This window comes from Giraffa tippelskirchi, chromosome 2, assembly GCF_054371585.1.
Source record: "Giraffa tippelskirchi isolate mGirTip1 chromosome 2, T2T-mGirTip1v1.2.pri, whole genome shotgun sequence".
Classification (NCBI taxonomy): domain Eukaryota; kingdom Metazoa; phylum Chordata; class Mammalia; order Artiodactyla; family Giraffidae; genus Giraffa; species Giraffa tippelskirchi.
In genome coordinates, this window is record NC_137276.1 from 29,750,155 (window position 1) to 30,029,197 (window position 279,043).

A 279,043-nucleotide genomic window follows, 5' to 3' on the forward strand; every position below is an offset into this window, starting at 1 on the left:
ATGCAAATATGGGCTCAATAAAGGACAGAGATGATATGGACCTAACAGAAGCAGAAGATATTAAGAAGAGGTGGCAAGAATACACAGAAGAACTGTACAAAAAAGATCTTCACGACCCAAATAATGATGATGGTGTGATCATTCACACTCACCTAGACCCAGACATCCTGGCATGTGAAGTCAAGTGGGCCTTAAGAAGCGTCACTACAAACAAAGCTAGTGGAGGTGATGGAATTCCAGTTGAGCTATTTCAAATCCTCAAAGGTGATGCTGTGAAAGTGCTGCACTCAATATGCCAGCAAATTTGGAAAACTCAGCAGTGGCCACAGGATGGGAAAGAGTCAGTTTTCATTCCAATCCCAAAGAAAGGCAATGCCAAAGAATGCTCAAACTACCGCACAATTGTACTCATCTCACACACTAGTAGAGTAATGCTCAAAATTCTCCAAGCCAGGCTTCAGCAATACGTGAACCATGAACTTCCAGATGTTCAAGCTGGTTTTAGAAAAGGCACAGGAACCAGAGATCAATTGCTGGATCATTGAAAAAGCAAGAGAGTTTCAGAAAAACATCTATTTCTGCTTTATTGACTATGCCAAAGCCTTTGACTGTGTGGATCACAATAAACTGTGGAAAATTCGGAAGGAGATGGGAATACCAGACCACCTGACCTGCCTCTTGAGAAACCTGTATGCAGGTCAGGAAGCAACAGTTAGAACTGGACATGGAACAACAGACTGGTTCCAAATAGGAAAAGGAGTACCTCAAGGCTGTATATTGTCACCCTGTTTATTTAACTTATATGCAGAGTACATCATAAGAAATGCTGGGCTGGATGAAGCACAAGCTGGAATCAAGATTGCTGGGAGAAATATCAGTAACCTCAGATATGCAGATGACACCACCCTTATGGCAGAAAGTGAAGAAGAACTAAAGGGCCTCTTGATGAAAGTGAAAGAGGAGAGTGCAAAAGTTGGCTTAAAGCTCAACATTCAGAAAACTAAGATCATGGCATCCAGTCCCATCACTTCATGGCAGATAAATGGGGAAACAGTGGAAACAGTGGCTGACTTTATTTTTTGGGGCTCCAAAATCACTGCAGATAGTGATGGCAGCCATGAAATTAAAAGACGCTTACTCCTTGGAAGGAAAGTTATGACCAACCTAGATAGCATATTAAAAAGCAGAGACATTACTTTGTCAACAAAGGTCTGTCTAGTCAAGGCTATGGTTTTTCCAGTAGTGATGTATGGATGTGAGAGTTGGACTATAAAGAAAGCTGACCACTGAAGAATTGATGCTTTTGAACTGTGGTGTTGGAGAAGACTCTTGAGAGTCCCTTGGACTGCAGGGAGATCCAACCAGCCCATCCTAAAGGAGATCAGTCCTGGGTGTTCATGGGAAGGACTGATGTTGAAGCTGAAACTCCAATACTTTGGCCACCTGATGTGAAGAGCTGACTCATTTGAAAAGACCCCGATGCTGGGAAATATTGAGGGCAGGAGGAGAAGGGGGCAACAGAGGATGAGATGGTTGAATGGCATCACTGACTCAATGGACATGGGTTTGGGTAGACTCCGGCAGTTGGTGATGGATAGGGAGGCCTGGTGTGCTGCGGTTCATGGGATCACAAAGAGTTGGACATGACTGAGCGACTGAACTGAACTGAATTCAATCATTCACTGACTCCACAAGTATTCAGTGAAAACTTACTACACGTCAGGCCCAAATCTAGTTGCTAGCGACACATCAGAAAATAAAAGAGATCCATTCTTGACCACAAGGTGCTTATATCCTTAAAGGGAGAGAAGAGAATAAACAGACAAATATATAATGTGTTAGATAGTAATAAGTACTTTGAAGAAATATTAAACAGGACAAGATGATAAGGAAGTCTTGGGGACAAGATTGGTTTCTCCTCATCCAGTTGACCCATCATCAGTTGGTGCCATTTGTAAACATAGTTTGGCTTCCCTGGTGGCTCAGCAGTCAAGAATCAGCCTGCCAACGGAGGAGATGAAGTTTCAATCCCTGGGTTGGAAAGATGCGCTGGAGAGGGTAATTGCAATCCATTCCAGTGTTCTTGCCTGGGAAATCGCATGGACAGAGGAGCCTGGTGGGCTACAGCTCATGGGATCACAAAGAGTCAGACATGACTTAGTGACTAAACAATAACAACAACTTCTCTGTAAGGCTCTGTTCTGGCTCCCGGGGCTAGAAGTGGGTAAGTGGCCTTAGGCGTGGGTACCTATTAGAAATCCTCGTGGAGATGTGAGGTAAGGAGTAGGAAATGCAGTTTTGGAGCTCAGAGAAATAAAAGGAGAAGATATAAATTTGAGAATAATCAGCTTACAGTGGGATTTGCGCATGAGATCATCTGGAATTAAGTGCCGATAAAGAAAAGAAATTCAAGGTCAGAACCTAGCTCATTTCCACAGGGTCAGTGTGACGAGGAGAAATCAATCAGGCTCACCCGTCTCAAAACTCTCCCCAAACACACACTCCTCTTCTGTTTTTAATCTGGTTAACATCTACTCATTCAGATCTCAGTTCATATGATACTTTCTTCATTTTAAAATTTATCCTGCACATAATACTGGGGTTTAGTGATGAATGGTAAGTAAGATAAATTAATCTTGGCCTTTGCCGAGTTTATTTTCTACTGGGAGAGAAAGCCAGTAGACAATAAAGAAGTAAATGAGGTAATTACAGACTAAGTCACATATTCTGATTAAAATAAACAGGAGATAAGAGTGAGCATAACCAGGGGAGAACTCTTTAAGTGAAATGTCAGGGTAAATCTCCATGTGTAGTTTGTTGTTGTTCAGTCACTAAGTCGTGTCTGACTCTTTGCGACCCCATGGACTGTAGCCCGCCAGGATCCTCTGTCCATGGGATTCCCCGGGCAAGAATACTGGAGTGAGTTGCCATTTCCTTCTCCAGGTTATCTTCCTGACCCAGGGATCAAACCCACATCTCTTCATTGGCAGGCAGATTCTTTACCACTGAACCACCAGGGAAACCCACGTGTTATTCACCGTTGTGCTAATATCAGAAGTACAAGATGAGCTTAGAGAAGAACATTCTAGGCAAAGAACTAGAAGAATCTGTCCTGAGCACCAACTTTCCTTACTCTCCATGCTTGGCCAGGTTCCTTTTTGCTCTATACTCTCCTAACCCATAAAACTCAAATAACTCTGAGTCATTGTTAACTTGAATTGAGCTGGACTCTTGATTCATTTATAAGTCTAGTCAACTGATAATTTATTAAGCAGGCTTAAATTACATTGAGAGTGCTTTGCAGAAGCTCAGAGTTACTGCTAGAGGATAGAAAGAAATTTTAAAACTAAGATAACCGAAGGTGTGGTTTGGAAAGTTTGATTCATTTGCCTAAACAAGGCTCTGAAGGGCTGATTTCCCAAGATTTGAGTCAAGATGCTGGGAGTATGTCAGACAGGAGAGCTTTCTGCTGCAGCCTTCCCCAACCCCCAAGAGCTCCAGCTCTGTCCAAGACTTAAGGTATTAGGGGATGTATTCCTTTTCTATTGTGGGTAGAAATTTACCACAAACATAAACAGATGACGCCCTTTCTCTAGAAGAGGAATGTTCCTTCCCTGCCTGTATGAACTTTGGGTTGTTGTAAACAGGGAACACCCTCAGTATTTCAGGGCTGAGCCTGGCACTCCTTCCCTGAAATTTCACATAGAGTACCAGAGCATGTGCCCTGAAGCCAGAGGGCACACAATGCCTCTTAAAGCAGTTTCAGAAGTAGAAGGAACTTGAGTGTCAGAGAGATATGATATTTAAAAAAATTTTTTTCCCAGATTCACTGAAGTGTAATTTTCATACAACATTGTGTACTTTTAAGGTATACAACGTGACGATTTAATACATGTATACATTGCAAAATGATTACTACGTAAGGGTTAATTAACACCTCCATCACCTCATATACTTGTGTATGGGTGATGAGAACACTTAAGATCTACTCTCTTAGCAACTTTCAAATATATAATACAGTCCCATTAACTATAGTCACCATGCTGTACATTAGATCCCAGAACTTACTCATCTTACAGCTTGAAGTTTGTATCCTTTGATCAACATCTCATTTTCCCTACCCATCTGCTCCAGACAACTACCATTCTACTCTGTTTCTATGAGTATTGCTTTTTTAGAATCCACATGAGTGAGATAATACAATATTTGTCTTCTCTCTGGCTTATTTCACTTAGCATATGCAGAGACAGACAATTTTAGTCTTGGCCTTCACTGAGTTGACAAGTTCAACTCCCTCTTAGGCCATTTGACCTTGGGCAAAATAATGAAATTCTGTAACTTCAGTGTCCATCTGTATAGGTTGGAGGGAAAATAGCTCCTTCCTCATGAGTTGTGTGAATCAGGCAAGATAATGTATGTGAGTTCTTTTGCACAGTCAGTTCAGTTCAGTTGCTCAGTCGTGTCCGACTTTGTGACCCCATGGACTGCAGCACATCAGGCTTCCCTGTCCATCACCAACTCCCGGAGTTTACTCAAACTCATGTCCATTGAGTTGGTGATGCCATCCAACCATCTCATCCTCTGTCATCCCCTTCTCCTTCCACCTTCAATCTTTCCTAGCACCAGGGTCTTTTCAAATGAGTCAGCTCTTCGCATCAGGTAGTCAAAGTATTGGAGTTTCAGCTTCAGCATCAGTCCTTCCAATGATTATTCAGGACTGATTTCCTTTAGGATGGACTGGTTGGATCTCCTTGCTGTCCAAGGGACTCTCAAGAGTCTTCTCTAACACCACAGTTCAAAAGCATCAATTCTTCGGCACTCAGCTTTCTTTATAGTCCAACTCTAACATCCATACATGACTACAACCTACCACATAGTAAGGGATTAATAAATATTATTGGCAGTATTAATAGTAGCAGCAGCAGCAGCATTAAGCATCTATCTACTCTGTGCTAGAGACCAGGTTAGGTGATGGGAATACAGTTCTTTCACTCAACATATATATTGAATGAGTGGATTGTATATATCTAAAGGCTTTCCTTGTATCATTTTTCATATAGAATAAAACAAACAAAGATTCTTGACCATTTGGTGCTTACATTCTAGTGAGGAGACAGATAATCAAGAGTGAAAAAGGCAGTTACTGTTCTCAAAGATACAGACTAGTGAGCAAGCACAACACTAGGGGAAGAGTGATGGACATAACCACATGGGCCATCGAGCAGGGTCACCTAACCTAGTTTTGGAGGATCAGAGATGGCTTGCTGGAGGATATGTGGGTGTTGGATCAGATCAGAGTCCTGTATCCTCCTGTGGTAGGCGTAATAACAGCCCCCAAATGGATCCACATACTAATCCCAGGAACCTGTGAATGTGTTATGTTATATGGCAAGGGAGAATGAAGTTTGTGGATAGAATTAAGTTTGCTAATCAGCTGATCTTGAGATGGAGGGATTATCCAGGTGGGTCCAGTGTAATCCCAAGTGTCCTGAGGAAGGCAAGAGGGTCAGAGTCAGAGTGATGAGATGGGAGAAAGACTCAGTGAGCCATTCCTGTCTTTGAAGATGGAGGAAAAAGCCATAAGCCAAGGAGTGCAAGCAGCCTCTAAAAACCACAAAAGCCTAGAAAGCACATTCTCCCCTGGAGCCTCCAGAAAAGAACACAGCCCTGCTGACCTTTGCTTATAGTTCAATGAGACCCATTTGTTTAGCATGGATGAGATCACCTTAAGAACTGTAGACACATTTACCAGAGAAATGGAAATTCTTCTACAGAGGAACAATTTGGGATTATCTAGGGAGCACTGAGTCAAGCTTTCAGTAGTGATAGGTACTGTCCTGTTGACAAATTCAATTGACTATCAAGTTAAGGGGTGGGGAGAGGGAGGATTTTATTTAATGTAACCCAGGAAGCAGATTCTTAGAAAGGATTAAGGATTGCAACCCAGGAAGCAGATTGTTAGAAAGCTCTGAGCACTATTCCACCTGTTAGAAGTAGAAGGCACAGTCTTTTACAATTTCGAGACAAAGGATTATACGTCAAAATGACATACTGATATTTTACATAAAATTCACAAAGGACACACGGTCCAGATAGACACAAGCAAAGTAAGCATCAGGAAATCATCATGACCCCCTACAGGGCTGGGAAAGAACTGTTCTTTTAAGAAGTTATGTTGCTAGCTGTCAGAAGAAAGAAAAAAAAAAAAACAATCTGTACTGTAGAGCAGGCCCACCTTTGAGGAGCTCTGGTTAATGTATAACACGGGTGCACACTGCACCTGACGAGGGAGAGAGAGGTCCAAACAAACACAGAGAATTTGACGTTCAATTTTTTCTTGTCCTGCCTTAAACTGTAAATTTTGTTTCATCAGTCCTCGATCAGGGGCTTAATGTGTAACAGCATCAGCGACGTGCTTTCAGCCTTCTCTCTTAATGCCTGCTCTCACTACCTTTGGTGTCAGGATCTCATCAGAATATTATGGGGTTTTAACAGTGCGTGCAAAATCCTGTGGGTTTTTTATTTTACTCTGTAGTACTGCTGACTTAGTCCTTATCTTGAGCCAACTCTCTAGACTCTCTGTGGGCCAGATTGGCCTGGCATAGTGTATTCAACCAATATGTCCAAGAGTTGATAGCTAGCTTTACGGACAGGTTATAAAAGCATAGAATTTCCTGGGGAAAGTTTGCTGAGGGCAGAATGGCAGGATGCAAGAGGAAAAGTCAACAGTGGATCTGATCATTCATCACCAAATGTGCACCTGTTCCAGGCTGGTTGCTTGAGGCTGATGCTCATCCCAGTGGGTGGGGAGAGGGGCCGGGCTGCCCTCTGTCCTAACACCTAACAGCTAGCCTGGTGGATAAGTGCACAACAGGCGAAGTTGTAAGACTGGAGTATAAAGACTGATGGTAACAGTAACTGCAAGGGGAAGTGAAGAAGACCCAGGGGTTGGAGCTGAGTTAAGTTACCTGGGGAAACAGCGTAAGCAAAAGCAGGAAGTCAAGTGATGAGGACATGATCAGAAGACAGCAGGCAGAGTGGTAGGACTGCTCTGGGGTGAGGTCACAGTTGGGATGAGTTGAAAACCTGGCAGAAGCATTTGGATTTTACACTCTGGTGCATGGAGATTCATTGAGACTTTGCTTTTTTAAAAAACAAAAACCACAACTGTATTAAAGTATAGTTTACATACCATAAAATTCACCCATTTTAAGTGTACAATTCAATGATTTCTAGTAAATTTACCAAATTATGCAACCATCACCCAGTTTTAGAATATCCTCAACAAGGTCCCTCATGCCCACTTACAGTGAATCTCCATTCCCACTCCCAGCCCTGGCAGTCACTATTTTACTTTTCCTCTGTAGGTTTACTTTTGCAGAGCATTTCATGTAACTGAAATCATAACAATAAGTGGGTTTTCTGTGTTGGCTGCTTTCAGTTAGCATGTTTTTGAAGTCCATCCATGTTGTAGCATGTATATTAATATTTTATTCCTTTTTATTGCTGAATAGTGTATAGTTATATTGATGTACCTACCACATTCTATTTATCCACCAGTTGATGGACCTTTGAGTAGTTTCCACTTTCATGGTCATTATGAATAAGGCTGCTATGAATATTCTTGTGTACAAGTCTTTGTTGTATTGAGTAGGTACCCAGGAGTGGAATTGTTGTATTGTATGGTAAATTTATAGTTAACTTTGGGGGAGCTGTACTTAATTACTTTCTTTCTTTTTTAAAACCAGCTTTATTGAGACACAATTTGTATATCATAAAACTCATCTACTTCCTGTTTACAATTCTGTGCATTTTAGTATATTTACAGAGCTGTACATTCCCCACAATCTAATTTGAGAACACTTCTATCACCAGAAGAAACCTTGTGCCCATTTATAGGCACTCTGCATTTTCACTCCTAGCCCTAGCCAACCTCTAGTTTACTTTCAATCTCTATATGTTTGTCTTTTCTAAACATCTCATATGAATTGGATCATATAATATGTGATCTTTTGTGTCTTCTTTCACTAAACATAATATTTTGAAGATTCATCCATCTTGTATAATGTATCAGTACTTCACTCCTTTTCATTGTCAAATGATATTCCATTGTATAGATATGCCATATTTTGTTTGTTCATTCATTAGTTAATGGATATTTGGATTGTTTCTACTTTTCTATCATGAATAATACTGCTTTGAACATTCACATACTAGTTTTGTGTGGATATATGTTTTTATTTCTTTTGAGTAGATAACATAAGAGGAGAATTGCTGGGTTGTATAGTAAGTATATATTTAAACCTTTAAGAAATTGCAAACTGTTTTCCAAAGTGGCTGCACCGTTTATGTTCCCATTGGCAATGTATGAGAGTTCTAGTTTCTCCTTGTTCTCAACAACAGTTGTTATTGTGTCTTTTTGATTACAGCCACTAGATGTGGGTGTAATGTGATATCTCGTTGTGATTTTAAGTTACATTTCCTTCAGTTCAGTTCAGTTCAGTCACTCAGTCGTGTCCGACTCTTTGCGACCCCATGAATTGCAGCACGCCAGGCCTCCCTGTCCATCACCAACTCCCGGAGTCCACCCAAATCCATGTCCATCGAGTCAGTGATGCCATCCAACCATCTCATCCTCTGTCATCCCCTTCTCCTCCTGCCCCCAATCCTACCTAGCATCAGGGTCTTTTCCAATGAGTCAACCCTTCGCATGAGGTGGCCAAAGTATTGGAGTTTCAGCTTCAACATCAGACCTTCCAATGAACACCCAGGATTGATCTCTTTTAGGATGGATTGATTGGATCTCCTTGCAGTCCAAGGGACTCTCAAGAGTCTTCTCCAACACCACAGTTCAAAAGCATCAATTCTTCGGCACTCAGCTTTCTTCACCGTCCAACTCTCACATCCATACATGACCACTGGAAAAACCATAGCCTTGACTAGACGGACCTTTGTTGGCAAAGCAATGTCTCTGCTTTTAAATATGCTATCTAGGTTGGCCATAACCTTCCTTCCAAGGAGTAAGCGTCTTTTAATTTCATGGCTGCAATCACCATCAGAAGTGATTTTGGAGCCCAAAAAAATAAAGTCTGACACTGTTTCCACTGTTTCCCCATCTATTTCCCATGAAGTGATGGGACCAGATGCCATGATCTTAGTTTTCTGAACGTTGAGCTTTAAGCCAACTTTTTCACTCTCCTCTTTCACCTTCATTAAGAGGCTCTTTAGTTCTTCTTCACTTTCTGCCATAAGGGTGGTGTCATCCACATATCTGAGGTTATTGATATTTCTCCTGGCAATCTTGATTCCAGCTTGTGTTTCTTCCAGCCCAGCGTTTCTCATGATGTACTCTGCATATAAGTTAAATAAGCAGGGTGACAATATACAGCCTTGATCTACTCCTTTTCCTATTTGGAACCAGTCTGTTGTTCCATGTCCAGTTCTAACTGTTGCTTCCTGACCTGCATACAGGTTTCTCAAGAGACAGGTCAGATGGTCTGCTATTCCCATCTCTTTCAGAATTGTCCACAGTTTATTGTGATCCACACAGTCAAAGGCTTTGGCATAGTCAATAAAGCAAAAATAGATGTTTTTCTGGAACTCTCTTGCTTTTTCGATGATCCAGCAGATATTGGCAATTTGATCTCTGGTTCCTCTGCCTTTTCTAAAACCAGCTTGAACATCTGGAAGTTCACGGTTCACGTATTGCTGAAGCCTGGCTTGGAGAATTTTGAGCATTACTTTACTAGCATGTGAGATGAGTGCAATTGTGTGGTAGTTTGAGCATTCTTTGGCATTGCCTTTCTTTGGGATTGGAACGAAGACTGACCTCTTCCAGTCCTGAGGCCACTGCTGAGTTTTCCAAATTTGCTGGCATATCGAGTGCAGCACTTTCACAGCATCACCTTTGAGGATTTGAAATAGCTCAACTGGAATTCCATCACCTCCACTAGCTTTGTTCGTAGTGATGCTTTCTAAGGCCCACTTGACTTCACATTCCAGGATGTCTGGCTCTAGGTGAATGATCACACCATCGTGATTATCTGGGTCATGAAGATCTTTTTTGTACAGTTCTTCTGTGTATTCTTGCCACCTCTTCTTAATATCTTCTGCTTCTGTTAGGTCCATACCATTTCTGTCCTTTATTGAGCCCATCTTTGCATGAAATGTTCCTTTGGTATCTCTAATTTTCTTGAAGAGATCTCTAGTCTTTCCCAATCTGTTGTTTTCCTCTATTTCTTTGCACTGATCGCTGAGGAAGGCTTTCTTATCTCTCCTTGCTATTCTTTGGAACTCTGCATTCAGATGGGAATATCTTTCCTTTTCTCCTTTGCTTTTCACTTCTCTTCTCTTCCCAGCTATCTGTAAGGCCTCCTCAGACAGCCATTTTGCTTTTTTGCATTTCTTTTCCATGGGGATTTTCTTGATTCCTGTCTCCTGTACAATGTCACGAACCTCTGTCCATAGTTCATCAGGCATTCTGTCTATCAGGTCTCGTCCCTTAAATCTATTTGTCACTTCCACTGTATACTCATAAGGGATTTGATCTAGGTCATACCTGAATGGTCTAGTGGTTTTCCCTACTTTCTTCAATTTAAGTCTGAATTTGGCAATAAGCAGTTCCTGATCCGAGCCACAGTCTGCTCCCGGTCTTGTTTTTGCTGACTGTATAGAGCTTCTCCATCTTTGGCTGCAAAGAATATAATCAGTCTGATTTCGGTGTTGACCATCTGGTGATGTCCACGTGTAGAGCCTTCTCTCGTGTTGTTGGAATATGGTGTTTGCTATTACCAGTGCGTTCTCGTGGCAAAACTCTATTAGCCTTTGCCCTGCTTCATTCTGTACTCCAAGGCCAAACTTGTCTGTTACTCCAGGTGTTTCTTGACTTCCTACTTTTACATTCCAGTCCCCTATAATGAAAAGGACATCTTTTTTGGGTGTTAGTTCTAGAAGGTCATTTCCTTAATGACCAATAATGTTGAACATCTTTAATGTGCTCATTAGTCATTCATGTATCTACTTTAGTAAAATGTCTATTTAGATCTTTTGCTCACTTTTAAATTGGGTTAGTTTTATTACTGGGTGGTAAGAACTCCTGATTTATTCTGGGTATATTGTCAGATACATGATTGGCAACTGTTTTCTCCCAAAGTGTGGCTCACTTTTTCATTTTCTCATTGGTATTTGTTGAAAGACTTTTGAGGGAAAAAGGGACAAGACACAGGTGTGCTTCAGAAAGATAAGATGTAGAATGGATCAAAAGGACTATTCCTCTATTTTAATACGCCTCCCTATATTGTAATATAGGGAAGAAGGACAGGCCAAGCTTCTCAAAATTCTCTGGGAATCAAAGGGTTATAAGCAGCTATTTATTGAAGCCTGTTTACAGTCCAGTTAATCAGTAAGCCAGAATCAGTGAAACTACCCAATCTGGGGAACTGCAAAAACCTTTCAAAAGGTTTTCATGGATTAGGAGAGTCAGAGAAATGGGGGGAGGGGAGATGAGTGCCTATTTCAGAGCTACAAAAATCATTTCTGGCTTTGGATGGACAGTTCTGAACTTTCTTCCCAGGTGCTGTCACACTGGTGTTTACTAACGGGAAACAAGAAGAGCTGGTTATTGGCCCTTGGATTTTGACTGGTTACTGGGAGAAGCAGGGCCTATTTTAATCTCTGAAAAAGCCCAGCAAGATGTCAGACCTGGTCTCAATCTTCCTCCACCTCCTTCTCTTCAAGTTGGTTGCCCCAGTGACCTTTCACCACCACCGCTATGATGACCTTGTGCGGATGCTATACAAGGTGCACAATGAATGCCCCCACATCACTCGGGTTTACAGCGTTGGGCGCAGTGTGAAGGGGAGACACCTCTACGTGCTGGAATTCAGCGACTACCCCGGAAGCCACGAACCCTGTAAGCCCTGAGCGTGTGTCTTAAAGTGTGTGGGGGCAGGACCCTTGCCTTCCAAATCCAGTAACTGGGGTGGTTTCTGGGAAGGTCCATGGACCCTCTACCTGTGAAGTATCACCACTTCCCCAGCCTGTGCTAAGTATTTCCTTACTTAGCCCTCAACCTGGCCCAGCCTCTGGAGAGCTGCAACCCCAATTCAAGATCCTGTCTGCTGCTCCTGTTTGGGTTCTGTTTGCTCAAGACCTTAATGGTAAAAGAGTGAGTCTTCTTCCCTGCTCCCTTCCCATCTTTCCCGCACTCCTTCTTCCTTGCTTGCACTTACTGTCCTGCCTTTCCCTATCCAATGCCTCTGGAGAAACAATTAGCTCTTCTGGTTCTGCCAGGAAACTTAGAAGAGTTTAGGGATAGCTCTTTGTGGGATGACAGTGTAATTAGAGTCTGGGATCCTGGAGAGAATCTGAGGTCTGGGTTATTCATTTTATTCATTGCACTATTTATTATTTGTTACTATTATAAAAGCAATCCATGTTTGGATTAAAATAGAAATTAGATAAGGAAAAACCCGTATCCATAATCTCACCACTCAGAGATGACCATTGTTAACATATTGATGTATCTCCTTGCAGACTTTCTTCTTTGCATTTTTTAAATAAAGATGGAAACATACTATATCTGCTTTTCTCATTTCCTAGTCTTTTATGAATATCATACATGTCTGGAAATGTAGATCTGCATTATCATCTTTGGCTGTATAGTACTCCATGGTTGTATGGTTGTACCTAACAGTTCATTTATTGATAGGCATTTAAGTTGTCTCTAATTTCTCAGTGCTTTTGCTGCTTTACCTACCAGCAGTTGTGACATGCAGATACATCATTCCCTCTTTCAAACTGTTAACCTCAAGTCTCTTTTCCTCTCCACTTCCGCACCCCTCACCCTAGCCCATATTACATCACAACCTGCCTAAGTGATTGCACTGGGCTCCCAACTGTTCTCCTAACTCCTAACAGCCACCACTCTCTAAACCCTGCATTTAAGACATAGATGCCAGATGGCCAAATTATTGACATAATCACCTCACTCCCTTGCTTAAAAACTTTCAATGGCAATCTTACATCCATGGGTGGCACCCAACACCCATTGGGTGGCAATCTTACAAGCCATGACAGCTTCAGAATATTATGTGGTCAGTGGGGGGAGGTGTGTGAGGGGTGGGGAGCCTGGCTCAAGGAAGGCTTCATGATTAGCTGATGACCAGGGCCTTGCTTTGAAGATGCATTTGCATAACAAACACCCTTCTTTTACTCAGGTTGCATGTTTATTTCGGAAGCTTGTGGATGCTAATGGGCATTGTAGGCTTAGCCCTTCATTCTGTGCCCCTTTCTTAAGCTCCCTCTATTTCTAGCATTCAAGGCCTTTCCTGAAGCTTTTTATACTATTCTATCTCACTGATCCCTCTCTCTCTGATGCCCTGTTAGCTGTCCATCCATTCATTCCTTTCATCCATTCCTTAATTAATCCACAAATATTACTGATTACCTACTCAGTGCAAGCATTTTGGTAGACTCTGAATATAGCACAGAGAATAAAACGAAGACTCTGCTCCCAGGGTCTTAATTCTAGCAGGATAAGACAGGCAATAAATAGGTAACTAAATAAATATAATTATATCAGCTGAAATAAGTGCTGTTGAGAAAAAGAAAGCAGGAAGGAGAGATGGAGAGTCATGGAGGATTGTGGATTGAGGAGGGCAAGGGTGTTGCTTTTTAGGAAAAACTTCTCCTTTGAGGTGATTTTTGAGCACATGGTGGAGGTGCCATACTGATATCGGGGATGAAAGTGCTGCACAGAGGGAGGAGCAGGAGTGTGCTTGGCATGTGTGAAGAACAGCAAGGAGGCCCCTGTGGCCCCAGCAGAGAGAGCCATGGGAAAGCAAGTCAGTGCAGAGTTGTCAGGGCTCAGGGGGCAGGAGGAGATCACATGAGGCCTTACAGGCCTGTTCAAAAATTTTGGCTTTTGCTCTGAGTGAAGCGAGAAGCCTTTGGAGAGTTTTAAGCAGAGGAGTTGGAGAAGGAAATGGCAACCCACTCCAGTATTCTTGCCTGGAGAATCCCGGGGACGGGGGAGCCTGGTGGGCTGCCGTCTATGGGGTCGCACAGAGTCGGACACGACTGAAGCGACTTAGCAGCAGCAGAAGCAGAGGAGTGAGATGACCTGACTAAAATTTTTGAAAGATCACTCAGAACGAGGGTTGGCAAACTAGAGTCCTGAGGGCCAGTTACCTGTTTTGGTAAATAAAATTTCACTGAAATACAGTCACACCCATTTGTTTCTGTATTGTCCATGTCTGCTTTCACTAGAAGCATTGAGTAGCTGCAATGAAGATAATATAGCCCTGGAAGCCCAAAGGATTTCCTGTCTGGTCCTTTACAGGGAAATTTTGCCAACCACTGATTCAGGAGAACAGAGTTGCATGGCTAGGCTGATACAGGGAGTTCAAGTAGGATATTTATTGTAATAATCCAGGTATGTAGGTGTCAGGGTTTGTACCAAAATAATGGCAGTGGTTGTTAGGAGAAATGATTGCATTCTGGATATATGGAAAGTAGAGACAAAAGAATTTTATATTGAGCACCTACTCAGAGCAGGGCACTATGCTAGGTTCTACAGGGCAGTGGTTCCCAAACTTTTGGATTTCACAGAAGTTAAAAATATACATGTATTATATATATATATATATATATATATATATATAATATTTTTAAAATAAATAAGATTGGAGGGGACTAAATTAGATTTTCCAAATTTTATTTTAATGAACAAGGATGTTGAAAAATACTACCTGCCATCTGCTATCACCATCCTTTCCTAAAATAAGCGATAACTTAACACCAAGAAGGGCCTCTCTTGTGTTTCAGCTGGTAAAGAATCTGCCTGCAATGCAGGAGACCTGGGTTCAATCCCTGGGTTAGGAAGATCCCCTGGAGAAGGGAAAGGCTACCCACTCCAGTATTCTGGCCTAGAGAATTCCATGGACTCTATAGTCCATGGGGTCACAAAGAGCTGGACATGAATGAGCGACTTTCACTTTCTAACACCAAGAAAAGTAGGAAAGACATGATAAGAGCAAAGTAATACACTAAGATTTAAGAATGCACTTGATAGAAAATCCACTACACAATCTGTAGGGGTTACAGACGTTCCTTTGGGAAAGACTGCTGTAGCTTTACTAAGATAAATAGCAATGGATTGTGTCCTAAAGAAAATTTAAAATGATATATATTGCAAAGGCCAGGTCCAGTAAAGAAAATAGGATGTGTGCAAAATTAAAGGAGAAGTTCAGAGTAGAAAGTGGTAAGTATAATAAAAGAGAAGTTTAATAGTGAATTCACTCCCAGCAAGGAGAATCGAAGTTGGCTTCATGGAATAAGGAGCATTTGAGCCTAGAAGGACGGTGAGGAGGACGTGGAAATGTGGTGATGAAGAGGCACAGAATCAGAAAAGGCATGGAGGCAGGAGAGTGTTAGGTAGAAGGGAAATCATTTGGCTAGAGCTTTTCTCCTTCCTTCCTTTTAAAAGTGGGGCAAGAATGATTTTCTTTAAGTGATTCTAGAGGCTCTTTTAATGACCTCAATTCTTACTTCAGTTGCACAGTTAACATAGCTAAAGAAAAGACTAAGGAATGAGACAAACATGGACTCCTTCCTACTCTGTGCCTCAAGACACATCATTCTCAGATGTGAAGGGGAGATTTTAGTTTCTTGAGTACCAGGAAAATTATATTTTTAACTGGTACAATTAGGAACTGTTATGCTCGGAGAAGGCAATGGCACCCCACTCCAGTACTCTTGCCTGGAAAATCCCATGGACGGAGGAGCCTGGTAGGCTGCAGCCCATGGGGTCGCCAAGAGTCGGATACGACTGAGAGACTTCACTTTCACTTTTCCCTTTCATGCACTGGAGAAGGAAATGGCAACCCACTCCAGTATTCTTGCCTGGAGAATCCCAGGGACGGCAGAGCCTGGTGGGCTGCCGTCTATGGGGTCGCACAGAGTCGGACACGACTGAAGCGACTTAGCAGCAGCAGCAGCATGCTATAACCTAGAGGAGTCTAGGCTAGCAGATCTTGGAAAAGCACCATCCTTATCCTGAAAAAGTTTGTCTCTGAGAAGCATTAAGCTACCTCTGGGCTTTGACCTCCATTGTTAATCAGCCAGGTGACCTCAGACAAGTTACTTAACCTCTTCCATACTCCATACCCTCATCCTGAAGCTAATAATGCTGACTTTACAGATTTTTTCTGTGAAGATTAGCAATAACATAAATGCCTAGTGCACAGTAGAGTTTTAACAAATAGTAGACATTATTATCGCTGGCATGAATTGTTGTAGCATTTGTAGTTACAGTTTATTCAAAGGGGACTCAGGAGTTATTGGAAAAGACCTAACAGAAGCAAGAGGTTTTCTTTTATTCATTACTGAAAAAGAAGGAAAGTGTCCCTTGGCACAGTTAGGAATCAGCAGCACTTACTAGCTTTCCCCATCTTCTTCCTGGGTGTGTTTCTCTCACTTGCAGTGGAACCGGAAGTCAAGTACGTGGGGAATATGCACGGCAATGAAGTGCTAGGCCGTGAGCTGCTGCTGCAGCTGTCGGAGTTCCTGTGTGAGGAGTTCCGCAACAGGAACCAGCGCATCGTCCGGCTGGTGGAGGACACGCGCATCCACATCATGCCGTCCATGAACCCTGACGGCTACGAGGTGGCCGCTGCTGCCCAGGTACCGACCTCCAGGGGGAGGCCCTGCAGAGAGCAGAGCCATCTTAAGGGTGTAAGGAAAAGTTGGGGGAGCAGGTATCCTCTCTGTGTCACTGTAAATGCCATGGTATGATAGAGAAAAAGCTGGAGAAATAGAATGAAGTTTGAAGACAGGTTCAGCCCTGTGGCACCCTAGGCAATGAATGTGGCTTTTCTCTGAGCCTGGATTCCCTCTCTGCCTTTCCAGCTGAGCTCTCTGTTTCATTGTGAGGATCAGTGAAGCAATATCAGTGATAACACTTTGTCAACTGGAAAATACTAAAGAGGTACGAAAGGATATTGCAAAACAGCCCTCCTTCCTGGCACTTTAGGCTTCAAATCCTAAGTATTCTTCTCCCTCCTATACTACATTTCAATTTGCATTTTGGGGGAGAAAAGAAAAATTCTCCGAAATTGCAGGTGTAGCAGGTTAGTTATTCACATTTTAATAAATAATAAATTTAATAAATAATAATAATATTAATAATAATAAACAGTATAATTTATATAATCATTAATAATAATTAATAAATAATAAATTCTTTGCATTTATTTACATTTCTTTATGGCTTTTTCCTCTATTAGTATAGTACTGAGCCTTTGAATTCTTTATTTTAGGGTCACGTTGGTCAGGGGACAGATCAAAACAAATGTTTATGGGCTTTGTTTTATTTCCTAACATAAATTCAAAATATCATTGTGCCTAACTTTAAATCAGTGATTCTTTTGTGGCTGTGCATCAGAATTGAGGATAAAGATATTCGAAATATGATTCCCAGGTCCTGCTCCCACCCCCAAATCTACTGAATTAGAATATGTTCCTTTAAAAGCTGTATTTAAACCTGGTTTGTTTTGGGGTTTTTTTTGGGGGGGGGGTATAAATTAAAGAGGTTTTTTTTTCATTTAAAAATATGTATGTTTGGGGGTAGTCTTGAAATATTTTTAAGACTAGACCACTACTTTACTTTTTTACAAATTTTGTTTTATTCTGACAAGAACTATTCAAGGTGAAATCTACCCCCTTAACAAAGTCTTAAGTGTACGATACAGTATTACTGATTATAGGGAAAATGTTGTATACCTGATCTCTAGAACTTAATCTATCCTGTTCAATGAAAAAATTATGACCCTTCATTAGTAACTTTCTATTTCCCCCTCCTCCCAGCCCCTGACAACCACCTTCTCCTCTCTGACTGCATGAATCTGACTGCTCTGTCCTGAACAAGTGGAACCACTCGGCATCTCTTCTTTAATGACCCATCCTGGTTTAAACCTTCTTTAGAATAGGGCTGAGGGGTGAATAGCAGCAGGGAGGGGAACACAGCCAAATGTTGAACCAAACCCAAATTTCACCCTTGTAATCTTACAACCTCCTGCTGACATGACTCAACAAATGAAAAAAGCAGAACAACAACAACAACAAAGCAAAACAATAAAAAATGTCATCTCCCCTCTGCACATCAGAGAGGTGGACACTAATGTGCCTGAAGACTTAAGTTTCCAAAAAAGCAGGACAATTTGAGAGTGGTGTGGGGCAGAACCCAGCCTGGCTGCTTTCCTCCTAGTAGCCCTTTCTTGTACAACAGTAGAAATACAAGGAGAAGCACGTCAGACCTGCCCACATCTTTTGTGTGATGGGCTGGGGCTGGGGTGGGGGAGTTGGTAAAGCCCCTGCCAGCCCACTAGACCCTAGAGCTATCTATCTCTGAGGAGCTAGTCACCTCTGCTCACCTGCTGTGGACTTGTTCAAAGGGAGCAGATCTTGAACTTGAACCCAAAAGAGAACCCATCATGTTCTCCAACTCCCAGAGCTACCTGCCAACCTATCTGCATTGCTACACAGGGGAGACCTGCCTGGCCACCTAAATTTAAAGCCACCTGTAGGGAATGTAGAATAATGTGGCTTTACCTCTCAAAGATGTTCAAGTCCAAATCCCTGGAAACTGTGAATGTGTTATATTACATGGCAAAGGGAATAAAGGTTGTTAATCATCTGACCTTAAACTATCCTGGATTATTTGGATGGGCCCAGTGTAACCAATCGTGCAGGTTCTTTAAATGTGGAAGAGAGGCAGGAGATCACAGTCCAAGAGAGATTTGAAGATGTTCTAAGGGATTAGAGACTTCAGAAAGAACACAGCCCTGCTAATATCTTGATTTTGGTCTTGTGAGACCCATTTCAATCTGCTGACCTCCAAAACTATAAGGTCATAAGTTTGTGCAAGTTTAAGTCCTAGAGTTGTGGTAATTTTTTATAGTAGTAATAGGAAGCTAATAAGCGAACCCTGTGAGTGGGAACTTTCTGTTAAGGGAAGTCCTGACTGTCAGCATAACTAATGACACATGTGAGTAGTAAGTCAACTGGTAGGTAAGTTAGCATAACTATTAACATGAACGGTTATGAGTTACGATGATATGAATGAGAAAGCAATGGAAACATCTGGAAGCATAACAAAAATCAGTATTTCATAGATCTCATAGAAGTGAAAAATCAAACTCCACATAGAAAAATCATATAAATGTTTTCTGTTGGAATAGAATTGCTGTAGAAAACTTAAGAGAATGTAAAAAAAAATGTTTTCAGTGAGAACTAAGAGTAAAATATGAGTATGATGCCATGAAGAATAGATAAATCTGAGAACAATAAAGAGTTCTTAGAGGAATCAAGAGTAGTAGTACATCTGTGAGTTTTCAGCCTCCTAGTGTTCATTCATTTACCCTATTTCCAGGAATAGCCACCAATTTAGGCTGTCCCCTCTCAGTCCCAAAGGGCTCCAGTGGACACTATTCCCCTTCTCCAATGCCAAACAGACCATCAAACAGAATTTCAGTTTTGCAAGAGCCTGTGAACTTATCTCTGTTCTACCACTTTATATATTTTATTATTTATGTTAATATCTATTTCTCCATATATACCATGAATTCCTGGAAAGCTAGTGTAATGTCACATTGTCTCTTTCCTTAGAGTGTTGCAGAGGACTTTAATAGAGATAAACTTAAATAGATGTGGATTGATTAAATTGATGACTAAAAGAATGAATATGTGACCAAATAAATGATGAAACGTGAAGTGTGAGCAGAGAGATTAAGGGGTCCAGGAAGCTGATATTGCTCAGAAGAGAGATAATCAAGGATCCTAAGTGAAATAAATAAAAAGGAGGAGGATAGTTTCCACTTTGGAAAACAGTGTAGCAGTTTCTGAAAAAGTTAAATATGAATTTACTTTATGATCCAGAAATTCTACTACTAGGTATTAGAAATGAAAACATATGTCCATGCTCAGACTAGTACATAAATGTTCATGGAAGCATTATCCACAATAGCCAAAAAGTGGAAACAAACCAAATGCCCATGTACTGGGTTTAATAGTATCCCCCCCACCCCTGCCAATTCATGTCTACCTGGCACCTATGAGCATGACCTTATTTGGAGGTAGGGTCTTTGCATATGTCATCAAGCTAAAGTGAAATCATACTGGATTAGGGGACCTAAGTCAAATATAACTGGTGTCCTTATAAGAAGAAAGCACTCAGAGACACAGATATACAGGGGAGAAGGCCATATGAAGGTGGAAGTGGAAATTGGACTGAAGTATTTACAAACCAAGGAATGCCAAGGACTGCCAGCAACCACCAGAAGCTAGAAGAGACAAAGAAGTCTCTTCCTCTAAAGACTTTGGAGAGCATGACCCTGCTAACATCTTGATTTCAGACATCTAACCTCTAGAACTGTGAAAGAATACATTTCTCATTTTATAACCCACCTAGTTTGTGGTCATTTGTTACAGCAGACCCAGGAAACAAATATAGTCTATTAACCGGTGAATGGATAAACAAAATGTGATAAATCCATATAATGGAATTATTCAGAAATAAAAGGGAATGAAGTACTGATACATGCTATGAAATGAAAGAACCTCAAAAACATTTTTCCCAGTGAAAAAAGCCAATCATATAATACATGATCCCACTTATTGAAATGTCTGGAAAAGGCAAATCCATAGATATTGAAAGTGATTACCTACAACTGGAGTAAAACCTAATAGTCATTGTAAATGGGCATGAGGTTTCTTTTCAGGGTGATAGAAATATTCCAAAATTGTGGTAGGTTGCACAATTCTGTAAGCATACTAAAATTCATCGAGTTATACACTTAAAATGGGTGAATGTTGTGGCATACAAGCTATATCTCATGAAGCTTTTAAAAAAATAAGAGGTGCTTCCTTGGTGGCTCATTGGTAAAGAATCTGCCTGCCAATGCAGGAGACACAGGTCCAGGAAGACATGGGTTCGATCCCTGGTCTGGGAAGATCCCACATGCTGCAGAGCAACTGAGCCTGTGCTCTAGAGCCTGGGAGCTGCAACCACTGAGCCTATGTGCTGCCACTACTGAAACCTATGTGCCCTAGAGCCCATGCTCCACAGCAAGAGAAGCCACCGCAATGAGAAGCCAGCACACTGCAATGAAGGGTAGCCCCTGGCCTCTGCAACTAGAGAAAAGCCCTCACAGCAACGAAGACCTAGCACAGCCAAAAAATAAATACAGAAATAAAAAATAAAGAATTCCCACCCTCCTACACGATTGGTGAGAATGTAAATTGGTGCGGCCACCATGGAAAACAGTATGGAGTTTCCTTAAAAACCTAAAAACAGAGCTGCTTTATGATCCAGCAATCCCACTCCTGGACATATATCTGGAAAAGATGAAAGCACTAATTTGAAAAGATACATGCACCCCACTTTTCATAGCAGCAGTATTTACAATAGCCAAGACATAGAAACAGCCAAAGTGCCCATCAACAGATGATTAGTTTAAGAAGATGTGGTATAAATATCCAATGGAATATTACTCAGCCATAGGAAGAATGAAGTACTGTCATTTGCAACAACATGTATTGGCCTAGAAATTACCATATTAAGTGAAGTAAGTCAGAGAAAGACAAATATTACAAGTGATAAGTTATATCACTTAATATATTATTATATATGTGGAATCTAAAAAATAATACAAGTGAATCTGTATACAAAATAGAAACAGACTCAGAGAAGACAAACTTATAGTTACCAAAGGGGAAAGGGAGGGTGGAGGAATAAATTAGGAGTATGGGATTAACAGATACAAACACAATACATAAAATAGATAAGCAATGAAGATTTACTGAATAGAATGGGTAGTTATGGTCAATATCTTGTAATAATCTATAATGGAAAATAATCTGAAAAAATACATATGCAACTGAAAAAAATTATATTTTCATATCACATATACCTTTATCATTCTGATTGCTGCTGCTGCTGCTGCTGCTGCTAAGTCACCTCAGTCGTGTCCGACTCTGTGCGACCCCATAGACGGCAGCCCACCAGGCTCCGCTGTCCCTGGGATTCTCCAGGCAAGAACACTGGAGTGGGTTGCCATTTCCTTCTCCAATGCATGAAAGTGAAAAGTGAAAGTGAAGTCGCTCAGTCGTGTCCGACTCTTAGTGACCCCATGGACTGTAGCCTACCAGGCTCCTCTGTCCATGGGATTTTCTAGGCAAGAGTACTGGAGTGGGGTGCCATTGCCTTCTCTGATCATTCTGATTAAATAGACATAAACATTTTTTTTTTAAATATGGGCTCCCATTATCCTGAAACACCCTTCTTTTGTTCGAGCTTCTCCTGGGATCTCTACCTCCAGCACATGGTCAACAAGGAAACTTGAGTCATGCCACTGGGACTTTGGATAAGTTAAAGAATAAAATGTTACATTATTTCATAGATCGAGCTAATGAGTTAAAAAAAAACTATACAGTGTTCTTCCAATAGAGCATTCAGTGTGAAACCTAAACCTTCATCTTTCATTTCTTCCTTTTCCTACTAGGAACGGGACATCTCTGGGTATCTGGTTGGCAGGAACAATGCAAATGGAGTGGACCTGAACCGCAATTTCCCTGATCTTAATACCTACATCTACTACAATGAGAAGAACGGAGGCCCCAACCACCACTTGCCCCTTCCAGACAACTGGAAAAGTCAGGTATGAGATGAAATTTGCATGCAGAAGCAGGTAAATCAGCATCTGGGATTTCTTCTCTCAATCTTCACATCAACTAAACAAACAAGAATGAAGCATCAACCCAGTTCTGTGCTAATCTATCCAGAGCAGTGCTGACCATATCGTATGCCTCTTTGTATTTCTTGCCTCCCTGAGCATAGAGCCCTTCATTGAGCACAAGATGTTTGATGTTAGTGGTGAAGGAGGTAAAACTGGTATCATACTGTTGCACAGCACTTTACAATCTTAAAGAACTCTTTCTCAGCTAGTGTATCATCATGAAACTGTGGTAAATGCATCAAGCAGTGTTATCCATCCCCATTTTATAGATATCACTTATAGAAAAAAATAACTTAAACTCATACAGAGAGCAACTGATAGATTCAAGACTAAAACCTAGGTCTCCTGACTCCTCATCCAACATTCTTTCTACTGCACTATCCTATCGACAGAGAACTGTAGGATTCTAGAGAGAAATCTCTCTTGTATGTGAAGAACTGTATGCTTATCAACAATTAGCGATAGAAAGAGGTTCAGGGAGTCTCACCCTTAGAAAAGAAGCTTTTCTTCTTCTCTTTCTGTATGCCACTGACTACTTTACCATACTCTCATTTCCTTTTTTCAATCAAAGATCACATTTGATACTCCCAGGTCTCTCACCTCTTCGTATTAGAAATGGTTTCATCCTAATGGTTGGCCTGTTCCTGGGAACGACCATTGTCATCCTCGGAGTATCACCACCACCCTGTTTCCTACACTGCTTAGTTCTAAACATTCTCTTTATGAATATCTGAGCTTAGAGACTGGGGAGAGAAAAATAAAGCAGATATAAGGCTTTATATTGGGAATTGCTAGATGAGTATTACCAATTTTTTCCCATTGGAATTGAAGCAAAAGTCATGCTGACATGTTTAGATTTTGGATAGCAGCTATGCACTTGGGTCAAGTAAATAATAAATCAAAAATAACTTTGTACTTGTCATATTCAGTCAGAAGGATGCTCTGATTTATTAAACTTGTCTACATAAAGTAAGGTAACTGAGCCAGTAATAATTAAACTCCACTGGCTCCTCTGTCTGCAGCTTAGAAGGAAAAAACAATGAGAGGCCTTTCACTCTTGATGGGACAGCCTAAAGGGCCAGGAACATGAGAGGCTGGCCTCCTTCTGATGGGTGGAGGCTTAGGACATGGAGAAAGGACTGCTTTAAAGCATCTGAACCCTGGTCACAGAGCTGGACTGGTTCCTCTGAGATTATATTCACTCTGATTGAGTGGGGCTCAACATTATTCATTTGGTCTCCTTGGGAATAGAAAAGATCGGAACCTTCACAAGAGACCCTTGATCCAGGAGGAGTCATTAGCACCACATAACTTCTAAGCACATCCATCTTGAGAGGAGGAAAAACTGTGAAGACTATAAATTATTTACTTACACTACAAGTCCAGTAGATCCAAGGCTTTCTTTAGAATACTGTCACTCACTAGAAATATAATTTGTAGTAGAAAGCATGGACTCTCATTAATTAGACAAGACTGGCCCATGTTACAGTATATCTAATTCATGAAATTTGGATATGACCACAATCAGTGAACTAAAGTGGACTGGAATGGGTGAATTTAACTCAGATGACCATTATATCTACTACTGTGGGCAGGAATCCCTTAGAAGAAATGGAGTAGCCATCATAGTCAACAAGAGAGTCCAAACTGCAGTACTTGGATGCAATCTCAAAAACGACAGAATGATCTCTGTTCGTTTCCAAGGCAAACCATTCAATATCACGGTAATCCAAGTCTATGCCCCGACCAGTAATGCTGAAGAAGCTACAGTTGAACAGTTCTATGAAGACCTACAAAACCTTCTAGAACTAACACCCCAAAAAGATGTCCTTTTCATTATAAGGGACTGGAATGCAAAAGTGGGACGTCAAGAAATACCTGGAGTAACAGGCAAATTTGGCCTTGGAGTACAGAATGAAGCAGGGCAAAGGCTAATAGAGTTTTGCCAAGAGAACACACAGGTCATAGCAAACACCCTCTTCCAACAACACAAGAGAAGACTCTACACATGGACATCACCAGATGGTTGACACCGAAATCAGATTGATTATATCTTTGCAGCCAAAGATGGAAAAGCTCTACACAGTCAGCAAAAACAAGACCAGGAGCAGACTGTGGCTCAGATCATGAACTCCTTATTGCCAAATTCAGACTTAAACTGAAGAAAGTGAGGAAAACCACTAGACCATTCAGGTATGACCTACATCAAATCCCTAATGATTATACAGTGGAAGTGAGAAATAGATTTACAGGACTAGATCTGATAGACAGAGTGCCTGATGAACTACAGATGGAGGTTCGTGACACTGTACAGGAGACAGGGATCAAGACCATCCCCAAGAAAAAGAAATGCAAAAAAGCAAAATGACTGTCTGAGGAGGCCTTACAAATAGCTGTGAAAAGAAGAGAAGCAAAAAGCAAAGGAGAAAAGGAAAGATATTCCCATTTGAATGCAGAGTTCCAAAGAATAGCAAGGAGAGATAAGAAAGCCTTCCTCAGTGATCAATGCAAAGAAATAGAGGAAGACAACAGAATGGGAAAGACTAGAAATCTCTTCAAGAAAATTAGAGATACCAAGGGAACACTTCATGCAAAGATGGGCTCAATAAAGGACAGAAAATGATATGGACCTAACAGAAGCAGAAGATATTAAGAAGAGGTGGCAAGAATACACAGAAGAACTGTACAAAAAAGATCTTCACGACCCAGATAATCACGATGGTGTGATCACTCACCTAGAGCCAGACATCCTGGAATGCGAAGTCAAGTGGGCCTTCGGATGCATCACTGTGAATAAAGCTAGTGGAGGTGATGGAATTCCAGTTGAGCTATTTCAAATCCTGAAAGGTGATGCTGTGAAAGTGCTGCACTCGATATGCCAGCAAATTTGGAAAACTCAGCGGTGGCCACAGGACTGGAAAAGGTCAGTTTTCATCCCAATCCCAAAGAAAGGCAATGCCAAAGAATGCTCAAACTACCACACAACTGCACTCATCTCACACGCTAGTAAAGTAATGCTCAAAATTCTCCAAGCCAGGCTTCAGCAATACATGAACCGTGAACTTCCAGATGTTCAAGCTGGTTTTAGAAAAGGCAGAGGAACTAGAGATAAAATTGCCAACATCCACTGAATCATCGAAAAAGCAAGAGAGTTCCAGAAAAACATCTACCTCTGCTTTATTGTCTATGCCAAAGCCTTTGATTGTGTGGATCACAATAATCTGTGGAAAATTCTGAAGGAAATGGGCATACCAGACCACCTGACCTGCCTCTTGAGAAATCTGTGTGCAGGTCAGGAGTCAACAGTTAGAACTGGATGTGGAACAACAGACTGGTTCCAAATAGGAAAAGTAGTATGTCAAGGCTGTATATTGTCACCCTGTTTATTTAACTTATATGCAGAGTACATCATGAGAAATGCTGGGCTGGATGAAGCACAAGCTGGAATCAAGATTGCTGGGAGAAGTATCAGTAACTTCAGATATGCAGATAACACCACCCTTATGGCAGAAAGTGAAGAAGAACTAAAGAGCCCCTTGATGAAAGTGAAAGAGGAAAGTGCAAAAGTTGGCTTAAAGCTCAACATTCAGAAAACTAAGATCATGGCACCTGAGCCCATCACTTCATGGCGAATAGATGGAGAAACAGTGGAAACAGTGTCAGACTTTATTTTGGGGGGCTCCAAAATCACTGCCTATGGTGAATGCAGCCATAAAATTAGAAAACGCTTGCTTCTTGGAAGAAAAATTATGACCAACCTAGACAGCATATTAAAAAGTAGAGACATTACTTTGTCAACAAAGGTCCATCTAGTCAAGACTATGGTTTTTCCAGTAGTGATTTATGGATGTAAGAGTTGGACTATGAAGAAAGCTGAGGACCAAAGAATTGATACTTTCAAACTGTGGTGTTGGAGAAGACTCTTGAGAGTCCCTTGGACTGCAAGGAGATCCAACCATTCCATCCTAAAGGAGATCAGTCCTGGGTTTTCATTGGAAGGACTGATGTTGAAGCTGAAACTCTAATACTTTGGCCACCTGATGTGAAGAGCTGACTCATTTGAAAAGACCCTGATGCTGGGAAAGATTGAGGGTGGGAGGAGAAGAGGACAACAGAGGATGAGATGGTTGGATAGCCTCACCGACTCAATGGGCATGAGTTTGAGTAAACTCTGGGAGTTGGTGATGAACAGGGTAGCCTGGCATGCTGCAGTCCATGGGAACGCACAACTGAGTGTCTGAACTGAACTGAACTGAACTGACAGGAGAACATTCTACATGTCAACATTACAGCAGATGTGTTGGGAGTAGGAGGAGGTTGAAAATCATTGTTGTAAACCAGTAATTTTCAGATATATTTATTAAACCCTAAATTTCTGCAGCTCCAGAAGCTACTGGAAAAGTGGGTAAATTGAAGAACCCTTTCTTTGTTACTACGCAAGAGAGGCCAGACTGAAATTCTGAGCTCAGAAACCCTGTGCTACTCCTGTTCAAATTGCTCTTTTTCTCCCTTTTTTATTTAAGACACTTTATTTTTTTTAAGGAATTTTAAGTTCACAGCAAGATTGAATGGAAAGTATAGAATGTTACCACATATTCCCTGCTTCCCATTATCAATATCTCCCACCAGAGTGGTACATTTATTACAATGATGAACCTACATTGACTTGTCATCGTTACCTAAAAATCCATAGTTCCCATTAGGGTTCACTTGTCATGTTGTATATTCTGTGGGTTTTCACAAATGTATCATGACATTTATCTACCATTCTGTGTCATGCACAATAGTTTCACTGCCCTACATGACCTCTTTTTAGCTATTTTGAGTAGTGGGATTCCACATGAGATTTCATTTTGAAAGTGTTCCATTCACCTAATTTGTTACACTGTCAAGCAAAAGATCAAAATTTGCCCGTCTGCACTTCTTATATCTGGTAGAACTCTCTTTGCTTTATTCAGGCATGCCATCCTCTCAGGCCACTTCCTGTCAGACATTCCATTCTGTCAGGCCACTTCCTGTCAGACGTGCCATCCTTTCAGGCCACTTCTTGACAAACTCATATGAACAGCCATCTGGCTTTAGTTGTAGCTTCACCACCAAGCTCTCATCTCTCCTCAGGTGGAACCCGAGACCCAGGCTGTGATACAGTGGATCCGCTCCTTCAACTTTGTCCTTTCAGCCAATCTCCACGGAGGGGCAGTGGTGGCCAATTACCCATATGACAAGTCCCTTGAACACCGAGTCCGAGGTTTCCGCCGCACTGCCAATACTCCCACACCTGATGACAAGCTTTTCCGGAAGGTATGCAGAATGGCCATCTGTCCAGGCAGAGGAAAGTGGGGCTCAGGAGAGTGACAGAGGTCAAATCAGTTAACACAGGACCCTATTAGGAATGAGTCAACAGAAAATGATTGAAAATACCTCCTGCTCATTAAGAGCTTACAATCTAGTATACTACATTTTGTTTTGAGTGATAAACCATACATTTATGAAAAAGTAAATAAATAGGAAAGCTTTATAGTACAGTTACCACAATGTAAAAAAATACTTGTTAGTGATAAGGAAGAAATATATTGAAAGCCTGATGGTGCTGGTGGTAAGCTAGAGCATTAAATGTGAATTTTGGGGGCTCTAATTTATAGTTTTATAGTAATATGGCTATATAAATGTAAAATATACCATGCTTAGGAAAAAGGCTTATATAATAGTTCAAAACAGCAATAGAATAAAATTAACAGGTTAGTTATTTTATAGTTAATATTCTTAATAATATATAATTAATAAAATAATAACATTATTTATTATTTCAGTTTTTTTTTTCTGACTGAGTCTCATGACTTGTGGGATCTTAGTTCCCTGGCTGAGGATTGAACCTGGGTCCCCACATTGAAAGCACCAAGTCCTAACCACTGGACTCCAGGGAATTCCCCTATAATGATAACATTAATTCAGCAGTTAATGAATTACATAGAGAATAACACCTGTTGTTGCTTTGCAAAGCAAATATATTATTGTATTTTCTTCTCTAGTAATCTCATTTTGTCCATTGTTATAAAACAGTAATGAAAGAAAATGATAGAGATTTTGAATATACCCCTGTCCCTTTAACACACATCTCTCACTCCCAATACATAATTCCTTTTGTGATGAAGACCTGTCTTACTTGCTTCTTGATTCTCTCTTGCAAAACTCAGGTGGAAACTGAGGTACACTTGGAAGAGAGGTTGTACATGATTGCATGCCACCCCTCATTTTGCACTTGAAAAAATTTAGGCCCAATATGGTGGGGACAGCAGGAGATAGATCTCCTAACTCTAGTCTATTCCACACACACACACACACCATCTCTCTATTTCTCCTGGTATTTTCTTTCACAAAAGGAAATAATCAATTGTTTCTACCTAGTGGGGCTCTTGGCCTCACCCTGCTTCTGAGTATGAACATTGCCATATGAGCTGGGGACACTCAAGGTCATTTTTCACCTGCTTTACCTGTAGCTGGCAAAGGTCTACTCCTATGCACATGGATGGATGCACCAAGGTTGGAACTGTGGGGATTACTTCCCAGATGGCATCACCAATGGGGCTTCCTGGTATTCCCTCAGCAAGGGTAAGGAGAATGCTGGGCACAAGAGTGCTGTAAGCTGAAGTAGACGGACTCATTTCTCCTTTTAAATTTTCAATTGATTTTTGCTTCCTATCAGAGATATAACAGGAATGCTATTTTGCATTCAAGTAGAGATCTGAAAAATGAGAAGCCTTAAGTTGGCATTTAACATCATCTTGTAATTCTTTAAAATGGAGGTTGGAACACTGTGTGGTCCTTTAGAACTGATGGTTCACGTAGTGGATTAGATCATAGGAATGTAGTCAAGTGGTTAAGAGTGTGGTCTCTAAGGTTACTTTGGGTTGAAACCCAGCTTGTCCATTCATGAGTTATGTGGCTTCAGGCTAATTACCTAACTTTTCTGTGCTTCAGTTTCCTCATTTGTAGTTTAAGAATAACACTACTTGCATTATGATTTTTATGTAAGTATTAAATAAAATAATGCACATAGAGCATTTGGAAATGCCTGCTTTATAAATATGAAGCTTTTTGTAAAGTGGCATGAGGTATGCCTCACATAGCAAAGATGAGGAGAGATGCCAGGCTGGACAGACAATTCCTCTGATATGTGGTCTTTGTACCCTGCCTGCCCATCTCCCATCAGGAGGGATTTGCCCTGGACATTGGCCACTGACAACATAGCAGACACCTCTAGCAAGAGGTTCTTCTCTCTATTCTTTGGGCTTTTCCCATCGCTGAGGGTCAAGATGTAACCACTGCTTACAAACCTTCAGTAGATAAAGAACCTAAGGATAGGTAAGAGCTGAAGCAGGAAGCCAGGTTCTCTTAGGAATCATGTTGCAGCAGCTCTCTTCCCCCATCCTCTCACACCTGACCTGTCAGAGCCCAGGTAGTAGAAACTCACTGGTGAGGGCTGAGCTGATGGCTTGTCCTATGGGGACTGGGAAGGAAGAAGGTTAGCAAGTCATCACGTACTAGGAAGATGACAGACTTCTTGTGGCCAAAAACTCACTTGAACCCAAAGCAAGAAGATTGAACTTTACTTTCTTTGGTTTACATTAGGAAAGCTGTAAGTTGTTGTTCAGTCACTAAGTTGTGTCCAACTCTTTGAGACTCCATGGACTGCAGCTCACCAGGCTCCTCTGTCTTCCACCATCTCTTGGAGTTTGCTCAAATTCATGTCCATTGTGTTGGTGACTCTGTTTAACCATCTCATCCCCTGCAGCCCCCTTCTCATTTTGCATTCAGTCTTTCCCAGAATCAGGGTCAAAGCAGTAAGTGCCTGTGTGCTTAGTCGATTCAGTCATGTCTGACTCTGTGCGACCTCATGAACTATAGCCCACAAGGCTCCTCTGTCCATGGGATTGTCCAGGCAAGAATACTGGAATGGGTTGTCATTTCCTTCTCCAGGGGATCTTCCCTACCCAGGGATTAAATCCACGTCTCTTAAGTCTCCTGCATTGGCAGGCGGGTTCTTAACCACTAGCGCCACCTGGGAAGCCCCAAAGCAATAAGTGCTGCTAAGTTGCTTCAGTCGTGTCCGGCTCTGTGCGACCCCATAGACAGCAGCCCACCAGGCTCCGCTGTCCCTGGGATTCTCCAGGCAAGAACACTGGAGTGGGTTGCCATTTCCTTCTCCAATGCATGAAAGTGAAAAGTGAAAGTGAAGTCGCTCTGTCGTGTCCAACTCTTCGCGACCCCATGGACTGCAGCTTACCAGGCTCCTCCGTCCATGGGATTTTCCAAGCAAGAGTACTGGAGTGGGGTGCCATTGCCTTCTCCGAAGCAATAAGTACCCCCTCCCAAATTTAAAATATAAATTATACTGTTTCAAATACTTGTTTCTCCCTTTCCCTTCCCATTTTCTGGGATAGCATAACCCATGCCTCCACTAAATTATCAATCATTTAGTCATTACCCCAAATTAAATGGGTGTAATTCCAAGATCATGAAGTTTATGTCAAAATGATAGTGAGGTTTCTAGACCAGCATCATCAGCATCACCTGGGAACTTGTTTTAAAAAAAAAAGCAAGTACTGGATACAAACTGAGTCAGAAACTCTGGGGCTGAGGCCTAGCAATTTGTATTTGGCTGGAAGTCACAGCCTTCTAGGTAATTCTGATTCAGGGGGAGAATCGATGTAACAGGCTAGGGTTGTTCTCCAACTTTCCCCATTCTTTTTAATAAAAGCTGTTTGCACTCATCAGCTTAGAGAGGAGGTAAAAAGTTGATTAGATGAATAATTTTTAATCCCAATAAGTTTGTGATATAAATACCACTCTAATAATCGGAAATATATTCAAAAATGATTGATTCAGTTGAATAATATGCAGGATAGAAACAGGCAGGCATTTGATGAAGAAAAACTATAACTGCCTTCTGCTTTCTCTTGAGTCTGTTTTTCTAGGGTAACTATTTTCAAGTTGGTGCTGTGTTCTCAGGTAGGAGAAAGGGTGTGAAAGCAAGATAACCATCTCACCTCTGACCTCCCAGATCTGAAGACTATCACAGTCCAAGAGAAGAATCTATCTCTCTGAGAGCAGTAATTGTCTGATATGAAAGCATGAGTAATAAGCAGACCTTGGTATGATGAGAGGGACAAGAAATGAATTTAAGTCATGAAATGGAAGAAGTAGAGAATGGAGACCACACAGTGGGCATTCGTGAAGGGAGAAAACTGGAAAGATAGATAGGCATGTGAATTTGGAAACTGGGTAAAGGGTTTATGGAGGAGAAAAATAATGGAGATGAAGAGGTAGAACAGCAGGTGATGGGGAAGAGAGTATGGAGAAATTGAGTGTTGAGTGGGAACCTGATTATACAACTCTGCCACTGCTCTCTTTCCCCTAGGAATGCAAGACTTTAATTATCTCCATACCAACTGTTTTGAGATCACACTGGAACTTAGTTGTGACAAGTTTCCGCTGCAAGAGGAATTACAACGCGAGTGGCTGGGTAATAGGGAAGCCCTAATCCAATTCTTGGAACAGGTAAATTCCGTATTTTAAGTTTCCTGGTTACAGAAAGGGAAGTGTTTTCTGATGCTAGACGAGGTACTTTGTATGACTCAGGTCTGACTTTTGCTCTGACTCAATACAATAGATCTCAGCTTTTCTACCAGTGAAATTAATTCATTCCACTTTGTTGAGCACAGCTATCTGTCAGAGACTGTACTCTGTGCTGAGGATTAAGAGTAAACAAATATATATCTCTGCATGTATGTGGCTTGTATTCCAGTAAGGAGAGACAGACAATAAATAAAATAATTTGTAACATGTTAAATGCAAAATGCTGTGAAGGCCTTACAGAGAAAGTAACATTTAAACAGACTTACAGGAGGTAAGGGAGTGAATGGTTCAGATATCTAGGGGAAAGGGGGCTCTCTGATGAAGTCATAGTAGCAAATGCAAGGCCAACAGAAAGCAGATGAAAAGATGCTCAGAATCACTGGAGAAATGTAAATCAAAGCCACAATGAAGTACCACCTCACACTCATTCGGATGGCTGCTATAAAAAGACAAATTTAAAAACAATGATGGAAAATAGCAAGTGTTGTGAAGAAATTAGAACACTGGTGCAGTGTTGGTGGGAATGTAAAATGGTGTAGCCACTATGAAAAAACAATCTGGTGGTTCCTGAAAAAAAATTAAAAATAGAACTGCCACATGATCCTGCAAAACCAATTCAGGGTATATATCCAGAAGAACTAAAAGCAGGATCTCAAAGATTAATTTGTACACCTGTATTCAGAGCAGCATTGTTCACAGTAGCCAAAAGGTGAGAGCAACCCAAGTGTCCACTGATGGATGAAGGGACGAACAAAATGTGGTATAGACACAGTGGACATACAGCCTTAAGAGAGAAGGAAATTCTGCCATGTGCTACAATGTGGATGAACCTAGAGGACATTATGCTAAGTGAAATAAGCCAATCACACAAAAAAACAGCAATTTTATTTATATGAGGCATGTAGAATAGTCAAATTCATAGAGATAGAAAGGAGATTAGTGACACGATTTGACTTAGATTTTAACAGGATCACTCTGACTGCTGTTTTGAGATTACTGGGGATTGTGGTGAGAACAGAAAGACCAATCAAGAGTCTGTTACCATAATCTTTGTGAATATCAAGTGAAGTAGCACATGGGGAAGGGCTTTGAGGACTCTCAAACATGGCACAAATGTTTTGTGAGCATAACTATACACTATAAACTTTCCTACAGGTCCACCAGGGCATCAAGGGAATGGTGAGGGATGAGAATTATAATAATCTTGCCGATGCTGTCATTTCTGTCAGTGGGATTAATCATGATGTCACTTCGGGTAGGTGGCCACTGCTTTGTGAGGTGAGAAGGGAGCCTTTACTGCTTCACTGTTTTCAGCATAGTCAGGAAGCCAATTTGTAAGCCAGTGAGACCAGCAGGGACGTCAAGGACACTGGGGGTGGAGGGATTGGAGGAAGGAAAGATAACGGGATTGAAGCCAGGAATTAAAAGACAAGGGCCAGGAAGATGCAAATGTGAACATCTCTCTCAGCATTCAGGAGTTACTGCCTCATACTTTGTTAGGGGTGTTTTCTGGAATTGAAGTTATTAATAGCTCACATACTGATGTGAAATGGGATAGAAAAGAAAAGGACTGTAAAACTGATGTTTAGTCTAGTCTTGACCCCAAGCCAGGCATTTCGCTACAGCTCTGTTTAGGAAAAAGTTGGTAAGATGCATCCCATAGTAGGCTCCCTGAGGGCAAGATTGATGGTGGGAGCAGGTCTTCTTGGAACCAACTTGAAACCTTCTAGAATGATATAGACTATCTCACGGCACAATGGTGTTGCAAACTGCCCCAGCCCAGTTCGATCAGGCTCAACCCTTAGGGGTTTGGTGTTGTTTGGTTGGTTTTTCATGTAGAGCTGCTGCTGCTGCTGCTAAGTCGCTTCAGTCGTGTCCGACTCTGTGCGATCCCATAGACGGCAGCCCACCAGGCTCCGCCGTCCCTGGGATTCTCCAGGCAAGAATACTGGAGTGGGTTGCCATTTCCTTCTCCAGTGCATGAAAGGGAAAAATGAAAGTGAAGTCGCTCAGTCGTGTCCGACCCTTAGCGACCCCATGGGCTGCAGCCTACCAGGCTCCTCCGTCCATGGGATTTTCCAGGCAAGAGTACTGGAGTGGGGAGCCATTGCCTTCTCTGTCATGTAGAGCAGTAGCTCCCAATGGCTAGGGGCAGGTGAGATTTGCCTGCCTCCTCCAACCTTGATACCAGCATGGCTCAGCCACATTTCACCATGCTAGCTTTACCAAGCAGGCATCTTACAGCTCAGACAGTCTGTTTAAACTGGATGAAATCTCAATTTTAAGGAGATAACTTACATTCTTTAAGGTGCTCCCGACACCTCTTCCATGAACAGTTCATTCAAGGCAAAGGCAACAACATTCTAAAGGCAGAATTCTGTAGACTCATAGTCAAGCATCAGACACCAGATTCTTCCACTCCAGTGACTGGACCCAGGACTGTTTAGGGAACCACACTCTGACACCCCTAAGAGCTTCAGGGCTTGCTACTTCTTATATCCTATTCATGCAAGGGTGAGAAATGTCTCATTCTAGTCAATCAACATATGTTGAACACCATGAATTTCAGCAATAAGAACCCACTTCTACCACACAGGATGGTAACTTGATAAATTACTCATTTCACTACTGGAAGAGCTCATTGCTAACGTTCATTATGCTACTTAGCAAAGCATCTAGTGTTGCTAAAAGATAAAGATAGCTGAAGCCATTGTAATAGCTGCATCTGGAATTAGGCCTTTCTGGTACAGTGGTAGCTAACCACTCCTAGTTGGAGCCTCTAATTAAAGAAAATGACAGTTCCTAGGGTATAACAAAGTATCCAATGTATGCATTATAACACACTGCTTTTACTAAGGAATTTTAAAGTAAATTATAGACATTATAGGTGGCAGACTTCTTCATTATTTATTATCTCTCATTCTTAACTGCACTTATTATGTCAGTTCTTCATTGCTGTTACAATAAAAAGAATTTTAAAGGCACAGTCATAATTTATTCTCTAAAGACATATAAAGTCATCTGCAAAAATACTACATCCCTATCTTGAGAAACAGGCTTTCTTTTCAGTTTTATTTTCCCCTTTTGATGGTGATGGAAGAAATATTAGAAATAAGATTCTCAAAATCGGACATTTAGGTCATTTAGTCCAGCCCTCCCACTCAATACAAAATTACATACAAGAGAGGAGGGCTCAAGTGGGAAGGGATATATATATATTATATATATATTTATAATTATGATTGATTCGTGTTGATGTATGGCAGAGACAGCCAAAACATTGTAAAGCAATTATTCTCCAATTTAAAAAAAAATTACACTTATACAACACCACTGACATCTGGTTGTTTGAATCATGTCCACTGATACAGGTTGTGCACTGCACAACTGTGTAGCTTTTCTAGAGCCCCTCATTCCATTCAGTCTCTGCTCATAATTTCAAAAGGCAGTTCATTCCTTTTTTGGTAACTCACATGTTGTCGAATTTTTACTTCTGTCCTCATCTTATTTCTTTATGTAGACATTGTTTCTTCACAATGACTTTTCAGGCATTGAAACAAAAGCCTCATGTCATCTCTTTACCAGGAAAAACATTCATAAATCTTTCAACCTTTCTCCTAGTGACCCTTCAGTGGACATGAGTTTGCTTTAAAATGCACGCAGGATCTAAAATTAAACGTAGTACTCTCAGGGCAGAGCACAGTGAAAATTCTACTTCCCAGGAGCTGAGGTCCATGATCTTACAATGTTATGACAGCCTATGATTGTTTTAGATCTTTACCAGTTTCATCATGCTGATTAAAAAAATTAAGCTTGTGGTCACTAAACCCCTCAGATTGTTTTTCATATCAAAGCCTCATCTGGGGCAGATTTCTCATCAGTAGACTGAGTTATATCCTTGTAACTTTTAGGTGCCCATGGTGATTACTTCCGGCTGCTGCTTCCAGGTACCTACACTGTCACTGCCACAGCACCTGGGTTTGACCCAGAGACCGTGAGTGTGACTGTGGGTCCTGCGGAACCCAAGCTGGTAAGTTAGGCTGACCTCTGCAGAGCACTGTAAAGATCACGTAGGCAGAGTTACAAATAATCAGTTGTATAGTTCTAACCTTTGCCAAGCTTGCCTCTTTCACCACCTAAGAAAAACAAAACTAGTGCTCCCACATGCTAATTTTTCTCCTATCATTCTTGCGTTACATCCTTCCCCACTTCTTTTGGTTTTTCCTTTTCCTTCTCTTTAACATAGCATTGTGATTAAAACATGGCCAGATTCTAAATCCAGCTCACTTGTCTGCAGACCTTGGACAGACTACCCGATTGCTCTCATCCTCAGTTTCCTCCTCTGTTAACTGGTGATAATAATGCCTCTTTCACAAGAGGTTGAAATGAGAAACTACACATAAAGCATTTAGCACAGTGACTTACACATAGAAAGTGCTCAACAAAGGTAGTTTGTAAATCCCAGAGACCTTGTCCAGACACACAGGCTTACAGTCTTCTCCGTCATCAGTAAGGATCACCACCAGATGGCACTCTGCCCCCTTCTGGTGCCCATGTGCCCAGACAGCCTTGCTTTCCACTCACCTCAGGGCTCTTCGATATTCAACTCTCCAAAAGGCTTTCTTTTATAGACAGGATGAGAAGCAAAAAACTTTTTTGATCTATAGCCTGGGCTTTTTTAGCTTTGGTCATTTTGGATTGGGATCTCAGAGCCAAAGAAGCTCAAAGATCATGGACACTAATCCTCAGGTTTCTCAAACAAGGGAAAGGTAATGAGGCCGTCCTGGTTAATGAGTATCTATGGACCTTTCCCTCATGTCAGGTTGTCCCTTGGGCTGGGCCCCCTCACTCTGTCCTATTCCTTGTCTATACATCCTGAGAACTTAGTAGACCCTTCTTCCCTTTCCCTGTTAACTCAATGCAGTCAAATGTCTTGCCTTTTCAAATAGTTATAGGTACTATTCTTTGAACAGCTACTGTGTGTCAGACATTACCTGAGAGCTTTCCAGAATCATCTCATTTAACCTTCATAACAACCCTATGTATAAAACCATTTGTGGCTGAGGAAGCTGAAGCTCAAAGAACAGTAATAACTTGTCCAGTACCCCATGGTGAGTAAGTGGGAGCCAGGAGTCCAGCCTCTGTGGGGCTTTGGGGGCAGCCTTCTCAGCCAGTCTGTTACATGGCCTTGTGCTGAGCTCAGCACCTGTGTTCATGACCTCTTTTTTTTTTAACACAGGGATCCCAGTGAAGAGCTCTTTAAAGACTTTGAAAATTCCTTTGAAATTTCTAGACAGTTCCCCCTTTCCCCCATCCTAGTCCCTCCACTCCCTTCTCCTGCAGGATATAAATGACTTGCAGATGCGGGAAGCAGAGAGTAGCTCTTCCCTGGCAGCCTGTTAACTTGCTCCCAATATCCCGATTGGTGCACCCTCTCCTTTTTCCTTGTTATCCCCCTGCTCCTCATCTACCCTAAAATCAAATGATTGTTAGGCAGCTGCTTACAGAAGTCTTGCACTATGTATAAGTTTATTCAATTGCAAATTCAAACAAGGACAAATCCTCTTGAGTAACAAATTAGGCTTCAAAAGATCTTACCTCCTTTCTCATATAACCTTTAAATGAATTGATATAATCCATCATTGTATCATGTATAACTCAGAGGGGGGAAAATTTATCTTTTGGATATATTTCTCAGGTACAGTCACAGCTAAGAATCCACTTATTGATCCCAGTTGAGTCCCTTTCCCATTCTAAAGCAGAGATCCACTTGGTTGAAAGAAAAGAAAAAAGATCATTTACTAGAGGGGTTTTGTGCTACAATTAAAACTCTTTCAAGTGTCTCCGAGAGTCCAGTGTTTTCCCCGTTGCTTCCCTCACTGCTGTCCAGATGTCCCAGCCTTTCACTTCCTCTGTCCTCGCCTTATTTTGTTGTCTTTCTCTCTCTCTCCCCCCACATTCCTTTCCTTGATCCTTATATTGACACTATATATAAGAAATAGTACTGATACAGTACAATTGGCTCAGATTTCTCCGGCTTTGGGAGAACTAGCTGGCTGTGGGTTTGAAATAAGGGGCAAGAAATAACCCCGTGAAGAGGTCTGTCTGTCACATGTTTTCCAACTCCGGGCTGGCTTCAGCAGCTCAGTCTGTTCCCAGGGCCTGAGAGCCAAGGATGCCTCCAGGGAGTGTGGTTAGAACACTGTGCCACACCCTCGCCTTTCCCTTCCTGGGCCGGAGCTCTAGAGCTTCTGCATGGCCCACAGATCCCACACTTGTCAGTCAGAAGCATCGTCACCTCTGTGTGCATGGCCAGAAGGAAGGTTTCAGTGAACTGCTGGAAACAGTGCATTAGTGCACGAGGACACTGAGAATTTAAGAATCCATACTAACAATCTGTATCGTCTCTACTATCTCTATTTCCAGACAATTATGACAGAAGGTTTAGCTCTGAAGGTCTGAGGCATTCTTTGGCTTGCCTGAGCACAGTACCTGTGACTCACGCAGTCATCTTAAAGGTGATGACTGTGGCACCATGAATCTTAACTCTTGTTTTGAACAGCAGTATTGGCAAAAATCATGCCTTGAGTGTAGATATTTTTTTCTATTACATATAAAATAAATGTACATTAAGTTCATCCAGATACACCCTATGTATTATCAGTTATCATGTGCCATTTTGGGGAAATATGAGCCAAGGCTGTATGACACCACCCACGCTGGATGGTTGCTGTGATAGTCTCCTCGGTCCCTTGTCCTCAGAACCTGGAACCATGGTAAAGCAGGATCCAAGTTGGTCTTCCCCCAATTTCAGTTCTAGGAAATGGAAAACTGATTTCTGTGCTCTCCTAGCTTCTTTTTTTTCTTTTTTACAGGTTAATTTCCAACTCAAGAGAAGCACCCCTCAAACAGCCCCTAAGAGGAGAATTCCTAACTCAGGGCATAGAGGCAGAGTCTTACCAAAGAAAGTGCAGCCCCGGGCAGCTAGGAAAAAAGAAATGATGATGAAGCAACCTCAGAGAGGCCCTGCCTGAAATCCGCAGTGCCCGGGGCAACGGTTTGGAAAGGCTTTGTTCCTGCTCTCCCACCAGAAGAAGCATTCTTTCTATTTTATTATCTGAGACATATTTAAATATAAACATATTTAGAACAATTCAGAATGGTTTTCATCTGTTTCAGGGGTAAACCCTCTGATGCAGTAATACATACATGCAAATGATGTTCATTAAGATTTTCCAGTTCCGGGGATATGGTTTAGGTCCAGAAGGCTCTGTGCCAATCCACGCTGTATCCAGAGACTGGTTCTGGCTGGTTAATCACTCTCCCTCTAGAGTCAAGCACAAAGCCTGTAACACAGTAAGTACCCAATGAAGGTTTCTGGATGAATGGCTGAAAGGCTGAAATGATCCATCATTGATCTTGTTCCCATAGCAAGACCAGGTAGCCCATTCTGAAATCCTAGAGGACTGTTTCAACAAGAGCCAATGGTTTCTTTTTAAAAATATATTACTGCTTTTTAAAAAATAATTTTTATTTATTCATTTTTGGATGCACTGGGTCTTCGTTGCTGTGCAGTTTTCTCTGGTTGCGGTGAGCGGGGGCCACTCTTGATTGCAGTGTGCAGGCTTCTCATTGCCGTGGCTTCTCTAGTTATGGAGCACAGGCTCTAGGCGCATGGGCTTAGTGGTTGTGGCCCACAGGCTTCCCAGACCAAGGATGGAACCTGTGTCCTCTGCACTGGCAGGTAGATTCTTATCCACTGGACCATCAGGGAAGCCCGAGCCAATAGTTTCTTATTAACTAAAGGATTTCACATACAAGCACCTAATCCTACTACCCATTTTCATACACAAGCATTTTAAACAATATGCATCTTTCAAACATTTTCTGGGTAATAGAGATGCCCCTGTGGAATGACTGTGTCCTGACCCTGTTTAAGGAATACACAGTACTCTCCACCCCCTGAGTTCCCCAGAATGAACCATTTGTACTAACAGTGTTATGAAGCAAAATAGACGTCAATGAAGGTTTTGAAGGAATGTGCAGTCTTCCATCACACGAGTTCATAACCCCCCACTGGGCATGCTTGGGGTTCCTGAGTTCCCTGTCCCCAGGGCTTAGAGGGGGAATTTACCCATCATCACGCATTTCAGGGCTCAGCCTCAATGAGACAGGACAGGCTCCATTTCCCCCACACTTGCTCCGCCTCTCCCTACCTTGTCATCCTCCACCAATGGTTCCTCAGCCTCTCCCAAACCCAGACCTTTCCCAACCTTGAGTAGTTTAGCTGCTCTCAGCAAGTATTCTCACATCCACCAGAAAACAGGAGGTGCTCTCTCTGTGACAATCCACCCTCTACAGGAGACCATTTAAGATTAGGATGAATACATGATTTATTTTTGTTACTTGAGCAATCTCTCAATCTGTGGTCCAATGGGAGACAGAAGAAAATGTATCTTTTCTCGTTTAAAAAGGAAATTCTCTCCTCAGGTAATGTTTTCTTTCTTCCCAATTTTAATCCCATAGCCCTTGGTTCCCTTCTTATTGTTATAAAGAGGGAACTACTTGAGGGGGCTCTCTTCAATTCAGTAGGACTGTGCCTGAGGTTGCTATATGCACTTGAGTTTTCCAGACTGTCTGAATATCGCTTACTTTGATTTCAGCTTCCTTTATACATAGTCATTTAGCAAAGCTGATGTTTGCAAAGCACGGTCACAGTGCTTTCCCTGGCCCAACAGTATACTTTTATTTATTCATTCATTCATGCAGGGGACATTTATTGAGTCCTTGCTCTCAATAAATGCTGAGAATACAAAGAGAAATAAGATACAGCACATGATCTCAGGGCTGCCATGACCTAGTTGGGAAAACAGGTCATTACACTGCCTTGTAATAATTGCTTTGATTAAGTGAACTCTGAGATGGGGGGACAGGGAACCTGTGGGAAGGGCCCTGGCATAATCTTGGGAAGATCAGGAAAGTCATATTGGAATTCGGTTTATGGTAAGATGTAACAAGGTCAAATAAAGAGGCATTGGTCGGGGTCAGGGGGAGGGGGTAGTGAAAGATAGGGGAGCCAGGGTTAGGCTGAGGGGACTGCAAGTACCAAGATCTGGAGGCACAGGAGAGGGGACCCTTCAGGGAATTGTGAGAGATTCAGCACTGGGGAGCGAGTGAGGTGCTCAGAGAGGTCAGTGGAGTGGGGAGAGACCAGGACATGCAGGACCCTTGAACCACATTACAGAGTTCAGACTTTGTCCTGAGAAGAACAAGCAGCCACCGAAGGGCTCCACTGAGGGGAGAGGCAGAATCAGGTCTAGAGCCTTCACCCTGGCTATAGCCTGACAAGCTGGCTGGAGCAGCGGCAAGGCTGAGTCACTGCAGAGACTGCTGAGAGCCAGGTGAGAAGGTGACCCGGGCGGGACAGCGGGGGTGGGGACCACCAGGCAACTCGTGACTGAGCCAGAGGCTTCCTGTCAGCCCCCACAGGTTCCCTGACCTCTTCAAGACTTGCAGCCTTATTCAGGCCCTCCTGGCCTGCCATCCTGAAGATTTTAAGCACTAAAGTAGATGGCAGGTTTTCAACCAAACCTTAAAGCCTATGCTGAGTAAAATTCACTCAAGCTGGAGGTGATAATACAGACAGAATATTATATGGAAAATACAGGATCTGGCCATGACTGTATAAAATTTTCTCATATGTGGAGGAAGGATATGAAATCAGAGCTAATGGGGGAGAGAGGCAGAATTCAGAGGACAAGAAGAAACATCCTCCATCTTTGAGTCCAGCACTTTTCTGGAGAGTATCCTTTCTATTTGATATCTAGGATTTTATTTTAAATCTTCCACACAAAATGCCAGCCTAGATAGATAATGTTTCCCAAGGGAAGAATACTGTAATTAAGGGCATGGATTTTGGACTCTGACAGACCTGGGTTTAATCCTAGCTCTGCTCCTTATCTGCTGCATGACCTTGAACGAGTGTCTCTGATCATGGTTACTCACCTGGAGAAAAAAACATAGAGATAATATCAACCTCACTTGGAGTTAAAGGTGATACTCTTATAGATCAGCAGGGAGGAGAAGGCAGCTTCTGCCTTGGACTCTCCTTGGAGGATTGTAACTCATCAGCTTGGTTGATTGTAAACCAGTGAGGCTGACAGGGGCATCAAGGACTTAGAGGTGCAAAGGCGAGTTTGGAAGTGAGGCAGGTCCTAAGGGGCTGAGTCAAGTCTATTCTTTCTTTCTTTTTTAAAAATCTCATGTGCTGGAAGTCTTTAGTGTTCCTTATTCCTCCTAGCACTTTTCCTTCCAAATTGAAGACTTCTTGACACAGTGATCCTCCTCATGTGACTAGGAGGAGAATTTCCAGTTTTAAGGCAGGATGATACCTAATGACTGTTAGACCTGGTACTGGTGCCCCAAGAAGATCCTGCTCCGGTAAGCTGTGGCTCCCTTGTCTTCCTTCTAGCCTGCCTGGTATATATAAATATAGCAAGCATATTTGTTGAGTGAATGATTCCATGATTATTTTCACATTTTCCCCCTCATTCTTTCCTCTTTAACTGTTTTTCTTCTTTTTATCTAGTGTAGTTTTGAGCATCCATTTTAATATATATTTATTTGGCTGTGCTGGGTCTTCAGTGCTGTGCGTGGGCTTTCTCCTGTTGCAGAGAGCAGGGGCTACTCTCTAGTTGTACATGGGCTTCTCATTGCAGTGGCTTCTCTTGCTGCTGAGCACAGGTTCTAGGAAATGTGGACTTGAATAGTTGCTGCACATGGACTCAGTAGTTGCGGCTCAAAGGCTCCAGAGTACAGGCTCAGTGGTTGCAGCATGCGCTTAGTTGGCCTGTGGCATGTGGGATCTTCCCAGACCAGGGATTGAACTGGTGTCTCCTGCATTGCAAGGCGGATTCTTAACCACTGGACCACCAGGGAAGCCCTTGAGCATCCGTTTTAAAAATTATTATTGTAAACCATGATAGGCAGAATTCTGAAATGAGTCCCCATGATCTCAACCATTGTCTAACCCCTCCCTTTGCATGTGGGATAGGCCTTGTTACCAAGATATCACTCCCTGACTTATGTTCCACTATATGGCCCAGATTTGATCCCTGAGTCAGAATGATCCCCTGGAGAAGGAAAGGGCAAACCACTCTAGTATTCTTGCCTGGAGAGTCCAATGGACAGAGGAGCCTATGTGCTACAGTCCATGGGGGTTGGATGCAAAGAGTTGGATATGACTGAAGTGACTTAGGACAGATATGGCAAGAGGAATTTGCAAATGTAATCAGGATTCAAAACGAGCCAGTTCTGAGTTAATCAAGGGGAAGATTATCTTGGGTGGACCTGACCTTATCAGTTCAGTTCAGTCACTCAGTCCTGTCCGACTCTTTGCGACCCCATGAATTGCAGCACGCCAGGCCTCTCTGTCCATCACCAACTCCCGGAGTCTACCCAAACCCATGTCCATTGAGTCGGTGATGCCATCCAACCATCTCATCCTCTGTCGTCCCCTTCTCCTCCCGCCCCCAATCCTGTTCAGCATTAGGGTCTTTTCCAATGAGTCAACCCTTCGCATGAGGTGGCCAAAGTATTGGAGTTTCAGCTTCAACATCAGACCTTCCAATGAACACCCAGGATTGATCTCTTTTAGGATGGATTGATTGGATCTCCTTGCAGTCCAAGGGACTCTCAAGAGTCTTCTCCAACACCACACTTCAAAAGCATCAATTCTTCGGTGCTCATCTTTCTTCACCGTCCAACTCTCACATCCATACATGACCACTGGAAAAACCATAGCCTTGACTAGACGGACCTTTGTTGGCAAAGCAATGTCTCTGCTTTTAAATATGCTATCTAGGTTGGCCATAACCTTCCTTCCAAGGAGTAACTGTCTTTTAATTTCATGACTGCAGTCACCATCAGCAGTGATTCTGGAGCCCCAAAAAATAAAGTCTGACACTGTTTCCACTGTTTCCCCATCTATTTCCCATGAAGTGATGGGACCAGATGCCATGATCTTAGTTTTCTGAACGTTGAGCTTTAAGCCAACTTCTTCACTCTCCTCTTTCACTTTCATCAAGAGGCTCTTTAGTTCTTCTTCACTTTCTGCCATAAGGGTGGTGTCATCCGCATATCTGAGGTTATTGATATTTCTCCCGGCCATCTTAATTCCAGCTTGTGTTTCTTCCAGCCCAGTGTTTCTCATGATGTACTCTGTATATAAGTTAAATAAGCATGGTGACAATATACAGCCTTGACGTACTCCTTTTCCTATTTGGATCCAGTCTGTTGTTCCATGTCCAGTTCTAACGGTTTCAGATTGATTATATTCTTTGCAGCCAAAGATGGAGAAGCTCTATACAGTCAGCAAAAACAAGACCAGGAGCAGACTGTGGCTCAGATCGTGAATTGCTTATTGCCAAATTCAGACTTAAATTGAAGAAAGTAGGGAAAACCACTAGTCCATTCAGGTATGACCTAGATCAAATCCCTTATGAGTATACAGTGGAAGTGACAAATAGATTTAAGGGACTAGACTTGATAGACAGAGTGCCTGATGAACTATGGACAGAGGTTCGTGACATTGTACAGGAGACAGGGATCAAGAAAATCCCCATGGAAAAGAAATGCAAAAAAGCAAAATGGCTGTCTGAGGAGGCCTTACAGATAGCTGGGAAGAGAAGAGAAGTGAAAAGCAAAGGAGAAAAGGAAAGATATTCCCATCTGAATGCAGAGTTCCAAAGAATAGCAAGGAGAGATAAGAAAACCTTCCTCAGCGATCAGTGCAAAGAAATAGAGGAAAACAACAGATTGGGAAAGACTAGAGATCTCTTCAGGAAAATTAGAGATACCAAAGGAACATTTCATGCAAAGATGGGTACAATAAAGGGCAGAAATGGTGTAGACCTAACAGAAGCAGAAGATACTAAGAAGAGGTGGCAAGAATATACAGAAGAACTGTACGAAAAAGATCTTCACGACCCAGAAAATCACGATGATGTGATCACTCACCTAGAGCCAGACATCCTGGAATGTGAAGTCAAGTGGGCCTTAGAAAGCATCACTACGAACAAAGCTAGTGGAGGTGATGGAATTCCAGTTGAGCTATTTCAAATCCTCAAAGGTGATGCTGTGAAAGTGCTGCACTCGATATTCCAGCAAACTTGGAAAACTCAGCAGTGGACACAGGACTGGAAAAGGTCAGTTTTCGTTCCAATCCCAAAGAAAGGCAATGCCAAAGAATGCTCAAACTACCGCACAATTGCACTCATCTCACATGCTAGTAAAGTAATGCTCAAAATTCCCCCAGCCAGGCTTCGGCAATATGTGAACTGTGAAATTCCAGATGTTCAAGCTGGTTTTAGAAAAGGCAGAGGAACCAGAGATCAAATTGCCAATATCCGCTGGATCATCAAAAAAGCAAGAGAGTTCCAGAAAAACATCTATTTTTGCTTTATTGACTATGCCAAAGCCTTTGACTGTGTGGATCACAATAAACTGTGGAAAAATTCTGAAAGAGATGGGAATACCAGACCATCTGACCTTATCAGGCCAGCCTTTTACTATTTGAGAGTTTCTCTCCCAGGCCTGGGAGGAAGAAAACAGACAGCTGGGTTGTGAATTGCACATGAAAAGAGGCAGCCTCTAGGAAGTGAGAGTGGTATAGGCTAACAGCTAGCAAGAAAATGGGGACACAGTCATATACCACAAGGAAATGGGTCGTGCCAACAATCTGAATGATCTGAGGCCCATACTTGGGTGCCGTCTTGAGAGATGGGAACAGAGGGTCCAGCTCAACCACGTCCAGACCCCTGAGAAGTAGAAGCTGGGGATAATGCATTCATGCTGTTTGAAGCCTCTACATTTGTGCTAATGCCCAGTGGTGCAGTGGTAAAGAATCTGCCTGCCAGAGCAGGAGGTGCAGGAGACATGGGTTCGATCCCTGGGTTGGGAAGTTCCCATAGAGGAGGAAATGGTAACCCACTCCAGTATTCTTGCCTGAAAAATACCATGGACAGAGGACCCTGATGGTTTATAGTCCATGGGGTCACAAAGAGTCAGACGTGACTAAACACAATAGAAAGTTATTAGTAATATATAAACTATCTTGAATTGCTTTGTAAATTAGGATATAAACCAATAAAACAACAATAATCAATTGTGTTCACCCTACTGAATGGTAAGGCTGCCAGTACTTCTACCTCATATGAATGTATGCGGAACCTAGCACAAGAAAAAACAAAAATATACAACTCTTTTTGAATAAGAGGGCTAGTATAGACAACTTCACCCATTTTCTCTCTCTCTAAAGAACGTATGTCTCTGACAGCAGGGAATTTATCCTTTGGATAACTGTAGCTTCTGGCTTCAAATAGTCCCCATCATTTGCACCAAATTGCTTATTACTGGGTTATGGAGATGTACCATTGGCACAAATACTAAAGCAAGAAAAATGTAAAGCATGTCCAAAGACTCTGTAGACAGAATGGTTCCTTAAATGCTTTAAATGGAGGCTCTTCTGCCCTTCCCAAAGGACCAGAGTCGATAGTGTGTAGCATCCCAAGTTCTTCTGTGCACCTTCAGGACATTTTGGAGAAAAAGTGAGAGCAGGAGCCATCTTAAATAGCCAAAAGTAATTTCTTACAGTTTGAAATTTTATTCTAACAAGATATAACCCCAGTAGAACAATGTCATGGGGTCACAAAGAGTCGGGCACGACTGAGTGAACTGAACTGAGAATGATGTCAAGTTTTTAATCTGTGAAAGACCAAAGATAAGATTTGAGAGCAGTTTATTTATTAATTCATTCATCTGACAGATAGTTAAATCCCATTTATGAACCGAACCCTGTGTCATCTGTGTTAAGAGTCAGAGAAACAGTGTAAACCAGAAAGACGTGGTTTCTACCTATTTGGAGTTTGAGGATTTGAAGGAGAGACAAAGAACAAAGCAAGTTCATAAACAAATACATAGAAAGAATTAGTAGCTGAGAAGTGGTGCTGATAGAGAAAATGCTAGAAGGATCTATTTGAAATAGGATGGTTTGGGAAGACTTCTCTGAAAAGGTGACTTTGGGGCTGAGATATAAAGGATAAGAAAAAGGAAAAGCTGACAAACAATAGGAATAAAAAGTATAGGCAGAAGGAATAGCAAGGCCAAGGACCCTGTAGCCAACCGGAGCCTGGGTGGTTCTAGAAACTGCATCTCCTGGGTCTAAGGGTGTATGTGTGTGTGTGCAGCTTCATCTCCTGAGTCTAAGGGGTGCATGTGTGTGTGTGTATGTGTGCAGCTGCATCTCCTGGGTCTAAGGGGTGTGTGTGTGTGTGATCTAACATGCTAGAAGCTTAACCTCACATAGGTCTACGACAGCATAGCATCCAAACCACATTGAATCTAGTCATAAATGAGCCAGCAAGATTCACTTTTTCCATGGCCAGAGAAAATACCCCTAATAAGACCAGTCATCTCAAAAACAAGGATTGAGAAAATGGGATAGACTGACTTGGGACAAATGTGCCATCAGGGTGAGAGAAGTCAAAGTTCACTGGTCTGGAGCATCATTTTCACTTATGTGCTACCATGATTTGTCTAAGACACACACTCCCATCAACACTCCATCATGCCCGCCTCCTGCCTAGCCTATTACTTCACTTCAACACTAACTTCATTCTGGCTATTAAACCATGAGTAAACATTCCCTCTGGACAAATGCCTAAGCAAGCATTCATTCTCTCCCTCCTCCCAGAAGTTAAATTTCACTATGTATAAAGGTTTTTTCCCTCTCACTTTCTCTTATTCCTCCCTTCTGTGCTTACTGTTCCTCTCCACGCCCCTTCCCCTCATGAATCTTTCCTTCTTCTACCTTCATTCTCTTCATTTCCCACACCTTCCCTGCACCTTTGCCCTCACCCCATCAAGGGCCCTGCTGCACATGGGATGTGGCGTCACCTGGTGCAGGAGCCAATATTTTAAAAAAAATTGTATTATCAATGAAATTGCTCTCATTTTGCTAGGGAATAGTAAACATTTTATCTCAGACTGGCACTTCTGAACCAGTAGTTTAAAGATGGGACTGTTAGTGGTTCAGATAACTAAAAATTTATAAAAAGGGTTTTCAGACACAGTTGGAATCGGGTGCCCCAGTTATTGGGTTGGAATCTTTTTCCACTTCTTGATTGCATTACTTTCAGTGGTGACTTTCTTCTCACACAAATTCTCCCCATGTGGGACTAGATGATCAATAGAAGCTTCAAGCTTGTATTTTTTCAGCCTAGCAACAAACTATTGATTCTTGGGCCTGGCTCTCAAGAGCACAAATTGGGTGACATGTCTGTGCCTAAAACCATCATGATGAGTCTGGTCAGTCTGGGGTTATATGACCACTCGCAGAAGGTGCAGAGTGAGGGTGGGAAACTAGTGTAGGAGAGTTGGTTCCAGTTTTTTTGTTTGTTTGTTTTAAAAAACACCATTACCAAATGAAAGAGGATAGATTGTTATAGTCAAAAACAGCAAAAGAACATTATAATTTTATTAAACTCAAGCATCATTTTAATTTTACTGTGTCTCTTAAGTCAAGTGAACTCAGTCATTCAACAAACATTTATTAGATACACCTATGTGCCAGGCACTTTGCTAGGCAATGAGATACAAAGATAAATCCACTAGTCTCTGCCTTCAGTGAACTCAGCTTATGTGAGGAGAGGGAGAGGCAGACACTTTTTAGAATAGTCTGTGAAGCGACTGGGCTTCCTGGGTGTCTCAGTGGTAAAGAATCTGCCTGTCATTGCAGGAGCTGCTGGAAACGTGGGTTCAATCCCTGGGTCGGGAAGTTCCTCTGGAGAAGGAAATGGCAACCCACTCCGGCATTCTTGCCTGAAAAATCCCATGGACAGAGGAGCCTGCGGGACTACAGTTCAGAGGGTCGAAAAGATTTGGACACAACTGAGCACAGCACAGCATTAGCTGTTAAGCAGGTAAAACGTTCCTAGACTGTGTTAAAGAAGCACAGTGTCACATCAAAAGAGCACAGTTCCACCAGGCCATGCAAGAGGCAGTCTTCCTCCGAAGTGTGATGTATAGTTCCCGGCATATTTTCAGGAAGGACTTTGAAGGTCATGACATCACTAAGCCTCGTGGACACAGGAAGATAAAATTTTGCCATGAGAAGAAAAACACAACTGGTTCAAAGCAAAGTTCTGAAACTGTCTGAGTGGTGAGCCCACATTGCACAGTGGAAAGACTTTGAAACTGGCAGATGGTGGTTTGAAACCTAACTTTGTCCTTTACAAGCTCTGTTATCTTGGTAAATCAGGTATATCTCAAAATATGGGTAAAGAATCACAAATATGGATAAAGAATCACTCTAGATATTCTTCGGAGAAGGCAATGGCAGCCCACTCCAGTACTCTTGCCTGGAAACTCCCATGGACGGAGGAGCCTGGTAGGCTGTAGTCCATGGAGTCGGGAAGAGTCGAAACACAACTGAGTGAATTCACTTTCACTTTTCACTTTCATGCATTGGAGAAGGAAATGGCAACCCACTCCAGTGTTCTTGCCTGGAGAATCCCAGGGATGGTGGAACCTGACGGGCTGCCGTCTATGGGGTCGCACAGAGTCGGGCACAACTGAAGCGACTTAGCAGCAGCAGCAGATATTCTTTGGGACAATTCAGGTGATGCAGGAGCCAATTTTGCTTGATGCTCTAACCAAGCAATAAATAACTTAATGAAAAAGTTATTCTCTTAACAATTTATTTAGATCTTTCTGAATACATCAAGGGGAAAGTCTCTATTGGGTTCCAACTTTCTTGTTCATTCACTAAGTTGTGTCCGACTCTGACCCCACGGACTACCGCACACTAGGTTTCCCTGTCCTTCATCATCTCCCAGAGCTTGCTCAAACTCATGTCCAGTGAGTCAGTGATATCGTCCAACCATCTCATCCTCTGTTGCCCCTTCTCCTCCTGCCTTCAGTCTTTCCCAGCATCAAGGTCTTTTCCAGTAAACTGGCTTTTCCCATCAGGTGGCCAAAGTATTGGAGCTTCAGCATCAGTCCTTCCAATGAATATTCAGAATTGCTTTTTTTTAGGATTGACTGGTTTGATCTCCTTACTGTTCAAGGGACTCTCAAGAGTCTTCTCCAACACCACAATTTGAAAACATCAGTTCTTCAGCACTCAGCCTTCTTTATGTGCAGCTGTCACATTCATACATGACTATTGGACAAACTACTGCTTTGACTATATGGACTTTTGTTGGCAAAGTGATGTCTCTGCTTTTTAATATGCTGTCTAGGTTGTGGTAGCTTTTCTTCCAAGGAGCAAGAGTCTTTTATTTCATGGCTGCAGTCACCATCCACAGTGATTTTGGAGCCAAAGAAAATAAAATCTGTCACTGTTTCCCCTTTTGTCCTTCTGTTTGCCATGAAGTGATGGGACTGGATGCCATGATTTTAGTTTTTCGAATGTTGAGTTTTAAGCTGGTTTTTTCACTCTCCTCTTTTGCCTTCATCAAGAGGCTCTTTAGTTCCTCTTAGCTTTCTACCGTTAGAGTGGTACCATCCACATATCTGAGGTTGTTGATATTTCTCCTAGCAATCTTGATTTTAGCTTGGGATTCTTCCAGCCTGGCATTTCACATGATGTACCCTGCATATAAATTAAATAAGCAGGGTGACAATATACAGCCTTGACGTACTCCCTTCCCAATTTGGAACCAATCCGTTGTCCCATGTCTGGTTCTAACAGTTGCTTCTTGACTTGCATACAGGTTTATCAGGAGGCAGGTAAGGTGGTCTGCTTTCTAACATTGGCTGTTTTCATTCTTTAACAAGAGGAGAGTAGCCCTCAAGCTCAGAATTAGAATTTAATAACCATTTTGTTTTCAATGTATTTGTTTTGAAGATTATCTCCTATTAATTGCAATCTATATACTGGTTTTGCATTTATGGGAGTGGTACAAGTTTTTCCTTAAAAAACAAGGTGAGTAAATTTAAATAAACATATTTTAGGACTTCCCTGGTGGTCTAGTACTTAAGACTTGGTGCCACAGTAGGCGGCGTGGGTTTGATCCCTGGTCGGAGAACTAGGATCCTGCATGCTGGGCAGCACGGCCAAAGAAATTAAATTAAATTAAAAATAAATAAAAATATTTAAAAAATTTAGGAAGGTGGTATCCATTTAGTCAAGAATTATTGTGATGGTTTTCTGAGAATGAATTATTGAAGTGTGGAAAGCACTAAGCCAGCTGTTTAGCCCCAGGGAGCCTCAGTTCCTCATTTATAAGCTAAAGATAACAATTACTTGCCTCGTTGTTGACATATGTGCTAAGAATAAACCACAAATATTATTTGGAGAAGAAAATAATGACCTTGACTATCTTTCCTCATTAATGTAGACAAACTGGGAAAGAAAGATGGTTTGTGAATTATTTTTAAAGAATTATTGATTCTATTCAAATGGGAACCAGGTTCTATTTCTTAGTATAACATTTTTTTTCTGATTAATAAAAGAAAAAATGATATATGGGAAGTTCTTCACATAAGGTCAGGTCCCAGTGAACATTTATTATAAACTTATGTTTAGTATTTCAGCTTCCCCTTTCTTTCCTTCCCCTACCTCCTTCCAGATTTCCAACTATCTTCTTTCTTTCTTATCTCCTATGAAAATAAGAGATCTGATAGTGTCACTTAAATACATACATATATGTATGTGTGTGTGTTTAATTAAAACAATTATTTTTGGCCGCACTGGGTCTTTGTCACTTTGCTCAGACATTCTCTATCTAGTTGCAGCAAGCTGGGGCTACTCTTTGTTATGGTGTGTGGGCTTCTCATTGTAGTGGCATCTCTTGTTGCAGAGCATGGGCTCTAGGCACATGGGCTTCAGTAGTTGTGGCTCCTGGGCTCTGGAGCGCCGACTTAGTAGTTATGGTGCATGGGCTTGGTAGTTGCTCCAAGGCATGTGGAATCTTCCCAGACCAGGGATCGAAGCTGCATTCCCTGCATTGGCAGGCAGGTTCTTATCTATTGCACTGTGAGTGAAGTCTTCCTTTAAATATATTTTGATGGATACACAAGAGAATGATTATTTTCCAAAATATTATCTGAACTAGGCATTAGCATTTTCAGGTAGATTTGTTTGTTTGCTAGTTTGATTTTTACTTCTAATTATGAAAGGATCTCCTCTTCCTCATTAAACCAATTTCAAGCTTCTGCAAGCAGATAGGAGGAGAAGGAGCCCCCTAGCAAACACTATACCAATATATAAGAGCAACTCTTAAGATAAACATGATATAGCCCTTTGAATTCAGAACTTCCTTACAGAGTCCTTCTAGAAAGAACAAAATAAGAATCAGCTTTACTTTTGCCAACTGCGGTCTGTTCCTAAGGGGAACTAAATGATCTCTGTTATCTTCATGTAGGAGGTGGTCTTGCCTCAGTGCAAGTCCACTAGACAGATACCATTCCTCAGATATCACCCTGGACTCCTCCCCAAGAGAGCACCAGACTTCCCCTACCCTTCCTTCCTCCACTCAACCGGAGTCCTCTCCTTTCTGTTCCAATGCATTCTGGCACCATTTTGACAAATAGTTATTAGTGTTTCCAAGTGCTATTTCTTCCTTCTCTGCCATAAAAGGCTAAACTGGTGCCTTGTATATTCTACTACTAAATTGCTCCAGAGGGAAGCCATGGGGAACGGCTTTGATTTGCGGCCAGCCATGGAAACTGTTAGTGATGCAGTTCATTATAATGGTAATGGACACTTGAGTGTGTCCTGATAGAGTGGGTTCAGGTTCAGACATGGGATCAAAGGATGACACACCTAAATAGTTTTGATCAATGTGGTTAGTCAAAATCTACAGGAATTGATTTTGGTTTATTGAGGATTATCCAGGAAAAAAATTAAACTTTTCTGTTTTCGTATTCCACAGGCAGATATTGTCATTATTGCTAACAGAGAGGTTCCACATGCATTATCTCTTTTGATCCTTTTTATTTCAGTCTCTTCAATCGAGGACATTTTATAATGTATCGGTACATTGACTTAAAATGAAGTTCAAACTCCTTACCATGGCCCATCAGCCCAGGAGACCTTCACCCTTGTTTGTTTCATAATTTCATCTTATAGTACCTGATTTCTTTCTCACACAGGCTTCTCTTCTGTTCTGAAACTGATCAAATTGTTTCCCACTTTAGGGCTTTGCACCTTCAGTTCCTCCTGCTGAAAAGACACTTCCTCAGCTCTTTGCATAGCTGGTTCTTTCTCATTATTTTGGTCACAAGTAAAGTTTACATCCACAGAGACTTTCCTGACCACCAACCACTATATTCAAAGAAAGTTTCCACTTCTTCCTTTGGCCCTTATCAGACCAGATCCTCATCTAAACCGCAGAACACACCGCAGTTCTCAGTTCCCATTTCTCTCAAGGACCGGGTATAACTTGCGCCTTTCCCCTGTATAGCAGAGAGATCAATTCATTATATACAATGGATGCCTAGGGCATTAGGGTTCAATTCTCTATGGTCTAATTTATCACATCATCTGGTTTATTTCCCTCACAGCATTCACCATACCCTGTAATTATTTGGCTTACCATTTGTTTAATGATTTATTGTCTGTTACCTTACTCTTCATATTCTTAATAATTACCTTACTCTTCCTGCCCTTACTGAGATGGGAATACCAGACCGTATTACCTCCTCCTGAGAAACTTGTATGCAGGTCAGGAAGCAACAGCTAGAACTGGACATGGAACAACAGACTGGTTCAAAATTGGGAAAGGAGTATGTCAAGGCTGTATATTGTCACCCTGCTTATTTAACTTATATGCAGAGTACATCATGAGAAACGCTGGGCTGGATGAAGCACAAAACTGGAATCAAGACTGCCAGGAGAAATAACAGTAACCTCAGATATGCAGATGACACCACCCTTATGGCAGAAAACAAAGAGGAACTGAAGAGCCTCTTGATGAAAGTGAAAGAGGAGAGTGAAAATGTTGGCTTAAAACTCAATATTCAAAAAACAAAAATCATGGCATCCAATCCTTCACTTCATGGCATATAGATGGGGAAAATGTGGAAACAGTGTCAGATTTCATTTTCTTTGGCTCCAAATTACTGTGAATGGTGACTACAGCCACAAAATTAATAGATGCTTGCTCCTTGAAAGAATAGCTATAACAAACCTAGACAGTGTATTAAAAAGCAGAGACATCACTTTGCCAACAAAGATCCTTATAGTCAAAGCTATGGTTTTACCAGTAGTCATGTACAGATGTGAGAGTTGGACTATAAAGAAGGCTAAGCGCCAAAGAATTGATTGTTTCAAACTGTGGTACTGGAGAGGACTCTTGAGAGTCCCTTGGCAGCATGGAGATCAAACCAGTCAATACTAAATGAAATCAACCCTGAATATCCATTGGAAGGACTGGTGCTGAAGCGAAGTTCCAATACTTTGGCCACCTGATGTGAAGAGCCAACTCATTGGAAAATACCCTGATGCTGGGAAAGATTGAGGGCAAGAAGAGAAGGGGGCAACAGAGGATGAGATGGTTGGATGGCATCACTGACTCAATGGACATGAGTTTGAGCAAACTCCAGGAGATAGTGAAGGACAGGGAAGCTTGGCATGCTGCAGTTCATGGGTTCGCAAAGAGTCGGACAGGACTTAGCAACTGAACAACAACCTTACTCTAAAATGTGGAGATGGGGAACACATGTAAACCCATGGCTGATTCATATCAATGTATGGCAAAAACCACTACAATAATGTAAACTAATTAGCCTCCAACTAAAATAAATAAATTAATAAAAAATAATGTGGAGATAAAGGCAGGGAGTTTATTGGCTGTTTTTGTCAGGCTGAATGGAAAACATCTAGCATAATGCCTGTTGCATTGCAAATGTTGTGTTGTAAATCTTTGTTGATGAGTTATTGTTTTGCCTTTGATGATTAGAATCTTTACAATGCCCTAGGGCAGTGCTTCTTAACCTTTAGGGTACTCACTAAAAGCAACATTCAGAAAACTAAGATCATGGCATCTGGTCCCATCACTTCATGGGAAATAGATGCGGAAACAGTGGAAACAATGACAGATTTTATTTGGGGGGGGGATCCAAAATCACTGTAGTTGGTGACTGCCGTCATGAAATTAGAAAAATGCTTGCTCCTTGAAAGAAAAGTTATGACCAACCTAGAGAGCATATTAAAAAGCAGGGACGTTACTTTGCCAACAAGGTCCGTTTAGTCAAGGCCATGGTTTTTCCAGTAGTCATGTATGGATGTGAGAGTTGAACTATAAAGAAAGCTGAGCGCTGAAGAATTGATGCTTTTGAACTGTGGTGTTGGAGAAGACTCTTGAGAGTCCCTTGGACTGCAAGGAAATCCAACCAGTCCATCCTAAAGGAAATCAGTCCTGAATATTCATTGGAAGGACTGATGCCCAAGCTGAAACTCCAATACTTTGGCCACCTGATGCGAAGAACTGACTCATTGGAAAAGACCCTGATGCTGGGAAAGATTGAAGGCGGGAGTAGAAGAGGAGGACAGAGGATGAGATGGTTGGATGGCATCACTGACTCAATGGACATGAGTTTGAGTAAACTCCGGGAGTTGGTGATGGACAGGGAGGCCTGGCATGCTGCAGTCCATGGGGTCACAAAGAGTTAGACACAATTGAGCAACTGAACTGAACTGAACTGAACTCACTAAACCTCCAGAGGTTTTAGATTCAGTTATCAGATCATTCTGAAACTGACTCAGGTAAAAGAAACAGGTTCCAGGTGAGTTGGGTGTACATTTAGACATCCAAAGTTGTTTTCTTTTTAAAATGAAATGCTCCATTTTAATTTCATCTTGATTTCCTATAGCATACTTAAAAAAAAACTTTATTGGAGTATAGTTGGTTTACAATGTTGTGTTAGCTTCAGGTATACAGCAAAGTGAGACTGTTATATATGTAGGTATATCCACTCTTTTTCAGATTATTTTCCCACGTAGACCATTACAGAGAATTGAACAGCGTTCCCTGTCCTATACAGTAGGTCCTTATTAGTTATCTGCTCTATGTGTAGTAGTGTCTGTATGTCAATCCCAATCTCTCAATTTATCCCTCCCCCTTCAGGTGGCATACTTGATGCTGTCCAAAACCAAGAGAGAAGCACATCCCCAGAACTCAGACAAAATTGTGGTTAGCTGAATAGGAACAGTATCTTCAAAAATAAAGCCAGGGTATTTGTGATGTTAATTACTTATTATTGAGAGAAGAAAAGTTACTGTTTTACAGGCAAATGACACATTTGCTAATAGTTTTGTCAAAATCCAAGATATTGATATGTTAGAAAGTTTTCTGCCCACAAGTGTGCACATGCATCAAAAAGCAAAGATGGAAAACCACATGGTAGTTCTTCACAAAATGAAGCATAGAATTATCATGTGACCTAGTCATTCCATTTCTGGGCATATTCACAAAGGAACTGAGTGAAGGGATTCAAACAGATAGTTGTACACTCACGACCACAGCACTATTGTTCATAACGGCTGAAAGGTGGAAGCAAATGTTGGATGGAAAACATCCATTGAAAGATGAATGTACAAACAAAATGTATATATATATATATATATATATATATATATATACACAAGGGAATATTATTCCACCTTAAAAAGGAAAGAAATTCTGACATATGCTATGGCATGGATGAAACTTGAGGACCTATACAAAGTGAAATAAGCCAATCACAAAAGACAATCACTAGGAATTCCCTGGCAGTCCAATGGTTAGGACTCTGGGCTTTCACTGCCAAGGACCTGGGTTCAATCACTGATGTGGCAAAAACAAACAAAAAACTCAAAATATAAACACTGTATGATTCCACTTACAACAGGTACCTGGAGTAGTCAGATTAATAGAGACAGAAGGCAGAATGGTGGTAGCCAGAAGGTGCGGAGAGAGAGGAAGGAAGTGTTCGTGTTTGATGAATACAGTTTCAGTTTGGGAAGATGAAAAGTTCTGGAGATGGATGTAGGTGATGTAATGTGAATGTACTTAATGCCACAGAACCATACACTTAAAAATGTTTAAAATGATAGACTTTATGTTACATATATTTTAACAAGCACACACAAGTAATAGAAAGGAGAAACAATATCTGATGAAAATTTTGAAATACAGATCTTCCTCCACTTACAGTGGGATTATGTCCAGACAAACCCATGGTAATTTGAAAATATCCCAAGTCCAAAATGCATTTAATACAACTAACATACCCAACATCAGAGCCTGACCTACCTTTAACGTGCTCAGAACACTCACATTAATCTACTCCATGGACTGTAGCCCGCCAGGCTCCTCTGTCCATGGGATTTTCCAGGCAAGAATACTGGAGTGGGTTGCCATTTCCTTCTGCAGGGGGTCTTCCCAACCCAGGAAACGAAGCCGAGTCTCCTGCACTGCAGGCAGATTTTTAACTGAGCCATCAGGGAAGCCTACATTAACCTACAGTTGGGCAAAGTCGTCTAACACAAAGCCTATTTTATAATAATGTATTGGGTGTCTCATGTAATTTATTAAATAGTGTGCCAAAAGTGAAAGCCAGAATTGTTTGTGAGTACAGAATGGTTGAAAGCCTATCGGTGGTTTGCCCTCCTTATTTTGTGGTTGACTGGGAGCAGGCTTACTGTTGCTCTCAGCATCAGGAGTGTCCTAGAGCAAATCGCCCGCCCAGGAAAGGATTGAAATTCAAAATCCTACTGTGGTTTCTACTGAATGCCTGCCGTTTTCTCATCATCGTTAAGTGGAAAAATCTTAAGTCCAACAATTTTAAGTGGGGACCATCTGTAGAGGTTTATCTGTTATGTGTTCACAGTGATAGACTTGATGCATCTTCTTGAGCATCTCCCAGATAGATCCCAGGAACCAAGCACAGAAATTTAAGCAAGAAGCCAAGCAGTGTGACTTTTTGGCCATTAACACACAAAGAAAATCCTGTGAGGATTCACGAACGAGTTAAAAGCGAGCTCTCAGCCCTGCCTAGTTCTTGCATTCTGTCATTCCTTACTCTTAAATTCTCAACGATATCCTGAGAGAAGTTCCTCAGAAAAAAACTAACAGGCCGAAGTGAACGCCAAGCATTTGTGACGTGATAAAGGGAACTACCTCGGAGCAGCATAGAGGACCGCACGGTAGACAGGAATTGAACGGGCCTTCTCTAAATGGAACTTTTCCCCCCTAGGTTGGATGGGGAGTGTGGCGGGTGAGGGATCAGCAAGGGAGGAAAGGAACTTTCGATCAGAGAGAGCTGCACGTAGAAATGAACGCGCCAAGGGGAGTTCACACTCGAGCGGCCCCAGCAGGGTCGGCGCCGCAAGGCCAGCTGCCTCAGTTTCCCGGGGTAGAGGTTCTGGAGCACCACCCCCTCTGACGTCACGGGGCGGGCCGTCTGGGGGCTACAGCGCGGGGCTGGCCCTGAGAGGGTGGGCGCGCCGGGACGAAGCGTGGCGCCCCCGGGCCGCGTGGTCCGGGCTAGGCGGAAGCCTAGGCTGGAGGCGGGGCCGCGGCGCTGAGTCACGCGGGATTGACCCGCCCGCCGTCTGCAGAGGCGGAGGTGACAGCGGGCCCGGGACGTGCGGCCGTAGCTGCCCGCTGCGCCGAGGGACCGCCGGCAGCGGAGAGCAGGTCAGGAGCCGGGCGAGGCCGGGTTGGGTGGTTCGGTCTTCGGGCGCGGCGGATGGAGGGGACCCAGACTCCGAGGGACGCTCCGGGATGCTGGGCCTGCGCCGTCCCTGCCTGGCCGCGGCCACTACCCCTCCCGGGAGCCTCCGACGGGCAGCGGGGCGCCGGGCCCTCGTCGGAGCCCTCCGGTCCAGGTCGATCGAGCCCTAGGAGGCGCTGGGGACTCGAAGAAGCCAGATGGCCGGCAGTCCGAGGGTTGCAGACGTGGGCTATTTAAATTGTGTCAGGCAAGCCCAGGGATCTTCGCACTGCACCGCCCTGCCATTCCGGCAATGAGGCGAAATTTGTAAACTCTGGAAAGGAATCCAGCGTTATTTTACAGATGAAGAAATTCTTTTGGTTCACACAGCGTCACTTTTATTCGGAGTAGGAGGACGTGATTCTATGTCAGGGAGGCAGAAGAGGACGGTTTCCGAAACAAGAGTAAGACCTGTTTGGCTAGAGATGCAAATTTGCTTCTGGTGGAATTTGGTACACCTGCTTTCCTGCCGCAGGTACTGATGTCCACCAGGCATCAATTTCTCAAGGCCTCTAACCTTAAAAAGGATGTTCATGCTGTCAGTTGAATAAAGGAATATTGGGGTTACAAACAGGTCAGGTCTGCTGCAAGTTAGGTGCTGTGGAAAATGATGTATACAGTTAAATTTTAAATGAAAAAAATTCCACTTTAAATGCAATCTTTTTATCCTTTATTGTCTGTCTCATTTATATAGTAGTGAAGGACACTCACAACTTTATTCTGTAATTAGTAACTTGCCTTTAGGCCTGTTTTATGGTAATTGTTTTATAGTAATGTGATCTTTCTTTTCACTATCACTGGTGCTGTGGAATGTGGCAAGCCAGTGGTAGCATTAATATTTAGTGTTTGAGCATATTTTAGCTGGGCTTCCCAAGTGGCACTAGTGGTCAAGAACCTACCTGCCCATACAGAAGACGCAGGTTGGATCCGTAAGTCAGGAAGATCCCTGGAGGAGGGCGTGGCAACCCACTTCAGTATTCTTGCCTGGAGAATCCCATGGACAGAGGAGCTTGAAGGGTTATAGTCCATGGGGTTGCAGAGAGTCAGACACGACTGAAGCGACTTAGCACACATAGGTTAGTTGCACGTGTTTGTATAGCTGAAGTTACAGGCTCGATTAATTCGTTGTTGTATATTGAAGAGTGAAGTATGTGCCAGCATACACGTGTTGTTTCTTAGACTGTTGCTGCATTTATTACTCACGGCATAGAATTGATTCAAGGTGATGAGCAAGTTAGTTTAAACCTCAGCACCTGTTTTTCTCTAAACTATTGAATTAAAGGATCTCTAAGACTCCCATCTTTAAAGTTCTCTGATTTTACGTGTTAATTTGAAACATATGTCACTCATTGTGACAATAATGGTTTTTAGAAAACATGTTTTTTTAAAAACTCTGCATCATGCATAGCAGATCTTCAAATTCAGTGTTATTCTCAGTGTTCCCAGTCACTTCATCATTGTTGTTAATATAAGTGAAAAGAGATTTTTCAAATTACTTCTGTGTTAAGTTCACTAAATTTAGAGACTGTAATAGAGTGCTTTGTGTATGGTGGAGAGCTGCTAAAATCTGGCCTGGGGATGGGATCTCTGCAGTGCACAGATAACTTTTGCAATAAGCCGAGAACATTCTGCCTCGGGAAATGTGATAAGGTGTCTTCTATACAGTGTTCATACTGTGTGAATTTGCAGCTGAGATGTGATAATCTTTGTAGACAATCTGTCCAAATATGTACAAGTTATTTTGTCTTGCAGCTCCAAAGCAGAGCCTTTCCCACCTCGTGTTGCTTCTTTTCTGGCTCCTTTCTTCTTAGTGTCCCTCTTACATACAGAGACCCCTTCACATTCCTCTTTGATCCACATGAAAGAGGCAGTTCAGAGCCTCTTTCAAGCACTAACTGAACCTACATTACTTTTTCCCCTCTTAAAGTACATGATAAATAGTAGTTCTTGAATCATCATTTAGGTCTCCTAAAAACTCAGAGTGAATATTCATTTTTAGAACATAGTACAAGACTCTATGAGGCTCTGGTTCTGAAAAAGGGTTAAGGGGATTGTGTATAGATTTTTATCCTCCCTAAACTGGGAGACTGCAACCTAGGAAGCCTCCAGAGCCAGTAGACTCATTTCTCTGCCTCAGAAGGAAACAGTTTCAACAGGATACATAGTGAATCTTCAAATTTGTTATTCTTCTCATCTCTCCCACTCACTTTATTAGGGTTGGGCTGAAATAAGCAAAAGGTGATTTCTCAGATTTCAGACACTGCAGTGATTGTTCAGATTACAGATACTTTTTAAATTTGGTGAACTTTTTTAAGTGACAAAAGCAATTAACCTAGAATGCAAATGGAGGTTTGCATACCCACTACCAGATATAAGGCTTGCATTATTTTCTAAGTTTATTAGTCTGTTGTTTCTGAAGTTGGTTAATGTGTTACCTACCCCACAGTGGCCTTCCCAGATGGCTCAGTGGTAAAAACTCTGCCTGCCAGTGTAGAAGAGGTGGGTTCCATCCCTTGATTGGGAAGATCCCCTAGAGGAGGAAATGGCAACCCTTAAACATGAATTCAATTAATATTAAATAGTTTCTTATTATGCCTTGCTTAGGAAATCATCTGAACAAACTAACCTTCCAGATTGGATAACTTAGTCTTGTTGGCCAGGAGCTAATTATAAGATATCAGTGTCTCTCCTGGAAAGGCAGAAAGGTATGAAGTAGCAGCCATAAAATCATATCACAGATCAACCTTGTGATGAAAGAATTGGTAAACAAACCAAGGCTCAACAAATATTCATGGAGCACCAGATCTGTTCTTGGTGCTGGGGATATAGCTGTGAACAAAATAGGAAAAGCCCTGCCCTCATGCAGTAGATATTCTGGTAGCATGGGGACAGACAGAAAATAAATATGTGAATGGATCATGGTCGCATGATTGTAAGTGCAGTGAAGAAACAGAAAGAGGTGGAAGTGGGAAAGGAGAAGGAGGAGTGCACTCATAAAGTGCAGAGTGGTCTAAGAAGGCCTCTACTGAGATCACTTTCAATCTAGGTCTTGAGAGGAGTGAGGCAGTGAGCAGAAGGCAGAGGGATGAGTAAGTTCCAAATCCTGATGCAGAAGCATGTTTGGCATGTGTGAGGGACAGCGAGGTCATGGTGGCCAAGCAGTCCCCATGTGGGTGAGTGGAAAGTGCAGCAGATGAGAGGTGGTAGGAATTGGGGTGGGGGTGTAGGCGGTTTTGTAAAGTATTTTGGCCTTTACTCTTGAGTGAGTGGGAGCCTGTTGAGCGTTTTGGACAGAGAAGCTTCTGATGACTTATGTTTTAACAGGATCACTCTGGCTGCTGGACCAGAGAGTCAGGAAGGGGACAAGGGCACAGTCAGTGAGGGCTTCCCATTCATACCAGTTGTGTGACCCTGAACTGCAGTCCCCTGGCCTTTGTTTGCTCATCTTAGGATAACCAGATGCTCTCTAGCTCTAGAATTTTTAGATTCTAAGAAGTATGGTATCTGTGAGAAGGCTAGAGGATTATATCTATGAAAAGGTTCTGAAAGTAGTTTCAGAGGACGTGAAAAGTTGATGCCACCAATGTGCCTTTAGCTGAATCACTCCTAATCTCACTCCTAATCAAGAGGTAATCGGCTCTTTTCAATCAGGTTATGAGGTCATGAGAACAAAAACACTGTTTCGTGACCATTCTCCCCTGATCCCTTTAGTACTCTGCTGATCCCTGAATTTTTCCCTTCCTGCTTGAAAAAGGATGAAAAGCTGTTACTCATCAACAAAGCTGGCAACCAAAGTTGCTTTTGTTGTTAGGAAAGTTGGAAACTTAGGGGAAGGAAACAATTGTAATTTTGTTTTCATCATAGGTCATTTGAATTCTTTTTTAACATGCAAGGAGCCTAAAAAATGTCTTTTTTTTTCTTTTCCTTATCCTCCTCTCTGCATTTTAGTTGATAATGATGCGTTTCATTATGCTTTTTTTTTCCCTCTGAGTACTGTTTTTAAGGTCTTCCTGTGTTTCTACGTGTACATCTAATTCTTTGCCTCTGAATGCTGTGTTATGTCCCATGCTCTGTGTGTGTGAACCACAATTTTGCTTATCTCCTCTCTGAGTAATACATACTCGGGTTGTCCCTACTTCTTACCACCACAAATGTTGCTGCAGTGAGCATCTTCATACCTGTCCACTTCTAAAACTGTGTAATAGAAGTGTGGGATATACACTTAGAAGAGAATCACTGGGTCATGGGCTTTCATGTCCTGAATTTGATCAGACTGTGCCAGATGCCTGCCCACAATAGCTATACCAGTCTCTCCTGCCAGAAGTGTTTGAGGGGTTTTATATCATGTCCCAACCACCACTCAGCTTTCTCTCGGTCTCCACCTTTTGTAATCTCCTAGGGGCAAAGTGGTATCTTGTCATTTTCATTTGTATTCTTTGATTATTAATGATTATAAACATCTCTTATACATATAGTTTTAGCTATAAATTACTGATTCCTGTTTTAGCCCATTTTCTCTTGAAGTTACTATCTGTGTTGTTGCTGTTGACTCGTGGAAGACAGTTTATAGATGTTCATTTATCATCACTTTGTAGATGTTTTCTCGTATGTTAATTTTGTCTTTGTTGTCCTTTTATCAATAAAAATTCTTAATTTCAATATAATGAAATAAGTAAATTCTTTGGCTTATATCTTATGCTTTTAGAGTTTTGTTTAAAAAGGCCCTGCCAGTCCCTGAGTTATTGCTATTTCTTTAATTTGTCTAGAGTCCACATTACACATGAGTTAGATAGGGATCCAGCCCTATTATTCTTCATTTAATGAACCAATTTTTCCAGTAACATATCCGAAAAACCCATCATTTCTTTCATTACAGTGTGATACCCTCTTTCTCCTGTATGGTTTCCATGGATACACCAGTCTATCTCTAAGCCTCTGTTTTGTTCCATTAGTTTGTCAGTTCTTGCTCTGTTTTTTATTGCTCTAATTTTATTACAGTGATTTGGCAATACATCCTCATGACTGGCACAGCAAGTATCCCATCTCTTTTATTTTTAAATTTATTTAGCTACTCTGGGGTCATTATTTTTCCATATAACGTTTGCAATATGTTTATCAAGTTCCTCAAATTTTTTGAGAAATTTTTATTGGGCTCACATTGAATTTATAAAATATTTGAGAGAGGCTTAACATCTTTTTGATATTAGCTTATTTCATTCAAAAGTATGTTATGTGTCTCTTCATTTATTCAGCTCACTTTTTTTCCAGAATTTTTGATTTACTTGGAAATAATTTAAAACTAACAGTAATTCTACGATTAGTACAAAGAGCTCCTATATATCCCTTACTTAGATTCATATTGCTGTATTTGCTTTATTACTCCCTGTCTACATGTCTGTGCCGTTTGTTCTTACCCATTTGAGTTGCTAGTTGCAGACATCATGACCCTTTACGCCTAAATACTTCATCAGCTTATTTTTAAGTCCCTTATTAGAGCTTTAAAGTTTTCTTCATAAAGGTCTAAGAGGATATTCTTGGCTAAATTAATTTCTGAATACTTGACAGTTTTGTTACTATTGTGAATCATGTCTCTTTCTAGTACTGTTTTTTTATAGTTGGCTATTGGTAGTTTAAGAGAAATGGTATTGATTATTGTAAGTTAATCTTGTATTTTGCAGCCCAGCTTCACTGTCTTATTCAAATAGTCTGTTTTCTGTTGTTTGTTTTCCCCCATAATTAATCATGTCCTTTGAAAATACTGATAGTTTTGTTGTTTCCCATCCTTATACTTCTTGTTTATCTTTCCTCTATAGCCTTGACCAGAACTTCCAGAACTTATGTCAAAAATGTTGCTATGTTAGTGAACATCTTTGTCTTGTCCTCACTCTTAAGGAGAATTAATCTAAAGTTTCCCCATTTCATATAATGTTTGTTTTAGGTTTTAGGTGTACCTTCATCAGGTTGGAGAAGGGAATGGCAAACCTACTCCAGTATTCTTGCCTGGAGAATTCCATGGACAAGGGAGCCTGGCAAGCTGCAGTCCATGGGGTCACAAAGAGTTGGATACGACTGAGGGACTAACACTTTTGTCAGGTTAAGGTATTCTCCTTTAGGTACTCCTAGTTTACTGAGCATTTTCATCATAAATGGGTATTAAGCCTTGTCAAATACTTTTTAGGATTTGTCTCCAAAGAAATAAGATGGCATCGGGAGGCTGCAAACCAAAATCCTAAGCTGAGCTTAAGCTTCAAGCATAAGAAGATTAATAAAAGTCTTCAATATTTCTGAATAATGCATATATAAATTTATAGTAAACATCTCACAATTCCAATATAAGCTTATTTCACTGTTATGTCATCTTTTTCCTCCTGCTTTAAAAGTGAGAATTTAAAAAGGTGGTGTGAAGGAGAGCGCCATATTCAGCATAACTGAAGTCGTCAGCATGATTGTAAATATAAGATATGTAAAATTATAGTTTCCTTGCTCTGTGGATCAGTCTCTGCTCTGGGTATAAATCTCACCTAAGTATATCTCACAGAATATTGAGATGGTTCAGCAAGTAGCTCTTTAGCAGCCATAACTGCTAGAGTGTTGGGCAGTAGATTCTCAGAGCCATCTCTTTTGGTACATGATTTTTTTTTTTTTTTTTAAAGCTAGCTGTTTTTTCTTAATTATAAAAATTATGCCTCTTAATTGTGGAAAATTTGCAAATAGAAAAGGAAATCTGATCCTGCCTTTTAGAATCAATCCCTGTTAAACTGTTTCTCTCTCTGGTCTTCTTTGGGGAGTAAGTATGGGGGGCTTAGTTTTTGGAGGAGGAGAATTCACCTAACATTGGGCTGTATAATTTTGCATCACCCCTCCTTTTTCAGGTTTAGGCCATCAACTCTTGTTTGTCTTGCTTTGATCTTTTGGGGGGAAAAAAGCTGTAAGAAAGATATGATTAGCTTATAGAGGCAGGGTTATAGCTTGCTGATGACTTGGACATTTCTAACAGGCTGTGTCTGAGTGCACAGACAGCCCGGCCTCATTACCAGAGTATGGAGAAGTCATAGTCCATCTGCCAACAGACTGAAGACTAGCTTGAAGGAGGGGAGAAATCTATTTGATGTCACTCTGCTTCAGTTCAGTTAGCACCTTCCTTTTTTAGAACACATTTGCATTTATCTTTCAGAAAATAAAAAGTATGGAGGAAATAGTTGTAATTTGTTTTCTTTTGACTCTGAAATTCACCCAAAATATTGTCTTGTTTCCCCAATCACCTTCTGCTAATGTGAGGTGAGGGAGTATGGTACTAAATTGCTGGAAATGACAGAATTTTTAACATTCTTGTCAGCTGATAGGTTCAACATCCAATGCCCTCCGCTCCTCACTCCTCATTCCTTCACCGGCCCTTTTTCATTTTGCTGAGATACCTGTCACTTCCTCAAATCTTGTTGTCTGCCTTCCCCATCCCTCCAAGAGGAAGTTCTTCAAGGGCAGGAACCTGTTTTGTTCACTGATAAATCCCAAGCACCTTTGAGCCTTGCCTGGTGCCTAGCATGCCCTCAACAGATGGAACCCATAAAATGAGTCAATCTGTAAGGAGGCAGCTCTGTGTTACAGAGAGGGGAAGTCTTAAGGGAGAGGTAAGGGAAGACAGTTTTCTTAGCCTCATGGGTTCGATAAACTGGTAGAGTCCCTGTTTCCTGCTTGACCTTGCAAGCATTTCTATCAGCCCAGCCACAGAGTTAATTTCCCTACATCTGTTTTAGCCACTCTATGGTTTTTGAAAGTGGAGAGTGTCTGTGTTGCTGACAGGCACATGGTGGGAGTAGGGCCCCAGAGAGAAGAGTCAGTGCTGACGTGGGTTCATAAGTTCCAGGCCCAGCACACACACTGCATTGTTTTCATGAGGTGATTGATTCTCTCAGGATAAATGATCTGCCCCATCAGCAAAAAAAGTTGCAGTGGATGTGCCTAGTGGTGCTGAACGCCCAGCGTCACACCCCATGTCCTCCCCGTTTCTAGTTTATTCTTCCTGCCATCCCCAGCCATGCAGAAACCTTTTGGCATTTCTATCGTTTCTGGATCAGGATTGTCATGATGAACAGTCATGCTGCATATACCTGGTCACTTTATTATAAAGCAAGGCTCAATCATATTAAATAGAATTCTGTAGGGTGCTAAGAGAAAAAAAAGTGGGGGGGGTTGACGCCTATACACCATAATGCTGTCCTGGAGGCCAAGGCTGTAGACTCATCTGTCTTGTATAGGCCATTGTCTGAGTCAAGGTCCTGAAAAATACCACTTAACCATTATTTTTACCTGCTGTTTTTCTACTGCTTGACACATTACCTGGCCCTCAAATCTGATCCAAACTGTCCATGTATATTCTAATTTCACATCCCTATTTCTACTTCAGTCAGATTTCTCTCTTCCTTTTTTATAGCAATGATGATAGCAATAAGCATATTATTATAATTATGAATATGTCTTGGGGTTCACTAGGAGTCTGAATTCAAATGAAGGGAAAGGAATTTAAAACAATAATAATATACTAACAGCAGCTAATATTTTAGCCAGTCATAGTGCTAACTGCATTCTTATTTAATCTTCAGAACAATTTTATAAGGAAGGTGCTGTTGTAATCCTCATTTTGCATTTGGAGAAACTCAGGTACAAGTTGGTTAGGAAACTTGCCCTAAAATTTTTAACTGCTGTTAAGTGATAGAACAGGAAATCAAACTCACGTCTGTTTTTCTCCAGCACCCACTCTCTTAACCAGCATGCCATAGCAGGTCTCAGGTATGTGGTTGCCTGAAGACCGGGAATGACTTACACAGTCACATGCTTAGTGATGATTGTCCTTTTTTCACGTTCACCACACTACTCACTGATGTGAGGTGTAGGGAGACTGGGAGGACTCGGCAGCTGGGACTGGCTGGGGAGTTTCTTCCCAGATCCTGTGTTGACTCAGCAGACAGAAACGAATGGCACCTCAGAAAGGGAAAGGCTCTGAAACTACCCATCCAGCTTGCATTCTCTGGCTTTTTGACCTTTCCCTAAAAATGATAATTTCCTAATAATTAATAATATTTGAGATTTGCAAAAATGAATAAAGAACATACAATAAGTGTCCCATGTATCCAACACTCAATTTAAGACGTAGAAAGCTGAATTGGTTTCTGTGTTCCACCTCCCTTTGCCCTTTTTAAGATTCTCTGGTTCTAGTGACTTAGCAGGAAAAAAAAGATTGCATTTTATTTACATATGACAGCAGTACCATTACTGTCACCTAAAAAAAAAGCACCAGTCATTCCTTAATAGATAATCAGGAAGTAGTCAGTGTTCAGAATTTCTCCCATTTGTCTCAGTTTCTTAAACAGTTGATTTGTTTGAATTGGAATCCAAGAAATGGCACCCATTGCATTCAGCTAATATGTTTCTTAAGTAGTCTTAAGTAGTTTTTAATTGATAAGTTCCCTTTCCTTTCGTTTTCATTTTAAGTTTTGATTACAGTTTATTTTGTTAAAGAGTTTTGTCATATAGTTTCCCACATTCTGGGTTTTTTTTTGAATGGCTGTGATGCAACCTTATTGCCCAGTTGCGAGTTAATTTACACTTTTAATCTGTCAGTCACTCTTGGAGGTTCCAAGTTATTCAGTCTCCATAAATAGAAAGGGTTCACTGACCCACATACAGCTTGGTCTGGTCCAGAGGTCGTTTCTGAGGAGTCTTCCAAAATGTTCCAGGTGATAGGGAATAACAGTCAGCAGCAGATATCTCTATTTAAAAAACATTTTGCCTCAGAAGGAATTTTATAGCTTCTCTTTGGCAAGGCATTCTCATGGTCCCTAGAGTCAGAGAAGGGAATGGAGAAGCGAGTGAGTGGTCTGGTTTTCTTTCAGACAGTGTCTGTTGCTTTAAGGATTTCTGGGGCTCAGTGCCAGAACTTCCTTGGGATATTATTGTCTTATAGTTTAGATCTGCTTATCAGGAAACAGAATCCCTGAAGGGTCAGTTAAGAGGAGAATGAATTTACATTAAAATCAGACCTTTGTTAGTGCCTGTTGGGGTCCTGTGTTTTATTCCTGAGCCGCTAGCCAGACTATAGAGCATAATACTAGTATGTATGGTCTTCACACCTATAGTGTTTATTATCTATTATCTGTTCTTTTTGCTGCCACTGTCTAGATGTCGTTCAATATAATAATATAATAATATTATAATAATATTTGGACTGCCGTACACATGAAGAAGTCCAATTTTGTTTTATTTTCCTTTTAGTCTTGTTGCCTTGACCTGCTAGTCGAGTGTGATAGTTCTACAGGGTAATTAGTCAATATTAAAAAGAAAGAAAATTGTTGAAGTGTGAAGCTATATTTGGCTTTATTTATCTGGTGGTTCTGATGGTAAAGAATCTGCAATGCAGGAGACCTGGGTTTGATCCCTGGGTTGGGAAGATCCCCAGGAGAAGGGAATGGCAACCCACTCCAATATTCTTGCCAGGAAAATCCCATGGACAGAGGAACCTGGCGGGCTGCAGTTCGTGGGGGTCAAAGAGTCAGACACAGCTGAGCGACTAACACTTTCACTTTCATCAATATTTAGTGGCTTGATGACTGTTAAAATCTCAATGTCAGTATTTTCATCTAGTTTTAAAGCCCAACAATTAATAAAACCAAGACTAAAAATCTAACATAGAATAAGGACATTTAATGTGTTTGTTATAGTACTGCTTACACTTCTATTATGAAATTAACTTGCTATCTTAAGTAAGAAGTTTGCTTTAATTAAAGGCATTGATAACAGTAAATTAGTGGAAATCTTTGTGTTGAATTTTACCAGTGTATTCAAACTTTGTTCTTATATTCCATAGTTGGGAGTCAGACTTGGTCAATATTCTCTTCTGGTGACTCCAAATGCTTAAAAACTAAAGTATAATTATTATTCACAACAAAAGTGTCAACCGGAGGTGGTTTGCTAGTTATGGATTGTTCTTCCTTGCAGTGATCAGTTTAACAAAAATAAACACTTCCTATTTACCATGGTCACAGGTAGCAACGGCGCACACAGAAGATAATATGATTGAAAAGCAGTCTGTAGATGTGTTGTAATAACATGTGTTACAGTGTAGTGCCTTGCAGTGAACTGCCAGTATTTTGATGAGGCTAGAGTTTAGGGTGTGTGGTGGGTGGAGGGTGTCCAGAAATGAGGCCAAATATATGTGTGGGAAGCAGATCATGATGAGCTCTGTACGATTTACAAAGGAGTTTCAGATACTTCTTATCAGTGATGGTTGAGAAACTCTTTTGAACTTCAAGCAGTAGAGAATTATGAGAGTTGGCATTTAAAAAAGATAATCCTGGTACAGTGTAGAAAATAGAACAGAGGGAGATAAGACTGGTGGGTAACCATTTAGGAAGCTATTGCCATAGTCCCAAAGAAAAGATGGTGGGAGTATAAGTAGGGCAGGGGCAATCTCAAATTGAAAAATGTCAAGTCAAAGAACAATTTTTAAGAGATATATGAGTTTGAAGGACTTGCCAGTAGTGTTAATGTTTTTTATGGAAATGGAGGATACTTTTTTAGAAGGTTTTTTTTAGGATATTAGTTTCTTCTGCATTTATTAAAAGATTAATTTGGGGAATTGGCTCACAGGATTATGGAGGCTAAGAAGTTCCATGATCTGCTGTCAGCCAGGTAGAAACCCAGGAAAGTCAGTAGTGTAGTCCTAGCCTAAGTCTGAAGGCTTGAGAACAAGGAGGTGCTGATGGTGTAAGTTCCATAGGATATTAATTTAATTAATATTCCTCTTCTATCCCTGGAAGACATTTGGCAAAGATTTTCTTAGACCCATACGCAAAGATCTCTTAAGTAAAACTGCTGCCAGATCTTTGTGGGATGTAGAACTATGTCATTCATTTAGAGCTTAGGGTAGAGGGGGATGTCAATTGCTTTGTCCTTGTGACCAGTAACCACAAAGAGTCACATTACTGCCCATTCCTTTCAAAAAGACTAGCAATTTTGAGCAGTTGGCCCCACCCAGAAGTTGCTGCCTCATCTTTATTATTGTTATCATCAGTATGAGTGATGATAACAGTTCTCAGTTCATTATCATCATTACCATCCTCATAGCTGACATTTACAAAATGTGCGAGTGTTTACTATTTACCAGAAAATGTATTAAATGTTTTACTCCATGATCAAACTTATTTATTTATTTATTTTTGGCTGATGCTGGGTCTTTATTGCTGTGCAAGGGCTTCCTCTAGTTGCAGTGAGTGGGGTACACCTGCTTCTCACTGTGGTGGCTTCTCCTGTTGCAGAGCATCACGTCTAGGGCACCTGGGCTCAGTAGTTGTGGTGCATGGGCTTAGTTTGCCCTGTGGGTTATGGGATTTTCCTGAACCAGGGATCAAACCCTTGTCCCCTGCATTAGCAGGTGGATTCTTAGCCACTGAACCACCAGGGAAGCTCCCTACATGATCAAACTTAATCCTCATAACACACCATGAAATAAATTATTCTTGTTATCTGCAGTTTACAGATGAGGAAACAAAAGTTCAGAGTGGTTTAAATAACTTGCCCAAGGTCACATAGCTTGACACATGGCAGAACTGAAAACTGAAACTAATTCTGACTTAAATCTGAGTTCTTAGCTGTTATGAATATATTTATTATTTAATACAATTCAGAAGTGAAAATGATTTCTCTTTAAATTTACTCCTTTATGTAGCCATGCCCTAGAAAGTTGACGTAATCACTGTATTACCTACCCTCCATCTGCAGCTAATAGTGGGAATAAAACATAAATACAGTTTTAATACATAAAATACAGGAAAAACTTGAAGGACAAAGTGGAGCGTAAATAGGGAAGCTGTTTGAATTTCTGACTTTTTTCAAGGCAGGATATCCATGTATGCCTTCACTATTTTTAGCTTGAAATATAGCAGTTTCTAAAACAAGAGAAACACTGAGTTTTTAAAATTGAGACATAATTCACAGACCATGAAATTCACCCTTTTAAAGTATACGATTGAGTGGGATTTTTTTGGGTGTCTTACACATATGTACAACCTTCACAACTGTCTAGTTCCAGAACATTTCCTCACACTGGAAAGAAACCTTGTGTTCTTTAGCAGTCAGTCATTCCCCACTTCTTTCTCCTGAGACACTCATTTTAAAACCCATTAAATGCCAAAAAACATCCTAAAGCTATGACAAGGATTTTGAGAATATCTGTCCACAGTCTTGCTCTCTAATGCAGATGATGATGAGAGCAACAACAACAGCAATAGTAGTAGCCGACCCCTGTATGGTGCTTACTACATGTACGGTACTCATTCTAAGTGCTGTATTTATATTAACTCATTTAAATTTCACCGTGATCCTATGAAGCAGGTTCTATTACTAAACCCATTTTCTAGATGAGGAAATTAAAGCACAGAGAAGTTGAGTAACTTGCCTCAAATCACGTAACCTTTACATGGGGTGGGGCTAGGAGGTAAATCCAGATAGTCTGGCTTTGTAATCTGTGCTTTTAATTATTGTGTTTTAAGTTTCATATTTATATTTGAAAATTATATAAAGACCTTGAAAATACCATGCTAAGTGAAAGAAGCCTGTCACAAAAGACCACCTATTGTATGACTCCATTTGTATGAGATGCCTCGAGAAGGCAAATCTTTCTGTCTAGAGAGAAAGTAGATTACTGGTTGTCTGAGGCTGGGATGGATGGGGAGATTTTTGGAGGCAAATGGAAAGTGACTGCTAATGGGTATGGAGTTTATTTTTGAGATGATGAAAATGTTTTAAACTTGATAGTGGTACAGGTTGCACAACTCTAGAAATTTACTAAGCCCATTGGATTGTACACTTTGGATTAATTCTATAGTATGTGAGTTGCAACTCAGTAAACCTGTTTTTTAAAAATGATATGAAGATAAATGACCTGGATGATTTGCCTTGGAATACCTTTTTGTCTTTATCTGGAAAAAAAAAAATTATGTGTACACACACACATTTGTGTTTGAGAGTGCTCAGATACTTAAAACCCTTCCTAATTCTAACCGTTATACTTGCTTATTCAAACATTTCAGGTGCTCCCAAGTACCTAAAATCAAAGCCCAACCTTTCTAATATGGGAGTGAGTCCTGTGAGATCCTGTAAGCTCTACGTGAGAGAGGAACATGATCATTGGGAATGTGAATGTACATTTTGATATATAACTTAAATTAGTTCAGTGTGTTAAGTCATCCATTCTGCAACTATTTATGGAGGGTCTGCTATGTAGCAAGCAGTGCTGTAGATGCTCAATATACATCAATGCATAAAATAGACAAAAAGGATCCCTGCCCTATAGAGTATGTAGTGGATAAGGACTAATTCTGTAAACTTCATAGAGGAGGTACCATGAGCTGAATCTTAGAAGATAATAGTTTACCCAGAAAATAATAGTTATGCATGTTTGATGGAAGAGGGAAGTGCTTAGCTGATCCAGTCAAAAAAACTAACATCACATTGTGTCTTTTTTTTTGGCTGTGCAACAGATAACTTCAAAATCTCAATGGCTTATTACAACAACCATCTGCTTTTGTTTTCATAGCTCTGAGGGCTGAGATTTGTAGGTCCGAGTAAAGGAGTAGAGACAGCAGCAAATGGATATAGGAGCAGGAATCTTCTTGGGGATTTGTCTTAGGTCTTTGGCCAAGGGCTGGAAGGGGTATGCCCAGGGCAAGCCTCAGTGAGGCCTGACACAGAGTGGCTTCTATGGGGCTAAGAGCTGAGCAGAGATACCTGAGGGTGCACATTGCTCAGAAATACTGGATTTCTAGTCGAACCAGAGTTGAGAGACCTTGATGGGCACTTAAGACATTCATTTGAGACCCCAACTAGGACAACTTGAGGAGTAAGAACAACACCTACAATAAATGCCATACCTTAAGACTAAGGACAAAACTAAAATAGACCCAAGCTACATGGTATATAAAACCAAGCCTAACAGGATCGAGAAGATCTTCTAGTAATTTAACTGATTATGAAACCAAAATTCAATACTCATTAAAGGAAGACAGTGTAATCCAGATCATCTGCAACATATCACACAATGTATAGCATACAATAAAAATTATTAGAATACAAAGAAGTGAAAATATGACAAACAAAAATGTGACACATACTGCAGAGGGAAAGATCTAGCGCATTGTGATGACTGAAATGATAGATTAAGCACATGAGAAATTTAAAGCAGCTGATGTAAATAAGACATAATGAATAGATAGGGACCTTCAAAGTATAGTTGCTGAAATAAAGATTAACTGGGTGGACTTAAGAGAGCAAGAGCGATGCTGCAGAAGAAAGGGGCCAGTGAACTATAAGGCAGATAAATAGAAGTTATCCAAGCTGAAATGCAGAGAGAAGAAAGATTGGGGACAAGAGAGAACAGAGCTGTAGTGACAGTGAGTTAATAACAAGTAGTTTAATATATGTCTAATTGGAATCTCATAAAGAGAAGAAGAAAGATGAAGAAATAATGACCAGAATGTCCCCAAATTTAATAAAAAGTATCAGCTCATATATTAAAAAATCTCAGTGAACCTCAAACAGGGTAAATAAGACTATACACCTCAACACTTTGTCATCAGATTGCTGAACACTAAAGACAAAGAGAAAACTCTTAAAATTAGAGAAAAAAGATATTACAGGAGAATGAAGATAAGAATGACAGCTGACTTCTCATCTGAAATAGGCGGAAGATAATGGAACAACATCTCTAAAATTTGAAAGAAGAAAAATAAAACCACCAATCCAAAATACTGTACTAAGCAAAAAAATCTTTCAGAAATGAGAGTAAAATTAAAATGCTTTCAGATAAACTAAAGTTGAGCAAATTTGTTGTCAACAGACTTATACTGCAAGAAATGCTGAACGATATTCTGTAGGCTGAGAGGAAATGATATCGGAAGGAAACTCAGATCTGTGTAAAGCGATGAACACAAGAAGTGGTAATTGTGCAGGCAAAAGTGAAAGACCTTTTCTTTAAAGAACAACTCATTGTTTATAACAAAAATGGCATTGTGTTTTGGGGTTTATAATATACTACATTAATTATCTATCATTGTGTAACAAATTTTCTCAAAAATTAATGGCTTAAAACACTATAAATACTTATTATCTTACAGTTTCTGTGGGTTGGGAATTCAGGAGTGGCTTAGCTGGGTGTTTCTTGCTCAGAAAGTGTCACGAGTTGCCATCAAGATGTTGATGGGGGCTGCGTTCATCTGAAGGCTTGGCTGGGACTCTGTAATCTCCTTCCATGATGCTTGCTCACATGCTTGCTGGCAGGAGGCCCCAGTTTTTCACTGTGTGGGCTTCTCCATAAGACTGCCTGAATGTCCTGTCAATGTAGTCTTGGGAATCACGCACTGTCACTACCACTGTATTCTGTGGGTTAGAAATGAGTCACTAGTATGGCCCACACTCAGGAGGAGAGGAAATAGGGAGCAGTATCAAAAAATTTTGGAATCTACTTTAAAGCTATCACAAATATATATGGCAACAGTAACATAAAGTAGAAATAATGTATATGGCAACAGTAACACAAAGGACAGGATGGTGTGGTAAATGGAATTATTCCATTATGTAGTTCATACATTGTATGTAAAGTGGCATAGTATTAAATCTAAGTAGACTGTGAAAAGTTTTTTTCTTTTTAAATATGACTTTGTTTTTGGCTGCACTGGGTCTTCGTTGCTTTGCGCAGGCTTTCTCTAGTTGTGGCAAGTGGAGCTACTCTTCATTGCAGAGCAGTTCAGTTCAGTTGCTCAGTTGTGTCTTGACTCTTTGCGACCCCATGGACTTCAGCATGCTAGGCTTCCCTGCCATCACCAACTCCCGGAGCCTACTCACACTCTTGTCCATCGCATCGGTGATGCCATCCAACCATCTCATCCTCTGTTGTCCCCTTCTCCTCCCGCCTTCAATCTTGCCCAGCATCAGGGTCTTTTCCAATGAGTCGATTCTTCACATCAGGTGGCCAAATACTGGAGTTTCAGCCTCAGCATCAGTCCTTCCAATGAATATTCAGGACTAATTTCCTTTAGGATGGACTGGTTGGATCTCCTTGCAATCCAAGGGTCTCTCAAGAGTCTTCTCCAACATCACAGTTCAAAAGCATCAATTCTTCGGTGCTCAGCTTTCTTTATAGTCCAACTCTCACATCCCTACATGGCTACTGGAAAAATCGTAGCTTTTACTAGACAGATCTTTGTTGGCAAATTAATGTCTCTGTTTTTTAAAATGCTGTTTAGGTTGGTCATAGATTTTCTTCCAAGGAGCAAGCATCTTTTAATTTCATGGCTACCATCACCATCTGCAGTGATTTTGGAGCCCAAGAAAATAAAGTCTGTCACTGTTGCCCTTGTTTCCCCATCTATTTGCCATGAAGTGATGGGACCGGATGCCATGATCTTAGTTTTCAGAATGTTGAGTTTTAAGCCAGCTTTTTCTGTCTCTTCTTTCACTTTCATCAAGAGGCTCTTTAGTTCTTCTGTGATTTAAGGAACAAAAAATAGGGCAAATAGAAACAAATGCAGTATTAATAATTACTTTAAATGTATATAGCAACTGTCTGAAAGAGATGCACTTTAGAAATTCAGAGAAAACAAATAACTGTGATCTCACTTATACATGGAATCTTAAAAAAGAGAAAAATGCCAGACTCATAGGAAAAGAGAATAGAGGGGTTTTCCTGGTAGTTCAGTGGCAAAGAACCTTCCTGCCAATGCAGGAGACGTGGGTTTGATCCCTGGATCAGGAATATCCCCTGGAGAAGGAAATGGCAACCCACTCCAGTATTCTTGCCTGGGAAATCCCATGGAAAGAGGAACCTGGTGGGCTATAGTCCATGGGGTCTCAAAGGAGTTGGACATGACTTAGAGACTAAACAACACAACACATAAAACTGCTGGTCCCTCTTTTCCATGGTACTTGGATGCTGGTACTGCATAGAATGACCTAAAATTACTCACCCTGAGAGTGGTCTCAATTATTTTTAACTCCAACTGCACAATTTCTTTCCTCCCTATCTTTCTTCCTCAGAATCTTTAGTTTTCTAAATTCCTTTCCTGATTCTTTCTTCCAGAATATCAAGAATATTTTATACTCTGAATATCTGAAGGGTAGAGAAGTGCCTTATCTTTTAAATCTTCTTTAGCCAAAAAACAAGCCTATGCTTGAAAGAGATAAGGAAAGGAAAAAAGACGCTTACCTTGCAGATCTCTGTGCTATTTATCCTCCTAGCTTAGGTTAATAAATTTTCTAGACATCTCCTGGAAACTGTCCTAAAACTGCCCGTTATCACATGTTTGTTTTGCTCCTGTTAGCTGCAGCTTCACCCTGAAGTTTCACTTTATAGTTTCAAATTAATCTGTACTTCTACAGCTGCTATGGGTTGTGTTATCTGGGCATTTATTGTATACACAGTGTGTTGGTTCTGTTAATTTTAATGTGTCACTAGGCTGCTTAGCTCAGACATGTCCAGTGTATATACTTATGAGTCAGTGATTCTTAAATTTCATAATTGAGATTCATGCAGGATTTAAGAAATGAAAATCTGAGCAAGTACTTAGGGAATTGTTAGGTTGACCCATTTGAAAAATGTCTTCAATGTAAATTTCCTCAAATTTGGTAATTCTAAAATATTAATCTTGGGACCTTCCTCCACCAGTGTAGTTCATCGAAAAAGACAAAATTGATGTAGAGATATATAAGCAATTTTAAAAATAACTAAAAGGAAGAAAAATATCAGCTTAATGTGGGGGTGGAGTGTGGAATCCTTTAAGTCGGTTGAAACAGCTATCCCATAAGAGTCAGTCCTGAAGCTTTCTTTTTTTTACTTAATTTAAGTAAATTTTAATTTACTTAATTTTGTTTTGGTTGTGCTGGATCTTTGTTGCTGCGAGAGGACTTTTCTCTACTTCAGTGAAAGTGGTCGAACCGGTGTCTCCTGCGTTGCAGGCGGATTCTTTACCAACTGAGCTATCAAGAAAGCCTGTGGTGAGCAGGAGGCTACTCTTTGTTGTGGAGCACGGGTTCTAGGCACCTGGGCTTCAGTAATTGTGGCATGTGGGCTCAGTAGTTGCAATTTGAGGGCTCCAGAGCAGGGGCTCAGTAGTTGTGGCGCATGGGCTTAGTGGCCCTGTGGCATGTGGGATCTTCCCAGACCAGAGATTGAACCAAACCAGTGTTTTCTGCATTGCAAAGCGGATTCTTTTTATTTTATTTATTATTTATTTGTTTGTTTGGCTGCACTGGATCCAACCTAGACAGCATATTAAAAAGCAGAGACATTACTTTGCCAACAAAGGTCCGTCTAGTCAAGGCTATGGTTTTTCCAGTGGTCAAGTATCGATGTGAGAGTTGGACTGTAAAGAAAGCTGAGTGCCAAAGAATCGATGCTTTTGAACTGTGGTGTTGGAGAAGACTCTTGAGAGTCCCTTGGACTGCAAGGAGATCCAACCAGTCCATCCTAAAGGAGATCAGGCCTGAGTTTTCATTGGAAGGACTGATATTGAAGCTGAAACTCCAATACTTTGGCCACCTGATGCGAAGAGCTAATTCATTTGAAAAGACCCTGATGCTGGGAAAGATAGAGGGCAGGAGGACAAGGGGACGACAGAGTATGATATGGTTGGATGGCATCACAGACTCAATGAACATGAGTTTGGGTAAACTCCGGGAGCTGGTGATGGACAGGGAGGCCTGGCGTGCTGCAGTCCATGGGGTCACAAAGAGTCGGACACGACTGAGCTACTGAACTGAACTGGGCCTTAGTTGCAGCATGTGGGATCTAGTTCACCGACCAGGGATTGAACCTGGGCTCCCTGCACTGGGAGCACAGATTCTTAACCACGGGACCACCAAGGAAGTCTTTGAAGCTTTCTTAATTTAAATTTTGTCTTTTGTCAAAAGAAATTAGAACTATTTAGATGTTTGAGATGAGAACTATTCAGTTTAAATCCTGAAGAGAACTGAAGGGCCCTTCCATGATTGGTGGAAACTCTGATCTGTGTCCTGTTCCATCTGCTGAGGTTGTTGCCTTCCAACTTGGGATAAGTTTGAAATAAACAAAAAGTAATATACCCCGTAAGACAGTTTATGATAGCAGATTCCTTTCCTTTTCTACCCTCGTTTCTCTGATCATCCCTCCTACGTCAGAGCAGGCTTTTTATTTTTTCTTACAGTCCAACATTACATAACATGTTTCGCAAAGTGCGTGCTGTGAATCAGTGCTGCTGTCATCAGGAGAGCACAGTGGGCTGGAGGAAGATACTTGATTGAGGACAGCTGGCTCAGGCCATGCTGCTCAGCCTCATGGGGGCCACCATGTTCAAGATGGGTTCTCCTTTTCTCCTTCATCTATTGCTGGTTATTTGAGTAATCACCTGGCAGTGACTGCTGACCTTCCGTCCAAAATGAGCTCTGGTGACATAAACCAGAGGAGGAAATGATGTTTTCCTAGCTTCTCTCATTTCCTTCCTGAAACAGATTTAAACTTCATTTTCTGACACCTCTTACCCTTTCGCCCAGAGGAAAGAGCCTGTTCTTATTAGTCCTATATTGCCAAGAATAAGAGAACTGTGCAATTGCTGTTGAGCTTAAAGATTACTTTTCATTGCTTGGATTTGAAATTTTTAAATGGATTTCCATTCTCCGAAACTGATGTTTTATGGAGAGTTCAGTTTCAGGACATAAGGAAATTTCCAGATGCTCACGCAAACATATTCCTTTGCAGGAACCTATACTGGAGAGTCCCTCCAAAGGGGACCCTCTTCCAGCTCTTCTCAGGTTGGCAAAGATGTACCTGGGCTCTTGCAGCACACCCACTTTGTAGGAACAAACAGGAAACGAAGAGAAACTGTCTTCTAGTTCAGGAAGTCCCTTCAGAAATTTGATTCTGAAAGTTCAGAATTTAGACTTATACTCTAAACTGGGCACTATTAGGAAGTGCATGCAAGGTGTCATCAGTACTGTTTAAAGACTATAGTACCTTTTCAAAGCTCTCACACATTGTGTCCTACTTTCCTAGGACACAATGGATTGTGAAATAGATTGCTCAGAATTTCAGCAATTTGGAGTCTGGGCCCATGCACCAAATCTGTCAACAGTGGGATTTTTTTTTTTTTTTTTTTGAAGGGTGGATGCACAGGAACCCAGGCATTAGTCTTTTTCTAAATATATTTTAAGCCTTCAAAATTTATCTCTCTTCCTCTTATCTCTCACCTAGATTTAGGATGGTAGATTTAGGAAACTGACTTTATATGGTTTCCTGTATTTTCTGTCTCCATTTTTTCATGCATAGTTCTCATAAACTCAAAAGAATCCTTTTAGTCATGTATCTATCAGGAGCTCAGCAGAATGTAGAAGGCATACTCAAATCAGGTAATTTGAGGAGGTCCCACTTGGAACAGACAGATGTAGGGAAAATACTGGAGAATTGTACTGTACCCCAGAGATAGCCAGTGAGCCACCCAGACCTCAAGGGGCAGGAAACTGGGTCGTTACCTGACTCAAGAAAAAGAGCTGCTTTGAGGGGCTTCCTTATATTAGCTGTGGCCTTTAGTAGGATAACATAGCCAAGCCAACTCACAGCCCAGCTGAAAAAGATGCATGGGAATAAACACCCAACCTCACCATCCCTCTGCCTTCAGATCTCCTGCTGGTGATGCCCACTGGCTGAACCAAACTGGAAGCCAGAGGCAAGGGAACACCTTGATGGAGTTCTTGTGGGTCAGCCTCATAGAGCATAGAGCAAGGTGGAGGAGGGGAGGATAGACAGACCTAGAAAGGGAAATGGAAGACACCCAACCCTGGCTTTAATGTTCAGTGTTCTCAGTCTGTCCCAGCTTTTATATCAGTATCTAAGAATCCGCCTGCAATGCAGGAGACCCTGGTTCGATTCCTGAGTCAGGAAGATCCACTGGAAAAGGGATAGGCTACCCACTCCAGTATTCTTGGGTTTTCTTCGTGGCTTAGCTGGTAAAGAATCCGCCTGCAATGTGGGACACCTGGGTACTATCCCTGGGTTAGGAAGATCCCCTGGAGAAGGGAATGGCTACCGCCTCTAGTATTCTGGCCTGGAGAATTCCATGGACTGTATAGTCCATTTGGTCACAAAGACTCAGACACGACTGAGCATCTTTCACTTTTCTTTCAGGGGAAAAGTTTGTCATCTCAGGAGATTTTCTTTTAATGAAGTATGTCCAGACTTGTAGATATGTTGCTTGTCAGCAATTATTGAAATTTACTAGGCCTTCTTCTACATTCTCTCACATCTTATGACATAGATTTTAAAAAATATTTGTTATGATAAATATATATGTGTGTATGTAAAACATAGAATTTACCATTTTGCTGTTTTTAAGTGTACAGTTCTGTGGTGTTAAGTACATTCGTTTTGTTGTGCCACCATCACCATCATATATTCAGAACCTTTCCATGGTCACAAACTGAAACTCTGTACCCATTTTCCTTCCCTTCATCCCCTGGTAACCACCTTTCTACTTTCTGTTTCTATGAGCTTTACTACTATTGGTACATCATAAAAGTGAAACCACACAGTATTCGTCTTTTTGTGACTTAGCATAGTATGCTCAAGGTTCATCCACGTTGTGGTATGTGTCAGAATGCCCTTCCTTTTTAATAATACTCCATTGTATGAATATGCTGCATTTTGTTTACCTGTTCTTTTGATGGCCATACAAGTTGCATGATATACTTTTTTAAGTGTTATTTTTATTTCTGGATGTGTTTTCATTAATACTGAATACATTCACTCTCATGGTTGTAACTTTTACATGTCCAGTCTGATAGCTCACAGAACTGCAAGGTGATAAAAAAACAAGGGAGCTGAGACATGAACAGTGGATGTGGGCTTGAGCAAGAGAGAAGGGCATCATCTGGAGGCAGTTTATTTATTTATTTTTTCCAATTAGTGTATTTATCTATTTTTTAACTTCACAATATTGTATTTGTTTTGCCATACATTGACATGAATCCACCATGGGTGTACATGTTTTCCCCTTCCAGAACCCCCCTCTCACCTCTCTCCCCATCCCATCCCTCCGGGTCATCCCGGTGCACCAGCCCCGAGCACCCTGTATCATGCATTGAACCTGGACTGGCGATTCGTTTCACATATGATAATTTACATGCTTCCATGCCATTCTCCCATATCATCCCACCCTCGCCCTCTCCCAGAGTCCATAATACTGTTCTATTTATCTGTGTCTCTTTTGATGTCTCGCATACAGGGTTATCTTTACCGATTGACTAAATACCATATATATGTGTTAGTATACTGTATTGGTGTTTTTCTTTCTGGCTTACTTCACTCTGTATAATAGGCTCCAGTTTCATCCACCTCATTAGAATTGATTCGGATGTATTCTTTTTAATGGCTGAGTAATATTCCATTGTGTATATGTACCACAGCTTCCTTATCCATTCATGTGCTGATGGGCATCTAGGCTGCTTCCATGTCCTGTCTATTATAAACAGTGCTGTGATGAACATTGGGGTACACGTGTCTCTTTCAATTCTGGTTTCCTCAGTGTGTATGCCCAGCAGTGGGATTACTGGGTCATATGGCAGTTCTATTTCCAGTTTTTTGAGGAATCTCCACACTGTTCTCCATAGTGGCTGTACTAGTTTGCATTCCTACCAACAGTGTAAGAGGGTTCCCTTTTTTCCACCCCCTCTCCAGCATTTATTGTTTGTAGTCTTTTGGATAGCAGCCATTCTGACGGGCGTGAAATGGTACCTTATTGTGGTTTTGAATTGCATTTCTCTGATAATGAGTGATGTTGGGCATCTTTTCATGTGTTTGTTAGCCATCTGTATGTCTTCTTTGGAGAAGTGTCTGTTTAGTTCTTTGGCCCACTTTTTGATTGGGTCGTTTATTTTTCTGGAATTGAGCTGCAGGAGTTGTTTGTATATTTTTGAGATTAATTGTTTGTCTGTTGCTTCGTTTGCTATTATTTTCTCCCATTCCGAAGGCTGTCTTTTCACCTTGCTTATAGTTTCCTTTGTTGTGCAAAAGCTTTTAATTTTAATTAGGTCCCATTTGTTTATTTTTGCTTTTATTTCCAATATTCTGGGAGGTGGGTCATAGAGGATCCTGCTGTGGTCTATGTCAGAGAGTGTTTTGCCTATGTTTTCCTCTAGGAGTTTTATAGTTTCCGGTCTTATGTTTAGATCTTTAATCCATTTTGAGTTTATTTTTGTGTATGGTGTTAGAAAGTGTTCTAGTTTCATTCTTTTACAAGTGGTTGGAGGCAGTTTAAATGTGTGGACAGACAGTGGAGCCCACCATGGATAAAAGAAACAGCATGTAAACAAAGGTACGCGTTTTGGACAGAAAGTGCTTTATGGGAGTAGAGAGCCTTTTGATTGGTTAGGACTGCACAAGGACTATTTATGAATAAGTGGAGTGAAAAACATTTAAAAAAAAATTTAAAGTTTGACCTGAAAAAAAGTGTGCTGTACCAGATAAGTTGAATTAAAAAGGAGTTCTTGGCTGGATTGCCTCAATCTTTAATATAGTAAAATATCCCTCCACAAGAGAAATATGGCTTATAGCCTTCCCCAGGTTTATAGTGACCATAGAGCTCTTGTATTTGGGGAGAATATGATTCGTGTCCTTCTCATGTTTTGGGAAAATGGTGGGGACTAAGCCAAGTTTCCTGGGGGCAGGAACTACTGCTCATCTCACAACATCTTGAATGTTCCCTGGTACATCAGAGAAGTAAAATTGGATAGAGAGGTTTCTGCCAAGGTCTTTAGTCCACTGAAAGTGTTAAAATATCCTTAGTGAAAGTCACTCAGTCGTGTGTGACTCTTTACGACCCCAGGCTGCTCAGTCCATGGATTTCTTCAGGCCAAGAATACTGAAGTTGGTTGCCATTTCCTTTTTTTGCTCTCCTATGGACTATAGCCTGCCAGGCTCCCTCCACCCCCCAAAAAAAGAAAAATCACTGCAGATTTATGAATCAGTTGTCTGCTCTGTTGATCTCTTCCTCATGGAAAGAAGCCTGTTTCCTTATTAGATAGTGATCAGGTTATCTACAGGGTCTTATTTTGTCCTGTGTAGGGTAGATACTTTGGGATAGGAGTTGAGTTGCTTAGGACAATAGAGGAGAGTTTAAATGTTCCTGTTAGTCACCAACAGAATTAGAGAATAAATATTTAAAGAATATTGGGTTAAAGAGTCATCAACTGATTAGCCTACCCAGCAGAGCCAGATTTTTAGCCTGCCTGGGAATTTGATTGACTCCATTTAGCCTGACTAAAATTTGTTGAATATGTGAATACATTATAGAGAGTAGGAAAATCTTGTAAATTCTTAAGCAGCTGTGTAATGTGTAAAAATTGACCGTTTAAAAGATTAGCCAGGTTCACTGACAGATTAGTGAGGAGAAAAATTGTATCTTTAAGCCAAAAAGAGAGGAAAATGGTCCTTCCCCAAAAGAAAATGCATTGTAAACAAATAATAAATTCTAGTTAAGATATATGCTGAAGTATTAGGGAAAATATCTGTAATATATTTTGAAATACATCAAAGATAAAATGAAAAATAAATATTTAAAATACATCAAAACATAACATGGATTGAAAAATGGGGAGCTAGATATGTGACAAAGTGCCCGCAGTAACATGTTAATGGTAGACTCTACGTGGTGGGTGTCAGCTTCTTCAGCTTGGCTGTTTGAAAATTTTCATAATAAAATGTTGGAGAACTAAAGAGAGGAAAGTGAAAATTTAGTGATTTTGAAGGAAGAACGAGTGAGATGTAAGAGAAGTAATAACATTTACAGTAAAAAGTACATGGGCATTGGACTCAAATAGACTTGAATTCTGGTTCTGGTTTAGCTTTGCGTCAGAGAGTTAAGTATGTTGTTTAGTGGTGGCGCTGGGATTTGAAGCCGGGGACCCTGACTCGAGCACCTTGGTCTCCACCTTGCAGTGTGATGATAATACAAGCTCCTAGCTCAGTGTCTGGCATGTGATCAATTCTCAAATGGTAGCTATTGCAGTTAGTGTACTGTCGGGATTATAGAGGATGAAGAAGTATCAGATTCTGATGTTTGATCTGAAAGACTTATATGACACTGTTACTCAAGCTGGAAGATAAAACTATTTGTGGAGAAGATATGGTTAATTTAGTTTCAGATAAGTGGAAGAGATTTTGATATGAACAGTTCTTGTATTTTCCTGAAGTTCAGTAAATCATTTGCTCACCAAAAATTACTCACTGAGCATTGCTCTAGACCAGTGAACAAAACAGACAAAAATCTCCTCCCTCATAGAGTTTTATATCCTATGAGGGTTTGAAGAATGAAGGGTCTTTGCATCTCACATGCAGAGTGACTCTGCAAAGGCGGAGAGACAGGCATTCACCAGCAAGAGAAGAAACGCTGTCATAGCAAACTTTCTGATGTCCCAGACATTATGCCATCCAGGCATTTATTTCCCCTGCTTTCTCTCAGGCCCATCTACATTCTGATTTCCAATGTATTAATAGTTCTTTTTTGCTTCCACCTGAAGTTGGTGAAACAGTTTATGTGTAAACTAGTTATGATTAAGTTTCAAAATATTTTTTGGCCATACTACACGGCATGCAGGATCTTAGTTTCCCAACCAGGGATTGAACACAGGCCACGACAGTGAAAGCACCTAGTCCTAACTACTGGACCACCAGGGAATCCCAGTCCTGGCTTCTGAAATGGCCCAGACAGAAACAAGAATTGTTACTTTTCATAGTGTGGACAGAGAAGACAGATGAAATTCACGCTATTCCACATAAAACAGAGGACATAAAGACCTCCTTTCTGGTCTCACCCACGAATCCTGTAGTTTAGCCAGGCTTTGACTGCAGCACCCTTCCAGGGTGTGTATTCCTTAGCGATTACGCACTCCTTCCAATAGGGTAGGAGGTCAGTCAGTAAAAGTATTTATTGAGCCAGACCCTCCTCTGCTTCTGAGTCATTTTCTGGTAGAGCAGGAAGGTTCTCGGGGAGAAGCTTTAACTCTTTCAGCTCACAAAGGTTACTCCTCCATGGAACAGGGTAGCTCTCTAAGTCACCCTCTGGGGCTTATGCTAATTCTCTCCTTGATATTTTAGATAATGAGGTATATATTTAATCTGATAGATGGAATTTGAGAAAAGATAGTAGTAGGAAAAGGCTCAACCTTGAGTTGTTTTAATAATGTATAGACGGTTAAGGATTTTGCAAAATATTGTTTGTTTTAGGGGAAAGAAGTATTTTTGACACCACCCTTATGTGGAAATCTAACATCTGGCAACTTCAACTGTCTGGAAGACAGCCAGAAACTAAGAAAGGGGCCTCAGAGCACATAAAAAATAACTGTTGACGGACTCCAGCACTACCACATGCACTTTACCACTGCAGCAGAGTTTGTTAGCCTCTTATTTGGAGCATGTTTACTTTTTATTTATATAGAAACTTTTAATAATTTTGGTGGTGTGTGTGTAGTTCTCTGCCTCTACCAGCAGATTATAAACAACGATTTAGAAAGAGGTAGAAAAGTTGACAGAGGAGATAAACCGACAGCAGAGCAAAGTCTGACATTAAAAACCTAAAACTTACATAGCACTGGTACTGTGTGTTACAGGAGAGTACAGTAAGGAACAGTCTTAATAGTGAGCTTATTAAGTTAGTATTTAGTGTCTTTTCTATTGATGGCAAGGATGTATTTTATGTGCCTAGGTTTTAAACATGGCTTTAAACATCAAAGTTAACCATGTTTGACATGTTGAAATAGTAAATTATGTAGTGTTTATACACTTGAAATATCACATTCTCTGATGATACTATATTGTTGACAGATTTAATCTTGTAGCTGATTATGGAAATGATGTTTAGTAATAACTGCTAACATTTATTGAGCACCTACTGTATTCCCCCTGTCCTAGGTGCTCTCACACTATTAGCATACTGGTTATGGGGTTGAAGACAGGCAGATCTGCATTCCTGTTCCATGTCTGACTTACTATGTGACCCTGAACAGATTACATTGCCTCTCTGAGTTTGCAGAATGGGAACCAACTAAATACAGCAGGGTTGTTGTGAAGACTCAAGGAGGGAAGTCATAGTGCTACGTATAGAAGTGCTAATTAAATATTAGGCATTGTTGTTGTTCAGTTGCTAAGTCATGTCTAACTTTTTGGGACCCCATGGACTGCAGCACACCAGCCTTCTCTGTCCTCCACTATCTCCTGGAGTTTGCTCAAACTCATGTCCATTGAGTCAGTGATGCCATCCACCCATCTCAGCATCTGTCATCGTCTTTTCCTCCTGCCCTTAATCTTTCCCAGCATCAGGTTCTTTGTCAGTGAGTCAGCTCTTCTCATTAGGTGGCCATAGTATTGGAGTGTCAACTTCAGTCCTTCCAGTGAATATTTAGCGTTGATTTCATTTAGGAATGACTGGTTTGATCTCCTTGCAGTCCAAGGGACTCTCAAGAGTCTTCTCCAGCACCACAGTTCAAAAACATCAATTCTTTGGTCCTCAGCCTTCTTTATGGTCCCACTGTCACATCTGTACATGACTACCTCCGAAAAACCCGAAAAACCAAATTTTTCTCCCCGAAAAAACCATATTTTTCTCCCCATATTACTCTCCCTGAAAAACCATATTTTTGACAGTGTTATGAACCTCCATCCATAGCTCTTCAGGCACTCTTTATCTACCAGATATAATCCCTTAAATCTATTTGTCACCTTATAGGCATTAGTATAATTACTTTTATCATTATCATCACCCTCTTGATGGTTATTATGAAAGTATGATTATCTCCATTTTTTGAAAAAGGAAGCTGAAGCCCAAGTAATATATCCAAGGTGAAAAAGCTAATGTATAGTGGAGCTGGGATTCTAACCTTGATCTCTCTGACACCAGGAGCCCAGTAATTTGCATTCACATTACGCTGCCTCCTCAGTGTGTGATTTTTAATTGTGAGTGTTAGCTGCTGACTCTTTTCGACCCCATGAATTGTAGCCCGCCAGGCTCCTCTGTCCATGGGATTTCCCAGGCAAGAATATTGAAATGGGTTGCCATTTCCTACTCCAGGGAATCTTCCCAACCCAGGGATCGAACCTGGGTCTCCTGCATTGCAGGCAGATCCTTGACCATCTGAGCCACTAGGGAAGATTTGTGTATGTTTTAATACTTAAAGAAAATATGTGGTGGGAGAGGATGTGGGGAATGTTACTAGCTACTTCTCTTTTCCGTTGTATACCCAAGTCATCTCATTATAGGAAAAAATTTTCTGTAACACAAAGATAAGCTGTTTTTACTCAGTAGTTCAAATGAAATACGTAACATTTGTATTGCATGAGTCATTAAAATCTTATAGGTACTTTGCATTAATAGACTAAACAATTTATTATGTGCCTAAATGTTTGTCCACATCATTCTTAGACTGTAAACTTAACGAAGCTGTAACTATTCTTTTTTGTAATTAGGCATTTTGTGCTTTTTGATGTTGATTATAGTCTAGTCAAGGCTATGGTTTTTCCAGTGGTCATGTATGGATGTGAGAGTTGGACTATAAAGAAAGCTGAGCATCGAAGAATCGATGCTTTTGAACTGTAGTGTTGGAGAAGACTCTTGAGAGTCCCTTGGACTGCAAGGAGATCCAACTAGCCCATCCTAAAGGAGATCAGTCCTGGGTGTTCATGGGAGGGACTGATGTTGAAGCTGAAACTCCAATACTTTGGCCACCTGATGCAAAGAGCTGACTCATCTGAAAAGACCCTGATGCTGGGAAAGATTGAGGGCAGGAGGAGAAGGGGACGACAGAGAATGAGATGGTTGGATGGCATCACCGACTCAATGGACATGGATTTGGGTGGACTCCGGGAGTTGGTGATGGACAGGGAGGCCTGGCGTGCTGCGGTTTATGGGGTCGCAAAGAGTTGGACACGACTGAGCGACTGAACTGATAGTTATATGTAGGGGCTTCTCAGGTGGTGCTAGTGGTAAAGAACTTGCCTGCCAGTGTCGGAGACATAAGAGATGTAGGTTTGATCCCTGGATTGGGAAGATCCCCTGGAGGAGGGCATGGCAACCCACTCCAATATTCTTGCCTGGAGAATCCCATGGACAGAGGAGCCTGGCAGGCTACAGTCCATGGGGTCGAAAAGAATCATACTGAAGTGACTTAGATGGGACTTAGATATAACTCACATAGTTATATGTGAGATGAAGGTTAGAGTCCTCATCTCTACCAGCACCAAATGAATACTTGAGGCAAATAAAGAACAGTAGGCTTGGGGCCTGGACACTCTGGAGGTCTTCTGTTGCTTTGTGTAAAAGACCTGGGAGAAGAGTAAAGTAATCTTGAGGGTTTCCAGTATACATATGCCCTCCTTTTTATTGCCTTCCTTTCTGTTGCTTGAAGTGAAGTGTTAGTTGCTCAGTCATGTCTGACTGTCTGTGGCCCAATAGAGCCTGCCAGGCTCCTCTGTCCATGGGATTCTCCAGGCAAGAATACTGGAGTGGGTAGTCATTCCTTTCTCCAGGGGATCTTCCCGACCCAGGGATCAAACCCAGGTCTCCTGCATTGCAGGCAAATTCTTTACCATCTGAGCCACTAGGTGAGCATACACTTAGGCTCCCTTGACAGAGAATAACAGACAATGTGTCTTACAACAACACAGATACAATAACAGGTAGTATGCAAATTTGGACTGTAGGTGTCTTTGAACAGAAAACACATTCTTGATGTGGTATTGTGTACTCAGTCTTGTCTGGAGGCGCCATCTACATAGTCTTTTCTTGTTCTTTTTATGGATTTTTATTTTTCAATGCATTTTAAATCTGCACTACTGTTGCTGTTATTCAGGTCGATTTACTTTTTCTTTTCTTTTTTAAAAATAGAAGTAAGTAGGGACCAGAATGCCCTCAGTCCAAATCCTGGCCCTGCTGCTATAAACTCTGTGATCTTGAACAAATTAAGTTTTCTAACTTTCTGAGCCTCAGTACCCTCATCTTTAAGGTAGTCGTGGAGAGAGACTATGCAAAACTAAAAAGCTTTTGTATAGCAAAGAAAATTATCAACAAAACAAAAACACCACCTATTGAATGGAAGAAGATATTTGCAAATGATATAACCAACTCAGCATCAAATAAACACCCCATTAAAAAAATGAACAGAGGGTCTAGACATTTTTCCAAAGAAGGTATACAGATGGGCAACAGGAACATGAAGAGATGCTCAACACCTCTGGTCATCAGGGAATACAAATTAAAACTGCAATGAGATGTCACTTCACACTTACCATATTGGCTGTTAAAGAGACCAAATAACATATGTTGGCAAGGATGTAATCTGGAGAAAAGGGAACCCTTATGCACTGTTGGTGGGAATATAAACTGGTACAACCACTATGGAAAACAGTATGGAGGTTCCTCAAAAAATTAAAAATAGGACTACCGTGTGATCCAGCAATTCCAGTCCTGGGTATTTATCTGACAAAAGCTAATTCAGAAAGAGAGATGAGCCCCTATGTTCATTGCAGCATTATTTACAAAAGCTATAAACTTAGGAAGCAAACTTAGTGCCTGTTAGTAGATAAATGAAGAAGATGTGGTTATATCTGTGTGTATGTGTGTACATACATATATATATGTGTGTGTGTGTGTATAATGGAATATTACTAATTCATAACAAAGAATGAAAGCACTGAAGAATTGATGCTTTTGAACTGTGTTGTTGGAGAAGACTCTTGAGAGTCCCTTGGACTGCGAGGAGATCCAGCCAGTCCATCCTGAAGGAGATCAGTCCTGGGTGTTCATTGGAAGGACTGATGTTGAAGCTGAAACTCCAGTACTTTGGCCACTGATGTGAAGAGCTGATTCATTTGAAAAGACCCTGATGCTGGGAAAGAGTGAGGGCAGGAGGAGAAGGGGACAACAGAGGATGAGATGGCTGGATGGCCTCGCTGACTCGATGGACATGGGTTTGGGTGAACTCAGGGAGTTGGTGATGGACATAGAGGCCTGGCGTGCTGCGGTTCATGGGGTCGCAAAGAGTCGGACACGACTGAGCGACCGGACTGAACTGAACTGAATGGAATCTTGCCATTTTTGATAACGTGAATGGATCTAGAGGGCATTATGCTAAATGAAATGTCAGAGAAAGACAAATACTGTATGATTTCACTTATATGTGAAATCTAAAAAATGAATGAACAAACATAAAACAGAAACAGAGTCATAGACACAAAGAACAAACAGGTAGTTGCCAGAGGGGAGGTAGGCAGGAGGAGGAAGCAAATAGATGAGAGAGTTTAAGAAGTAACTTCCAGTTGTAAAATAAATGAATCACAAGTATGAAATGTATAGTGTGGGGAATATAGTTAATAACTCCTATCTTTGTATGATAACATATCATGACTAGATTTATCATGGTGATCATTTTGAAATGTATAGGACTATTGAATCACCAAGTTGTGTAACAGGAAGTGACATGGTGTTGTAGGTCAACTATATTTCAGATACCAACAAACTCAGAAAAAGAGATCAGATTTTGTGGTTACCATAGATAGGGCAGAGGTGGCTGGGGGAATTGGGTGAAGGCAGTCAAAAGGCATAAACTCCCAGCAGAAGACTCAGGTTCAATCCCTGGGTTGAGAAGATCCCCTGGGAGGAGGGCATGTCAAACGACTCCAGTATTCTTACCTAGAGAATCCCATGGACTGAGGAGCCTGGTGGGCTACAGTTCATGGGGTCACAAAAAGTCGGACATGACTGAGCGACTTTCAGTCACTTCACTGTAAGATAAGTAAGTACTAGGGATGTAACATACAACATGATCTGTATAATTAATACTGCGTATGTTATGTGTGAAAGTTATTAGGAGTGTACATCCTAAGAGCCCTCATCAGAAGGAAAAATACATGTTTAAAATGTAATTTTTAAATACATTTCTTTAATTTTGTATCTACATGAAATAATGGATGTTCACTAAACTTATTGCAATAATCACTTCATGATGTATGTAAGTCAAATTATTATGCTCTATACTTTAAACTTAAGCAGAATATACTCTGTTAGTTACTTAGTCGTGTCCAATTCTATGCAACCCCATGGACTATAGCCCACTAAGCTTCTCTTTGTCCATGGAATTACTGGAGTGGGTTGCCATTGCCTTCTCCAGGGAATCTTCCAAAGCCAGGGATTGAATCCAGGTCTCCTGCATTGCATTCGGGCAGACTCTTTACCATCTGAGCCACCAGGAAAGCAAAAAGTTATGCAGAGGTGTATGTCAATTATATCAATAAAACTTGAAAAAATAAAATAAATGTGGAAATATAAAGGGAAGAAATAAATAAGCAGAAAAGGAGATACTTATGGGGAGTAGATGAAATGCCATATTTCAATTCCCTACCTTTTAAATACCATATTTTAAAAGTACCCTCTTGCCTTGTACTTTAAAAATGTTAATTTCCGTATTGCCTTCCTCAAGCATATTGGAAAGTTTGCATTTCCACATTGCATGTTTTCTATTACTCATAGCTATAGATCATTTTTTTTTTTCGATTCCAGAATGACTTTGAAAATCAAATGGAAATGTATGAGGAAATTATTGTTTCTAAATAAATAAATGAGATAGCATTCTGATTTTTTAAAAGTACAAACTTCTTATTTACTTTGACTTCATATAAGTACCTTTATATCTTAATGGTAATTCTCAAGATATAGGTCTGTACTGCAATGTCTTAAATAATTCTTCTTTCCCATTTCTTTTGACCTTTCTTTCCAGGTTTAAAAGATGGAGGCTGGCTCAGTGGTTCGAGCCATCTTTGACTTCTGCCCTAGCGTGTCAGAAGAACTGCCACTCTTTGTGGGAGATATTATTGAGGTATTGGCAGTGGTGGATGAATTTTGGCTTCTAGGAAAGAAAGAGGATGTGACAGGTAAGAGGCTTAATGATTCTTCACATTCAAAATAGGCCACAGGCCCTCCCTTCTTTCCATATTAAAAATTAAGGTTTAATAACAAGCCCAATAAATAAACTTCAGATCCTTTTGTGTTTTCTGTATGTGTTTGCTGTGGTTTCTACCAGTGAGGAGAGAATGTCTGTTATCATTGCATCTCCCCTTGCAGGTTCCTTTAAAAGGTTGACATGGTTAGGTACCAGCTGCCCTCCTAAATCCCTGGGTGACCTAAATTTATTAAATGCCCTGTACCCTAGATGCACTTAACTCCCACTTTGCATGCGCCTGGTTTCCTTTTTTCTATTCTTGAAAACATATATTAGCACCAGTTTCTTTCATGAATTCAGGAGGAGGCTAGAAGTTCTTCTCCCACAATATGCATCTGTGTTAAATCCAGCCTTTAACTTGCATATATTTATGTACGTCTGGCTTGGAGTATATCTTACAGTCCTTAGAATGGACTCTGTTGATACTTAACCCATATTTGGGGGATAATAGATTATTTCCCAGTAGATGCGATACCTCAGCTAGGATAAAAATGGTGTGTCAGAGTTAGCAAGTCAAAGAGGATAGGCAGAGAGGATTGCTTATTCAGGGGCCCTGGAACAAGAGGAAAAGAGCACGGAGGAACTGAGAAAAGTTCAGTCTGGCATGAAGTGTGAATGGTTGAGGTGGGGGAGATGGCATGGGGAGATGAACAGAGACTAGATCATGGAGGACAGTGCATGCTGTGGAAAGGGGTTATGGAAATGGGCTGCTGTAAACGTGCTTCAAGCACAGTCAGACTTGTATTTTACAAAGCTCTCTGCCTCAAATTGAAGAATGATAGGAGAGAGCAAAGCCAAAAGCAGGGAGGTGAGATGGGAAGTTGTTGCAGTAGTCGAGGTGAGAAGTAGCCGTGGCTTGGACCGAGGCGATGAGCCTTGAGATAGTGGATAGATGCAAGAGATATATAAAAGGTGGAATCAGCTAAACTTCCTGATGCTTTCCAACTGACAGGCCTGTCTGTCTACTATTACCTATTAAAACCCTGCCCATCTTCAGACTCAACTGTAGTTTTTTTTCATAAAATTTTTCATTTTCTTCCTGACCTGTTTTCTGCCTTCTCTGAACTTCCATAGTAATTTGTATACCTAAGAGTTGACACTGGATTTCAGACTGAATTAATGCTTATGTCTGAATTAGATTTTATGTCTGAATTACATTTTAAGATCTTTCAGGGCCAAGATTGTCATACTCTTTTCCCCCTCTGCAGTGTGCCTTTGATAGAGTGACACCCATTAAATGCTTATCGGATTGAATTACACTCTCTGTGTTCTGCAGGCACCTAATTTTGTGCGTTGCACATTTTCTACAATAGATTTTCCAGCTATGAGTACTCAGTGAGTTTTTAATTTGGGGTCTATAAATGAGCTCAGAAAAAAAGTTTTTTTTGTCGTGTGGTACACAAACAGGAAAAAGGAATTTTAATACTGGAAATGTTTGATTTTATTTTCAGGACAGTTCCCCAGCAGTTTTGTAGAAGTTGTTACCATTCCCAGTCTAAAAGAGGGCGAGAGACTGTATGTCTGTATCTGTGAATTTACATCCCTAGAACTGAACAGTCTTCCTCTCCATCGAGGTAAGTTGATCACCCAAGAGTAGTCTGTTAAGTAGTTAACCTCTAGAGAGTCTTCAATAATACCAAGATAGAGCTGACAATAATAAATCCTTATCTTTGAGTAGCATTTTATAATTTCTACAGTATTTTTTTCTCACAAATATAGTCTCATTTCATTCTCTATATCTTGTGTAGTCAAGTCATAGGTACTAAAACTTATTTATTAATGTACAATAATAGAGCAGGAATTGTGGTATGCAAATTAAGGCAGAGATGCAAAACATTCCCATTGCTACCCAACTATTAGGTAATGTTATTAAAGTTCTCATCAGAACAAATTTAAAAGGAAGTGGTTTTAAACAGATGGTCATAGTCATGTCTCAGTGATATTTCAAGTATTTCTCGCTTCATGTACTCTGATAGACTTATGAATGTCTAGAGTGACTAAACCATTTCAGCACGTACGTACGCCCATACATTTCTGCATAAGCACAGGAACCAGTAGTGTTCCACGAACTGAGGCTTATGATCAGTGCAGTTGTGTGACTCACAGCAGTCATCAGAATTATATAATTTATTGGATATATTAATATTGTTACTTACTCTTTTGAGTATGGCACTAAAGGTTTCCTTTTCTTTTTTGGGCCATACCTCACGACATGTGGGATCTTAGTTCCCTAACCAGGGATCAAACCCATGCCCCCTGCAATGGAAACACAGTCTCTTCACCACTGGACCACCAGGGAAGTCCTGGAATAGGCTTAATTTCTTAAATCATGTACACATATGAGGGAGAGAGACCAAGTAAACTCCCTAACCTTTATTCAGTGAGAAGAAAGGAAAAGTGGACTTTGACCTTAATCCTCAAAGTCAGTTGTCAGAGTTTCTTGTCTTCACTTTACCCTGAGCCCTACCTCTGTTCTGAATACATTTTTGCTAGTCAGTGTTGGGAAGACAGAAATAGAGGAAGATGTTACAGCAGGGAACCTTATCTGTTCATACTCACAGTTCTTCCATTGGAGGGTTGAGTCCATGTCAGTCAGACCAGTCAGAAGATGTGGAGAAAGGGCCAGAGCCCAGTGGCTAACAACATTGATACGACTTTGTTATCTATTATTCTGTGTATAACAGTATACTGTATGGGAATATACAGTATGTCTACAACATTTAAGGAATTTGAGAGTGTGGCTTCTGGAATTAGTTTGTTTACTTCATGTCATATCTTGTGTTGTCTTTCCCGATGGCTTAGTTAGTAAAGAATCCACAAGCAGTGCATGAGACATAGAATATATGGGTTCGATCCCTGGGTCAGGAAGATCCCCTGGAGAAGGAAATGGCAACCCACTCTGGCATTCTTGCCTGAAAAATCCCATGGACAGAGGAGCCTGGTGGGCTACAGACCATGGAGTCTCAAAGAGTTGGACGTGACTAAGAGGCTAAGCACAAAGTTGTCTTAGGTACTAAACAGAGAGATTTTCTGCTGAATGCTTCCCTTGAGAAGACTGGACTAATGTGTTGTGAACTTGCTTTCAAGTTAAAATCCACCTCAGGAATCCCAGGGCCACCAAAGAGATTTTCAGGAAGACCTTAGTGTGGACCTTTCAGCCACAAATCACCTCTCTGAAGACTGACTCAAGGTCAGGCTGGATCCTGGAGCCTGTAGATCTTATCTTAACTAGTTTTTAACAAGTTAAGCCTGAGGAGCTCCTCTGTCCCTGGGATTCTCCAGGCAAGAATACTGGAGCGGGTTGCCATGCCTTTCTCCAGGGAATCTTCCCCGCTCAGGGATCAAACCCAAGTCTCTTTTTAAGTCTCCTGCATTGGGAGGTGGGTTCTTTACCACTAGCACCACCTGGGAAGCCCCTTAAAAACATAAGCAGAGCTCAAAAGGAAAGAATGCTGGGAGGGGATGCATAGGAAAAGAGAGAATAGAATGAGATATATTATTAATTATTAATGGTTTTATCTTGTTCTCGTCTGTGATACTTTACTGTCTGCCAGTTAACACGCTGACTATTCAGCTCTGTTTCCTTCTATGCTTTTCACATCTTTTAGTTCTGTATGTCTTCTGATTAGGACATATAGCCTTTGAAGATGGGGAAGTTAGGTATATGTATACAGTTTTTATTTTTCTGGGAAGTTTAGCATGAGACACAGAAGTGATTTTAATTCCTTTGATTTTCTATTGTTTTATACTACATATGGTTTATGAAGATCAGTGTCTCTGCTCGTGAGTGTATACATTCTTTTATTCCTAGTACTTTATCTCTAGTACTATTAATCCCGTTCCCTGGTGTTTCTTTACCTTTCCTTTGATCCTTCAGTGTAGCAGTGAAGTGTCTCCTCTTCTGTGATTTTAACGTATGTCGAGAGGGATTTGGAAACCTTTAAGAGCATGTGGGATAATGTTTGAGATCTGTTTTGTTTTACCATGCTGCCTTTGGTTGTTATGTATATCTATTTTAACTATAAAATTATATTATTTATATATATGTATAATTAATAAATATATATTATATGTAGTTAGAGCTGGCAATATAGCTTAGGGGGTAAGAATTCTGATGTCCCTAGGTTTAAATCCAGCTTCACAACTCTGTAGCTATTGACTTTGGTCTAATTATTTAAGTTCTCTTGGCCTCAGTGTCCTTATCTACAAATGATGATACCTACCTCAGGGTAGTCATGAGGACTAAATGAGGTTATACATTAAAGCATCTGGCACAGGGTAAGCACTCAGTAAAAGTTAGTGATTTTATTGTTCTCATCCTGGAGTTCATAGATGTGCTTCAGGGGGCCTCGTTTCTTGATAATTATGTGAAGTTCTGTGTGTGTCTACATTTTCCAGGGAGATTCTATTTGGAATGAAAACCACCAGTGGTTCTTCCAGCAGGTGTCACCCTTTCTCCTTTGCCTGAAGCTTCCCATTTGTTTTGATCTGTTCCCTGTAGTTTGAGTTATATTTAAATTCAGGAACAAGTTTGTCTCTTAGAAAGATCAATGCGAGTGCTATCCTAAAAAATACAGAGGGGGGAAAAGAGAGACAACAAAAAACAAAACGAGAGTATGGCCAAGAAAGACAGTGAAAGAGGAGAGAAAAAAAAGTGAGAGTGATGAAATATTTGCCTTACGCAATACAGAATGCTTATTCCTTGCTTACAACCCCATGCTTTTAGTCTACCTCCCTACCCCCAAAAAAGACCAATAAAAATTAAATTTACAAATTTATTTATAAATAGATAAATGATAATTATCAGTTAAAGCACTTGTTGTCATAAATTTCTGGTGTCATGTGTGTGAGATATCAGGATTAAGGTTCTGATATGGCTCATGTGGAAGCCTAGGTAAAGAGTGTGGTCAGACTGCATAGAGTACAGAGTCCCTGGGTACTAGGATTGAGTGAGGACCTAATACCTGCAGAGCCAGACTACTTACATTCAGACTCTAGGAGTTTCTTATCATCTTATTCTTAATGCATTTCTTGTTCAAATATAATAAAAATTTAACAGAAGAAACAAGCACTGTGGTGACTGAGGTTAATTGTGCATAAGTAAAAGGCTCAGGCTGACCCTAAGAGTCACCCCACTTCCTATTTTTCTTTCTTTCTTTCTTTTCCTATTTTTCTATTCTCAAAATCAGGTCACTGTTTCCAGGAGTTCCTCATATTGTTGTTTTTGAAGTCTAGAAATGACCAAGTAGCCTCTATTCCTAAAGAATCAGAATGCAAAAAACTCAGTAACGGGGCTATATAAAATAAAAGTATTCAACAAAATTATCTCTGAAGTGCTTTTCAGGGACTAAATTGTGACTTTAAAAAAAATAATCAACAGAATGACAGTCTGCAGATAATAAAGCCTATCAAAACAGTCACTCAACAGAAAATAGGGAAACAAATCCTATTGTAAGGATTTCGTAGAGATCTGGCATTACAAGAAAATATTCTGATTCTGCAGCTTTTAAAAAGCCAGTTCATTTCAAAGCCAGTAGAGTGGGAGTTATGGCACACTTTTATTCTTGTTCACCAGAAGGCTTGTTGTGTCTGCACAGTAGCCATGTCTCCAGTGAGTTTCTTCTGTGGTCCTGTTGGAATGGGGAAAAGTCACTTGTAATTCTCAGGACCCCAAGCTCTGACCAACGGGATATTGAATCAAAAATTAAAGGAAAATGGAAATTAAGGACCAAGACCCTATTTTTCAGGAACATCTAAGCAGATCAGTATGAAATCAGTGAAAATGATTTAGTGCCTACCACTAAATGCAAAAATCTTACATTAGGAGCTGTATAGTCTATAAACATACAAGTGTCAAAATTGTTGATGTAAGTGATAATTTCTTCAATAGACTACAGATGGCCAAGATGTGTGTAGTCCTCTAAGGTTTATTAGAGAAATATGCTAAGATTTCAGATGGAGAGGCTTGTCTAGGAGACAGTGAAAGTCCCCTTGTATGGAATTAGGTTCTCAGAGATGAGATAATACTGGATAGCTGGAGATGGGGTTAGGGGAGGTTGTATCTGGATGTGAATGCCAGGTTGCATTGAGGTGAAAACATAAGAACAGCCTTTTGGTAGCTTGGGCTTCCCTGGTAGCTCAGCTGGTAAAGAATCTGCCTGCAATGCAGGGTTTGATCCCTGCATTGGGAAGATCCCCTGGAGAAGGGAAAGGTTACCCACTCTAGTATTCTGGCCTGGAGAATTCCATGAACTGTATAGTCCGTGGGGTCGCAAAGAGTCAGACACGACTGAGCGACTTTCACGAACACTTTCTTTTGGTAGCTTAGTAACTAAACCTCTTTGAAGAACATTCAGAGCAAGCTTATTTTCTTTTAATATATTTCAGGTAGTAAGAATAGATTATTGTAGAAGAAGCCTTGGTTAATAGGAAGAAGCCTTCATGTCCCGTGGTAAACATTTGAGCAGGGGAAGGGTATGATAAAATTGGTACGTTTATAGTCTTAGTTTGGTAGGTTGGAAGAGACAGTGTCTGGGGAAAGTTTTAAAAGAATGAGATGATGACAGTTGGACTAGATGGTAGCAACGAGCAAGTGATGAATGGAATAAATGTTTTGAGAGAAGAAATTATAGAACAAAAGGAAGTTGGCAGCGTGGAGCTAGTTTTGAAGGGAAGATATATTTACTGGGAAATTGAATAATCTTCACTAATAATGAAGTGGACATTGAGTGCTTGCTGTGTGAAAGGCATTATACCAGATTCTTGAAACAAAAAAGAGAAGTGGTACCTACCGGTATTGCATCTAATTCACTTGGTAAGAAAATAGACTTAATTTTTATAAAAAGAGCGTATAAATTGATACCCTAAACGATAATCCAGCATTCAAGTATGCTTGACTATAAAAGGCCTCATGATTTTGCCAGGTGCTTTGCTCTCCTGGTCTTACTTTACTTGGGCCAGTTGCATTCCTTAATCACCTCTACTCATGGAGAAGGCAATGGCACCCCACTCCAGCACTCTTGCCTGGAAAATCCCATGGACAGAGGAGCCTGGTAGGCTACAGTCCATGGGGTCGCTAAGAGTCAGACATGACTGAGCGACTTCACTTTCACTTTTCACTTTCATGCATTGGAGAAGGAAATGGCAACCCACTCCAGTGTTCTTGCCTGGAGAATCCCAGGGACGGCAGAGCCTGGTGGGCTGCCGTCTATGGGGTCGTACAGAGTCGGGCACGACTGAAGCGACTTAGCAGCATGAAAGGGAAATTGACTTAGATGTTAAGAAAGTTTAAAAAAATTAAAATCGATAATCTACAAAATGAATAGTTCATAATTAGAAAATTAAAAGTTTGCTGCAAAACAATTTGCTGCAAAACTACAGAGGAATTTGTTAACTGGGGTGAATCATAATAGGTTGAATTTCAGTTTCGTTTTTTTCAGAAACAAGCACTGTGCCCTGTCTTTTCCACGCCTCACCTTCTTCAGCAGTAAGACAGATGCTAACTGTTTAGTGTATATTTTGTGACGATAGCTTAAAACAACAATATTGAAATTACTGATTATTTTCAAAAACAAAGTCCTGATTACTTGAATACTCTTTTAAGATTTCATTATGATGTATTTTCAGGATAAGGATTCTTCAAGAGGGACTTTGAAGATTTCTTTCTTTGCTAATTTTTGATATTGAATGTAACTTAGTGTGAAAAATTAGATCAACATATTCAAAGGCTTCTAGTGGAAATGAATGTATTCTCCATCATTTATAAATAAATCCAGTGGTACAAACTTGTTGATAGTAGCATTTCTCAACCTTTTTGATCCTAGGATTCATTTACATTCTTAGAATTTTTGAGAACCTAAAGAATACTTGCTTCTGTGAGTCTATTAATATTTACATTAGCTATTAAAGCTGAGAATTTTTTAAAATTATCAATTTATTTTTTAAATGCATGTTAACATTAATAACATGAATAACATATTATGAAAAATAACTAGTTTCCTAAACAAAAAATTTAGTGAGAATAGTAACATTTGTTTACATTTTTTGCAGATGTCTTTAATATTTGGTTTAGTAGAAGAAATCTAGGGAATTTCCTGGTGGTCCAGTAGGTAGGACTCTGTGCTTTCGCTGCTGAGGGTGCAAGTTCAATCCCTGGTCGAGGAACTAAGATCCTGCGAGCCATGCAATGCACTCAACAGTTTTTTTAAAATTTAATTTAAAAATAGAAGAAATCTAGATTCTTTTATTTGAATCAGTATTCAGTTTGCCACATTACATTGTTTTGGATGAAGTGAAAAAAATATAATAGTTTTGACCTCACAGACTCTCCGAAAGATTCTTAGGGATCCACCCCCAGGGTTTTGAGGACCACATTTTGGAAACCACAGGTTTACAGGAATGTTCACTCTATTGTCACTAAATTGTCAGAAAGTGTTTATGCCCTGAGAACTCTAGATTTACATTCCGTTGAATTTGGTAGGTGTTTAAGATGATGAATTGCACTATTACTTATACCACTGTCCTCCTGGGGTGATAATGGAAGTCATTATCTCTGCTTCTCTTCTCTTTCTTTAGGTGACCTAGTGATTCTCGATGGCACTCTGACTGGTGGCTGGCTGCAGGGCCGAAACTGCTGGGGCGCCCGGGGCTTCTTCCCATCCTCGTGTGTTAGGGAGCTCTGCCTCTCCTCACAGAGTCGGCAGTGGCACTCACAGAGTGCTCTTCTCCAGATTCCCGAATATTCCATGGGACAAGCCCGGGCGCTGATGGGGCTTTCTGCCCAGCTGGATGAGGAGCTGGACTTCAGAGAAGGGGATGTGATTACCATTATTGGAATTCCTGAGCCAGGCTGGTTTGAAGGGGAACTAGAGGGTCGAAGAGGCATTTTTCCAGAAGGTTTTGTAGAGCTTTTGGGGCCCCTGAGGACTGTGGATGAATCGGTCAGTTCTGGAAATTGTGATGACTGCATTAGTAATGGTGAAGTAGATATCAGTACAGGAGAAGAGAAGGAGCCAGAAGAGGACAGTGAGCAGCCGGGCACCTATGGAATTGCCCTCTACAGATTCCAGGCCCTGGAGCCAAATGAGCTGGATTTTGAAGTAGGTGATAAAATCCGAATCCTGGGCACCTTGGAAGATGGCTGGCTCGAAGGGTCGCTGAAGGGCAGGACAGGCATCTTTCCTTACCGGTTTGTAAAGTTATGTCCTCAAACAAGGGTGGAGGAAACCATGGATCTGCCACAGGAGAGCGACCTCACCAACATTCCTGACACACCTTTGGATTGTTCCGAGAACTCCTTAGAAGCAGAAGGAAAAAGACATGAATTTCATGAGTATAAAGCAGAGAAGTCTAACTGTGTTATTTCTGAAACATCCACTTCCACCCTGGAGCACCTGACTTCTGAGTGTGAAGAAAATAAACAGTCTCACTGGGACGTGGACCCCTCAGAAGGGCCCCCGAGAAGCCCAAGTGCGGGGCATGAGCAGCTTCTTGACAAATGCTCTTCCACGAAGGATCCTTCAGAGGTCGTCAATGGTGTTGCGTCCCAACCTCCAGTACCTTTTCATCCTGAATTGCAGAGAAACCAGTATTACTCTATGAGAGGAGGAAGCCACCCAAGCCCAGACCAGTATTCTGGCTCTCTTCCTCTAGAAACAAGGACTCGAGACTACTCCAGCCTACCTCCCAGAAGAACTTCATACTCCCAGCCGAAAACCCTGCAGAAACCAGGGCCACCTCTTCACAGCACCTCTTCCCTCACTGCCTCCAGGGCAGTCAGACCCAGCCAGTTGAGCTCTCAGCTCCAGGGCCTGGCAAGATGTGTGAAAAAGCACTGCACACCCAAAGAAAGTGGTTCCAGCTTTTGCTTCACCCCAGACAGATCAGAGATGAAGCCTGGTCTGCAAGACAAGGCACCTGCCCTGGAAGCCATGACACGGTCACAAGGAGAAGGCAACACGGACCTGGATTCAAAGTTGACAGAACAACTGATAGAGTTTGAGAAGAGCTTGTCAGGGCCCTGCCCAGAAACAGATAAAATTTTGCGCCACTTTTCTATCATGGACTTTAACTCTGAAAAGGATATTTTCCGAGGTTCCTCAAAGCTAACAACTCAGCAGGAGTTGCCTGAAAGGAGAAAAGCTCTAAGGCCCCCACCACCCCGTCCCTGTACTCCAGCATCCACTCCTCCCCATGTGCCGGGAGACCAGAACCTGAGACTGGATCCACCTTTGGCAATGAGACCCTCTCGCCCAGCTCCCCTGCCTCCCTCAGCCCAGCAGAGAACAAATGCAGTACCCCCCAAGCTCTTAACCTGTAACCATCCTGGCTGGGAGAGCCTAGAAAAGGAGGGCCCTGAGAACATGGACAAGACTTTGGACCAAGCTTCCCAGTGTCCCTTGGTCTTGGTGAGGATTCAAGAGATGGAACAGGACTTAGATATGTGCCGCAGGGCTCAGGAAGAGCTCAACTTACTGCTGGAGGAGAAGCAAGAGGAATCACTGAGGGCAGAGACCCTTCAGAATCTTGAGTTCTATGAGAGTAACATTGAGAGTTTGAACATGGAACTCCAGCAACTTAGAGGTAAGTGATTAGAAGATAGTATATACTTGTTTCTTGATACAAGTCCATATAACAGCCTACCCAAGTTTTTAGGGATATGTTACCATTTTTGATGGACAACTAAGGATAATTTGCTTTTTATTTATTTATTTGGCTGTGCTGCGTCTTTGTTGCTGCATGGGCTTTTCTCTAGTTTTGGCGAGCATAGGCTGCTCTCTAGTTGTGGTACAGGGACTTCTCATTGTGGCAGTTTTTCTTGTCACAGAGTGTAGGCTCTAGAGTGTACGGGCTTCAGTTGTGGCTCCTGGGCTCTAGAGCACAGGCTTAGTAGTTGTGGCACACGGACTTAGTTGTCCCACAGCATGTGGGATCTTCCCGGACGAGGGATCGAACCCATGTCTCCAGCACTGGCAGGCAAATTCTTTACCACTGAGCCACTAGGAAAGCCCCTAATTTGTGTTTTTATTACCTAAATTCTTACCCTGTCACAACAGTTAGATTACTCTGTCTGAATGTGTCCTGTGACCTCTGTAATCTTCTGACTACATTTGCTGTTCAGACCTCAGAGACATTTATACCTCCTCTACCTTGGTGACATTCATAGCAGTTGTGCAAATGGAAGTCCCTGAATAGAACTTTCCTTAACCAGACTCTGCTAAGGACTAAAAACTTTCAGGCTAAGACTCATGGGAAAAATGGCATCTTGTATCTTTGTGGCCCAAGGACTATGTTTCAATAAAAATAATAACAAACATTTATCAGTGCATCAGTAAGCATTTGTCACAAAGAATCTTCACAGCCACCTTGAAAGTACCAGATTAATTAATATGGCTACTTCATAGATGATGAAACCAATACTGGTAGAGGTTAAGTAGCTTGCCAAGGGAGCTGGGAATTAAGCTCTTGGCTTTAACTATTATGGTTTACTGTTTCCCACCTTGCACATTCAAAATTTTAAATGCTATCCCTTAACTTGGGGGTAACCAGTGTCTGGAGTTGTATTCACCAGAATACTGGTGTATTCTCCAGTTGTATTCACCAGATTGCCAGAAGAAATAATTTATAAAGTAGGAAAAGAGTGAGACAACAGCGACTGGTCTAGGGCCCAAGGAGAGCATGAATGCATGCCCTTTCGCATATGTGCTAGAAAGCTCTAAACCTATATCTCCTTAAGAAAATCAGTAATAAAAAGCACTCTATGGATCTAGGAGTTGCAGGATCCTAATAAATAAAAGCTGCGTATTCCCTGGAAAAGGAAATGGCTACTTACTGCAGTATTCTTGCCTGGAGAATCCCAAGGATGGAGGAGTCTGGAGGGCTACAGTCCATGGGGTGTCAAGAGTCGGACACGACTAAGCAACTTCACTTTCCACTTTCCGATGGTGGCCCAGGGAGTTTGAATCAAGATGGCAGACCAAGTATACATACCTACCTCCCCTTGTCCTTTAGATCTCTAAAAGTGAATGAAAAAAAAAATCCAAGAAGAAAGAGTACTATTGGAAGACCAGAAATCGAGTAATTTTCTGAAAGATGGAAAGCAAATGGATTACAAAAAGAAAGGAAACCTCTGTCTAAAATATGCTCAGGCAAGAATTGCTGTGCCAGTAGGCATAGTTCTGTGAGAACTCCAAAATCAGAGGTATGGCTCTGGGAGGGTGTCCTGGAGCACTTGCAGGGTCATGAATTAGAGACCAGCCAGGTCACTGGACCCAGAGGCCATTTGTGGCAGCGGCAACATTTGCTCTCAAGGTGAAGCACAAGGGTGAGCACTTAGGCTTGTCCTCGAGAGGGTGTTCATTTAATATGAGTATCTGAACTCTTGGAGGAATGCCAGATAGCTTGATGACTTCAGAGGGCCTAAAAAGGAATCCTAAGGGAACACTGGTTCAGTGCTATATCCTCAAAGCCATAGCAAGCTTCAGATTCTCCATCACCTTCGATACATACAGTTTTTGAGATATACTTGTAAACTGTTCTTGCATTAGATGTACAGGTAGCAGAACAAAATTCTCTCAAATTCCAGGCAGCAATAATTTCTCAATAATGATACTTTTTAGAATTAGTAGTGTTCCAGAGAAATGTTATATTCAACATTCCAGTAATGGACTGGTACTAACAGATGAAATTGATATTCTTTTTTTATTCCACTGACCTTTTTTTTTTTTTAATGTATTTATTTTATTTTGGCTGCACTGAATCTTCGTTGCTGTGCCAGGACTTTCTCTAGTTGGGGCAGGTGGGGCTACTCTTCCTTGTGGTGCACAGGCTTCTCATTGCAGTGATTTCTCTTGTTGTCGAGCACAGGCTCTAGGGCGCGTGGGTTTCAGTAGTTGTGGTGCACAGGCTTAGTTGCTCCGTGCCACGTGGAATCTTCCCCAACCAGGGATTGAACTCACGTTCCCTACATTGGCAGGCAGATTCTTAACCACTGGACCACCAAGGAAGTCCTGTTCTACTGACCTTCTTTTTCAGAACTAATTTAATAATTCAGCTGGTGTTCTTACTATTTTTTTTTTAATTCTAAAAGTTCAGTGCAATGAAAGACCCACAGTAGGTGGGTATAGTCTTAATCAGGAAGACTTTTCTTTATCTGACTCCACCATATACAATATTGGCAGTGTTACTGTTGACCTGATTGATGTTTAATAGATGTATTATTTGTATCAATTGCTAATATGATGAAATTACTTATTTGTTGCAGTCACTGACAGTGCCTCTTAAGGTCATCTTTTTCTGTCTTCATAAAAAAGTACATCCAGCAATGTAAGCAGTCTCTTAGAAGAGGCAGAAATTAATCAGTTTGAACACCAGCCTTTAACCCTCCAGTGCAGTCCCATACAATCTCTAATCTTGAACTCTAAGGCGTAAATTTAAACCTTTTAAAAAATTATATATTTTTGGTGGGATTTGGTCTTCACTGTTGCGTGTGGGCTTTCTCTGGTTGCGGCGAGTGGGGGCACTCTTCGTTGCAGCCTTCTCATTTCAGTGGCTTCTCTTGTTGCTGAGCATGGGCTCTAGGATGAGCGGGCTTCAGTAGCTGTGGCGCACAGGCTTAGTTGCTTCGCAGTATATGGAGTCTTCCTAGACCGGGGATTGAACCTGTGTCCCCTGCATTAGCAGATGAATTCCTAATCACTGGACCACGAGGGAAATCCTTAAAGAACTTTTGATATAGTATTTGTCTAATCCTGATTAATATTTAGTTATTTCTATACCTCTCCATGAAAATTTTAAGCCTAATGAGAAGACAGCTACTGTGCGATAGTGGGTGTGCCATTTCCCACACACCTGGTGTGGTGTTCAAATGTAGTAGACTCAGTAAATACTTAATGAGTTGAATTTAGTTTAACTGAATGAAATTGAAGTTTCTGCTTTACCTTCCAGAGCTTTCAAAGGTCTACCTCTACTGTTGGTTTGAACTTGGACTACTAGGGAGCTAAGGACTATTGGTGCTAAGATTCTGGTCTCCTTGTTAGATACAGTTAATAGTAGCAAAGTAGTCCAGTGGTGAGCCAGACCCACAATTAGGTTATTTAAAAAAAAAAATTAAGTTCGTTGTAGCTATTGCTCCTTCTGCTTCTTTTTTTAATAAGAAAATGAATGGGCAGATGCCTAGCTATGCTTATGATATGGTAGGTATTTGATAGGAGTTTGAGAAATTAGAAAAAATATATTTAAGAAACACTTTTAATTGCAAGACTTAAGTATAGGAAGAAGGGATATGACTTTATTTATTTGAACTGTAGTCAGTTGGGGGCTCTGGTTTGTGCTTGGTGGTTTTAGAGTAGAATATACGTGACTATTTTGTTTACATTCAACTCCATTTTATGGGTATCAGTGTGAATCTAGTTAGACCAACAGGGAATACACTGAATGGATTCAATTTAAGTATAGGATGGTGTATAGATTTCCGTGAGAGCTCACACATAAATGTATATGGCCTTTATACTATTCTTCATATTGCTCCTTCTTAAGACTCTGGAATTATGAAGTCATGAGGACTCATTTACTAGAAGCTCTATTCCGCCCCCCCCAATCTGATGTGTTATCTTTTATAGTTTTCTGTTTCCTGCAGGTATCTTTCAGCTCGGTTTTTATTTTCTTTACATATGGTAAGGATAGTTGTTTTATAGTCTGTGGGGGATGACAGAGGATGAGTTGGTTGGATGGCATCACCAACTCAATGGACATGAGTTAGAGTGAATTCCAGGAGTTGGTGATGGACAGGGAGGCCTGGCGTGCTGCAGTCCATGGGTTGCAAAGAGTTGGACATGAATGAGTGACTGAACTGAACTGATGATAATTTCAAGGTATTAAGTCTTACTGGGAGTGAAATGTCACGTGGTTCTCATTCATGTGGTCTACACTCATCATGTGTCTGATTCTCTTTTTCTGTGTGCTAGTCATAGTGTCTGGAGAATATCAAGATCTGAGATGAATTAAGACATTAAGAGAGGATTTGCATTTATTTCTGTCAGTTGCTTGTGGTCAGCCAGTGTTTCCAAACTCCTGAAGGATAGTAATCGCTGAGGTTCAGAAACAAGAAATTGGAATTCCTGGTAATTCCTAAAATTATAAATTATTCTGTATTTTCTGTAAAAAAGACTGTTTATATGTTCTTAATAATGGTGGTAACTGTAATAATAGTGAACAATTTTTCTGTTAGGATTATACTAAAAGTTTCAGAGATTTATGTGTATATATATGAAATAAATGCATGTGTTATTATTATGAACCAAAATGTTATATATCTTAATGACATGTAAAATTATTCTCTACCTGATAATAAACTTTGAAATATTTTTTACTTTTTACTTTCAAATAATTTTGGATTTGTAAAGAAGTTGCGAAAATAGTAGAGCTCCCATATGCTTTCACTCAGCTTCCCCTAACCCTAATATCTTACATAATCATAAAATACTGATATTTATCAAAATTAGAAAATTAACATAATAGGTATCTGAGACTATAAAATATTAAAAGAAGGGAATATTAGCACAAAATAAATGTTAAATAAAAATAGTTTTAAAACTATAAAATAATACCACAGATATTTAATATTTAAAAGTGATTTTTAAAACAAAATTTTAAATACACAAAGCATTAGTTACCCTATCTGATGGCTGATGGTATTGGTCTTTGTTTTATGACTGATATCTCAGACATAGAAAAGTTTCTGTTGATGTTGGTTGAATTGTTGAGTGTATCCAAAAACGTCTTCGGTGGGACCATTAGGGTGCATGTTGCTTTGCATAAGCTAATACTTTTTTTTTTGTACAGACAGGTTTTCTTTTTTATTTTCTAGCAACTATTTGCATCTATTTTTCTTAAGTTTCATTGAAAGAAATCAACAGTTGATTTGCAATGTTTTAATTCCTGCTGTACAGCAAAATGATTCAGTTATTCATGTATACATTCTTTCTTTTTTAAAAGATGTACACCATTTTTAAAGACTTTATTGAATTTGTTATAATATTGCTTCTATTTTATGTTTTGGGTTTTTGGCCAAAAGGTGTGTGGGATCTTAGCTCTGCTACCAGGGATTGAATCCACACCCCCTGCATTGGAAGGTAAAATCTTAATGACGGGGCTGCCAGGGAAATCCCTGTTCTTTTTATTTATTAACAATTAAAATATTCTGTCTGCTTGCTATGATTTTGACTTTGCCATTGAAAGCTATATTGTTTTGCTAATTCAAATTTTAGACAATAAATTTGTGACAGTATTCACATCTTTTTAAAAAATTTTTATTGAGATAATGTACAACATATTAATTTCATTGGAAAGACCCTGATGCTGGGAAAGATTGAAGGCAAAAGAAGAAGAGGGTGGCAGAGAATGAGATGGTTAGATAGCATCAGTTAAGTCAGTTCAGTTGCTCAGTCATGCCCGACTCTTTGTGACCCCATGGGCTGCAGCACGCCAGGCTTCCGTGTCCATCACCAACTCCCAGAGCTTACTCAAACTCATTTCCATTGAGTGACTGATGCCATCCAATCATCTCATCCTCTGTCGACTGCTTCTCCTCCTGCCTTCAATCTTTCCCAGCATCAGGTGTCCTTTTCCAATGAGTCAGTTATTTGCATCTTTACAGCATCGGACTTTACTTTCATCGCCAGTCACATCCACAACTGGGTAGTGGTTTTACTTTGGCTCCGTCTCTTCATTCTTTCTGGAGTTATTTCTCCACTATTCTCCAGTAGCATATTGGGCACCTACCGACCTGGGGAGTTCATCTTTTAGTGTCTTATCTTTTTGCCTTTTCATACTGTTCATGGGGTTCTCAAGACAAGAATACTGAAGTGGTTTGCCATTCCCTTCTCCAGCGGACCATGTTTTGTCAGAACTCTCCACCATGACACATCTGTCTTGGGTGGTCCTACACTTGTGGCTCATGGCTTGAGTTAGACAAGGCTGTGGTCCATGTGATCAGTTTGATTAGTTTTCTGTGATTGTGGTTTTATTATTTCATTTTTTTGCCTTTTCATACTGTTCATGGGGTTCTCAAGGCAAGAATACTGAAGTGGTTTGCCATTCCCTTCTCCAGCGGACCATGTTTTGTCAGAACTCTCCACCATGAACCATTTGTCTTGGGTGGCCCTACAGTCATGGCTCATGGCTTGAGTTAGAAAGGCTGTGGTCCATGTGATCAGTTTGATTAGTTTTCTGTGATTGTGGTTTTCATTCTGTCTGGCCTCTAATGGCATCACTGACTCACTAGATGTGAATTGGAGCAAACTTCAGGAGATAGTGAAGGACAGAGGAGCCTGGTGTGCTACAGTCCATGTGGTTGCAAAGAGTTGGACACGACTTAGCCACTGAACAACAGCAGCAACAACATACAACATTAATAGTTCAGTATTAATATTTGCATCTCCTCTGCATTTCTTGTTAAAATACTTAAAAGAACTATAGTTAAAAATACTTAAATGAACTATAATCTGTAGCAAATACAAGCACTGGAGAAAACTTAGCAAACATATTTGGGTAGTATTAAAATAATAGAGGGCTTCCTTGGGGGCCCAGTGGTAAAGAATCCACCTGCCAATGCAGGAGATGCAGGTTTGATCCCTGGGTTGGGAAGATCCCCTGGAGCAGAAAATGGCAACCCACTCCAGTATTCTTACCTGGAAAATCCCATGGACAGAGGAGCCTGATAGGCTACTGTCCATGAGGTTGCAAAAGAGTTGGACATTGCTTAGCGACTAAACAACAACGAAGTAATAGAATGTTTGCCTCTGAGCAAAATTTAACGCTACACAGAATCATGAGTCAGACTTGCCAATTTAAGGACTTATTTCGCTTCTAAAATTTTATATTTCTTGGACCATCACTTACAAGGCTTATATAAAACATTCTGTGCAAATAAGCTTATTAATATTTATTTTACTTGCAAGAGTGACTTACTGTTAGCACACAGGGCCATTGAAACACACGAGCTTTTAAATACATTCATAACATAGCAACGGCTACAAACAATACTAACTGATAGATCCTGATCACTTTTCTTTGTACCCTGGTCCCAGTCAACCTTAATCTTCACTCTGTGTTCAGTATTTCTGCTTGTGGGCTTTCCTGGTAGCTCAGTGATAAAGAATCTACCTGTAGTATAGGAGATGTTTGATCCATGCATCTAGAAGATCCCTTGGAGAGGAAAATGGCAACCCGCTCCACTATTCTTGCCTGGAAAATCCTGTGGACAGAGAAACCTGGCAGGCTACAGTCCAGGGGGTCGCAGATGAGTCGAACGTGATATTTTGTGTGTTGCGAAAGCAACTTGACATTGGTTGTTGTTGTTCAGTCACTAAGTCGTGTCTGACTCTTTGTGACCCCGTGGCCTGTAGCATGCCAGACTTCCCTGTCCTTCACTATCTCTTGGGAGTTTGCTGAAAGTCATGTCCATTGAGTCAGCGATGCTATTCAACCATCTCATCCTCTGTTACCCGCTTTTCCTCCTGCCCTCAATCTTTCCCAGCATCAAGGTCTTTTCAGATGAATCAGTACTTCCCATCAGGTGACCAAAGTATTGGAACCTTAGCTTCAGCATCAGTCCTTCCAGTGAATATTCAGGGGTGATTTCCTTTAGGATCAACTCGTTTGATCTCCTTGCAGTCCAAGGGACTCTCAAGAGTCTTCTCCAGCACCACAGTTCAAAAGCACCAGTTCTTCTGCACTCAGCCTTCTTTATGGTTGAACTCTCACATCTGTACATGACTACTGGAAAAACCATAGTTATACGAACCTTTGTCACCAAAGTGATGTCTCTGCTTTTTAATATGCTGTCTAGTTTTGTCATAGCTTTTCTTCCAAGGAGCAAAGTGTTAATTTCATGGCTGCAGTTACCATCTGCAGTGATTTTGGACCCCAAGAAGATAAAGTCTCTCGCTGTTTCCACTTTTTCCCCATCTGTTTGCCATGAAGTGAGGGACCAGATACCATGATCTTAGTTTTGGGAATGTTGAGTGTTAGACCAGCTTTTTCACTGTCCTCTTTCACCTTCATCAAAAGGCTCTTTAGTTCCTCTTTGCTTTCTGCTATTAGGGTGGTATCACCTGCATATTTCTCCCAGCAATCTTGATTCCAACTTGTGATTCATTCAGGCAGCCATTTCGCATGATGAACTCTGCATAGAAGTTAAATAAGCAGGGTGACAATATATAGCCTTGATGTACTCCTTTCCCAATTTTGAACCAGTCCATTGTTCCATGTCCGGTTCTAACTGTTGTGCTTTGACCTGCATACAGATATCTCAAGAGGCAGGTAAGGAGGTCTGGTATTCCCATCTCTTTCAGAAGTTTCCACAGCTTGTTGTGATCTCACAGTCAAAGGCTTTAGCTTAGTCAGTGAAGCAGAAGTAGATGTTTTTCTGGAATTCTCTTGCTTTTTTTTATGATCCAGTGGATGTTGGCAATTTGATCTCTGGTTCCTCTGCCTTTTCTACAAGCAACTTGAACATCTGAAAGTTCTCGGTTCACGTACTACTGGAGCATAGCTTAAAGGGTTTTGAGCATTACCTTGCTAGCATGTGAAATAAGTTCAATTGTGCAGTAGTTTGAACATTCTTTGGCATTACCCTTCTTTGGTATTGCAATGAAAACTGACCTTTTCCAGACCTGTGAACAACTGCTAAGTTTTCCAAATTTGCTGACATATTGAGTGCAGCACTTTCACAGCATCATCATTTAGGATTTGAAATAGCTTAACTGGAATTCCATCACCTCCACTAGCTTTGTTCATAGTAATGGTTCCTATGGCCCACTTGACTTCACATTCCAGGATGTCTGGCTCTAGGTGAGTGACCACACCACTGTGGTTATCCAGGTTATTAAGACCTTTTTTGCATAGTTCTTCTGTGTATTCTTGCCACCTCTTCTTAATCTCTTCTGCTTCTGTTAGGTCCTTGCCGTGTCTGTCCTTTATTGTGCCTATCTTTGCATGAAATGTTCCCTTGGTATCTCCAGTTTTCTTGAGGAGATATCTAGTCTTTCCCATCTATTGTTTTCCTCTCTTCCTTTACATTGTTCACTTAAGAGGGCTTTCTTATCTCTCCTTGCTATTGTCTGGAACTCTGCATTCAGTTGGATATATACAGGGTAGAACATTAGGAGGCATATTTGTGAGTATAGTGTATTGAGGAATGACATGTTATAGGACTTCAGGATGGTATCAGGTCAATCACTCATTCATTCAGCAAGTGTTGGTGCCAGGCACTGTATTAAGGACAAGGTACATAATAACAAATGTAGATGTTTTGTCTGCTTTCCAGGAGATTCTGGTCAAGTGAGTTGCTAATAAATAATTAAAGTCCACATCTAAAACACAGTACCAAGAGTTCCTTGGTGATTTAGTGGTTAGGATTCTGGGCTTTCACTGCTGTTGTGCAGGTTCAATCTCTGGTCAAGGAACTGAGATTCCACAAGCCATGTGTCATGGTCAAAAGAAAACCAAAATAGAACAACAGCAACAAAAAAGGATACTTTCAAATCTGATGGTTTGCCTTCTGAAGCAGTAGAAATATTCAGGGTTAGTCCAAAATTTCAGATTTCCCAGTATATGTTTCTTTCAGAAACATTGATTAGGACTACATCCTGTAGCCTTGAGAGAATCTCATTTTAACATATCATAGTTCTTTTCTACCTCTAGGAGAGGTTCACATGCTTGAATTTGTCAAGGTTGTACATTCATTTCTTTACTCAGCAAGTATTTCTTGAGCACATACTATGAACCAGGCACTGTAAACACTCATCAATAAAAAGGATATAGTAGTATCATTCATATTTGTGTATCTTTGAGACTCTAGTGAGCATACTGATATTGACCTGTGTTTATCACACTGTCTGTCTCTCTAGCTGCCTTTGAATCATGGCTGTAGTTACTTTTCATGTGGGCCATGACCCTGTTTATCTAAATCAGTGCAGTGGATGATAATTTGTAGAGTTAGCCTCTTCCATTTGGAATCTTGCTCCTAAACTTCTCCCTTTAAGGTAATGCCAAGAGGAAGATTGACCGGAGACTCTCAGGGTGATTTTTAATTTGAATTTTAAATGACTATTGCATAGGTGGCACTTCGTTGTTCAGTCACTCAGTCATATCCGACTCTTTGTGACCGCATGTACTGCAGCACACCAGGCTTCCCTGTCCTTCACAGTGGCGCTAGTGGTCAAGAATCTGCCTGCCAATGCAGGGGACAAAGGAGATGCATATTGGATCCCTGGTTTGGGAAGATCCCCTAGAGGAGGAAATGGCAAACCACTCCAGTGTTCTTGCCTAGAAAATTCCATGGACAGAGGTTCCTGATGGGCTGCAGTCCATGGAGTCGCAGAGAGTCAGACACGACTGAGCACGCACACATCTCACACATTAAATCAGAATATGTTTTTCAGAAAAGTAATGTTTTCAGCAAGATATTGGGTGAGATTTAATATCCACTAAAGAGAGTCATTAGGTTAACCAGTTAGAGAATGATCGATATGGAATAATAACCTCTGTACACTGAAGTGATATGTAATATACCAGACAGATTTTTAAAACTTAAAACTATAGGTTTTCTATGTATAGAAGCAATTTATTATTCTTAAGACTTGGAATGCCTCAGGTGTAAGAATTCTTAAACTAGTAGAAGATAGAGTTTTAAAGCTAAGGCATTTTGTAGTCTTTCAAGATATAAAAGTTTTTGTAAAAGAAATAATGATTTTTCTTTCTGGTTTGTCGGACATAATTAAAAAAACAAACAAAAAACAGTATCCTCAGCTTGTGTAACATCTAGTTTAGGGTGTTGGCTCAGTAAAAATTAGCTCAGTTACTTACAGTGGATTTTTTTCTTGGTATGAAACAGCAACCATAGTTAGAAGCCATTTGGAGTCTGTGATTCAGGACAGAAGCTAGTTTTCCTCTTAGGATAGATGGTTTAATGTCTGTCAAGATATGTAGCTGGAAATGGTTAATTTAGTTGTAATTAGCCTGTGAATCACTGTTTCTTGCAGTTTGTAATGTGTGTTTGTGAACATTTCCTCACCGTCAGCTCCAGGCAGAGGGGTGGAAAAGCTGTAAAAGCTCCAGGGTTTTAGATTTCATCCAGGCTTTGCAGCACTTAGTGAAAGGACCCGCCTCCTGCCATAGCCAAAAGCATTCCTGCTGCCACTGGCTAGTTACCTGACTGTGTGGACTCCTATGTTTACTTTATCAGATGTATTCAACAGCAAGACCCCAAAGAGGAAGAACTCTAGGGCAGTAATTTATTCAATAAATACGGTTGAGCTCCTGTTATATTCCAGGCAGGGTTCTAGAGTTACAGCGTCAATCTCTGTCCCCTTGGGGAGATAATAAGTAAGTAAAAATATGTATATTATTTGAAGGTGAAAGAACCTGTAGAATCAGGGAAAATCTCAATGAAAAGTGACTTTTTAAGTATTTCTTGAGCACATACTGTGATCCGGCACTGGATATACACTGATTAATAAAAAAGATATAGTAGTATCATTCATATTTGTGTATCTTTGAAACTCTAGCGATCATACTGATACTGACCTGTGTTTATTACCCTTTCTGTCTGTCTAGCTGCCTTTGAATCATAGCTGTAGTTACTTTCCATATTGGCCATGACCGTGTTTATCTAAATCAGTGCAGTGGATGGTAATTTGTCGAGTTAGCCTCTTCTGCATCTGGAATCTTGCTCCTAAATGTCTCCCCTTAAGGTAATGCCTTAAGGCTTTGCATGAATATCTGAAAGATTGTAGGGAGCCAGCCAAGCCATTTTGGGGTTAGGGTTGTTTTTTTCAGGCGGGTAGAATAGCAAGTATGAGGGTATGCCTGTTGTTTGAGGAATAGCAAGGAGGCCAGGTTAGCCAAGGTGTGGGCTTTGTAAGCCCAATCATTCAAAGCAGAGAAGCCCCAGAAAGGTTCTGAGCAGGGGAGCAACATGATGTGACTTAGAACTTCATAGAGTCACTCTGGCTACGGTGTTGAAAATAGACAGTAGATAGAGATACAAGGGCAGAAGCAGAGAGACCAGTTAGGAGGCTACTGCAGTGATCTAGGCAAGAGATGATGTAGCTTGGGCCAGGATGGTAAAGTGGGGATGAGGGGAAGTGCTCAGTTATTTTGAGCATCATATATTGATATAAGGTATATTTGAGTTGGAGCCAGTAGGAGTTGCTAGTGGATTGGATATGAGGTAAACGAAATGAGGATGACGCTGAGGTTGAGCAACTGGAAGGACTGGAGTTGCCAGTAATTTCTCAATTAATGGTGAAGAGTGCAGGAGACTCTGGTTTGTGGGAGAGGTGGGACAGGGCAGAGGTCAACTGCACAATTCGATGTAGAGGCCAGAGTTCAGAGGAGTTAAGCCCAGAGACATAAATTTGGGACCAGTTTTGAGAGCACATAGACATAAATTCTGTTAGCACATAGACATTATTTAAAGCCATGATATTTAATGAGATTTTTTTCAAAAAGTATAGATAGAGAAAAAGAGAAGAGGCCTAAGGAGTGAACGGTCTGGAAGATAGGAACTGAAATGGTGACATTGGAACCGGTGATAGGAACTGAATGGTGACAGAAATTATAATTAATTGAGTGCTTATTCTTCATTGAGCAATGTGCAAGGTGCTTCTATACACTTTTCCAATTCCCAGAATTGTCCACATCTGATGAGAAAACCGAGGTTTGCCCACAGTCTCACGGCTGGTAGGTGAGAGAGCTGGGATCCAGACCCAGGCAGGTGTCATTGTGCAGCTTTATGTGCTTTCTTGCTGCAACACCCTGTATTGGCAGCGTGTTGTGACTTAAGGAGAGATGGATTGACATCTGAAAGTGGGTGGCAGGGAGCAACCCTTGGAAAACTCAGATCTACAAGTGCTCAAGGTGGAGGGATCTCGGCTGACTCTTGACAACTTACTTCCAAAATAACTTATGCCAAACGTTTTTTAGTACTCTCATCTGTTGAAAACTATTTGTTAAATTGCATGTATCTATGGGTTTAATACTTTGGCCACCTCATGCAAAGAGTTGACTCATTGGAAAAGACCCTGATGCTGGGAAGGATTGGTGGCAGGAGGAGAAAGGGACGACAGAGGATGAGATGGTTGGATGGCATCACCAACTCGATGGACATGGGTTTGGGTAGACTCCGGGAGTTGATGATGGACAGGGAGGCCTGGCGTGCTGCGATTCATGGGGTCGCAAAGAGTTGGACACGACTGAGCGACTGAACTGAACTGATGTATGTATTGATATATACATACATAAATATTTAATCCTTCCTCACAGATATACTTTTGACTGCTAGCTTATCATGAAGTTACTTAAGTTTTCAAAATGTTGACCCATTCATACTAGTAACATCCTCAAGATTTGTAACCTCTGCCTAACTTATCTTTAAGTTCATCATAAAGTTCAAAGTCATTAACACTCTTGTTTTCCTGTATTCCAGTCTTTATTTTTTATTTTTTACAGTACTCCCAGATTCTTTTTCTCTCTGTGTCTGTCTTCCTCTGTTCCAGTCAGTTGTCTTTTAATTAGTTCATAGTCTCTTCCTTTACTGGGGAATTTACTTTTTAACCTTAGATATCTGTCTTCTTCATTTCCAGATCCTCTCTTCCCACATAGCTGGAGACTATTGAGTTTCTTTAACCGTACTGATAGGATCTTCTTTACAACTCCTCCTAATTAACCCTTAGGCTGAAAGGCAGCTGAACTAAGAATGGAAACCACATTCCTAGTCTAGGAATTCCTTGAGTTCCTGCTGTGTGCTAGGTGTGGGGCATGCTAAGTCACTTCAGTTGTGTCCTACTCTTTGTGACCCTATGGACTATATAGCCCACCAGGCTCCTTTCTCCATGGGATTCTCCAGGCAAGAATACGGGAGTGGGTTGCCATGCCCTACCTCCAGGGGATCTTCCCCACCCAGGGATCGAACCCAAGTCTCTTAAGTTTCCTGCATTGGCAAGTAGGTTCTTTACCACTAGTGCCACCTGGGAAGCCCATGCTAGGTAGTTGGGTACAAAGGAGAAGACCTGGGGCAGCCACTGTTTAGAAATATGCAAGACTAGGGAGATAAATCAGCAAAGGAAAAGAAGCAGCCAGTCAGTGAAGGAAGCTCTTCAAGAAAGAGAAAGTGACAGTGTCCAAAAGCTACTTAGAGGCCAAGTGAGGTGAGTCTCAGAAATGGCCATTGGATTGGATGACCTTGTCAAGAGCAGTTTCAGTACAGTGATAACAAAGGGATAAAAGCCTTAAAAGCCTTATTGTGTGATAGTCGCTCAGTCGTGTCCGATTCTTTGTGACCGCATGGACTGTAGCCTGCCAGGCTCCTCTGTCCACGGGATTTCCCAGGCAAGAATACTGGAGTGGGTTGCCATTTCCTTCTCCAGGGGATTTTCCCAACCCAGGGATTGAACCCGGGTCTCCCGCATTGTGGGCAGAGAGGTAAGGAAATAGAGGCATTGAGTATTTGCTTGCTCAAAAGTCTTTCAAAGCAGAAGTATGCTACAAAGGAAAGCCAAGAAATGGGGTAGCACCTGGAGGCAGCATTGGACTGAGGAGCCAACAGATGTTTGTAGGATGGGAAACATTCACAGGCTTATGAGCCTGGTGGTTAGAGTGGGCACATTGCAGAGGTCGTGGTCGTGGCGGTAGCTAATTGCTGAAACAAAGTCTTTGAGGGTCAGGCGGGAGTGGGAGCAGTGAACCAACAGAGAGATTGGCCTGTTTGATCAGAGCAGAGACAGTTCTTCCATTCTAACAAGAGGGAAGGCAGAACAGATGGGTATAGATGCAAGTAGGATGGTGGATTTGATGATGAAAAGATGAAGAAACAGGCTTAGTAACTTTCCCAAGATGATACAGCTAGTAAGTGGCAGAGTCAGGATTTAAAAAAAAAAACAAAAAGCACAGCCTGTGCTTTTAACCTGTGAGTGCTCCTGCCCTCTGCCTCAGTCGAATCTAGCCCGTGCCCAATGGATGTGACCATCATCAACTCATTAAGCCTGGGAGTACCTCCTGTGTGACCCAGTATAGAGCTGTATCGGAGACTGGATGTTGCCCTTGCCCTCAGGGTTTCAGTGTAATAAAAGGAGATAAACAAGTATAATAAAGTAACAGGTAAGGTGAGAGAGATATTTGCCTGGTGCTCTGAAAAATAGCAAGAACTATGGGAATCAGAGAGTGTCATTGGGGTAGAGTCTTAGAAAGTGAGGAGAAGTTGATTATCAGGCTGGAGGAACCTTGTGGGCAGTTACAGAGATATTGTGGAAAGTTAGGGTGATTACCTTTTCTTACTAGTTTTTTTTTTTTTTAAGCTATCTCCTCCCTTTTGTTCCTTTGCCTTTTCTGTGTTTTGTGTCTCTTCTCTCATCCTCTAAATCCTGCTGCCCCACCTTCACTTCTAGTGTTATGCTCACAGAATTTCTATCCACAGAAGGACATCGTAGCTGATCACCCAACCTCTGTGTGTGTAGTCGCTTAGTTGTGTCCGACTCTTTGCGACCCTGTGGACTGTAGCCCACAAGGCTCCTCTGTCCATAGTATTCTCCAGGCAAGAATACTGGAATGGTTTGCCATTCCCTTCTCCAGGGCATCTTCCCAACCCAGGGATTGAACCCACGTCTCCCAAATTGCAGGCAGATTGTTTACTGTCTGAGCTGCTAGGGAAGCCCTTAGTAACAGCAAACATCATGGCAGAGTGCTGCTCCAGGCTTTTGAAAAGAACCTGTGGAATGTGACCATTATGTCAAATGGAAGGGAGGATAACTATCTACAAGATTGTATTTCACCAGTAGGACTGGAATTGAGAAAAATGGGAAAGTTATTGTCCTCATCCCCTTGGGCCACATTTCTTTGCACACAGATTTATCACATGAGAAAAGCAATCTATTCACAACTTTTGATTAGTTCTGGGTCATAGTAGTGAGGTAAAGCTGATACAGTTTACATTTTTATGCAAACTGTATCTTTGAAGTCTTAGAGGCGGTAGGGCTTAGAAAAAGAGGGAGTAAGGATGGGAGAAGGGAGCCCTTTCATTATAACTAGCTATTCACTCTTCACTCATCCACAGATCATTTCTTTTTACCTTCATGTAACCTTTCCTACTGGGTTGTTTTATAACTAGTATTCTTCTCACCTGTAATTTATCCTCTTTTATTTATTCTCCTGGTTGATTTACTAGGCCTATTTCTCATCATGCTAGCTTTATGGAAGACTTGAAGTTGCTAAAAGGAACTCTTCCATTTCCATAACAGGGAAAGATAAATCTTTACTTTTCACTTTTGCTTAGAAATAAGTAAGATCATATAGAATTTTAGATTTAAAGTGGCAGAGAAATTATTAACTTCTTCATTTTACACATAAGAAAACTGACAGAGAAATTAAGCATAGCTATAAACTGGTTATTAGCCATAATTGAACTTCTGGAAGCTAGCTGCTCTAATTCCTCATCTCATGTGCCCTCTTTTACTGTCACTCTGTATAACTCATAGTCAAAGCTGTCCTCCTAAATGATTTCATCCTGTTGGTTTGTGAACAAAATCACAATCTTTATTGGGTTTAGGCAGGAGGTTTTAGATGACTGAGTCACAAGTACTGGACAGTCTTTCTGTTACTGTGCTAGTGTGGGTGCTCATTCCAGTTGGGTGTTGAGGGTCAACACTCAGGCAGGGTAAAAGTAAGCCAGGGCTGAAGACAGAGAGGGAATGGCTGTGTGGTGCAGTGGGTGCACACTCACCTTGGCAGTGATAGAATGTGAATTAGACCATAAATAGAATTAGACCATGATAGAGTATGCTTGTTTGCTTACTCTATTTGAGGGAAATGAAAATTTTCCTATGTTTTTGAAATACTCCTATTAGTCTAGTGCCATGAAGTCGGACAGATCTGGGTTTAAATTATGGCCCCTCCTTGTACTGGTTTTTGTGATCTTAGACAGGTTTTTCAAAGTCTCAGGTATTTTTTATCTGTAGTAGAATAAAAATAATACAATAACCTCCTTATAGTTAGGATCAAAGAATATTTGTGTCAGCTTCCTAGTCCTCATCCTGATCTTGGCCCATAAAACACACTTGACAACATGGCAGCTGCCAGGGCTGTTGCTGCTACTGCAACAGAACAAAAGAACAAAAAACTTTGCATGAAAATCAGATTTAACAATCTTGAGGTTAATTCTGTTAGTATAGAATCCAAAGATGTATCACAGTACATTGAGTATTTCAGGAAAGGAAAAGGAGTTTCAAGGAAAACAAAAGCATGGATTTTTAAAACTGCAGCAATCAAGGATGACATTGGGGCCAACTGCCTCGTTTTATAGATGGGTAGATTGAGTCCCAGAGAGAATAAGTGGTTTGTTTATCCAAGAGTTCAGTTCAGTTCGAATCGCTCAGTCGTGTCCGACTCTTTGTGACCCCATGGACTGCAGCACGCCTGGCTTCCCTGTCTATCACCAACTTCTGGAGCTTACTCAAATTCATGTCCATTGAGTCAGTAATGCCATCCGACCATCTCATCCTCTGTCGTCCCCTTTTCCTCCTGCCCTCAATCTTTCCCAGCATCAGGGTCTTTTCAAGTGAATCAGCTCTTCACATCAGATGGCCATAGTAATGGACTTTCAGCTTCAGCATCAGTCCTTCCAATGAATATTCAGGACTGATTTCCTTTAGGATGGAATGGTTGGATCTTCTTGCAGTCCAAAGGACTCTCAAGAGTCTTCTCCAACACCACAGTTCAAAAGCATCAATTCTTTGGCGCTCAGCTTTCTTTATAGTCCAACTCTCACATTCATACATGACTACTGGAAAAACCATAGCTTTGACTAGACGGACCTTTGTTGGCAAAGTAATGTCTCTGCTTTTTAATATGCTGTCTAGATTGGTCATAAATTTTCTTCCAAGGGGCAAGAGTCTTTTAATTTCATGGCTACAGTCACCATCTGCAGTGATTTTGGAGTTCAAAAAAGTAAAGTCTCTCACTGTTTCCATTGTTTCCCCATCTATTTGCCATGAAGTGATGGGACCAGATGCCATGATCTTAGTTTTCTGAGTGTTGAGCTTTAAGCCAACTTTTTCACTCTCCTCTTTCACTTTCATCAAGAGGCTCTTTAGTTCTTCACTTTTTGCCATAAGGGTGGTGTCATCTGCATATCTGAGGTTATTGATATTTCTCCCAGTAATCTTGATTCCAGCTTGTGCTTCATCCAGCACAGCATTTCTCGTGATATGCTTATTTAACTTAAGCAGGTTGACAGTATACAGCCTTGACTACTTTCCTTATTTGGAACCAGTTTGTTTATCCAAGAGTAAACATCTAATTATTGACAAAGCTTATAACCCTGGTCTCCTTAGGGTTCTTTATATTGTTTCACAAATAGGGATTAGATAAAAGTTCAAGGACACTTGATAGATGACCATAGCTGAAAGTGTAATCATACTAAGGACTCTCTTAGCATATCACTCTCTGAGAAGCCTTCAATGACCCTTCATTATTCATTAAATGAAATAAGTGGCCTCAGTCCTTTCAGATCTGCCTGAACCTACCCCTCAAGCATGATCCTTGTTACTTTTTCCACATGTGGTATCCTTCAAAGTGTTCCCCTTTTCCTAGTTTCCCATGTGTGGAAAGTCTTTGGAAACTCTTTAAAGCACAGCTCAGACACTACTGCCGTGAAACTGCAGTTGCCCCACCAGGGACTCCTGCTTTTTGCCATCACCATTTGTGTTTGTTACGGTACTTTTCACCGCCAATCATACTTTATAGTGTGTTGCTCCTGCATCGTAAGAGAGAATAACTTCATCCTTTTCTCTTTCACAATGCTTCACATAAAATAAGATGAATTCAAAATGGTATTTTTATACCTGCCTTTTTGATTCCCAGTCTCATTCTCCAGTTCCTAAATATGCTACATGAATTAGGTGGAAAAGAGATTTAGGAGATGAATGAGTTTTTTGAAATATGTAATTTATTTATTTGGTTGTACTGAGTCTTTGTTGCGGAGAGCAGGGGCTACTCTTGGTTCCAGTGTGCAGACCTCTCATTGCAGTGGCTTCTCTTGCTATAGAGCACAGGCTGTAGGCTCTTGGGCTTCAGTAGTTGCAACATGCAAGCTCACTAGTTGTGGCTTGAGGGCTCTAGAGCATAAGCTCAGTATCTGTGGCACACAGGCTTAATTGCTCTGTGGCCTGTGGAATCTCCCCAGATTAGGGACTGAACCCATATCCCCTGCATTGGCAGTGGATTCCTATCTACTGTGCCACCAGGGAGGTCCCAGAAGATGAATGGTTTTGCTGCTTCTCTGGCATGACAAGTGTCAAGGAAAATGTGAAAGCATACATAACTGTATTCCTCTGGGGAAGAGTTTTTACACTATAAAATTACCCACACACCAAATCAGAATAAAAGATGTACTTTTTTTTTCCTTGAGTGGGATAGCCAACATGTCTGTGGACAAGAGCTTGAACAGCTTGTGATTTGAGTATACACTAACTGGTAACCTGAATCCCATAAAAGCAAAGCTCTCAAAGGCGGAAGAGTCCTGCCTCTAACTAAAGGGAAGGGTGTCCCGAAGAGTTTCAGATGTCCAAGGGGTAAAGCCAGACTCAGAGGACGGGCAGTGGAGGTCCAGTTTGCGCTGCACATGAAAGCATTTATTCATAGCCCTGATTCATTACTAAAGGATTAAAGAGGCAGATGAAAGTGTTACATGATCTTACCTCGGGCTGTTAAAGGGGGCTGTTTCTCTTTCACTCTTGCTTTTTCTGCAAAGCCTTTAGAGCAGCAGAATACTTCTGCCCTCTGCTCATAAAGCAGCCAAGCCCGTTTGACCAGCTTGAAGGAAACATGAAACAAAACTGCCAACTCCAATCACGAGAACTCTAGTTACTAATTACCTTCAGGGCTCTGTGGGGAAAGCTAGAGGAGCTCACTGATTGGATCCTGAGATGGAAATTACTCCACATCTCTTCGTGCTCCAACCGGAGTAGCAAGAAGAGCATTTGAAGTGCTTTGGGAGACATTTTAAGAAGGACAAATACCGCTGTGGGCTACCCTGCACCTGTCCTCGTCTGAGCCCAACCCAGACCGATGGAAGAGAGAGAGAAAACGTGTGTCTTTGAGCACAGTGAATATGTGTGAAACCCACGAGATGAAGAAAGAAAAAGAACTGCAGAAGAACGGGGACTGGAGCTCCAACCGGGAGTATGAAGGCTGCAGGAGTCTACAGAAAAGGGACCTTCCAGTGCTGGGTGGACTTTACAGAGAGGATGACTGGGATTCCAGACACCAAACCACAGGGCAGAGTCGGCCCTACAGAAAAAGGCATTGTGGATACTGGGATTTTGAACAGAGTGAACCAAGCTATGTGGACGATGAGGAAGCAAAGGAAAGTAGAAAGGACTGTATGTACAACAGAAGTGTGACTCCAGGTTGTGGTGATTATAATTCAGAAAATGTAGATGATGGGAATCCGAACTCCACAACTAAAGATGATTGGTTTACAGGAAGCCCAGTTGTAACCTGGAAAGTTGGAGAATACGGGGAGACGAATGGCTGCGTAAATCATCAGAATCTGAATCATAATCCTAAGAACTCTAAAGAAACTGGACAGTGGACTGACTGCAGGGATTTGGATGATTCTGTGGGGAATATTGGTCAGCCTCAAACCCAGCATATAGACTGGAGGAGTTGTAATTACAATCTTGAGGATTGTAAAGAAACTAATTTTTATCATAGAGACCTCAGTGGTTTAGATCATGTTCCTGAGAATTATACTAATGGTCACTCTGTGGACTTCCCAGACTTGAGTGGTGTCAGTGAAGGTAATGAATTTGTCAAATACTGTGACGGGGACAGGAATGTTTATCAAAATGATAAAATCGATCTCAAAACCAAGATTCATGCCGGGGATCAGAGTAGTTTTGATATGGAGAATAGGGGCTCTGATTCTCTGTTTACAAACTGTGAATATAAATTTCAGAATTACAGAGAAGCAGATTCTCTCCACCAGAGAAAGACTTTAGAATGTAATGGCATCGACAGACCAGGAACGATGGCATCTGGGAGCAGAGGGGTCTTCCCAGAGGGTCCGAGAAATCAGTGGACGAGGGGGAACCAAGGAGAACATCATGGTGGCATTCCTCAGGGCACTTCATTAGAGAAGAATAGCTGGCATGTAGAGGCAGAGAGAAGATTAAGTGGCCCAGAAACTTGGAAAAGGAATAGCTGCTTCCGCCGCACAGCGCCGAGCACCCTGAGACACTCGGAATTTGTGCAGAACAGGAGGAGAGCCCAAGGTAGGAACTCAGACAGCCTTCTTAGAGGATAAGACCTGGGAATAAATAAAAGGAATAGTTCTTCTAGGTACTGGGAACATTTGTAAACTTAAGGAAACTGGCCCCAAATTTTTAATAAGTGTATCCTAAGAACAGCCAAGAGCATGCATAGTGCTGTAAATTTGCGACATGGCTTTCAAAACCATACTGCTTTCGTGGGAACTCTCTTTTACCTTAGTTGGTTTTTGTCAGGGTCTGTAATCCAAAGATCTTTCCATTTTTACTTTAATATCCTTTGTTTATCTTATGGAGCCTGGGCAAGTCCTGATAAACAGGGCACCAAGTGAAAATTTATTTTCCTGGCCTGTTCTCTCTCTCAATCCCTGCACTTCTTTAGACATTAGGGGGAAAGAAGACTTAACGTGTTTTATAGATGGTTCATTCCTTGACATTTAGGAATCTTAAGTGAATGGTGCACACCAAACCTCTTATGGAAATGAGAAGAGTGTATTTTTAACGGTGCATTGTATATGCTAGCTATTCAGGTGAATTTGTCTTCCTGAACTTTAAGGTATCTGTAAAATGGGGATATTAAGGGTCTTTTATCATTAGAGGTTCTTTCTTCCTTGCCAGTGTGTCTTCTCCAGGTCTCTGAAATGAACTGTGTTTATTTTATTTTGTTGTTGCAATTACTGGACTTCCTTTTAAATCTTTGTTTTTTTTATGTGTATTATACTCATGTCAAGCAGACTTTATGGTTTTGGCCAGTTTGGGAGAGTGCAGAACATGATGAGAGGAGAAAGATTAGAGTCAGAAAATGTGAACGATCTAGAAAATCCATCTCACACCTTCCTCCCAAGTGGAAACTTGCTGGTCCAGGTCTCCTTCAGAATAGGCCCCGTGGTTAGAATTGTGGTGGAGCCGCTGAAAAGATAAGTCCCTGTTGTGATCCTGGAACTGCTGGTGGTTTTATCCAGTGGTCTTTTCAACACAGACTTGACTTAACTTGAATTTCCAGGGCACTGTTTTGGACAAAGCAGGCTGTCTACCTGCATTTGTAAAGATAAAAAATGAAACCAAACTCGGCTTTAGTTGAGAGGCTGAGATATTAAGCAGCTAGCTATGTTTTCCTAGGTGCATTTTTACTTTGAAATGATAGGGATTGGATGACTTCTACATTCTTTCCAGCTTGAAAAAGTCTGATTCTGTGATTCCTTACGTTAGTTTTTTTGCGTCGCTCCTTTTCCCTTCCCCCACAGCTGTTCCTTCGATGAACTTTGTTTCCTTTCGTTAGTTCCTTATTGTATTAAGCCTCCTAACTGTGTTTATTGTTTCACTTAGGAGTCAAACCCTTCTCTCTGGAGTGTTGTAATATGCCCAGTGAGCTCTCTGAGACCAGCTCAGTTCCACCTGATAACATTTCCATTTTTATAACTCTCTCTTTATGTTTGAGGACTTAACTTTTGATAGTGTATTCACATTAACACTTCTTTTCATACCTCTAATACCCTCCTTGACCTGTAACAATATCTTAGTCTGTCCCAGAGATCTTCTTGCTTCCTAACTTTGCTAGCTGTTTTACAGCACAGGTGCCACTGCCCTTCCTGAAAGTTAGACAGTCACAGCAGGTGCTTACAGAAGGGAACACGTTTGATCTTCTGCCTTGAATTCGTATCTCAGCTCCCCCATTTACTAGTACTGTAGCTTTAGACGTATTACTTAACTTCTCTGAGCTTTGGATTCCTTATTTGTTAAATGAAGATGATCATACCTGTCTCATAGTGAGATAATATAAATAAAACACTTAATCACATGTCTGGAACATAGTAGGTGCTCATAAGTTGTGATTTCTTCATCTCTTATCCACTCACCACCCTTCCCCCTAACAAGTCCTCCCCCTCCCCAACTGTCACTGCATGGTCCCCTCCCTTCTGAGATCCAGATTGACTCCCCACTGGACAGACATCTGTCCTCGGACCCTGTGTTTACAGGTATAATGCCCATCCCTTCCTCTCTCCCATTGTTCCCCACCCTCTACCTACTGCATCTGAGAAGCAAAGTGCTGTTCAGTGCCTGCTCGTTGACCATCTCCCAGGCTACAAACCAAGTTGTTCTGCCAGGATTTTTCCTTCCCCTGACCTGTATTAACAGTTCATTCTCCTGTGAAAGCCTCAAGCTTAGATTCTTGTTAGGGCAGGTCTGTTATGGTTTTGCCCTTAGTCCTAGGGTGTGTCTCCTCGTCCCGGGAGGTGGGCCTTGCTCCTAAGGTGCAGCTCTGCTGAGGTTTCCAAGTGGAAAACTGGACATGTTTATTGAACCTCCTAACTTGAAGGGACTCAGATTTCAAACTCCGTCTTCCCAGCCACAGAGAGTTGTGAATGTCTGCTTGACTCTTTGGCCTTCAGCTGCTCCTGCTTTCTGCTGTGTTCCCTATAGTCACATCACTTGCATGCACAGTTCAGGATTTGAAGGGAATTTCTGTATAGACTTTTGGGGCTGTCCTCTTTGCAACTTCCTCTTTTTCAGGATTTCTTCCTTAATATCAAGTCACTTTGGAGTCCCACGACCTTTGATTCTGCAACCAAATAAGATTACCATTGGTTGCCTCTCGATTTTTGCTTTATTTCCCACATGCTCAAACACTAGGGATTCCCTTGGGGTGGGGGTAACGGGGTATCAGATAAACAGGGCTCTTACCTAGTTTTCTTCCCATGTTTTGAGTTGTAGCCCCTCCAGTTTCTGGTTATTTTTGGTGCCTTTCCAACACATAGTTATTTTCAAAAATATTTTGTCCAGAGTTGCTGCTAGTTTTCAGTAGGGAAGTTAATACAATGTAAGCTACTCTATCATTACTAGACCAAAAGTCAACACTAGGATTTTAACGCTTGCCAAGAACATAAATGGGCTTCCCTGGTGGCTCAGATGGTAAAGAATCTGCCTGTAGTACAAGAGACCCAGGTTTGATCCCTAGGTTGGGAAGATGCCCTGGAGAAGGAAATGGCAACCCACTCCAGTGTTCTTGCCTGGAGAATCCCATGGACAGAGGAGCCTGTCTGGCCATAGTCCACAGAGTTGCAAAGAGTCGGGTGTGACTGAGTGACTAACTCTTACTTAAGACCATAAATAGGTATGTGGGGAATGGGGTAGTAATCCATGGTCATCCTCGCTGGGTGCTATCTGAGGACCCCAGTCCTAGGTCGAAGGTTCCGGCTGTGTACCCCGCGCCTTGTTGCAATGCCTCGCAAAATAGAGGAAATCAAGGACTTCGGCTCACGGCCCGGTGCGAGGACACCAAGTCCGTCAAGGTCAAGAAAAATAACGATAATGTGAAGTTTAAAGTTCAATGCAGCAGATACCTTTACACCTTGGTCATCACAAAGAGAAGGCAGAGAAGCTGAGGCAGTCCCTGCCTCCAGGTTTGGCTGTGAAGGAGCTGAAATGAACCACGTACGCTGCTTTGAACTGTATTAAAATTTTTTTAATTCTCAAAAAAAAGACCATAGATAGTTAAAATGGGAAAGGGACCTAGTGCTTCAAATTCTATGTCAACTAGGTTAATTTAAGTGATACTAAGATACCTATATAAAGAACTCTTACAGAGAGAAATAGGAGGCTGAATTCAGATGCAAGTTAAGGCTAATGGTTCAAGGTTGGAAGGCTATAACACAAAATCCTCTTATATTATTACTAGAAGGAGCCTGACATTTCAACAAGTCCACTATTTTATATATGTGGGTAAATACCCATGATTAAGTTTGAAATCTATTTAGTGGATTGCACCTAGCATCTTTTGAAAAATAAAATAGAACGAATAGAAAATTTCAAAAACATCTCATGTAATAAAAGTATGTAGTACTTCTGTATTATTCTGTGTATATATACCCATACATACATGGATTACATAAATGTATGTATGTATATACTGAACCACAATGTAAAATGTGAGTCACAGTATGAAAAAAATACTTAGATCCAACTCACTCAGTTTTTAAATGGAGAGACAAAGTTCAGAGAAATTGAACCGTATGGCCAGGAGATCTCTGGATGCCCAGACCACTGCTTTTACTACAGCACCACGGTTGAAGCCAGAAGTGCAGGTTTAGGTTCATTTTGAATAAATGAACTTAGAAGAGCAGAAAAGTGTTGTGTTAGGGGAGCCAGGGAGGAGGCTCCAAATGGAATGGGCTCAACTGTGTTGCATGCAGCAGAGATACGAGAGGTTGTGTTCTGAGGAAGGACTTTTCACTTGGTACATGAGGTGAGGAACAGGAGCAACAGAGGCACGAGATGTATTAAGGGGAGTTTGGGAGGGAAGTGGCGATGAGGGATATGCAGTCATCTCCTAGTATTTGTATCTGTGGGGGGTTGGTTTCAACACCAACGCCCTGCCCCACCCTCACACCCTTGTAGATACCAAAATCTACAGATACTCAAGTCACATATAAAATGACATAGTATTTGCAGGTAATCTATGCACGTCCTCCTATATATTTTAAATCATCTTAATTACTTATAATATCTGTGCTGTGCTGTGCTTAGTCGCTTAGTTGTGTCTGATTCTTTGTGACCCCATGGACTGTAGCCCTCCAGGCTCCTCTGCCTATGGGGACTCACCAGGCAAAGATATTGGAGTGGATTGCCATGCCTTCCTCCAGGGGATCTTCCCAACCCAGGGATCGAACCGAGTTCTCCCACATTGCAGGTGGATTCGTTACTGTCTGAGCCACTAGGTATCTCCCACTTATAATACCTTGTAAATGGTTGTAAATTCGATATAAATGCTGTGTAGACAGTTGGCAGTGGGGCAAATTCAAGTTTTGTGTTTTGGAACTTTCTGGAGTTTTAAGAATATTTTCGCTCTGCAGTTGGTTGAATCCACAGATGCAGAACCCGTGGATATGGAGGGCATACTGTAAAAGTGATTCCTTAAAAGTTTGGACAGCAATTGCAGTGCAGCAAGAAAATCTTATTTTTTTCCCAAGGTAAAAACTGCACAATTTGAAGGCGTTTTTGCCAGTGTTATACAGATAGTTCAGAGTTTTTAGGACTCTTGTATAGTCAAGGTTTCTTTTCATTGCAAGTGGGTGAATACATCTCTATAGCTACAATCTGTATTCAAGCTACTAGAATAAAATATCTGCCCATCAATCTAAGACATTAGTTTTTTTCTTGATTCACTTCATATGCTGATTACAAGCAATGAGTATAACAGATGCCAAGAGGTCTCTGCCACTCCAGAGAGCAGGGGCCTGCTCTTTAGAATTAACTGGGCAGTAACAAAAAGTCAGCAGAATGAACCATGACATTTTATCATCAGCGAAGTAATGGTAGTACCACTTTAATTTACATGCTTTACAGTTTTCAGAGCCCTTTTTACAGCTTGGGGCTTCTCTGGTGGCTCAGTCAGTAAAGAGTCTGTCCACAATGTGGGAGACCTGGGTTTGATCCCTGGGTCGGGAAGATCCCCTGGAAAAGGAAATGGCAACCCACTCTGGTATTCTTGCCTGGAGAATTCCATGGACAGAGATGCCTGGTGGGCTACAGTCCATGGGGTCACAAAGAGTCAGACACAACTGAGTACTAACTTTCACTTTACAGCTTTTATTCTAATTTCATTCTGTTTTAACATACATGAACCATTCATGTACCTTTAACAAATTTACTGAGTACCAAACACTGTGCTATGTTCTGGTTGGAGAGAGACGACCTTAAGACCCCTGGGGAGGGCTAAGGCTGTTCTAGTATAGGTGGACTGACGCCAGGTGCCCTGTGGACCAGCTGTTCCCTTTCTCTGTATCTCTCTCTCACAGGCTATCTTTCCTCAAGACGTTTTTGCTCTTCTCTGGGCCTCTGCTTTAGTTTTCTCTGACTTGAGACCGACACCTTCCACTTACAGTTTCTACTCCTTTACTAGATTACACATAACCATAGTTGTCCATTGCTTCTGCCTTTGTTCTTTCTAATCTGCATGATAGTTCTTAATTCAGAATCCCAGGGGAGAATATAATTGATTCAGCTTGAATTTTTAAGTTAGGCTTCATCATATGAACTAAGTGTTCACTGATTAGGTACCCATCCATGGTCCAGATGGCAGTGGTAAAGGCTAGGGTAGGGAATCACCTACTTTAAACCCTATCTGTAGGGACTTGTTGATAGTGCCGATTTGGTATGTGGAGGGCGCTGGAGGCAACAGGCTTTCTAAGGCTTGGTGAGCTCAGCCCTGGATTTGGAAATGGGTGGAGGTGTCATTTGGTTGTCACAGTGGCAGGATGCAGAGGACTTCTTGCATTTTTGAGACAAGGACCAGGGACACTAAATGTCTTCAGGGTGTTCAGTTGCTCAGTCGAGTCCGACTGTTTGTGACCCCATGGACTGCAGCATGCCAGGCCTCCCTGTCCATCACCAACTCCCAGAGTTTACTCAAACTCATGTCCATCAAGTCAGTGATGCCATCCAACCATCTCATCTTCTGTCGTCCCCTTCTTCTCCTGCCTTCAATCTCTCCCAGCATCAAGGTCTTTTCCAGTGAGTCAGTTCTTCGCATCAGGTGGCCAAAGTATTGGAGTTTCAGCTTCAGCATCAGTCTTTCCAATGAATATTTAGGACTGATTTCCTTTAGGATTGGCTGGTTGGATCTCCTTGCAGTCCAAGGGATTCTCAAGAGTCTTCTCCAACACCACAGTTCAGAAGCATCAATTCTTTAGCTCTCAGCTTTCTTTATAGTCCAACTCTCACATCCATATACTGACTACTGGAAGAAGCATAGCTTTGGCTAGACAGAACTTTGTCGGTAAAGGGTGGTATCATTTTCATATCTGAGGTTGCTGATATTTCTCCCAGCAGTCTTGATTCCAGCTTGAGCTTCATCCAGCCCAGCGTTTTGCATGTTGTATTCTACACATAAGTGAAATAAACAAGGTGACAATATACAGCCTTGATGTACTCCTTTCCCAATTTGGAACCAGTCTGTTGTTCCATGTCCAGTTCTAACTGTTGCTTCTTGACCTGTATACAGCTTTCTCAGGAGGCAGGTAAGGTGGTCTGGTATTCCCGTCTCTTTTAAGAATTTTGCAGTTCGTTGTGATCCACACTTTCAAAGGCTTTAGTGTAATCAGTGAAGCAGAAATAGATGTTTTTCTGGAATTCTCTTGCTTTTTCTATGATCCACTGAATGTTGGCAATTTAATCTCTGGTTCCTCTGCTTCTTCTAAGTCCACCTTGTACATATGAAAGTTCTTGGTTCATGTACTGTTGAAGCCTAGCTTGAAAGATTTTTAGCATTACCTTGATAGCATGTGAAATGAGTGCAATTGTGTGGTAGTTTGAACATCCTTTGGCATTGCCCTTCTTCTTTGTATGAAAACTGACATACATGATAGTATTATCAGAAATAGGTGAGTTTAGATGTGTAAATATTTAGAGTAGTGCAACAGAGCCTGGCACATAGTAAATGCTAAATAATCTGCTACCATCATCATCAATTATATTATTCCAGCACATAGATCCCATATTCCCTTTGAATGTGATTACACAGGTGTTTATTAACTAGTTTTTGTATTGAGCACTGTACCAAGCATTGGGGTATGCCAGGAAGGTTACCCCCTATACCCCTCACCACCATAGATGTTTTTAGATAAGTTGAAAAGACAAAATGTAAAAATATGAATAATTAAATAAAGTACGGAAGTGTCTAGCTTAGACAGTAAATGCTATGGACAATCAGAAGAGGAAAAGCTCAGTTTTTACTTGAGTTAATGGAATAGACTTTAGGAAGATGCTTGAATTTTAGCTAAAGCTTAAAGGAGTAGTGGGGTTCAGATAGGCAGAGAGAAACAAGGAGAACATTTCTGGTTCGAGAAAGTCTATGAGCAAAGATGCAAAGTTGTCCTGACAAAGAGGAATACAGTGTGGGGAAGAACTAGTGTATCGAAATCTTGGAAACCAAATGGGAGTTTGGACCAGAGGCTGAAGAAGTCAGAGCTGGCCCTGCAGATGGTGATTCCCCCTCAGAGATGTGATCACTGACATTGTGAGTGGATGACTTCTCTGAGTATCAGAATGGCTGTGGAAAGGGTGGGTATCTGAGAACTCCAGCCTAGGGGATGCCCACAGCATGGGGCAGGAGAAGGGAACACTGTGGGGAGGGCAGAAGAGGACTGAAAGGCTTAGAGTAGGAGAGAATGGCCAACACTTTCAAATGCCACAGGCAAGTCAAGGATGATGCCATGGATTTGTTGAGGTTATTGGTTGATGGAAATAGGAGTGATGACACAGAATTAATTAGGAAGAAATTAGATGGGAGAAGAGGTCTGGAAGGAGGTCTTCTTGCATGAAGACCACTCTTTCAACACTTTTCACACAAAGAGTGAAATAGAGGTGACTGTGACTGAGGGGGGCACAGAGTTGAACAGTTTCCTGCATTTACTTTTTAAAATCAGGCTGTACTGACAGGCTGATTAAGATAGGTAGGTAGGAAGCAAAGAAGAGGGAAAGAGAAAATATGTGGAGGCGAAAGGAAATAAATACAGGTCCCTGTTTTGTCAAGGGTTGGGAGATCACTGAAGCTTTAGAGAAGGTAAGGCAGTCCTGCCTTCTGGGATTATGAGTTGGCATTTTTACGTGAGCCAGACTGCTTTCTCCACGAACTGTTCAGTTCAGTAGTTCAGTCGTGTCCAGCTCTTTGCGACCCCATGGACTGCAGCACGCCAGGCTTCCCTGTCCATCACCAACTCCTGGAGCTTACTCAACCCATGAACCTTTACCTACATTATTTTTAGATAATATTTCATCAGCAATAAATGGGAATATCGGTCTGGGGAGATTCCAGGCTTCTGTAAAAGCAAAAAGAAAACCAGGAAAGGCAAGAAATTGAGGTTGGATAGGAAGACAGTCTTCTTGGGCATCATCTTTCCTGTGGCCCTGAGGATGTTGAAGTGGGCATGGGGGGTGGTGAATCTAATCGGCTCACTTGCAGTGCCATGGCAGGGCCAGCCTTCAAAGGAATGTTGGGCTGGGAGCTCAGAAGCTTGACACTCCCACCCGGACACCACAGTTTTCCAATATTTCCTGAGAAACCAGAAAGTGCCCCAGGCTGTCAAGTAAGAGGGGTGTGCCAGTTCAATGCATAGTCATTTCTGATGGGAAGATACACATTTGTGTACACGGCCCCACAGAAGGGGGCAGGGCTAGATTCTAGGTCACAGAAGTCATTCCATGGTATCAGGGAAATCCTTTCTTCAAATCATAAGCTTGGAGGAGGCAAACAGATAAAATATACTGCATTTCATTGAATCTAAAACCCTCTGTTGTAAGACACTAAATAATTTTATGTAGCATTAGAAAGACTGCTTCTAATTGGAAGACTAATTAACACGCTATTTACTAAAAAATACATCTCCATTTCTGAGATGTTACAATATGAAAAAATGTATCTTAGAGTCTACTGAGATATGGAGATGCTTCCACTTCCCATTGATCTAGAATTCCTCCTGTCCTTTCCTCAGTGATTTGAAGATCTAGAATTCAGTTTCCTCTGCTCTTCAGCCCCTACCCCTCAGGGGAAGATTGAAACCTAACTTACCCTAACATCATAGTTGTGGCAGCTCAGTAGTTAAGGCAAACAAAAGTTAGGATATTTAATGATTTTTTAAAATTTGAGTAATGTTTTCCATCATAATCACAGCAGAGTAATACGTGGTGTTTTTGTTGTTGTTTAGTCACCAAGTCATGTCCAACTCTTTGCGACCCTATGGACTGTAGCCCACCAGGCTCCTCTATCCATGAGATTTCCTTGGCAAGAATACTGGAGTGTTTTGCTATTTCCTTCTCCAAGGGATCTTCCTGACCAATCAGGGATTGAACATGTCTCCTGCATCTCCTGCATCAGCAGGCGGATTCTTTACCACTGAGCCACCAGGGAAGCCCTGAGCAGTGCCTAGGGTAAATAATAATAATTGCTGTCATCTATGAAGTGCTGGTTGCTGTGCTGACTAGTATAGATTAGGTACATATGCAGTATGCAAAAAAGTCTAGTAGACTCTAATCTCCATGATGGCAGTGAAGATGTTGTTTCTAGACTCTTACTTTAATACTTAGTGTATAATAAATACTCAATGAATGTTTGCTATCCATTGAAATCTATTTGAGGGCACAGAACATGTACATCAAAAGATAGATAGTGTTATTTTGTGTTGTTACTCAAGAAGTGAAGTTTAGAGTAAAGGGTAATCCAAAGACTTCATCTAGCTGGGCTTAAAGGACAGTAGTTGAGCTGAAAGGCACAGAGACAAGCTGGGCTTGTTAGGTTCAAGGAATAATAAACAAATATTTATATTGTGCTAGGTTCCGTGATAGCAGCCTGTGCACAGGCCTCTAGGCTTGCAGACAGGAAGTGACTAACTTCTCAGGTTAGTCAGTGACACATTAAGTGACACTCCTTATGGAGCTAGTTGGAGAGTAGTGTTAGTTATATCAGACCGAGAGGAGTAAGTGAAAACACAGAGTAGGAAAGTACATAAGATTTTAGAGCCTGGAAGTCACCAGAGGACCAACTCTTTTGTTATGCTCACCAGGAAACAACAACCCAGAGAGGTTGTGTAACATGTCAGGTTAAAGTGAGGGCTAGATTCTGGGTCTTTTGACTTGTAGTCTGAGTGCCTTACTCCCTATGCCTGCTGCCCTCTCAGGATCTAGAAGCAGCTCCACATATGTCCTTGGAAATGAAAGCCAAAGGAGATATGGGGAAATAGAGTCACTGTTGGGGTGCCGAGAGCTCATTTAAGCCTGTACAGAATGAATGACTGGGGTCCAGGGAAAACCCAATTTAGGTTCCCTCATATTGAAGTTTTGTTTTTTTCCCCGAAGTTTCAGCTAGAAAATAAGATAATACTGACTGATATCCTAGGGCTTAATCAGATTTTACTGTGAAAATATTGGATCACACTTGGAAAAAACCCTTATTTTGAAAGACTGGCTTCACTCCTTTAAATTAACGTAGTAAAATACACAGTGCTTGAGTTCATTTTGCATAATTGTTTTGTTTCATGAATTTATGTCTAAGACCACCTACTTTCTCCCTACTTTGCTGTTCTTGAGTATCAGACAGATGAAATGACTTGTCTGAAACGGAGGAAAGCTTTGGAGGGCTTTTCAACTTTCTATACTTTGCCCCATCTCTGAGTACTCTGCTTGGTAGCTTTCTATTCAATATTAATATTTTTTGTTATTAAAACTTTGTACAGAATTATAACTCAGATCAACTAGTTTTTTTGTTTTGTACACAGTCTTAAAAGATCCATAAAATATTATGAGAACAAATGGAAAGGAGTAAAAGTAAACTACCTAACAGAAGCAGAGGTCTGGGTTTTACAGAGTAGGACAAAAATAACCAGAGGGTCCTGTTAATGAGCAACATTTGAGACTTCACTGTAGTGTTATTAATTATCAAAAATGGAAATACGATGTAGGAAACAGCCACACTCATATCGAAAAACCAGAACAGGCCTTGACGTTTGATGGAAAGCACCAGCTAGAGATGCTAGTTTTTGAATAGTTATTAGCTGTGTGGTGTCAGGCAAGTCATTTCATTGTTTATTGCTCTCATTTAGAGCAGTTATACCTTCCCTCAAGAGACCTGGTAAAGAAAACATCAGATGAATGTCTGTTTAGAAAATAAAGTTTTTGTGTAAAGTTTTGTTGGCTGACTGTAATCAAAATTTGCTTATTAAACAGTGATGGTTTCTTTCTTTCTTTCTTTCTTTTTTTTTTTTTACAAAAACTATTTCTGCCTTCTTGATTATTTCAGTTCTGCTGCCTAAAGATTTGACAATAGTAATAACTTTGTAGTTTAAAGCACATCTCTCTCGGATTAGGTGGGTGTTCAAAAATGGTATTTCAAAGAATCTAGTATTAATTTCACTATCGTGGCAGCGTAAGAAGTTGCAGACTCTTGTACTCTGAGCCCTTGACTCTTGCGTGCTCTTCTAAAGGATTGGGTAGGCTCTGGTAGAAGAAGGGAGAGGTGGGAAGCTTTGAGCTGGGTTTTGCGAGGTGGCAACCTCCCAGCAGGGATTGTACTGGAGGCTACTTGCCAAAAAAGGCCGGGCAGTCACTGAGCAAAAGGCCCAGGGGAAAGTTTTTTTAGTTACTGTTGAGATTGAGGACCAAAATGTAATAGATTCCTCCCTGAGGTCTGGTGATCAGGAAGAGTCTATGAGTCCTGCAGAAAAGCCAGGGACCATAGTGCTGAAAGTTTAACGTTGACGGGATACTTCTCCAAATATGCGTAAGTAGGTGCTGAAGGAAAAGAAGTGGTGGGGGCTGGGTGGGCTGGCTGGAGTGATATGGGCACATGGAAAACCAGGATTTATGATTCTTCCACTTGGCCTGCTGGGAATATAAGCAGACTTAACAAAGGTTGCTTCCTTTCAGAGTTTTCTAGACAGATTGCTAAGCAGGAGGGGGTTTTGCTTTTCTTATTAGAGTAGCAAATTGTTGTTTCATCAGTGTTTTGTTACCGATTTTCTTCAGTTTAAAGGTATTAGGTCAGAAAAGAAATCTCAGGTTATTAAAAAGTGAAGAAAATTTGAAAAGGATTAACAGGGTAATTGAGAGAAGACTTGAGTAGTAGAGTATTCTTGTTTCATAGCAAGTGTTCTTTCTTCCGCATTATTGTTCTTTGTTGTATTGATACTGAATGTTCACTAGAGTAAAAGTAGAAAATACAATAAGTTGAAAAGAAAGTAAAAAATATCAGAATTCCTGTCCCCTTCAAGACTTTTTCATTTTCAGATATGTGCATTGAAAATATTTTCCCCTTTTTAACAAAATGGCAATTCTTTGTAGCCTTTTTCCATTTAGCAACACACAGTAGACAGTGTTTTGTATTAATGAATGTAAATCTGTATCTCAATGGTTGTCATAGTACAATATTAATATTATGCAGATATGCCATAATTTATTTAACAGGCCCCTTTGGGGAGAAATTTTTGTTGTTTCTAAGTTTTCTTTATGCATTGATAAAGATCCCTTCACTCACACATGATTTCTGCCATAAATATCTGGAATACTATTGAATATGTATTTGGCTTCCCTAGTGGCTCAGACGGTAAAGAATTTGCCTGTAATGCAGGAGACCCAGGTTCAATCCCTGGTTTGGGAAGATCCCCTGGAGAGGGAAAGGCTACCCACTCCAGTATTCTGGCCTGGAGAATCCCGTGGACAGAGGAGCCTGGTGGGCACAGTCCATGAGATCACAAAGAGTGGGGACATGACTGAGGGACTAAGCCAACAACAAATTGAATATTTACTGTGTATAACACTGCTAGATTTGATTCTCTCTGAGGAATTACTTACATTATACTGAGTAGGGTTTTTAAAAATTTGGCTGCACTGAATCTTCATTGCTATACATGGGCTTTCTCTAGTTGCGGTGAACAAGGGCTGCTCTTCATTGAAGTGCTTGGGCTTCTCATTGCGGTGGTTTCTCTTGTTGCAGAGCACAGGCTCAAGGCACATGGGCTTAGTTGCTCCACATGTGGAATCTTCCCATATCAGGGATCAAACGCATGTCCCCTGCATTGGCAGGCAGATTCTTATCTCCTCTGCCACCAGGGAAGTCCCCTGAGTAGGATTTTACAGCTGTAATGATATGGACATACATATGGTATACATGCTTAAATACGTAATTGTTCACAGTCGAAATGGTGGGTGGGTGACTTGTGGCTATACAAGAAGTTAAGTGTGCTTTAAAATCACAATTTTGTTATTAGCTACCAGGCAGTCACCAAAACCCACAAGATTTCCAGGTCACAGTCGCCAAGATTTGCCTGCCTGGAAAAAGCACGAGAGGCAGAGGAGCAGTTGTAGGCTGTGAAGCCAGGGTGGGCTCTCATCTTCCACATACTGGGCCAGTTACAAATTTCTCTTCATGAATCAGTAAGATGGGGTCGATCTGAGGATTGTTATAAGGATTAAATAAACCAGTATTTGTAAAGTGCCTGACCAATGCTTGACATGCAGAGTAAGTGTCATATGAATATTTGTTAAAATTTAAAGCCAAAAAGAGCTCCATGTGATGGTGGAAGGAAGCAGGAACCCTGGAGTTAGGCAATGGCGCCATCCTTCTCACAGTGGGACTGCTCTTTACCAGAAGCTCTTCTCTCAGATTGCTTAAAATTTCACCCATAGAGATGAATCTTGGCTAGCATGACAGCTTGTCTTAAATTACTGGTAGTACATTACTAGATTCTTTGGAAATTAAAAAGTACTGATTGAGCTCAAGTCTCCCATGAATCCTTCCGTCCCCAATCCCAGTTCCCTGTCTAAGGAGTTTAGTATGTTCTCCTCTGATACCTTTTTCTGTGCACTTACATATTATATGTGTGTATATGGAAGTATGTAGAGGTTTCTGCATGTTTCTCACCTTTCTCTTTCTCCCTCTCATCTCTTCCTCCACCTTCTTTATAAAAACAGAGGTGGCATGTTGTTCTGCAACTTTCTTTTCCACACTTCCTTTTAAAGTGTAAATGTTAGCAATTCTTGCTGTTCCGGGGCCAGCTAGGTGAGATCTGCATTCTCATGGCTTTAGGATAAGGTACCTAGAAATAGCAGGACGCTAAGGAAAGGGAGGGCTGTGCGGGGCCTGGGAGAGGGACTGCAGAACAAGAGGTCCTGAGGGCAGGAAGGTAGTCAAATGCTGCCCTTCTTTACATCTTTGCCTCTTGTCATAAGACTTCTTCCCTGAAGAAAGTATCCAAAAAACAACACATTAAAGGGGGTAGGAAAAGGAGATAACACTCTTGATTAAAAAACTCCTGAAGTGAAATTGTGGCAGTTTTAGGACTAGGAAAGGAAAGCTAAGAGGGAAAAGGGGTTGAGTCAGAGCAGAGCTGGGCCTGCCCTTCTGCATCTCAGTCCAGGAAGCAGAGGATTCCAGCTCCATCCTTTAGAACAGGCCCTGTTGTGATAGCCTGGGGGACTCGGAACGATTCATATGTAAATATGGGAAAGCCTGGGGGAAATGCCTGCCCTATTCAAAGAGTTTTAGAGGGTTGTGGAGCATTCCAGAGCGCTGGGAAGATTCTATTCTGCCAGCCTGGCCTTGGACCCATGGGAACTCTTGCACCAGCATTTTGGTGCTGCAGGTACGTCCGGGGTTGCTGGAACCCGCCACAAAGGCAGGTAAAACAGTTGGCTGCCTCGTTCGAGTGCCTCTTGGAACCTCGCCAGGAGTTGAGAGATTTTCCCCAGCAAACAGCCAGCTTTCAGAGGCAAGCAAAGAGTGAGTGGCTGTTCTCTTTAACTCAGCTTTGGAATGTGGTGGGTAGAGTTGTGGGAAGCTGCCAGTTAACTGAATCGCTTCCTAGGAAGTCTTCAGAATGAGCTTGGGACCATGCATTAACCTCAGGGCATGGGGATGTCTTGGGATTTTGTGGGGGATGGGGTGGCGGGGGTTAATGAGACAAAAAGAAAAAAAAAACACCCATCCCTATTGGTTTTATCACAGTCATAAGTTTGTGCCGCCAGCTCCTTAACACTTCTGGGGCTGCCCGAGGAGCAAAGTGAGACTAGTCTGCACGTTTTGTTGTTAGCTGGTGCTGCTGGGCCTCAGTTTCCTCTGGAGTGCTTCCCCATCCCCAGATTTTATTGTTCTTACAGAAAAATGGAATTTTATGGTACCTGAACCATTTCTCCTTGGTGCATTTTACCTTAACAGTGCAGATGGCGTCTTCTGGCCCATTGTGGATAAAGGACTAGTTTGTGTTGAGTAATTACCTTGTTTAATTTGCTCAGCAGTTCTGCAAATGAGGCTGTTGAGGCCCAGAGGTGAAAATGGACTTTCTCAAGGCTCCCCAGTTAAATAATGGGGGAGTGTGAGTGTCACGGGCTCTCAGGATGGGGACTCGCACTTGTTGTTGTTCAGTTGCTCAGTCGTGTCCGACCCTTTGTGACCCCATGGACTGCAGCACGCCAGGCTTCCCTGTCCTTCACCATCTCCCAGAGCTTGCTCAAACTCATGTCCATTGAATCAGTGATGCCATCCAACCATCTCCTACTCTGTTGTCCCCTTCTCCTCCTGCTTTCAATCTTTCCCAGCATCAGGGCCTTTTCCAATGAGTTGGCTCTTCACATCAGGAGGCCAAGGTATTGGAGTTTCAGCTTCAGCATCAGTCCTTCCAATGAATATTTGGGGTTGATTTCCTTTAGGACGGACTGGTTGGATCTCCTTGCAGTCCAAGGGACTCTCAAGAGTCTTCTCCAACACCACAGTTCAAAAGCATCAGTTCTTCGGTACTCAGCCTTCTTTATGGTCCAACTTTCACATCCATACATGACTACTGGAAAAACCATAGCTTTGACTGTATGGACCTTTGTTGGCAAAGTAATTGTAGATCTTTTTTTTCCCCTTTAGTGTATGTTTGGAATAATGGAATAACAGTTTTACGTTTGGAGCCATTTCAAGCCAGATGTTTCTAGTTGGACCTAATATTTGAGTGTTAATGTGTATGTGGAGCCTGGAGGTGACCCACATCTTCAGAAGCGCCTAGCATTTTATCAGGGGTGAAGTGAAAGTCACTCGGTCGTGTTCGACTCTTTGCGACCCCATGGACTTATATAGTCCATGGAATTCTCCAGACCAGAATACTGGAGTGTGGGTAGCCTTTCCCTTCTCCAGGGGATCTTCCCAACCCAGGGATCAAACCGAGCGAGGTCTCCCAAATTTCAGGCAAATTCTTTACCATCTGAGCCACCAGGGGGTGGTGCCCAGAAAACTGCAAATTAGCAAAAACATCCCACAGGGATGTTTTCTTTTTGTTTTTTAAGGTCTTTTCAACAGTTTATAAATCCACTTGTAGGGGAAAAAATGGCTTTGTGGTATTTTAAAAGAATTGTTACCATTTCTTTCTCTTTTTAAATATAAATAAAAATCTGGTTGAGTCTCAGTGTAGGTTGCTGGGTTCAAATTGATGAGTGCTCTGGCATTTATGCTTTCATGTATGATAGTTAATAGAACTTTGATTCCTGGGAGATAATAGCTTCCAGGGAATTTTTAAGATTCGAGGAAAATAAACCCTGACCTTTTCTAGTTGAAATTCCAGGCTAGGGAGGCAGAATGGTGCAGGATTAAGTGGATTTAATTCAGGATTTGGATTTAAATATATTTAGATTCAAATCCCAGAACTGCTATTTACTCACTACAGAGCCTGGGACAAATTGGTCAGTCTCTCAAAGCCTAGGTTTTCTTATCTGTTAAATGGGAATAATAATCCTACTTCAGAGTTTTGGTGTGAATATTAAATGAGTACAGGGACACAACATATAAAGCGCCTGACACGTGGTAGGAATTCAGTAAGTGTTCTCCCTTTTCAGAGCTTTTTAGTCCTGTGTTGAAAATAAATTTCTCTTCTCAACTTGCTGCTTCTGGCAACTGTATTTGGGACTGAAATTCCACAGGTTTGAAATTGCAAATAAAATTTAAAATAAGGCCATTGAAAATTTTATGTAGACTACAATTAATTTAGTCATAATTTAACACTCTGAAGTAAGATTTGAAATTTTGTCATTCATTCTATCCAAAAAAGTAGTTCCAGAAAGAAAATTTCTAATTTTGTCTTCTTAAATTTTACCTTGAATAGTATCAAATTTATAGAAAATTGCAGTGGTATACAGATCTTTATTTATATTTGCCAATATTTAACATTTTGCCATTTTTTGTTTTCATTCTCTCACTTTCTCAACCTGCACCCGCACCCACACCCACACATTCACTTTTTTCTTTACTATTTGAGACTAAGTTGCATATATTGTGCTCCTTGGTAAGCACCAGTGTATAATATGGATATTTTCATACATGACCATAGATGTATGGTCATGTATAGATGTGCCATTTCAGGAGTTTTTTTTAATTAAAATTTTTTATACAATTTTAAACCTTATTTTCTATTTACAGTTACTACCAAATATTGAATACATTCCCTGTGTTGTACAATACATCCTTGAGCCTATCCTGTACCCAATAGTTTGTACTTCCTATTCTTCTATCCTTACATCACACCTCCCTGCCCACACTGGTAACCATTAGTTTGTTCTCTGTATTTGTGAGTCTGCTTCTTTTTTTGTTATAATCACTAGTTTGTTGTGGAGAAGGCAGTGGCACCCCACTCCAGTACTCTTGCCTGGAAAATCCCACGGACGGAGGAGCCTGGTAGGCTGCAGACCATGGGGTCGCTAAGAGTCGGACACGACTGAGCGACTTCACTTTCCCTTTTCACTTTCATACATTGGAGAAGGAAATGGCAACCCACTCCAGTGTTCTTGCCTGGACAATCCCAGGGACAGGGGAGCCTGGTGGGCTGCCGTCTATGGGGTCGCACAGTGTCGGACACGACTGAAGCAATTTAGCTAGTTTGTTGTATTGTTCAGATTCCATTATATAAGTGATATCATATGGTATTTGTCTTTGAATGACTTACTTCATTAGCATAATGCCCACCAAGTCCATACGTGTTGCTGCAAATGGCAAATTTTTGTCCTTTTTTACGGCTAAGTAGTATTCCATTGTGTATATATGTGTATGTATACCGCATCTTCTTTATCCATTCATCTGTTGATGGAGACAGGTTTCTTCCATGTCTTGGCTATGGTATATCATGCTGCTATGCTTTATTCCTGGGGTGCATGTATCTTTTTGAATTAGTGTTTTTTGTTTTGTTTTGTTTTTTCAGATATATACCCAGGAGTGGAATTGCTGGTTCATATAGTGGTTTTATTTTTAGTTTTCTGAGCAACCTCCATACTCTTTTCCATAGTGACTGCACCAGTTTGCACTTCCACCAACAGTATAGGAGGGTTCCCTTTTTTCCACATCCTTGTCAACAGGTGTCAATTTCTGTTCTTTTCAGTGATGCCCATTATGACAAGTGTGAGGTGATCCCTCATTGTGGTTTTTATTTGTATTTCCCCTATGGTTAGAGATGTTGAGCATATTTTCCCATGACTATTGGCCATCTGCATTTCCTCTCTGGAAAAATGTCTATTCAGTTCTGCCCACTTTTAAATTTTTTTTTTTTATATTGAGTTGTAGGAGCTATTTATATGTGTTGGATATTAATCCCTTTTGGTCATATCATTTGCAAATATTTTCTCCTTTCAATGTATTGCCTTTTCGTTTTGTCAGTGATTTCCTTTGCTTTGCAAAAGCTATTTGTCCTATTTGTTTATTTTTGCTTTTATTTACTTTAGGAGCCAGATCCAAAAATATATTGCTGCACTTTGTATCAAAGAGTGTTCTGCCTATGTTTTCCTTTAAGAATTTTATAGTATCTGATCTTACACTTAGATGTTTAATTCATTTTGAGTTATTGTTGCATAGAGTGTGAGAGAATGTTCGAATTCCATTCTTTTGCATGTAGCTGTCCATTTCAGGAAATTTTTGATTGGTTCAATCATGTATCCAATCTACAGTCTAAACTATATTCCAGTTAACATCAGTTTGTCCTATTAATGGCCTTTGTAGCATTTTCCCCCTGAGATTAGGATTCAGTTCAGGATCACACATTGCCTTTACTTGTCATCTCTTCAGTTATCTTTAATTGGGGATTTGTCCTCAGGCTTCCTCTGTCTTTTATGACATAACGTTTTGAAGGTTACAGATCCCTATGTTTGTGTGACATCTCCTCAAGATTCATTTCAGATTATGCTTTTTTGACTGGAATACCACATAAGGGATATTGTGCATGACATTTGGAAGCAGATGATGTGATGTCTGTTTCCTTAATTGGTAGTGTTAATTTTGATTAGTAGGTTTTGGTGTTACCCATTTCTCCACTGTAGAGTCACTTTTTCATTTTTGGAATAAGTAATGTATAGTAACTAGTTCAAAACTGTGCAGATATCCTGATCATCATCAAAACCCCATCTCTAACACCGGAATCATCCATTGATGGTTTGTGCCTGAACTAAATTTTATTTTGATGGCTGCAAAATACTGATTTTTTTTTTCTAATTCTATTATTTCTTATATATGTATATATATATTTATAATTTTATTTATTTGTTTATGGCTATGCTGGGTCTTCATTACCTTGTGAAGGCTTTCTCTAGTTGGGGTGAGCAGGGGCTGTTCTTTGTTGCGGTGTGCAGGCTTCTCGTGATGGCTTCTCTTATGGAGCTTAGGCTTTAGGCACGCAGGCTTCAGTAGTTGCAGTTGGTAGTTGTGGCTAGCGGCTCTAGAGCACAACCTCAGTAGTTGTGGTACACAGGCTTAGTTGCTTGGTGGCATGTGGGATCTTCCCAGACCAAGGATTGAACCCATGTCCCCTGCATTGTCAGGCGGACTCTTATCTAGTGCACCACCAGGAAGTCCTCTTCTTTATCTATTAGCTGACATTCTACCATAAGAAAGAGCATTTCTCTTCTCCCCTGTTAATTTATGCATGTATATATTATTGATAAGAGTTCATGGATTCTTATTTTAGTCAACAGATTACAATTCATTGCCGTGCTTATTTATTTTGATACTTGAATTATACAGGTTTGGCCAGTGAGAGCCCCTTCAGTTTGGTTCCATGCCCTTTCAACACAGTCCCATCATTTTCTTCAGCATGTCCTTATTTTCTGCCATAAGATGTTTCAGACTCATCTACCTTTCCCTTGCCTTGGAAAGAGCCATTTCTCCAAAGAACTCTGGTTCCTTTTACTGGAAAATGGGTTTTAGAAACCAGAATCTGAGTTAACACTTTTTAAACATTGGAATTCCTAAATTCTTAGTGAAGGGACAATGGGGAAGGATTTTGGAGACTAAAATCTGCTGTGAAAGCTTAGTTTTCCATAAGTTTGATAGTTTGAGCACTTGTGTTTTCACTTCTTAGATCTGGGTAAAAATATTCTTGTAATCCTACTCAGACTTGGTAGTATGTTTACTTACCAAAGCTGTCATTTTTTAAAGTCGATCTTAAGGAATTTGAAATAAACAGCAGAGATTGCTTCACTGTTGAAATTTTCTCAATTGTTTATTTTAGCATTTAACATCTATTTAAAATAAACAAATGCCATCTCATTTTATATATAAAAATAGATCTCTCATCATATATATCTAAGTAACAGGTATTTGTAAAAGCTAATGACAAAATGTGCATTTGTTTTCACTTTTAGATCATGTAGTGTAGCTGCAGAGGTTTTTTTTAATTGAAAATACTGTTAAAGAACTTCATATTTATAGTACATTTGTATCTTCCAGGACATTTGAAGTAACAGAACTTGCTTGTGAGTCTTCATTATTGTTTTGATAGGGAGAAAGAAAGTGAAAGTTGTTCAGTCATGTCTGACTCTTTGTGATGCCACGGACTATACAGTCCATGGAATTCTCCAGGCCAGAATACTGGAGTGGGTAGCCTTTCCCTTCTCAAGGGGATCTTCCCAACCCAGGGATTGAACCCAGGTCTCCCACATTGCAGGTGGATTCCTTACCAGCTGAGCCACAAGGGAAGCCCAGGGATACTGGAGTGGGTAGCCTAGCCCTCCAGCGGATCTTCCCAACACAGGAATCGAACCAGGGTCTCCTGCATTGCAGGTGGATTCTTTACCAACTGAGATATCAAGGAAGCCCAAACAATTCTTAAATATTTTATTATATACTAATGTTAATCTGCCATCACAGTAATTGGGTTAAGGTGGGCCATACAGTCATCCAGATCTCAGGCAGATAATCCCTACCTAGTTCTTATCTTTCCTTTAGCTGGCATTGTTATGTTTCCATAATATTCTTTTTAACATGTGCTATATCAGTGTTTATAACTTCCAGCTTGGTATCTCTGCTGCTAAGTTCCTGAAACAGGTTTTATACCTAACTAAGTGAAAGCAGTACTTATAACAACAGCACCTCCTTCAGCCTCTTTTGCAAGGTGACTGTGGCCACTGGTTTGTCCTCATAAAATGGGCCAGCCGCTTGTTTTTAGGACAGATTCTAGAAATGGTATCTCACGGATGGGAGAAGTTCTGTCTGCAAGCTTGCTCAGCTCTTCATCTTTGTGATTAGAATGGACTTGGGGATCAGATTTCCTGATGGTCAACAATCATGAGACCTTCGATTCTCAAAGAATGTGCTCTTTTCAACTCAAACTGTTGCAGAGGCTTGCATTCATAGCTGCTGACCCGTTCCCTTTTTCCTTCTAGAAATGACGCTTCTCTCCTCCCAGTCTTCATCACTGATGGCCCCTTCTGGTTCTGTGTCCACTGAAAACCCAGAGCAAAGGATGCTAGAGAAGAGAGCCAAGGTGATAGAGGAACTTCTTCAGACGGAGAGAGACTACATCCGGGATCTGGAGATGTGTATTGAGCGGATCATGGTACCCCTGCAACAGGCACAGGTGGGAACTATGGGAGAAAGTGAGCTTTGCCATGGACACGGTTCTCCAGGCCTAAGGCTTAGGGTACGGGAGCTTTCACCACCAAGATTTATTGGGTTTGAAATAAAGGTTGTGATTGCTGCTCTTAATTCAAGGGCCCCAGTTGACGTGTGTCATCAGCTTAAGCCTTCACCATCCTGTCATTTATGAAGTCCATTATTAACTTACTAACTTAAGTTACTGTAATAACTCCTAGGACATTTCCTGTTTCTGTGGCTCCCTGAAAACAGTTCCAGTGAGTCTAGAATTATCACTTTACACTTTACTGGGAAGCTGTGCAGTAATATTAATATAATGAAGTCTGGTGATGGTTTACCTGGCTGTAGCATCTGATTTACAGGTTTATTCCAGAAACTCTTACTAATGTGTGTATGCTAGACACTTTCTTAAATGCTGGAGATGAGGCAGGGGGGAAGGTTCACAGTATCTTAGGGATTTACAGTCAGTCCTGTTGCTTGTTACTTGACCACCTGGGCTCAGCTTGGGTGTGGACTCCTGGAGCAGTCACTCACAAGAACTCTAGGAAGTGGATGGTGCCATCAGATTTTGGGTCCTGGGTGGAATTTGTGTCTCAGTATAATAATTGTACAATTATTAAACAGTTACAGAAATTGGTTCTATAGTCATTTCACTATGGTAATGAGGGTGGGGAAGCAGAAAGTAGTTAGATCAAGGACAAAAGGTGACACTAAAGGTGATGTTAGATGTTCCCATTCTGGAAACGTCATGAGAGTAGTGAAGATACCCTTGAGCAATTTTTTGTATCATCCTTGAAGAGATGTTCCTAATGTGAATGATATGCTATTAATTTTATTTCCATGAATCTTTGTTTTGTTTTCCTTTCTCAGATACCAAACATTGATTTTGAGGGACTTTTTGGAAATATGCAGATGGTGATTAAGGTCTCAAAACAATTATTGACTGATCTGGAAATCAGCGATACCATAGGTATGAGCCCCTGCCATTATTTCAGAAACAGGTTTTGTGGTTTTTTTTTTTTCTTTTGTAGGAGACAGAGGAGAAGAGCACGGGTGTTTAATAGTTTTACTAGGAAAATGAAGTTTTAGTTACTTAGTTCCGAGGTTATTTGGTCTATTTTGTGGTGATAAGGATGCTTGCAATAGAAGAAATTTTTGTTGTTACATGGTGTGGTATTTTTCAGATTGACAGTTGCAGCCTGTTAGTGGGTCATGAGATCATTTTAGGACCCAGTAACTCAGTGGGTTTATCTTACAGCTAAGAAACCAACCACATTTAGGTAAACCCCAGTATTATAGTAGGCTGCTGGCAGATTCATCCAACTTTGTGCAGGAAGAAGACATTGTCTTTGTTATTCTGGTCAGGAACAAACCTGCCATCTGTCCAGAAAGGGGAATCTGTCTCTATCCTCCAAGGCTTTCTGTTATACAAACATCCTTGGAAATCTAATCTGGAATAAAAGCTGCCCCAAATCATATAGAAGTGCCATGGAGAATTGATCTTCAAAAGGTTGCCTTTGTTTATCTTTACTCATAAAGAAATCTACTGAACGATTTCTTTAAAAAAATTAACACCCAGTATATATATATTTCCAATAAAATAGAAAATATCAGAATGCACTGTAAATAATAACTAGTTTTTGAAATTTTTATTTCAGTTCTACATATATGTCCACTGAATCATGATTTAAAATGTGTTTATTCGCGTGGGTCAGTGTCAGAAACATTTGGAAAACAATTATCTATTTCTTATAAACAAGGGAGTTGTGTTATCTATTGCCGTGAAACAAATTATACTAAAATTTAGTGCCTTAAAACAGAAACAGGTCACATTTCCTTTGGTTCAAGAATCTGGGAGTGGCTTAGCTAGGTGATTCTGGCTCTAGGTCTCTCATGAGGTTGGATTCGAGCTGTTATCTGGGCCGCCATCATTTGGGGCTCAATCAAGGATCTGGTCCCAAAAGTTCGCTCAGATCATCAGGCCTCAGTTCCTTGCCACGTAGGCCTCTTCACCTTCATGACGGTGGCAGCTAGCTTTCCCCGAACTGTGTGATCCAAGAGAGAGAGGAGGCTTGCGATGGGAGCCAGTGTCTTCTGTAACCTGGTCTCAGATGTGACATACCATCGCTTCTGCCATATTTTACTGGTCATACAGACCAGCTCTGGTACCATGTGGAAGGGGCCTTCCTATCACTTTGATATTTTATTAGAATCAAGGTGACAAGATGCTACCACAGTTCTAGCCATCCCACTACACACATCACAGGAAAAAGGAAAGGAAAAAGGAAAAAGTGATCCTGTGTCATTTAAAGATAAGTGGACCTTTCCAGAGCCCCCTCACTGGAATTCTCTCTATTTTTCATTGGCCAGAACTGGTCACATGCATATGCCTACATAGATTGCTAGAGAGGGGAATGGGCTCATGATGTTGACTTAAGCTAGGTGGTGTTGACCTGACTCACCAGGGAGAGAAGTGGATATAAGAATAGTCAGGGCTCTGCCCTCCTGCAGAAAGGGGTGGTAGCTGTGGGATGGTAGGTGATAGTGCAGCTTTGTTAATGTTTCTCCAGGGTTTATTGTATTCCACACACCCTTTCAAGATATGTCAAGATTGACCGCACTTGTTCCCTCCAACAGCCCTATGAGGTTAACCTGCTATCAGTCTTAGTTTACAGATGAGGAAACTGAGACTTTCGCAGGGGAGTAATTTGCCAGGGTCCCATGGCTAGTACTCTGTTGGACTGACATTCAAACTCGGGTTTTTCCTGTTGTCTCTGCATATGCTGTTAGCTTCTGTACAGAACAGCTGCTTATGTATTAATAGTACTTTATGGAATGGCAAGAGAAACTGAAGCCTGGGATCCTGCTCTCAGTCTCACTGGAGAGGCCAGAGGTCAGGGAAGTTGAGGAGGGAGAAGCACACGTTGACTGGAGGAAGCCGTGGTGACCCCGTTTTTATAGAATATTATTACCTGTATATTATGACAACAGTAAAAGAAGAAATGAAAACAGAATATCCATAATCTCACCCCCATATGATTTCAGCCATTTTGTTTCTCCCCTTCCCCTCTTGCCCCAAGACACCAGGAATTTAGGTAGCAGACTGAGATGAGCTGAAGGCTCGCAGAGGGTGGGGGAGGAGAGGGCCTGGGAAGCAAAGGGCTTTGGGCCTCAGAGGAGGGTTAGCTTTATAAGGAGGGGCAGTGTGCAGTGACCATGATATACAATAGGCAAAACTGAGGCCGAATGAACGCACCAGGCTGGGGGCTTCAGTCTTGGTCAGTAGGAGGCTAGGCAGTGCACTCAGGGGGAATTAATAAAGGACAAGCTTTTGCATATCTGATGAGGGAAGGTTCTGGAAAGTCAGGGAAGGCAAATTAAAGCATTGTTCAGCCACTTGCAAAGGGCAGATTGACTTGAATTGCATAAGCAGTGTTTTATTTTTCTTAAGTTTATTTTAATATGTAATATATATTTTGATATATAAATATATATTTTAAGTGTAACTTACTTTTAATATAGTCACATGGCATAAAATTTGAAAGGTACAAAGAACTGCTTAATGAAAACTCTTATCTGTCCCTATCACTTAGCTTCTCAACCAGAAACGACTAATATTACTAGTTTTCTTATATCTCCTTTTGGAGATTCATAACGGAAATTACATATGTATTTTCTCTACCCTGGTCCCCCGTCTCCATTTTTTTAAAAAATTAGATAAACAGTAGCATACTATTCAAATTGCTCTGCAGTACACTTAACTCCTCTTCTAAAAGTATGCTTCCCAAGCAGTTTTTAATCACCCAGGAATAGAAATGAAAAAAGTATACAGTGGATAATGTGGTGAAATTCCAAGGTAGTCCAGGATGCTGGAGAAAGTGTCTTTGAATTAACTTATAAGCCTGGTTGGAGAAGGATTCTTGTACAGGCAGGACAAGGGTCCACAGGGAAGGAGAGAATAGTCGGTGTTCGGGGCTTGGATGATTTAGAACATGAGGAGGTGAGATGAGGAAAAAGTACCAGGAGACTCTGTTGCTGCTGCTGCTGCTGCTAAGTCGCTTCAGTCGTGCCCGACTCTGTGCTTCCCCATGGACGGCAGCTCACCAGGTTCCGCCGTCTCTGGGATTCTCCAGGCAAGAATACTGGAGTGGGTTGCCATTTCCTTCTCCAATGCATGAAAGTGAAAAGTGAAAGCGAAGTCGCTCAGTCGTGTCCGACTCTTAGCAACCCCACGGACTGCAGCCTATCAGGCTCCTCCGTCCATGGGATTTTCCAGGCAAGAGTACTGGAGTGGGGTGCCATTGCCTTCTCCGAGGAGACTCTGAAATGTGGTAATATGTAAGGAACTGGCTTTTAATTATTTTAAACGTGTCCCACAGAAAGAAATGTATTGTACATAACGGCCAGGATACATGTTTGTGTGTGTATGTCTGTGCTTACTTTCACTGTGTCCAGTGTCTTCTGTTCGTGCTGATTGTACCCATAAAGTAGATTCCATGACCTAGTCATGGGTTGTGACCTAAATTTGAAAAGACACTGTAAATTAAGGCATAGCTTTGCTTGGTTGTACTTGATGGAGAGGAGAAGGCAATGGCACCCCACTCCAGTCCTCTTGCCTGGAAAATCCCATGGACGGAGGAGCCTGGTAGGCTGCAGTCCATGGGGTCTCTAAGAGTCGGACACGACTGAGCGACTTCGCTTTCACTTTTCCCTTTCATGCGCTGGAGAAGGAAATGGCAACCCACTCCAGTATTCTTGCCTGGAGAATCCCAGGGACGGCGGAGCCTGGTGGGCTACCGTCTATGGGGTCGCACAGAGTCGGACACGACTGAAGCGACTTAGCAGCAGCAGCAACTTGATGGAGACGAGTCACAATTGGGGCGGTTGGAAACCCTTGAATGGAGGTGTGTGCAGAGTCCTGGGTGTCAGCATGAAGGTTCTAGGAGTGCTGGGTGGGCGGGTAGTGGGGGTGGAGGATACGAAGGGAAGAAGCCAGGCAAATATCAGTTGGTGGAATTGGATGGAGACACCAGTGGCTCAGGGTCTCCACGGTGGCCCTGAAGGTCAAGAGGAAGCAGCCCCACTCTTAAACTCCTGGGCCTGTTGAGTCACAGGGTTAGACACAGTAAGGCTGCCAGTGGGACAGCGGCACAAGTGTGATGTGTATGGACATAGTCAAGGCTCTTGTAGGAAGGAGCTATGATTAAGGAAATACATTTCATTTAAATAAAAAGTGCTTTGCACGAGAATAGGGAATTCCATGGGACATAACATGGAGGAAACAGAAGTGACCTTGTAGAGAGAGAGATGGGGCTCCCCGAGGGAGTGGTTCATGCCCAGAGCAGCTGGGGGAGAGAGGTACTTGTAGGGGAAGCAGTAAGTAGGGCCATATGTTGAGGGAGAGACTCAAGGATGAGAGGACGTTGTCTTTTGGGGAGCAGTATAAGCTGAAGAAGGAAGGAGCAGGTTCACTGAGAGAGGGAAGAGGGGCAAGAGGAAGAGTTTTAACAAATCGGGGAGTCTGCATGCTCAGGCAGCTGCTGTAAGTGCGACTGCTCTGTGGAAGTGAGTTTAGGAACCATTCCTTTGCCTGACTGGTGTAGACTGGGGGGGAGGGGGGTCTGTGGGTAGCTTTCAAGGAGTCCACCAACTTGAATAGAAGTTTATAACAAAAATGTCGCACTGATTTAAGATATGATTGTAGGGAACAATGACTTTCTCACCTACTGAAGTCACATGCTCGTATCACATTAAGTTGTTGCACATTTCTTGAAATCCCAGAAACAACCCATGTTACCAGTTTCTTACGTCACTCATCATAGTTGAAATTATGGTATATTCGATTCATTGCTGTGTTTTGCTATTCAGTTGTTTTATAAAGAAGTATATATATTACTATATCATAGATTCAGGGAGTTTTATATTATGGATATTTTAATATAATAAACTTCATTTATAGTCCTTGTATTTAATTTATGCACAAAGGAAAGATTAGAAGCTGCTGCCGTAGAAGGATCTCTATCTCTGTGGAGATTTGGGGCTTTGGGAGCTGAGGGGTCTTTATAGGTTCTGGTCACATAACTATGTAGAGAGTACTTGATTACTCTGCCTGACTAAAAAGGAACTGGAGGCTGTTTCAGGGACTGGGTATGTGGGGGTGTGTGGGGGTGTGTGTGCATGTGCATAGGTTCTGAAAAAATCAATACATGGATGAGATGGTTCTCTTAATTTTGTGTTAAGTAGAATTTTAAGCTATTACAGGGAAACAGCTTCTTGTTTAAGGGATAGGATTATCTGGTATTAAAGTTTGGTTATATACCTTCCATTTAGGATGCTGAGAAGAAAGTTACTAAAAACACTCTGTGTTTGTGTATATTCCACAGGACCTGTGTTTCTTGATCACCGAGATGAGCTTGAAGGAACATACAAGGTTTACTGCCAGAATCATGATGAGGCCATCTCATTGCTGGAAATCTATGAGAAGGATGAGAAGATACAGAAGCATCTTCAGGACTCCTTGGCAGATCTTAAGTAGGAGATTTGAGCACTTCATTCTATCATAGCTCTTTAGTTCTGCCTGTTGGAAGTCACTCCCATGTCTCTCTAGACTTCTTATGACATCTATGAATCTATCGTATTTTAAATATAAGTGATACATCAAAAATATGTATATATATGTGATACATCATTGGAGATCCTTCTGTGTAACTTGCCCTTTTCCCGTTCTGTATCATGGAAATCTTAAGTAGCTTCCTGTTTGTAGTTTTATCCATTAAAATCAGTTGTATTTATACAGTTAGCGTTTTCAGTAAGAAGCTGCCAGGAAGATAGTTTGGTCTTGAACATCATGAGATTCTCATGTCTTAGGGAAACAGGTTGTGAGGATGTAATATGTGTCTGAATAGGTCAGAGTGAAGTTAGGGGTTTATTGACTTTTTAAATAGACTAGAAATGCCACCATAAACATTCACAATTCCCCTTTTATCACGTGTGTTTTTTGTCTGCCCAGCTAATAGGCATTAGTTGGACTAATATGTTCTGAGAGGAATGTGAAAATCAGCATCAGTATTTTCTCTAATCAGCTGTTTCTTCTTTTCATGCTCACTGCTGTATAGGAGCCTGTACAATGAATGGTGAGTTCTTGCTGCTTTTTTGTTTTCTTCTTTCATAGACAGAAGCTAGAGGGCAAGGCGGGTCTAGAAGTAGACCTACCTTGCTATATTTTCCTCCATAGCACTTACCATCAAATGATACTTTGTATAATGTTGGTTTGATTATTGTCTGCCTCTTCCCACCAGGCAGGGACTTTTTTGGTTCACTGCTAAATCCACAGCACCTATAACACCGCCTGACATTTGTTAGGTGCCCGGTAAATGTGAATGAATGAAGTTGGGAAGTAGGGTGAGAGAACGGAGCTGTATTAGGAGTAACAAATACTGGCTACAGGCCTGGTGTTATTGACAGTTGACCAGAGTCTCTGTTTTCCCTTCTTTTGTAGGGGATGCACAAATTATATTAACCTGGGCTCCTTCCTCATCAAACCAGTACAGAGAGTAATGCGTTACCCATTGCTGCTGATGGAGTTATTGAATTCCACCCCTGAATCCCACCCAGATAAAGTGCCTTTAACCAGTGCAGTCCTTGCAGTCAAGGAAATCAACGTTAACATTAATGAGTATAAACGTCGAAAGGACCTGGGTAAGAAAAGCGTACTTGCTAAAAAGGAGACATGCCCTTGAGAATGTTCTCCTCCTCAAAAGAATTAATTACTAAACCAGAGGTGGACAGGCACATGGTAGGTAATAGGGCTGTGATGAAGAAATGGTAATAGAATTTTGGGAAAATAAGATAAAGAAAGAAAACGATGATGATAATAAAAGCACAACGGTGCATGTTGGAAATAAGGCATCTGTGACAAAGCTTATAGCAATGAGTCTTTCCCAGGAGATATGAAGACCAGTTAGAGAATGGCTGATCAGGACAGTTCCTTCAAGTTGAGTGACTGCCTTCTCATCTCATTGAAGGGAGTCCCTTTGGTCCATTCTTGCATCTCTTTGCTCTGGATGTTTGCTTCCACTTAAGCTAGAAGTTTCTTGTCTGCTTTCAGAAAACCCAGTTTGCCCACCTCTCTGGCCCTGTCAGTCCTGCCTCTGGTCTGAGCCCCTTGCCTCACCCCCAAAACTGTGCAGTCAGTTGACAAACCACCCACTCTTTCTTTATGATAGAGGACAAACTGAACTATGTCTTCTGTCTCATGAAATCTCTTGTCAAAACTTTGATTTTGAATACTCAATGAGTATAGCATGGTGACCATGCTATAATAAACTGATTTATCATTCATATCCTTAAAGAATCTATAATGTAGCCTCTCTGCCTGTCTCTCCACTATTCTGCATATTTATCTAAAATCATTTTCCCTTCCTGCTTCAGCCATGTCACCCATATTTATGTGTAATGTTAGCTGTGGCTGTTAAAGCCCTCTGGCCATCGAGCCCTTTTTCTTGGTTCATATCTCCTCATGTAATGTCATCTTCATCTCCTACAACAGTTAAGTGTGCCTTTCTCTGCCACCCAGACTTCCCTTGCTACCCTTCTACTGTTATTTCTGGGATTTTCTGCAGACTGACTGATGTATGACACACAGACAATTCCTACATAGCATCTCACTGTGTGAAATGATTGGATATAAATATCTCATTTGTGTATGAGCCCATTTAAGGTGGGCAGGTACTGTTACTGTCTTCATTTTATTGGAAAGGAAAATGAGGCTCAGAGAAATTAAGGGAATTATTTAAGGCAACACTTTTTTTTTTGGCCATGCCTCACAGCTTGCAGGACCTTAGTTCCCTGACTAGGGATTGAACCTGGGCCCTGGCAGTGAAAGTACATAGTCCTAACCACTGGACCATCAGGGAATTCCCTAAGGCCACACCTTAATGAAATGACAGACCCAGGCATTGAACTCAGAGGTTGCCTTGACTCCAGATCTTAGGCTTTTTTCTTTGTACCTCCATGACCTTCCTTCCTTGTCTCTAATCTTCTCCAGTCTCTGCTGTTCTCTGGGTGTCCAATCTGTCCATAAATGGTGATTTGGATTAACATTTTATGTACTCAGTCATAAGCTCATTGAAAATAAGCAGTAGCTCTAGTTTGGGTTGTTAGTGTAGTTTGTAGTCTGTCCATGCTTGGAAGAGGGCTTTCTCCACTCACCAGTTTGACTCACTCCCCAGTTCTCAAGTACCGAAAGGGTGATGAAGATAGCCTCATGGAGAAAATTTCCAAACTGAACATCCACTCCATCATCAAGAAATCCAACCGGGTTAGCAGTCACCTGAAGCATCTCACTGGCTTTGCTCCACAGGTGAGGTTCCTGCCCTTGAAGGTTCAGCATGTCTTTGGCTTCTTTTCAGGGCTCCACAGGGTAGCCTACATGGTGTGAATTGGTAAGATTCCCCTCTTAGTACCTTCTTGGTGTTTGCTAGCTGGTAGATAAAACACCCTGAAGCTACTGTTTATTTGGCTGCCCTGGGTCTCAGTTGTGGCACATGGGATCTAGTTTCCTGATCAGGGATTGAACCCAGGCCTCCTGTATTGGGAGCATGAAGTCTTAGCTACTGGACCATCAGGGAAGTTCCTCTACTGTTTATTTAAGTCTACCGGCCCCCTGCAACCCTCTGTCTGAACCTTAAGCTGCTTACAATGTGTACAAAGACAAATCAGGAAGCCAAATCTGTCACCATGTAAGAGTTATCATGGTTTTAGACACCCATAAGGAGTTTATCATCTGTTTGGGGAGACAGAATTGTGGACATGTGAGGGTAGAAGGGATTTAGGAGATCACCTAGTTCAATGCCATATGTCACATGTAAGGAAATGTAAAGTCTAAAATCTGAGTGACTTGTAAAACAGCCACAGAGAAGATTCAGAGTCTCCAAATTTCATGTGCTGAACCATGTGAATGTGATACAGTCAGTGGAAAATACCAACTAAAGAATCAGTTGCTAAGCTTTGCATTTTGATCTCTATACAGTGTGGTACTTAAGTAAACAGGAGCTCCATGAGAGTGAGCTTCATGTTGGCAAGATTTAATCTGAGCTTTAAAGGAGATGGGCAAGTTTGACACAGGGAGAGGGAGGGCACACCTGGCCAGGCAGCAGCACTGGTGAAGCCAACAGCCTGACCAGCAAGGGGGTTTTGTCAGGAACAGAGGGAGGTTGGGTGGAGATAGGTGTGCCTGTGTATACTCAGGAGCTCTGTCAAAGCCTGGAGAAGTGCTTAAATCCAATTCCGTATGATTTAGAAACATCAAAGGCTTAAAATTTAAATAAAAGATGTGCTTAAGAAAGATGCATTTCTAGTAGGATCAACTGAGGGAGAGTCCAAATTTGCTAACAGCACTTACTTATTTTGAACAGATTAAAGATGAAGTATTTGAAGAAACAGAGAAAAACTTTCGAATGCAAGAAAGATTGATCAAATCTTTTATCCGAGACCTGTCTCTCTATCTCCAGCACATCCGGGTGAGTAAAGACTTTGCTCTTGTTAGAATTGCTGACAGTGTAATTCCAGCGGTTCTCCTGTTCATCTAGCATATTGCTTAACGAACGTGGAATAACCTGGACTCAAATGACCATTATACCATGACAAGCTTTTTATTGGGATTCTTGCAGATTATTTAAAAGTTAAACATCAGAAGATGAGCACTGTTGTATTCATAGTAAGGGGACCTAGCTCTTTCCTTCATCTCTTTCAGTCTTCACCCTTTTTTCCCTGTTTCCTATATCCAGTCATATAAGAAGCACTCATCACAGTTCATTTTGTCAGAATCATTTTGAAGATCAAGTAGTAAGAGAATGGTTCCTATGGGGGGGCGTGCTTCCTAATAATCACATTCATCTACAACTGTCCGTGGGCCTGTAAGGCTGTTAGAGCCACGAATACGTCTAGAGAGTTGGAAGAACTTAGAAGATCATGAAGGGCCTGGTCTTCCTTGCCTGAGGGAGGGCTTCCTTCATGAAGTCAGATCCAGGACTAGAACCCTTCTCTCTTAATATCTGTAATTTCTCTCCTGATTTAATAGAAATTAGGGCTTCCCTGGTAGCTCAGCTGGTAAGAATCTGCCTGCAATCCAGGAGACCCTGGTTTGATTACTGGGTCAAGAAGATCTGCTGGAGATTTAATAGAATAGTGTTTATATAAATATCCATATACCCCTGTCCCTCACACAGGAAAAATCTCATCCTGTGAAATAATTTCCTTTAAAAGAGATCCTTTGATTTTTAAAAAAATTATTTTTTCTTATTATCATCATTTTTTAACTAAGTAAAATGGTGCAGAATTCAAAAACTGCCAAAGGAATGTTGTTGTCATTCAGGTGCGAAGTCATGCCCAACTCTTTGTGACCCCATAGATTGAAGCAGGCCAGGTTTTCCTGTCTATCTCTATCTCTCAGAGTTTGCTCCAATTCATGTCCATTGAGTTGGTGATGCTATCCAACCATCTTATCCTCTGCTGCTCTCTTATCCCTTTGCCTTCAGTCTTTGCCAGCATCGAGGTCTTTCTCAGTGAGTCGGCTCTTCACGTCAGGTGGCCAAAGTATTGGCATTTCAGCTTCAGCATCAGTCCTTCCAGTGAATATTCAGGATTGATTTCCTTTAGGATTGACTGGTTTGACCTCCTTTCTGTCCAAAGAACTCTGAAGAGTCTTATCCATCACTAAGTTCGAAAGCACCAATTCTTTGGCACTCAGCCTTCTTTATGGTCCAACTCTCACATCTGTACATGACTACTGGAAAAGCCATTGCTTTGACTATGTGGACCTTTGTTGGCAAAGTGATATCTGTGCTTTTTAATACACTGTCTAGGTTTGTCATAGCTATTCTTTCAGGAGCAAACATCTTTTAATTTTGTGGCTGCAGTCACCGTCTGCAGTGATTTTGGAGCCCAAGAAAATAAAATCTGCCACTACTTCTTTTTCCCCATCTATTTGCCGTGAAGTGATGGGACCAGATGCCATCATCTTCATTTTCTGAATGTTGAGTTTTAAGGAAACTTTTTCACTCTCATCAAGGGGCTCTTTAGTTCCTTTTCACTTTCTGCCATTTGTGTGTAACATCTGCATGTCTGAGGTTGTTGATATTTCTCCCAGCAGTCTTGATTCCAGCTTGTGATTCATCAGCCCACATTTTGCATAATGTACTCTGCATATAAGTTAAATAGGCAGGGTGACAATATATAGCCTTGATGTACCCCCTTTCCCAATTTTGAACCAGTCCATTGTTCCATGCCTGGTTTTAACTGTTGCTTCTTGACCTGTATATAGGTTTCTCAGGAGACAGGTAAAGTGGTCTGGTATTCCCATCTCTTTAAGAATTTTCCAGTTCATTGTGATCCACACAGTCAAAGACTTTAGCATAGTCAATGAAGCAGAAGTAGATGTTTTTCTGAAATTCTCTTACTTTTTCTATGATGCAATGGATGTTGGCAATTTGATCTCTGGTTCCTCTGACTTTTCTAAATTCAGCTTGTACATCGGTTGTACATCTGGAAGTTCTCAGTTCACATACTGTTGACTTAAGTCATTATATTTCTTTTTCTGTGATTTGGGTATATTTGAGGGCATTTCTATTATTTATTTATCATTAGTTATCTACTAATTATTAGTTATCTATTGCAGTATAGTTGCTTTACAATGTTTTGTTCGTTTCTCCTGTACAGCAAAGTAATTCAGCCACACGTATACGTGTATCCCCTCTTCCTTGGATTTCGTTCCCATTTAGGTCACCCTAGAGCATTGAGTAGAGTTCCCTGACTGTATACAGTCAGTTCTCATTAGTTATCTGTTTTATACACAGTAGTTTATATATGTAAATCCCAATCTCCCAATCCATTCCATTCTCCTTCCCCCCTTGGTATTCACACATTTGTTCTCTACATCTGTGTCTCTATTGCTGCTTTACAAATCAATTCATCTATACCATTTTTCTAGATTCTACATATATGTGTTAATATATGATATTTGTTTTTCAGTTTTTTTCTTATTTCACCGTGTATGGAGGAAATGGCAATCCACTCCAGTATTCTTGCCTGGGGAATCCCCATGGATAGTAGAGGCTGCTGGGCTACAGTCCATGGGGTCACAAAGAGTCAGATATGACTGAGCGACTAAGCACACTACGTATGGATAGTCTCTAGGTCTATCCATGTCTCTGCACATGACCGTTTTGTTCCTTTTCATGGCTGAGTAATATAGTAATATTGCATTGTGTGTGTGTGTGTTTATACACCACATCTTCTTTATCATTCCTCTGTTGGTGGATATTTAGGTTACTTCCATGTTCCAGCTATTGTAAATACAATGAACACTGAGTTGCTACAATGAACACTGAGTTGCATTTATCTTTTGAATTATGGTTTTCTCTGAGAATATGCCCAAGAATGAGATTCATGGGTCATATAGTAATTCTGTTTTTAGTTTTTTAAAGAACCTCCATACTATTCTCTTGGGCTTCCCTGGTAGCTCAGATGGTAGAGAATCTGCCTGCAGTACAGGACACCTGGGTTTGTTCCCTGGGTTGGGAAGATCCCCTGGATAAAGAAACGACTACCCACTCCATTATTCTTGCCTGGAGAATTCCATGGACAGAAGAGCTTGGCAGGCTACAGTCCCCAGGGTGGGAAAAAGTCAGACACAACTTAGTGACTAACACTTGCATACTGTTCTCTATAGTGGCTGTATCAATTTACATTCTGGGGGCAATTATTTATTGACTTAGTGTTCTTTTCTTATTGACTTATAGTACTTTTGTATATGTTGGAGGAAATAGCGTTTTATCTGAGATGATGATTTACAAATACCACCCCCCCGCTCCCCCCGCCAGTGTGTTGACTTTTGAATTTGCTTAAAATGGTTTTTTTGTGTAGAAGAGTTTTATTTTCGTGTAATCTAATAAAACTTATATGGTTTCTTTGTTCCATGTCATACTTTAAAAGGTCTTTTCCATTCTAAGATAATTTTAAAAAGATCTCCTGTGTTTCAGTACTTTTATCATTTCATCTTTTATATTAAAGTCATAAATCTAGCTGAAATTTACATTAGCACATAAGGTTTGGAGTAGGAATCCAACTTTTTGCTTTCTATCTAGTTGTCTGTCATTAGCATTTATTGAGTAATCCCCACTGATTTGATATGCTTCCTACATTTCTTTTAAATAGCAAACTCTCCTTGTTTTAAAATTGTGGTTAAGGGGACTTCCCTGACAGTCCAGTGATTAAGACTCTCTGCTTCCACTGCAGGAGGTATGGGTTCCATCTCTGATTAAGGAACTAAGATTCTGCATGCTGCAGGGCATGGCCGAAAGAATAAAAATTTGATTAAGTAAAGATCAGGGCTTATAAGACTTTTCAGGAGCACACTGGCTTAAAGTGAGAGATTTGACCAAGTATATTTCCCTTGCCTTAGGACTCTTCCCTACAGTTCCTCTAATTATGTTATCTCCCTATTGACCATTTTTCCCCCCATGTTTTCTAAATGCATAGCAAGTGTACACCAGAGCCCCCAGGTCTTAAAAGGCTTGTCTCCATAGTAGTGGGTGACAGCCCTTGGACGGACAGGTCATTTGGTTCTGACTGCCAACTGCTATCTAGGGTGAATGATGGAGGCCAGAAGTTCTGTCTGTTCTTACCCGTGTTTGTAACTGGCCACAGGAATCGGCATGTGTGAAGGTGGTAGCTGCTGTGAGCATGTGGGACGTGTGTGTGGAGAAGGGACACCGAGACTTGGAACAGTTCGAAAAGGTGCATCGCTACATCAGTGACCAGCTCTTCACAAACTTTGTAAGTGACTCTTCAGCCCACTTTTCTTGCATTGGCCCTTTTCCCAGGGTTCTAACATCCGGCTCATGGCGAAGTTCTTGCCGTAGAGACATGCTTCCATGGACCAGGAGTCCTAGTGCACTTTAGTTAAATTCATATCAGGATTTTATATTCGGAATGTGGCTTTCAGTCAGTCAGCTAAAAGGACAGGTAGGACCTGCATATATGCAAGGAGATTTTTTTATAGCTAGTGACCAGCCCAATTTCAGGGGACAAAGGAAAACTAGGAAATTTAATCTGGTATCACTGTTGATAACTGATCAAAAGAAAACAACTAAAGGATTAATGATTTTAAAAGGAATATTTCGGCACAGTTAGTAGTTCAACAAGTAGATCTTTGAAATGGCACAAACTACTTTATAAAGACTACTAAATGTCAGATTGCTTGGGAAACTCTAAATGGAGATATATATATATATATATATATATATATATATATATATATATATATATCCTGAGTAGAAATAGATAGGCTTTGATGGTTTCTTGGAGGTCTCTGGATGCTTGAGGCTAAAGAAAACATGATAGTTGGGAAGCTTACGGGTATTCTGGCAGTAGCATTTTAGTAAAAATTTACTAAGTACCTATCTATGTTCTTTTTGTATCCATATTGTGCCCTTGATATCTATCCCTTTAGAATTAGACAAAAATCTTTAAAAAGTGAAAACAGATTACTATTAAGTAGTTATGAGTAGAAAAGATATGATGGGTGTGTGAAAGTTTCTCTACCCCAGATTTATGTAACAACTAAATCTTTTTATTTTTTATTGAACTATGGTTGACTTACAATATTGTGTTAATTACTTCTGTACAGGAAAGTGACTCAGTTATATATGTGTGTGTGTATGTATTTATAGGAGAAGGCAGTGGCACCCCACTCCAGTACTCTTGCCTGGAAAATCCCATGGATGGAGGAGCCTGATAGGCTACGGTCCATGGGGTCGCTAAAAGTCGGACACGACTGAGCGACTTCACTTTCACTTTTCCCATTCATGCACTGGAGAAGGAAATGGCAACCCACTCCAGTATTCTTGCCTGGAGAACCCCAGGGATGGCGGAGCCTGGTGGGCTGCCCTCTACGGGGTCGCACAGAGTCGGACACGACTGAAGCGACAGCAGCAGCAGTAGCAGTGTGTATTTATATATTCTTTTTCATACTCTTTTCTATTATGCTTTATCACAGGATATTGAATATAGTTCCCTGTGCTATACAGTAGGACCTTGTTGTTTATCCATTCTATATATACCAGTTTGCATCTGCTAATCCCAAACTTCCACTTCTTCCCTCTTCCACCCCTTCTGCCTTGGCAATCACCAGTCTGTTCTCTATGTCTCTGATTTTGTTTTGTGTCATAGATAGGTTCATTTGTGTCATATTTTAGATTCCACATATAAGAGATATGATACAATGTTTGTCCTTCTGACTTAACTTCACTTAGTGTGATAATATCTAGGTCCATCCATGTTGCTGCAAATGGCATTATTCTTTTTTTAATGGCTGATTAGTAGTCCACTGTGTTTATGTGCCACATTTTTTTTTATCCCGTCATCTATCAAAGGGCATTTAGGTTGTTTCCATGTCTTGGCTATTGTGAATAGTGCTGCTATGAATACATAAGACTGCATGCATCTTTTTGAATCATAGTTTTGTCTGGATATTAGTCTAGGAGTTGGGATTGCTGGGTCATATGGTAATTCTATTTTTAACAATTAAACCTTAAGTTAAAGTCAGGTTATGTATAGACATGTACACATAAGTGATACCAGACAGATGGTCACATCTGGGTTATAATGCAACATCATGTAAATGTATGTAATTGAGCGTTTGTTGTCAATTTGTGTAGCTGTTTTGCATACTCTTTGGTGTGTGCAGATTGTTGGGTAAAGAGTTACAAGCTGAGAAGCTTTGCGTGCAGACATCTGGTATCAGGTAGGTAGAACACTGTTGGATCTGCACAGGGTTAGCTTGGAGCAAAGCAGGTGGTGTAGGATGTAACAAAAGCCACCTGAAGAGTATTCTAAGAATAACAGATTCGAGACTGAACACCGTGCCTTTCTCATTTTCACAGAAAGAGAGGACAGAGCGGCTGGTCATCTCTCCCCTGAATCAGTTACTGAGCATGTTCACAGGACCCCACAAGCTGGTGCAGAAACGCTTCGACAAGCTTCTGGACTTCTATAACTGTACAGAACGGGCGGAGAAGCTGAAGGACAAGAAAACCCTGGAGGAGCTGCAGTCGGCGCGGAACAACTATGAGGCCCTGAATGCCCAGCTGCTAGATGAGCTGCCCAAATTCCATCAGTACGCGCAGGGCCTCTTCAGCAACTGCGTGCACGGCTACGCCGAGGCCCACTGTGACTTTGTGCGTCAGGCGCTGGAGCAACTGAAGCCGCTGCTCTCGGTGAGACCCTCCCTCCCCGTGGAGATGGGGACTCCCAGATTCTCCCCAAGTTTTTTTGGGAATAACACGTCAGGGTTGTCAAGCCATTATTAAGCTAGGCAGATTAACTATGTCACTGGGTCAAGCCCATCGGGAACTGGCCTTGATGGTGCTGGGGATCCCAAGGCCTTGAATGGTCTCTTGCCACCCTGAGCCACCCTGGAGGAGCTGGGCCTGTGGGCCCCTGGCTACAGTGTTGGTGGCTCACACTTGAGGAGTTTCAAGGAGACTGTGCCAGTCCTGGGGTCTTTTACATGTGTTCTCTTGTCCCCTCTGTCTCTGTTCTCCTTGTGAATGGACTCCAGCTTCTCAAAGTCACCGGTAGGGAGGGGAACCTGATTGCCGTCTTCCATGAGGAGCACAGCAGGGTCCTACAGCAGCTCCAGGTTTTCACCTTCTTCCCAGAGTCTCTTCCCACCACCAAGAGGCCATTTGAGAGGAAAACCATGGACCGCCAGTCCACCCGAAAGCCGCTCCTGGGCATGGTGAGTGGAACCAGAGACTCATATGGCCTGGTGGTTAAGGTGTGAACTGAGCGAGAGTGCCTGGGTTCAGATCACAGTTCTGCCAGAGACTCACTCTGCGTCCTTGAGCACGTGCCTCAGTTTCCTCATGTCTAAAGCACCAATAATCGTTCTAACTACATCATAGAGTTGTCTTGCGATTTAAATGAGTTAAAGTATGTAGAGCACTTAGGCATTGGCCTGGCACATAGTACGCATTATTCAAGTAAGCTATCATCAGCATTATTGATTGACTCAGCTCTGTCTCTACCAATTAACAATTTAATGAATTTAAATAGTTTATAATAGTTGGGGAACAAAGGTTATTGAGTTCAAATCTGTCATTTGCTCATTCTTTCTTTACTTACTATCACTAGGCACCAGCAGTGTGCCAGCTGGTACAGACTTCAAATGCCCTCTGAAAAGCATTCTTGGCACCTAGTCTCTACAGTGAAAGGAGTTAATAATGGATTAATATTAATACTTTGATCAGTCAATTAAGGGAACTGGTTTAAGGATATGTTAATTCTGCCTGGCTCCCTATTTTTGATCATGTATTGGAAAAAGTAATTATCTGATATACTGCCAAACAGTTATTGGCTGATCACTTTTTACCTGAAGTTATTTTCATTTTGAACTCAATTCTTCCACATTCTGAAAAGTAGGGTAAGACATATGGGGTCATAATCTACAAGACTGCTGATCTGTCTGTGCTTCAGTATTTTTGCCCCATATAATCCCATAGACTGTAGAGCAATTGTCTTTCAATTGAAAAATAAGTTAATTTTAAAAATTTTTGTATGATTTTAAAGTGAGTGATAGTCACTCAGTCATGTCCGACTCTTTGTGACTCCATGGACTATAGCCTGCCAGGCTCCTCTGTCCATTGGATTTTCTAGGCAGGAATACTGGAGTGGGTTGCCATTTCCTTCTCCAATGATCTTAAAAAAGGGAATCACATTTTTTTATCACTTTACTTTTTCTTGTTTTATGAGTATTATTTGTTTTTAGAGATGAGAAGCCAAGATAAGGAAAGTCTCTGTTGTTTAGAATCGTATAGCAGAATACAAGGAGACCTACTCATATTACTTAGATATTTTGATTCTTTAGGTGGCAGTTTAACCACATATTTTTATCATAGGATAACAAATCTAAAACTAAGGATGTGTTAAATTTTCTTACTCTAGCTATAAAGGCACCAAAACATGACCTAAGAGATTATAGTTTTTCCCCAGCCACACAGGCTAACTCAGTGCAGAAGCATGTGATAGGAGCTGAGAGCAGCTGGCTGTCATTGCCTCCCTTTCTGAGACTGACAACATACGTAATTACATACAACTGCTGGGGTAATAGCCAGGGAGGAGTTTTAGATGATGGTATCTCTTATATTGCCTTTCAGCCAAGTTATATGCTCCAGTCGGAAGAACTTCGGGCCTCACTCCTGGCAAGGTATCCCCCTGAAAAGCTCTTCCAGGCAGAACGGAACTTCAATGCAGCCCAAGACCTGGATGTCTCACTTTTGGAAGGTGACCTGGTGGGCGTGATCAAGAAGAAGGACCCCATGGGCAGTCAGAACCGCTGGCTAATTGACAATGGAGGTAAGAACAGTAGAGGACAGGTTGTTGTTGCCTAGTCTCTAAGTCATGTCTGACTTTTTGCGACCCCATTGACTGTAGCCTGCCATGGGATTCTCCAGGCAAGAATACTAGAGTGGGTTGCCATGCCCACCCTCCAGGGGACCTTCCCAACCCAGGGATCGAACCTGTGTCTCTGGCATTGGCAGGCGAATTCTTTACTGCTGAGCCACCAGGGAAGCCCAGATACAGATTACCATGACTCTAAAAGAGGAAAAGAGTGATTTGGGCTGTGCCTGAATCCTGTGTAGGCCAGCAGAAAATATGAGAGTCTGATTAAAGGGAAAAATAACCTTAAAAGTTTTCTCCATCTAATGCTCAAGTCATTACAGAACAAAACCAGTTTTTGATTTTTTTTGAAAAATTACAGAGAAGACTCTGGAATTACTTCCCTTGCAAGATCTTGCCTTGTTTTACCTTTACAGGCACTGAATCTTGCCTGAGGGGTCCTTTGCTCTCTCCGTCCCTGAGTGAACCATGAGTTCTTTACATGTGTTTTGTGAACGTATGAATTTAAAACTTGTAAGATAGGGTTTTTTGGCGCCCCCTGCCCCAAACATAATTTTACCTCATGACTATTTAGGAAATGACTTTAAAAACAGCTCACAGCCTTTTTTTTTTCTTTCTGGTGGGAGTTGGGGTGGGGAAGAGGTACAGAATTGTTTTTGTGAAATACGAAGAATAATGCCGATCCATAATTCTTTTTCCACAGTTCCAAAATCTGAAAAGCTTTGAAAATCAGAGAGTTTTTTTTTAAAGAACGAATTTGCTCAAACCTGCCCTGATCTGAACTCATTTGGTGACAAAACCTGAACAGATGATGAGAGGCTGTTTATGACCCTTACTTTTTTCTCTTTTGGTGTGACTAGTCATGTGTTTTGCTACAGAAACCTGACCTAAATCTCCAAATCTGAATTCCGTAATACATCTGGCCCCAAGTGTTTTAGAGAAGGATTGTGGCCTCTGTAATAAACACCTGTATTCATACCATGAGAACTGAAAATTTTAATATTTCTCGGTTTCTTTCAAAGTGTTTTGTGGATTTTTTTTTCTCCTTCCCCAGCCCCCTATTCTGCTTACCCAAAATAATAAAGATCAAAATGGGAAAGACAGGACGAAGAAAGGGGCCCCTAGGGTGATGGCAGGTGAGAGCCACTGATAGACCGATGGCCTCTTAGTGAAGATTCAGACTATTTGAGCTCCCCTGTCCTTGGGTTCTTAGCTCCACAGTCCTGATGAGTAAAGTGGTAGCAGGAAGCCCACAGGATCAGGATCAGCTCTTAGACCTTCCACCCCTTGCTGTCTGCCTAGGGGACTTCTCGCCATCACTCAGAAAAGAGAACAAATGCAAGCTGGCGTTTTTTTAGGTCCAGGAAACACTGAAGGTCAAGATAGAGATGACCCTTGCTCAAGTGGAGGTTACATACTCCAGGTCCCTGCCTAACAGATAATTCTTTCTTATTCAATATTAAACAGTTTTTCCTATGGGTTAGAAATCTCAGTTCCTAATTTGTGCTAAAAGTTTTAGCTGAGGGCCCTCTCTGTCCTCATCTTGGGTAATTTATTGACATGAACATGTGTTACATGTGTATTCTAACTAATATAAGCAGTTTCCTACTCTAGTTTTCAGTATTCCCATCGCATTCCTAAACCAGGGATGGAGAGGGCAGGGAGGCATATGGGAGGGCCTCCGTCAGGCTGAGGATGGTTTTTAAATCCCTTTTAAACACACTCTAGGGACTTACACACATCCTTAGTGAAGTCTTCCCCTTAGCCTTTGCTCCCACGGTTTGGCGCTCTTGTCAAAATTTCTTCACCTGCTCATGCTCAGACGTGTGGTCTGTGGTCATTTTTGTTACTATCTCTCAATTCTCAGCAAAGCCCCTTGTCACTCACCTGTTGGACCGACAGCCACAGCATCTCGTCTCTGCCATCCGCCTTGCGCCCTGGGATGGTGTCTGTTCTCTTTGTCTCCCGACATCTTACTCCTTCTCAGTATCGACCTTAAGCCATAGTTTCTCCTCTGTTGATTTGCTCCCGGCTCCTCCTCCCACGAAAAGCTCTTGGTGTTTGTTTTTCCTCCCGCAGTCACCAAGGGCTTTGTGTACAGCTCCTTCCTGAAGCCCTACAACGCGCGCCGCAGCCACTCCGACGCCTCCGTGGGCAGCCACTCCTCCACCGAGTCGGAGCACGGCAGCTCCTCTCCCAGGTTCCCTCGGCGGCAGAACAGCGGCGGCACCTTGACCTTCAACCCCAGCAGCATGGCTGTGTCCTTTAGCTCAGGGCCTTGCCAGAAACAGCCTCCAGATGCATCTTCCCAGACAGAACTTGACCAAGGAACTCTCAGCGCATCCTTGAACTCAGAGGGCAGTCCTTCCAGATGCCCCTCGGACCCAGACTCCCCCTCCCAGCACAGGCCCTGGGACTCGGGCGATGCGGTCAGAGACCTTCACCAGCCTGCCCCTACCCTGAGGAACTCCCGAAACCCCAGGCATCCAGAAATGGCTGGTTCCTCAGTGCCAGGGCGTAACGGGCAGGGTCGAGACCTCGTAAAAGCCAGCACAAGAACAGCGCTGTCTCTGGACGACAGACACGAACAGCCAGAGAGCAGCGAGGCGGAAGGCAACCAGGTGAGTGTGCCCGGTTTCCATGGTTACAGTGCTAGGTGTGGATGCAGGTGATGAGCTCTCAGGAGTGGGCGAGGCCTGCCCTGGCCTGGGGGGTGACCCTAGAGATGGGCCCACAGATAAATCCTTAAAGGACTTGCGGAAGCTCACTGCTGTGAGAGTGGGCAGCTCCACTCTTCTGGACCTTCCGTGGCTGACTTCACAGGCTGTAGTGTTGTGGAGCATTTACCAGGTGTTACCATGAAGCTTTTCACACTCCTCCAATGCACTGATTCTTCCATTGGTATAAAGTCTGCTGTTTAACTCATCTACTTAGTTTCTCATTCAAGTGACTATTTCTAGAATTCAGGAGTAGAATTCTGATTCTGTTTCAGTTTTTCCTGTTCTTTTTGTAATGGCCCCTTCTTTGTATCATAAACATTTTAAACCTACATATTTTAAAGCTACTTTCACATCCACAGCTGAGGAATCCCTGGCCACCTGCCTTTGCTCACTTGCAGCAATGAGTCTCCAAGTGTGTCTTACCTTTGTCGGTGAGCTCTCTGTGGTTCTGTTACAAGCCCAGGACACATCCCACCTCTGGACCCACGAGCAGGGCTGGTGGAAGTGGACCAGGAAATGGCCCTTTTTGAGATTCTGACTTTGTGCAAGGAGCTTAGTTCTAGCCTCATCAGCTCCAGTCCTTGAGCACCCTTGGGTGTGTGTTCATCTCTGTGCCCCTGCGGGTCTCATGATTCCTCCTCCTGATCACTGACTACCACCCTTGCTTTGCATGCTAGCCCTGTTACGGGCACCTAGTGAGCATCCTTTCTTACTTTGAGATTAGATGTGGCTTTTTTGTTGTTTTGTAAAGATTTTTAAATATAGAATTTCTGTGTTAGGAGTATGAAAGAGCATCCTCATGTCTTATCCATTTTCCATACTGACTGAAGCTTTATTCCCTTTTTAGGGCAACTCTGAAAGAGTAAAATAAGTGAATTTTGGTTTTCTTTAAAGCTGTCCTGTTCATTATGGTAGCCATCAGCCATATGTAGCTATTTAAGTTAGGTGAAGTTAAACAAAATTTAAAATTAAGTTCTTTCATCTCACTAGCTGTTATTTCAAGTGCTCAATGGCCGTGTGTCTAGGGACTGCCACATTGGATGGTCCAGATACAGATGGTACCCATCACCCTGGGAAGTTCTGTTGGGTACCTTTGGTCTCAGATGTTTCCCATTTCCTAACTCACTTTCTCTCCCTCTCACAGGTCTATTTTGCTGTCTATACCTTCAAGGCACGGAACCCAAATGAGCTAAGTGTGTCAGCCAATCAGAGACTCAAGATCCTAGAGTTTAAAGATGTTACAGGAAATACAGAATGGTGGTTAGCTGAAGTCAATGGGAAAAAGGGTTATGTTCCATCCAATTACATCCGCAAAGCTGAGTACACCTGAGCCTGTTCTGCTTCCCACTCAACCTTGCTGCCTTCACCTCCTTCTGCTGAAGGGTTCTGGTATCCGCCAAGAGGGCGCCTGCTCCTGAGACACTGGCCCTGCCACATTGCTTAACCGTGGCACAGTGGGGCACAAGTCTTGTTCTCTTCGATTGGGTTGTCAGCCTTGATGCTCACTAGAATCTCTAGAATTTGAAATGGACCCTGGTGCTTACAAGTGATTCAGTGACCGTGAAAAGAGAAGCAAGTCCTGGGGTCAGCCTTTGGAAATGAGAAATTCCAATCAGAAGACCAGTATCCAATATATGCTAGAAGCTGTGCTATAGCATTAGAAGAAGTTGATGTTGGTTGTGCCATATTGAGTGATGTGGCCCCATGCTTCATGCTCAGCTGACCGGAAACCGACTTGGATGAATTCTCTGGGAGCCCTTTCAGGCTGCGCCTCTGCATGTGGCAAGAAGTTTGTCAACATTGTACCAAATCTGGTGTTTTAAAACCTCAGTGTCTGGCACATATTCGCACACACATCCCTTATTTCTAAACGTCCCTAAAACACTGCCATCTGTAATCTTTTTCTTATTTATTTCACCACATTTCCAGATTGGGCAGAATTCAACTATTGAGTCAGCTAAAAACATTCATTTGGGCTTTTCTGTAAGATCTTATGGAAAAACCCAGATGAACTTTCTGACCAACCTAGTACTTCTTTCTCCTTTTAAAAAATGTTTAGAATCTTCCTTTCCCCTGAACCTTCATATGAAAGGTTCTCTTCGCATTAGGTGCTATCCTCCACACCTTGCTGACACCATCTCTATGTGGTCTGTGTATGATAGTGTTTTCTGGCTTCTTTCCTGAAACTCAACAGCTGATAGACTTTCTTGGGAGAATGGGATCGGAGCTCCCACTGTTCCCTTTGGGGGATTCATTCTGCAATGGGCTGAAGCCAGTCCAGCCCAGAGGGAGACTGGATGCCTCTCCCCTTCCTCCAAGCACACTACTGTCCACAGATGAAGAGAACGTAACGCACGTTTATCTCATTTGAATCTGGGTAAGCAGTCCAGAAGTAGCTTATCCTAGACTTGGAAATAAGCATTTTCTGTTTCATCAGCCCCCCCTGCTTCAGAGACCATGGTCTAAGCCAAACAGAATCTAAAGTGCCTGATTGTACCTCCTCCACCTCAGGAAGATGTTTACTGATCCTAACACTAAGACCCCCCCTGAAGTTTGTATGTGATCAGGGCTCTTATTTTTAAGGTCTGCCCCAGATTGAAAGCCTGCCTTGGAACAGGAAATCATGAATTTTATCTTGCAAGAAAAGGCATGAAGAACAGCTTACAGTCCTTGCTCCTTCAAATGCACCTTCACCTTAAAGTCTTGATGAGTCGGGAGACACCCGGGGGCTCCTTGGCAACCGCGGGGTCTGCTGGTTGATCAGAAGGCAGCAACGCAAGAGTCTCTCATGAATAGTGTTTATATCTAGAGATGTTTATATTTAAGTAGTTATTTTATGAATAAAAGCATTTTAAGGGCCACAAGTGTGTTTTCTTGACTTTCTTCCCAGTTTAGCCTGAACCTTCTCATGTTTCTGGGGGTACCTTCTTGTCAATTCAGTGATGCTCAGATTTCAAGAAATGGGAGAGGCTAGGTGAAGAAACTCAGGTCAGGAATTCCTTTCAAATATGATTTCAGCAGAAACACCCTATACTCAAAATACGTCCATGTTGCATTTTAAGCCATTTCGTGCAGTGAAATCCTAGCAAAACAGAAGAGCTGGGAATTCTAAGAGGTGAGTATTTCCCAGCCGTTACAGATATGGAAACTGATGCACTAGTGCTAAACTAACAGGGTCACACGGCAGCTCGAGCCAGGTTGGGTGTGGGAGGGGAGAGAAGTAGCAGGAGCACTGGCCGAGGCAGTGACAATGAAGCAGTTGCCCGAGACTGTTAAGGAATAGAGAACATGGGTGAAAGGTAGACTCTGTGGAGAAAAAGCTTATAGGCCAGCGAGGCTAACTCTCATTTTACAAAGAAGGAAGATGGGGTCTAGTGACATTGTGACCTGCCCAAGTCTTACATCAAGTTTTTGATGGAGCCTGAATCTAAACTTGGGTCTGGCTGAGCCTTTCTACCTTGTTCTGGGCTAGACTGACTTCAGACACTCACGTGCATTGTGACCTTGGCAACTTACCTAACCTGGGCTTCAGATTCCTTATCTAACATAGAGATAATACTTGCTATCTGCCTCATGGTGGTGTGGTAAGGGTGGGATGAGTTAATACATGGAGAGTGCTAGGACGCTGCCTGGCACATAGCAAACTAAACTAGAGAGCCCCGAGGTCCAAGTCAAGGAATTTAGATTTGATGAGAAACTCCTTGTTACCTAAACTTCCTAAGCAGATTGCCTGTTTATAGGAAAGCTTAATGATAGCAGGATGATTTGAGGGGAGGACAGATCAAAGGTCAGAAAAAATCTAATTAAAAGTTAACTAGCTTGGATTTCAGATTGCTTGTGAATGGAGAAAAGCAGCAGCATCCTATAAAGATATGAAATTAGAGAAATGATGGAATCCTTAACAAAGTGGAGGTCATTGGGATGGGAGCAAGTTTATGAAAAGATAGGTATTTAAACATTAGCCTGTCTGCTAGGTCTTTATTTTTCTATTGAAATGTAGTTGATGTACAGTATTTCAGGTATACAGAAAGATGATTCAGTTTTATATGTATCAGATTTTTTTCTACTATAGGTTATTACAAGATGTTGACTTTAGTTCTCTGTGCTAATACAGTAGGTCCCTGTTGTTTATCTGTTTTATATATAGTGATGTTTATCTGTTAATTCCAAATTCCCAGTTTATATCTCCCCCTCTCCCCTTTGGTAGACTGTAAGTTATTTTCTATGTCTGTGAGTCTCTTTTGGTTTTGTAAATAAGTTCATTTTTATCATTTTTTTAGTTTCCACATATAAGTGATATGGTATGATGTTCATCTTTTTCTGACTTAATATGATATTCTCTAGGTCCATCTGTGTTGCTGCAAATGGCTTTATTTCATTCTGTTTTTGTGGCTGAGTAGTATTCTGTTGTATATATGCACTGTATCTTTATCCATTTATCTGTTGATGGACACTTTGGTTATTACCATGTCTTGACTGTTTGGTGTAAATAGTGCTGCTGTGAACATTGGGGTGCATGTACCTTTTTGAGTTAAAGAGTTTTTGTGTTTTGCCCAGAAATGGGATTGCTGGATCATATGATAGCCCAACTTTTAGTTTTTTTGTTTTTTATGTATCAGTGTTTATTTTGAAGATGACAAATGGAAGTTTAAGGAAGGTTAAGCAAGTAGCTCTAGACCACACAGCTAGCAAATGGCAAAGCAGGGCTGCAAGGCCTGGGTTCTCCCACTTACTGCAAGTAGGATGAGGTGCTGGCCAGGCTGCAAGCTGAGCCGGCTGTGCCTGGGTAGTGCAAACCAGACAGGGTAGGTGTCCTTAGTGAGTTTTCAGTCCATGGCTGATGAAGATGCCAGGAAGTTCTCTGGGTTCTGCGCGGAAGGGCAGCTGCGTGTCTCTTCCCGACTCAGCAGGTTCCTGTCCTTGCTGGCTCAGGCTGCCCCCCGCCTTGCCAGGGCTCTCTGGTAGAGGTTGCACACAGTGCGAGCAGCTGCTGCTGCTGCACTGGGAGAACAGGGGCTCCACCTACTGGAACTGTAGCCAGGCTCCCTCATCTTCCTCCCCTGTGTGCATCATCAGTGGGGCTTGGTCAGCCTGGGAGAGGCTACTGGAGGCTCCTCCCAGAGCAGGCCGGGCTGTGCTCCCTTGCCAGCCTACCATCCTGTGTGTCCCCTCAGGTGAGGAGCCTGCTCACTTCCCCCTATTTTTTAGTTTGTTTCAGGAACCTCCGTACTGTTCTCCATAGTGGCTGCTAGGTCTTGCCTTTCTAAGTGTGGTCTTCAGACCAGCAGCATCACCACCCGTGTAACCTGGGAGCTCACTGGAAATGCAGGCCCCACCCTAAACCTACCGAGTCAAGGTTGCAGGTGATTTGTATGCACGTTAAACTTGAGAAGCACCTGTGTAGGCTGTTTTTTTTTTTTAATAGAACTTTCTACTATTGGAAAGTCACTCAGTTGTGTCCAACTCTTTGCGACCCCATACGCTGTACAGTCCCTGGAATTCTCCAGGCCAGAATACTGGAGTGGGTAGCCTTTCCCTTCTCCAGGGGATCTTCCCAACCCAGGGATCGAACCCAGGTCTCCCGCATTGCAGGCAGATTCTATACCAGCTGAGCCATAAGTGAAGGAAAATTCCATGGACAGAGGAGCCTTGGAGTTATTGTAGTTACCTACAGTCCATAGGGTTGCAAAGAGTCGGACACGACTGAGCGACTTTACTTCACTTCACTATTGGAAAAGTGTGTATTAGTCGCCCAGTCATGGCTGACTTTGTGACCCCATAGACTAGCACACCAGTCTGCTCTGTCCATGGTATTCTCCAGACACGAATACTGGAGTGGGTTGCCATTCCCTTCTCCAGGGGATCTTCCTGACCCAGCGATCGAACCCAGGTCTCCTGCATTGCAGGCAGGTTCGTAACCATCTAAGCCACCAGGGAAGCCTACCATGGGAAGAGTAGGAATTACAAAAAAAAAAAAGGAAGGAAGGGGTGTCATATGCTTCTGACACAACAGAAATTTCCAAATCCAGTTTGCCTGCTTACTTCCTGTCATGAATGTACTCCCTTTCCTGCCTGGAGGCAGCTCTTCAGTGCTGCTTTCTCCCAAGTGTCCTCAGAGGACAGGGAGTGGTGGTGGGTATCTCCTGTCATCTAAAGTGTGTAGATTTTGGATCTCCCTCTCAAGATTATTGTGAGAACAAATAAGATGATTCTGCAAATTTTTGTGAACTGTGAGCTCTAGAATTACATGGTTTTAATAAAGATTGAGTTTTGTTTCACTCTCAATTAACTGTGAAGCTGGAACTCTGTGTCCATTCTGTTTCAGGGTCAGGAGTACAAACAGGCTCTAAAAGAACATAGTTATGCTCTGAATTGTGTTTCACTTGTAGAACCTTAGCCCTAAGGACTGAGAAACCGTGAGTATCATATAACTTACTTCTAAATCATCTCTCCAGTCATTACAACTCACAAGATTTTTTTTTTTTAAGTTATTTTTGGCTGTGCTGGGTCCTTGTTGCTGCTTGGGCTTTCTATAGTTGTGGCGAATAGGAGCTACTCTCTAGTTGGGGTGTGTGGGTTTCTCATTGCAGTGGCTTCTCTTGTTATGGAGCATGGACTCTAGGGCTTGCAGACTTCAGTAGTTGCAGCTCCCGGGCTCCAGAGCACAGGTTCAACAGTTGTGGTGCATGGGCTTTGCTCCCCGGCATGTGGGATCATCCTGGATCAGGGATCGAACCCATGTCTCCCACATTGATAGGTGGATTATTAACCACTAAACCACCAGGGAAGCCCAACTCACAGGATTTTAAACTCTCCCATCTATTAATATATCGTACTGATGAAGCTCTCGCATTTCACCTGGGCTGGGTGAGGCAGACGGTTCAGTACCACAGAGCAGGGCTCGTCTCTCCAATCTCTAGTTTGCCTTGTTTCCTTTCACGCAGCCCACTGTGGTTGTCAGGGGAGATCCACAGCAGTGTTTTGTGTGTATCAGTGTGGGCGTTTTCTACAACGGATTGCTGCCCTTGCAAGCTGCCTAGGAGTATCTATTCCTTACCACCACTCACAGGTGACCTGAAGGAGCAGACAGTGCTTTCCCAGAGGTAAGGCGTGTAGTGGCAGGAGCAAGCAGTGTCTCCACTCAGGAACAGTTCTTGGGAGCAAGCAGACTTGTGGGGGTCTACAGAATCAGCAGGACCGTGTCACAAGGGCTAGCCACCTGTCTGGGTGTCCCCTGGGACTCCAAGAGGAGTCAAGCTCTAATCCTTACCCATGGCAGCCCTTCCCCGGGTCCAGGACCAGCAAAACTGAAAGATCCCTGATCTCTCACGGTCACCTCCTGTCATCAGCATCACTGTGACTCTTGAAAAAAGGACCTTCCTGCAGCCTCTCAGGTGAGATCAAAATTTTACCTCCAAATAGGGTTAAGCTGAGTAAGATCTTTGCAATTTGATAGAAGGGGTGAGAGCCATGAGCACTGAATTCAATACCCACTTCCAGCTGGGCTTTAAAAGGTAGCTTTTTTTTTTTTTTTTTTAATGTATATTTGCTCCTGGTCTCAGTTGCGGCATGTAGGATCTTTGATCTTCTTTGTGACATGCAGGGTCTTTAGTTGCAGCATGCGAACTGTTAGTTGTGGTGTGTGGGGTTTAGCTCTCCGACCAGGAATTGAATCCAGGCCCCCTGTATTGGGAACACTGAGTCTTCACCAAGGGACCAGTTCCTTGGACCACCAGAGAAGTCCCTAGCTGGACTTTAAAGATGACATAATCCTCTACAAATTCACACTACAGTGGGATTCAGTGAAGGTCAATGAATTATTAAACTGACTTCAGTTATAGAATATTAGCAATTTTATCAGAGCTACTTGGACTTATGATATTGTATTACCTTCATATTGCTGCTTTAGCAAATTACCACTACTTTAGTAGTGTAAAACAACATTAATTATCGGTTCTGGAGGTCAGAAATTTGAAATCAGCTTCATTGGGCCAAAGTCAAGGTTGGTAGGGCTCATTATTTATGGAGGCTTCAGGGGGAAGTCTGTTTTCTTGCCTTTTTCCAACTTTTAGAAACTACCTATGTTTCTTGGCTTCTTACAGTCTTTTTCTCCATCTTCAAAGCCAGTGGCACAGCATCTTCCAATGTCTCTGTTCCTGTCATCACATCATCTTCATTCTCTTACAAGGATCCTTGTAATAACACTGGGCTCACCTGGACAATCTGCCATCTTATTATCCTTAATCACATCTGCGAAGTCCCTTTAGTCGTGTAAGGTAAATCGTTAAGGTTTTGAAGATTCAGACATGGACATCTTTGGGGACCATTATGCTATCTGCTGCAGGTATGGAGCCACATGACATTTTTGAGGCAAATTATCTGAGAATGGAAACATGATCCAGTCCAGACTACACTGTTGATTCTAGAGCAGGAATCTGCAAACCTTTCCTGTAAAAGGCCAGATAGTTAGTACTTCGGGCTTTTCAGGCCGGAGAGTCTCACAACTTCATTGTAACACAAAGCAAGTATAGATAATACAGAAACAAGTAAGCATGGTTGTGTTTCAAAAACTTTATTTATAAAAATAGCAGGCCTAATTTGGCCCTTGTGCCATACCCCTAACTCTAGGTTCCAATAAAACAAAAGGATTCTATTTAACCCATTAACACTAAAGCCAAGTATGCAGAAAACTTTAGACATTTTAATGAAGGAAAATAAAAAGCTAGCCAAAGTGAAATTGTTTACAGATTGGAATTAATAGATGCATCAGCCCAGCAGATGTTTATGGAAACAGGAGGCATCTTTATGATGCCAGAATGTAAACGCTGACAAACCAGGTCGCAATGACCTGCTGCTGGGTGCCAGCTAACAAAGGAGCCAGCAGTCAAGGGTGTTAGCACCAAGCACCAGGGGAGACAGCTGTGCTCAGAGGTACAACCAGAAAAGACCTTGACAGTCTTTACAGATGGATACCAATAAGGTTGCTCCCCAAAGAGGAACAAGTGGCTGTGGACTTAAGCAACAAATAAATGTCCCAAAGACTGCTGCTCCGGTGGAGCCTGACATCCACAGGACAAGTGGATCTGAAATCAGCGGTCATCAGGCAGAATGGCCAGATGGCTGTCATGGCGAGGACCAAGGTGACTGACTGTCCATTCAGGAGACTACCAGTGTATCAACCAAGGGCTTGACTGTTAGAGTTGAAGAAAAGAAAATTATTCTTCATTCAGTGAGAACCAAAGTAGTCTTGAAAGAAATACTGTATACTCATTTTCCCCCCCTTTTCTCTACTTCTTTCCTAAGCAGTTGCTTTTTATACTGAAACTGTTAAACTCTATAGCATAACAAATTACTTGCATACAAAGTAAAAAGGAATACTGTGAAAATGGAGTGTTCTTACAACCCAATTCTTTCCTGCATTTTTACTTTTGTTTAGTCTTCAAACAATATGAAACCTTTCCAAAAGCCAGTTTAGTATCTAATCTATGTGGAAAACATAAATCCACATTGATAGTTGAATATGGTTTTTGCTAACTAAATCTAAGTTGTAGCAGTTTAGGGATCATCAGTGTTTGTATGATATCATCAGTGTTTGTGTGATGTCATTTGCGAATTTTTAAAGTCACCAGGGTGCATCAACCCTGTTGCTATATTCTTATAAAGATTTTCAAAAAAATCTTTATAATTTTTTTATTTTCCAAAAAAAAAAAAAGTGAGGACCTACTATATTCCAGCCACTGGAGATACAAAACAGTAAGAAATTGTTTGTTTTCAAGAGGCTCACAGCTTAGTAGAGAAATGTAAACAGAAAATTGTCTAACAAAATAATAAGTTCAGTAAAAGCAAATTAAGTGTGCTGGGGAGCATTATTTAGTTGTAAACAACAGCCCCCCAACTCGTAAACTTAAGCAGAAAGGAAGTTTTCAAATGATAGTACATGGCTCACTGACCCTCTGGGAGGGTAAGAAAGCCAATTTGAACCTTCGAAGCCAGGAACGATGCTCGCTATCACACAGCGTCACTGCGCCCAGCTGTAGTCACCACCACTGCTACCCCTGGATGATGACAGTGACTGTTACTTTTGCCCGGACAGATTCCCCTGCCCTTGTGTCTCTAGCACCTGAATCAACGTCTGGCACAGGTATATCAGATTAGTGGAACCTCATCACAGGGCCGCACCCTGGTCTCCCACCCAGAATCTTAAGTTGGAAGAGTCCATGGAGAACTGACTTTCAGATGTAGAGCTGCCCCACAGATTGAAAATCCACTGCAGTGCTGAAGCTAGCCTGGGGGTTGAGGGTTGAGAGGAGAGGGAATCAGGCAAGGCTCTCAGGAGATGACTTCTTACTGAGTTTTAGTGAGTTAGAGGTAATCATGGGATTCCAAGCAGAGAGGATGGAAAAGAAAAAGGCTAGAGTCAGACAGTAATTGAGTGGTGGGGAGGTGGTGAGGACGGGGTGCGAGTGGATCCTAAAGGTGTTTTAATGTCACTAGAGCTTAACATGAGATCAGATTCGATGTTGTTAGCTTTGTTATTCCATACTAGGGGATTTTAACTTTATTCTGGTTGCTTGAATGAAGGGTTTAAGCAGAGGAGTAACATGGTCAGTTTTTCATAACAGATCACTCTGGTAGCTGTGGGTGGGTGTATCTGAGGAAGACAGCCCTGGAGGCAAGGATGCCTATGCCTTTGCCCAGGATGGCAGTGAGGAGAATCTGAACCATGGCAAGAGCAACAGGGGTGCAACTGGAAGGGCTTGGCGGCTGATCAGGAAAGAAAACCTGAGAGTGCTACACAGGTTTTCATTTTGTAGGACCACGTGGACAGTGATGTCACCACTGGAGTTAGAAAGTACAGAGGAAGTAGAGGATCCATCAGAGTAGGGTGATTTGCGTGTCAGATACCCGAAGGATATCCAGGTGATAATGCCAGAGGCAATGGAATATATGAATCTCAACACTGGAGCAAAAGAGGCTAGAAATGAGAATCAAATGCATAGAAGTTGAAACCACAGAATGTATGAAATCAATTACAGAGAAAATAGAGGAACTGGGGGAGGCAGGTCAAGGATAAAAACAGAGACATCTTAATGCTTCAAGGACAAGCAAAACAGAGGACCTCAGGAGGCAAGTAGGAAACAGCGATCATGGTAAGTGGGTCCAGAGTGTGGACTGGGTTATGGAGTCCTGGGCCAACAGAAGATTTGGAGGGGAGAAGTTGTCACCAAAGATTTGGATCCAGGCCGCTCTGGTTCCCACCACCTTCACTGAGTCAGCACGACTGAGAAACAAGACCGCTTCCCCTCTCTCGTATCTGCATCCACAGGAGAAGACAGATAAAAAACCCTCTCCCGTTACAGGAGAAAAAGGAATCATTAGATCAAATCAGGAATTTGGTTTCTGGTCCTGCCTCTGCCATAAACAAGTTTTGATGGTGGATCTCATGTAGCCACTCTCAGTCTGGTGCTTAGCTGAAGAAGAAGCGACTTGGACTGCATATCTCCAAGGTTCTACCTATTTGGTTAGGCAAGAGACGGAAATCATAGGTTAACAGAACAACATAAACAATCATTAAATAGGCACTGGAGAAAGGGCCAAAGAAAAGCAAGTACCAGAGAGCTAGCAAATGCAAAAGCAGACATGACCCATAGTACCATGGGAACAAAAAGGCAGAGCTTGAAGGCACTAAAACTGAAACCTAGACTTTCCAGAAGCGGGCACTGCTCGGCGGGTGCTGTCATGACCACCCTGGTTTTATGAGTATTGGAAAAACTGCCGCTGTGGGGAAAAAAGCATTGCTAGAGTGATGTTGATGGGAACAGCAAATAGTAGGTAAACAACTCTCTTCTTAATCCTGCCTCACAGTTATCCAAGTCCCTCATTTAGGAAGTGTAAGTCTCTGAGCATCTCAGTCAACAAATGGCTACATTGATGAATGAATAAAAATCTTCCAAAACTGCATCGCTGAAATGGAGGTAAGGAATATGTTGAACCCAAAATAATGTGACACAAAAAAGCCTGGAAGGAGAAGGAGGGTCATGTATCAAGGCTCCCGGTGACTTCTGAAACCTGGAGACCTGGACCGTTGTACGAGCTGGCTCTCACACAGGATTGTGGTCTGAAGTCCCACCAACCATCATGTTTGGAACCTCTTGGTGGAGTATTTAACTCAAATTGCTTCTGGGTAATGCCCCCAGGTGGCAGGCAGAAATGTTCACAGTTCCTCTTAAGAGAGCTCAGATTCAATTCAAGCCTCAAAGCGTGTACACGGGTAAAATGCTAACACAATATTGCAAATCAACTATACTTCAGTTTTTTTAAAAAAATGCTAAGAAGATTGAGCAGTTTAAGGTAAACGTTCACAAGGCATCCAAGAAGATAAAGCACTATGCACAAGAACCAGCAGATATCACATATGGAAACCTCAATAGTAACCTACATTTAAAAACCTCAAGGAGATACCAATTAACACTCATCAGGTTGGGGGGAAAAAGTTTTAAATTGGCATTACCTACTATATGCATTTAAACCTATGCATACCTCCCATTGCTATACGTTATACCTAACTCTTACACGTGTCTTAGGAGTTGTGTACCAGAATGCTCACAGCGGTACTGTTCATAACAGGAAAAACAACAAACCCTGGAAATCACCCCACTGCTGACCAACCTAAATTGGATAAACTGAGGCCTATTCACATACTGCAGTACTCCAGAGCAGTGAGAATGAAGCAGCCTCACTATGTGCTTCGACATGAGTGAATCTCAAGTATAATACTGAACAGAAGAAAAAAGAATACATGCAGTGTGAGTCAGGCCATTCACATTAAGTTTTTTTTAAAAGGTATATGTTTAAGGAAAATGGTAAGACCAAAATGGAAAGCAAAGGAATAGTTATCCAAAATTCTCTGGAGAAGGGTGGGTGGGTAGCAAGGAGGAATGATCAAAGTGGAATCATCAGGGGGTTTCTGATGCTGCTGGTAATACTGATTTTTTTTTTTTTAATCTTAGGACATAGGTGCTCACAATCCTTCTTTAAAACATACATTTTGCACTTTTATATGTATGATATGCTTCACAAAAAATAAATGATCTAAATAGTCCTCTAACTCATAAGACTTGCCCTCAGAAATTTGTACTGTTCGTATTTTCAATGCCAGCTTCTTGGGCCATAAAATGAAAGGGGCCAGGGTTCTTCAGCAGTTCTTCAGGGCTGTCATACTCTACAATCTCCCCACTGTCTAGGACCATTACCCTGAAACAGAAAAGAAAATCTTAGAAAGCAGCGTCTCAAACCTTGGCATTTGTAAGAATAACCAGAACTTATTATTAAAGCCGTGGTAGTGTTACCAAAGCGGTTGCCCCAGAACCATACCCCTGCCCCTCCCTTGAATGGAAACCAATTGCTCTTATCTAAGTTTCAGGAAGACACTGCAAAGAGAAAAACAAGAACTGGTTAGAACCAACTAGACTTAAGGTGGTGAAAGATTTGATTTCCAGTAGACCTTGGGTCTCATTATGTGCTCACTGTAATATATTATTGTTGTTGCTCAGTTGCTAAGTCATGTCCAACTCTTTGCAACCCGATGGACTGATTGCAGCATGCCAGGCTTCCCTCTTCTTCACTGTCTCCTGGAGTTTGCTCAGATTCATGCCCACTGTGTTGGTAATGCTATCTAACCATCTCCTCCTCTGCTGCCCGCTTCTTTTGCCTTCAGTCTTTCCTAGCAAGTTGGCTGTTCGCATCAAGTGGCCAAAGTATTGGAGCTTCAGCATCAGTCCTTCCAATGAATATTCAGGGTTGATTTCCTTTACAGTTGACTGGTTTGAATTAACATATGCTAAATGACATACCTACAAGCACCTGAGAAGGACAGTTGCTATGACAACAACCGGAAAAGCCCATAAAGGACTGAAAAGGCGGGTTGCATTAGTTTGGCTCCAAACCACAACCTCAGTCTCAGATAAGTCATGAATATTCCTCCCACTCTTTCCAATTCTTTCCCTTTCTACCTCAACTATCCTATATAATTGGTATCTTTTTTGGGGTTGAAAAAGTTGATTTGCCAACTAATTCCCACTTCTCCATTCTTTGGCCATCAAATAAAGCTTATGCTGTTTCAGCCTTAGCATCACTTTTGTTATTGACTGGAAATCTGAGCAGAGAAAGAACCTCCTTGGCCAAGATGAGGAGTCTGTGAACTAGGCCACCAGTGCAGGTTAAGGTGGCCAATTTGGTAACAGTATGTTTATTCATGCCAGGCTACAAAGGAGCGAGGGTGAACCACAGCCATCTGCATCAACACAGATGGATTCCATGTGGAATACTGAACAAAATAGTATAGGAATATATGCAGTATGTCTATTCACATAAGCTTTTTTCTTTTTTTAAGGATACATATTGTTTAAGGATCAGTTCAGTTCAGTCGCTCAGTCGTGTCCGACTCTTTGCGACCCCATGGACTGCAGCACACCAAGCTTCCCTGTCCATCACCAACAGATTGATTTTAAAAGGGAGTCTATTCTAATTTCAAGATTACGGACATTATCCCCATTTTCAATTGTCAGAGATAGAAGGAACAGAAAGATTCTATTTACCGGGGAGCAGCTGAGACCCTATATAGTCCAAAAGGTCTCCGGATCAACATCTGCCACTCCTGGCTTGGGCCTCCACCGCCCATACTTGGCTAATAGTTACGCACAGTTTCCCATTTTACCTTCAAGACAGTTCCCTTAACCCTGTTGGCCTGATGTATAATTTGGGGCAAATTACTTGAAATCTCTCAGCCTCTATTTCTTCACAGTAAAATGCTGGTGGTTAAGCCTTCTGTAAAGATATCTCACAACTGATGCTATTGCTGTTGACCAAGGGTTAAGCCAGGCTATGAGGCTGTCTCTCCTTACTCACTTGTCACTGTCCATGATGGTGTGCAGCCGGTGGGCAATGGTGATGGTTGTGCAGTGGGAGAACTCAGTTTGGATGGTCGTCTGGATGAGCTGATCTGTCTCTAGATCCACTGCAGCAGTGGCCTCATCCATGATCAGAATCTTCGATTTCCGAAGCAGAGCCCTGGCCAGGCACAGTAGCTGTCTTTGCCCTATGCTGCAGCAATGGAAGAAACCAAGCATTAGCCCCTAGGGACCAAGGAGTAACCAGGTTTGAGGGCCTGAGAGGGTACATTTCACGTTCCAGATCAGACTTTCAAAACCCACACACCTCTATTCCATTAGAATGCCTTACCCTCTTCCACTAGCTGTTCATTGTTGCCAAGGGCAGTGTTTTCCAAACCTTTAATTAATTAGAAGACTCACCACAGGTACTTAATTTAAAAATTCATACTTCTGGACCCCACTTGCAGAATGGGGAGGAGCCTAGGAATATGTATTTTTTAAATTAATTTTTGTTGGAGTATAGTTGCTCACAATGTTGTATTAGTTTCTGCTATACAGCATCGTGAATCAGCTCGACATACACATATATCCCCTCTTCCTTGGATTTCCTTCCCATTTAGGTCCTCAAAAACCTGTGAGGACTGTACAGTTCCCCGTGCTGTACAGTAGCTATTTTGTACATAGTAGTATATATATATCAATCCCAGTCTCCAAATTTATGCCACCTCCTCTTCTCCCCGCATATCCATACCTCCATCCTCTACATCTGTCTCTATTTCTGCTTTGCAAATAAGTTCATCTGTCTTATTTTTCTAGCTTCCACATATAAGTGATAGGTTTTGTGCTGACTTCATTTGGTACGACAGTCTTTGGGTCCATCCACGTCTCTGCAAATTGCACAATTTTGAGGAACATGTATTTTGAATACACCCCAGGAGACTTTCATGTTTAACAAGTTTGGAAAACACTAGCCCAGGACTAGTACCTTGCATTTAGCTACAGTGATATCTCAGTACACCAGCAACAATTTCAAAATAAGACGGCTGCCACCAAGCTTGCTTCAGCAGTATTTGACCTGACATCATTACTGTAGGATGACACCACACAAGAATGCCCCAGTGGCATTTCTTAGTGCTCTTAGTAAATCCATTCCTTATTTTAATGTGTAATTCCAGCCTCAAGTCTAATTATTTGTTTGGGGCCTATCTGCCTTGATTGGAGACCATTGCTAATGAACATCTAATGAACATGATGTCTTGGTGTGAGATGCAGTGTATTGGGAATTCGAATATGTCTGTAAGATGCAAATAGCTTTAATTTGCTAAAAGCCAGTAATGAAGGCTGGACCTCTTACTTACATAAAGAAGCTTTGGGAAATGGTGTGGAGGAAATATTCGGGAATTTGCTAATTGTTCTTTCCTGCTGTGGCCATTAGGGAACATATTAAACAGGGGGTGGCTAGACTCAAGTTCTGTAATTCCCTGCAAGAAAATTTCTGCAGGAGATGAGAAGTCACCCAAGATGAACTTCCAGTTTTTCTCTGTAATGTAAGAACACAGATACTGCAAAACTGTTTACTTAACTTCCCCAAATCCTGCCTGGTTCATTTGGACTTCATAGTAACAGGCTGCTGCTGAGGCATCAGTTTGGCTTTTAGCTGTGGACGGCTTGATCTCCAAGCTGATTGATCTCTCGTCTCTGATCAAAGAATTTTAAGTTTCAACACCCGCTACCCTAGATCTGAAATTAAGGCACTGGTAATGCCATGTGTCTCAGCATGGTCCAAGAAGGGTGGTGTGATTCTGTTCTTGGGCCCTATCAGATCCTGCCGGATCGGCCCCCATGGCCCTGCACACCTCAGGCATTTACCGTGCAGAATTTACTTGTCCAATGTCTGTCTGCTCCATCGCACGTAAGTTCTAGGAGGGCATGGGTGTGTCTATAGCATTTTCCTCTGTCTTTAAAGTAGGTGCTCAATATATATTTGTTGACTGAATGTTTGAACAGCATTTTTAATAGGCCTGAAGACCTACCTCAGTTCTGCTAGTTCCCAGATCTGTGGCTGAAGGAGAACATAGGGTGTTCTCTACCAGAGCTCACAGGCGTTCCCTGGGGCTGCACACTGCAATCAACAGGGGTCCTGGGTCCACCGTTCTGGGGTACAGCCTGGGTACGGGCCTTCGCCTAGTGATGCTAGCGTGCCGTCTGCTAAGAACTCAACCTGCTCGTCATTGCTTCCCCTGCTCTAGTGTGTACACAAATCACGCAGGACTCTTGCTACAGGGGAAATTCCAGATAGTAGGTCCAGAGTCTGAGATTCTGCATTTACAACAAGCTCCCAAGTGAGGCCAGAGCGGCAGGTCCGTTAACTGAGCTTCTGAGCCTTCCCTTCTCTTTTGAGCTTCAGCTGCTAATGGTCTAAGCCCTGCTCACCACTCAGGGACTGCAGGAAGACCCACCCTTGAGCTGCTGGCTCTGGCTGAGAACTGACCACCAGTTTATAGAGGGGAAAAACAGGTTGTCATAGGGGAAATACCAGGTCAGCTTGTTAGCCAACAGGAATTATGAAGTGTCAATATGTGTAGAAATGCTTTGAAACAGTAAAAAGAATTGTGAAGCCAAAAGAATCTTGGTGCTGGGTTATGGTGTTGCAAGGACCCTGCAGACTCCACGTCTCCATCATCCAGGTGCCCCTTAGATCAGGGCTTCTGGGCATCCTTTAGAACTCACACCTCCAGCAGTGCCTCACACCACTTACATCAGACTCTCTCGGGCTGGGCCAGGGGATTGTTTTCCGCCTGAGTGCACCTGAGAACCTGCCCAACGGCGGGATCTGCAAACTCACATTTGTAATGTCTCATGAGGGCTTATTTATTAACAAAGGTTTTCAAGCACATTCACTTCTAGTTTAATCTTCCCAACAGGTTTCTTTTATGCACTAGGAATTAGACCCGAAGAGTGAAAATTCTTTGCCAGGTGCCTCCAAGCACAAGCAACAAAAGGAGTGGTCCCCTTGCCGCCTCCACAGCCTGTGGGAGCAGTGGGTTATGAAACCTTACCTCAGGTTGTCACCACCCTCTGTCACTTCGTAGGACAACCCAGCTTGCAGGCCAGCCACGAAAGATTTGAGGTGAGAGAGCTCCAAGGCCTTCCAAATCTCCTCATCCGAGTAGTTGTTGAAGGGGTCCAGATTCATCCTCAGGCTCCCAGAGAACAGGATGGGGTCCTGCAAGTCAAGGGCCCAGGGAGTTACTGGGGCCAGTGTCAGAAAAAGAGCCAGGTCTTTGTGGCCAAGAAAGCGGGCAGGACTGGTCTGAGGTGGAAAGCCGGTTAGTTAGTGGTCAAGGTTCTGCACGATTTCCCCAATGACAGCTTTGAGCTAAACACACCATTAAGGGGAGTCCTTGGGGGAAGTCCCTGGTGGTCCAATGGCTAAGACTCTGCGATCCCAATGTAGGGGGGCCCAGGTTTGATCCCTGGTCAGGGAATTAGATCCCCCATGCTGCAACAAAGATCAAAGATCTTGAGTGCTGCAGCTAAGACCCGATGCAGCTGAATAAATTAAAATATTTATTTGAAAAGAAGTAGAGTCTTTGGTTTTGTTTTCATTCTGAAACTCATTTATAGATCTCCAAGTTTGCCTCAGCATTTCTTAAAAAGATGAGAGGAATATCCCACCCCCTCCACACACAGACTGAAAACTCATGGTGTGAATGAAGGTGGAGGGAATCAGGGCATGCACAGGAAAGGGTAGTGCAATCACAAGAAAAGAAGTTCTTTTATGCTCTTGAAGATGCTGCAGAAAAGTGTAACAAAGGGAGAAAACACCAGACCAGCCAAAGCCACCCCCAGACTTGGCTGCAGGGAGCAGAGGCAGACAGGTTCCGATGAGGACCACACACCCAGAGCCTCCAGGGCATTCTTGTTTGGAAGGGTCCAGAGAGCAAAGCTGCTGGGAAGACTTTCTTGCTGATACACTAACTATTCCACTTGCAAAAAATTGCTGCAGATTCCCTCCCCTCTCTTGTAACCACATCAGATGGGGAGAATAAAGCTTAATGATTTCAAGCTTCAGTGGCAAAAGTGCTCATGCTGATTGCAAAGGTCCTGCGAACCATGATGGGCTACAGATAATCATCTGCTCCACTTGACTTCTGTTGTGATGCTGCCACCTACTGTTTAGATACTGAGTCACACAAGCATATTACCCCCAAAATGCAAAACTTCTTTTTGTAAGTTCTGAAAGCAGTGTATTTTAGGGAACTAGCTTAGGTATCCCAGGTAGATGACAAAAATGACACTGCTAAATGAACCTACATCAAGAAGAAGATACACATGTTTCCTCTGGAACCAGCTGCATGTGAGTACATCCTAGAGTTTACCTGGGGGATGATGGTCAGTTTCTCTCGGAGGTCGTGGAGCCCAATGGAAGCAATGTCTACCCCATCAATGGTGATCTGGCCACCTGCGGCCTCTAGGATTCTGAAGAGGCAGTTTGTCAGGGACGATTTCCCAGCTCCTGTCCGGCCCACCACGCCAATCTGTAAATTCAGTTTTTTGCATGTTAGTTCATCGTGTAATTCTTGGGGACAACAATTTAGCCTGGGGCGTTCATACTCACAAGTGGAAAAGACAGTGATTAGCTACTGCATCTCTTAAGATGTTAGACTGATTGTGGTTTTGGTGGGGAAAAAAAAAAGTGCCTAGATGTCAGAAAAGGATGGCCTTCCCATCCTACTCCCTGACTTGTAGCTGGCTGACAGCTACACTGACTACTGGAAATGTACACATCTGTTGTTATAATTATTCCTGGAAATTAATAGATTTTTAAGAATCTTGTTTAGATGCAAGGAGAGGGGAAGAACTGGGCCTGCCATCAGGTCTGAGAACGTGGACCTAAGCACTGTTGCCCAATTTTTTGCCCCTGTATCAGCCCCCAAGACCTCAGAGAACAAGAACACCATACCAGGACTTTGCACACCAGAAGGAGAACCACCCCATTCTCTCTGCAGGGACAATCTCCACACAGGCGTCCACCAGTTCCTTCCCCAGGTCGCTGCTTCCTGACTTCCCCCCTGTAAGCCTTGAGGCTTATAGGAAATGAGCCCATCTGCCATAGGAGGAGAGGATGCCAGCTGGGAGGCCGGGGAGGGCAGAGCAAGAAAGCCCTTACGAGCTTAGGAAGTCTGTTTGATCCTGTGTGGATATCCTGCCCTCTAGTGATGGCACTCTGTCCCTACACCTCAGGGCATCGGAACTGCGCCCACCCTCTCCAACTGGATGAAGAAAGCCCAGAGTCCACTGGTCTCCACTTCTATGTCCACAGGGACTCACCCAGGCCTTTCTTCAGCTCCACCTACCTTCTCCGTGCTCTTAATGTCACAGGTGATCCCTCTCAGTACCAGATCCAGCTCAGGTCGATACCGTACTTGGTAATTGCTAAACTGGATCTCCCCTTTGCTGGGCCAACCTTCTGGAGGCCTCTTATCAGTCACCCACGGTGCCTGGCCAGGAGACAGGAGGAAAAGTGCTTTATGTGGTGACAACTCACTCAACAATCCCCCCTAGGATTCATGTCCCAGCACAGAGTAGCAGTGTCCCAGCCACTTATGAGCATCTGCTTTGAACAGATGGAACTAGACTGGTTCTTCCAGCCATTTCCTTCTTCAGGGGATCTTCCCGACCCGTGGGTCTAACCCAGGTCTCCCACATTGCAGGCAAATTCTTTACCATCTGAGCCACTAGGATGGCTGAGAAGGTTCCTACCTTACTCAATTAAAGAAACTAGGCTATGAGGTTGCTCTGAGAATGAAGCCACCATTTAACTTGATGCAATCCCAAGATCTGACTTCTCCCAAACCATTACCTATTCTAGGTTTCAAAAAATTAGGTCCTTTTTGTCAGAGCAAGGGAAACTTCCAGAGAACCTTCATGACCCCGTGTGAAATCTCTAGATAAAGTGAAGATGCGTTCTCAAAGCATCAGCTTTTTTCTTTTTTGGCCTTGTCCCTAGGTTCCTCTGATTCCTCCTTACCTCGTTTTCCACGTTTATGTACTCAGTTATTCGCTCAACAGCCACAATGTTGGTCTCTATTTCTGATGTCATCCTCACTAGCCAGTTCAGGGTTTGTGTGATCTACAGAGAAACCAGAAGATGATCATCTGAGGCTCAAACCAACCCAACTAGTCAAACCACAAGGTCAATCTAGTGCCTCCTCGGTACCTAGCACTAAGCCGGGCTCTACAAGACAGCAAGGAGGAGGATAAGAGACAATCCACACCTCCTTGGAGGAGGAAATGAGCCCAGTGCATCAAATGGTGGGGGAACAATTGAGTGCTCAACTCTGTGGTGCTCACAGGAATGACACCAGGGGCTTGGAGTGGCCTGGCGCCAACACTGAGGCTAGAAAGGCTGGCTGTTAGTGCAGTGGGACCCGAACTTGGCTCTCCCACCTATAAGTCATTAGGGTCTAGGGGTAGCATTCCAATGGGGAAAGCATAAGGAAAGACATGGGGTAGGGGTAGGAACAGGCCTTCTAAAAAGCTGCTGCCTTTCTCTGCTCTCAATTAACAACAGCTCGACTGAGAAGCCAACCCTCAAGGTGGGACATCCACGTGGACCCCTGTCCTCTGTTACCCCAGTTAATTCAAGTGCCTTCCTGCCATTGCAGAGATAAATCTAACCAACAGGAAGATGGCTGTCATGACCTGGGCCAGAGTCCAGGGCATCTGTGGGTCACTCAGAGGCAAGCTTCTCAGATGCAGTCTTCTTACAGGCAAAAACATAGGCCTGGCACATACTCTCAGGAATCTTTGTTGAGCACATGGTAGTTAGACACAGGGAAAGCTCAGGAGGCTGGGGACTAAGGGTAACTACTTGGTGTCAGCTGGCCCATATGAATTGTTGATATCTGAATGATGTTCTTTTGGTTCAGTCTAATAGTTCTCCAACTCTTTGCCCTGTCTGTTCTAGGTTAATAAGCCTAGAATTGAGGGGATGAAAGAGCAGTGGCACAAGGAACCCAGTGATTCTGGTGAATGACGGAGTCCTTTTCCACCATGATCACCTTTGGGTCTTATGGACTCCAACTGAAAACAGCACCATGTAGAGCCTGCTGGCAGCTATGCAGACCCCAAGATATTAGTTCAGAAAGTTTCCACAAAAGATGGCCAAATGACTCATTAAATGAGTATTATTTACTAAACTTTCACTGTGGTGCCAGTCTCTGTCTTAGGCAGTAAGAAATAATGTCTGATATTTATCCCTTAGTCAAGTGGGGGATGCATTATATAGTTCTATTAGACTCTATATTCTTCATTAAAGTGAACTCCAATTATTCTGTGATTTAACAAAATAAGCATAGAAGCTATTTGTTCAAAAGACTTTCTGGTTACTGCTATATTACAAAAGAAATACTTAGTTTTTCTTTTGACTATAATCAAGTAAAGAGGCAAAGAGACGGGAAACTATTAGGTTGAATCACATGAGATTACTTTCTTAACTCCTCAGGGCAACAAAATATATATCCGGTTTCCCAGATGACACTGGCACCTACTTAGAAAGGTTAAGGAGCATGTCCATGGGTTACATAATTAGTAAGAGATGCAGACAGGGTTTGAACCTCAGTCTCTCCTGGTCTGTCTGGATCTAAAAAGGAATCCAGAGCGTGGACTCCATGGTATACCCTAGACTTAGTCTAGGATATACCATGCATTTAAGAATAATGCATTAATTCAACCAAACTCCCAACCAGACTCACATTAAGTGCATTGGACAGAACAAATCCCACAGTGTCCCCACTTAGGTTATTTCTATAAATAACCATCATCAAGGATGCAAAGAAGACGATCAGGTTCCCAATCAGCTCCAGACGAACGGCAAGCCACCTGGAGGACAACAGAACCAGAGAAAGAGGTGTCACTGAGAGGTGTCACCCTCCTTACCTTACCCAGCAAGTGCAGGGCTCCCAGAACATTCTGAGAGGGCTTGAGTTGGTAGGACTGTCTTCTTAGGAGGTGCCTTAGTTTAACCATGCCATGTTTTCCTAAAGTCTTTTAAATTTTGGATTTTCGAAAATAAATTGCATTTTTAAAGATACTGGAAGAGTTTGCTAAAGGAATCCTATAGTTCAGTGCCTCCCAAACTTGCCAAATCATAAGAATCATCTGGTGGCAATTGTTAAAAATATACAAATCTGTGCCAAAAATTCGTGGACTCTTCCCCAGGAGATTCAGGGAATGACTTTTAGGAATCTGCATTTTAACAAATGTTTCAAATGAGTTCTTTTGATTAGGCATGGTCAACAATGGCATAAAGAATTCATATGTAAGGTTAAAAAGAAGTCACCACAGGAAGGTTCAATGTATCTTGTCTGATTTCATGATTTTAAAAAGATGGAGAAAAAATAGGAGGTGGAGAGAAGTTAGGTATGGGCTGATAACAGGGAGATACGTTGGGCTTTGTAGAGAACTGAATAGTATATAGATTGATGTAATTTATAAAAACTGACTTTCCCAGTAAAGTGTGCTTACCTAAATTTGTACAAATAATTCTAGCATATCTACAAATAAATATGATGCATATTTTACAAGGGGCATCCAACAGAAAAATGACTCTTTCCTTCTTGGAAAGTATCTAAGATGTAAAATACCTTTACAATCAAATTTCTGACCTCTTCATGTTCCAAATACTACTAAGTATCATTAGCCTGCCCTTCACAGTGCAGGACAGTGTAGAAACCACTCAAGAGCTTTCGTTTCCTGAAAAAGATCTTCCTCCTCCAAGGACACGCCAAGGTCTAATGAAGATGGAAGAACCAAGACTGCTCAGCCTTTTTGGATTCACCTCACAGGATTTGAGGTTTTCATTTCTGTCATTACTGATTTTACCTAAAATTTTCCAGCTCTCCTCTGCTGGAACTTCTGCTTCTTTCCCACCTACAAAAACTGTCCTGCCTATGGACAACCACACATCCACTCTCAGGGAAGCAAACAGAATGTCTGGCTCACCCAGCACTTGGACAGAATCTGTGTTACAAGATGCTGAGCAGTGTCATGTGACTTCCTCCATGAGACAGGTTGTGTTCCAGCCATTGTAAAAACAAAGAAAATGAGATTTTCTGAGGGGAAACTCCCCCAGCTTGGGAAGTAGCAGAGCAGATACAGGAACCAGTCTCCGAAGCTCATGCTTTCCCCTCTCTTCTCACATGACGGGCGTGTTTGGCCAGAGTGAATGTCACATTTCGGGCCATGCCTACCCTCCCACAGCTAATGTCAAACACGTAGAACTCCAAAGTACACATATCTGGGTGAGTATCTGGGGGCAGTCTCACCTGTTGGAGGTAATCCAAGAAAAGACACATTTCTGGTTGTTGTCAATCGCCGTCTCACTTTGCTTTAGAAATCGCTGCTGGTGCTCAAAGGCGCGGATAACAGACAAACCTGACACAGTCTCACTGAAGTGAGAGTAGATTGGGGACCTGGTGATAGAGTCCAGTCGTCTCAACTGGCGGGAAGTAGCCACATAAAATATCTGGACCCAAAAAAGTGAACAATCTGTCACATGATCACATCACATATGCTGTTACCTCTTCCCTCATGGCTGTGACCAACATTCATTACTTTGGAGCCAGAGCCCACATCTGAACAAGAGGCAGCTCTGATCTGGCTCCCACTAGAGGAGAGATGAGAGAGGCTCAGAGGAAGAGGACGATGCGAGGATCTGGAGTTGGTGGGGAACAGGGGAGCATGAAAGCAAGACACTATTCCAGCCTAGAGGCTGGAATATTCCAAGGAGTTTTGTCAGCCTAATCCATATGCTCCCAAGAATCTGCACATATTTCTTTTCTTTTTTTTTTTTTTTTTTTTGCACATATTTCTAAATGACAGTAGTGAGAAAAATGGTCTCTATTAGGGATAAATGCAGCTGGGGAACAAGGGGCTCGGAAAGGAGAGATGGGCAATAAGTGGCTCAAGAAAGGTATGCTGATGCGTGCGTGCTAAGATGCTTCAGTCATGTCTCTTTGTGACCCCATGGACTGTAGCCTGCCAGGCTCCTCTGTCCATGGAATTCTCCAGGCAAGAATACTGGAATGGGTAGCCATTCCCTTCTCCAGGGGATCCAACCCTCCTGGGTCTCCTGCATTGTAGGTGAATTCTTTACTGTCTTAGCCACCAGGGAAACCCAGAGGATTTGTTGAAATTAGGGAAGAGCTAGGCATGGGAGAGTCAGAATTCAAAATGTTATACATGGAAATTTCCTCAAATATCCTGCCTCCTATTTGTTGATTTGTTACTTACAGAGATGACAACATACCTGAGGAACTCAACCCAAAGCCCAGCAGTGTAAACTTACCACAGCCACAAGGCTGTCCTTCACTGAAGGGCTTAAGGATTGTTTTCTCAAGGTGATCAGTTCATCCCAAAGGTAGCTGCTGGGACAAGAATTCTCTCTACAGCTTCCTTCCCCTCATTCCCTCCCCTTATTACAGTCATGGAGCCCTTTCTACTTGCTCTAGTTTTCCTTGAGGCTTGGCTATCAAACTACTTGTGCCCTCAAGACCACACTGGAGTTGAGCCTGAACTCCACCCCCACCCCCACCCCCACCACCCTGCCACAGACACCCCAGAGAAAGGAGAACTGCCCTGAAGTGAAAAGAGACTGGGCTGCTGCTGAGGGACATCTCCAAGTAGATCAACCTAAGCCAACCAAGGAAGCAGCTTTAGCACACCTCTTCTAGAAGCCACCAACAACCTCACCATTGTGAAGATGGTATGTTAATATCTGACTCAATGACAAGGATGCTCGAGAGGTGGGGAGTGACTAGCCATAAACACAAGAGAAGAACTTAAGCTTTTATGAGTAGAGAAGAAGGGAAACCTAGTCATTTCCAAACCTACCTGAACAGACACATAAATGATGCCAAGAGGAATGATGACAACGACGAAGATGGGAGTGGCCAGGCAGATCATGACCAGGGTGCTGATGATGCCCAGGAAGCACAAGACCCAGCTGCGTAAAGACATGGGGAGCGTGTCATCCACTGTGGAGATATCCTAGGGACACAGGAGGAGAGATGGTGTGCTCATGAATTCCTGGGACATTTTACACCTTCTCAGTTGCAGTAGGGAATTTGCTTAGTCACATCAGAATGCAAATAACTGTCCAGGGTTGAGAGAAAAAAAGAAACCCCCACCAACTATTAGCTCTGTGAAGATTACTTTTGACTCTTAACTGATATAAATTCTCCATCTTTCCTCCCTCCCCTACTTGCATCTCCTCTTAAGGGCTCAGCCACCTGCTCCAGAGGACCCAGGATCTAATTCTCCTTTATGGTCTGAGCCACCTCCCTCACAAAACTCACTCTACAATTAATGACAATTTCCTTTTTCCCATGTTCCAAATAAATAATGATATATAGTATTATATATAATATATATATAAAATGTATATATAACAATATATTATATATGTTTAATATATATGTATTATTATACATATATACATATTATATATATAAGTAATTATATGTGTATATACATAATCTTCTGAAAAAGAAAACACAGAGAACTTATATTGAGTTACTTAGGCAACAGTCATATTTTGCTAACTGTTTTTGCATGAAAAAGGAAATTATCATTAATTGTATGCTGAGTTTTGTGGTGGAGGTGACTCAGACCATAAAGGAGAGTTAGATCCCAGGTCCTCTGGAGCCGATGGCTGAGCCTTTAAGAAGAGATGGAGGTAGGGGAGGAAGGAAGGATGGAGAATCTATGCCAGTTAATGGTCAAAAGTAATCTGCACAGAACTGATAGTGAGAACTTCTTTTTTTGTCTCAACCCTGAACACAGTTATGAGGAGGGCATGGAAACCCACTCCAGTCTTCTTGCCTGGAGAATCCCCATGGACAGAGAAGCATGATGGGCTACAGTCCATAGGGCCACAAAGAGTCGGACATGACTAAAGTGAATGAGCATGCAGAATACATATATATATTGCAACATTGGAAAAGAGTGTGCAATCTTTGCAAAATTCCTGTGAGAAATCTCCCCATCCAAAATTATGTCCTTTTTAAGGCTCTATTAAAGAGCAGAAAGCCCATGTTAATTGTCTTCAATGACATCATGCCCACCATTTTTGTTGCAGAGGAAGATGACAAGTGGGAGCCAGCCCACTTTTGAAGCAGTCACCATGTCCCCAAAACCTGGCTGTAGGCTGGGAGCTAGACTTTCTGTGTCTGCTACAAACCAAACACATAAGGGCTCAGAGCTACTAAGACATTACTAAAAATGTGCACCCTCTTCTATAAACAAAAGTTTGAAAATTCTGTTGGCGATAGTTGAACATTACTCTGAATTGTCTGGTTTTCTATGTTCCTGAAATTTCCATCTCATATTCATTAAGAATCAATGAGTTCAGTCTGGTCCGTGGTAGAGAGCCATCTATGACCTTTGCATTTACTGAGCATCTCAATCCCCAGTACAGTCCTTGGCTCATAGCAGGTACCCAATAAATGTTGAATGAACAAATGCTAAGGGTTCTAGAATCTGCAGCCGATGGAGACAGTGTTCCAGAACTCCATTAAAATCACAAGATTCTATAATCCCGACCTCGTTTACTTATTTGTAAAGCATCAAAGATGGGAGTTTCAGGACTGGAAGCAGCGACCAAGCAAAGGGTTGTCCCGCTATCACTTTTACTCACTGTCACAACCAGTGACTCTGCCTTCACTTGTGTTTTTCCCCTGCAGAGTAATCCTTCACATCCCGCTTCTAGTGCTGTCACCCCCACCCCCACCCCGATCCCCCATCTCTCTGGCTAACTTCTACCACTTAAATCTCACCTTTTCTGACATTTCCCACCCTCAGTCATCCAGATGCAGCTCGTACCTCTTTTTTCTGTCACTCTTTCATACTCGCAGAATGCCACTGTGCGCATTGTTGTTCCTGGTTTTCCCATATTCTGTCATCATCCTTTATTTCCTTGGCCATCTCCCTCACTCATTGGTGACCTACTTAAAGGGCCACCGTGGTTCATCCCTGTATCCCCAGGACCCTTAGGACCACACACAAGGTATTTCAGAAACATCTGCCTGCTAAGTGGGACCAAACAACTGGAACTGCCCAGTGATGTCTAGGGGAAAATGAGAATTCTTTCCCTGTCAGAAACAGAAAGATCCTCAGCCATAAATGCATCTTGCAGCCCTTGAGATACTTACACCAGCAAACCTGTTCACTATCCGACCTATGGGTGTTGTGTCAAAAAAACTCATGGGTGCTCGAAGGATATTGCTCAGCAGTTGCTTGTGAAGGATGTTTGATGCATGGTTGCAACCATAGACACTCCAGATATTTGCTATGAACACAAAGAAACCTAGAAATGGAAGCAGTGTAGTTAGCACCATACACAGGGACCCCTGAAGACTTGTGCCAGGGACACAATGGCAAATGCTTTCCCGAGTCAAGGCAAAGTAAGTGGACCTGACAGACTGTCTCAGGGACAGCTGTTGTAGCCATCACACATACCTTGTGCTATTCCCAGAGCTCCATAGACGCCAACTCTCAGGTCCCTCTGAGAGGATGGATAGTTGGTGCCGTTGTATTTTTTAGAGTCGCTGGTCCAAGCACTGAGCCAGAGGTTTGATCCAATAAAAGCCACATAATAGATCACAAATGCCAAGAGGATGAAGACTATCGAGCACCATCCTATTGCTTGCAGGTATTTCAGGTAGATGGAGAACTTCACCTGCAAAGCCCCCACCTCAGTGTTAGTAGAATTCCTATTGGCATTTTGGGTTTCCCTGATGGCTCAGATGGTAAAGAATCTGCCTGCAATGCAGGAGACCCGGATTCAATCCCTGGGTTGGGAAGATCCCTTGAAGAACGGAATGGCAACCCACTCCAGTATTCTTGCCTGGAGAATCTCATGGAGAGAGGAGCCTGGCAGGCTACAGTCAATGGGGTTGCAAAGAGTCCGGCACAATGAGCAACCAACACACACTACTGACTTCTGGTGAGGAATTACCAGAATATCAATCATGGGGGAATGCAATGTTTTGGGAAAGTGGATAGCAAGTAGCAAAATTTGATAAGGGATCACACTTCTATACTTGGCAAGATAATAATTAATGCTGAAATACAATGCAGGGTAAATAACCATCAGATTATTAATGAACTTCTAGATGAAATTAAGAGGAACAGATATAAAAACAGAGTGGGACAGATAAGGCTATACCACAGACCTTGTTTTATTAATGTTTAATACCTTAAATTTAAGAGCTTGGTCTTAAGTTTTATTAATTTGAACTGTGTGCTATGAGCTTGATAGATTGGTATTCTCTGGCTCCCAGAATTGCATCTCATTTTTGTTGCTTTCACTGCGTGAAGTGTGGTATGAAGATATTCACAGGGCATGTGTCATTCTTCATGGAAGTACGATTTGATAAAGAGCCTAGAGCCTCTGCTAACATTTCAATGATAAATTTAAAGGCTGGCAGAGCACATAAGTCATATTCCTCTATAGATATGTATTCAAATCATCAAACTTAAAAATATTCAAATCCCAAGCCTTCTATCACCTCTAATGAGTGGTACTTTTTATTGTGGCATTCACCTTTCCAGTTTGTACGAATTCCTTCTTAATGAGTTTTTGTCCTCTCACTGGTTCTTCCTCTTCCTTCAGGATATTTGCATTCCGAATTTTCAAGGAGTCTCTTAAGGACTTCAGACGCCTGCTACTGGACCTAGATCTGCAAGATGGTGAGGGGAAGTTTCCCTTCCAAGTGTCTTCTTGGAAGCAGGTGTCACAGTCATTCTGTTTGCATCACAGTGCATTTCAGAGCAGGTGACCACAGCGGAAACACACCACCCCAACCCTACTCCCCATGCTCAGAAACAAAAGGAGAGCTGGGAGCATCCATGTGGACACTCAGGGAAAAAAAGAGAAAAAGAGGATGATCAAGGGGAACTATGGAAGTAACGGGGGCTGCCAGCTGAACAGATGACCAACCTGCGGCTCAGCGTTCGATGAAGATCGTTCTCTCTTTTCATGGACAAGGAGGCCATATCCTCTGGGATTTCCTCCACACTGGGCACCAGCCCACAGTCATCTTCTTCACTGTCCTCATTGACTAGGAGACACATCAAAGGTTAGGGAGAGAGCTGCATAGAGCTATCACAGCCCCACGAACAAGGAGAGAAGTCTTTTCTGATCTTGTTGGCCTTGACAAGAGATCTCAGATGTACATACAGGTTGGAAACTTTTACTCCAGAAATACTATTTATTAGGGCATCTCTTTGAGAAATACCAGAATAAAGGAAAGATGAGTTAATATTTCACTGGAAGAGAAAAGGCAAAAAGGAGAGTATTTCCAGAAACTTCTAAGTTCCTTTGGAGCAGGAAAGAACTTTTAAGGATTATAGGAGACAAACAGTAGAGTCATTTCCCCAGAACTGGCTAAAAAGGTGAGTGCAAATTTAAAATGTTCTGCTTGAAATTCAAATAATTTAAAGCATTTTTAAAAAGCATACCCTGAAAAGGTAAAACAGCTTGGGCTGTGGAAATGGTAATGACCTCCAGAAATTGAGACTTCTGTAAAAGCAATGAGCATAATGGCCAAAAATTATCAAAACCAAATTTTCCATAACTTTGAAGTTAACCAAAGGCTTGCAAAAATCCAAGGAGCATTTATTTAAGAAAAGAGGCTAAATCTCAGAAAGAACAGTAAGCTTTGTAGTAGTTTAATTTACCCTATTTCCATTGCCCTCTCCTTAGGTCTGCTGTATTCTAGAAAACCAACTGCAAACCAATTACAATTATTGTAACCTAGCAGCTGCTGGAGGGAACAGGGTGGGTTCAGAACATGCCCCAAACCTCATTGCTGGACAATTGTCATTATTTGACCAGTCTGGCAGTCCTCTGGAAAACCTCATTCACAGGGCTTTGTCTTTATTGGGCCTGTCTTGGAGTTGACTCTAACAATCAGCAGTTGTTGTTTAACATCTCAGCTGCCTGTGTCAGTGATAACAGTTGGGGCAAATAAGAAACTGACCAAGAACTTAAAAGAAAAAAAAAAATTGGGGGAATAAGATATTCATAGGGAGTTTTGATATCTTCAATATATTCCTAGCAATTAAGTATGTCTTATACATGTGTAGGGTTGCACACCCACCCAGGAAAGACTTAAGAATGTCTTATTCCCTTACCTCTGGCTTAACTTCAAACTCTGGACAAGCAGGCAACAAAGACTGAGATGGAACTGTAAATTACCTGCTGGCTTGTTAAAAAAGACATGCCCCCTAGCCCTCATTCCCACAGAGCCTCTCAGCAAAGGCTGAGTGACTTATTGGTTGTGGGCACTTAAGGAAACCTCTGACCTCTTGGTCATTATCTGACCACTAAGCCAACCAAGCAGGAGCGGCAGTGACCACATGAGATAAAGAACACAGACTTCACAGAATTAGTTCGGGAAATTAAACGTTAGGAGGGGGAACAACAAGAAACTCTGGTGGAGGAAGGAGAGGAGAGAGCTTGTATTTCCAGAATTGTTAAACTAATTAAAATGATCAATTTTCAACAAAAAATGAGACATACAAGGAAGCAGGAAAGTATGGGGCTGTACACAGGAAGAAAAAAAAAGCAATCAACAGAAACTGTACTCAAGGAAGCACAGGTGTTGGACTTATTGACAAAGATTTTAAATCAGCTATGATAAGTATGCTCAAAAAACAACAGGAAACCATGTCTCAAGATCTAAAGGAAGTGAAGAGAAAGTGTTAGCCACTCAGTTATGTCCGATTCTTTGTGACCCCATGGATTGTAGCCCACCAGGCTTCTCTGTCCATGGAATTCTCCAGGCAAGAATACAGGAGTGGGTTGCCATTTCCTTCTCCAGGGAATCGTCCCCACCCAGGGGTTGGATCTGGGTCTCTAAAGGAAAGTTCTCACCAAATGGAGAATATCTCTATTAGGCCCACAGGGATGGGCCCCTGATCCATTACGTCTGATGTCCTTATGAAAAGGGGAAATGTGGACACAAATGTACATAAGAGATAAAACCATGTGAAGATGAAGGCAGAGGTTGTTGATGTTGTGTATCTATAGCCAAGAATGCCAAAGACTGCCAGCAAACCACCAGAAGCTTGGAGAAAGACCTGGAATAGATCCTTCCCTGTCACCTTCAGAAGGAACGAATCCTGTTGACATCTTGATTTTGGACTTCTCACCTCTAGAACGGTTGAGTGACAATATATTTCTGTTGTGTAAGACACCAAGTTTGTAGTGTTTTGTTACAGCAGCTAATTAGGAAACACTGAGCCAACACTGACACAGGTTACCTTGCCCTCTTGCCCTTTCCTTTCTTCTACCGTCTGGGGTCTGTACCTTGAGCCCTGGAAACAGCACAACAGCATGCCAGGCACTGCGGCTTACACAACTTCTCAGAAATGGCCTATCAGTGTGTCCCACAACAAGGGTTTGCAAACTCTCTCTGTACACAAAAGACAGGATTTTTCAAAGGGACCGGCTACCCATGGGGGTTTAGATAAATAGAACTCAGATCCAGGCAAATCAGAAGAAAAAAGTTTAGAATTAGAATGAGAAACCTGTGCAGGTTGTGGTGATGTGGTTGACTGAGCAGTAACTCAGGGGGATCCAGCATCAGACCCTGCCCTTTGCTGGAGACCTTCAGTTCCCAGGCAGGTGCTTTTTGTTTTCTCCAGGCCAATCCCCAGAGCACATAAAGGCTGATGGAAAGCTCTGACCCCTTCCTTCCTGCTGGTATCCCTGCCCAACTTTCCTGGGCTGGCTCCCAGTCCCTGTAGCCCACACCATCCTAAGGTCACCTAAGACACCAAAAGTCAGTCTTGTTTCTGACCTGTCTTGCCAGTGTTTATAGACTTCCTGGTTTAGGCTTTTCTTTAAGACTCTTGTGGTTTAAAACTATCACATATTTCTGACCTCGAGGCTTGAATGTGCTCCCACTTCCAGGCTCTGAAGTTTCTGCCTCTTCTGATGGACTCTCAGAATGCCCCTGCACCCTCCAGACCTTGCTTTCTCAGTCCTGACCTCCTGTTGGTAATTGCCACCTGAAGCAGATACCCAGAACCATGCCTGGGATGACTGCTGGCAGGTTCTTGGGAGGGACCTCAGAGACCTGGGCTCCATAATTGCCTGGAACTAATCAGTGACCCCAGTGGTCATATATTAGATAGGGGCCATTCCTGTGGTATACTGTGAGACTATGCAACTGCCATGCTTCTGTTCTGGTTTGAAACACCCAGTGGTTTTTGGTATGTTAGTCAAGATTCCTCTGTTAGGGCTTAGCAATGATTTAGCAGTACACTATTAATACTAGGTATTACGAAGCTGTCCAGGAAGTGATTTTAATGAGTTTGGATAGGTAGAGTGGAATATGTGAAGCAGGGCATTCCCTAAAAGGGTGTCCCTCCTGCCCCTGGAGTCTTTCCCACAAGAGCTAATCACCCCATACCTCCAGTCATCTTCTAACTGAACTGAAAGTCGCTTAGCCGTGTCCGACTCTTTGCGGCCCCATGGACTATACAGTCCGTGGAATTCTCCAGGCCAGAATACTGAAGTGGGTAGTCTTTCCCTTCTCCAGGGGATTTTTCCAACCCAGGGATCGAACCCAGGTCTCCCGCACTGCAGACGGATTCTTTACCAGCTGAGCCACAAGGGAAGCCCAAGAATACTGAAGTGGGTAGCCTAACCCTTCTCCAAGGGATCTTCCTGACCCAGGAATCAAACTCAGGTCTCCTGCATTGCAGGCAGATTCTTTACCAATTGAGCTATCAGGGAAGCCCCATCTTCTAAAGAGTAACCTATGATTGCATGTCAGAGGCCAGATGAGCCAGATGGGCCCCTAGTTTGGCTCAGACAAAAAATGTCTATGTTTGTGTTTCTTTACAGAAAACACAGAAAGAACAGATATTGAATCTCTGGCTAATTCACTTCCAAATCTAGTTCACTGGATACTGAACAGGTCAGCAGGTAAATAGTGGTAGTTTTCTACTCCTGTCCCTTCCACATCCAAGTTCTATCCTGTCCCAATCCTCTTCACATACCTGTGGCCTCATCTTCAGGACCCGTCTGTTTCACAAATGTCTTCAGATTCTTAGCAAACAATCCTTTATTGGCCAGCAGAGTGCTGTAGGATCCCTTTTCCAGGATGGTGCCATTCCCCACAACCACAATCTCATCCACTTGGGGAAGAAAGTGAATGCTGTGTGTCACCAAGATTCGAGTCTGTAAAAATAACAGTAAGTTGTGCTGATGATCCTGTGACCACCTTTCTTTAGCTTACTCTTTAAAAGGAAAAACAGAGTCACTGTGGGGCTTTGCTTCCAAATGTGGCCCTGACCACTTGACCTCTTTCTTTTACTTCCTCTTTACTTCCCCACATCTCATCCTAAAATCTGACCCTGTGTGTAAAATGAGACTCCCGTCATCATGAATATATTCAGTTATATTCCTGTAGTGACAATGAGGTTTATCCTGCACACATTTCCCTCCAGCTTTCTGGGCAGCCAAGAGTTAGGCTTAGGGATGTCACCTGAGATCAAGGGCTATCAATACAACTGAGGCATGCAAAACTAACTGCCCTCTCACTAACCAGGAAACCACTGATCTAACAAGAACTGCCCAGATTATTTTAACATGTAAGAAACATTACAGGGCAGGGAACTTTGTCTTTGGCCCAGGCCCTCCCTGGTGTGGAGGACTTGGCACTCCTTGTATTGTTGTCTATTTATGGACCACACTGACTCCTGACACAGGGATTCCACTCAAAGAAAGATGAACACTTGCAGATGAGTAATGAGGCTCAAGTAGGGGTCATGGTGTTGAGATGAGCCTCTGGAGCAACAGCCCAAGCCCACTGCCTCTAGTTTCTACAGACAGCCCCACAGACACTAGATCACTCATATCACGAAGATGCAGGAGGTGCCCATCTTTGAGTCTCAGCTCAAAGCCAACCCTTCTGGTAGACTTTCCTGAGTCCCCAGGCAAGAACTGGGTATTTCTCCAATGTTTCCTCTGTAGTTTGTATGCTGTTGGGGTTTAGCTGCTAAGTCATGTCTGACTCTTTTGCAACCCCATGAACTGTAACCCGCCAGGCTCTTCTGTTCATGGGATTTCCCAGGCAAGAATGCTGGAGTGGGTTGCCATTTCCTTCTCCAGGGGAATCTTCCAAACCCAGGAATCAAACTTGAGTCTCCTGCTTTGCAGGCTGAGTCTTTACCACTGAGCCACCTGGGAAACCCCCCAGATAATAGTTTGTATAGATTGCCATTAAAAATAATTCTTGTGTTATAATATTATTGCTTGCTTTTTGATATGTCTGCCAATTAGATAAGTCACTTGAGAGCAGAGACGAGAACTTTTCATCTGCTTGCCCAGTCTTTGCAATGAACCAGGCCCAGAGTGGGTATTCAGTTCAAGAATGAATGCAGCCAATTAGCTTTAAGGACAGAAACCAGGACCAAAGATAGGAGGGAAAGTGAGCTCCTGTTGACTCACTGATCTGAGGGAGAGGAAAAAGGCCTCAGAGGGACAGCCGCCCTGTCAACCCTGCCAGCCTGAGTGGAAGCATTCAAAAAAATCTTGAAGGGAACAAGCCAAACACAAGATAGAGTGCTGCCAGCCCCCACGCTACACTTGCTGCTGGAGGGGGTGCTTGTGCAGAATTTCTATGCTCTCCCAGTACCTTCATGTTCTCACCAACCCAGAAGCTCTTGGAATCTCCTTATTCAAGAATTTTTATAATCCAACCTCTAGCCCATCTTCCTCCCTCCAGAGGCTGGTGTTCGGGGCTGAAAATTCCAGTCTTCCCCTCACGTGTGGACTCATGTCCACATGAGTTTGAACAAGCTCCAGGAGATGGTGAAGGACAGGGAAGCCTGGCATGCTGCGGTCCATGGGACTGCAGAGTTGGACACAACTTAGCAACTGAACAACAAGTTCTATGTCAGGAACTAGTGACAAAACCAAATATATTTCTTCTTATACCACAGATCTCTAAGGACTTTTTAATCATAATTATTCACCCTTAATTAATAAGAGGCTCAATGTTGGAGCCAGAGAATAAGGTTCAAACTACCCAGTTCTCACATAAGCTATGACCACTAGATGGGAGACCTCACCAGGCCATTTCCTGCGAGACCAGCATGATACTATCTCCTTAGCAGCCCAGGAGGGCAGAAAAATAAGGAAATCTGCTTTAGGACCCATCAGTCCTAGATGTGTGCCCTTCTTCATGTCTTCATCACTTTAAATAAGTTCTCACCTTGCCTTTCAATAGGCCATTGGGACCCAAGACCTTGTTGAAAATATGTTTTCCCACATGGGCATCCACAGCTGACAGAGGGTCATCCAGAATATAGATGTCTGAATTTTGATAGGTAGCTCTGGCCAGGCTGATCCGCTGCTTCTGACCCCCACTGAGATTTATACCCTGAGGAAGAAAATAATTTCTATTAAGTACGGAAACTGAGTCCCCCTACAACTGAGTTCTTCTACTGAATTTATGATAAACATCTCTATCCAAAACTTTATTCCCATTCTTGGCTCATACCTGTTCCCCTCAAGCAATATAAAAAGGAGGATTGAAACAAAGCAGGACCCTGCAGGGCAACCTCCTGGGTACAAAAGCCCCTCTGTGTCCCCTGTTTCTTATTTGTAGAAAAAAAAGCTTTAGTCTCCCTGGCCTTCCTGAGTTCCAAGCAGTTGCTAATTAGGGAAGCGAGGGAATGTGGAAACAAAGGAAAAGCAGTCAAGAAACAACAGTTCGGCTGTGAAACAGAGCCCTAGCTCCTCCTTAAGGGGTATATGTAACAATCTGTTTGTATATCTCTACATTGTTCTGCAGAAACAAAAATTCTCATGCAGTTGGAGGATGATAACTGCACGCTGACCATAACCACTTAGACCTGAAACTGGCTGGAACCAGAAGGTTGATGATTAAGAGTCCTGAAACAGCACCCTGTCACTTACCACCAACCAATCAGAAGAGAGTCTACAAGCTGCAACCCTCACCCCAGATGTTGCCTTTAAAAACCCTCTCCTGAAAGCCAGAGGAGTTCCAGTCTTTTGAGCATTAGCTGCCCATTCTCCTTGCTTGGCCCTGCAATAAACTCTGTACTTTCCTGTACCACAACTCAGTGTCAGTAGGCTGGCTTTGTTGCATGGTGGGCAGCCGGACTTGTGTTCAGCAACACAAATTCCTTTATACAAATAAATATCTTTGATTCAAATAAATAACTTTAAACCTAATAATTAAATGTGTGTCCAGGTTACCATTTTACATCATATAATTTACTTATTTTGTTGTTTTTGTTTCCTGCCCCAGGAGAATGTAGAGCTATATCAGGGTGGATTTTCTGTTTGTTTGTGAATATAACTCCAGCACTTAAAATAGTATCTGGCACATAGTAGGTACTCAAGAAATGTATGCTGAATTAAGAAACAAAATCACTCTAGAGCTGTATCTGCAATCTCCTAACCTCAAGACCTTTCCCCAAAAGACTGATACATTAATTTTTAATAATGGGGAAAGAGGATAAAAACATCCTAAATAAATGGTAATCAGGGACTTGTAAACAAATTATACTATATTCATATAATATGAAGAGGTCATTAAAAATTAACTTTTAAGAAAGGCATTTAATAATGTATTAGATTTCTATGTGTTCACTGCAGATTATTAGAACCCTACTCTGGCCCACATTAGTGTACAGAATTAGAGTTCAGACAGCTCCGGTCTGCCTCTGGCCCTCCACCTGTGAGGTCTACCTCAGGTTAGCCGCTGGTTAGTTAACCAAGTCCTAGGTTCATTATCTTTCCTTTAGATTACACAACTTTTATATTTGCTTTCAGGTACAAAATTTTAAATTTCTGAGTTATTTGCACAAAATATTGTGCAAACTCAAGTTTTCTGATGTTTGTTCCAGGCTTAACTACTAAAACTGATCAACTATTTTACTGCCATGGACTTCTTCACCATCCTCACTCTTTTCCTTCACCCTTCAGGATCCCCTGGTGTCCCAAGTACCTTCTCTCCAATCTCAGCCATGTCTCCTCCAGGCAGCACTTCCAAGTCAGGGAGGAGGGCACACGCCTCCAGAACTTGCTGGTATTTCTTTTCATCCAACTCTGATCCGAAAAGGATGTTTTCCTTTATGGTGCCATTCTGGATCCAGGATTGCTGCGGGACATAGGCTACAGAGCCCTGGATGGGAAGGATTAGACCATATGACTGCTCTGTACCTCTGGAAATGCAGAGTTGAGTTGAGGGGGTGGTGGAGGGGGGAGGAACAAATGGAACGTAGCTTTGAAAAAATGTCAGGCTGACTGGACAATTGATCTTTATAAAGGTACATGTATTTATTGCACCAACTAGGGAGAAAAATTCAATATCCCATGTGTCATTTAAAGTCTCATTTTTGGACTATCACTCTCTAGCCGTGATCTGAAAGTTGAAGGATGAATGCTCTCGCTGCTTCTAGAAGAGGGTTTTAGTCAGACCCTGGTGAGTTTACTAGGACCACCAGAGGGCCAGCACTGATGAGGGAAACCAGATAGATGACATCTTAGAAAGCAAGAACTCAGAGATGGAAATTTGGGCACGAGGCTGATACATGAATCTGATCATGTCAAAAGAAAGACCAAGGGTAAATGCCCTCAGGTTTGAGGACAAACTTGGTTATGAATTAGCAGGAAAAAGCGCCCCGAAAGGAGTTAGGAGGCAAGTTAAATCTGTAGAGTCTGCTCTGCTATGCTGCATGTTTATTTAATGTAAACTATCTCATTAATGATCAGTAAATCAGGGAATAAATGTCAGTATAATGTGGAAGAAGTGTTGGCTCTGAAAAATTTTCCAGGCATGTCAATGTTAAGTAATCAGGGGCATGTTTTCTTATAATGAAGAATGGCTTAGCAATATATGAAGATCTTAAGAAGAAAAGCTAAAAATCGACAGACATGCCTCTTTTGGGTGCAAGTAGTGGCTGGTGAAATGATTCCAAGTACCTATAATTTCCCCTAAATTTAGCTCTCTGGGGAAGCTAAGAGTGCTGATGGAGATGCCACGAAAACATTTCCTCTCTGTTAAAGTGCCCTCCAACACCCAGCTCTCAAAGGAAGAGCTGAGAGGCCCAGAACTAATTGTGAAGCTGGGTGCAACAGTCAGTGGAGATTTTATAATGCTACCGTTTTTATTGTTATTGCTCTTATTGTTTTTGTTGGTAGCCTGGCTACATATGTTTGTAATGATCTGTTCCAGCTTTTTCCCCCAAGTCCCCTTATTTTTATTGTATAATTTTGTAGATCAGGAGGTTTTCAGAAACATGGATTATAGTAGAATTACCTATACTTTGAAAGAAGACATCTTTCAACAGTTTTCAAACTTCAGTATGCACATGAGAATCACCTGGGGAGCTCGTTAAAAATGCAGGTTTTTAGAATCTACCCCAGAATATGATTATATATGTGGGGTAGGGCAAAGAATCTATAGTTGATAAGTCTCCGAGATGTCTCCGAGACCCCACCAACAGCAACCTGACAAGAGCGGTTATCAGATTCTAATTCTTTCTCCCCATGAGAAGGCAGCACTCAGTGCTGCCCATATTTGAGTGTCAGGAGTCTTCCCCTTGGCATTCCTTCTCACCTTGACCGTGATGTGCCCGTGGACATTTTCCATTTCTCCCAGCATGGCTGACATCAAAGAGGATTTCCCAGAGCCCACAGTGCCCACCACAGCCACCAGCTGGCCTGGCATAATGTCCAGGTTTACACTGAAAGAGAGAAGTGTACTTGAAGGAAGTGGAGTGTAGACGTTCATGCCACTTCTCAGATGCCCAAAGGACTTCTCAGATGCCAAGGGAGATTTTCCTTCAAGATTGGAAAATATATCTCCGATATACAAGTTCCAAAGTAGTCCTCTAACATTTTTTTTTCTCTAAGACTTTAGAGAGTAAGGCTTAATTTATAAGTTGTTTGTGCAAGAAGCCAGTTTCCAATGGAAAAATAATTTCAGAATTATGTGGCACCATTGAACAAGACCCTATTTGTTCAAATCCCAACTCTGCCACAGCCAAGCTGTGTGATCTTAGAGTCTCACTTCTCCTGGACTCTCAATTTCTAAACTAATGGGGCTGGGACAGAGTAATGCATCCCAAACTCGACTATTCAATGAGAAGAGCCATTCAATAAAATACTCACTGAAAGCACAGATGCCCTGCCCCCTTCCCGAGATTTGGCTGAGTGTGGCTGGGTAGGGGCCCACACTGGGCCAGGTTCCTGGAAACTCTCTGTTCTAGCCCTAATATTTGAGTTCCTAGAACATTAGGAACATGGGGAACTTGTTCTCAGGCTTTCTGAACCTGCCCATCCAGCTGGGCTCCTTCTAGACTTTTACTACTAGCAAAGTGGGAGCTACGCCCACTCTCCTCTCTGTAAAGTTGAGGCTTTCAGGTTAGGAGGGCTCAGGGCTTCTGGCCTGACACGTGCTGGGGCAAGCTCCAGGGTCCATGTTAGAGGATGGAGAAGCACGAGAGCAGTGTGGAAAGTCCTGGGTGTGGCAGGAAGACTATTAGCTGTGCTCAGTTGTGAAAAAGAAGCCTGGCCTGCTCGGGCTCCTGGCGCACTCTGTGGCGCTGTGCTCAGCGATGGAGCTGGTGTACTCCTACACGTAGTGCTTAAGGAACACACTACATGCAGCAATGTGACAAGAAAGGGTTGGCTGAAGGCAGGGGGTGACCTACAGGGCAGAATGTGAGAAGGGGTTATGTAGATGAAAAATTCCAGATCTGAAGTTGATTATAGAAGTGGCTCTCATCATCCCCTCTGGGCAAAGAAGGCAGGTCCTTCATGATAACTATTCTTAGGTGAATAGATGAACTTAAATTGAGTTCAGGTTCTCATGAGTATCCTCTGGCACATCCAGAGACCTAGGCTACCTGCCAGCCGGCACTACCTCCATCCACAATCTGGAGAACAAATGTCTTCACAGGTTCTCAGTTGTACTGTCCCCCAGGAGGAAAGCGGCGCTGGGGGTGGGGTGGGGGGGACAGGGACTGCTGTCAGTTCATCCTTCCAGGGGTTTAACCTACACTAGTATCTAACTGAACACGTGCACAGCTTGTTTCCCCATGTGTTATATTATATGGAATTTCCCTATAACAAGACTGGCAAGGAGAATCCTCAAACACAGCAAGAAGAAAAGGAGGCAACTCACTCTCGGATTGTGACACCCAAATCATGGTCCCAGGTAAATGATGCCTCAGAAAACTGCACAGCTTTATCTGTTGAGAAAAATTCCTGTCTTTAAATCAGATGTAGGTCCCCACACGTCTGTCTGCCTTCTCTCAGCCTTCATGTGTCCCTTGTTCCTTCTCTCAGCAGAGCCTGCCTTTGTCTGGTGCTAAACCCTGAGCTGACAAGAGGCACATGAAAGCCCCGGGGGTGAGACCAAGCATCGCCTGCATACAAAGTCCTTTATTTACTTAGGAGTCCCAGGCCAATTGGCAGCCCAGATTCTCGATCTACAGATACTCTGGGTACATTCCCAGACCCTCTGTTGCCTAGTCTCCTGTATAAATTCCACCTCCATACATAAACCCAGCCACTCCTGCCCTGGATTCCAGAACCACGGCTTGTTCTGGCTACGAATGCCCCTCAATCCTTAAACCTTTAGAACCTGTGTGTTCTTTCACTTCAGCCTCCCTTCCCAATTCCACATACTTGGCTCCATCCTGACTTCTGTTTCCTAGATCCTTTGCAGGATTCTCCACTTATTCTCAAAACAGCTGGCCCCGCTTTGCTTGGCAAGCTGGCTGGCTAAGAAATCTGTTCTAGATGAACGCAAAATTTAAGTAATACCAGTGCAAATATAGATGCAAGATAAGCCCCCTGGCTTTCCCTTTCCTTCAGTTTGCTGCTGTTCTGCCCTTGTATATCAAAGTCCTGGTGCCAGCATTGTGAATAAATATGGGAAGCAACTTCCAAATTCATTTACCAGAATTGCAATCATGTCGAATGGCAGATGTGTCCAAGTCATCCCCTCCCAGGTACTTCTCTATCCGCTCTGTGGAAACACTGGCCTAGAGAAGGACACAGAGGAACCAAGTTCAGTGACGAGCACAAGGAGACACAGGAGTGTGACTTCGTCATCAGCCTTGGATGTGGAAGCAGTCAACCTGCCAGGCTTCTTGCCCATGATTTGTGATTTGCCACAGCTGGAACCCCTCTGGCCCCCTACCCACTCCCCAACTCCCCCACCCCTGACTCAGCCACATCTCAGCCCTGGGACCCACCCTACTCTGAACACAGGAAAATTAAGAGGCTCTATTTTAGCCCCTCAGGAAACTCATTACAGTAGTGGTGGTATGGGTGGGTGGGAGGTTAATTCCACTGTGCTGTCTCCAGGCTTTGGACCTAGATCCAGAAACTGTCTTCTGCCTTCTTCTAAGATAAAGTTTCTGTCTGATTCTGGTCACTGGGCCCCTGGCATATTCTTCTTTGAGTTCATGTTCTGATGACCCAGGCAGTGTCCTGAATCACTACTGGGACCCTCTGTGGAGGAAGTGGCCATGGAACCATAGCGACCTGGCATACCTCCACTTAGGCCAGGCTTAAACTGCAGGTGACCTAAGCACTGGCAGGATGCCCTGTGGTCCCTCTAGAACGGGGCGGGGGGGGGGGGATGATTTACAAGGATGTTTCTTACTTCCTCCCTTCCAGGCAGGCTGTCATAAGACAGCCTCTTGTCACAACCTGGGTTCTGAAGAAGTACTGCACTTTGGGGGGCTTCCCCAATGGCTCAGCAGGTAAAGAAGCTGCCTGTAGTGTAGGAGACACAGGAGATGTGGGTTCGATCCTTGGATTGGGAATATCCCCTGGAGGAGGACATATCAACCCACTCCAGTATTCTTGCCTGAAAAATCCCACAGACAGAGGAGCCTGTTGGGCTACAGTTCAAAGACTCACTAAGAATCGGACATGACTGAGTGACTAAGCAGGCATTGCACTTTCTGCCTCGCCCCCTCTTTGGAGCACAACTGTGGGCTATAGAACTGCATGGCTGCGGTATGGATCGGCTTCTGCAGAGGGCCTCACTGCCCACTTGCCTGCTCATCTGGCCCCTTTGTTCTGCAGAGTTGTCACCTTTGTTGATCCTGCTTTTGCTATCTATGTGATAAACTATCTGACTCTAAAAAGAGCGTGTTGTTTCTTTCTCAGCCAGATCTACCAGATCTTAACACCCTCCAGGACCAGAAGGGCTCCTCCTAAACCCCGGTCCTTCCTAGGGCCTGAACTCTCTGAAGCCAGTCACCTCTGGATGAACACAGGTCACCACATTTTGTCATCCTGGCTGCCTCACCAGTCTGCCACCTCCCTGGGACCATCCTACTGAAGTCTGGTACCTGGTCCATCTCAGTGACTGTGCTCAGGTTTCAGGACCCAGACACCCCCTCTGGACCATCTTAAGCCTACCGGATTCCAAACTTAGTTTTCTGACAGCTTGAGGCTCCCAGATTGCATTTGGTTTTACCACCATGTGGTTTCATACAAAGAGAAGTCTTTGGACAAAGGGAAGTCCCCTGATCTAGCGGCTAAGACTCCATGCTCCCAGTGCAGGGGATCCAGGTTTGATCCCTGGTCAGGGAACTAGATCCGCATGCTGCAACTAAGAGTTAGCATGCTGCAACAAAAAACTAAGACTTGGTGTGGCCATTTTTTTTTTTAATTGAGAGAGAGAAGTCTTTTTTCTCCTTTTGTGTCATATTTCCCTAATGCTTTATAAATACCCTAAGAGTGCTGGAAATATATGGAGGAAACTGAATGGAGAAAAGGGCTTAGAAACGTTCCAGGAGCAGAGCTAATCATCATAGTCTCACTAAACACTCTCAAAACCTTGTCTCCCTGTTAGGTGTATGAGATTGGTATGATTATCCTCAGTTTATAGTCAGAAAAATAGGGGTTCATAGAACTTGTGACTTTACTAAATCATGCTGTTGGTCTCCAGAGACCAAACCAATCTCTCTAAGTGAAGGTTCATCAGCAGAAGTTGGAAATGAGATAGGACAGACCAGTCATTCTGGAATCTAAGGTTTTAAACCAGGGCTAGAAGGAAACAGCAACCCACTCCAGTATTCTTGCCTGGAAAATCCCACTGACAGAGGAGCCTGGTGGGCTACAGTCTATGGGGTCACAAAGAGTCTGACACGACTGAGTGCCTGAGTACACTCAGCTGGCAGTGAGAGATCCTACCCACCTGGAGCATGGAGGAGATCAGCATGGGAAGCATGCTCATGGGGAAGCGCAGGATGTTGAAGAGGGTGATGGAGGTAAAGGCCTTTTGTGCATCCAGAACATTACTGCTATCCACCAGGACGTAAACAGAAAATGTGATCACAGACACCTGGAAAAGAAGAGCCATCAGTGATCTACTCTCAAAAGAGATCAAGCAGCCTCATTCTAAGTACTGTATCAGAGTTGAAGGAGTCTTAGGGATTATCTCAACCTTTCCATGTTACAGAGAAATCTGAGCCCAGAAGAGGAGGAAATATCTTGCTTGAGGTCACAAAGTCAACTAATGGCATTGCTAGGACCAGAGCTTGAGAATCCTGGCTCCTATGATCAGCGTTCCTTCTCCTACAGATGAGAAGCCTTCCCATGCAGACCATGCCTAGATACCACATTCATGTTGAATCCCCTGTAGTTACTCCAGGCAGCCAGGTAATCAAATTGTCTGTTCATAAGGGGCCATGAGGTAGGAAGGACAGCACGATGACTTAAGGAGTAGGTCAGAGTTCCTTGGATTTCAGGGTCAGGCCTAGAGGTGCTAGGCACCTCTCATCTATCTAAACAGACCTTTCTCTCCAGGAAGCTGACCCTGCCCACTGACTCCTGTCACTCACCAGCACCGGAGTCAAGTATAAGAGAAACATTATTGCAGACTGTAACTGCCCAAATCTCAGCAGGTTCTTGAGCTCTTTCTTTCGAAGGTTGTGGACTTGGTTTTGGAATGAAGGTTCCCAGGCAAAATATTTCAGGATCTAATAATAGAGAAGAGCACAGCTTACACTGTTGCCCCAGTAGGATATCAGGTGCAACCCACCCACACAGGTTTTAGGAAACACTCCCCCAAACTGAGGAGGTACAAATTCAGCTTATAAAGGGTGATTACAGAACGGTAACTGACTCAATGGACATGAATTTGAGCAAACTCCAGGAGATAGTGAAGGACAAGGAAGTCTGGTGTGTTGCAGTTCACGGGATCACAAAGAGTCAGACATGACCTAGTGACTGAACAACAACAACAGAAAGGCAGCTTGCATTTGTTGACAACTTACAAGGTACACAACATTTTATGTACTCTATCTTACTTAATCCTAAGTGTGACAAATTGCCTGGCACTAAAGTGGGTTGCCCAGGACTCGGGGCTTTCAGTGCTAAACCCAGGAAGTTCTGGGCAAACCAGGAAGAAGTAGCTGCTTACTGTTTCAGAATTATTGTATCCATTTTAACAATAAGGAAACAGGTTGAGAGTGACTAAGTAACTTGCCCAAAGTTACCATCTAGTGAGTGGTAAGAGCTAAGACTCAAAATCAGGTCTATCTTCTCATTTTGCCACACTGGCAAGAAGGCATATCAGAGCTTTGTGTGCACAAATATCAGATGTTCAAGGGGCCTCTTTTCATTTTCAAGAGGTTTAGGGTAATATTACACCCCATTAATTCAGCCAAACTCCGCTCAATGTTATGTGGTAGCCTGCATGGAAGGGAGGTTTGGAGAACAGATACATGTATATATATGTCTGAGTCCCTTTGCTGTTCACCTGAAACTATCACAACATTGTGATAAGCTATACCCTAATACAAAATAAAAAGTTAAAGTCCGTGAATTCAAAAAATGCCTATATTAAAAAAGAATTTGATGAAATGTATTATTTTGAAAGCTAGTAAATAGAGGACAGAAGTGTGTATTTATCCTACATGTCCTTTATTTTAGAGTAACCAACTTGTTGATTAAAGATCATTCTTCATTACAGAATTCACGCTGAGCAATGCCAAAGGAAAAAAGGAATTAAAATATCACCCTTTGGCAATGAAATAATAGAACAAGGCAGTGGTCAACAGCGGCTGCTAAAACCTTTATGACAGTGGTTTTTAACCTTGGCTGCATGTTGGAATCACTTAGGAAGCTTTTAAAATATACACATGTCTGGGTCTCACCCCTCCCCCACACCAAGAGTTCAATTTAGATGGTTTGAAGTAAGGCCCAAACCTCAGTGGGTTTTACAAATCTCCTAGGAGATTGAAATGTGCTGCCAGGGCTACAGATCACTGCTCTTGGTGAAAGAACAATAAGGGGTGAATCAGGCTGACAATGCCTGGACCCCATAAACACTCACCATCACTAAACTTGGAAGCACATAGCACTATCCAACCCCTTGCCCTCCAACCCCATCCCAAACAAAAACAAAAACCAAATAAACCTAAATCTACTTGTTTCTATATTTAACCACCGATTTACAAGTAAGCATAGGAAAGAAGACAAACTCTTCTATCAAATGACCAGGAAGGGGGCAGGCAAGGGGCTATTGTAGAGTAAAAGCACTATTGACTGAACGCAACATATGGACAGTTTTTGGATCCTTATTCAAACTAACCAACAGTAAAAAATAAAATAAAAAAAGACTTGTATGAGGCAATTGGGGAAATTTAATGGTATCAAAGAAGGATTTGTTTTTAGGTATGCTATTGGTATTGTGATTACGTTAAAGTCATTCTTTTAGAAACCCATACAAAGTGTTTACCAGTGAAATGGCAAAATATCTGAGATTTGCTTTTGAATAATCTAGCAGGGCATGAAGTGGGGAGTGGGGATGTAGATGAAACAGGTTAGGTCCTGCTGATAATTGCTGGAGCTGGGTGGTAAGGCCATGCGGGTTCATTATAGCATTCTCTCTACTTTTGTCCACATCGGACAACCTTTATAGTAAAACATAAGAACAAGATAAACTATTAAACATACGTAAATAGAAATCATGATCAAAAGAAGGCCTGAGAGGAGTAGCAGAAGAAACAGGAGATTTGTGGCTGGATGGATCAGGAGTCGTGGGACACACCCCAGGCTCAGAAGCAGGAGTCCACAAGCTCAAGCAGGTTGTTAAGGCCAAGAGGCTACTGTGGCTGTCACCATGCCCAGAGAGCCACCCACGCTCAGCTTCTCACCTTGATCCCACTGAGAATCTCATTCATGATCTTTAAACGGCTATCTTTATTCTTCATATTTTTAACCTGCCAGGAAAGAATAACAGACAGAACAAGCATCCATGTGAGTGGGTCCAGGTTTGCTTCAGATGCTAAATCTCAGTGGCACTTGAGGCTGTTGCTCGGTGAGAACTTGAGGTGCCCAGTGATCGGCTGTGTCTCTCCCACTCTCCTCCTTGCTCTCCCTGCTCCTGCCACACTCACCAACCTTCTGAGCCTGAACAGTGGTGGCCCGACTGTGCCCTCCTCCCAGGTTTTACCCAAGTCTTCCTCCCTCACCCTCAGGTTCCAGAGTTCAGCTCAATGTCTCCTCCTCGGAGGCCTTTCCTGACTCCATGACCTAAAACCACTTCCTATGATCACATCACCCTGTTTAATTCCCTGCATAGTACTACTGACATTTCCCTTCTTTGTTTTTACTTATTCATGGCCTGAATCTCCACCCCAGGCAGAATGTAAGTTTCATGAGAGCAAGAGCCTTATCTAATTTGCTGCCATGTTCCCCCAGAAACAGGGTGTACAATAAGCATTTTTAAAATATTGAGTTGGCCAAAAGTTCATTGGGGTTTTTTCTGCATTAGGAAAAACCCAAATGAATTTTTGGCCAATATTTGTAACTCAGCGAATGCAAAACAAATGAATGACTAAGTCACATATACCATCGAGTTAACCCATCCAGAATATGATTTCTGGCAGAGATAAGGGCTGTCCATGGGGAGCTCTGCTACCTGGTGGGAATAAGGTTGATTGCCAGGATTTAGGCATAAAGTCTGGGTTGTTCTTGTGACGGCTCTGTGTGGCCGGTTTATAATGCTATGATAGAGAAACAGGGTCATAATTACTTTTTAAGAACAGCCCAGCATAGCAGGGTGTAAAAGTTATATGGAGGGTCCCTGGGCAGCTCTTCTCTCTCCAATTAGGGACATGAATGAAGACAGGAAATATAAACCCTAAAAGTGGTCAGAAGATGGAAAGGGAAGGTAAAGCCAAGTTCGTGTGGGACAGTGGCAAGTCTCCTATGAGCCTTGCCTTGCCTGAACTCCAATCACCAGCCAGAATAAAGTAAGAAAACTTTAGACTTTGAAGAACATGTACATGTCCCCAGTGACTGTTTCTTTACCTGAATAGCCCTATTCCTGGTGGCGAGTATTCCATTAATTGGGATTAGGATCACCATCACCCCAACACCTGCTAAGACTGAGGGTCCCAGCTCTGCCCACAGGAAGTAGATGGCCAAGGTAATCTGTAGGACATTTGACCACAGCAGGTGGATGAAGTTGGTCACATCCATGAGCTTCTGGGCGTCCACAGACATCAGGTTCACTGTTTCTCCAATGGTGTACTGCTTCCTGGCCCGGTTGGATAGAGTCAGCGCCTGAAAATAAAGATTGGAATTGAGACGCATGGACAAGGCCAAGGAGACTGGGAAGTGAAAGGGGATTCAGGAAGGAAGTGAAAGACAGTAGAAGGATGGGCTCCATATGGACATAACTTCCAAGGGGCTGTGATCTTCTGGCTGCTAAGTCTTACAGTGTTCTTTCATTCTTGACCAGTCTTTCCTGCTATTTCTACCTTCCCCAACACCCCCTCCCCTACACACACTTGTCTTACCCAGAAAACTCCTATTTATCCCTTAGTGTCAGCTTAGGTGGAACTGCTGAGAAGCCTTCCCTGACTCCCAAGTTTGGGTTAGATACTTCTGTGTATTCCCCAATGCTTATCTCTGCCGTTACATTCATCACACGGAATTCTAATTGTGTTTTCCTATTTCTCCACCAGTAGAAAACCCTAAGGACAAGGGCTACCTCTGTCCAATTCACTACTGAATCACCTGTACACGGTGGGGAAATCAAATACTGAAGGATGGAAGGAACAGAAGAATGAAGGGAGGAAGCCTGTATTGACTCTGGCCTTGCAGACTTTAATGGTGCAATATTATCTGGAGCCATACTGTGAGGAGGTTGCAGCCATTCTCAAGAAGGACAGAGACCTTAGAATCGAGAAGAAAACTCTGGGGCTCACATACCAGAAGCAAAATAACTTGTTTATTGTCAGGAAATTTGAGGGCACTATTTAAATGCCTGACTCTTGTATCATGAGCCATCATTTCAGAGGGATGAGAAGGCTGAGACCCACAGTCGGTGACTTATAGCAGTGTCTTGTACAAATGCTCCCAGACAAGAGACTGGGGGCTGAGGGGGTAGCTGCATGAAACCAACTGGCACTATGCTCACCAAGCAACCCTTTGGTGTGGCCCACATCTTCCTGAAGGAAGGAAAGCCTAATTCCCACAAGGCAGTGCATGGGCTATGAGTGGCCCTAGATACCACCTTCAGTCTCCTCCTAAAACCTCTACTGTCATCTTAACCCATCAGTGTAGTCTTTAGAATACATCAGGATGCTTTGTTGTATAGTAAAAAGCAGGAAATTTCCCAAAATGTTAGGCCACCAACGTTCTAGAGAAATCAGTCCACTGTTATGCCTCCCTTCTGGTACTGAAAAGTAAAAGAAAAAAGTATTATCTAACTACCCTTCAAGGTAATTGCTATACTTTCATTTTCTCAATAAATCTCAATAGAGTGAAAAAGTCAAGAATATAGTCCCAGTAGCCCTTCTGGAGTCAGGGCCTGTCTATGTGATTCTAGCCATTAAAATGATCCAAGCCCTACTTCTCTCTAAAACGGGGATGATGCAGTTACTTCACAGAGCTATGAATTGGTAATGGATGTAAAATATGTTTCATAACATTTCATAAATGAAGTATAATCTAAACATAAAATTAGTCAATTTTAAATTCTATTTTAGGAGCAATATTTACTTGAATGGGGTCTCATTAAAGGCTCTATTTTACACATTTTGTATGAATTGTGACAATTGCAAAACCTAGAATATATTAAGAATCAAAGAGGCAGGAATGAATTGCCACAATTATAAAAGTGTACATTCATAGATATATCTGAGACAGCCTGGGTAGTAACCTCATATCCTGCAAACCAACAGAAACACAGTTACTCCAGAAGGAATAAAGGGATTAAAAATTTTGTAGAAGACAAATTCCAGTGTGAGGCTATCTAGGGGTTCAAAGAACTTGACCAGACTTCTGATCTAAAGGACATCTGGATCACCTCTCTGGGTCTCTTGTCCGGTCAGCATCTACTCAGGAAAGACAAAAGTCATCTTGGAGTTTTAAGAAAGGAAGGCAAAGGAAAAAACCAGGAACTTTAACAGAGAAATCACTATGATGGAACACTTCAGTGGTGGATGAAAAAAGGAAGAAGAGGCAACTGTTTGATGTTCTGACTTATCAAAAGTATCATCTCCTTCTGATGAATTTTCTCCTCAGGCTTAGAGTCACTACTCTATTTTCATTTCTTTTTTAAACTGAAGTTTACTTGACTATTTTCAATTATTAAGGGAACTTAAGGGACTAGATCTGGTAGACAGAGTGCCTGAAGAACTATGGACAGAGGTTTGTACCATTGTATAGGAGGTGGTGAACTGAAACCATCCCCAAGAAAGAAATGCAAGAAGGCAAAGTGGCTGTCTGAGGAGGCCTTACAAATAGCTGAGAAAAGAAGAAAAGCAAAAGGCAAAGGAGAAAGGGAAAGATATACCCAACTGAATGCAGAGTTCCAGAGAATAGCAAGGAGAGATAAGAAAGGCTTCTTAAGTGAACAATGTAAAGAAACAGAGGAAAACAATAGAATGGGAAAGACAAAAAGTCTCTTTAAGAAAATTAGTTATGCCAAGGGAACATTTCATGCAAAGATGGGCACAATAAAGGACAGAAATGGCAAGGACCTAATAGAAGCAGAAGAGATTAAAAAGAGGTGGCAAGACTACACAGAAGAACTGTACAAAAAAGGTCTTAATGAACTGGATAACCATGATGGTGTGGTCATTCACCTAGAGCCAGACATCCTGTAATATGAAGTCAAGTGAACCTTAAGAAGCATTAGGTAGTGGAGGTGATGGAATTCCAGCTGAACTATTTCAAATCCTAAAATATGATGCTGTGAAAGTGCTGCAGTCAGTTCAGTTCAGTTCAGTCACTCAGTCGTGTCCGACTCTTTGCAACCCATGAACCGCAGCTCGCCAGGCCTCCCTGGCGAGGGAGTTGGTGTCCATCACCAACTCCCAGAGTTTACCCAAACTCATGTCCATTGAGTCGGTGATGCCATCTAACCATCTCATCTTCTGTCATCCCCTTCTTCTCCTGCCATCAATCCTTCCCAACATCAGAGTCTTTTCAAATGAGTCAGCTCTTGGTATCAGGTGGCCAAAATATTGGAGTTTCAGCTTCAACATCAGTCCTTCCAATGAACACCCAGGACTGATCTCTTTTAGGATGGACTGGTTGGATCTCCTTGAGTCCAAGGGACTCTCAAGAGTCTTCTCCAACACCACAGTTCAAAAGCATCAATTCTTCAGCGCTCAGCTTTCTTCACAGTCCAACTCTCACATCCATACATGACTACTGGAAAAACCATAGCCTTGACTAGATGGACCTTTGTTGGTAAAGTAATGTCTCTGCTTTTTAATATGCTGTCTAGATTGGTCATAATTTTCCTTCCAAGGAGTAAGTGTCTTTTAATTTCATGGCTGTAGTCACCATCTGCAGTGATTTTGGAGCCCAGAAAAATAAAGTCAGCTACTGTTTCCACTGTTTCCCCATCTATTTGCCATGAAGTGATGGGACCGGCTGCCATGATCTTAGTTTTCTGAATGTTGAGCTTTAAGCCAACTTTTTCACTCTCCTCTTTCACTTTCATCAAAAGGCTCTTTAGTTCTTATTCATTATGCCAGCAAATTTGGAAAACTCAGCAGTGGCCACAAGACTGGAAAAGGTCAGTTTTCAAAATCCCGAAGAAGGGTAATGCCAAAATGTTTAAACTACAGCACAATTGCACTCATCTCGTATGCTAGCAAGGTAATGCTCAATATCTTCAAGCTAGGCATCAACAATATGTGAACTGGGAAATTTCAGATGTACAAGCTATAGGAACCAGAGATCAAATTGCCAACATCCATTGGATTATCAAAAAAGCAAAGGAATTAAAAAAAAAAAAAATCTACTTTTGCTTCATTGACTACACTAAAAAGCCTTTGACTGTGTGGATCACAGCAAACTGTGGGAAATTCTTAAAGAGGTGGGAATATCAGACCACCTTACCTGCCTCCTGCAAATCCTGTATGCAGATCAAGAAGCAACAGTTAGAACTGGACATGGAACAATGGACTGGTTCCAAATTGGGAAAGAAGTACATCAAGGTTGTATATTGTTACCCTGCTAATCTAACTTCTATGCGGAGTACATCATGTGAAATGCTGGGCTGGATGAAGCACAAGCTGGAATCTAAATTGCTGGGAGAAATACCAACAACCTCAGATATGCAGATGACTACACTAATGGCCAAAAGCGAAGAGGAACTAAAGAACCTCTTGGTGAAGGTGAAAAAGGAGTGAAAAAATGGGCTTAAAACTCAACATTCAAAAAACAAAAATCATGGCATCTAGTCCCATCACTTCATGGCAAATAGATGGCGAAAAAGTGGAAACAGTGATAGATTTCATTTTCTTGGGCCCCCAAATCACTGCAGATGGTGACTGCAGTCACAAAATTAAAAATACTTGCTCCTTGGAAGAAAAGCTATGAGAAACCTAGATAGCATATTAAAAAGCAGAGACATTACTTTACCAACAAAGGTCCATCTAGTCAAAGCTATGGTTTTTCCAGTAGTCATGTACGGATGTGACAGTTGGACTATAAAGAAAGCTGAGCACCGAAGAATTAATGGTTTTGAACTGTGGTGCTGGAGAAGACTCTTGAGAGTCCCTTGGACTGCAAGGAGATCCAACCAGTCCATCCTAAAGGAAATCAACCGTGAATATTCAATGGAAGGACTGATGCTGAAGTTGAAACTCCAATACTTTGGCTATCTGATGTGAAGAACCGACGCAGTGGTGAAGACCCTGATGCTTGGAAAGATTGAGGGCAAGAGGAGAAGGGGGCAACAGAGGATGAGATGGTTGGATGCCATCATCAACTCAATGGACATGAGTTTGAGCAAACTCTGGGAGATGGTGAAGGATAGGGAAGCCTGGTATGCTGTTGTTCATGGAGTCGCATGACTTAGCAACTGAACAACAATACTTGGCTATTTTCAATTCTTAAGGGAAAAAATGAGACTTCACCTTGGTGTCTAGGACAGAGGGAAATAAAGTTTCTCTGAGAAAATTAAACACTAAAAGCAACATGTCAGGTTCTTCCCTGGCAGTCCAGTGGTTAAGACACCACACTCCCACTGAAAGGGCACAGGTTCGATCCCTGGTCAGGGAACTAAGATCCCACATGTCATGTGGCATGTGGAAAAATAGGAAAAATAATAATAATAAAGCAACAGGTCAGAGGGAAGATGGGCAAAATCATCTTAAGGAAATGGAAAAGCTCCCAAGTCTGCAGAATTTAATAATTGGAGTGAGGGTGTTGATATTTACAAATTCAAAAATGGAATCAGGCAGAGGAGTTGGTTGCCATTCAAGATTGAAAAAGAAATCACTAGACAAAAGGCAGTCCAGGGAGATGGAGCCCTGGTCCACAGAGCTTACTAGTCTATGGTAAAACTGTGATTTGAGATGGATACATCAGGTCTCATGAGACCAGTTTCATGTAGTACTTGGTTTAAATGTTGGTGCTTTTAAGAGTCTGCCCTTGGTCAGCTTCTTTTCTGACTTCACATTCTATCCTAAGGTGTTGTCAGCTTGTGGAGAGAAGAAGAAAGAGAGAGATGGTATGCCAGCCTTCAAGCCTGAAAGGCAGATCCTGGACAGAGAAGAGTTTGCCAGCTTTTCCCTTCAGTAGGGTACACTCCACCAGCACCACCCACCCCCCGCCACACACACACATTCTATGTCTGTATACACACTTTTTATTTTAATTTCCAAAGAAATGTCTAAAGAAGGCTGTATGTTTAGCCAAAATTCAGTGTTGAGGTCAGTGATTACTTCCATCAAGTTTTCCTCAATCGTGGAACAAAGGCTCATGTTTAACAAAGAGGATTTTCTTTGGTGATCCCTGACATACCCCACATACCTTTTTATATACAGAAGCCATGATGGTGGTCCGCACTTTCATGCCCAGCATGAAGCACAGCTGAAAGTAATACTGAAGGCAGACAGACTGGATGAGGGCCACGACAAAGAGGAGGATTGAATAGAGATATCCAGTCCACAGATATACTTCACGGTCATTTGCAAAGGCGATCAGCAACCTGCCAGAGCAAAACCAAGTAAGTGCTGACATCAAGCCTCCCAGGGCTCCTTACCCTCACTGTGCACAGCCAGCTACCCTGCTCTACCCTGGAGGTAAGTGAAGTGACTACAGTTGTTCAATGCTCTTGGAAGACTGAGCTCCATAGCCATGCCAACACTCTCGCCTTTGGAGATGAGCAGCAGGGGCTAAGGGTTGATGACCCCCAGCTGTCAGACGGGAGATTGTGTGCTCCACAGAACTGCCACTGCCGTGCTTCCTCTGAACCTCTCTCTCCCTACCCCCTAGTAGAAGGAGTTATGTGTGGCAAGTTGATTCATTCCTGGAAAGGAATTAGGACACATATCCAGCGTGAGTTAGAAGGGTTCCCTCTGGAGGATAGCGCATTCCATAGATCCTGGCAGACTGAAGTCATGTCGTGATTAACTGGAATCGCCCACTTAAGGCCTGACTGGGGAGCAATGAGGTTACAAAGACTGCGTACAAGCCTCTCCTGGGGTATGAGGCCCACCTCTTGGACACAGTTCAGCTCACAGCAATTCTGTTTAAGCAGTGCCCCTGCTTTAAGAAGTACTTGTTTAAGAAGTACTTGACTTCCTATGAGGAAAAGGACATGGGAAAGAGGGAGGCTAAAGGACATATTAGTTTAGACCTTGAAAAATGCCTTGTGCTTTTCATGAACACAATGCTGTAAGGTGGAAGAAAATTATGGGCATTTTAAAAATTAGGAACTTAATAATAGACTCCTGTCTGCATATACAATGAACAAAAAGCAGAGTGGCAGAGGAGGCCCTAAAGAGACAGCCCAGGGTCTGGGGACTCACTTCAGCAACTGAGGATTCAGAAACGTGAGGATGTCATACACCACCTTCAGCAGGAATGATTTCAGGAGGATGACGAAGAAAGTTTTGAAGAGCGCCTTCACCAGCCAGGACTTGGGAAAGTCTTTTGTGGTCTCAGACTTCTTTTTTTTCTTTTTAGTTTCTTCCTGGGGACAAAACCAAACAAGCAGTGCTTGCAGAGGTGCATGGTGTAAGACTTTGTCTTCACTGACCAGCTCCCGAGAGTTAGCCCCTGATCCCTGTGGCCATGATTGAACAGGTTTGAGTCTTCTCTTCACTGCCTGGTCCCATCCATCTTTTTAGCTGCTGTCACTGTTCCCCTCTCACCTCTTAACTGATGCTTAGAATCTATTTTGGATTAGGAAAACAGGCAACAAAGCGGATGAAAATAGCATGTAAAAACATAGAACAGACTCTGAGGGGGGCCTGTGGGGCATTGTGGGAGGGAAGGGCATGGACATGCTAACATATATATTAATATATATTTCAGATGCTTAGAAGACTTTCCGTTCTCTTCTTGCTTTAGGTTATTGTGGGATGTTATGGGTTGAATAGAATCCCCCTCAAAAGGAATGTTGAAGTGCTAAACCCTAGTGCCTTAGACTGTGCCCTTGTTTGGAAATAGGGGGGCCTTGCAGATGTAATCAAGTTAGGATGAGGTCATTAGAGTGCATCATGAGTCCTACACTAATATGATTGGTGTCCTTGTAAGAAGAGAGATAGACGGGGGGCAGGGGAAGAGGCCACATGATGACAGAAGCAGAGATTGGGGTAACACATCCAAAAGCCACAGAACACCAAGGACTGCTGGCCAAACCCAGAAGGTGGAAAAGGCAAAGAAGCTTTCTCCCATTTGGGTTTGAAGGGGGCGTGGTCCTCCTGATGATTTGATTTCAGACTCTTGATCTCTTGAGCTGTGAGACAATACATTTCTGTTGTTTTAAGCCATGCAGTTTGTGGTGCTTTGTCTCAGCAACCCCGGGAATCTAGGGTGTGGGGTGTCATCACCACTCACCCACTACTTCCTTTTCCTGTCCTGCCAGGCCCCCCAATTCCAGATTCTCAGGCTCAGTGGCATTCTCTTATAATGGCTGTCACTGAGGTCCCGTCTTATTGGTCTCTTTGCCTGAACAACTGCCTCAGCCTACCTCTTAGATTCCACTCCCCCCACCCCCACCTCAATCATTCATTCTCCTGGCAGTTGCCCAAGTGGACTTTTAAAAATGTAAATCTGATTGCACCACTCCTCTGCTCAAAACTTTCCCCTGGCTTTCCATCAGACTTAAAATCCAGACTCTTCACCATGGCCCATGAGGGTCTATACCACTTCATACCCTCCCACTTTCCTGCGCTCACCTCCTTGCACACTCAACCTCTCTCTCCATGTTCCTGCACTCTCTTTCTCCTCTCCAAACAAACCAACGGTGTTACCCTCTCAGCCTCACAACCCAGGCCTCTGTGAATGGAACAGGCTTCCTTCTGATGGGCTCTTCTCATCGCTTGGATCTCTGCCCAAATATCACCTCCTCTGAAGCTTCTTCTGTTACTCTAAGGAAGCACTTCACCCCAAATGCATGAATATGTTTTCTTAATAGAGCCTCCTGCTCTGAAAGGGTAACGTAAGTATTGGTTTATTAGTTATTTTCTAGCTCTCTAAAGATGAGGACTCCTTCAGGACCCTTTATATCCATGCCCAGAATGGTCTCCAACGCACAGTGCTACTCAATAAATATTTTCAAGTGAATAAAAAAATAAATTAGCGAACGCTAAATCCCACCAACATGCAAATTCTAGCAATGCTAAGGTATTGTTTTATTTTTCTGCTAAAAAGTCATTGAGAAAAATATCATATATACCCCAAAGGAGAGAACAGTACTACATTACACCCCCAAGCATCCATCACTAAGGTACTGTAATAGTATTGTGAATACTACTAATATAAAATGTACTGCAAAGTGTAAAGTGCTGTAAAAATGTAAGGACAGAATCACCATCACCAGGACACCAATGACATGCAGGATGTTTGAATAGACACTCATGGCAAAGTTACCAGGACAAGGACATCTTGGCTTTGACTCTGGTTCTTGTCCAAGCCGTTCAGGCTGGCTCCAGGGTTCCGCTTGGATTTCTTCTTCTGCCGTTTCTGGAATGCCCGCCTGGCCTTCTGTAGCTCTTCTGCCATGTACTTTTCAAACCTGCTAACTAGTGCCTTTGTTTTAGCTGCATCTTCAATATCCCAGACATCTTCGAGCGTCAGAGGTTTCCTGAAGCCTTTTAGAACAGTGCTGGAACAAGAGTGAGACATAGGCTGAGGCCCTGCAGAGGGAGGCCAGAGGTAGTCTCCTCTCTGCCTCTATCAAAACCATCCAGTTCAAGGATGGAGGGACACAAGAATAGGGCTTCTCCCTTACCCTGCTACCCCAGCTCCTAGCCCTGGGAACTTGAGAGAGGAGTGGGGAGAGCAGAAAACGGAGCCAGTAGGGGTGATGGAAGGTGGGAGAAAACAATAAGAGAAAGGGAAGGGATTCTACTGAATTAAGAGCCAAAAGAGCATCACCTACCCACATCCTGCTCCTTCCTCCCCAAATATTGGCTGCCTCTCTGCTGCCCTGGCATCCCTTGAGGGGCCTCCAAGAAGCCCTTAAGGAAATGAGCAGACCCAGAGGCTGCCTCTATAGTGTCTCTCTAGATCAGGGCTCCTCAACATGGGATTCAAGAACATAGACGGAAAACAAATTACATCTTTATTCCTATTCAGTTCTAACTGAAACGCAGCCTTTCCTAGTTCTAATACGAATGTAGTCAACCAACCACAGTTGTAAAACAGAGTACTTGTGCCTTTGTTACCAGGAGACACCACAGATGTTTTCATGGCTCACGTACACTCATCACGTACACTCATTACTGCTGTGAAACTAAAACCCAGCACTGGGTCGTGTTAGTTAATGCATTCACAAAGAGGCACAAGTGTTACTATACCACAGATTTGATTTTAAAAGACTCTTTAGGTAACTACATTTCAATATATTTGTTTTCCTTTACAATTTCACGTCTTTTATCGTACATGTTTAAAACATTATCTGAGAAGGGATTCATGGATGTTACCAGGCTGCCTAAGGGGTCCATGCAACTACAAAGGCCAAGGATGGCTGCTCTAGATCTCCTGGCAGCCCAGGACAGCTATTCATCCCCAAGTCTGTGCCACACTCCTTGCCCTGAAATTTCCCTTTTCCTGTCCTCCTGTTTCCTTTTCCTTCTGTCTTTTCTTTTTTTAGTGTGTGTGGAATTCCCTCACTCCAGGCTACCAAAAAAAAAAAAAGAAAGAAAGAAATTCCCTCCTTCCTCTCAGTTTCCCCATCTGCCCCGTGAAGGGAATGCAATAAACTGATCTGTATGTTTCAACATTCTCTGACTCTAAGTAGAGGAAAAATGGAGGCCATGGCAGGTACTTTTAAAACGAAGATTTGAGGGGTGAAGGATAGAGATAAGCCACACTCCAGGCATTTCCTACCTGTCATACCAACTAAAGGTGATACTACTCAAAAATGAAGCTGTGGTCAAAGGATTCTGCAAGACACACAAAAAAATCAGAAAGTAAATCAATTAGAAACAGGAATTCAATGGAACTCTAAAATCAGAAATTGATGTTTCTAAATAGATGCTGTGCTAGAAACTATATATGACACCGAAATGGCCAGTTCAATGTGTTTGTTTGGATATGCTAAGGTCACCAGTAGAATGATAACCAGACTTTTTGGCATAGATATATGAATTAACTGTCTATGCTGAAGCTTGATGGGTCAATATAAAAGTTAATGTTTCCAAATTCTAGTCACTTTGTGTCCTTATGTCACAAAATCATCTATATTACTGTATTCTGGGCTTGTGGGACCTTCATGAGACCTTGACATCTCAAAGTTACATTTGTCAAGATATCATCCAATTAAATAAAATCTGAGGTGGTCATATTTTGAGTCTCACTTTTGATGAGTCATCTTTTTCTGAAAATGCTGAAAGGATCAGGACCAGGATCTGGAATGCATAGAAGATGAAGTACACGCAGGAGTACGCCAGATTAGAACTGCTGTCCTATGGGGGAGAAAAACAAAGAAAATGAGCCTTTTATCTGAATTAAATCTAAACAGCCCCTGTGCATCAATGGTCGTGATTAAAGTTTATTATCAAATCCCCTAAATACAATCCTACCCCGGAACTCAATTTGCCTGATGTCATTTACTCCAACTTAGAAGCTGCCCAGGAGTACCTCCTCATGGCACCATCCCTCTCCTCCTTACCTTTAAGAGTGCCCGGATCAGAGTCTGAAGTTGGAAAGTGCCACAGAGTATTGAGAGAATCCAGAATAAGGACAGGTACCAAGAGTCCTTCTGCACACACCATCGCCTGCTGTGTTGGATCAGTAAAACCAGGGCCTAGAGAGAAATTTCCATCATGTTTTGAAAAATAGTGTCACCATCCAAGGACAAGAGGCAAGAGAGATGTCAGAGAACAGGGGGAGAAATGGAGGCTAAAGAGGGAGACTGTTGTAACTAATCTGATGCCAACTAGTACATTCCTCCCTGATACCACCCAGCTTTCTCTTTCAGGACCCAGGTGCTTTCCCTGGAATCCCCTTTCCCTATCCCATCTCTGATGCAAAGAACTGACTCATTTGAAAAGACCCTGATGCTGGGAAAGATTGAAGGCGGGAGGAGAAGGGGACAACAGTGGATGAGATGGTTGGATGGCATCACCGACTCAATGGACATGAGTCTGAGTAAACTCTGGGAGTTGGTGATGGACAGGCCTGGTGTGCTGCAGTCTGTGGGTCACAAAGAGTCGGACATGATGGAGCGACTGAACTGAACTGAATCCTGTCTCTATTCACCACACTTGGGTGGGGAGTCAGCCAAGTACACAGAGGGTCACCCTCTAAATGGAGTAACTTTGGGAGCCAGAAAAATCTTTCCAAAGACCAAGAAAATAATTTTAGGCACTACAGCAATCAGATGGGGGAGGTACATTCTGAATAGGTGCAGGGTATCTATGTCATGGTATTTTCTAATAATATTAGACTAAGCAATTAGCAACAACAACAAAAAAACTTTGCCTCACATTATTTCACTTAACAATAATGAATTAAATGTTGTTTTAAACAGAGGCATGAATTTGTTGCATGTGTGAATTTCCATGGTATAAATACAAGTACCATGGTGGATTTCAATCTCCAGCTTCATGTCACCAAACTTGGGGTTGGGAAGAGAGGCACAGTTAGCTCTGTGAGTCCGTTCCAGCACACTGCTGCCTAGACCTTTCTCTGTTTCATAACAACAAAACAAAGTCCCTACAGGGACCAGGCACACTGTGTTTCCAAGTGAAGTGAGGTTGAAAGATAGTACTGACCCTGGTCTAAAGTGACTGGCTCTTTCAGTCCTTGCTGACTTGCCCTGTGGGAATGTCAGCCCACAGTTGCCAGGCATACTGATTTTTCAAGATAGTTTAGGAATCTGAATAATTATGTTATATCTTCCTCTTTTAAAATGCTGATAATGGGAATTCCCTGGTGGTCCAGTGGTTAGGACTCAGCACTTTCACTGCTAGGGATCTAGGTTCCATCACTGGCTGGAGAACTAGAATCCCACAAGGCACATGGTGTGGCCAAATAAATAAATAAATAAAACAAAATGATGGTAGTAAATTTAAGTTTTCTCCAACACTGCACAGCTTTCCCTCTCCCCGCCCCCAAAACCATGCCTGTAGGAAAAACATAAGTTTGTCAGATCTATACAAACAGCTCTAGACTCAGTGATCTGTTGATTAAGAGTCACCAGTTTAAAAATAATGTTTACAACATTTAGAAAATTATTTTACATCAAGAAACTAGGGTTTCATCCATGATCCTTAGATGGCAAGATATGAAGCCATAAGGTACATATCTTAGTCATTAAAGCTAGTACTTACCCTAAGAAGAAAGCATTATAAGCTCATGTTTAAAAGCAAATGTAAAGCTAAAATTTGTCTTACCCTATTACATAGGTCCCTTGAAAAAGGTAGATGAAATTGAACTTAATCTCATTCCACAAGAGCAAATTTCAGCTGGATGGCTATGAGAAGATAAACAGGGTAGAACTGATGATTAGCCTTACCCATGTGACCAGGTAGAGGATTGGATTGGTATATCTAACAGCAGGAACCGTGGCTTGTCCAGTGTCTTCTGTGAGCGCAAGAGCCAGATCTATGGCTGCCAGAATAAGAAGAAACCCAACAATCACCTGAGAAGGCAAAAGACCACTGTTAGGAGGATATCATTCTTTAGAACATAATGGTTCCCAGTAAAGGATGGTAAAACTGTAGGCAGTGCAAGATATGGGAGCAACCTAAGTGTCCATCAACAGATGAATCCATAAAGAAGTTGTGACTAATACACACACACACACACAATAGAATACTACTCAGCTACAAAAAGAATGAAAATTTGCCCTTCTCAGCAACGTGGATAGACTTGGCGAGGACCATGCTTACTGAAATAAGTCAGAGAAAGAAATAGCTGTATGATATCACTTATATATGAATCTAAAAAATATATCAAACTAGTGAATTTTTATATTCTTTTCTGTTATCAAAAAAGAAGCAGACTCACAGGTATAGAGAACAAATTATTGGTTACCAGTGGCGAGAGAGAAGAGAGGTAGGGAATTAAGAGGTACAAACTCTTAGGTATAAAATAAGCTACAAGGATATATTATATAACACAGGGAATATGCCAATATTTTATAACAATGAATGGGGTATAACCTTTAAAACTGTGAATCATACTGTACATCTATAATTTATATGACATTGTACATTAACTATAGCTCAATAAAAATGATGAACAGTGATTCAGATAACAATAAATATTTCTGCAATTAATACACAGAGTTCAAGCAATGGGATAAAGTTCAACGTATGCTATGATAAGTGTTAATGAATGTTGAGTGTGACTTAAGATTTATCTTTGGATGTGTCAGGTCTTAGTTGCAGCACTAGATCTTCATTGCAGTGTGGGGGCTTCTCTCTAGTTGAGGTGTGTGGGCTCAGCAGTTGCGGCTCACGGGCTTAGTTGCCCTGCAGTATGTGGAATCTTAGTTCCCTGACCAGGGATCAAATCCATGTTCCATACATCGGAAGGAGGATTTTTATTATTTTATTTTTGGCTGTGCTGGGTTTTCGTTACTGCAGGCTTTCGCCAGTTGTGGCAAGCGGGGGCTACTCTCTAGTTGTGGTGCATGGGCTTCTCATTGCAGTGGCTTCTCTTGTAGTGGAGCATGAGCTCTAGATGCACAAGCTTCAGTAGTTACAGCACATGGGCTCAGTAGTTGTGACGCACAGGCTCGGAAATTGTGGTGCATGGACTTAGTTGCTCTTCGGCGTGTAGAATCTTCCCAGATCAGGGATTGAACCCATGTCTCTTGCATTGGCAGGCAGATTATTTACCACTGGGTCACCAGGGAGGCCCCTGGAAGGAGAATTCTTAACCACTGGACCACCAGGAAAGTCTCCAGTGTGATGATTTTAAAATATGTCCACAAATTCCCTGGTACTCCTTCCTTCAAAAATTAGAGATTAGTTCCCCCTTCTCTCAAATATGGGCTGAACTCTGACTTGCTTGTAATGAATAGACTATGGCAGAAGTGATAGTGTGTGACTTTCAAGACTAGGGCGTAGAAAACAATGTGGCTTCCTCTTCGTTTTCTTGCTCAGATCACTCACCACAAGGGAAACTTCCAGCCCCATCGTGAGGACACTCAAGTAGCTCTTTGGAGAGTTCTACTTGGATAGGTACTGAGACCTCCTGCCAAAAGCCATGTGGATGTGTCATTTCAGAAGCAGATCTTCTAGCTCCAATCAAGCCCTCAGATGATCTTAGTCCCAGCCTGTGTATTAACTGCAGCCTCATGACAGACACTGAACTCAGATAAGCTGCTCCCAAATCCTTGACCCATGAAAACTGTGAAGTTAAAAAAAAAAAAGTGCTTATTCTTAAACTGCTTAGTTTGAGGATAAATTATTGCATAGCAATAGGTAACTAATAAAATAGATTTAAAAGGGGAATTCCTCCATCCCAACTGGGATGGCACCATTCCCTCTCTTAGGTCAGTATCCTCAGCTTTCTCATATAAACTTTGAAGTTAATGATTGTAACCATGTCAATATTTGTCTTATGAGGTCATAAGACATGATATATGTTGTTCTTATATTGTTCTAAAGAACTACAGCCCACCCATCAGAAGGGAAAATTATTACCTCCACTGAGGAGGTCCACCAGTATCTTACTCCTCAAAATGAACATCTTTAGTATCAGCTCCCCATCTTCACCACTTCCTTTTCCCATCCATCTATGCCTACTCATTACATAAGCCTCATTCATCCAGAATGGTTCAGCTAAGGCAATGATATCATCCCCCACTTCTTTTTTCCTTTTTTTTTTAGCTGCCCTGCACAGCAAGCAAGATCTTAGCTCCCAGACCAGGGATCCAAGCCACATCCCCCTACAGTGCTAGCGCAGAGTTCTGACCACTGGACCACCAAGGAAGTCCCTGGGCTCTTTATAATGAAAACCAGCCAAGAAGGAAGACAAAAGCACCTTTAATAGGACAAGTGCTATTTCTTAGCAAGGTATAGAGTCAAAGACATGTTTATAAGGGGAATGCATCTTTCTTAAGTATGTTCTGCTTTCCTCACTGGAGACTGTAAAGATTTTGGGGGAAAAAAAATCATAGCTTTTTAAACAATAATTTATGTTTGCCTTTAGGTAAATTAGGAGATAAAATAGTGCAAGCTAGAGCTAAAGCACTCACCCTTGAGGATGCCTGGATAAAGAGACTACAAACCAGCAGACCACACCCCAGGCTACGGAAAAGGAAGAAACCTTTGCCACAGGCTTACATATATTAAATTCATACTAACTGATTAGAAATACACTGAGCAATCCATATCAAAAAGGACCAATTTACATTATCAAACATTCCTATAGGACTTCCCTGGTGGCTCAATGGATAAAAATGCAGGGAACATGGGTTTGATCCATGGTCTGGGAAGATTCCACATGCCAGGGAGCAACTAGGTCACAACTTCTGAGCCCACGCTCTATTTCCCGAGAGCTGCAACACCTGAGCCTAAGTGCCTAGAGCCCATGCCTTGCAACAAGAGAAGCCACCACAATGAGAAGCCCACGCACCACAACTAGAGAATAGCCCTTGCTCTCCACAACTAGGGAAAGCCCACACACAGTAACGAAGACTCAACACAACAACAACAAAAAATTTCTACAAAGCAGCTGAGTCCACATACTTTTTTTAAGTCCACGTACTGTTAACCCAGTAATTTGATTTCTAGGAATTTATCCTATAGACACACTCATTGCAGCATTGCTTTTGATGGCAGATGGTTAGAAATTGCTTGGATTTCTATCAAGCAGAGGATGTGAATTATGATATATCCAAATAAGAGCATCTCAAATGATCATTAAAAAGAAAGAAGCAGGGGCTTCCCTGTTGCCTCAGTAGTAAAGAATCCACTTTCCAATGCAGGAGACATGGGTTAGAGCCCTGATCCAGGAAGATCCCACTTGCCATGGAACAAAGTCTGTGCACCACAACTATTGAGTCTGTGCTCTACAGTTTGGGAACTGTAACTACTGAGCCCATGTGCTACAACTACTGAAGTCTGCTCACCCTAGAGCCCATGCTCCACAGCAAGAGAAGCCACTGCCATGAGAGGCCCATGCACAAGTGGAGAGTAGCCCAGCTCTCTGCAACTAGAGAAAAGCCCACACAGTAACAAAGATCCAACACAGCCAAAGATAAAAGAATGAAGGTGATAAAAAACCTTCCTAAATTAAAAAAATTTTCCATTATGTTTCAAAAGTTTTAAGTTGCTTATATACTTTGATATAGTAGTTCTACTTCTGGGAATCTATTCTGAGGAAATAATCTGAATTGCAGGCAAATATTTAAGCGCAAGAACATTAACTGGAGTCTCTTTCTTGATAGCGAAGAATTTATAAAACCTAAAATAACCCAAACCAGTGATGGAGGGGTTTGTTGTATTGATCTGAAAGAAGTGCCAGATAATTCTCCAGCAAAAATCAATTTATTTAACAGAGGATTGCATTTTGGGGTCTGAAACCATAGCAAGCCACATGCAAGCGCCCCTCTGACGTGGGAAGGAGAACACTTTCATAAAGAGGAAAAGGAAAAGGGCTACAGTAAACAAGGAGGCCATGGTTTTCCTTTGGCCGAGTCCTTGCCTACAAAGAAGAGGCTTTCTTCTTCCTTGTTGGGCTCTGCTATAGTTATAGTAGGTGAGAACTCCCTCTTCTGGTTTTCTACCTACTTAACTGAGGCTTGTGATTATTATTTCTTTTTTACAGTTGAGAGAAGCCACTACTACAAAGAGTTATTAAAATAAGTTATGGTATACTCATGTGATAAGCTATTTTTTAGTTATCAAAACTATGTTGAAAAATTATGTTTTAAGAATAATGTTGATAACACTAGGCAATGTTTTCAGTGAAGAATATGTCTCAATATAGGAGACCTGGATTCAATCCCTGGGTTGGGAAGATTCCCCTAGAGAAGGAAATGGCAACCCACCCCAGTATTCTGGCTTGGAGAATTCCATGGACAGAGGAGCCTGGCAAGCTATAGTCCATGGGGTTGCAAAGGAGTCAGACACGACTGAAGGGATTTAACACTCAGGTGCAAAAAAAGTAGACCATACATTGCATTCAATGAATTCAATTATGTTTTTTAAGTATGCACAGAAAAAGATAGGAATTTCCAGTTCAAGATATCAGGTTTATAAAGATACATTTCAATATACAGTAGGTGCAGACAAATACTGTTTGATTCCACTTATACGAGGTACCTAGAATAGTCAGATTCATAGAGTCAGAAAGTATTTGGCCAACCCAATACACTGGTATATGCCAGGGGCAGGAGGGAGTATGAGGAGAGGGAATGGGAACTTAGTGTTTAGTGGAGACACAGTCTCCGTTTAGGAAAGTGAAAAATGTTGGAGATGGATGATGGTAAGAGTTGCACTTAGTACCACTGTACAGTTAACTATGGTTAAAATAGTATGTTTTATATTAAGTGAATTTTACTACAATAAACAGCACTTAAAAAAATATCAGGTTTAGTATACTTGTTTCAAAGCCTTTCCTATCCCATTGAAATGATGGTAAAGAAATACCCAAGAAATAAATCCATAGTAGTACTGAGATTATGAATGGAAGAGGGTGAGTGAGCTTGGTAATCCAGGTAGTTTTAGAAAACAAAATGCAAACGTGTCAATAGCATCAGGTAAAAGAGCAGAGAAAACTGTGGTCTAAATAAACTCAAAATGGATTAAAGATCTAAACGTAAGACCAGAAACTATAAAACTCCTAGAGGAGAACATAGGCAAAACGCTCTCCGACATAAATCACAGCAGGATCCTCCATGACCCACCTCCCAGAATATTGGAAATAAAAGCAAAAATAAACAAATGGGACCTAATTAAAATTAAAAGCTTTTGCACAACAAAGGAAACTATAAGCAAGGTGAAAAGACAGCCTTCAGAATGGGAGAAAATAATAGCAAACGAAGCAACAGACAAACAATTAATCTCAAAAATATACAAGCAACTTCTGCAGCTGAATTCCAGAAAAATAAACGACCCAATCAAAAAATGGGCCAAAGAACTAAACAGACATTTCTCCAAAGAAGACATACAGATGGCTAACAAACATATGAAAAGATGCTCAACATCACTCATTATTAGAGAAATGCAAATCAAAACCACAATGAGGTATCATTTCACACCAGTCAGAATGGCTGCTATCCAAAAGTCTACAAGCAATAAATGCTGGAGAGGGTGTGGAGAAAAGGGAACCCTTTTACACTGTTGGTGGGAATGCAAACTAGTACAGCCACTATGGAGAACAGTGTGGAGATTCCTTAAAAAACTGGGAATAGAACTGCCATATGACCCAGCAATCCCACTGCTGGGCATACACACCGAGGAAACCAGAATTGAAAGAGACGCGTGTACCCCAATGTTCATCGCAGCACTGTTTACAATAGCCAGGACATGGAAGCAACCTAGATGTCCATCGGCAGACGAATGGATAAGGAAGCTGTGGTACATATACACAATGGAATATTACTCAGCTATTACAAAAAAATACATTTGAATCGATTCTACTGAGATGGATGAAACTGGAGCCCATTATACAGAGTGAAGTAAGCCAGAAAGAAAAACACCAATACAGTATACTAATGCATATATATGGAATTTGAAAGATGGTAACGATAACCCTATATGCAAGACAGAATAAGAGACACAGATGCATAGAACAATCTTATGGACTCTGAGGGAGAAGGTGAGGGTGGGGCGTTCTGGGAGAATAGCATTGAAACATGTATATTATCATATGTGAAACAGAACACCATTCCATGTTCGATGCATGAGACAAATGCTCAGGGCCGGGGCAATGGGATGACCCAGAGGGATGGGATGGGGAGGGAGGTGGGTGGGGGGTCCAGGAGGGGGAACACATGTAAACCCATGGCTGATTCATGTCAATGTATGGCAAAAACTATTACAATATTGTAAAGTAATTAGCCCCCAACTAAAATAAATAAATTTATAAAAAAAATAATAATAAAATAAAATAAAATATACACAAGAATAAGCAGTGAAAGGAGGCCCTGAGATAGACATCACTGGTTGCTATGCTTTTGTCTTCTGTCTGCCCCACCAGATTCACTCTCCACCGTTGTCCCTTAGAGCCCGGAGTGGTAACAGCTCACTGCTAAGCTCCAGGTCTTTGTAAATACAACCTCCTCTCACCATTTTACTTTCCCTCAGCCATCTGCCTCCTGTGAGGACCCTGACTGGTAGAGTTGCCTCCTCAAAGCCATTTTCTTCCTAACAGAACCTCCACTTTGTAAAATATGTACCCTATTCAACTCAGTCATAGGCTTGGGTAGAAACTGCACCTATCTCCAACCCTATGAAGTGAATTAAAACCAATCCTGGTGATCCTGTTCCTCTGGCTTGGGACTGCTTTTGCCACAGACATGTGACACAATTCTGGCCAAAGAGAAGTTGAGGGGCAGCTTGTGGGGGCTTCTGAAAAAGGTTTCCCTTGCTGATCAAAGTGATACATAGATCCAGAATATGTAAAGAACTCTTTACAACAGCAAAAGATACAAATAACCCAATTTAAAAATGCGTAAAGGGTTTATGCAAAGAATGAATTTTTCCAAAGATGGTATACAAATGGCCAAAAAGCAGATGAAAAAAATGCTCAACATCATTAGTCACTTGAGAGATGCAAATCAAAACTGTAATGAGATACCACTTCACACCTACTAGGATAGTAGATATATGATATTCTCCATCAAAAAGATGAATAGCAAGTATTGGTGTGGATGAGTGTTAGAGCCCATATTATATACCTGAAACTAATAGAACATTATAAGTCAACTATGCTCCAAAAAATTTTTTTTTGCTGGCAGGAATGTAAAAGGGTACAGCCACTTTGAAAATGTTTGTCAGTTCCTCAAGATATTAGACGTGGATTTACCATATGATTCAGCAATTCTATTGCTAATCATATACATACTCAAGAAAATTGAAAAACCTATGTCCACCTAAAAACTGGTACACAAATGTTCCTAACAGCATTTTTCAAATAGACAAAAGCTGGAAAAAACTCAAATGCCCATCAACTGATGAATGGATAAACAAGATGTCGAATCTGTACAACTGTGTAGTCTATAGCCATAAAAAGGAATGAAATACTGATACATGCTACAACATGAACAAGCCCCTTGAAAACATAATGCTAAGTGAAAGAAGCCAGACACAAAAGGACAAATATTGTATGACTGCATTTATATGTGAAAGCTGCTAGTCATCCTGCAATCATGTGCTGGCTTGATAACTGGCTTGATTTGCTGAGGCTATCAGAAAAAAGAGGTGGAAATAATCAACCTGTTGATATTGTTAAATTGCTATATTAACAAATCCAGGAGCTGCACTGGACTTCCTGTTTTATAAGATAATAAAATGTGTTGCTTAAGCCAACAGGTATAACTTACAAGAGAGAGTCTTAACTTACTAATAAATCTTTCTAGTCCACCCTGGCAGAGAGTAAGAATGGAAAACAGGACAGAAGTGAGTCTCCGTTGATGTAGTGAGCTGGTACAGTTATACCAGCCACTTTACGCTCTCACCCACCCCCAAACCATCAGGCAAATCCACAGACTACTACATTTGCCACCAGCACTCTTAAGCTGGCTAAAACAGAAGTATTTGCTAAAGAAATTGAATCCTTCTGGGAGGAGGATAGGATGGGTAACGGTGCTCCAGAGTAAATACATCTTCACTTGGCAGTCCGAGGTGGAGAGGTACCGCCTAGCATCCTGCTCTTGAGGGTAGCCAGTGAGTACAGACAGTTATCCAGGACTCAGAGCTCACAGGCAGTCCTCCCATTAAGAAGAGGCCACCTGGGGAAGTGGATCTAGATATTGCCAGGAAACCTACTCTAGCCACACATTCATTGACTTAGTCCTCTATTTATAAATGCAAACAGAACACCAATAACCACTGAAAGTTGAGAAAAATCAATACTAGTGAAGAAGATAGCCAAGATAATGAAACAGAACAACTGATTCTGAGATGGAAAAAACAGAAATTAAGTGAAGAAAATTTTAAATTATTTTAAAATTAATGTCCTGTAAGAGACTTGAGAAGATGTTACATCCATTAATATGTTGCTGTCAGAAAAAGGTATATTCAGGGGCCTTCCCTGGTGGTCCAGTGATCAGGACTCCGTGCTTCCACTGCAGGGAGCACAGGTTCAATCCCTACTCAAAGATCTAAGAACTCACAGGCCACCCTGCTTGGCCAAATTTTTTTTTTCTTGTTCAGGAATTAAGAATTTGATTCTTAGGAATCAAACCCATTATTGCTAAAATAAAGGCCCTTTAGGATGATTAAAAGAAAAAAAATTAGGAAAATCTCTCAGAGCACAGGGGAAAAGAAATTCTGAAAAGAAGTTGAGGACTTCCCTGGTGGTCCAGAGGTTGGGAGTCTGCCTGCTAATGCAAGGGACATAGGTTTGATCCCTGGTCTGGGAAGATTCCACATACCATGGGGCAATTAAGCCCGTGCACTGCAACTACTGAAGCCCAGACATCCTAGAGCCTGTGCTCTGCAACAAGAGAAGCCACAGCAGTGAGAAGCCCAACACTGCAACTAGAGAATAACCCCCTCCTTGCTGCAACCAGAGAAAGCTCATGAACAGCAACAAAAACCTAAGGCAGCCAAAAAACAAGAATTTTTTAAAGTATCTTTAAGAAAAAAGTTGAGAAGGAGGATCAATTTGGAGAGTCCAATATCTAAAAGAAGTTCTAGAGATATGGAATTTTAAAATTGGAGGAAAAAAATGAAAAGATTAATATATAAAAATTTCCCAGAGATAAGAAAGACATGAGTCTTTAGATTAACAGTGTAGAATCCATTGAATGAAAAAGGACCCATGTAAACACGCTCATGAAATTTCAGGACATCAAGAATAAAGAGGATAACAGTTTCTAGAGAGGATAACAAGGAATGAGAAGAATTCTAACTTGGTAGCACTAGATTTGGGGAATAACACAGCAACATCTTCAGAGTTGAAAAAAAATGTTTGAACCTAGCATTCCATATGCAGATCAATATTTTTAGAAAGCAGGGACCCAAAGGCTTTATTTACTATAGTTTTTTTCTGAAAATTTTATATGAGGCTGTTCTCCAAGAAATTTGGAGGCACTAATTTTCTTGTCTTACACAAAGGGGCTCAAGTGGAGAATACAATGTACAGTATGGTGACTATAGGTAAACAATACAGTACTGCGTATTTGAAGTTGCTAAGAAAGTAGAGTCTGAAAGTTCTTATTACAAGAAAAAAATTTTGCAACTATGTATGGCGATGGATGTTAACTAGACTTACTGTGGTGATCATTTCAAGCTTATGCTGTACACCTAAAACTAATAATGTTATATGTCAATTGTGCCTCAGTTTTTAAAAAGACTATAAACTGAAAAAAATCTCATTTGATCCCCAGAACTTATCTTCTAACCGCAAGTTTGTCATACACAGCATGGCAATTATGGTCAAAACATTGTATTACATACTCCAAAGTTGCTAAGAGACTAGATCTTAAATGTTCTCTGTCTCTCACTGCTGCTGATACTGCTACTAAGTCGCTTCAGTCGTATCCGACTCTGTGCGACCCTATAGACGGCAGCCCACCAGGCTCCACCGTCCCTGGGATTCTCCAGGCAAGAATACTGGAGTGGGTTACCGTTTCCTTCTCCAGTGCATGAAAGGGAAAAGTGAAAGCGAAGTCGCTCAGTCATCCGACTCTTAGCGACCCCATGGACTGTAGCCTACCAGGCTCCTCTGTCCATGGGATTTTCCAGGCAAGAGTACTGGAGTGGGGTGCCATTGCCTTCTCCATCTGTCTCTCACACATACACACAAAAGATAATTTTGTGACATGACAGAAGTTAGTTAGCCAACTATATGGTGGTAATCATATTGTAATATATAAATGTATCAACGCATTGTGCACCTTCAACTTATGCAATGTTATGCCTCAATTAAGAAAGAAGAAAGGAAGAACTAGAGTCTAAAATTGATGGGGGAAAAAAGGGCATGGGGAGGGGAGTTCCCTGGCGGGCCAGTGGTTAGGATTCTGGGCTTTCACTGCCATGGCCCGATTCAACCCCTGGTTGGGAAACTAAGTTCCTGCAGGCCGCATGGCATGGTCAATTAAATTAAATTGATGGCAGATTTTTAGGTATAACCTACAGAAAAACAGAAAATAATTAAAGGGCTGAATTAATAGGGAATATAGAATTAAAGGACTGAGAGAAAGAGGAAGAGAGGCAAAGGAAGCTAGGGAGTTGGGTCAATGAATAAATTCCTTGTCTGTTATAGAGGACATAAATAGACCTTTATTGAAGTTGATGGATCAAGAAACACAGAATGAAAACATTATTTGCAGATACAGAGGTAACCATCAAAATAATTTAAAATGGCAGCCTCTGGAGAATAAAACTAGAAGTTAGAGGGTTGAGGGAAGTGTCTTTTTCATTTCTCTTTTTTAATTTAGTTTTTTAAAGAGAGTAAAAGGAAACATCCCAAAACGTTAAAAACAGAAGTACAGAGTGATAACAATTATCAATGATTTCATCCTCTATTTCCCTAGAGTCAACAAAATTTCTACAATAATCACATAATCAAGCTTTCTACAGCAATGCATTTTTTATAATCAGAAACAATTTTTTAATCCCATTCAAGGGAACATTATGGTTGTTTAATTATTGCTGTGGTTGTTCAGTCGCTGAACTGTATCTGACTCTGTGACCCCATGGACTGTAGCCCACCAGGCTCCTGTGTCCATGGGATTTCCCAGGCAAGAACACTGGAGTGAGTTGCCATTTCCTTCTCCAGGGGATCTTCCCAACCCAGGGATCGAACCTTCATCTTTTGCATTGCAGGCAGATTCTTTACCGCTGAGCCACCAGAGAAGCCCTGTTTAATGATTACCAAGTCCTTAAATAGGCTTTGCGCTTGATCTCTGAATCACTGGAGGAGCTTCAAGTGCACATGGAGATTACTGAACTCAACTTCCTAAGGAGACACAATCTCATTGGTATTATTAAAAAAGTGGTTTGGCCATATTTAGTATCTTCCCTGGAGAAGGCAATGGCAACCCACTCCAGTACCACCTCTGCACAGTCTTCCTTTCCCCAGGGCTTTACGAAAGCACTCTGATTGAACCTCTCACCCATTATTACATAGGGTGTCTATTTTCATCACTTCTCTGGCAGACAAATGTATAACTTCAGTTTCAACATTTTCAGGAACTATATCCCCCAGCAGACCATTCTACTATCAGACAGTTATTACTATTAGAAAGTTCTTCCACTTTTGTAATGGTTTTTACAACTGAACTTATATAAAACCCTCTCAAAGAAAAGTCAACTGATAAAGCTGTCTCAAATTTAAGTTCTTAAATTTTGATACAGCTGAATGGAAAATAATTTCTTTATCTTTGATTTTCTGTCTTTAAACTTATATGAGAGTAAAGGATAAAAAAGCTAAATCATCCACACAAAAAAAGAAAAAGTTCTGTATGTTTAGCTAAAGTTAGCTCCCTTGGAACAACCTACACCAGCTTAACTTGATCTTGCTGACTGACACTTGAGAATGAGCTAGACAATCTCCTATGTTAAACTTCTACAAATACTTGAAGATGATTTCCATATCTCACTGGCTCAACAATAAACCCATTTTTGCTGTATATCTGACCTCAGCCCGTTTCATAACCTCTAGAACAAAACTCCTTTTTTGTTCCCCTGGGACTTAATATGAGCTCATTGACTCATTCATTTTTTATTCGATTCATGAAATCACCTACTGGGCACAGGGTCCCTTTAGCAAAGGATGCACCTTTGAACAAACTGGTAGTCTCTCACCAGGTTAGTCAAACAAATTGACTTAGTCCAGATAAGATAAACACTGCACTAATGACCAAACAACAACGACAATTTAAAAGAGTCAGAGAGGGGACTTCCCTGGCAGTCTAGTGGTTAAGATTCCATGTTTCCAATGGAAGAGACGTGGGTTCAATTCTTAGTGGGGGAACTAACATCCCTCAATCCCTGGGTAGGGAACAGGATCCCACATGCCAAGCAATGCAGTGAAATACTTTTTTAAAAAAAGAGAGGAAGAGAGTCAGAGAGGAACAGCCCAAAGGCAAGTAGAATAGGAAGTGAAGAAATGAAGTCAAGTTGAGGATTGAGCCAAGAAGGTTCTCATAGTAGAAGTGAATTTTTACTTTCTGAGGAGTTATACTTTGGACTGTTACAGAGGAGAAACCAGTTATCTTGAAATTTTTAACAGGAAGCTAATCTATACCTTTCACTCTCAGAGTGGAGGACAAAAAAAGTATAAATTATAAGCTATGAGCAAGGGTGAGTGGATCATTAGTTACAGAAATTAAAAAAAAAACCTACTACACTGCTTTTATTTTTATCTATACAGTTTTATCTAGAGGTTTGTGTTATGAAAGTTAAACAAAACATGATATAGCCATACAATGGAATATCATGGTTGAGCCTTGAACAACATGTATGAACTTTGAAAACCTTGTGCCAAGTAAAAGAAGCTAATCATAAAAGATCATATATTATAGGATTTCATTCATATGAAATGTTTAGAATAGGGAAACTGCAGAGACAAAGAGCAGATTATTGGTTGCTTAGGGGTAGGGGAGATGGGGAGATATGAGTTAATGAATAAAGGATTTGTTTTTGAGGGAAAATGTCCTAAAACTGACTGTGGCGATGGCTTACACAGATCATGAAAATACTGAAAAAAAAATTGTATTTAAATGGGTAAAATTGTATTAATAAGATATGTGCGTTATTTCTCAATAAAGTTTTTTAAAGTTAATAGCTATGATAAGAAATGCGATACTGATTTACTGATTATTCAACATTTGCTAGAAGCTCCAGAAAATGATAGAAGCTCTCTAACTTGACTGACTAGCCAGAAGCTCTGTCTCATCCCCAAGGTACTGAAGCATGATGTTTGACGTTCAGAGTGACCCACTCTTGATCCCATTCCTGTTCCTAGAATGGATTTATACCAGCGTTCAGCAAATGCCATGCCAAGTGCTCGGCCCTGTGCCAGGCACTCAGCTCTACAAGAGAGACAGTGGCCCTGCTCCAAGCCCTCACAGGCTGTTCTTCTATCCAGAGTAGACAAGGCCCGCCACTACCTCAGAGTGTCCGTGCAAATTCAACTTCCTCTGGACAAATTTCTTCCTGCCTTCTTTTTAGACTGCAACAACCTGGTTCATTGATCTGTATGCTCATAGAACACCAAATCTAATTTGTCTGTCTAAAATCCTATTTAATAATCAGGACAAGATAGAAAAAACCCTAGTGAAAAGCAGCAGGTGATAGTTACTAAGAGGTAGCTTTACAAGCTCAATTGAAGATCTCTCAGTTCCCACAAGATCTTCTCTGCATTAATCAGTGCAGCCGGCTAAGAGGCACCTACCTTCATTCCTCCTGGGCTTTCTCCTGCAGCCCCTGTCCTTTCCATTATTTCCCTACTCAGGCAGGTCACAGTGAGCACACACCCTTTCTCCCTTCACGGTGACCGACCATCCAGACCCAGGGTTGACTGTGGGGGGAATGGAAGACCTATTTCAGATCCAAGTCTGGGGAGAAGAATGATGTTTGGATTGCTGGAGTGGTGCAGAGACACTTTTGGTAGTTCATTTTTACCTCATGGTAGATGCCAACTGAATCATAGTCTCCTGATTAATTAGAACAGCTTGAAGATACATACATGCACTTCCCAGGTGGCGCTAGTGGTAAAGACTCCGCCTGCCAATGCAGAAGACACTAGAGATGTGGGTTCAATCCCTGGGTCGGGAAAATCACCTGGAGGAGGAAATGGTAACCCCCTCCGGTGATCTTGCCTGGAAAATTCCATGGACAGAGGAGCCTGGCGGGCTACAGTCCGTGGAGTCACAAAGAATTGGACACAGCTGAGCATGCACACAGTGTTTGCTTCTCAAATGCTGAAAGGACAGCTCTTCAACTGACTGATTACTCATCATTGGTGTTTCTGGAGTCCAATATCCGTAAGACTGCAGAGTCATTCTTACACAGAAATCAAAGTACTCTTAACTAGGGAATATGGCAGGGGGCCAGTGAGGCACAGGGCAGGTGGAAGCAGGGGCCTGCAGAGCATGGCCCTACCTGAGACAGCAGAACCTGGGAAAACTGGCACAGACAGGGAAGAAGAGGCTTGAACCACCAAGAGCTGTGTTCTATTGCACACTACAAAATTCGTTTGAAAATAATGGAGTTCCCTTACCTGCTTGGCAAGGTAGCGTTTGGTTATAGAAGATTTCTTGGTCCTGGATCTATACACATGGAGAAGCTGCCAAGGGGCCAGGAGCCAAAGGAAGCCCAAGGGAATCCACACCAGAACAGTCTGCTCAAAACAAAGTGGCAGGTCCACCTCCGGGCTATCCAGCAACGAGGAATTCTGGGGGATCAAAATGGAATGACTCTTGGATATATGCATTTTTGAAGAGAGAATACCAACCCCCAGCCCACTACCACCCCTACCCTCACTTCCAAACAGTTCTAACTCAGTTCTATATCCCCTTTTAGCCTGACTCTTCAACTAGCTGTATTTCCCTATCCAGCTCCATTGATCTAAACATCACCATTTAATGCCATTTGGTGACTTTTCTGACCAAACGATGCAAACCTCTAAAAACTTTTCTTTCTCGATTCTAAGTGAATTTTTCCACCAGCTATACAAATTTAATTTCACTACATCTGCCAAGTTGTGGGAAGAAGGGGAACCATTCCACAATCCAAAGAGGAGAATAATCCTAGGATATAAAAACTTATTCTAGTTTTTAGAATAAAACTCACAGGAAAACACCAAACTTGCATGCAGCAGAGTGCTTAGTTACACTAGGGCAATTAACCTCCTATGGCCCCAAGGGCTTAAGTTGGAACCTGAAGGGGCCTTAGGCTAAGGAGCAGCAGAGGCACATTGGAGGGAAGGCTTATTCCAAGGAAGTTTCCTACTAGACTTTGCATCCTGCAATAAACAGAAATATCTTGTGTGGTGAAGGTGGGGGCACCAGTTCTTGTATCTGTCATGTGAGGATAGATCTTTCTCTTCTTGCAAACATTTTTTGTTTTGTACAGCTGTTTACACACTCTTTAAAGATTAAGGTTCTCTGACCAAGATGATCTGTCAAATGATTCTCAGAATTCTCTTGAGATGACTTGGTGCAATCCTGGGGCATGGTAAGCCCCCCTTTCCTGTGGTGTACATGATACTGTGCAGGGCCCGATGGGGTTCCTGGACAGAAAGCCTTATGGGAAACAGCCTTCATTCAGCCTCCAGAAACTTGAGTTCCAATGGGCAGATTCAAGCAGTTTTTAATTAGGGAAGGGAGGGGATGCGAGGTAAGAGGGAAAACAAACTGGTCAAGCGCAGCCTTGGGGCAAGGTCCTTGCTTCCCCATCAACAGATACACACAACAATATCTTTGAGCTATTTTTCAGATATTGAAACCCCCTCCAGGTGGGAGAAGTTAATGATTAAAGATAGCATGCTGCCCACAAGCACACAAACCCCAGGCCAGCTGGAGACATGCTGTTTTCTACTTTCCTCACCACCAACCCATCAGGAGAATGTCCAGGAGCTGGTCACATTCTCTTTGAACAATTACTATAAAACTTTTCACTATCTTCCACAAGGTGGGATGCGTGGTTTAGGAGGGCAAGAGCCCACTCTGGCCCCCTTTGCCTGGCAACAAAATAAAGCTATTCTTTTCCACTTCACCCAAAACTCTGTCCCTGAGATTCAATTTGGCACTGGTGGACAGAAGCTGAGCTTTCAGCATCATCCACATCTGGGCCTCAAGCACCTTGGGGCCCAGTTTCTTTCTAGGATGGGAAGTGCTGTCCACATGCTCTGCTATCTCATTCCTGCTCTCCTTGTAAAATTATCTAACTTTAGAATTCGAAAGAATTACTAAGATGGTTAAGCTAATTTAACAAGCACTCCAGTTGATTCTGATACTAGGAGTCTGCCAACCAGACTTTCTCAAAATCCCTAAATTTCTGTTTCACTAAACCATGTGGTACTGTTGCTCACCCGGTCTTGAATTCTCTGCTCTAATGGTTCAAAAATTGTCTCAGTGCTCTTCATGCCCAAATTTGCATCCCTAGCCTCAACTTCTAGTCCATCTCACTAATTGCCAGTTCCTTTAGAACATATCAGTATCATTTCAACATCAACGTTTCTCAACAAAGCTCAAACATAGATCATCTCTTCTTCCTCCTACTCCACAAACAATTCCTCCTAAGATTAATGAAATTGGAAGCTTTTTCCATATTTCTCTTTAGAGAAGGCAATTTTGCAGCTACCTATTCTGAGAAAAGAGTCTGGGATGCGATAAACGTATCTTAGAAAAATAAATATAGCATCTCTCCCACATAGAATATCCTCTGGAGATATTATGACTTCTCTTTAAACAAACAAACAAAAAACCCCTGAGCTTTAGACAAACTGCATATCTAACTTTTCTAGTTCTTATTAGTGGTCACTTTAGGCTAACCTACTACTTATTCTGAGTTGAGAAGAGTCCGTGAGAGTAAGTGTGATTTCTTACCCAAAAAGTCGAGTTGCAGAAAGTATCCAGCATGATTCCTGGATCACTTCTGGGATGAAGAGTCTCGTATGACTGTGCTGTTTCTTATTTACTCTTTTCCTCAGAGAAGGTAGAAGGCCAGTTTCAAGACTTTATCTCCTATTCTGATGTTCCAACAAACGCAGTCTTCTGACCTTTTAACTCAACAATTTAATCGTTAACCTTGCTCAGATGTGTATTTACGTCACCCCAGTGGATAGACATGTGACTGAAGAGCCCCAGGGACAGGTAGACACACCTGTTCCCAAAGTACCAGAAGCCTCTGTAGATGAGCTTATACTTAAAAGGGACCACTGAAAGATGTCAGTAGAGCTGGCTGACAAATCAGGAGTGGAGGAGACTTTCTTTCTCCTGAGGATACATGACCTAAAAAGAGAAGCATCAATGGAAAGGCATGTACCCCTAAATGTGCCATTGTACTTCTGCCTTGAGGTCTTAGAGTTTACAGAAGTAGGAAATATCCTACTTCTCTGCATTTTCAATTAAGAACATAGAACTTAAAACATGGTTAAAAATAGTGTAAGGGCTTCCCTGGTGGTCCATGGTTAACAGTCACCTTGCAATGTAGGGGATATCAGTTTGATCCCTGGTCCAGGAAGATCCCACATTCTCCAGAGCAACTGAACCCAGGTGCCACAACTACTGAGCTCAAGTTCCAGAGCCTGGGAGCTGCAACTACTGAGCCTGTGCACTGCAGCTACTGAAGCCCACATGCCTAGAGTCCATGCTCCACAAAGAAGCCACCACAATGAGAAGCCCACCCACCCACCACAAGGAAGAACAGCCCCTGCTCACTGCAACTAGAGATAGCCCATGCGCAGCTACTAAGACCTAACACAGCCAGGAAAAAAAACAAAACTAAACTAAAAATAGTGTAAACTTTGCTTGAAAAGTCAGGTTATAAAATATCAAATCCAAATGTGAATCTACATATGGTTTATACATCAATGCAATAAAATGTTGTGGGTGATTTTATTTTCCTTTTTGCTTGTATTTTCTGATGTTTGCATAATTATCAGGAATTATTTATGTAATAATATTTTTAAAGCAAATTTTTTTGTGTTGTGATAAAAAACGTGCAAAGAGTCGGACACGACTGAGCGACTGAACTGAACTGAAAAAATGTGTAATGCAAAATTTACCATCTTAATCATTTCTATGCTGAAGCTGAAATTCCAATACTTTGGCCACCTCATGTGAAGAGCTGACTCATTTGAAAAGACCCTGATGGTGGGAAAGATTGAAGGCAGGAGGAGAAAGGGACGACAGAGGATGAGATGGCTGGACGGCATCACCAACTCAATAGACATGAGTTAGGGTAAACTCTGGGAGTTGGTGATGGACAGGGAGGCCTGGAATGCTGTAGTCCATGGGGTCGCAAAGAGTTGGACATGACTGAGCAACTGAACTGAACTATTTCTAAGTGTTCCTAGACTGAAACTCCTTGGACATTCCCCATTACCCACTTCCCCTAGTAAGGCAAATTAGGACATTCTACAATAACAGCAGCCAGACATGCTTCTCAACATATTACAGTGCAAACACCATCATTGGGAGGATTAAGTGGAACCATTTTGGCTGTCAACACAAGAAAGCCCTTTGTTCTGTGGTTATATATAGACTATCAACAGAGACTAACAAAAGAATAATGTCTACTTTAATGTACACATATGTATGTGTATAATTTATACTATATTTTAATGACTGGCCTAAGGTTAAATATAATTTGGTTATTCAAATTCACAAATGATAAAAATATTTACCACTAGTACCAGTGGATATGTTCTGGATTAGTAACACCTGAACAATGTATACATTTTATTCAAAGTCCTTTAGTTATCTTCTGAGAAGATAGCTGTGAGATGAACTTCTACACTTTTCTATGTGTCTATAACAGCAGAAAATGATTTAGGTCTTGGAATGAGATCAGATCCAGGATCAGATAAAGGCATGACATTAGCATAGTGGTTTTTGGCACAGCCCTCTGACCATACTAACAGAAACAAGCTGGAAAGATGACATCATTATATAGAATTTTTAAAAACTCACCAGTGAGGATACAAAGAAATCTACGTGAACCAAACAAGAGATTGCTTTCACCCATGGGACAAATCAATCTGACCCCTATATTTTTGTCTGGCCCTGGAGCTGAGATTGATTTTATATTTTTAATTATAAAATGTGAAAAAGTCTATTCAATATGAGCAGCCTTTCAATAAGAAAGGGGATTTCCTTGGTGGCCCAGTGATTAAGACTCTGCTCCCAGTGCAGGGGACCTGGGTTCTATCCCCAGTCAGGGAACTAGATTGATCCTACTTGCCACAACTGAGAGTTCTCATGCCAAAGCTACAAGATTCCCTCATGCAGCAACAAAGATCCTGTGTCCTGCAACTAAGACCCAGCACAGCCAAATAAAAGAAAAAAAGAAAAAAAAAAAAAGGACTGCTCAATTTTGCCTCTTGGGTCACAAAGCTCCAAATATTTACTATTTGACTCTTCAATGAAAAGTTTGCTAACAAAACCTCAGAAACAAGACCTTTATAAGAGAGAAGAGAGCCACAGCAGCTTTCATCTCTGCTGAAATGCAGCAGGGAAGAGAAGTCTACATAAAGGGGATTGAGGATAAATCAGTCTGTTTTCTAACAGACCTTTCTAGGTCTTTTGTGGGGCTGACAGAGTATAATCTAGAGGAGCTCAAGAAAGAGTGAAACAGGAGAGAAGGGGGCAGGGTACAACCCTTCAAGAATGACACAGTCGAACATAAACTGGTTAGAACTGATCAGGTCCAAGACGGCAGAAGATTCAACTTCCATTAGACCTTAAGCTTCATTATACCCTCACTGTAATATATCAGCCTGCTAAATGACATGCCCACAGCTGCCATGACAGTACGAAGGGCAAACATAAAAGGCCAAAAGCATTTTCCCAGTTCCTGGAAGTCCCTGTCCCTTCCCCAAAATAGTTGGAAAAATCTTCCCACTCATTAACCTATGAAACTTCCCAGTCTGTAAAAACTAACCACCCCATATATCAGGGTCTCTCACCTTTTGAGATGAACAGCATTCTGTGTGTGGAGTATGTATCTCTAAATAAACCCACTTCTTACCTATCACTTGGCCTCTCACTGAATTCCTCTGGGCTGAAACAGAGAGAACCTGAGCTTTATTAAGTCCTGAGACCAGGTGTGTGATATCAATTAAGAGACAGTGGATTCGAGTCCTAGCCCATGGGTTCAAGTCCCAACCTCGGTTTTGGCTGGGTTCAAGCCCCATCTGAGTTGTGGGGTTTCAATACTGCACAATCCCAAACTCTTTGCCACATCAGTCTTACCAAGTGCTGAGAACAGTACAACAAAATGGAAGGAGGCAGTTAGGAGAACTGAGAGTAAACACTGAGGTTTTCTAAGCTTCCACCTACAGAAAGTTAGGGCAGATGCAGAAGAGCTGAGAGAACCCCTCTAATGCAATTCCACCTTCATGGGATGTAAGATCACCCCACCCAACCATCCTTGGAAAGGGCAAGTGGGAAGTGGAGGGATAGGAGCAGGCAGCATGGCAGAATATGTCCTAAGAAAATAGAAGGTAGGAAGCAGCGATGAGAGTAAACCACCCAGAAAGCTTTACCGACTTTTCCACCTGAGTTCTATCCTCAGAGCCCAAGAGAAGTACATGCCTGAAAATGAACCTCCTTCCAATGGAGTGAGGTCCACAGCTCACCTTTCCTGGCTCTTCCGGTGAGTGGTAGAAACAGTATTGAGCTTTTTGGCTCTCACTAGCCAAGTGGCTTTTTGGATTTTTGTTTATCAAATTAGTCTTCTCCTCTGGTACCAGTGATGTGGGATTTTTGGATGTCTGACCATTCATCAGTGGCAATTTCTGCAAAGTGGCATTCGACAGGAATCCATTTTGTGGCTGGTGGCAGACAACAGGAAATCTGTGTTTGTTAGCCTTGTGTATTTGCTTTTGCCTATTATGATTCCGGCATTTCTGCTACCAAACCAAACTTCGGTCAGCTCACCCATGCACAGTAAAGCCAGTCTACTGAGCTGGGTTGTGCTGAAGAAAGGTGCAGCATTTACTGCAGGCCGTCAAGCAAGAAGCCCAAGGGAGGTACCACTCAAAACACCAGAAGTCATCCCTAGGCTCCAGCAAAGCATTTTAAAAAGTGACCTAAGGGCGGGGCATCCCAGGGTAGGCAATCAGCTCGTGCACAACTCTCTGATTGGTTGATGGTGAGGTAACAGGGCGGTGTCAGAGGGGTTAAGACTCCAGGAGGTCTGGGGGCTATGTGCTCATGATCATCAAATAGTTAATCTCTTCCACGTTGTGGTGATTTTCAGTTCAGTCACTCACTCTTGTCTGGCTCTTTGTGACCCCATGGGCTGCAGCACGCCAGGCTTCCCTGTCCATCACCAACTCCTGAAGCTTGCTCAAACTCATGTCCATCGAGTCAGTGATGCCATCCAACCATCTCATCCTCTGTCGTCCCTTTCTCCTCCTGCCTTCAATTTTTCCCAGCATCAGGATCTTTTCCAATCAGTCAGTTCTTTGCATCAGGTGGCCAAATTATTGGTGCTTCAGCATCAGTCCTTCCAAAGAATATTCAGGACTGATTTCCTTTAGGATGGACTGGTTGGATCTCCTTGCAGTCCAAGGGACTCTCAAGAGTCTTCTCCAACTTAGCATTTGTGAAACAACTCAGGAAACGTGCATCAGATACTATTATCTGGGTACTTTAGCAGAGGATATGAGGGAGGGATCTGTTCCAGAAAGGCCCTATAGGGTCCTGCTGGGTTACATTTCCTGGCATTTAAAACTGTATGTTTCAGAAGTTGTTATCATCATGTGCTTCTGATCACAGTTATAGTATATTGTGTATACTGAATATATATGAATGTATAATTCTAAGGCTCAGAGCCTTCTTCCTCCCTCTAAACCACTAGCTTTTTTCATGTTTACCCATTAGTTGTCAACATCTGGAAAATGAAATTCCTTTACCAGGGATGATAAAAAAATGCATAAATCTCTGTAGGGAATTCTGACTTTAATAAAGGATAGTATCTGCTTCCCTGGTGGTCCAGTGGTAAAGAATCTGCCTGTGAATGAAGGAGATGAAGGTTCGATCCCTGGGTCAGAAAGATCACCTGCAGAAGGAAATAGCAACCCACTCCAGCAATGCTTGCCTGGGAAATCCCATGGACAGAGGAACCTTGAGGGCTACAGTCCATGGGGTTGCAAAAGTGTGGGACATGACTGAGTGACTAAATGACAATGAAGGACAATATCCAAGGGGCTTTAAAACTGAAAGCAACAACCTCCAGCATACAGGGGTCAGCTTTCCTTGGCTAGCATACTAGAGCTTCTAAATTAATACAGAATTCCAATTTGCACCCCTTCAGAACTCTAAGGCAAAAGAAGAAACTGTTATTAAAAGTTAGACAATTAAAAAATTTAAATGATCCATTACATAAATCAAGATTTATAAGTTGCCAAACTCTAAGCAAGTTTTATTCTTTTAAAAATTTGATTGAAAAGCAACATCATTGTTGCAGATCTAACAAAAGACCTAAGTTATTCTCTGATAATGATGTTAGACCTCTATTTCTCAAGTGAATGGAGGAGGATTTATTTACTGAGTTTGGCTAGCAAGTAAGTTGTGAGAGCAAATTAGCTATGCTTGGTAATATTCACTGGGCTTTAAGAGAAGAGCTGATGAGTGGTATGGTGTGAACAGGATATTTTCTAAAAATAAAATGAAAACCCTCATGCTGTCTATTGCACGTAAGAGGAATCAAAGGTGACTAACATAAATTATAACCATGCTTTAAAATGTTGATTAAAAAAAATGCACAATGTGAGGGTTACAAGTTAAGTTTTATTTGGGGCAATGTGAGAACTGCAGCCCAGGGAACAGCACCTCAGATAGCTCTGAGAAACTGTTCCAAAGAGGTAGGGGAAAGACAGTATATATATGTGATGTTGGCAAAAGGAGAGTACATGCAGTCAAGCACATATTTTTTGTAGAAAGTTTCTGCTGGTCTCGTGAAGTTTCTGCTAGTCATGAGAAACTATCATCACTGTGAAGAACTTTAGAGCTTTTTTAGATATGAGGAGCAGAGAAGCCAATGGCACCCCACTCCAGTACTCTTGCCTGGAAAATCCCATGGACGGAGGAGCCTGGTGGCTGCAGTCCATGGGGTCGCTCAGAGTCGGACACGACTGAGCGACTTCACTTTCACTTTTTACTTTCATGCACTGGAGAAGGAAATGGCAACCCACTCCAGTATTCTTGCCTGGAGAATCCCAGGAATAGGGGAGCCTGGTGGGCTGCCGTCCATGGGGACGCACAGAGTCAGACACGACTGAAGTGACTTAGCAGCAGCAGATATGAGGAGATACAAGAATTGGGCTCATAAAATCAGTTCCTGAGAATATCTATCTAAAGACCTGTCCTGCCAGTTTCCTGGAGTAGAGTACTTCATTTCTGCTCTCTACCCTAAACTCCTTCAGGGGGTGTTGGAGGTCAGCAGCTGCAGCAGCATATAATTTAATTCTTATAGAGGTAGATGGCAAGCTACACCCATGGCAGGTAGATGACACCCATGGCAGGTGTCAATTTGTGGTTGACCAAGACAAGCAGGATTTTTACTTGTTTGTACTTACATATTTTGCATAGCCAAAAGAATAGAGTAGAGGATCTAAATTTCATCAGAATAAATGCTTAGATTATAGAATATGTACTGACACAGATGGAATATACATATAATATTAAATGAAAAAAGAAGTGGGTGGTTCTGGCATGTGAGTGGCATGAAAGTTACCATTCCATTTTAACAAGTATCAAGCTAAACAAACTGAAAAGTCAACAACTTTTCTTAGAAGGATAAGAGAAGTGAGATCACAGGGCAAACTGCTGCCCCCTAAACTGGGGAGCCAGGTGAGTACAGGGAATCATGATTTACTAAAACAAAAATCCATGAACTACAATTTCTGCAGAACTAGTGCCAGGGTAGAGAAAGCTGAACTATAATTGACTAATTGATAGAGGTTCAGTTTTTGAGAGTCAGGGTCACTAAGAGGGTTTTTTTAAAGTATATAATATATTAAGGGCCTTGCCTACAGCGGCATAACATCAATAGAATAAATTCTCCCAAAACGTAATTAGTGTATTCAGTGGATATTACCCTGTTGATAATTTGTGGTAGAAAATGCAAGAATATGACCTGGGACTGAGATCCCACATCCGAACTTGGGCAAGTGCACAAGATAAAGCTCTGCTCCAAGAGTCACTCCCTGAGACTGCTCTTCTGCCATTGCCTCTGTCAAGTCTGTTAGGCAAATACAAAAGTGCAAGCAGGACTCACTCCACAAACAACCAAACAACCATCCTAAGGCAGGGGGTGCTTAATCCACCTTCAAATCCCTGAGCGTCCATCCCAGCCCTGAGAAATTTCTCTTGTAAATTTCCAAAGAGTTCATTTGGAGGTAATTCAAGGCACAGGTGCTCTCTGGGCAGTTTTTCAGGACTCCATCATGGTTCTATTGTGAACATCTGGGGACCACTGGAACCATAAAGTTAGGCAAATCCATTCATAGGTACTCCGGATGTTCCCGTGACAGACTACAGTAACTGGATATGCTTCTCAGCATCCATCAGCAGAACAGCCTTCCAGAACCACTGAATAATAGGATCTGGGGAGTAGCCCATTTTGTAAATAAATACTGTCTTTAGTCATTCATGTCCACATTGCTAAGGTTGAACACCAGCAACTCCAGCTTACTTTCATCAGAATTTTTAGTCAAATCAGTAAAAAGCAGTTCTGTGAATTCCTCCACGATGGCATTCATTTGCTTCTGGATCTTAACAAATCTCCTCTGGATGATTGAGTCTCAGTCAAGTCTGAGACATCAAAAAGATTCAAGAGGATGGGAATTTCCCTGGCAGTCCCGGGGTTAAGACTACATGTTTCCAATACAGGGGACATAGTTTCAATCCTTGGTCAGGAATTTAAATTCCCACATGCTGTGGGGAGTGGCAAAAAAAACAACAACAAACAAACAGATCCAGGGCCCTCAAGTTATAGGGGAACCCCACACACCTATGAGTTTTACCTTGAGGAGGTTCTCACAGTGAATATCAGAGAAAAATCTCCTAATGTTTTTGGCAAGGGGAAGGGAAAAGTAATCATTTGAAATATGCCAGAGAATTCTTTCTTAACAGTCTGCCTTCAGAGCTTAACCTGCTAGGTTAAGCCAAACCAACCTAGGGGAAGAGAAATACCCAACTCCAGCCCACTCTAGCCTTCTTGTCTCACCTAAGGGAGGGAGCTGAAAAACACTTGTGAAGTTCACAGTCCAAAGGTACAGTCTCACTAAAAAGGCTGGGACCCTAATCACTGAATCATAGAACACTTCCTCTCCCTTCACTCCTGACTATACCACATTACTAAAGGCTTATCTTCAGCAGTCCCTTTTACCCAGTACACCATGTCCAGCTATCAAGAAAATATTACAGAGCATATGGGACTTCCCTGGTGGCCCGGTGGTTAAGACGCTGAGCTTCTACTGCAGAGGGCACAGGTTCTGGGAAGTTCCACATGCCTCACAGAGTGGCCAGAAAGAAAGAAAGAAAAAACTACAGGGCATTCCTAAAGACAAAAAACACAGCTTGAAGGGATGAAGCAGGTTTCAGATATGGCAGGAGTGTTGGGATTATCAGACTAGGAATTTTAAGCAACTATGATTAATATGTCAGGGGCTTTAATGGATAACATAGACAGCATGCAAGAGCAGATGGACCATGTAAGCAAAGAGAAAGAAATTCTAAGAAAGAATCAAAATAAAATGCTGGCAGTCAAAGCACTTAATAGAAATAAGAACAGAAATAAAGAATGCATGTAATTGGCTTATTAGTAGAATGAACACAGCTGAGGAAAAAAAATCTCAATTTGAGAATATCTCAACACAAAATGCTGAAACTGAAAAGCAGAGAAATGAAACTGGGAAAAAAAACAACAGAATAATTAGGAACTATGGGGTAACTGCAAAATGTGTAACATATACATGAGACTATCAGAAGAAAAAAGAGAAAGAAACAAAAGAAATAATTGAAGTAAAAACTGAGAACTTCCCCCAAATAATATCAGATACCAAGGCACAGATTCAGGAACCCCAGAGAACATCAAGCAAGATATATGTCAAACCAAACAAAAACAAAACTACAGCTAGTCATATGTACTTAAATTGCAGAAAATCAAAGATAAAGAAGAAATCCTAATATAATTCAGAGGAAAAAACATCTACCTAGTGAGAAGTAAAGAATTACATCTAACTTTTCTAAGAAAATGCAAGTAAGTAGAGAGTAAAGTTTTGAGAGAAAAAAAACAAAACAAAACCCAAGAATACTGTACCTTGCAAAGGTATCCTTCAAAAAATGAAGGAGAGGGACTTCCCTGGTGGTCCTGTGGTTAAGACTTCACCTTCCAATGCAAGGATGCAGGTTTGATCCCTGGTTGGGGAAATAAGATCCCACATGCCTCAGGGCCAAAAACCCAAAACATAACAACAGAAGCAGTATTGTAACAAATTCAATAAAGACTTTTAATATGGTCCACATTAATAAAAAAAAAATCTTAAAAAAAAGGAGAAATAAAGACTTTTTCAGACAAACAAAAACAAAAATTGAGGGAATTTGAGGCCAATGGTCTTCCCTGGTGGCTCAGATTGTAAAGAATCTGCCTGCAATGCAGGAGACCTGGGTTTGGTCCCTGGGTTGCGAAGATCCCCTGGAGAAGGGAATGGCTACCCACTCCAGTATTCGTGCCTGGAGAATTCCATGGACAGAGAAGCCGGGCAGGCTACAGTCCATGGGGTTGCAAAGAGCTGGACACGACTGAGCTACTTTCACTTTCACTTTGAGGCCAATAGACCTACCATGCAAGAATTGTTTTAAAAAGATTCTTTAGAGAGAAGGAAAATGATACAGGCTGGAAACCTGGATCTACATAAAGAAAGAAAGAGAAGGAATTGGTGAAGGAATGTTATGCAGTTGTTTAGTCACTAAGTCATGTCTGGCACTTTTGCATCCTCATGGACTATAGCTCTCCAGGGTCCATGGGATTTCCCAGGCAAGAATACTGGAGTGGGTTGCCATTTCCTTCTCCAGGGAGACCCAGGGATCAAATCCTGCAGGTGGATTCTTTACCACTGAGCCACCAGGGAAGCCCCTGGTGAAGGAATAAGTGAAGGTAAAATAAAAATCTTTATTTTTCTTATTCTTGATTTAACATAAAACAGTAGATGCAGAAATCTCAACAAAATATTAGCAAGTCAAATACAACAATGTATAAAAAGAGTTACAGATTAGAAACAAGTGAGACTTATCCCAGGTATGCAAGGTTGGTTCAACATTCAAAAATCAATTAATGTAATCCATTATATCAGGCTAAAGAAGAAAAATCACATTATCATATCTATAGATAGATGTAGAAAAATAATTTGATAAAACCCAACACACACTCATGATAAAAACTTTCAGAAACTAGGAACAATGAGGAAGGGAATTTCCTTACTTGATAAAGATGGTCTATAAAAGACCTGTAGTTAGGGCGGTCCTAAGATGGCAGAGGAATAGGACGGGGAGACGACTTTCTCTCCCACAAATTCATCAAAAAATATTTAGACGCCGAGCAAATTCCACAAAACAACTTGTGAATGCTGGCAGAGGACATCAGACACACAGAAAGGCAGATCATAGTCTTCGAAAGGAGGTAGGACAAAATATAAAAGATAAAGAGACAAAAGAGGTGGGGACGGAGATCCGTCCAGGGAAGGGAGTCTTAAAAAGGAGAGAAGTTTCCAAACACCAGGAAACACTCTCTCCGGCGGGTTTGTGGCGAGCCTTGGAATCGCAAAGGGCAAAATAACCGGGAGGAAAAATAAATAAATAATTAAAACCCGCGGTTTGCGTACCTAGCAGCAGCTCCCAGCAGGTGCACAGCTCAGACGCATGCTTCCCCAACTACCGAGCGGGGGCTGGGCAGGGAGGGGCGCATGCTTCCCCAACTACCAAGTGGGGCTGGGCAGGGAGGGGCGGGCTGCATTGCTTTCAGTAAGGAATGAGACTGAATGCCCCACGGGCAATCTGAGGGAACTAGATTGAGACAGCAACCTAGACAGTGGGATAGCTTTCCCATGAAAAGCCTTAACCTAAGACCCAGCCAGGCCCATTCACAGAACAAAGGACTGGTCAGAGTAAACCGGCCACGGACCTGCCCATCCCCAGCAGGAGACAGGCAGGGGAGAGCAGCGAGAGCCGAAAGGGCGAAATCGCGGCCCCAGAGATGCACTCTATACCAAACTGCAAACAGACCTCGCTGCTAACCAGGACTGCTTGGGACTCTGGAGGGTCGACACCCACTGAGAGGGTCGCAGCCAGAGATCAGCTCCCCAGGGGAGAGCACGGCACGCCTGGGAAACTGCGACCATTGTACACCCAGAAAACCGAGCGGCTGGGACGGGGGAACGGAAAAATAATACAGCCCCTGACCGCGCTAACCAAAAACCTGGTTACCGGAGCTGCTCGAACCTGGGAAGGGCACAAAACCCAGGCTCAACCAAGTCTGCGCCTTTGTGAAGTACCCGGGAACCAGAACCTGAGCGGCTTAGACCTGGGAAGTACAGGCAACCCCAGGGGCCGCTTCAGACAGTTCCCAGCAGTGCAACCTAGAGCCTGAGAAGTGTAGACTGGGAAAGCACACACGCCGTGAGCAGGGCAAACCCAGTGTGGCCGAAACATTGTGAGCACACACCAGTGAGATTTGTTTGCAGTGTTCCTCCCTCTCCACAGCACAACTGAACAAGTGAGACTAAAAAAAATGTGACCACCACTGCCCCCCTTGTGTCAGGGCGGAAACTAGACGCTGACGAGACCAGCAAACAGAAGAAGCTAAAGGAAACAGAAGGAATCGCTTTGAAAGTGACAGATGCAACAGATTAAAACCCTGTAATTAGCACCGGCTACATAGGAAGGGGCCTAGAGACCTTGAGAAGTACAAGCTGGACCAAGGAACTATCTGAAAATGAACTGACCCCACACAGTCCATAACAGCTCCAGAGAAAGTCCAAGATATATTTTTACTAGTATCATCTTTTACATTTTTAAAACTTTTTAAATTATTTTTTTTGTTAATTTTTTAAAATTTTATTTTATTTTCTTATTTGATTTCTAAGTCCCCTTTAATCCTTCAATTTTCATTTTTATAACCTTCTATTACCTTGCAAAAAAAAAAGACCCTATTTTTATCATTATTTTCTTTTATTATTTTTCTTTCTTTAAGACATTATTTTTAAAGTAAACCTCATTTATATATATTTTATAACTTTTGTGACTTTGGTGGGGGTTTTTTCTTTCTTTTTTTTTCTTTCATTTTCTTTTCTTTCTCCTTTTTTAATATAGTATTTTTGAGAACCTAAACTCTACTCTAGATTTTTAATCTTTGCTTTTTAGTATTTGTTATCAACTTTGTATCTTCAAGAACCCAATCTTCAGCACCTGTTTTTACTTGGGAACGAGATCACTGTCTTGATTGCTCTCTCCCCCTTTTAACTCTCCTTTTTCTCCACCAAGTCACCTCTATCTCCCCACCCCGCCTTTTTCTTCTCTACCCAATTCTGTGAATCTCTTTGTGTGTTCCAGGCTGTGGAGAACACTTAGAGAACTGATTACTGGCTGGATCTGTCTCTCCCCTTTTGATTTTCCCTTTTCTCCTCCTGGCCACCTCTGTCTCCTTCCTCCCTCTTCTCTTCCCTGTGTAACTCCGTGAACATCTCTGAGAAATCCAGATGGTGGAGAGCACACAGGGAAGTGATTACTGGCTAGCTTGCTCTCTCCCCTTTTTATTCCCCTCTTCTCCTCCTGGCCACCTCTATCTCCCTCCTCCCTCTTCTCTTCTCCATGTAACTCTGTGAACCTCTCCAGGTGTCCCTCACTGTAGAGAAACCTTTCATCATTAACCTAGATGTTTTATCATTGCTGCTACATAGATGGAGAAGTCTTGAGGCTACTGTAAGAATAAGACTGAAAACCAGAGACAGGAGATTTAAGTTCAAATCTTGAGAACACCAGAGAACTCCTGAATCCAGGAAGCATTAAACGATAGGAGCTCATCAAACGCCTCCATAACTACACTGAAACCAAGCACCACCCAAGGGCCAACAAGTCCCAGAGTAAGATACACCATGCAAATTCTCCAGCAACACAAGAACATAGCCCTGAGCTTCAACATACAGGTTGCTCAAAGTCACACCAAACCCACTGACATCTCAAAACTCATTACTGGACACTTCATTGCACTCCAGAGAGAAGAAATCAAGCTGCACCCACCAGAACACTGACACAAGCTTCCCCAACCAGGAAACCCCGACAAGCCACCCGTCTAACCCCACCTACAGCAAGGAACCTCCACAATAAAGAGGAACCACAAACTGCCAGAAAACAGGCCGTCCCAAACACAGCAATATGAACAAGATGAAAAGGCAGAGAAATACCCAGCAGGTAAAAGAACAGGATAAATGCCTTCCAAATCAAACAAAAAAAGGAAGAGATAGGGAATCTACCTGACAAAGAATTCCGAATAATGATAGTGAAAATGATCCAAAATCTGGAAAACAAATTGGAGTTACAGATTAATAACCTGGAGACAAAGATCGAGAAGATGCAAGAAAGGTTTAACAAGGACTTAGAAGAAATAAAAAAGAGTCATTACATAATGAATAATGCAATAAATGAGATCAAAAACACTCTGGAGGGAACCAACAGTAGAATAATGGAGGCAGAAGATAGGATAAGTGAGATAGAAGATAGAATGATAGAAATAAATGAAACAGAGAGGAAAAAAGAAAAAAGAATTAAAACAAATGAGGACAACCTCAGAGACTTCTGGGACAATGTTAAACGCACCAACATATGAATCATAGGAGTCCCAGAAGAAGAATACAAAAAGAAAGACCATGAGAAAATACTCGAGGAGATAATAGTTGAAAACTTCCCTAAAGTGGAGAAGGAAATAATCACCCAAGTCCAAGAAACCCAGAGAGTCCCAAACAGGATAAACCCAAGACGAAATACCCCAAGACACATAATAATCAAATTAGCAAAGATCAAACACAAAGAACAAATATTAAAAGCAGCAAAGGAAAAACAACAAATAACACACAAGGGGATCCCCATAAGGATAACAGCTGATCTTTCAATAGAAACTCTTCAGGCCAGAAGGGAATGGCAGGACACACTTAAAGTGATGAAAGAAAATAATCTACAGCCCAGATGACTGTATCCTGCAAGAATCTCATTCAAATACGAAGGAGAAATCAAAAGCTTTACAGACAAGCAAAAGCTCAGAGAATTCAGCACCACCAAACCAGCTCTCCAACAAATGCTAGAGGATCTTCTCTAGACAGGAAACACAGAAAGGGTGTATAATCTCGAACCCAAAACAATAAAGTAAATGACAACGGGATCATACTTATCAATAATTACCTTAAATGTAAATGGGTTGAATGCCCTAACCAAAAGACAAAGACTGGCTGAATGGATACAAAAACAAGATCCCTATGTATGTTGTCTACAAGAGACCCACCTCAAAACAAGGGACACATACAGACTGAAAGTGAAGGGCTGGAAAAAGATATTTCATGCAAATAGAGACCAAAAGAAAGCAGGAGTAGCAATACTCATATCAGATAAAATAGACTTTAAAACAAAGGTGGTGAAAAGAGACAAAGATGGACACTACATAATGATCAAAGGATCAATCCAAGAAGGAGATATAACAAGTATAAATATACATGCACCCAACATAGAAGCACCACAATATGTAAGGCAATGATAACAAGTATGAAAGGGGAAATTAACAATAACACAATAATAGTGGGAGACTTTAATACCCCACTCACATCTATGGACAGATCAACTAAACAGAAAATTAATAAGGAAACACAAACTTTAAATGATACAATAGACCAGTTAGGCCTAATTGATATCTATAGGTCATTTCACCCCAAAACAATGAATTTCACCTTTTTCTCAAGCACACACGGAACCTGCTCCAGAATAGATCACATCCTGGGCCATAAATCTAGTCTTGGTAAATTCAAAAAAATTGAAATCATTCCCAGCATCTTTTCTGACCACATGCAGTAAGATTAGATGTCAATTACAGGAGAAAAACAATTAAAAACTCCAACATATGGAGGCTGAACAACACAGTGCTGAATGACCAACAAATCACAGAAGAAATCAAAAAAGAAATCAAAATATGCATAGAAACAGATGAAAATAAACACACAACAACCCAAAACCTATGGGACACGGTAAAAGCAGTGCTAAGAGGAAGATTCATAGCAATACAGGCTCACCTCAAGAAACAAGAAAAAAGTCAAATAAATAACCTAACTCTACACCTAAAGCAACTAGAAAAGGAAGAAATGAAGAACCCCAGGGTTAGTAGAAGGAAAGAAATCTTAAAAATTAGGGCAGAAATAAATGAAAAAGAAACAAAAGAGACCATAGCAAAAATCAACAAAGCCAAAAGCTGGCTCTTTGAGAAGATAAATAAAATTGACAAGCCATTAGCCAGACTCATCAGGAAACAAAGGGAGAAGAATCAAATCAACAAAACTAGAAATGAAATCGGAGAGATCACAACAGACAACACAGAAATACAAAGGATCATAAGAGACTATTATCAGCAACTATATGCAAATAAATTGGACAACTTGGAAGAAATGGATAAATTCTTAGAAAAGTACGACTTCCCAAAACTGAACCAGGAAGAAATAGAATATCTCATCAGACCCATCACAAGCAAGGAAATTGAAACTGTAATCAGAAATCTTCCAGCAAACAAAAGCCCAGAACCAGATGGCTTCACAGCTGAATTCTACCAAAAATTTAGAGAAGAACTAACACCGATCCTACTCAAACTCTTCCAGAAAATTGCAGAGGAAGGTAAACTTCCAAACTCATTCTATGAGGCCACCATCACCCTAATACCAAAACCTGACAAAGATGCTCCAAAAAAAGAAAACTACAGGCCAATATCACTGATGAACATAGACGCAAAAATCCTTAACAAAATCCTAGCAAACAGAATCCAACAACATATTAAAAAGATCATACATCATGACCAAGTGGGCTTTATCCCAGGGATGCAAGGATTCTTCAATATCCGCAAATCAATCAATGTAATACACCACATAAACAAATTGAAAAATAAAAACCATATGATTGTTTCAATAGATGCAGAGTAAGCCTTTGACAAAATTCAACATCCATTTATGATAAAAACCCTCCAAAAAGCAGGAATAGAAGGAACATACCTCAACATAATAAAAGCTATATATGACAAACCCATGGCAAACATTATCCTAAATGGTGAAAAACTGAAAGCATTTCCCCTAAAATCAGGAACAAGACAAGGGTGCCACTCTCACCACTACTATTCAACATAGTTTTGGAAGTTTTGGCCACAGTAATCAGAGCAGAAAAAGAAATAAAAGGAATCCAGATTGGAAAAGAAGAAGTAAAACTCTCACTGTTTGCAGATGACATGATCCTCTACATAGAAAACCCTAAAGACTCCACCAGAAAATTACTAGAGCTAATCAATGAATATAGTAAAGTTGCAGGTTATAAAATTAACACACAGAAAACCCTTGCATTTCTATACACTAACAACGAGAAAACAGAAAGAGAAATTAAGGAAACAATTCCATTCACCATCACAATGAAAAGAATAAAATACTTAGGAATATATCTACCTAAAGAAACAAAAGGCCTATATATAGAAAACTATAAAACACTGGTGAAAGAAATCAAAGAGGACACAAATATATGGAGAAATATACCGTGTTCATGGATCGGAAGAATCAATATAGTGAAAATGAGTACACTACCCAAAGCAATCTATAGATTCAATGCAATCCCTATCAAGCTACCAACAGTATTCTTCAGAGAACTATAACAAATAATTTCACAATTTGTTTGGAAATACAAAAAACCTCGACTAGCAAAAGCAATCTTGAGAAAGAAGAATGGAACTAGAGGAATCAACTTGCCTGACTTCAGGCTCTACTACAAAGCCACAGTCATCAAGACAGTATGGTACTGGCACAAGGACAGAAATATAGATCAATGGAACAAAATAGAAAGCCCAGAGATAAATCCACGCACCTATGGACACCTTATCTTTGACAAAGGAGGCAAGAATATACAATGGAGAAAAGACAATCTCTTTAACAAGTGGTGCTGGGAAAACTGGTCAACCACTTGTAAAAGAATGAAACTAGAACACTTTCTAACACCGTACACAAAAATAAACTCAAAATGGATTAAAGATCTAAACGTAAGACCAGAAACTATAAAACTCCTAGAGGAAAACATAGGCAAAACACTCTCCGACAAAAACCACAGCAGGATCCTCTATGACCCACCTCCCAGAATATTGGAAATAAAAGCAAAAACAAACAAATGGGACCTAATTAAAATTAAAAGCTTTTGCACAACAAAGGAAACTATAAGCAAGATGAAAAGACAGCCTTTGGAATGGGAGAAAATAATAGCAAATGAAGCAACGGACAAACAATTAATCTCAAAAATATACAGGCAACTCCTGCAGCTCAATTTCAGAAAAATAAACGACCCAATCAAAAAGTGGGCCAAAGAGCTAAACAGACACTTCTCCAAAGAAGACATACAGATGGCTAATAAACACATGAAAAGATGCTCAACATCACTCATTATCAGAGAAATGCAAATCAAAACCACAATGAGGTACCATTTCACGCCCGTCAGAATGGCTGCTATCCAAAAGACTACAAGCAATAAATGCTGGAGAGGGGGTGGAGAAAAGGGAACCCTCTTACACTGTTGGTGGGAATGCAAACTAGTACAGCCACTATGGAGAACAGTGTGGCGATTCCTCAAAAAACTGGAAATAGAACTGCCATATGACCCAGCAATCCCACTGCTGGGCATACACACTGAGGAAACCAGACTTGAAAGAGACGCGTGTACCCCAATGTTCATCGCAGCACTGTTTATAATAGCCAGGACATGGAAGCAGCCTAGATGCACATCAGCAGACGAATGGATAAGGAAGCTGTGGTACATATACGCAATGGAATGTTACTCAGCCATTAAAAAAGAATACATTCTAATCAGTTCTAATGAGGTGGATGAAACTGGAGCCTATTATACAGAGTGAAGTAAGCCAGAAAGAAAAACACCAATACAGTATATTAGCACATATATATGGTATTTAGTCAATCGGTAAAGATAACCCTGTATGCGAGACATCAAAAGAGACACAGATAAATAGAACAGTATTATAGACTCTATGGGAGAGGGCGAGGGTGGGATGATATGGGAGAATGGCATGGAACCATGTAAATTATCATATGTGAAACGAATCGCCAGTCCAGGTTCAATGCATGATACAGGGTGCTCGGGGCTGGTGCACCGGGATGACCTGGAGAGATGGGATGGGGAGGGAGGTGGAAGGGGGGTTCTGGAGGGGGAAAACATGTACACCCATGGTGGATTCATGTCAATGTGTGGCAAAACAAATACAATATTGTAAAGTTAAAAAATAGAAAATAAACTAATTAAAAAAAACCCAAAAAACAAAATTAAGCCAAAAACAAACAAACAAACAAACAAACCTATAGTTAACATCATACCTATGATGAGAAATTAGAAACTTCCCCACTAAGATCAGGAACAAGACAAGGATATCCATCTCACATCATTTTTTCAACATTAAACTAGAATTCATAGCTAATCAAAAAAAAAAAAAAAAAGAAAAGGAAAGAAAAGATACACTAATTGGGAGGAAGATGATCTCAGGTAACACGACTGTCTATGTAAAAAATCCAAAAAAACTTTCTGGAACTCATAAGTGATTGTAACAATGTAGCACAATACAAAGCTAACATACAAAAGTCAATCACTTTCCTATATATCAGCAATGAACAAATCAAAATTAAGACCACAACACCATTTATATTAGCACCTTAAAAAAGAAATACCTTGGAATAAATCTAACAAAATACGTATGAGGAAAATTACAAAACCCTGATGAAAAATTTAAAGAAGGAGCAATATCCCATGTTCATGGTTAGGAAGACTCACTGTTGTCAAGATGTCAATTCTTTGCAATTTGACAAAATCCCAACAAGTTATTTTATGGATATCAACAAACTGATTCTAAAGTTTATATGGAGAGTCAAAAGACCCAGAACATCCAACATAATATTGAAGGAGAAAAACCAAGTTGGAGGACTAACACTACCAGACTTTCAGAATAGGATAGAAAAAATTGACAAATAGATCAATGAAACAGAAAGAGGGCCCAGTATCAGAGCCTTATAAATATAGTTAACTGATCTTTGACAAAGGAACAAAGTCAATACAATGAAGAAAAGATAATATTTTCAATAAATAATGTGGGAAAAACTAGAAATCCACATGCAAAAAAAAAAATCTAGATACATACCTTACACCATTCCCCAAAATATAACTCAAAGTTGATCATACACCTAAATGTAAAATGCAAAACTGTAAAACCCCTAGAAGACAACAGAGGAGAAAAAATCTAGATGACTCTGGGTTTGGAAATGACATTTTAGATGCAACACCAAAGGCATGACCCATGAAAGAAAACAAAAATTAACAAGCTGGACTCTATTGAAATTTAAAATTTCTGCTCTGTAAAAAACACTGTCAGCTGGAGGAATCAGGCTCTTTGACTTTATCCTATACCATAAAATTACAGTGATCAAAACAGTATGGTACTGGCACAAATCAGAAATATAAATCAATGGAACAAGATAGAAAGCCCAGAAATAAACCCACACACCTATGGTCAATTAGACTGCAACAAAGGAGGCAAGAGTATACAATGGAGAAAAGATAGTCTCTTCAATAAATGATGCGAGAAAAATCAGGCAGCTACATGAAAAGGGTGAAATTAGAACATTCTCTAATACCATGAACAAAAATAAACTAAAAATGGACTAATATCTAAATGTAAGACTGGATACAGTAAAACTCCTAGAGGAAAACATAGGCAGGACATTCTTTGTAATTTAATTTCCTTTTTTTGATGTGATTATTACATTGGCAGTAGGTATAGTATATCTTGAACTCAGCAAGGCACCTGACAAGATACATCATGTTTTCTATGGACAGAATGAGAGCATATTTACATGGACCTTTAATTGCTTGAACCACTATATAGTCAAAGAAATTAACAAAATGATATTAATGATATAACCTGAAGAAGATCTCTATTAGCATTGCAAAAGAGTCTGCAGTGGCTTCAGCACCTTCAACATTTTTATCAATGATCTACAAGCATTAAGAGAACACCCATTTAATGAACATCTTACATGTCAACCTCACATGGGTTTCTTAAATAACAAATATATTTCTATGCAGGCACTCTTTTTATTCCAATTTTACCAGTTAGGAAACTGAGGTTCAGAAAACTTTCCTACATCCCACAACTTACAAAGAATAATGCTCCATATTCGTTCAGCAAAAACATCAACAGATGTCATCCCATTTCTTATAGTGTAGAAAGGACTGGAGAAAGTATGCTCTGGGGAAAGTATGCTCTGGGGAGAAAGTCTGACCAGAAGACCTCCAAGATGTTATGATTTAATGTAAATAAAATTTTACACAACAGACAAAAATAGTGTGGTGATTCCCTTTACCAAAGGATATACCACAGGATTTCTCTAAATCACAAGCTCTCCTACTGCCCTGAAGATGTAATCTGAATATGTCAAATACATACACATTTTCAGGAATGCTTCTGTTTTATCAGATAGAGTGTTCTGTGAATTCTCTCTTTTAAAGTGTAATAATTGATATTTAAAGACTGTACTAAGAGAGACTGTAACATGTAAAGGTGTCAGGAAAGCTGGCTGGATTCTGGTGTTAGCTCTGATGGTCTTAAGTGAAATGATTTCTCCCAGATCTCTTCTAAATGGTTTCCAAAAATCTTTTCATAATGACTCAATGTGTGTCTTCTGTAAATAATTGATTGCATAGAGATACTCCAGTAGAAGGGAACATTTGATCATAATGACTTGGGGGAAAAATATGCTGGATGATTTCTACTTAGTAAGCAAATGTTGATTAATAGGTGGTTGCACTTAAGTAACTTTGAAGAATCTACAGAAGTTCAATGTTCAAGATAACCAAAGAATTGCATACTTTTAGTTAATGATTACACATGAACTTAACAAAGGTTTTCTTTCTTATGCAATATCTTAAAATAGATATCCAGTGTTAACAGTAAAAATATTGCTTTTCCCTTTGTATTTTTTAATTGAGTCTAATATTCATGTTTCTATAGCATAAGCTAAAAACAGTAATATGAAGTAATCAAATAATTACTTTCAAACTCTTCACCAAGATAATCTGCACATTTTTGTCCTGTAAAACAAACAAGAATATTTAGAATAACTAGAGACCAAAAAGGACATAGAAGTAATTTAACTAACAATAACTTAAAAATACTTTTACTAATTGTAAACTTATTTTTTCATATTAAAACCTGAAATATAGTGAAATTTTTCTGGAAGAATAAACAAATTTCAAAGAACAAATTTAAATATTTAAGGAACTCATTGAACTAGACCTAAAGCCTAACAAAATAGTCAACTACTAAAATATTTATGTAGATTTTTTAAAAAATGAGGATGGGGGAACACATGTATAACTGTGGCTGATTCATGTTGGTTGATGTATGGCAAAAACCATCAGAATATTGTGAAGTAATTATCCTCCAATTAAATTAATTAAAAAATTTAAAAACATGTACTTTAAAGAAAAGTTAGTTAGTTATTGATGGTACAGAAAAATGTCCCTAGTAAAGTCAAAGAATAAAATTTTAAACGTTGACAAACTAGAGAGAGTTGGATGAGCAGTTCAATCTTTTTTAGACAGAAACATTTTAGTATAAAAAAGAAGTAACTGGGAATTCCCTGGTGGTCCAGTAGCTAGTGCTTCTAGTGCTTCGCTGGTGGCTCAGAGGTTAAAGCGTCTGCCTCCAATGTGGGAGACCTGGGTTCGATCCCTGGGTCAGGGAAGATCCCCTGGAGAAGGAAATGGCAAACCACTCCAGTATTCCTGCCTGGAGAATCCCACGGACGGAGAAGCCTGGTGGGCTACCGTCCACGGGGTCGCAAAGAGTCGGACACGACTGAGCGACTTCCCCAGTAGCTAGGACTCAGCACTTTCACTGCCATGTCCCGCGTTCAGCCCATGGTTGGGGAAATAAGATCCTGCAAGCTGAGTGGGGCAAGCCAGAAATAATAATAACAATTTAGGTCTTTGCTTCACATCATACCGTCAAATATATTTTGATAGGTCATAAAACAAGAGAAGAAAATGGGCTAGCATAAAGAGATATGCACTGGAGGGAATAATACTCTTCTGAGTCCTGGAAAACAAAAGAGGGGATATCAGAAAATAGAAAAACGTCTACACAATTTTTTTTTGTTTTATTAATTTTCAAGAGACTTTTATAAAACAGTCAGTCAGTCCTCTGTATCCCTGGGTTCCACGTTCACAAATTCAACCAATCACCAAAATTATTTGAAAAAAAATAATTTCAGAAAGTTCCAGAAACCAAAACTTGAATTTGCCTTTCAGCAGCAGCTATTTACATAGTATTTACATTATATTGATATTTACAACTATTTGTATTTATATTGTATTAGGCATTATAGGTAAACTGCTGCTGCTGCTGCTGCTAAATCGCTTCAGTCGTGTTCGACTCTGTGCGACCCCATAGACAGCAGCCCACCAGGCTCCCCCGTGCCTGGGATTCTCCAGGCAAGAACACTGCAGTGGGTTGCCATTTCCTTCAATGCATGAAAGTGAAAAGTGAAAGTGAAGTTGCTCAGTCGTGTCCGACTCTTGGCGACCCCACGGACTGCAGCCTACCAGGCTCCTCTGTTCATGGGATTTTCCAGGCAAGAGTACTGGAGTGGGTTGCCATTGCCTTCTCGGATAGGTGAACTAAAGGTGATTTAAAGTATTCAGGAGGATGTGTGTAGGTTACAGGAAAAAACTACACCACTTTCTACATGGGACTTAAGCATCTGCAGATTTTGGTATACAGGGGAATCTTGGAACCAATCCCCGCTCGATACTGAGGGATACCTATACAGTATGAAAGTAACCAAACAGGGAAGACATCTGACAAAAATAACATGGGAGGGGCAATCTAAGTATTGTAATTATCACATAGAAAACCACATAGCTTTACCAGCAACTAAATACAAGTAATTATAAAAATTTCTGGAAAGATACAAAAGAAATTGTTGACAGTGGCTGTTTTCAGAGGAACTGGAGGAACGAAGAAAATAAGCTAAAAGAAATTATATGTAAGATGTTGAATTCTGTGGAATACGCGTTCTAGCAAAACAGCACCAGAATAACCTGTTAAGATAAAGCTGAGTTTATTCTTATCACAGTGGGATAGCACTACCTTTACATATGGTGGCCTTTTATTAGGAAATTATTTAAATTCATAATACCAAATGCATTCTTATAATTTACGGTTGGACTCCTGCTATTATTATTATGACGGTTTTGTGAACGGAGAACATGAAAATAGCCAAATTAGTGAAAATTTGCTGGATAGTATCTTTAAGTGTACTGTCAAGACTTAAAAATGCATTTCTCTGTATGTTCATGTTTGTTCACACACATATGGAGAAATTTGGGGTGTGCTTTCACTAGCTCTTAGCTTTTTCACCTGATATTTGGGGACATATTTGAGAGAGATTACCAAGTATTATTTGCAAAAGGAGTTTGCAGACATCCATATTTTATTTAAAGGAAAAAAATCTGAACTTTCAATCATACAATTTCAATTTTAAATTCTTTTACTATGAGCATTGTATCCATAGAGCAACAAGTATAGTGCTAGGCATATGGATATGAGCCATATAAATAAAATTGCTATTTTCATAATCTTTACTTTTGACTTGAGTTCATCTTTGACCTATAAAGGGAAGGACCATCTTTTTGGCATCTTGTGAGCAGACAGCTATGAATGGGTTGAAAAAACAGGATGACTTGTTTATGGGTGTCCTATTTTCAAACACATGAACTGTAATTGACTTCTGAGCAATTTCTAAGTATAAAGTGCATTCTCTAAGATAGGTGTCTGAACTTCATTGAACTCTGACTAGCTTAAGCTGTAAGGAGGTTTAGAGGACTTTGAACTTAGTCAAGCCAGTGAGTTACCAGTAAGACTTTTTCTAAAGATGTTTCCTTTGCAATTGTCAGACTGTAGAGATTTGGAAAGTTCTTAATTCTGCTAAAGAAGGTTGCTATGAAACCTTCACAACAAAGGCTGGAGGGGAAACTCTCCAGTTTTTTTCTTCTTACCACATTTACCCATTTTTTTCCCACCCCCACCTCTAGCAACCACCAATCTACTCTCTATGAGTTCCCTCTATCGTTTTAGATTCCACATATAAGTGAAATGATACAGTATTTGTCTTTCTGTGTCTGATTTATTTCACTTAGCACAGCTCCCTCAAGGTCCATCCATTCATGTTGTTGCAAATGGCAGGATTTCTTTCCGTCTCTTTTGACTGAATAATATTTCATTGTGTATATATGTATATGTGTGTGTATCTTACAACTTATTCTTTAAAACTTTTTATTGGAATATAGTCAATTTACAAAGCTGTGTTAGTCTCAGGTGTACAGCATCTTACAATTTCTTTATCCATTCATCCACTGATGGACACTTGTTTCCATGTATTGGCTATCATAAATAATACGGCAATGAACATGGTTATCTTTTTTGAGAGCAGCTTCATTTCCTTCAGATAAATACCCAGAAGTGGAATTGCTGGCTCATGTTAATTCTGCACCTCTATGCTGTTTTCCATAGTGACTGCACCAATTAACATTCCCATCAACAGTGCACAACGGTTTCCTTTCCTCCACATCCCTACCAACAATTATTTGTCATTTTGGTAACAGTCATTCTAACAAGTATGAGGTGATATCTCACTGTGGTTTTGATTTGCATTTCGCAGATGACCAGTGATGTTGAGCATCTTTTCAGGTACCTGTTGACCATTTCTTTGTCTTCTTTGGGAAAATGTCTATTTGGATCAATTCTTCTGCCCATTTTAAATCAATTTTTTTTTTCTATGGAGTTGTATGGGCTCTTTATATATTTTGGATTTTAACCCTCATCAGATATGAGTTGCCAATATTTCCTTCTGTTCTATAGGTTGCCTTTTCATTTCACTATTTCTTTGCTGTACAGAGATTTTAGTTTGATGTAGTCCCACTTGTAGTCCCATTTTTGCTTTTAGTCAAATCTAAAAAAATCATTGCCGAAACTATAGTCTCTATATTATGCTCAGTGTCCTCGGTCATGGGCTCAGTTTGTGACCCCATGGACTATGGCTTGCCAGGCTCCTCTGCTCATGCATTTTTCCAGGCAAGAGTACTGGAGTGGGTTGCCATTTCCTACTCCAGGGGATCTTCCCAATCCAAGGATCAAACCTGAGTCTCTCAAGTGTCCTGCATTGGCAAGTGGATTCTTTACCACTGCATTACCTGGAAGCCCAATTACATTAGGATCCTCATAAAGAGTACACCCACCTTAAAGTGGCTTGAATGAAAATATTTATTGGTTCACATAATCGAAAGCCCAGAGATAATGCAGTTCTCAGGACTGATTTATTCCAGTGGTTGTGCTCCCTCTCCCTCACATTCTTTTGACTTTGCTCTCTTCTGGCATCAGTTTCATTCTCAAATAAGTCATAGGACAGCTGCAACTGTTTCAAGACTCATATTCACACATAACACATAGCAAGAGAGTCATTTTCAGCAAGTGTCCGAGAAACAGAAGCTACTAGCAAACGTCTCCTGGCATCCCAATGGCCCACATTTCTCAATCAATTCCTGACAAGGAAAATAAGGCCACCTATATAGATTACTCAAACCCACCCCTGAAGTTGTGGGTGAGGTTGGCCTTTCCTCAATCACATGGGACACAAACAGAGTGATTGCTACAACAAAATCAGAATTGGGAGAAAAAATGAGAGGTAAAGTTTGGGTAAGAAACTGATTCTGTCTACTAGGTATCAATTCTTAGCTTTTTTCCAATCCAGATTAAAGATAACATCGGAAACAATGTCTACTATTTAGTGCCTTATTATAAAAAGAATTTTAAGTCACTTTAAAAAATATATAAAATACAGCAAGATAAAATGAGTAAAGAGAAAGGATAGAAAAAGTTAAAACAAGGGATAAGCCCACTACACAAAATTTATTCAGTATGATCCTTTTTACTTGTGGGATACATATTTGACTCAGTTTCTGTCAATTTAAAGAGGAAAACTGAATCAGGAAGTCTATCAGCCAAGCCTCTTTTGGTTGCAAGTGTCAAAGATCCAAATCAAACAGGCATAAATACAAAAAAGGAAATTTATTGGCTTATTTGATAGAATAGTCTATGAATGGAACTAGCTTTAGGCACAGATTAGGTTCACAGACTCAAACAAGGTTATCTGGACATTTACTTTTCTGTTGGTTTCATTTTTAAGTAGCCTCTTTTCACCTGCTGGCAAAGGTGGCCTCAAAAACTCTGTGCTTACATAGGTCTTACAGCTAGTGATTCTAGTGAAAAGAAAGCATCTCTTTCTAAGAGCTCAAGAAAAAAGTCCTTGGTTGGATTCTGTTTGGCCCTCCTTGTGGTTAGTCCCAACTCTGGACTGAACAATGTGGACAAAGGAATGAGGCATTCTAACTGGTTAGCCTGGGTCAATGTACCTTCTCCCATAAGCCCCAGGGGGTGCTACATGATTAACAATCCCATTAGGAAATCATTATCTTTCAGTGGCAGCTTCAGTAAGGAAAAGGGTTAAGCAAACAAAATATCTTGATAACAACATAATTCCATATACATAAGATATAAACAAATCAACTGTTCAGAAGCCCAGCTACTCCTTAGACTAATACTTAAGAAATAATGTCTCCTCTAGGACCTCAATAACACACTGATAGGGATATTTTATTATACAAGTGTCTTCTATTACATCTCCATTACAAACCAGTGGCATAATGCCAATGTGGTTTGATTTTTTTTTTTTTTAATTCTATGAGGGACTAGAGCAATGCAATTCAAACACACAACTCTTTGTGATTTTTTTCCAAGGATAAAATTTAGCATCTAAACAGGATAAGATCAAATGAATATTCTTCAGGTGTCTTAGTCACAACCCTAAGGGAATAAACTAGTGTATCCATCTTACTGAGAGATATAAACTAAATGCAAAACAACAAGAAACGGTATTTTGTTTCCACCATTGTCTTAAACCATCACACCTCTTTCCTTGCCCTTGACATCTCAGGCAGCTCCTATAGCTTTTCAGTCTCTTTCAGGTTTAAATGCCCCAAGCTAATTTAACCTAATTTAAAACTCTCTCACATTCATTTTTTAAAAACTGCTTTATTAAGATATAAATTATATATAATTCAGTGTTTAAATGTACAATTCAGTGGTTTTTAGCATATTCAGAGTTGTGTGACCATCACTACAATCAATTTTAGAACATTTCACCACTCACAAAAGAAACTCACACTCGGTTTAAAGCCCCTCTCCTTTTTTGGCTCAGGGACCAGCTATTGCTGGAGAGAAATGTCACTCCTTTTATCATTTTCCTTTGTTATTCAATTTCTCCCCTACAAATTCCAGAATTGAGGCAGGGAAGGTGAGGACCGGGGAAAAGAGGCAAAGGTAGTTTTACTGAAGTGGTAGGATGACCAAACTCCCAGTTTGCCTGACACTGATGAAGTTTTTTAGGATACAGGACTTTCATGGGCAAACTCAGAAAAGTTCCAAGCAAACTGGGATGGTTAGTCACCATATTGATCTGGTGCTGTTTGCATTAATAATTCACTCATTTGATCAATAGCTAATCATCACACTTTATCACAGCCACTTTCCAGGTGTTCCAACTCTTAGCTCTTCTTAGGTGACTGCCAAACTGCAATTTCCCAACACAGCGTATACACACTGGCTGACCTCTTCTCCTTTCAAATCCTGTCTTCCATTGCTGGTAATGTTAAATTTGATTGGGTTAAAATGGTAACAACCAGAAAGCTTGACCATTATAATGTCAAGTTTCTACTTTCATGACTAGCAAATGATCCACAGGATATTTCAACACCATTTAGATATTCAGCCCCCAATCAACCTTTTACCTAATGGTTTCAGCATTAACAGTCTTTGGCTGATTTATTTCATTGGGGGTTGCAAAATGATTTATTCTCTAATTCAGAAAGACGAGTCATGTTGCTAGGACTATTCATGTACAAATATCTGTGTGGACATGTTTTCAATTCTCTTGGGTTTATATGTATATAAAAACCTAAGAATGGAATTGCTGGGCCATAGCAACTCTGTGTTTAACACTTGAGAAATTCCCAGACTATTTTACAAAGCAGCTCCAAAGCAGGATTTTACAATCCTGCCAGTAGCATTGAAGGTTGTACTTGCTCCACACCCTTGCCAACACTTGATATGGTCGGTCTTTTGGGGGATACTGTCATTCCAGTGGGTGTGAAGTGGCAGCTCAGTGGGGTTTTGATTTGTATTTCCTTAATGATAAGTGATTTTTGAGCATTTTTCGTGTGCTTGTTGGTCAACTGTCCACCTTCTTTGGAGAAATGTCTACTCAAATCCTCATCCATTTTAAAACTGGGTTGTCTTTTGTTTAATATACATTCTGGATACAAGCCCCTAATCAGACACACGATTTGCAAATATTTTCTCCATTCTATAGGTTGTCTTTTCACTTTTTTGATGTTACACTTTGAAGCATTATTTTTTCTTTTGTGGTTTGTGCTTTTCCTGTTGTACCTAGCGCTTTGCCTAGCCCAAGCTCACAAAGATTTACTGTTGTTTTCTTCTGGGAATTTTATTTTAGCCCTTTTATTCATGTCTGTGAGGCATTTGCATTAACTTTTGTACATGATGTAAGGTCTAACTTCACTCTTTTACAAGTGTATATCCAGTTGTCCAGTGCCTTTGGTAAAAAGACTTCTTCCCCAGGGAATTATCTTGCCACCCTTGTCAAGAATACATTGCCTATTGTAAAAGGGTTTATTTCTGGACTTCCAATTCTATTGCATTGAGCTATATATTTATCTTTATGCCAGTCACACATTGTCTCAATTATTGTAGCTTTGTAGTAAGTTTTGAAATCAGGAAGTATAAGTCCTCCAAATTTGTTCCTTTTTAAGATTGTCTGGCTATTTTGGGTTCCTTGCATTTCCAGATGAATTTTAAGATCAGCTTGTTAATTTCTGCCCAAAAGGCAGCTGGGATGTCGATAGTGACTGTCTTGAATCTAGACCCATGAAGAATATTGCTAACTTAACAATATTAAATCTTCCAATCTATGAACATGGGATGTCTTTCCATCTATTTCCTTATTCTCAGGTCTTTAAAAATTCCTTTAAAAAATGCTTTGTAGCTTTCAACATACAGTCTTGTACTTCTTTGATTAAATTCCTAAGCATTTTATCATTTTGTTGCTGCTGCTGCTGCTGCTAAGTCGCTTCAGTCGTGTCCAACTCTTAGCAACCCCATTGGCCGCAGCCTACCAGGCTCCTCCGTCCATGGGATTTTCCAGGCAAGAGTACTGGAGTGGGTTGCCATTGCCCTCTCCATTTATCATTTTGATGCTATCATAAATGGAATTTCATTTTAGAATTGTTATTGTTAGTGTAGCAATACACTTGATTTTGTACATTGCTCAACTTTAAAAAATTTTTTGTGTGGATTTTCTAGAATTTTCTGTATACAAGATCATGTCGCCTGTAAATGTTGTTCAGTTGCTAAGTCATGCCTGGACACTGTAATCTCATGGACTGCAGGACACCAGGCTTCCCTGTCCTTCACTGTCTCCCAGAGTTTGCTTAAATTCATGTCCATTGAGTCAGTGATATTATCTAACTATCTCATCCTCTGTTTCCCCCTTCTCCTCTTACCCTCAGTCTTTCCCAGCATTAGGAACTTTTCCAATGAGTTGGCTCTTTGCATCAGGTGGCCAAAGTATTGGAGTTTCAGCTTTAGCATCAGTCCTTCCAATGAATATTCAGGGTTGATTTACTTTAGGATTGACTGGTTTGATATCCTTGCTGTCCAAGAGACTTTTTGC

General features: G+C 41.6%; 3 protein-coding genes, 2 long non-coding RNA genes and 1 other non-coding gene across 18 annotated transcripts; 4 read left to right on the plus strand and 2 right to left on the minus strand.

Moving 5' to 3' along the window:
• The first annotated feature begins 2,216 nt into the window (after positions 1-2,216).
• CPN1 (carboxypeptidase N subunit 1) lies at positions 2,217-39,582 on the plus strand. Of its 3 annotated transcripts, none has more exons than XM_081548745.1 (10): positions 2,217-2,413; positions 11,573-11,911; positions 16,484-16,683; positions 22,560-22,715; positions 27,912-28,094; positions 29,291-29,402; positions 32,212-32,351; positions 33,585-33,684; positions 36,341-36,459; positions 39,305-39,582. In XM_081548745.1, exons 2-10 carry the CDS (start codon positions 11,692-11,694, stop codon positions 39,461-39,463), a joined length of 1,389 nt encoding a protein of 462 aa, XP_081404871.1. In that variant the 5' UTR covers positions 2,217-2,413; positions 11,573-11,691; the 3' UTR covers positions 39,464-39,582. The 3 variants fall into 3 exon arrangements, with proteins under 3 accessions (XP_081404871.1, XP_081404881.1, XP_081404889.1); XM_081548755.1 differs by having other exon boundaries at positions 2,217-2,276; XM_081548763.1 differs by lacking the exon at positions 11,573-11,911.
• A 19,448-nt stretch (positions 39,583-59,030) lies between these two features.
• On the plus strand, positions 59,031-172,980 carry DNMBP (dynamin binding protein). Of its 7 annotated transcripts, XM_081548779.1 has the most exons (17): positions 59,031-59,113; positions 93,024-93,177; positions 94,697-94,819; positions 101,820-103,826; positions 147,728-147,921; positions 148,809-148,908; positions 154,322-154,469; positions 155,054-155,071; positions 155,437-155,636; positions 157,169-157,299; positions 158,354-158,458; positions 162,645-162,773; positions 164,882-165,214; positions 165,559-165,738; positions 167,156-167,354; positions 169,479-170,020; positions 171,264-172,980. In XM_081548779.1, the coding sequence occupies exons 2-17, from the start codon at positions 93,033-93,035 to the stop codon at positions 171,447-171,449; spliced, it is 4,740 nt and encodes a 1,579-aa protein (XP_081404905.1). In that variant the 5' UTR covers positions 59,031-59,113; positions 93,024-93,032; the 3' UTR covers positions 171,450-172,980. The 7 variants fall into 7 exon arrangements, with proteins under 7 accessions (XP_081404905.1, XP_081404946.1, XP_081404927.1 ...); XM_081548820.1 differs by lacking the exon at positions 155,054-155,071 and having other exon boundaries at positions 154,322-154,482; XM_081548801.1 differs by lacking the exon at positions 162,645-162,773.
• On the minus strand, positions 156,782-156,853 carry TRNAE-UUC (transfer RNA glutamic acid (anticodon UUC)). The gene has a single exon. It is a non-coding gene; the product is annotated as a tRNA-Glu (tRNA).
• Positions 172,981-178,675: 5,695 nt separating the features above from the next.
• Positions 178,676-273,143, minus strand: ABCC2 (ATP binding cassette subfamily C member 2). Of its 3 annotated transcripts, XM_081548844.1 has the most exons (34): positions 273,093-273,143; positions 248,724-249,128; positions 246,395-246,568; positions 231,555-231,680; positions 229,707-229,841; positions 229,393-229,500; positions 228,923-228,978; positions 227,462-227,696; positions 225,394-225,557; positions 224,393-224,570; positions 218,420-218,674; positions 217,261-217,326; positions 214,942-215,079; positions 214,296-214,442; positions 212,037-212,121; positions 211,257-211,323; positions 209,688-209,814; positions 208,074-208,250; positions 206,310-206,477; positions 204,091-204,271; positions 200,018-200,138; positions 199,622-199,757; positions 198,535-198,754; positions 198,228-198,382; positions 195,910-196,065; positions 194,343-194,542; positions 192,771-192,897; positions 191,045-191,146; positions 190,371-190,514; positions 189,393-189,551; positions 188,070-188,236; positions 185,027-185,221; positions 183,242-183,373; positions 178,676-179,310 (listed from the first exon to the last, which is right to left on the minus strand). In XM_081548844.1, the coding sequence occupies exons 2-33, from the start codon at positions 248,754-248,756 to the stop codon at positions 183,244-183,246; spliced, it is 4,632 nt and encodes a 1,543-aa protein (XP_081404970.1). In that variant the 5' UTR covers positions 248,757-249,128; positions 273,093-273,143; the 3' UTR covers positions 178,676-179,310; positions 183,242-183,243. The 3 variants fall into 3 exon arrangements, with proteins under 3 accessions (XP_081404970.1, XP_081404975.1, XP_081404981.1); XM_081548849.1 differs by lacking the exons at positions 178,676-179,310; positions 273,093-273,143 and adding an exon at positions 233,161-233,398 and having other exon boundaries at positions 183,094-183,373; XM_081548855.1 differs by lacking the exons at positions 178,676-179,310; positions 228,923-228,978; positions 273,093-273,143 and having other exon boundaries at positions 183,094-183,373.
• On the plus strand, positions 197,631-207,179 carry LOC145529131 (uncharacterized). 2 transcript variants are annotated; one of them, XR_014070945.1, is made up of 4 exons: positions 197,631-198,082; positions 199,691-200,472; positions 203,936-204,016; positions 206,892-207,179. It is a non-coding gene; the product is annotated as an uncharacterized LOC145529131 (long non-coding RNA). The 2 variants fall into 2 exon arrangements; XR_014070946.1 differs by lacking the exon at positions 197,631-198,082 and adding an exon at positions 204,167-204,285 and having other exon boundaries at positions 199,893-200,472.
• On the plus strand, positions 214,298-219,891 carry LOC145529132 (uncharacterized). 2 transcript variants are annotated; one of them, XR_014070955.1, is made up of 2 exons: positions 214,298-215,379; positions 219,079-219,891. It is a non-coding gene; the product is annotated as an uncharacterized LOC145529132 (long non-coding RNA). The 2 variants fall into 2 exon arrangements; XR_014070953.1 differs by having other exon boundaries at positions 214,298-214,759.
• Positions 273,144-279,043: the final 5,900 nt, after the last annotated feature.

Bases quoted from the DNA above. Each gene is read 5' to 3' on its own strand.
- CPN1 (XM_081548745.1), top strand. From the start codon at position 11,692: ATGTCAGACCTGGTCTCAATCTTCCTCCACCTCCTTCTCTTCAAGTTG. The intron at 22,716-27,911 runs GTATGAGATGAA...ATCTCTCCTCAG, and splicing joins CAGACAACTGGAAAAGTCAG to GTGGAACCCGAGACCCAGGC. The intron at 36,460-39,304 runs GTAAGTTAGGCT...TCTTTTTTACAG, and splicing joins GTCCTGCGGAACCCAAGCTG to GTTAATTTCCAACTCAAGAG.
- DNMBP (XM_081548779.1), top strand. From the start codon at position 93,033: ATGGAGGCTGGCTCAGTGGTTCGAGCCATCTTTGACTTCTGCCCTAGC. The intron at 93,178-94,696 runs GTAAGAGGCTTA...TTTTATTTTCAG, and splicing joins AAAGAAAGAGGATGTGACAG to GACAGTTCCCCAGCAGTTTT. The intron at 94,820-101,819 runs GTAAGTTGATCA...CTCTTTCTTTAG, and splicing joins CAGTCTTCCTCTCCATCGAG to GTGACCTAGTGATTCTCGAT.
- ABCC2 (XM_081548844.1), bottom strand. From the start codon at position 248,756: ATGCTGGATACTTTCTGCAACTCGACTTTTTGG. The intron at 218,675-224,392 runs GTATGTGGGGTA...CTTTATTTTCAG, and splicing joins TGGCTTCTGTATATAAAAAG to GCGCTGACTCTATCCAACCG. The intron at 198,755-199,621 runs GTGAATGCCACA...GGGGCTTTGCAG, and splicing joins AATTCGTACAAACTGGAAAG to GTGAAGTTCTCCATCTACCT.